Source organism: Netta rufina (assembly GCF_964035555.1).
Source record: "Netta rufina genome assembly, chromosome: 7".
NCBI classification, from domain to species: Eukaryota; Metazoa; Chordata; class Aves; order Anseriformes; family Anatidae; genus Netta; species Netta rufina.
In genome coordinates this window covers 16743460-16968838 of record NC_140130.1, presented here as the reverse complement: position 1 = coordinate 16968838, position 225379 = coordinate 16743460, and the positions used below count along the sequence as shown (strand labels likewise).

At 41.7% G+C, this 225379-nt stretch overlaps 1 protein-coding gene across 7 annotated transcripts; it reads right to left on the bottom strand.

Moving 5' to 3' along the window:
* Nucleotides 1-982: 982 nt before the first annotated feature.
* On the bottom strand, nucleotides 983-164649 carry SORBS1 (sorbin and SH3 domain containing 1). 7 transcript variants are annotated; one of them, XM_084289898.1, is made up of 35 exons: nucleotides 164539-164649; nucleotides 124309-124367; nucleotides 83921-84026; nucleotides 68311-68366; nucleotides 66236-66301; nucleotides 64112-64207; nucleotides 60188-60307; nucleotides 58569-58595; nucleotides 58317-58432; nucleotides 54190-54561; nucleotides 51119-51266; nucleotides 44265-44440; nucleotides 43371-43434; nucleotides 42162-42236; nucleotides 41765-41827; nucleotides 37885-37932; nucleotides 37641-37770; nucleotides 36162-36276; nucleotides 33513-33596; nucleotides 30072-30137; nucleotides 29399-29500; nucleotides 28000-28049; nucleotides 24545-24720; nucleotides 20587-20672; nucleotides 18768-18935; nucleotides 17183-17229; nucleotides 15728-15842; nucleotides 15505-15630; nucleotides 14452-14646; nucleotides 11801-12529; nucleotides 10251-10367; nucleotides 5664-5723; nucleotides 4848-5038; nucleotides 3943-4055; nucleotides 983-3128 (listed from the first exon to the last, which is right to left on the bottom strand). In XM_084289898.1, exons 4-35 carry the CDS (start codon nucleotides 68318-68320, stop codon nucleotides 3061-3063), a joined length of 4119 nt encoding a protein of 1372 aa, XP_084146024.1. In that variant the 5' UTR covers nucleotides 68321-68366; nucleotides 83921-84026; nucleotides 124309-124367; nucleotides 164539-164649; the 3' UTR covers nucleotides 983-3060. The 7 variants fall into 7 exon arrangements, with proteins under 7 accessions (XP_084146024.1, XP_084146025.1, XP_084146027.1 ...); XM_084289899.1 differs by lacking the exons at nucleotides 124309-124367; nucleotides 164539-164649 and adding an exon at nucleotides 110766-111122; XM_084289901.1 differs by lacking the exons at nucleotides 58569-58595; nucleotides 83921-84026; nucleotides 124309-124367; nucleotides 164539-164649 and adding exons at nucleotides 21426-22946; nucleotides 46664-46693; nucleotides 76419-76569.
* Nucleotides 164650-225379: the final 60730 nt, after the last annotated feature.

The window sequence follows — 225379 nt, the reverse complement described above, 5'->3', positions numbered from 1 at the left end:
GGGGAGATGAGTTTTGCGGTTTCCCAAAGGGAGGGACGCGCCTCTGGGAGCTGCTGAGTGCGAGTGGAGCCTGGCAAGGGGATTACGCGTTCACTAGTTTAGATCTGATTAGCCCCTGCTTTAGGCAGGATGTTGCTTTTATTTATTTTTTCCCAGTACCCTTACGGGTGGCATCACCAACAAAAGAAGGAATTCTTCATACAGGTCAGCAAGTGAGGCTGAGGCACTTGCTAGGATTAATTATCCAGTGATCACGATCAATCCCCCCCTTACAGACGTCAGGTATTGCCCTCAGCTTACTGCCGCCCACCGCACCACGTGCAACATCACGTACACATCTACGTAGGTGCACCACCTCCAGCAGGGATCCGGTGCAGCATGATTCAATTCATCGTTCATTTAATCACTCAGTTCATTCAGCAGGGAAGCCACAACCTCCAGCACTTGAATTAAAGTTAAAAGCTTTCCTATGAGCTGTACACATAATTAATGGGCTGATCTAGCTGGAGCTACTATAAGTGCAGGGGGTAAGGCTCGGACATGGAGGAGCAGCCAGCTGAGGAGCGGGCCTGCTGCCCAAGGCTCGCAGCCCCCAGCCCCTGCCTGCAGTGCTGCTGACACCGAAGAGCAGGGTCTGGCAGGTCTGGAAATCACAAGATGCTCTACAAGTGGCACAGAAAAGTATCAAAGCAGCCACTGAACCAGGACATTGGTGACCAGGTGCAGGACCCTGGAGCAAGAGCCTGCCTCAGGTGGCAGATGCATGTTAAAGACGTAGCCTTCCCATCAGCATTTCTAGACCTAATTTTCTTAATCATTAAGAAAAGCAGGATGTGGAGGTGCAGGATGCTAGGGAAAACCCGAGGCAGGCATCTACCACTCAGTATGGCCACAGCCCCACAGGGGGGCTTTGTTACAAAAGTGCATTGCTACAGGAACAGCAGGAATAGGCTTTATTTAATAATCTGTACAAGAAACACAGTAGTAATTCAATACTTCCATTTATTAATCATCAAATAGTAATCCACTGCAATAAGAAACAAAAATCAACACAAAAATAAGTTGTGGGGTGTGTGTGTGTGCGCGCGTGTGTGTGCGCAACTTAAAATGGCAAGAGCAAGAACAGAAAATAAACCTTTACATGAGTAGGTTATATACAGTCAGTATCATCGTGTTAACTTGCTGGATAGATTAATTTGGTGTTATCCAATCTTAACAACAGGTCTAAATATTGCTGCAAATAACTGGAGGACAAACCCAAAGCAGAAAAACAAACCCACAAATAAGATGAAGGATTAATGATATCTCCTGTAGAAAAAAACAAAACAGTGGTACTTTGTGTCATATTTGAAACCTTTTCATAGTGGATATTTTGTGCTAAAACTCTATGTGAACACACATGGAATTCCATCATTTAAATAAAAGTGGAAAAAATCCCAACCTTTCACAACTGCCTTTCTTTTCCTCCCTTCACTCAATGTGTTTAAATTATTTTTCTATACAAGGTAAGTACATTGTCTGTACAAAGTTAAATATACATATTTACAGTCAAACTTCTGAGACACCGAGTCTTCTCTTCCGCTGACCTAGGCGGAAGACAAGCCTACTTGATTTTAAACCCAGGAGCATGGCTAATTTATCAAAACATATTGCAAGTCGTGCTAACAGTTAGTTGTAGTTATTCTTAATAAATCTGTATAAAAGCATCAGCATAAAAATAGGCATTTTATATTATTAAATACGGCTTATGACAAAATAGCAATCTAACTCTTTGCTATTTGTATGGTAACTGTAGGAAGCAGAGTCTGAGAGAACTGGTTTTGTTTATGCTTTTTCTTAATAACAAAATGTCTATCAAAAGAGTATTCTTAGTGGGTTTACAGGCAAGCACACAGGCAAGCCATGTTTTTTTTTTTTCTCAAGGAAATACAAATCTCTGTAACTGGTAATAACCGTTGGAAACACAGCTTTCCAAATGGATTAGACTTTTTTTGTCTGACTAAGAGGTGGCCAAAATGCGTGTATTTATCAGAGATCTAGCATCAACATTGTCAACCACCTCCCTCCCACCCCCACCCCCAAAAAAAGGCACCCTCAATGACACGTTGCTCAGATTTATCAACGCCACTAAGATTTAATGCCAGGAAAAAAGCAAAGTCTTCATCCCAAAGAGCATGCTTCAAATCCTCTAGGGCTACCAACAGGACAGGAGAAGCTGAGAAAGTGACCAGCCATAGGACTCAGAAGCAGGATTTGCTCTCACTGACGTTTTCTTTATTGGTTCTAGTCTTTGTGCAGATAAATTTCAAAAACAGGCTGATTTCTCTTTAAAAAAGGTTTGTTTTGATGCACACAATACACTCGCACACACACACCCTGCACAAAAGAAAAAACCCTGCAGAAGTAGGTAATATGTTACGTATATGAAGGGGTTTGGGCTTTTTGCGCATTTGCAGTATGTTTTGGCTGACCTCTCTGGATTAAATACCAGTCCCAAACTCCTTTTCCACACAGAGCTCCGCAGTTAAACCATACCAACTATCCTCTGCCTGTGCTGGGTCTTAAGGTGCATGACATGAAGGAAAGGTTTTCTGTGGAAATGGAAGGCAGAGCAGAGTAAGTCTCCAGCAAGGCAGAAAGCCTGGCCTTCCTGAACCTTGCCAGTGAAAGGGAGCAGCTGCAAGGCTGCGTACTTTCCAAAAGCACTATCATTTCTCAACACACAAACAAAACCTATACCATTTGCTTCCCTGAAGCCTTCTCAGAGGTAAAGTACTCCATACAAATTAAGATTATCACCAGAACTCTTGCTGGGGAGGGGAGAAGAATACACAAAGGCAGCACTGTAAACTAGAAACTGTCTCTTCTTCAGCAAACAAATCATACCCTGAATCAGTGGAAGCAGGGCTGCACATTCAACTCAATACTGTACCACATAACCACATCCTCCTAACACTTTGTCTCCTGTCTATTACATTCATAAATTGTCTCTTTCATTGCTGATTAAAAACACCACCTGGAAAACAACCCCATCTTTGTCACTGTGGGATCGCTGTTACTTTACAGGTACAGAAGCTTCACGTAGTTGCCTGGGAAGGTGCCGAATTGCCTTGTTCTCCTGGACGTACCTGTAGCAAAATAAAACACACGGAAGCCAGAGTAAGACAGAGCCATGCAAGGAAGATTTAGGGGTTTAACAAGGTTGAGAGGGCAGCCCTTTCTGCTTCCAGGCATTGCTTTCTAAAAATAAATAGGAGTCTGGGCCAAAGAGCCTTTTGGTATAGAAGAGATCAGAACTAGTTCTGCTAATCATCATCTTTGATCTTTCCTTTTAACAATGGATAGGGTGCTGGTGAAAGCTTCTGGGCCTATAGTCTAGGAGCCAAACTCCTACCAGTTCAAATGAGCTAATCTTCCTCAACAACCAAGGATGAGCCTAGATTTGCACTGCTGAGACAGATAGCACTGTCCAGACTTGACTATTTGAAGATACAGGGTTAGATTTTGCTAAATACACATCTACAAAGGAGGCTGGGTTTCCAGGGACTGCAACTCCCGTACAAGTGTTCCCTTTGTCCCCTACTTGCCACTTTCTGTAACTCATCATAGCTCCCTCAGCTTTGGAAAAGATACAGAAATCCAGCTTTCCTTGGTTCCCTCTGCTGCTCTGCTATCTGTGTGAGCAAGGAGGATCAGGAGGAAAAGGGAAATCAAAGGTACAAAAAGGAAAATCTAGACAGCTAGCAAAGAAAACAAAGTTCCATCACCCTGCAGCCTAATTTTAACGTTCTTGGTGTGAAAAAATGAGAAACCACCAAAAAAGTTGAGTTGATTTTTTTCACCCTCTTTTGATTCTTCAGGTGAAAGCATCTTCTAGATGCTCTGCAAAATCGCTCATCTGCATCTCAAAGAGCCCTGCTGCCTGCCAAGTGTCACACTTACCCACAAACCAGCCATCATCACATTTCTCCATGACATCGACAATATCACCATCCCTCAGTTCCAGCTCATCATCGTTCTGAGGAGTGTAGCTGTAGAGGGCTTGGTAGCTAACTCTGAAACCAGAAAAATAGCACACGTTAGCTGTTGGATTTTTCTGACATCCTTTTGTTAAGAAATTTCTGGGCAAATTTGGTGGATGCATGGGTCCCCTGGCTGTGGGGAGTGAAAACAAAGCTGATGTGAGACTTTCAATTCTCACAGGAGAATTGAAAGGAGGCTGGGGGAAGTAAAGACTCATTTTAGGAGCCAATTGTCAGTGAACTTCAGTCACCAGTGCACAGTGCAGGTTACTTCTCTCAAAACCGACAGTGAAACACACCATTGAGATTAATGGCAGCTTCAGGTTTAAACCCAACAGAGACCACTGAAGATCTCAGCCTCGGTCTCTCAGATCATTAAACCAAATACTTTCCCCTGGACCTAGCCAACAATGCATGAGGTGGCTGGTGTTGGGACTGCTCACTGTGCTGTGAGAAGCTAAGAAAAGGGATGAACATAATGATTCATGCCGTATGAGCCAGGTGTAGCTAGTGGATGCTAATTCACCTCCAGCTTCAGATATGAAGGCAGTGAGAGAGCCTCTGTAAGCAGCATGAATCAAGAGCCCAAAGGCGACCCAGTCTTGGATCATGAGGTCATTGCTTCAGGTGGTATACAGACAAAAAGGTCCCAGTTTTAGAATTCTCACTATGATCATGTGGCTATTTTTGTTCTTCAAAAAAAAAGCTGTCACTTTCCCATTATTTGAATGTAACCCCTGAGATGCTGAAGCTTTCACACCACCCCATCTTCACCACCAGTAAGAGACAAGTCTCCTGGAAGAGACAGGAGCCAAAAGGACTTACATGTCTCGTGGTGTATGACTTCTGTCAGGGCTGGCTCCTTGCTGCTGTGCTTGAGGTTGCTGAGAAATGATGAGAGATGGTTTATTGTCATTAGAGGTCACCTTGTGGCGAGAGTCAAGAGGCTGAGAAATAGTACTGCAGTAATGAACAGACTTTTCTGCAATGTTTATGATCTCATTGCAAACAGCTTCCTGCGTGGTAGGCAGCATTGACATCCAAGAACACCCAAAGAACAGTCAACAGGGGGGAGGGAGGGGAAAATATAGACAGGAAGAGATGGGACATTCCAGATGCAGTACATAAGTCCAGTTAAAAAAAAAAAAAAAAAGAAAAAAGTTGTAGATCCAGGTAAACATCCAGGTAGTGGAGTGCAGAAGGGATCCAGGTGTAAGCATGGAAAAACAGGCAAGATACAGAAGAATTTGGCATTTAGTTTGAAGATTTGTCACAAATACATATACATATATTTTAAAAAGCAGCAGCATAAGAGGTTGCAATTAGTTCTGCAGTGGCATCATTAAAAATGCTATGAAGTCAGTTCAAGACCACAAGGTGGGCTGCTCCATTCATGCATTTGGCTTCATTTAGCTTATATCCAGGGATTGGCAGCACAATTAGCCCAACTTCTTGTTGAATATGGCAGTTTTTCTAAGTGCTAAATTCCCCACTTCCGTTGCAAACAAGACAACGTAAATAGATAAAAATGTACCTACTTTGCAGCTAAAAATGGTGCTGGCATATTATACTCTACTGAGATGTTTCTGCCTGGGTGAAGAGAGGCTAGGACTACACATCTGATTTAAACAGTGGCCTTACCACATAGCTCTTTTCAGACTCTGTGAGATCTGGTCCAGCTCTCAATGAATGGTGGGAAGGCTGTGTGATCACCAAGCAAATGATAAGGAAGACATTTTAGCAGATGTCATACTGGTCAGAATTAAAAATAAATAAATAAATGGTGTGCAGACAACAAAAGAAAAAGAACAACTCCTCCCCTCCCCACCCCAACACCACTCTTTTTGGACAACAAGGTCTTTCATTTAAACAAGACATTAGGGCTACAGCAATGCAGCACACAGGATGCTGCAAAGAGGAAGGTGACAGCGAAACAGAAGCTTAGAGCAGGGACTCAGAGGATGAGCTGGAAGATTATGGACACAGCTACAACCAGAAATGATACACAGCATCATGTTGCATTCCTGTAGGGGTGAAAAACAAGGACAGAAGCACGTGATTGTGTGCATCAAACTTGCTGAGAGGAATCTGCTGCTGGTTTTAGAAAAATCCTCAGTGACTTTGACACAGGAGAGAACTTGCTTGCTTCTTAAAAAAAAAAAAAAAAAAAAAAAAGACCAGTTCAGGTCCTCAAAAGGCACAATGTAGCATAGCCCCATCACCAACATCACTCTAGCTTGTACCACGTGAAGATGCAAACTGCTCTGTTAATCCCCCAAACAAGGCAGAGCTCCAGGTCAGAGGAGGCCTTGAGTGAAAACTCAGCTCCAAACACCACCACCTTTGACTCTGCCTTCCTCCCCAGCCACACCTCTTCACAGGAGCTCACATGTCCTAGGGCACAGCAAGGAAAACCAGGCTTTAAGGGGGTGGAGGTTTTATGGGGAAGGGGACTGTCACTGAGGCAGCCACACAGATATCCAGAGCCTAGTTTTGCATGCTTTTGTAGATTCGAACACCTACTGAAAGCAAGGGGAATGCTGTGCGTGTGCTCTAGTCAATGGGACGCCTGAACTACTGCAGTTCTAACGATCTGTGCAGTACCGATTAGCAAACCGGACCAGATAAGATACAGAACATTGCCTTCCTCTGTGATCACTCAATATAATATTTCACCCAAATGCCTCAAATTTATGCTTTCCCTCCTCCTCTTCACTTCAACAGTGCCCTTCTGTCATCCTGTGCTCTCAAAGTTGTGGCTGCACCGCAGTCTTAGGGAAAGGCTTGCTTTCTCATGGCATCCTGACACTGAGCAGAAGCAGAGGATAAAGATGTTTTGTGACACCTTCAGCACAAGCATGCTCAAGGAGTTTGGATAAGTGTAGGGTGATGAGCTCATCCCTGCCTACTTCCCGTTCTCAGAGCTCCTCTGAACCGCATCTCGGACCTCTAATACAATGGGCATGGTTCCAACAGAGAGCTGTCTGTTTTCTCAAGGACTGTGACCCAGTCCGAGCCAACCCAACCCCACAACAACACCCCCTTAATCAGCTGTGCTGCCTGGGGCTGGGATCTGGGATCACTGCCCTAAGACACAATGTCCTATTACTGTGCATATTTCTGTAGAGAGAAAATAAAATGTCATTGGGATGGGATAATTGCAGTGGAATTTGTCTTCAAAGCCTGAAATAATGACAGAATTTCTGGAAGTCATTTCTGCCTGTCTGTCATCAGCCCTGAAAGGTTAACAGAATAATTAGAAGTTTAAAATTAATGTTGTGCAGAGCAACTGAATATAGTGCATCAAATCTGATGTGATCAGACTAACCCAGGTGGTAAAGTGGCCGGGAAAACCAATTTCCAGTCTGAGGTGAGAGACAGCTGTAAGAACGATTTTTTAAAATTCAAGAAAGTGCTTCCTTGCTCCTTACTAATACATTGACAGCTGGAATTGCTCCATGAGCTCCTTAAGACCGCATGGTCCATTTCTCACTGATTACTTGTGAACTCCCTGGCCAGCTTTTCTCTAAAAAGCATTAATAACTCTGAATTAAATTAGTTATTTGAGAGCTAAAAAATTAGCACTACTTCTGAATGCTCCATGGTACTGGCTTATATCTGTAATACCAGCAGACACAGCCTATAAACATCAGAAACTTGGCCACGTTCCCTTTCCTGGTACCTTGGAAGCACAAAACACAGAGGTTCCCCCAAAAAACTGATCCAGTCCTGCAGCTGCTGCAGTTAAACTGAGGGCCCTACAAGTGACAAAGCATTCGCGAACCATCAGGACAACCCAAGTGCTACCCTCTCAGTCACACTAAGTGCTTTGTTAAGACTAAGCAGATGCTTAAGTGTCTCTGTCTCCAGACTACACAAATATGCAAGACAGTCGGTTCTGAAGCACAGCTGGCCACTGTTTCCATCTCATATGGGGTCTGAGAATGGATCTAAGGAGCACCACAGGTTTGTGGGAATACCAGAAAGATGTTCCATGTTAAGAGCCTACAGGAGTCCCCAGGCAGGTGTTTACTGTTAGGAAGAAAGATCCTGGGGCTACGCAATAGTGCTTTCACCACCTCCTAGCAGAATCAAGGGTCATCAGGGGGGTGTCTACCTGTTGCAGCTCTTGTTTATGTGTTGTCTTCCAATCCTTTTCTGGTGGGAGTTAAAAGTACCACATGAGCAAAGAAAGCTAAGCAGAACAGACCAACAAGACAGACGGACGAAGGCAGACAAATTGGCATCCCTCAGAGACAGGCACACAGCAGCAGCAACGTTCCTGCATGTGGACAAAGAACCATGAGCAGGGAGGACTGCTCAGGAAAACTGCTGCGCATGTCAAACCCCAGCTCCGGTGGGAGTGAGGGGAAAGCTGGCCCAAGAGCTCTCACAAAGGATGCTGAAAAAGCTGCAGTGCACAGCAGCCTGACCTAAAGGCTATCAGAGTTAACGCAAATACTCCGTGGCCCCAGGAGCAGGAGCTAAAGGCTGTGTCTACAGCAGAAAAATGAATCTCCTGTGGGTGTGAGGTACTAGTGCCTGCTGCAGGACGTGCAGCTGTGGCTTGGCTAACCAGCCTTGTGGTGCTGGACCAGTGCAGCAGCAGCAAACCACTGGGTGGGGGTAAAAGCTTACCACGGAGGCAGTGCTAAGTAATGAACGCAGCATAGCTGGTCTGTGCTGATGCCCGAGCAGGCCTGTTCTGCCCACTCCTCTCCTTTTTGCCAGCACAAAGTGAGTGAAATTACTCACCTCTCTGCCTGCCTCTGCACAAGCAGAAAGGAGCAGGCTGTCCCCAGACTGAGACTCCTCACACTGCCAGGGCAAAGCCAGGACCCTCATCCAGCTGCTCGTGAGGACACAGCCCTGCCCTCCCAATGTCTGCAATGTCTCGTTTCCATGTCTACTAAATGCTCTTCTCATTTGATTACAATCAATGAAAAGACAACAGACCTTTAAGAAGGCCCCCAGGGGATTAGCAGCAGTTCTGCTGAAGGTATCAGCCTCTGTATGGGCCATGCAGGTGATGGGAAAGTCATTTCCACATATAAATCCCACTCCTGCTCCCTAAATAGCTGTAGGCTCAGAGCTAGAAAGGAGGCCAAGACTACTGACTGTCAAACAATTTTAACTTGGCACTGACAATGGGCCGATTGTCAAGGCACATAACATAAATTTTGGCTTGACTTCAACTCAAAAAAAAGGCAACAGAGTCCTGTTACATACAGGTGTAACACCCAAAATAGAAGTGCACGCTAGTCAGCATGGGAAATGAGGTGAGTAAAGGACACAGGGAAACTTCAGGGTTAAAACTGGATCTCTCTCTCAGAAAGCAATCAAGAAAATAAGTATAATTGGCAACTCTTTCCCACACTCATTCTGTGTGAGCAACTGCTTGATTCACTGACCAAGCCACGAGTGCTGCCCCCAAACCCGCTGCTCCAACCTCAGTCCATTTTTTGCTGATTCTGAGCATTTTGTTTCAAACATCGCCATCGTGTGGGAGCTGCCTGGAAGGACTGAGGAGTCACCAGAAGCATTGCTCCTTCCTGAAGCCGGGAAGAGCCACCACACAGTGCTGAGGTCGAGCTGGTTACTGCACCCAGACACTTCTGTGCCCCTCTTTAAAGATGACTGTAGCTCTCAGCAGCTGAGCTGAGAACCTCTGAACTACAGCTATCCTACCTGAGAGGCTGGGACAGGTCCCCAGCACAGCTGATACCAACCTGAGCGTGCCTCATCCCAGCTCTGAGACACTCAAGCCCTGAATCCTGATCTCAGGTGGTTAAACAAAAGCTGAATCAAAGTACCTTACATTATATTGTTCCTGCTAACAAAGCACCGATACCGCCTTGCAATGAAATCAAGCTGTAGGAATGCAAGGTCAGAACCTATCAACAGCTGAAGAACTGAAAGGTCCTGAGTTAATCCTTTGAAGGAACAGAAAATCAGATCCTCAGCTGGTGCAAACTGGCAGAAACCCATTGACTTGCAAAGCTATGCGGGTTTGCACCAGCTGAAGATTTTGCTCATACCTGTCCTTCTGCACACCCTGGAAACTGTTTAAAATTATTTTATTTTATTTTTTAAATGAAAATGCTTACTTAAATGGCAGGAGAAATATCTCACCTGTCGAATCAGTGAATGGATAAACATATGACAAAACAATGTCGTGGCATGGAAACAACTCTAGGTAATGGAAGAGTAATCAGCAAAGATGATTACCTGTGGCTTATTGACTCTGCGTGTAAGTCTGGGAGGTGGCTGTGTTGTGACAGTAGAGGAAGAGAGGGCAGAGGAAGAGAGAGGAGCAGATGAAGAGAATGCTTTTGAGTCTGCAGTCTTTTGAAGAAAAGAAAAGTTGGTCAGCTTGGCACATGCACTCTTATCACAATCACTCCTAGTGATAAGAGCATTTGCTATGCAGTAAAATTTGATGCACACACAGCAAACTGAACTCCATGCAAGGGCAGGTGCAGTTTCCTAGCTGGTTTGTCTGAACTCACCACCTCATTCTGTTTTGAACATGCAAGTTACACCTGTAGAAAATGCTGCTAAAAATACATCCAGATGGTAAACAGCATAGATTTTACACAGCTTTCAATATGCTTCTGGTTATGATTCAAGCAGAAATCACGCCATTTGTCCTAAGATTTCCCAGTGTGAAATGTGTCATCTTAGAAACCACAGTCCTTCATTATTTAACATCGGCTAGATAGGGCATGCCAAGGAGGCTATCACATCGCATTCAAGAAGCTACTTATAACGCTATGATGTTGAGCTCTCAAAACTCCCACTCCTGTACAAGGTAGCATGAGGATGCTGTCATGTATTTCGGCTGGCTGTAGCCCACAATGGACACCAAGCCAACTGAGGGCTGCCAAGTAAGGCAGAAGACTGTGGGCAGAAGATGTAGAAACCACTAGAGGGTTCCCCTGTGTTCCCTCTTGTAACATACCTAAATACTCTTGGGGGAAAGTAACACTTGGTCTAATTCGCATTTGGGGCTGGACTACGTCACAGCATTTTGGGTATGCAAAGTTAATAAATTCCACTCAAAGCACAGATAAGAAGCAAACCTCCCTGACTTAGTCTTGCACATCCAAAACTAAAGCTCACTAATGCACAGACTCCACAATCAACCATCCTGCACTTCCACAGCAAGGAATCGTTTTTGTGATTCCACAAGCCAGGCTGACATTTACAAGAAGTGCTTGCATTAAGGGGGAAGAAATAAATCCCATTACCAAAGATGGTCCATTGCACACTGGAAAATCTTTGAATATCAAATAATTGCCTGTATTCTATGTGGTGAATTACAGGGGCATGAGGCCTGCGTGATACTTTTATCCAACCTAGGTTGGATGGGACTTTGAGCAACCTGATTTAGTGGGAGGTGTCCCTGCCGTGGCAGGGGGGCTGGAACTAGACGATGTTTAAGGCCCCTTCCAACCCAAACCATTCTGTGATTCTATGATCTGACACATCTGGTAACAGCCACTGTCTGGGACAGTCACCTCTTTAGACATGACCAATTGAGTCAGTGCTGTGCTACTCTAGAATAATTCTCACTACACTACTCCTGAGCCCTGTTCTAAAATTTTTTGACCTGCTGTCCAGTGAATGCCACTGGTGAATCCTGGATGAAGGTCTTACAGTCACCAACAGGACACGTGGCAGCCACTGGCTTTGTGTGGCCAGCAGAGCAGCGCAAACCCCAACACACTGGTAAAATCAGGGATTCAGAGCAGTGCACACACATGCAGGAGAAGTACCTTATTTTCCCCGCTTTGAAACTTTCCCAGATCACCTTTCCTCACGCCTCTTTTCTCTGCTTTACCTCCCTGCACAATAGCCATTAGCTCCTGACACAACTGGTTGTCCTCATAGGAACTCAGAGGTCTCTTTTCTGGGCTCACATGCATGTCTAGCTGGGACGGTTTCAGGCAGCGCTCAACAGAGATCTTGGGACCAGCATAGGAACCCTGCTCGGGGTTACTGCTGCCCTCTCTGGTCTTCTGGAGCCAGGCTTGGCTGCCAGGGGTGCCACGCTGCTCTGCGAGGACGCTTTCAGGGCTCCCACCTGCCCAGCGAGGGGAGTTAGAGTAGCTCACGCCAGGAGACGGGGAGCCAACAAACTTTTCTTCGCTCTGCGGAGTGGCCTGATAGGAACTGCGAGCGGAGGACTGAGGCCTGGATGAATAAGAGGGCAATGGGGATTTAATGGACCTGGGAGTCGAGGAGCCCGAGAGATGAGAGTGGTGGAGGCTGACCGAGGGGGAAGGGCTGGCTGCAGCAGAAGGCGCGAGAGAGTCAGTGTGAGGGAGGGAGGCTTCAGGCGGAGGAGGCAATGGAGGAGTTATGGCAGGAGTGGTGCTAGGAGACACTCCCACGGTCAGAGCAATCCACTCGGATGTGACCGCCTGCACCTCTGGAGATAAGGCGCGGCGTGCGAAAGGCAAAGGCGGAGGAGTTGGTGTATGGAGCAGCTCAGAGCTGGGAGACTTTAAGGAGACAAAAGCAGAAGAGAAAAAGAAAGAAATGAACAAAAATAAGAAAGGAAAATACAAAGCAACTGAGCAAAAGTAAAAGGAGAGTGAGCGAGCATGGAGAGGAGCAGATCTGTGATCAAGCATGTGCGTAAGTTTTCCACGGACAGGCGCACCCTGTCAGAGAATGTGCTGTCCACAGCTACCCCAACCACAGAGTCCAGTCCTCATCTGTGCTCCTAATGCATTTCCCCAGTCTTTACCAGTACTCCAGACACAAAATGTCTTGTGGAAGACCTTACACTTTTTACCATATGCCCAAAGTCCCTCAGGGAGCAGTTGAAGCCATCATCCAGGATAGCAACATAGCGTTTGACTGGCCTGGCAGTAATACCAGGGACTTCAGCAGCTCACATTATGAAAGCAGTCAGAATTCATTGCTGCATTGAATTTTGACTTTATCCAACCCTACCATAAGTAATGCCTGCTCCTCAAGAAAATTGCATTGCTGAAGCCATGGAGGAGAAACAGATCAAAAAAAAACCTGCTATGGCTATTTAGACTCTGGATGATTAAAGTCCTATGTTTATAAAGGTAGAGCACAGGACCAAATTCTGCCCTAGTCTGTTACTATCAGCAACATCAGTAAGATCAACTACATTAGCACTGATTAGATTGTTTCTCAGTTCTCTGCCAAGTTAGGTGGAAAAGTATGGAAGAGAACTGCTTTACTAAGAAGGAATCAAAGGAGTAGCAAAGGAAACCAAAGAAAGTTGGTTACAATCCCTTCCACCAAAGGGAGAAGAGCTTGCAGAGAGCTGGTGGCAGACGGGCCACAGCTACAAAGAGACTGCCAAGCTCAAATGGAAAAATGCATCTGGGGACCGCTTTCACAGGAAACCCCAAAGAAGCAACAAGCCTCTCCTCCTTACACAGGAGGTAAGAATAAAACCACTCCTTTTAGGGACAATCCACACAAACTCCAGGCTTGAGTCACAGAAGTCTTTCCCGTCTGTCCTGTACTGTACATCCCCTCCTCCTGATCCCAATTCTCAACTTTCACTCCTTGCAGTCTTGACCTCAGAACAACCTTACTTCAGTCCCAAGTGAGAAAAGGGATGCACCAGAACCTCACAGACACATCCTCGACATGTATGCTGACCTTCGAAAGTGTGAGTATTTGCAGAATGAGAGCAAAACAAAGGGATTTAGAGACTCACTGCCTCCCTGACACCTTTTCCATGGCAAACGTTCTGGGATTCCAACATTTCCCATGCAGTTATCTGCTGCTATTTTGATTTCTGGTTTGAACTGTAGTATGGTTTATAGTGAAATCATGAGAGATCCCAGAGAGGTCTGCTCTCTAAACTTGAGCTCATTTAGCAAGAGTTGCAAATACTGCAGCACACCCTCGTGACCTTGTCTCCTAAAATCTTGGTCCTGATCTGGAACATTTTGGAGTAAAGGTATGGCACGATTCAAACCGACTGGGATCCATAGTAACAGCTCCTATGGCACATAACAGTCCATGATAATGCTCTTTTAATAATCATAATAAAAAATCCACTCATCACAGTGGAGGCCTGTAAACACCCACTCAGGAGAGGTTGGATCACCGATTCATTCCATCTTTGGCAGTGAAACTTATTCGGATGGCTATTAACTATAGCCCTTTCGCCCTGGCTTGAATTCAAGCTACAGATCAGAGAAGAAAAACTGAATGTCCAAATCCCCAAATTACCCATTCATTAACCTTTCTGGTAAATGAAACATCACCTCTTCCTGCAGTTTCAGCATCCTGCAGGGAGCACAAGGGCTTTACAGTGCAGATCACTAGTGTTAGCTAGATCTTTTCCCACCTATTGTTTCCTGCACAATAATGGCAACATCCCTCTGTTCCACAAGTTGCAGTAACTGGCTGCAGCCAGTCCAAATACCTGTGGTGAAGCTGTCATGCTGCGGTTAGGGGAGAGGGACATAGGTGGGTCTGGATAATCAATGGCATTCTTGACCACTGGCCGTTTGAGTACTTCCACGTAAGTGACGGGGAAGATGCCTTGGCGAGCGGTGCCAGAGATTCTTCCTTCATACCAGTTCTCATCCACTCGTCGAATCAATGTGATCCTTTCACCCTGTCGAAAGAATGGCAATGGAGTTCTGACTTCAACATATTAACATATGATCATTCCAAAGCATATTACGCTTTTAATCTTGCTGCAGATGATTTAAAATAATCTGTGGCTCTCAGCCTCCCTTATGCCCAAATTATGTGGTTCTTACACTAATCTCTGGGTGGGAATGATACTTGTCTATTCAGAGAAGGAGATGCAGATCTTCTGGTGCTCTTTCATGCTGCCTACAGACTCAGTTACACTTACCTCATGTTTTCAAGACTATATGTACTAAAGCCACATAAAAAAATTGAATGACTGTGAGACCTTTAGGGGTATGAGGTGTACAGGGAGTAAGCACCAGTCTGCAGTTTAAACTAGGTGTCTGTATGATCTCTCATGTTTTGCTGACAAATGAAGTGACTTCCAGACTCTTAATATAAACTACAAGTGCCACCTTCACTTACAATGAAAAGAAGGCTGACAAGATATAAATTGATCATCAAAAAAACTTGAGTTGGTTGAGAGATTAAATAGCATTTCTCTGTAAACATGCCTGACTGCTCTGAACAGCCATTCCACAACCCATTCCTATTCTCTGACTCTGCAATCAAACGTAGGCAGTCACTCCAGCACCACAGAACCTTGCCTGCCTCTGCTTAACAATGTAGGTTGTAGAGTAAAAGAAGGGGAAAACAGCTTTCTTCTTGTCAAATCACCATTTTCATATGACTGTATGCATCTCCACTGGGGAGGATCAGACCACTAAACACTTGATCTTGTTGTAGCTTTCATTTGGAAATTGCAAGTTGCTAGCATAAAAAAAGAAAAACAACACTTTTGTCTGGGTTCAATTCAATAGCACAACAGAAATCCCACCTTTCTGAAGGACATTTCCACTTGGGTGTCCCCATTGAAGTTGAACTTAGCAATAGCGTCTCCATATTCCAATACTTGCAATGGTGATGGCTTTTTGGGCTGAGCTTTCTCAGCTGGTGGAAGGAGCTAGAATGAACAAACAAAATCAAGTGATAAACATGCAAAAAGTTCATGAAGTGGTCACTAGAGAAAGGGAGTGAGAAAAGAGAACATTTCCAGCTACCTCTATGTATGATCGTGGGAAGATGCCAACTCTGCCATGGTGTTCACCTTCATACCAGTTCTGGTCAATCTGCTTGTAAATGTATACAATATCTCCTTTTTGCAGAGGAAGTTCCCTGTTAACAACACAAGCACTCCATCAGAATATCACTGAAGATCAGATGTGTTAACTGTCCAGCAGCTCATAGGTACCAAGATCTGCATCAGCCCTATTGATATATCACACTCCAACCAAAGTGAAAGCTACATGCTGAGAATTATTATCCTGTTCACACTGCGATGTGCAGGGACTCTCTTGTTCTTTTGAATCGTGTCAAAAAAGCAGACCTATGAGGGCCCTACTGATCACACAACCTCCCAGCAGGATTGGGGTCAAACTCAAGCAACAGATGCCACTGGCTGGTTTCTGTGTTGGATATGGAAGGACTGAAAGTTGTGCTCAATTCCTGTTTTGAAAACAGGCATTACACAAGAGCCTTCGAAAAGGACACATGATTTTAATGGAAACTAATTTTCTGATTAGATGACCTCTCTCACACACAAATGTTGATCCTTATTATGCTTATGGTCAGCCAGTACAACCACTGACCTCACCTGGCCTAAAAACTGGGATTTCAACCCAGAGTCTTCAGTGCTAAAATTATCAATATCTGCACCTTGAGGAACAACCACTGTGGGAAGCTTGTACTAGGCTTATAAACCTACTACATGGGTACTCACAAGAAAACCCAGCCTTTCTTACCACGATTTTCACAAGCTCTGCTTTATTTTTGTTTGGTACTCTGGTATGTTCTCCTCTAGGGATACATCAGTTAATCCTTACATTTGCTTCAGTTTTATTACAGGTCCTGGGGAGATGTTGTGTAAATCATTACAAATCATCACCTATAGAACATAGAACAAAACCATCCCAGGGCGTTAGCACCTGAGAAGGAAAACAGCTGCTCCTTCACTGAAATCTGCTTTTCTTTCTTCCCTCCTTAGCCATGTTAAAATGAGAGACTCTCCAGGTTCATGAAAAGGCAAATGCAAAAAGTAAGGTTCTTGTTCTTGTTTGATTCATCACAAGGACCACAACAGAGTTTGAAGGTACAATGCCACTAGAAACATCTGCTAGTTTTTCCACAGATATCAGGGGAGCAGTGACCAGTCTGTATCCTTACAGTTCCTGAATCAGGAAAATCCTGAGTCAAAGGCCCAGCTACATGATTAGAACTAGGCACCTGTTTAAATCTCTTGCTGACCCTGAGAAAGAAGACATTTTCCTAAAGGACCATTACAGGCTATGACCTGCAAGATTCATGTTACTTTCACCTGCCATATTGTGAACTTTGTTTCGACTGAGTTGCTGGAAAGACACACTCAAATCCAATGGCATGAAACTTCATAAATGCTGCATCCTAGGGGAAAAGACAGAGGAAGAACACCAAAAGCAATAGTAACAAGCTATACTCACTTCAGCGTCTGCGCTTTAAAGTCAAACTTGGCTCTAGCAGGTCTCATCTAGAGATAAAAAAAAAATAATAATTAGCACATTAAGATAATAATTAGGGTTTCCATCCTCTTCTAAGGAAAAACAACCCAAACTCTTCTATAGCTACCATTAGTCTAGGGAAGGATGTTGAATGCAGGTATTCTGCTACAAGGTGGTGTGCAACTGGTATGACAGTTCAAATATGCTGGATGGGTCTCCCTTGCCAAGGCAAAAAGTGGTATAACACTTTTGGTATAACCATAATTCATGCTCTAAAGAAAAGGGATTTAACAGCAGTAAATGTTTAAATTTGACAAACCCTGGTTAACAAGAGCTGCTCCAGTAACTACAGTTACCGGGACTCAAAAAAAATTCCCCTCAGTGTCTGAATCAGAAAGCAAAATTAACCAGCTGAGGGGGGGAAAAAAAAAAAAAAAAAAAAAAGATTTTATTTGATGTGGCTCTTTACTGATTATTACCTGGCCTTGACGAATTCTGCAATGTGATCCAAGTATGGATTGGTAGCAAAGAGACGAAGGTGAGGAGGAAGTACAAATAAATTAGGCCTGTGCATAAAAAACATCTTCAGTGGCTAAAAAGCCAAAGAGGACATGATGACAGCAGGCCTAGGCTTCAAAACATGATTTAGCTGGCTGTTTTTCTAATAGCTACTGAATACTCAGACAATTTAAAAGTCATTTTGGTAATGAAGCATAAAATAAGAAGTAGATGCATTTATATGGCACAACTGCATTTGAAGCTATGTAAACAAGGGGCAGAGAAATGTACTCCATCCACATGGTGACCACCTCACCCACTGCCACTGTGCTGCACCTCTGGGGAAACACAGGAGCTGTAAAGAGCCACAGCAGCAATTCGTAAGGCAGGAGATAGCATGTGGCCAGCACACCTGGCCTAACATCCAGGGAGAGTCTAGGGAAAACTGCCTCGGGCTCAGGGAAAAAAAACACATCTATCTCCTCCTTTGTCTCTTTCAGAAAGACTGACCAGGTTGTACTCAGTGGAACATGCTGAGACTTTTTCCATTTTTTTCCCAAGGACATTAAGCATGTTTAGATAGGAGAAGAAACAATCTTTTTTTTTTTTTTTTTTTTTTTTTTTTTTTTTTTTTTTTAAAAAAAAAACAAAACAAACAAAAAAAAAACCACAACAACTATGAAACAGTCGCATGGCCAGAATCAACAAGACATGAAGTTTCTAAGCATAAGGCACAGACAAGAAGGCGATGTAGCAATATGATGCAAAGGATGTAGAATGCCTTTGATTTACTACAAGTAGCTGATATTTAAAGGCATGCATCACAGGTGTGCACCAGCAATTCTCAGCAGGCATGCTTTAACATATGCAGCTTGGTATAGAGATATCTATTAAATTACCAGGCACAAGAGTCAAAGCAGTTCTAAATGAAGCCAGAATGGGAAAGGGGAAAAGGGATAAAAAAAACAAACGACATTCTCCGAAGAGCTAATGTTGGCCTACAGCACAACATTGTGAGAGGCAAATATTGCTTTGGGTCAAGCAGCAGACTGAGGTAACTAAAACAGACCTCTGACCCAGATTTCCTCTTTGCTGTATCGTCTACATTTAGGAGGTCCCCAAATCGTTCATTAGTGATAAACTGATGGTGCGTTGGAATAACCCCTGTGTGCCTTCTAGCTGCAATATCAGCTTCTTCTTGCTCACGTTTAAGCCGTCTCTGGTCCTCTAAAAGTTTCTGCCATAAAATTGCATAAAATGGGCAGTAAATTATCTAGTTAAGGCCATTTGAAAGCTGCCACAAATGTGACTTGCATAAAATTCCTGAGGTCCCAGCAAAAAGCTGGAACTTTACAGTTCAACATAAAACACTGATTCTACTAATTACACAATACCCTTTGGTTTAGCAAGCACAAAAGTACATTCCCATTATCACATAACAGAAATCCAGCTCATACAGTGGATCTGATCCAACACTGATGGAAGTCAATGAGGTTTTCTAAGTTTTGGCCAGGTCTTGGGAACTTCTAAGAAAATTCGAACCTTGCTGATAATGCAGGGGGCTGATGCAACACCCCCTCCAGCCAATAAGGAGTTTCTCTCGACTTCCAAGAGACCTGAATCAGATCCCCAGGTAAGTTGAGGCACCAAACCCCTCTGAGCTTTGAAAGGAGCTTGGGAGAGTGCCTAACCCACCTTCAGGTATCAGATTCTCCCATACTTCCTTTTGGGTTCATGTAACACACTTCATAAAATAAACAAACCCCACAGAAATATTTTGGACTTCTTTAGGCTCTGGCACATTAATGGAAATGAGAATTCTCGGGAACCATGCAGAAGGGTTCTTGCACGTTTTGGGGCTGACTGTAGGCTGAAGAGTTAGGCTCTTTGGTAACTCATTTGGCAGTTGAAGTTGATGACCTTTGTAGGTCTCTTCCAACTGAATGATTTTAGAATTTGAAGCCAGCATGTCTTAGTGAACTCAGAGTTGTGCTCTTACATGAGCTTTCTTGCTGGATTTTGGCAGTGGGGGGATTACTGTTTCATGGGAGAAGAAAGCTAAAGGTATATTTTTCACATTAGAATTAAGAACAGATTTTACACACATTTCAAAACCCACACAAACATTATTTGAACTCAGAAAGGTAACATGATTCTTCAGTAAAATTGTTACTTGGTTTTGTTTTTATTTATTAAACAAGCTCCCTAGAACGCAATCACTTTATAATTTCTTTAACCCAACTTGAATACGGTCAGTGCTGAACATCCTTTGTCGCTCTCTTAGTATTTCAGCTTGTCCATACACCTAGCCATTTCAAAAAGGGCTGATACATTCTGTTGACAATTTGAGATATCAAAGAATTCTAATCTGCATTGGGGAAAAGCTTCACACTTCCTGGTGGCTTGATACGCCTTACATTTGTTATTCAAAACCTGAGGACACTTGCATGAAAATAAACCCTTTCTGACCAGCTTGATTAATACTGACTCAGGTGGCTTTCGTGGAGAACTATAAAAATATAATTCACTTGTAGAAATACCATTTCAGCTTTATCTGCAAGTACCGAGGTGTTATACCGCATCTCACATACCTCTCCAGCCTTTATACATTTTTAAAGCCCCCATATATTGCTTTGTGCAATTGATAAGAACTATCAGGTTCTTTTTGAATAAAAGCTAAACTGGACTACACATTATACAGTAAATTAGTGGCAAAAGTAGTATTAAAAATAAAACATACTAGGTCTACCTTTTTGCTCTAACTTCCAACATACATATCAATGCACATATAAGTTGTCCTTCTAAAAGAGTTACTGCTTTATTTCTTGCATGTAGAGCTGCTGCAACTGTTACTAGGCCACAAAAGAAGGCATTATAGGCATTATTACCTCTTTATCATCATAGCGTCTGCGGAGAATTTCTTCGGGAGTTTCCATGTAATCAAATGGTGCAAAATGCCTTGGTGATTCTGAATCTACTTCGAAACAACATAAGGAAGTTAAAATACAGATGGATTTATCTAGCATAACCAGAAAGGAAAAAAATAAATATATTTTAAAAATTTGCTTCCATTACAACGGTAAGGATTCTCAATTGCCATTGACCAAATTGCCAATCAGATGTTGATAATTTAACCATTTTCATTTTTTTCCCTTTTGGACTATACTTGTTAACAAAGATCCAAAACCAGGAAGAAAATAAAGGTACGGGAAAGAGTAAAAACACAGAAGGACTTTGTGAAGAAAAGATTTGCTGCCATCAAAATATGATTTGGCATTTTACTACTGAGAAAAGTTTAACACACACACACACACACACACACACAAACACACACACAACATGACCTTGAGAAACTGCTCCTTATAGCAAATCATCTGGGTTTGTTTTATACTCCCATGTCTGCAAATGATATAGGACTAGAAATAACTCATGTTGAGATTCTTGCATCCCAGGAGCTGCTTGAGACCAACTGAACACGATGTGATTAGAAAGGCAGCAGAAATCGTTTCTCAGAAGTGCAGCTGTTAATATGTCCTGAACAAGAATGCTCAGCAAGACACGCAAAGGACATTAGACATACCAAAAAAAATACAATAAAATAAAAAATAGAGAGTCAGGGGATGCAAAGATGGGGGGTAAAAATGCAGGGATTGTGGAAGAAAAGGGGAGGAGAAAGGAAAGCAAGAAGACAGATGAAGGGACACTGGTAAAGAACACAAAAAGCCACCTCCTAGGTACGTCCCAAGTTCACTTTGCGGGTTGTTGTTTGTGTCCAAGCTGTGATATAGAGCATATGGGACTGGGTTCCCATTGTGTAAGGAGTCAGGAGTATCAGACCGGCCCATGGAGCTATCTCGGCTAGATCCCCTGGTGGGAAAATAGCTAAGCCTCTCCACAATGTCAAAGGAAGACAGGCGCCTGGGAGCCAGAGGCCTGCTTCTGGAGCACAGTCTGTGCTGGGAGTGGTGACTCTCATCTCCTGTGCTCCCCTGCAGCTGTATGGGGTCATCTGGGCTGTCGGGCCTGGGCACTGCTTGGGTTTCCAGGCAGCCTGGGGGTGGAGTCCTGCTGGACTTGTGTTGGAAGGGTTTTTTCAATCGGAAGGGGAGTGGGCTCATCAGGTATACATTTCTGGGGAGTGTGTGTCTGTCCCCAAAGATATCCCCTTTGGAATCAGGGTTCCTGGAGGCCTGCTGCTGCTCATGCCTTCGGATGGTAGTGAACCTGGTGTAGGAAGCTGGGCATGTGCCTTTGCATCTGTTGATTTTATGCTTCTGAGGTCCGTTGAGGTTGCTGCTGCTGCCACCACTGTCATTGGATGCGTTTGAGAGGAGATCTATCTCATCTGTGCAAACTGAAAGTGTGTCCATAGGGATGGCATCACTGACATCCGAAGCTGTGTCCTCCACATTGCTGCAGGAGCGGGAGGATTTGTCTGCCAAGCTGGTGGCATCCTTCTCTTCTCGGTGTGTTTTTGGCAAATCCAGAAGAAACTCTGCGGAGTAGGCAGAACTCAGACAAGTTTTAGATTGGAGAGAAGTGGTGAACTTGCTTGGTCCGGTAGAAAAATCAAGCGCGGGCATTGATCGGGATCTCTGGATCAGCTGCTCAAAGGCACTGATACGGGAGGAAACGGTGTGTTTGGGGATCTGCTCTGAATCCTCTCTACTAAGGCCGTGCTCCATCCTGTCCTTTGCTTCATTCTCAAACTGAGACGCGATATCTCTCACACTGCAGGAGGAGACTGTGCTCAAATTGATCCTGGACCGGTTGATCTGATGCATGTCTTTATACAGCATTGTGAACTCCATCCCGCTCTTCCTGGAGGCAGGGAACAGGTAGCCTTTCCTAGAGTTGGTGCCATACTCCTGTAGGCTCATGGTACTGCCAGATTTGATGGCATACTCCTGCTTCGACTTCATCAACATGTCTTCTATGCTTTCCCCTATGTCTACCATAAAAGCTTTTTTATTATCAAACAAGGCAATGGAGCTACGAAGGTTTTCGCAACTTTGAGCTTTCTCATGAGATAGCAAGATACCCTTCTTGTCCTGCACAAGAGCAGCTGGAGCTGCTAGTTTGGGTTTGAATTTGGAAGGGAGGATTTCAGTAATGCAGGCTTTTGCAGCTGATAAGGGCTTCTTATTTTTACATGAGTGACCTAACATACCGGTATGACTAGCGTTAAAGGTTCGGCTATTAACTGAAGAGGGTGCAGTCATATGAGCATTCCCACCTTTACGATCCACTGGTAAGCATGCAGAATAAAATAAATACAACCTGTTAGCTTAAGTGCTAGAAAGCTATTGAGAAAGGAGAGAGAACATGCTTGGATTTCATACAATGCACTTTAAAGAAACAAAGTTCCAAAACATAAAGAAAAGCAGGAAGACACCGCACAACAAGCTGCACTTACAGGAGTAGGTGAAGTGCTGCTAATGTTTCTAAGCTGAGAGGCTTGGCCAGAAACAGGCCTGTTGCACTTTCAAGGTACCCTCCTAAAAAGTGCTGAGCATCATCAGCTTCCAGGGGAGCTGTGGCACTATGAAAAAGGGCGGCTGAACTCTGGGCAGGATCAGGGTGTCAGCACGAATGCAGAGGCACTAACATTGCAAAAACGGCTTAATGCACCAAGCCTGTAATCACACCTACTATGGTCTCACAACAGTGCATGTGCCAAAGAGTTTATTCCTGAGAGGGAGAAGAAAATCAAGGGCTGACTGTGCAAGCACAAGCATGCCACATTAGCTGGCCTGGTCAAAGAGCTGCTTGCTTAGAGATTTCCCATACCAGGAATAAGCTGAGTGTGCTTCAGACAGTGTGGTGTTGCCTGTGTTTGCTTTAAAAATCAAGAAGTCAAATGAGAACATTTTTTTGACATCAGATCCAGACTGAGATGAGCTGTGACTGCATTTTTTTAGGTCTGTTTCCAATCTGAGTTCAAATTAAACTGTCAAAATAACCATTCAGGTTCAACTGCAGTTTGGGGAACAATTACTGTTTGACCAGATTTTGTTTTGTTCATCTCCAGTTTGACTCCTTGCCCTACAGGCCGGACATAATACTGAAAAACAGCTGGAAGATGGAGACAGAGACCTTTTTGGTGTGATGCACTATTTTTAGGGAGAGCAGTTCAGAAACCCAAAGCATTCCTTCCCCTGTCCTCTCCCCATCTCAATCCATTTTTAGGTTGAAGTTGGCTCAGGGACGCATTCCCCAATATAACTCCCTGATGGGAGTCAGGCTCTTCCTTGACCTAATCTTCTAGAAAGTCCACGATGGGGGGAGGAATGGGGAGGAGAATGCAGCAACCTCTGCTGTCTTGGTGCCTCAGAGACCGTAGGGTGTTGCTGGTTCAATGTCCTGTGCATTCTCTGTACAACCCTCGCAGGCAGGAGGCTGCGGAGCACATGGTGCTGGCTATGCTAGGGTGGCCAGGCCAGCAGCCATGGTGTGGCCTGCTGAGACCCCCCCAGCAGGAAGAGCAGGAAAGGCAGGGAAGGGCTCTAGCATGACAAGGCAGTGGGAGCAGATGGACAGCAAGGCCAGCCTGAGCAGCCTGGAGGAAGAACAGGAGGGTGTGGAATGTGGCTGAGGTGCAGGAGGGAGAGAGCTGGTTCCTGGTAAGAAGAGGAACCTGGATCAGATAAAGGGGTCATGAAAAATACTGGCCAGTGTAGTCTGAGAGATAAAAAGAGAGAAAACCAGGGATGGCAAAGAGGAAGGACAGAGGAAACCTCAACTGGCTTGAATAGGACTCTAAACCCTGCAGGAGTTTGCCCCATATCACCAGACTTTTGACACTTTGTGCAGAACAAAGGTCACGTTAGGACCCTGACCGCCTACCTTTTGTGGAAGCAGAGCTAGAAGGTCGCTTGAGACCACTCAGCCCCTGGAATGGGATATCTCCACCTTCCAGCACACTCTTGTAAATCTGTCTTTCATTCTCCAAGCCAGCAAAGTCCCCTGGTGCTGATTCTGTCTCCCTCTTTGCTGCGTGGTAGCTGGGAGAATACGTGGAGCTGGAAAACAGTTTGCAAAACAGAAAAAAAGCAAAGAACGTCAGTGGGTCACTTCTGTTTGCTGAGAGCTTCGTGCAATGAAAGAGAAAACTACACTTACAAACCCAAAATGGACTGTACATAAAGAACTGATGCTGAATGAAGAGGTTATGTGTACATTGCAATAGTGCTGCAAGTTTTGCACTACCACAACATTCTCCACCTGAGGGAACTCTCCCAGCCCAATCCCCCAGAAAACAGGAGGCAGGAAAGCACTCCTCCTTTATTTTACAGACGAGACAACGGGGTCACAGAGCAAATGCATGATTTCCTTGCAAACATACAGAAATTCAGTGGCTAGCTAGCAGTAGCACATACATCTTCCAGCCCTGGCCCTCTCTTCTTAAACGCCAGCCATTCCTGTCCCCTGGTTACAAAGCACTGCTGCTCAGGAATTCATCTCAACCAGTTCGGCCTCCCAGCCAACATTATAAACCAAGACTCCCAGAGCAATTTTCCAAGCTAATCAGTGAGGGACTGCAGAGAAGCACAAGCACTGGGCTACGGACACTACTGTTTAAACACCAGCGAAATTTCCCAGACAGGCACAATTCTGCTCAGCTTTGCCTCAAGCTTGCACTAGAGGAAATACGAAGTCACAGACTCTAGGTCTACCATGCAGACATACAAACAAAATGCTGGATTCTGAAATATATGTTAAAAGTGGGCACAACTGTAATTTCTTAGGCCCTTAAATAGTGAAGAGTTATTACAAATCCCTTTCCTCTGTCATGAACCAGTAATCTCCCACATGATTTCTAAATTTCACTGTATTCTCTCTAAAAAAGAAAACCAAGCCAAACAAAAAACAATATTTCATGGTATGAATGGTTTTCCCAGGTGCAAAAGATTTGCTGAACAATCAGGCAGACTGTGTTTTCCTAAAAGCTGAGCTCATCCAATACCAGTCCTTGTACATGCTCAACCAGGCTCTTTGGAATAAGATGCAGTCTCACACACAAAGCTATTCTGAGGCCAAAGCATGTCTGCTAGAAAGTTAAAACAAAACCAAACAAAAAAAAGTTTTTTGCCAAATCACGGAAACTTTTGAAAGCTTCTTTTCACTGTGATGTCCAGGGGTGATTCAAATTTCTGAGAGTGTGGAAATGCTTGTGGTTAAGCCTGCTTGTTGTGGCTAAATTCGTACGTGCATCTGGTTATTTTGGATGAACACTGTAGTTACAGGATAAAGAGAAAGCTTTCAAACACATCAGAGGACTGGCTATGGGGGTGGAATTACACAATGTCTGGATCACAAAGAAGATTTTAGTTTCCGGACAAGGAAAATCAGGTCATATGCAGTCCCATCAATTATTTTCTGAAGTGAAAGGCCTTGTGAAAAACACCACTAAAGAGAAATGGAATAATATCACCACTTCTACCTAGGCAATGCTCAAATAGAAGCAAGGGCCTGAGTCATAACCATAGCTACAGAGCTGTTCTGTCTTGTGTGTGTTACTCCAGTGCCTCTATTTGTCAGGTTCCTGAGGAAACCCTGACAGTTGCTGCAGGGACCCATGACTGTCTTGAGGTTCCTCACCTGAGATGTGAGAGCACTTGAGCCCAGTTGTTAAAAACAAAGGGTTAAAATAATTTCCCTGCTTTGGGAAAGCGTGTAGGGGAGAGAGAGGAGGTATTTGGCAAAGGAGTCCCTATACTGGTTTCTTCCCCGACAGGGCCAGCCAGCTGTATTTAAGAGCTGGGGTAGTCTGCAAGAAGGTTAGAATCAGGTGAGCAGAGGGAAGAGCAACACCAAAGAGAGAAGAAAAAAAAAAAAAAAAAGCATTAAACTCCAGATAGCTCTTCTCCATGTTCTCTATAAGCAGGCTAGGTAAGAATGTATGACTTCATTGGCCCTCTCTGTTGCCTCCCATTCCCACCCTACCCAGGTTGCTTCTCATCCGCCAGAACAGACGTTGGCACTCCTGAATGCTTTGCATGGTATCAGAAAGGGCACAGACAGTGCTGCCATGGGTGGAAACCTTGGCCTTTGCTAACAGATCAGTCTGTGCACAGGGGAGAGATGCCTTGCAGAACAGAATGCTGTTCTGTGTAATGAAAAGTAGAGGTAAGTTGGCTTTAAAATGTATGATAACACATATACATTATGCACATGCTTATGCACAGCTTTTGTGCACTGTGCATTACGCACAGCGTTTAGCTGAAGGGCAATTTCCTTGACTTGAGTTGTAAATATTAATTCTGTATGTACAGATGCAGCTTTCAAGGTCCAGAACAGCTCCTACAACCATCAGTGGCAACTAACATGGGCTCTATAAGATGACTTGAATGCAGGAGAGCAAAGCTGGCCTGCCTAGCAAAAACAAACAGAAGATTCACAGCTTTTGTAACACTTGGGGGACAGTCAGGATTTCAGGATTCTTACCAGTCTTTGGCAAATATAAGCTATCCTTTTATGTTAATCTCTGGGATTTCCATGTATTTTATTGTTCTCTCCCTACCAAAACAAAACTAAAGTCATAGGAACAACGAACAAAATGATGTCAATGGATGTCTGGAGGAGAAAGCACCTTTCCTAATAATCCATGCATGCAGGGGAGATTGTGTCTATGAGAAATGCGATGCACCTAGTCCAGTTACATGGACAACTCAGCATATTGCCCTCGATTTTTTTCTCTTCCTCTTTCAAAATGAACCAGTTCAATGTATAACTCATTTAGACAGAGTTCACTGTTATATTAAGTATTCATCCAGAAAACCAGTGCCACACTGTATCTGAGAAATATTGCAACTGCAACTACTTTTCCCTTCCTGGAAACTAGAAAATTATTGTGTTTCATCAACAGCATCCTTTTCCTCTGGAATGCATAACTGAAAACTTCTAACAGGAACCAATCTGCCATACACAAGGAACTTTTTTTTTTTTTTTTTTCCCCTCCAGGCAATAAAGTTGTTTGCAAATAGGCTGTGGCTTCATGCAGTTTCATAAAGACGGAGTTAAGATTCTGTTTGCTTTTTTGAAAGTAGCTGCCTAGGCACAATAGCAATTCTTATCTAGACAATGCAATCACTTAAGTAATCACTTCAAAATTAATTCAAGATCAAAGAGCAGACGGAGTATCTGGATTCATCTAAAGCACACACATAATTCTCATGGGATATATGGCTGTCTATATCCATCACCAAAAAATAAAGCCAGCCCATTTCCAACACCCTAAACCCTGCCCCACATGCCCTCAGACTGTACGAGAGACATCAAAAAGCAATTGGAAAACTTACTAGGAAGAATGGTCTGTGGAAGTTTCCAGAGGAGTAACACCTGCCGTATTCTGCAAAAGTCCAAACAAAGGAGTCATTGATATCCACTTATACACGAGGAGAAAGAAAAAGGCTTGCTTAAGTAATTTTCCATTTATTGCTTGAATATTAGCCTTTATGAGACATTGAAGTTTAAGTCTAAATGCAATTTAAGCTGTCAATGTCTGCAGAAAAGCGACAATTTTCCTGAGTTCCATCAGGGCAGTGACAGGTTTTTAGCACAGCCGATGCCTTTTTGCAGCGCCTATTCTTTTGTCTGCCAATGAGTCATTGTGCGTAAAGCCAAAAGCAAGAAGAGATAACCAGCTGGGCCAGGACCAGGAGACATGCTCATAATTATTTCCCCAAGCTTTTCCCCCAACCAGTCACTGCCCGCCTTTGCTTTAAAGGTACATTACATTTCCGCAGCACAATACATTCCTAAGCATTCAGATGAATATCAAAGCACTAACAAGAAAAGCAATGTTTCAGTTCAGTTTCCTTACTTAAGAGAAGCAATGCCAGCTGCACAGGTTCAATAGCAAAAGCCAGTTCTTATCCGCTTGCTTTAAATCCATCTAACACTTCCTAGGTACGTTATTTAAAAAAATGATGGCAATTTAAAAAGAAATGCTGCACTAGGTCTCCTCTCATCTACCTGAGGATTCCTATGTATGAAAAAAAAAAAAAAGCAAATCTTGTGTTTGAAAAAGAAGCTTTTTCAAGTCCTGGTGAAATGCTGCAGCTTAAAAAAAAAAAAAAAAGCCAACAACAAAGGGAAAAAATGGCGTGTTACCAAATTAATCTGTCATTTCACGGTTCAAGTCCTGCAGACCCTCGGACCAGCAGCAGCAGCTGACCTGCCCTAGAAGGCCATGACAAGGTGCAGCGTAAGGAAAATTGTGCAAAATCTCTTGGGAATATTCAAATCTTGGGTAGGCATGCGCTCCTAGCAGGGAGCAGCAGGGTTTGTACGAAGGGAGGGTTGATGGCAACACGCTTGAAAGGCACAAGATGATGACGTGACACCAACCAAGAATTTTAATCTGATTGCTGCTGCCTATTCATGTGAAAAATAGAGAGGGTTTTTTTTTTTGCAGACACCGAACTCAAAACCCTGAAGGGGGAAAGGGGTGGGTGGGGGTGGAGGACAGCTGAAAGGGAATGGGGGGAGAGGAAATCACTGTATCTGAAATGGATTTCAAGCCGGATTCTCAGCATCACATTCTATTATTTCTGACAGCGACACAGCAAGCCATGCAGTCAGAATGGTCAGAACCATTATTTATCCCAACCTCATTTAATAATCATCCAGCAGTGAATAGATTAGAGCAGAGAGTTTGGAAACAGGGATTGGCAGCATGAAAAGAATAGGAAATACCTTCTGTGGCTTTTTATGTGGCGCTTTATAAAGCTTCTCCATTTTTTCTAAATCTGCCTCTAACTCAGTCTGGTAGAGGTAGAGGTCTTTTTCTAGATCAGTCTGGTTAAAGAAGGAGAAGAAGAATGGGAAAATAATGCTTAGGGTTAGGGGAAACCAAAGGAATGTTAATTTTGAAAAAAAAAATAAGCGAGCCTTTTTAATTGAAAAAGACAAAGATGGTATGGACAATACACAGAAATTCACTAGTAATTAATCACATTTCAATCATTACAGAGGAAATTGATTTAGGCATTTAAGATCCAAAATTAAAAGATGCACAGCAGGCCTACTAGAATCTACTTCTACAAACCATAAAGTTATAAAACCCACCTGTAAAAAAAAAAAAAGATACTGTAACAATATTCAATAGTATGTTAGTATAATTATCATTGCAAGTCAGATAGCAAAACCACCACTCTAAACTACTGTTGATTATGTTTTTGAGAATTGTTTATTAAATCAATTCACTAGCTACTTGTTAGGCTAATGAGCTGAAGCCCAATTAAAAAAAAAATAAATCACAAGCACACAAAACCCAAGCAGTGCTACAAAAGAAATAAAGAAATAAATCCACATACACACATACATACGCACTGGATGCTGTAGTACAACGTATGCGAGACACAATTACCTTTCTATCCTCTCTAGTAAGGATAGAGCAATCTCCAGGAGTATAATCCCAAATCTTTTTTGGAGGCTGATGGAAAGCAGAGGAAGGAAATGAGGAAATGAAGATAAGGAAAGACATCACAGAGAATATGGAAACTGGATTAGAACAGAGAGGGAATACAATAGGGGTTTTGCATCAACACTGAAAAGAAATTATATATATATATATAAAAAAAAACCAACAACAGAGAAAGAGAGAGAGAGAGGGATAAAAACACTCTAGCACAAGTATCAGGAGATCATGGGAGGTAAAAGGGAGCATACATGCAAGTCAGGGAGGGGTTGTTTTCAGTAATGTTTGAGGACAGTTTTATTTTTGCAAGGTGCTCTGAGGCATTTTGGACTCTCTAGGAGGAGCCCACAGCTGGTGGTTAAAGCATTCTTAACACACACAAAAAAAAAAAAAGGAAAAAAAATAATAAAAGAAAAAAACACAAAGCAAAACAAGGAAAAAAAACACATGGTCATAAAAAGCGTTTGTTTTGCTCATTCTTCTTTTCAAAAGGAAAGGGTAAAACAAGGGCCTTTGATAAAGAAAAGGGAGATATCTTTCCCACCCCCGGCAGACTCTGAATACATACCATGTGAACAAATGGCTGAATTTCCAGTGTTGGCATTGTGGGGCAATGAGAACGCAGAGTTGTTATTTTCTATTTTTCTATTTTGGAGGAGGGGGGTGTTTGTGGTGGTTTTTGGCTTTTGTTTTTTTCATTGGAGATAGTGAAGTTTGGAAACAAGTTATTTAAAAAATATTCTACAGGAAAAGGCTCCTATTTCAAAATAGGATTTTTCCTGTTTTATATACATGTAAATAAATTGGGAAGGAATATTCAAAATGTAAGACCTTTGTCATATCCAAATAATGCCATGATAACCGTCTCCCATCAAACATGCACTTCACTGATAAACTCAAACAGACTTTGTTCTTACTTTGTGAAATCAAAATACGTTTACTCTGTGTTTCCAAACAAAAATAACCTTTGTTGGTTGGCAAGCTCAACTTCACCCTGTATGTATGTCCATACTGGCTTATATAACTATTTTATCAAAGCATCTCTGACAGAGAATCTCCTGGTGTCAGTCCATCAAAGGTAAGACTGAGCTACAACACTCGGGTCTTCGTCCAAAGTCCTTCAGGTTTCTTTACGGCCTGGATCTGTAGTATGAACTAGACTCACTTCTAAACTTGGACAGCCACTGTGGGGATTGCAACCACTGTAAATCCCTATTTCTTATCTATAAGATCATCAGCTGCAGGTGAATAGGTAAGATGGTGCTACAAAGATTTAGGTTTGAGATGTGGAGGGTAGGAGGTAAGAAGACAGGACACAGACCCTTTTTCTCCAACCCCCTGCTTCTTTGTTAATAGAAAAGAGCTTGCTCAGTGCCATCCCAGGAGGGGCTGGGAGAAAAGTGCCCACAATCACAACAGAAGGCAACTGAGCTCTAGACTTACTGACCATCAGTTTTTTTTTGGGGGGGCTCTATGGAGCTGTGAAGTCACAGTCAGAAGGAAGAAGAAAGAAACCTGTGGGAATTCAGTATCAGCAGTGCCCTGGAAAATCATCCATGCTGCAGAGTGATCTCCCTGGCTGCATGTCCGTAGATCTGCCTAGAAATGCATCTGGGATGCTGGACAAGCAGAGCATTGCTTTGGCTGCCCTAGGAAGTGCATGTGCTTTCCTCAATGTAAATCCCTATTCATGGTCATTCTGGTGTGTTCGGGGAGCAATACCACAGCCTCATAAGAATCCTGTGCTGCCTTTCAGCAAGGGTGTTTCTTGCCCGTGTCACATAATTGCAGTTAAAGACATAAAATTAGGGGAAATTATGCTTTTACAAGATATATTATCTGCAGCACTAGTGGGGGAAGCTTGCTCAAACAGAATTTTTGAAAATCACAGGCCCTAGGAGATGTCACTTGAAATGCTCTGTGCCTAACCAGTAGCTGATAACAAAAGTCTGGTCCTCTCATGGCTGAACTGAGCACAGTTCACAGTACTCCATAAAGAGTACTCTGCTGGCTCTGGCCACCAAGCTCAGATGAAGCTTTGCTGAATTTGTCAGGTTCAAGAGCAGCTATCTATAGAAGTCTGAGATGGCATCCTCAATTAAAGTGCCTGATGTAATGCTGAAACAGTATGTGCTGAAACACAGAGTGGAACATCCAGACACCAATCATGCCTGTTTTTCAGTAGAAATTACATTATTTCTATGATGTGATCAGGCTAGGTACCCAAATTCAGGCAGCTATATTCTGTGCAGAGGAATTTTGTCACTTTCTTGAGAAGCATGAGCAAAGCTTAGGTTTAAAGAAAGTCTGCCCTCTGGTGTCCACGTTCAATAGCCTTTGAAGCCAGTACTGAACCCTAAATGTTTTTTTCGGTTGTACATGGAAGGAAATCCCAGCAGTGCTCAGAAGTGGTGCGCATGAGCATTTGACAACAGACCTCAAGGAGAAAGGAGAAATCACTGCTACACTTGAATAAATGTGAAAGGCTGATGCTGACCCTCTGATGCAGTAAGAACAGATTATTAAACAGTATTTAATAATGAAATGCAGAGCATCTAATCAGGGTAGCATTTTATGGCCTGGTTCTCAAAGTCCACTACCTCTTTTTTTTCTGCAGGTAGCCCTCACCACTGATGTGTTCCTCCATCAGAAAGGCCCTTTGACAAATAATTCAAATAATTAAGCTTTGCTTCATCCTTTTCCCGAGTAAGAAATCAAGGCTATGCTTTTTCACGCATAAAAACACAGCTCCATTTGAAAAGAAAGCACGCTGTTCTCAAACTCCTTTGGTTTCAAGGAATGGTCGGGGCTGCTCAAACAGACTGATGCACCCGGTTCAGACAACGGGCAGCTAAGTGCATAATGAAAGGAGCAGGAAGTGGGGTCATAATCTGTTATGGATAGCTGGAAATTACTGATCTATAGCTTGCAAACCAAGGCCAGAAATAAACGAGTGATTCACTTTGAATTAAAGCTATCCCAAATATTTTTAGGAAGAGAGAGAGAATAAGAGCATTGAAAGAAGACTTTCATTAGTAAGAACGGGACGTTACTGCTACTGTTAACAATAAAAATAGAGCTTGAACTGTGGTGTAAAAAAATATTGCCTTCTTGGTAAATATAGCTGGAAGGTGGGGAGTGTTGGTAAATGGTTTCAAAGTACTTTAAAGCAGTCACACAACAGCTGTTTTACATCAACACCAGAATGATGTTATGAACAATCACATTTTTAAATGAGTAAAACAACTGTTCCAGGTTTAGGGCCTAGCAAGAGATGTGACAATAATTAAAAATAATAATAATAATAATAAAAAAGAAGGAAAGAAAGAAAGAAAAAAGAAAAAAAAATGGTAGGTTGGTTTTATTGGTCACTGCAACTATCAAACTTACCGGTTTCCCAAACTCCAATTCCGAAAAGAATTTATACCAAGGTTCATTCTTTAAATCTATCTCTTCTGGGCTTATATCCCGAGTCTAAAGGAGTTGGTGACAGGGGAATGGAAGAAAGAGAAGGATAACATTATGCAAAGAATACACGGAAAGGGACTGTTAAAGATGCAGATCCCATGGTTTCCATTCTAAAATGCTGATATTTAGCCTTATAATTTGGAATTTCTATAGCACCTCTCTCACAAAAGCCATGGACCGCTTTGCAAACATCAGTTAAGCCTAATGGCATCATTGTGAGAGACATGAATATGAATGAATTCCATTTTACAGATCAGGAGACCTACACAGAGAGATTATGCAGCTTGCCCAGAGTCACAGGGAGACTCAATGGAAGAGCTGGGAGTCAACCAGTCCCTCAGTCCTACTATCAGACAATTCCACTAAGACCAAAGCTGCATGTACTTCTTGAACTTTTTTAAATCATTCTTTGCTTTAAAAAAAGGCAGTTTCAGTGAGACACAAATCAAATACAGCAAAATACTGCATCTTTAACAGTACATGAATATGTGAGAAACCCTGTTCTATACACTGCAAACAGCATGAAAGGTGGTTTTCTAAAACAAAGGGGACACAGGTCAGACAGAGAGCATTTCTGAAATTTCTGAAGGGACACAGAGAGAGAGACATTATTACTTGTTTCTGCACAAATAAATGTTAGAAAATCAGAAAAACTAAAATGAAGGAAAATCAGACAGGACAGAAAACAGTACAGTTGAAAAGAAAATTCCCTTTTGATCATACAAAACAAAGTCTGTCCTAATGCTTCATATGATTGAGGATTCTGATAGCCACAGCTCTGGGTGTGATTACTAGCAGATATCCACAAATCTCCTGCAGCCTCCTCAGAAACAAAAAGAAAGATCTAGTTGCTAAACAGCATATTACTGTTGTATTTAATGAGACTGATGGAGACCACAAAGCCACTGCTTCAAGATGTTTCTTTCTATTGCTTGAAATTAAAGCTCAAAAAATAACATTGGAAGTAATATAGCTATCACATTCTTCTCAACTTTGATGAGCTCTGTACAATTTTTTCCAATTATGCTGATGATGATCCTGTTCATGGCTTTTAGATTCTGATTCAACAGCTCAATTAAATACTCTATGAAGTCTGAACATGTAAACAGTGCCACTGGTGAGATCAGAATTTTTTCAAAGGCTTAAATACACAGATGAAGCAGGCCTTTTGCCACAAGGTTTAATCTTGGCTGTTTATCATGAGACAAAACTGCCACTGAAGTCAGCAGAAATCTTGCTCCAGGATGGGCTGCAGGAATGGAGTAGTCATACTATGTTCAAACCACTCCTCACTTGCTCTTTTTGTACTGGGCTGAGGCAGCTCCCATCACAATCAAGGGAGTAATCCATTGCCTACTTCAATCGGCAGTAGATCATGCTCCAACCAGGAGCAACTTCACTGAAGTCAATGAAGGGACACAGGTGTGAAAAGAAGTTCGTTTCAGGATCTTTAAAAAGTGATGGACCTTGATTGCACTTGGAGGGAAAAAAGACACAGTAATAAGAAACTCCAGGTCCCAGATCAGACTTGATTCTTATGTTTCTATTGATTTAAACTGCTGTACAATGCTCGTGTTTCAGCACAAAATCCATGGTATGTTTTTCAGGGTCGTTCATCTACCTACTCCATGTATAGATCAATGTCTGAGCTATTAAGGCATAGAGTCCAGTTTACATTTGGAATCCCACATGCAATTAGCACTTCCAATCAAATCCTTTAAATTAATGCCTGTATCGAACAATTACACCTTTATCTAACAAACTGGCTATTCACTAATAACCCCACTCAAGTGCTTACAGTATTGCACTTGTAGCCTGAAGGACACTGATTCATGGTGATTTATGCAGGACTGGCTGAGGTTAGCACCACCTATCTGCCTTGCCAAGTCTTCCCAGTTAAGCCTGCAGAATGAGACTTCTGTATGTCCCCTAGCCATCAAAACTGACAGCTTACTCACTAACTCAAAATGAAATCGGTAACAGTTCACTTAGTACTCCAGGTTATGCACCTGTGTAGCTGGGGAGCCTGTTCACATTCAGTTTTGCCACCCCAGCCATGGCTGAGGAATAAAGCAGCCAGGGGGCCATATCCCAGTGCACCTCAGAAGCATCCCCTAAAGCACATTACAGGCACTCTAAAAATTACTTTTTTTGGTGTTTAAAGCTAATGGCATCAGAAGAACACATAAATTGAACCATCCTGCTTTGTTGTATAATTCCTTCAACTCTACTGCTGTGCCCTAGAAAAAGTACAACTGGCAAAACAGCTGCTGAAGAGGTCAGTGTCAAACATGGATTAAAAACTAGGGTTAGTGATCCATACTTAACACAGAAAACAACATGTCCAAAAGTAAAGAAGCCTCTCAGTCACCCTGGATCTTGCTTTATAGAGAGAGACAATGTTAAGAAGTTATGCAAAACAGTTTTCTAAACAAAATATACAGGAAATACACCACATGAGCACTGCAATGCAAACATAAGGAGTCATATTGGAATGGAACTGGACAAGCACTCAGGGAGTGTATTACATTCATGGGATCAAGGTACAGAGTAGGATAAGACAAACATTACCATCTTTTCGCTGTTCAGAACTGAAGACTTTCCTGGCTGATAGTCATAAATGCTCCTGGGCTCCGCACGGTATTTTCTAGTGTCCACCTTCTTGTCTGGAGGCTCCCAGTCAGTCCTGAGGAAAGAAAGATCAATTAACACAAAACGCTGTGGTTTCCACGGAGACAAATACTTTCTTTTGACAGACGCCTTCCCCTGTTAATCCTGGTTTAATCAGGGTACTTCTTTCATCTAGGAAAGAAACCTGCTGCAAGAGGCCCAGTTTAGATAGGGCTCTGAGCATGTAGTTGTTTTTCTACAGCAGGCAGAGTTTGACAGAACTCAAATACTGAAACCACTGGAGCATAAGGGCTTCTTCCTTGTACTTTCAATAAACTGCCAGACTTTCATATCTTTCCTGATTGGAAATAGATTAATAATGGACTTCAACTAAACTCACAAGTACCAACACATCCAAGTTTTGAGCAGAACTCAGATAAAATCTCATTTTGCTAAACCCCTTCTTTTTGGTCACGTCACTGATTAACTGACTACTGTGCAGTACCTGGAACTGCTCTTGACTCTGGTGGCACTCTGAGATCCAAGAAATGGTCTTTTCTACAGATAAGAACCCATTACCTCTGACTGACATTTGTAAAAATAGCTTGTAAATAATAGCTTGTAAAAATAGTCCATTAACTATCCAAACAACTATAATTTTGTTCTGTATACACACTGGCACAGCTCAGACAGTATTAGTCATAACACATGTAGTGTCCATATCCTATGATGTCCAGCGCCTTCCCAAAAAGTAGTATATTCAAAGCGGGGAGAATTCTGCAGGACATTAAATATTCATTGCCCAATTTTTTTCCTTCATTTGGTAAATATATTCTTTGCTGTTACAATGAGGTTTAAAATACATGGTAACAAACAAAACAAAAGATCAGAATAGAAGTAATACTGAAATATCAGAAATGACACATCTAACTAGAACCTGCTTCCAATAAAGTCCATGTGGGTGGGATTCTCAGAGAAGAATAGTATAGAATTTATTTATTTATTTATTTATTAACCAAGGCTCAACATAAATTCAAATGCTTTTCCTCTGCAATTATTGCTATTTGCTTGTATTCAGAGGTGCCTTTACAGTGTCACACTGAGCAGAGATCTTCTGCTGTGCTCCTGTGGTAGGTACTGTATAGACATGACATCCAGGAAACACTCACCCCAGAAGGAAGCTACCTATCTAACAGAGGGTGCGATGCCTGGTAACAACCAAATACAACCACAGAGAGACTTGCAATGGGTGACTGCACTATGACAATAAAGGAGTTCATTGGTGCCTGGTAGAATAATCTGAATTGAAACTACACTTCTACCTCCCCAAAAAGTTTAACTGGACTTGTGGACCTAGATCCTCCACCTTTGTTCCCTTCCCATTTACAGCTTTCAGAGATTCTTCCAGTACTGGTCCAAACATATCTTAGTTCAGGTCACCTTTCTGGGCTTGACTTCCGCGATGAAGAACGGTTTGGCAATGGCAAAGTGGCAGACCTCTTAAACACCTTCTCCGAGTCAATATTGTCCATCTCACTCTTGGAGCGGGGAACTGAAGGCTGGCTTCTGGCTGTAGAGTAAATCAAATGTAGGAATGTTAGTGAACAGGATGGGAGGCCAACAAATATATCCTTTACATACCCCTTATGTTTGAAAGATTACACAAGAAATAGGAATTACTTACTATCATCAGAATAGGAATAACGAGGAGAGTATGAATCAGAATCTTCATCTGAAAGACAAAAGCATTTTGCAAGTGAGATGAAAAAGCCCCAGAGAAGCATCAGAGATCCTTTTCATTTCTTATACTAATACACTGGACATAATTTGAGAGTAATCTGCCCAACACTTACCACAAAGAGGATCCTAAAAAAAGAAAAATCTTTTTGAGGTTTAGATTGCATTTAAAAATAATTTATAAATGAGATATAAATATTAATGTTGTACTTACACTAATACCTTTCTCCAGTCTCTCAAAGCACTTTAAAAATAATCACTTTTTGTCACAAAACACCTCTAGAGCAAGTGTTATTAGATCCACTTTATCAAAAGCTGAAAGGTAAATCAAGGATCTAAAAGATGAAGTATATACCTAAAATTACTCATCAAGTGTTAGACACAGTAATAGGTCTGAGGAGTCCTGCTCTCAATCACACATGATAATCAGTGGGCCATCTTCTTTGTATTAAGTAGCACACCAAACTGAAGTATGTTCACAGACTCATATTATCTTTTAAGCACAGATATACGTGTGTGTATTGTGCCAGGAATGTTACTTGGACCAAGAGACTGTCCTTGTCTGAAGAGCTTACGTTTTAAATAAGAAAGATACACCTAGATAATGTAATTGAGATGTTCAAGCAGCTCTATAAAGGCTAGCAGTGAACATCATCCTAGAGAGTATTTCTGGCTTGATCAAAAGCCTAGCACTATCTTTCCACCATCTTCAGCATGCTTTGGAGTAAATCCTCAATGAACCACATATAGTAGCAGGGGGAGTTGGGCTCAAAACTGGAAAGTAGACCCACAGGCCCATCACCTTTCTCTACAGATGAGGTTCAAACTAGCCAGGAAATATACATGAGATATGTACAGGACTTCAAGGCAAAACGCAGAAAAATATAATGCAATGACTGCAAAGAAAACTTCAAGCAAAGGTATTACTATTATCTCTGTGAATAAACAACTAAAAGTATCAGAGAAAAATACAGAAAACCAGAAATATACAAAGAAAAGATTATACTATACAAGTGTCACATGAACTTAGTGATGTCAATTAACAGATTGAAAAAATCTGCAGCTTCTCTCTCAAGAAGGACGTCAAGGAGCTGCTTCACCCAACTTCATCCCCTGGAAAAACAATTTGGCTAATACAGCTGACCTCAGCTTGCACTTGTGGCTTAATCGAGCCTTTCAGAAAGGCTCAAAGAAGTCTTAACTCTTAGCTCCTTTGTAGAGTTCTCGTGGAGAATGAATTAAACTGAAGGTTTAAGTTCCAAGCAGATGGTTATTGATTCTTCAGTGCTTATTATAACCTTCAGGCTAAAAAAGTAATGAAGGACAACTTTCAGGCCAATTTCCATGATTTAGACCTAAATGACAGAAAATAAATATTGATCTACTTTATGTTATTATACTGAATTGTTGAAAAAGTTGACTGCTATTCCCATATAAAAGATGGGTTTATTCAGGTAGCAAAATACTCGGTAAGCCACTGTCTGTCCCTACAAAAACATGTAAACATATCTAAAAATATCTTCGCACCCATTCAGTTCTTGTATTTAATGTTAGTGATCAATGAAAAAATCGATCTACTTACTTGAAGAGAAATATCAATATTTGTTATCGATTATCATTCAGGTAGGAAAAACAGGAAAAAAGATCACTTCAGATAAATGCAAGATTCCAATTGCAAATATTTTAATATCTACAATAAGGAAGACAGGTATAATGTTTTATCTCTTCAAGTACCTTTTGAAGAATAATATCTGTGTTTTCTCCCCTTTTACAACAATGAATACTAAAACACAGAAAACTGGAATGACTCAATAAAGTTTAAGGAGTAAACCAGAGGTGAACATTAGAATAAGATCTCCTGCTTCTCAGAGCTGCATTTTATCTATGGGACGCTCCTTACTGGAGCTGGGTATCACCAGTTTGTACTTTCAAAATATGTTTCTTCTTTGTGAGAAGAAACAGCTCCCCTGTACTTCCTAGCAAATCTGTAGTTTTTCCTTTTTTGAAAAGAAAAAAAAAAGGGGGGGGGTGGGTTTTTTTTTTTTTGGTTGGCCAAAATCTCTAGATTTCAATATCCTTAAACTTTGAAGGCATTTTAAAGAGAAACACAAACCTTAGTGTTTTTAGATCATCAACCCAAGGCAAAAAGACTATGACACTTAGATTGCATGAAATTTGAGGTTTGAGGTTTCAACCCCTCTGTGTATAAGCACTCTGCAGTTGAATGCATCACTTTCAAATGTTATCTGAACATGAAACATGGACTTCAACCCTGCTATGTCATTAGATATTCTGGATTCCTTATCGACAAAGGAATCCAAGCGTGTTTTAGAGAAGCATTTCCCAATGTATTGAGAATAAAGAGCAAGCATTCGGTCCAATAAAATTTCAACTACCTAAACCAGCAAATTACTTTCATCTGCACATTCGTAAGCGCATAGGGGACATTTATGGGAAACCAGACTTTTAATACACTAAGATCATTGGTTTTGCAAACTACGTTAGTTCAGACAAGAGTAAAATGAATTCTCAAACTTCACTACAAACAAGAAAATTGAATCACTGTAAAATTCCTTTAGCAACTAGTTATTGAGGCTCTTTGTTTCTCTCTCATCCATACCGAAATGCCATTCTGCCAACAGTAGATGATTTATACTACATTGTGATTTGCTAGACAGGACTCTTCACCTGCAGGTTTCACCAAGAAATAAACATATTAGATACCTCTATGACACTAGTCCATATTCATTGTCACACTGAAATGCACCTTACATCTCCTATTCTTTGAGCATCTCAGCTGGAACCCAGGTTGAATGTTTATTTATTTTTTTTTTTTTTTTACACAGTACCCACCAAATGTTTAATACAAACACTGAATAAAATGGTTAATTAACAGTCTCACTAGGGTTGGCTTGAGGCACAGGCTAAATAGGCAAGTTCCTAAATTGCAGGATCCAAAGAAATAGCAAAACACCAAGCCAACAAGGCTGTCACCACCAACAAATTTCTAATCAGGAAACATCTGCATGCCCAATATGCGCAGCAGATTCCAATGTTTTTCATATATCAGTATTTTCATATGCATGTACATGGTTATAGGGTTGTCATGACAGTAAATACAATTCCATCATCCCTGAAACATGACTGACAAAGGATTCTAGGTTGTACTTGAAGTTTAAAAGAATCTGCTGGGCACATGAGGAAGCTGGTGTAAATACAGTGTTACAAGTTGCAAGATATGCTGACAAGACTGTCAAAATCTGTCCTTGCCTAGATATGCCAGTGCACATAAGACCAGCCCTGAACCCATATTAGTGAGTTATATTTATTTTAAAGGACTACATCAAGGGACTGATCCAAAACCCACTGAAGCAAGCAGTCATTTCACCAATAGACTTCAGTGGAATTTTGGTCTGGCCCTATTACTGTGTTAATAGTCAAAAACAGAAGTGAATAATTAAAGAAACATATTGATTTAAAGGGGGGGGGGGGGACGGGACAGAATAAATCTCAGTTAAACCGCATCTTTACATGTATGTCAGCGTTTTAGGCATGTTAAATAATCACTGCACACACATGGCTAAGTACAACTGATAAGCGCATAAAACCAAGCAAACCCAAGGTCTGCAGCATTAGTCAACTACTAGTTAGAAAGCCAGAGGAGCACTGCAAAGCCAAAAGGCGGCATACAGTCAAGGCAATGCTTAGAGTGCAGCAAACAATTATGATGCAGGATAATGCTCAGCAACTAGAAAAAACTCCAGGAAGAAAATAAATGGACAAGGCAGCATTTGTGCAGAAAAATATATAGGGTCCTTTATTTTTACCTTCAGAGATAGGGCTAGGAGTAGACGCAGGAAACTGGTATGTAGGAGAATAAGGATTGTCTTCTGCAGCAGAGAAAAGCAGTGGATTTTGAGACTATCCACAGTGAAGCGGAGGTTCTGCTTCATCCCCCAATTTCCTACCACCAGATGGTTTTATCGTTTACTTTAATAACACTTGTGTAAACATCATTGTACTTTTAAAAAGATTAATGGATTAGCAAAGATTTAGTTATTTTATGCATCACACAAGAAGGTATGCTGGGCATAACTGAATTTCCAGCTAGTGTAACAAATGGATAACAGAAATCTAGAACCTGAATCTAGTTACTATTACGGTGCTATAGTACAGTTAACTCAAAGCACGAGACAACATACACTCTGACTAAGCTTCTGGTACCTTCAGGTTTTTGCTGGATTTCAGGAAGTTCAGGAAATATGTAGGTAGGGCAATAAGGGTTTTCTTCAGGAGTGTCTAAGGAGAGGAACATGGTTTGAAAAAAGAACAGAGAGTAAAGATTTAAAGGGGAAGAATGGAGAGACAAGAATCCACACAAGCTGCAGAACAGTCTCTCACATGCTGACATTACAGCATAACGCTACCCAGATGCTTTCTTGCTCATTGCTGCCTTGCATATAGAGGCCCTGGGGGAGATCCTGGAGGCAGAAAGTACTGAGCTCATTCTCTACATCCTGAAGTACAGGCTCTGGCTGAGCTGAAGAACCTCTGTTAGGAGCGTTGGGAGGAGGAAATTGTTCAACTCTTTCTCATTCCATCCAATACAATGCAGTGCCTATATATGCACAAAGCTCACCATGACAGCATCTGCAGTGGCAAATACAGCTCCAGTTTTGCATGCTATAGGGTTTGTTACGTAAGCGCAGTTCTGAATTGCATTTGCCTGGACATTAGGCTGGTCAGAGCGTTCAGTCTGCAAACACTACTGCAGCCATTTCTCACACAGAAGAAAATGTGAATGTATCAGCAGCCAGGCACAGAAGTGCCTCAAAGTAGTGGATTCCTTGAGAACACACCGTGATGATGTTTGCAAGAGCTTACCACAATTTTGAATTTTGAAAGAAGAAAATCTGAGGTTTTGAAGAGAGAATTCAGATTTTGAATTCCCCCAAATCAATGCATATCTTTCCATTGGTTTCAGTGTGCCTCAAACCAAGCTCTATTAGGCAGGTACTAAAGCTTTAAAGTGTAAAAAGTTCTCTTGTGTACAGTGCTGTTTCAGAGAGGACTTCCTATCAATTAGAAGTGTCAGGGGCAGGGAGGGTCAGCTGCTAAAGATGAAGTTCAGGGATCTGTTTTCTCTAAGTACGAAATTAATTACAGCCTTCTGATTTTGGTTCTCAAACAGCCTTCATGAAGGCACTGCAGTACACCTCAGAATAACTCAGACGTTTCTTTGGACTTCACTGTTTTGTGACCTTTGTCTCCGGAGATGTTAAATACATCAGTTGTGTTCTGTGGTGCAGAGTAAATACTAGTTAACATAAAAGGCTTTTATTGATCATCCATAGTACAATTCTTCACATATCTGAAACAAAGTATTGTTATGATGGTCTTTTGAAGTAAATAAAAATATCTGTTTTACAGTACCTCTGTTTAGCTTGTGGATCTGTTTGAACATCGTCTTGTACCAGTCCTTCGATCTCTCTGTATTCTATCAGAAAAATAAATATGCAAATAAATAATCACAGACATGAATTCTACCAGCACTTCAAAGCTTTTTTTCTAAAACAAACAAACAAACAAAAAGAAAACAAATCTTGCAGCAGCAGTATGGTTAGAACCCTGATTCCTACTTCATTTATTATGTTTACCTGAAAATCAAGGCTATAATAAAATATGAGTAATTTCACTCTGACGTAGAATTTCATATCTAATGAAGCTACAGGCTTTGCTCTAGTTTAATAATACTTTGATAATACTTTGAAAGTTCTTTAGGGGTTATGTTCTAGCCCGTGTAGAACTTTACATTGTGCAGAAGATTGTCTGCTGTAATCCAATTTTATTATATTCATCTAAAAGCAGACACTATGCCTAGTTTAGTCATATATGCCGATTTCCTCTGTATCAAACGGACAGTCAGACACACGTAGTGCTCAAGTCACTCCAGACACTAGTTGTAAGAATGAGTTGTTTTCATTATGATTTCCCCAATCACTGAAGTAACTTACACATGTTGTTTACAAGAGATAACTGCCTTTAAGATGGTTAAAATAATGCAAGATTAATCTCTCTCCCTTAGCTGCTAGCAGTGAATGAACAATATTCTCAAGTAGGATGAAAAGAGATGATCATATTTATTTTTTTAACCTGATACAGCTGAAACATGTTATTGATAACAAAGCTGGTAATAAGATATGCTGGAACTAGAATTACATCTTCTATCTTTGCAGCCCCTGCAGCTTTAGGGAATACCCTAAGTCTCAAGACAGGCAGAATCTGGCCCGTATTTTTACAGTGATCACTCGTCCAGCATTGTCTTACCCTCAGTGGAATGCCAATATCGTCAACAGAGGTATCAGGCATGTGCTGAGGGCTCCTGACAATTCTTCTCTTCTCCTCCATTGACCTCTTTTCACTTGGTGCTATCTCCTGAACTGGCTTGTCCCGTGTGAGTGCCAAATCTACTTTATCAGAAACTAGTCTGTCTGGCACTGAATCTGGAAATGAAAATAGAAGATTATCATCTCATTCCAGCATCCTACCACTTTGCTGTATTTCACTTTCTTTTAAGGCAAAAATCTTAGCAAATAGTTGATGAGACAGACTGTGTCACCATCAGCTGTGGCCAGCAGATGGACTGAAGGAATCTACCAAGAAAATACTTGGTATGAGCAAAGGCAGGTTAGCATCTCTGTGGTAGTCACCTTCACACACCTCGAGATAGGCTCAGCTATTATGTAAGACAAGAGATATTTGGTTTTGGAGACTGCTTTTTTGGTCTAATTAACAACTCCACAATCTCATTCTTCACCCTTTTCTGCTGGTGATTTCAATCTAACAGAGCAGCCCATGTGGCAGTGAGGCACTATTTTTTAACAGCTTGCACTCACCTGCCTGACAATCCTATTTGTTACAGTCAGTATGTGATATTTCCAGGTCATGTTTGTGCCCTAACCAGAATTTGCAAACAACAAATTACTATACTCTTGGTTAGCACATGCACAATTCCTCTCTATGAGGGGAAACAACTAATTGCTGCAGCCTGCTTTGCTTCCACCTGGAATCCCTTGATGCTGCCTGACTGACAGCCATAGGTAGTAGCAGGCACCAGCACCCCTGGGCAAGGAACCAAGGGAGCTCACACTGCTCTGAAGATCTGCTGTGCTCTGGAGAGCTGCAGCACTGCAGTCCTTAGGCTCTGCTGAAAACTTTTTCTATGTGCATGTCTGGGGAGGAAACATCTGTGATTTCACAGTCTGCCTCATCAAGGCTTTGCTGGGTCCTATCCTTTTTACATCACTGCATGCATTGAAGAGAGAGAAAGGGGTTTTATTCACATGCACATCACCATGCTGCCCAAAGCCATTAAAGGTGAAGGAAAATGAAAGAGGCAGTTAGCAGAGGAAAAGCTCGTGCACAACAAAGCTTTGGTCTATTGATACCCCGAGCAAACACAATTCTGTCCTGTGAAACTCTGTACTTGTAGGATTTGTATTTGGTGATTTCAAGCCAATCACTCAATCTTTGTCTTCTTCCTCTTAAAAAAAAATGAAATAACATTTATGAAAGGTCAAAACGGGGCAAAGCATCAATTAAATCCTTGTTTAGCTTTTTCATCCTGTTTCCCTTCCCTGGGAATGCAGATGCACTTTCGGTCCTTCTATGTTCCTGGTGCAAAGGACTATTTTATATGAAGTGCTCAGTTTTTTCCCCTCCAACTGGAAGAATTAACAGCTAAATTCCACACTGAACTATTTGCCACAGCTCTGATGATTTCATAAGTACTGGTGGAGGCATATACCAGGCTCTGAGGTATTTAAAAATCAAATAGCCAAATCTGGTGCCTGACCATACAGATAACCAGGCTGCACCAGGTAGTACATCCCATGGCACCTGAGCCATACTTTTCCAGAGCAGCATCATCACTATGGGGTCATGCAGCAACAGTTTTACCACTGTGTGGCAAATGTGAGAAGCAGGGGGATGAGGTGGCAGGCAGCACCTTTGTGGTTGTTTGGACACACTGAGAGCAGGTGCAGGCCCAGCTGTACAAAACAGGCTTCATTTGCAGATCAATGATCATTTGGGACAGAACAAGCTGCACCATGAGTTAGCTCTAGTTTAGAGAATTAGGAAAAAAAAAGGAGTTCCTGATCATGAAGGGAAACACCTTGTGAAAGAGAAAACCAACAGGAAACCTCTGTCTGGGCTCGCAGGCCAGCATTAAACTTACAGCTGAGCGGTGTCCACTTGGCACCACCAAGGGAAGGAGCAGGGAGACAGCTGGGGGCAGCCCATCACCTCAATAAGGGGCAGCATAAAAGAGAGAGAGGCTGGGGCAGCAGCCAGAGGAGCCCGGTGGAAGAAGTCAGACTAGGCTCCGCAGAGCCTGCTAGACCTGGTCCCCCACAGCAGAGCCAGAGCAGTGGCTTCCTTGTATTTTTATTTGTAATGTTTTAAAGTGTTTTATGTTTTAAGGAGGAATAAACTAATAATTTAGGACCTAAGTATATTAGCATGTCCAGAGAGTAACATTTGGAGAAGAGACTGAAATCAGACATTTCAGTGATCTGGACTAAACCAGGACAAACATTTATTTATTGTTACAGTTCCCAGGACGTGTGCTTGCTCAAGGTACTCCACAAGCTAACAGAGCTGAAGGAGCAGCTTTGCTCCAGCAGAGGCAGCAGTTGGGAGGTAGTAGACCTTTCACATCATACCTGCCAGGCTACTAAGCCTTTTTTGCTGTTCTGTGGTAAAGGAAGAAACAAAACAAAAAGAAATACAGAACAAATGGGTGAGACAAACAGCAAGTGCTCTGGTGCTGCACTTCTGACAGGCAAGAAATACGCTGCAGACAGAACAGCAGCAGCTGCTGGAGAGAATCTGTTTTCAAATACCCTGCCAAAGTGACAATCCACAGCCTCTTCTCCACACAGCAGCCTCGTGAATAACACAAATTTTATGATGCAGTGACCAATACATTTGCAAAGAGGTGGGTTTTTTTATTTTTTAATAGAGAGAATGGAAAAAGTTGGACAGGAGACAATTTTAAAAATAATAAACTCTCAGTCAAACAACTTGATAAATAACTGTTACCATTAAGTACATTTTAAAACAATAATGCTGTAGCATGTTGTAGGGATATAGGAAAGGACCAAGCCACTGTTGGTGTGCTGAGTCTCATCACACACTACTGCACCACAGACTGAGTGATTTGCCCCCAGCCACAGTTTCAGAATGATCACTGTTTTAGGGCCTTCCATCTCTGAGTTCCCAGACTAGGACATTTGTGGTAGCTTCCACAGTGTTTCACCACCGTGAAGCTGACACTCGGAACTGCTTTCTAATGGATGCCCAAATGACTTATCCAAGTCATGGCTAGGAATAAAGAAAGGATTCTTAGATCTATGTTCTCTGCTCTACCCGCTCCCCAGTAATCAATCCAGTCAACCAACACAAAAGACATTTGAAAAGAAGCTATTTTACTGACATACAAAATGCAAACACTCTTGAATGCTCATAGAGTTAATGCAAAGATCCCAAAACTTTAATATATTAATCACACCTGTTAAATATTCATAATAAATCATGCCATGCAATGTCTGTCTACCCAGGAAATAACTGTGTAGTAGGTGAAACACATCCTCCAGTTGTATGTTGTTTACTAGCAGAACCTACCTTCAATGGACATTTATACTAAATGGAGCAACTTAGCAAGAGAGGATGATATGTCTCTTCATTAAGGGCAGCTCCCTTGCCAATATGTATGAACTTTGTTCTTTAATCCCAGTGTTTTTGCTCTGTTAACCACCAAGGGCAAGCTGCTTGCGTGCATTATGCTCATGTGATAGTTGTCAACATATGACTGTGTGCAATTAGGAAAAGAAAGGGTTTGCAATCTGAAGCCAATAAATAGATGGGAATCACCTACTGCAGGGTTTGCTCTTCCATGCAGGCCATCAGGAGTCAGTCTTGTGTATTATGAGAGAGGAGAAAGGATGCAAGGATGATCTCAGCTTCAGTCACTGCTATTGCTGAAGAGAACTGTGTTCAGTCACTAAGGTCTTCTGGCAAAAATAATGGTGTTTTAAAGATCCATGCTAGAGAGTTCTTCCCTGTCTCTTCATCCATGGGGGAGAGAATATCATGGATGAATAGCATTTTCATGAAAAAAATGTATTTATCTGAAGTGTGGGTTTTCTTTTCACTTCTGTCTCTGACTAGAGAAGAGAGCTGTTGATAGATAGAAGCTGAGGAGGGGGAGGCATCTGCTATTTCACTCTCCCACCTGACCAAAATCAGCTTGCAGCCCCAGGTCCACACCTGCTAATGAGGATTTTATCCTTGATCTTGTGTTCCAGGATGGTAGGCAAAGGCCAAAGACTTGTAGGCTTCTCAGAGAAAGGGCTAAGTAGAAGAATATAACTGCTGGCAATAGTAAAGGAATGATTAAACATGCCTTGAGAGTTCCCAGAGAAGCAGTGGAAGAGACTAACATTCGAAACTAATAACAAAAGGGGGGAAGAGGAAACAAATATTTGAGTAGATTTATTGAAAAATTATGTCAAAAAAAAAATAAAAAATCAAGGCACCAACAACTGTGAAGGGAAGAAATTCTTACTTTGGTGCTAGGAATGAACTAGAGGATGTGAAATGACTTGTTTATAAGCATTAATGGTATTGTTCGCATTGCTGTCAGTAATACCAGTTGGTATCATTGAAATCCAGTAGAAACAAACAGATCTCTCATCATGATTTACCAAGTAAGATCAAGCAGACAAAAAAAGAGAGGATATGAAGTATCTTCTGTGCTTCAAAAATCATTACCTGTTTCTAAGACTTTTATAGCACCAAAGCAAAGTATCTTACATGCTTATATATTAATGAACTAGCAAATAAAGTATAAGATATCACCTACTGTCCTATTTGCTACAACTGTCCCTCCAAAGAGTAAGATAACAAGCTCCTGAAAGATTAATCAATAATCCACTGACGAGAAAAAACAAACACACATTATTCATCAGGAAGACTAACTGAACTACTGGAGACTTCAGACTACCAGCATTAAGATGACCTTGAAATTTCTAACTCTAAGGGTATTCATAGCACATAAGAGGAATTTATATTAAACCTGTTCTTGACATAAAGAAATTGATTTGAGAACAAAATATAATTAACTATCAGGGGAAGGGGGACCATAATCCAATAAAAACGTTATGTGCCATTAGACCAAAACAGCTTTGAATGAATAAGATCCATAAAGATGAAACCAAATATGAATCATGTCAGCCAGGGGAGAAACACAGAAGATCACTAAAATCTAAGAATCACTTAAAAAACACATCAGTTACACTACAAAAAAAAAGTCTTAATGCTATGCTGGAATAAAGTCTAGATAGGAGAGGAAGCATAAATAACTGAGAAACTCTTAATGCATTGATAGAAAAGAAAACATACCTATGAGTAAATAATACATGCTAGGAAGTACAAGATGACGACAATGGAAGTGAAAATTCACAGAATGTTCAAGAAGACTCATCAAGAGAATTCAAGGTTCATGAAGAATAAACAGAAACCTACTGACAGTCTTGGTATTTTACCGAATAGGCACACTGGAACTGCTTGTAAGAGGGCTGAAAAGATGATGCATCCAATCATTATTTACATTCTGTATTTTGAGGAGGGGATGAAGAAAAAAAGTCTGACGTCCTACTGCCTGGTGGAGAAATGCTTTCCACTTCAACAGTACCTAAGGTCCATGCTGAATGACAACAACTGAGGTCATCTGCTTGAAAATCAGCACGCTCATGTAAACTGTACTGAAGACTTTCAGAACAGTTTTCTAAATAAAGCATTTTCAGGAAGGGCAGCTTGCTGGACTGTTGACATTCATCCTCAGTATGATTTGGAATACAAAGGAAAGTCCACAGGACAGGAAGGAGGTAGATGTGATAATATTTGAGAAGCATAAATGTGACTGCCAGATGTCTGTCACGTTGACAGTAATCCCAGGAAAAGAATATATCGTAATGACTAATACAAGATTTTATTATTGAAAACGGCATGGCACATACAGCATCAGTTGATATAGATTGATGATTAAGGTGCCTTGTCAAACCAGCTCAATATGATTCTTGCAAATTACAGGTTTGATTAATAAAGACTGGAAAACATGCATCAGAATACAGTTACCATAGCTCAGTCATGTTGCTTATCAAGTTGTGATCTATACACTGACAAAAACCGTTGTAAGAGAAGCTCTTCAATATATCAGGCTACAGTATCATGAGGGCTGATGGTCAGAGGCAAGACATTCAAGACAGAACAAATTGTTGTTTGTGAAGGTAATTGATCAAGAGAACAACTTGACATCACTTGTCTCAACGCCAGTGTGTATACAGACCATTGTATTATACGAGTTTGTCCCTTGTGCTCTTAAGATCTACAGAGAGAAAATATTCTTGTTTGGCACATGCTTCAAAATAGTCCAGATTTAATATCAAAAACCTACTAAAAATATCCCTGCTTAAGGAAGGCAACAAAAAGATTTGAGATAAAATGGCTGCCTCAGATAATGTTCTCTCCTCTCGATACAGATAAAACATTTGGGAATCTAGGCACCCTCATTCAGGAGGGCATACACAAAGCTGCTTCAGATGCTAGCAGAAAGGAAAAGATATAATCTACTTACATGAGTGATACAATCAGCTGGGCTACAGTGAGGACACTATCTTTGGAGCCAAAGACAGAAGACTGTTTTACAAAGGCATCGAAGAAAAAAATAAAATACCTTGAGAAACACAAATGAATGGACCAATGAATGCTTTTAATTAGACTGATTAAAAGGAGATGAGTGCAGGCCTTTCCTTTATTTTCTGATATATTGTTTTTCTTTGGAAAATGCAACTTGCCATAGCTTATACACATGTCCAGTTACAGACCTTTCCCTCAATGTCAGAGTGGCTTCTGATCTACGGGTTCTAAGTAGAAAAAGTACGCATTGCCCCCTCACCTCTGTATTGTATGCTCTGGTCACTACAATTCATGAAGGCAGCTTTATTATCTCGTAGTAGCATGGACTTCATTGTCCATGGCACACACGTTCTCTAGTTTCTTGCAGTTCAACAGATTACTCAGTTTGAGTCCAAATACCTATCTGTAAGTCTCCTTACCTCGATTGTGCTGCAAGAGGACAATAGTGGGATTGACGATTGTGGTAGAGGGATAGGCAGATGACGATTTGTTGATTGAAGTGAAGGAGGTTGAGTAGTCAGTGCCAGTGCTAGGCTGGGACACTTCATTTAGCACAGGACCTGGGTCCTGAAAAGTAGAGCAACATACCATCAGCATGCAGGAAAATTACAACACTGGGAAAATCCGAAGAAAAAAGCCATTTTAGACTGAACAATAAGCATAATCACAGCAAGTTTTAGTAAAAAGAGGCATAAGCACGAGCATTACCTTGCTTCACGTATGTACCCTGCTCCTTGTTAACGTGATTAGTTTGCTAAGGCAGTACTATGGTTCTTTGGTGTTGGGTTTCACAACTCCAACCCCAAAAGAAGGCACTAAATTAATTCTGCTTCCTGAAGCAAACACAGGGTGAAAAAAAAAAAAAAAAAAAAAAGCAATTCTGGTTGTGGGGAAAGATGCAGACACTCTTCCCCTGATCCCCTGATACATACACACACAAACATTTTTTTTTGGGAGGGGGAAGTTGTTTTAAAAGAATTCCTTTCATTGCAAGAAGTCAAGCATGCAAAACTCATGCAGTTCTGGAGTGAAACATTATTACTGCAGCTGGTATGGTAAAGAAGGTCCAGGAAATTAGGTTAGCACCATCGCTCAGGAGACCGCGACACATCTACATGGTTAAAATCATGAAAAACAAAACAAAACAGATAGAGCATAAATAGCAGGATTCTTGCAAGGAAGATACTCAACATGGCTTTGCTGCTGGAACATGTTTAGCAAGCTGCTCTTGCTTTCCTAATGCATCCAGCTCCATTGTTTATTAATTTCAAACCCACCTTTCGTATCACCACAGCTCTGGTTGTTCTGTAGAAATACAAGTTGTGGCCACTGGGAGACTTAAAAAACTAGTTCATCTTTGAAAACTCTCAGTCCAAGAATATCAAGCTTTTGTTGACAGTAAGGGGAAAAGATAAAGAAGGGGTGATGGCATAAGAATGCATGCACCAGTTTAGGCTGAGATTTTTCAAAGCTTCTTGAGGAATCTGGACGCACGATTACAATTAAAGTTAAGGGGGAATAAGCATCTAATCAGAGTGAATGTGGAATAATGGTGTACCAAATTTCTGCACTTCTACTATTCCATCATCAGATTGGAATGCTGCAGGCTACTGGTGTGTGAAATGAGCTGAGCATTCAGGGGGATTTTAATCACCGTTGGAAAAAAAATAAATCAATAGACAGACTATTACTCCAGAAGAATCCTTTCTCCTGGTGTTTATGGCTATGTGCAAGTCAGTGCCCTTCACACCCACCAGTGTCAGTGGAAAGGACTTACAGGATCAGATAAGGGGCTGAGCCTGGGCCAGAGATCAGAGACAAATCATACTGAGAATTTGCTGTAATCTGAAGAAGCATCTACAGTCAGTCCAGCCTAGAGGAGAAGGGTAGGCTGGATAGAGCTATGTTGCTCCAAGAAGCATCTTGATCAGGCAATAGACATTTCATAAGGACAGAAGAGAAGGTTTCTAACCAACAGTCTTCAGAAATAGGGGTCTAAGAGACATTTTGCCCTATTTCACTGGTTGGGATAATATTCTCAGCAACGCAATCTGGAAGAGGTAGGAGAGATGTGCTTGAGCTTCACTTTGACAACTAACATACAAAGAATCTCAAAAAGAAAAGGGGAGTTAGATCTAGGCTTAGGAGTCCCAGTTAAGTCACCAATCTAGGTGAACAAAGACCCCTTAAATCACTGTGGAAAACAGCTCTCTGGCCACATGCCTGAAGTGAGAATGCATGAAACTAACGTTTCAAAACTCATCTTATGAAAGCCAGGTAGAAAAAAATTTCTACTACTCCCCTATGATTTGGATGCCTGCAGACAGGCTCCATAAAAATACTTCTACTATTCTCAACAATAAAAGCCCACTGATTCCAGCAGGAGCAGAAAGGCCAATGCTAAAAACTTAAAAAAAAAAAAAAAAAAAAAAAAAAAAATCATCTTTGGTTGTTTTTTTTCCCTTTGTGCCCTGTCCCCATATGCCTGTTCAGGGCACATGTTTGAATATAGATTCAAAGGCCAAAGAAAGTAAAGGAAGTACCATCCTAAGAGAAGGGAGCATTTGCTGAACTGTTTACTTGCCCTCAAGCTGCCATATAAGAGATCTGGCTGTTTAAAGACTTTCTCTACAAGGAGGGAGGAGGGTCAAGAAGGGTCAGGTTTTTTTTTTTTTTTTTTTGTTGTTGTTTTTTTGTTTTTTTTTTTGTTTTTTTTTTCCCTCCTGCTCTGCAACTTTAACTTACAGCCATTTTCCTCCTTATTCCTAAAGACTTTTTAAAAGAAGGTGATGAGTTTATAAAAAAATAACCCAGGAAGAAAGCAGTAAAGTTCAAGCTGAAATTATTGCAGTACATTTTGAAAATTGTAAAGACTTCAGTGAAAGATGGAATTCCAAACTGAACAGATACTCTTCCCTGATCTATCCCATGGCGCCTACACACTTGGAGGAGTCTTAGCTCAGTAACTGATATTATTGCTTCTAGGTCATTGAATACCGGCAATCTTACACTGGCTTCAGCAGGAATTTGCGTAGACACCATACAGTCTTGTGGCTCCAAGTGGAACAGAAAGCCAGCCCTAACCTTTAACTGGTCTGCTGTCGCTACTTCAAATGTTATTGAAACACATTTAACGATGCTATTAAAAGAGCCTGAAGAGATCAGTTAGTTGCAGCTATTCTGTTTACACAGAGTTAATTATTCTCAGATAATTTTGGTGAAGACTCTTAAGATATGTATCGCCTAGCAGAATGGGCACAAAGGTAGACAGTCAAATGTCATGTAGGAGAAGTCAATAAGAAGTTCAAAGCTGCACAAGGCAGGCAACACGCATGCACTAGCACAGGACGTAAACAAGGTTTCAGTTGTCATGCTGCTAGCAGGGAGTGAGTCATCACTCCTCTCAAGTTTAGTATGCCAAGGAGAAAGTCATTTTTATCTGGGTATATAAATTTAGGAAAAGGGTGAGGAGGGTACTTGGCAAGCTTACTGTACGTGAGATGACTCCAGTGATTTCAGGCTTCAAGCCCCTGTGCAAAGCCCCCGTTACCGGAGGGACAAGTGAAGGTGGTGATGAGAAGAATGGCAGTTTCGGGTAAGCAGAGGGCAATGTGTCAGATGCAGAGGGTGCTTGGTTATGGTGGAGACCCCTCTGGAGATGTGGGGGAATGAAATCATCTAAAGTCGGAAAAGTCAAGGGTGTGCCAGGAGAAACAGTCTCAGGGAATACGGAGCCTTGCCCGAAAGGAACCAGAGGCGGTGGTGGAGTGCTGGAGCTGCCTTCTTGCTGTCTGTCTGGATTAACCTGGAGGAGGGGGACTACTATAACTCCAGGCTGAGTTGTGGTGGTGGCAGTGGCATCCTGTAGGAAACAAGGTGTTGTTATGCAATGGGGAAGACCGGTACTTTAGTCTAACGCAGCCATATAGTGTCATGCAAAGATGCACCCAAAATGATATAAAGCCCCAGCAGATTTTCTTTCCCTAGGGAAACATATTTCTTCAGTCTTTTGGCCTTGGCCTCCATGAACACACACACACACACACAACTTCTTGCAAAAAAAATAATAATAAATAATAATAAAAATATATCTTCCTTCCCCTCACCACCCCTCTCTCCTGTCATTTGCAGTGAGGCTAAATCAAACCACAAAACAGTGCTGCACTCACCCATCACTTGAGAAGCACTAACCATCACATTACAGAGTTTCATCCTTTTACACCTTCCTAAAATAGCAAGATCCTAGCCAGTCCAACCCAACCCCCTGCAAACAACACACACACGCAAACACACAGATCAATGTTGGGGGGCACAGAGTGTTAAATATTATCAAGTGGAAGACCACAAGACTCAGGTGGCATATCAGATGCTCAGAAATTAGGAAGGAGGGGGATAAAGCATTAAGGGAACATTACAATGAATTAAAGAACCGTTCACATGGCTGGAAGAAAACAAGGTTACAGAGAAAACATGTACCATGCTGCGTCCCATTGCCTTGTACGGCGGCTGCCGCTGCTGAGTAAGGTAAGGCTCTTTTCTCATTCTGTCCTCTGCGGCAGCTGTGCTCTGGGGCTCTAGCACTTTGTCCCTCAAAGCTTGCGGAGGTGATGACTGAGTCCAGGAAGGCTGGCCCGCACCATAACTAACTGCGTCTTTATTGAGGACAATGTAAAAGTACGGCCTGGGAGGAATAGGAGGAGGAGAAGGAGCAGGAAGAGCTTTTCCCGGTACAGAGGAAACAATGTCGGTGGCTGGTGCCTGAGTGAGCTCAGCACCCAAACTGGTGCTGGCTGCTGGGTCATGTGTGGTGCCAGTGGAATTTTCAGATGCGGCCGAGCAAGTGTTGTTAGATAAACAAGCTACATATAGTCTGGTGACCTTTTTATCCGCCTTCGTCTCATGACTGGAATTCATTCCAGCCTTACTACTGGGACCTGCCCCGTCAGAGCTGCGTTGTATGGATGATGCATTTGACAAGGAGCAACTTTCCAAGAGTGGCTGCCCAGCATGCACCTCATCTCTGGAACCTGAAGAAAAATGCCCTGCTGGCAAGCCTTGCTTCCCACTGGGGACTGCCCCATAGGGGGTGGGTGATGAGAAGTAACTCCGTGCACTGGCATTTGGTGATGCACGCTGCGCATAAGGCTTGGGCGCATTCAGGTACACGCAGTCCATGATGGGCACCGGCAGCAGGTTGGTCACTTTAGTGTCAGTGCGAGGACGCCATGCAAAGCTTTCCTCTTTGGGAAGAGGGGGACGGGGAGGAGGAAGGGCCTGCCCAGGCAGAGTCAAGAAGCAACAGAGGGATAGAAGAAGCAGCACAAAATGAAAAGAAAAAGGAGGGAAAAAATAAATTTGAAGAATGAATTCGGTCATTAGACTTGGGTTAAGCAGGTTTTAATACAGCAAGAACAAAAAGCAAATACAGTATCTGGAAAGCCAGCGCAGAACTCATCCACATACATCAACTCACACAGCCTCTCTCAGCACTGCTCACTGCAGCACACAAGCATTACTCAGATCTCAAGGCCCTGCCTACACACTGCTGAATTAAGATCTAACATCCTGGCTAACTAAACCCTGGCTCATGTCTCTGTAACCACATGCTTTCCAGCACTGGGTACATCTGAATCACAAAGCTGAATTCAGAGCTCTAGCCCATTTCTGCTTCACGTTAAGTGCATTGCCAGAAGATGAATGTTACGCAGTTTTGCCAGGACTATTGAAAGCAAACATCTTGCGAACACAATAGATTGTCACAGATGACTAAGTAAAAAGTCAGCATTTATCCCACTGAAAAACTGGCTCTTAAGTTTTCTTCAGGACTTTTCAGTCTTAAAAATGCTCTTGACAAAACCAGAACAATTAAAGTTTCTTGAGAAACTGAAATCATAATTTGTCTCCAGAACCAAGATAGGGGTGAGAAAGCGGAGTAAGGGTTAGGGGAGCAGCTTTACTGTCTTTGGTACTTTACAACATATTGGTACTCCATAACTGCCTGCTGACTGAAACTCTAATTCCAATCACAGTGAATTTTTGCTGAAAGCCAGATTGTTCTGAAGTAAAGCAACTATGCAATAGAAAGTGTATTTTTTTTGTTTGTTTGTTTTCTTTGTTGCCAGTAGCCAAAACTAATGAACTACTGAAAAGAATAGAACTAAAACACCAGCCTAGTGAACAGTAGCTCCCTGCATTCCTGCAAATTAACCCTCTGGAGACTATAAAAGGAGGTTTTACACATACACACCATTGTTGTATCTTTATGGGCAAAGACTGGCTAAATCACTGCTAACATAGTTTAAAATGCACACACACATGATGCAAAAAAAGCAGAGAATTAAAATGTCTTAACAGCTCACAACACCCAAATCTGAAAGAATATCACCTTTAAAATTCATCCACACAGCAGGACGAATTGGGACCAGCATATATTCTTGTTACATGGATATAGGTTTAGAATAGTTTCATAAAACTGCAGCTACTGTCTCATGATCTTCATGATCTACTGAACTCATGCTACTCCTCTTTCATCCTCATCCCTGATGTGCAAGGACTGCAGAAGTGAGTTGGTAGGTGCTCCTTTTGAAGGGCTTCTGGTTTTGGAAGAGGCTCATCACTTTTGGTTTCTTAAGGAAAGTAGCTTCAGTTTGGAAGAATTCAAATTGCCACAGTATTTCCCTAAATGATTGGGCTAAGCCTCCTGTTATCACTGTATGGTATCAGGAAATACTAATTTACTACCTGCAATTTCCTTTTTCCATTTTGTTCCATTTCATCTCTGTTCAGACAATAGTCCTTGTGACTTCTGTAAGAATTACCAACTGCATCAGTGCTCTGTCTGTTCATCAACAAGATCAGTAAGTGACTACAGCTGTAAATATCAGACAGCAAATGGATCTCTTCATTAGGGTGCAGCTCCCTTCCCCATCATCTTCTGAGCTGTGCCATATTCCACTTTCACTTACAATTTCAAGAACGGTGTCTGTTCTGTAGCATTGCTACAGGTCCCTGATGATGGGAGCAGTCACCCTGCTAGGAGACAAAGGGACTTCCAAGGGACTCCATTTCATACAAGAAAGCAGCTTCTAACAAAGGGCTTCCTCATCAGACTGCTTCTCTACAGACCAACCACCCAGAAGAAAAAGGATGAAGTTACACCTCTTTTAATAGATTCATTTCAGCAATTTATCTTAGGGTTCAAATAACCTTTCCCTTGATAGCCTTAGGCTTGTATCAGTTACAGCATTAAAACTGAAGGGTATTTCCCCAGTAACTTGTTTTTAACACCCTGTCTAACTTTGCTTTCAGCCTGCAGCAGGAAATAAACCAACACAAAAGACAGACTAATAGATGGCTACTTCACCTTTTTCGTGCAAAGAAATAGCATTGTTATCTTTCTTCATCCACCAAGGAAACACTGCGGTCTGTCTGAACACAAAAGCTCCACAGCATTCTGCTGACATCAGCGTTGTCCCCATTTGACAGGTAGGAAAAACTGAGGCATGGCAACTTACCCAAGTCTGCAGCAAAGCTTGGAGTTCAACCCAGGACTCCTGACCATGAAATGAGTGCTTGAACCCAGAAGATCACCCTCAGAGCCGCAGAAGAAAGGCTTACCTGTGGCTTGCTGTCTGAGGAAAGGTTTGGACGCACACTCCTGTAGCCCTTGGCAGCCAGAGAAGATGGTTGGGCATCCCCATTGGCATCAGTAGTAGATGATGACCTCCAGTCATCTAGAAGCAGAAGGAAACAAGTCAGATCACAGAGGATTCCCTCCAGCTACAGAATGAGTGAAAGGAGGGGATTTTTTTTCCAGTCAACAAGAAATACTTCCAAGAAAGCAACAACAAATGCAGCCAATGTTTGTACCTGTTTCTGTGTTTTCTGGCTCCAGACCTAGGCATTTCACAGAAAAGAGGGACAGAAGAGATGGGGGTGGAGGATAAGCATAAAGGAAAAGAAAGGGGTGGGGGGGAAGAAATAAACTGTTACATTTACAGAAAACATGTACCAACTGAAGTTAAGAGTCAAATTACTTCATTTCACACATAAAATGCTCTCTGACAGGGCTGCCTAATTACCATAGAGACCAGTCCTAAACATGATGCCCTCCTTGTTTCTGACCTTTGTAAACACAAGGCAATTCATTCAGAGCAATGAAGAAACAATTGTTCATTGACATTCTTATTTCAGAGGCAAAAAGGCAGCCCAGCTAGCTAGTTTCTAAAGCTGAAGCTTTTAAGTCCAAACACCACACATTACTGGAAATGCAGGGACCCCGTATTCAGCCCTAATACAGCCTATGAAGAGGTATCTACCCTTGTCAACATCACTGTGTATGATTAACAGGGGGAGAGGACTGCCAGCAAACAGATCAGATTTTGATGACTAAGGGCATGCATGTGAAGAGGATTAAAAAAAATAAAATACAACGTCACTTTACAACCAAGTCCCTGCAGACAGATGCTTTAGTCTCATCAACTATTTACCCACCTCCCACTGGGTTCTTCCCCACTGACTCTCCCCCTGCTAGTCATTTTGCTGTTCGAGTTACATGCAAAAAGGACTTCCAGCTCCAAAGTACATTTCATAAGTGACTGAGAGAGTAAGCAAAAGTAGTATTAATGATCTCATTTCCATAGTAATAGGCTCATTGCCATTCAGGCTGCAGGAAATTTATGAAGCCATCAGCAGAAAGGAGTGAGGCAATGGTGGGGGGCAGGAATGAAGAAATAGGGAATGGCAAGCATGAAAAGAGGGGAGGTCATAGGTGGAGCAGAAGGGGGAGGAGAAGACAGAGCAGAAAGTGGCACATTGAGGCTGGAATTAACGGAATCACCCTTCCTACAACAATGCATCCAGAAATGATGTGTGTTTTGCTTTCAGGAGCAAGTTTGACCCCCTCTTTCCCCTTAACAGCATCTTGCCTTTGGGAGTTCATCCTCTCTGCCAGACCCACGACACTGGACAGGTTTATTATGCTTTGCCTGTCTCCTACAATTAAGTAATTACACATCTGCTATTGAACGATGGCAGAACTCTGTGGCGACACTGCCTGTCTGGGATGCCATCCCTGCTGCCTTGACAACCCAAGTGAATGCCGTGGTGGCAGCAGCACCACCCGGCCTCTTTCTGGTCCACCTTGGCTTGGGATAAAAGGAGGTGGATAGGAGCCTGCCAGGAAAACAGAACTAAAGAATAACAACCAGCTGAGATTTTTTGCTGCTCCTGACAGCGAAAGGGAGCTGTAAGCAAACTACAGACAAAGAGTGAGTGGTCATGAAACCTGTTCTAGGAGACAGCAGGACTTCATCTCCCTCTGCTGGTCTGGGTCTTACAAGAGGTTTCTGACTCTGGTACAGGATCTGGGGCTTTAAGTCTTAGTTTAAAAGTTAAACAACACCACCTCCCCAGGACTCTGGACTGACCTCATATGAGCTTACCATGAGGTAACATATTCCAGTTAACCTCGCACCCACTACACTTACTTTCAGGTTGCTCAGCATCCTGAGGACATGGTGAAGAGAGATTCTGATTCTCTTCGTAGGCTGGAGATGCCCGGAGGGTCACAGCTCCTTTTCCACTGCAGACTCTAGTGGGATCCATTTCTACAGGAAATGCACAGGCCCAGAGGAGACACATTGAAAGAGATATTAGATGAAAGCTATTAGAAGCCATCAGAGCTCTATGGAGTATTTTTAGCATGGCTGTCTTTGGGTGAATTGATCTAGTAATGTTTATGTTGATGAAGATTAGCTCTGGATTTAAAGCATTGAGAAATCAAAGCAGTTTTGTATTCAAGTAACTGATGAATGTAGAAAAAGTTCTGAGTCAGTGTAACAGAGCTAAGAGAGGAGGAAAAAAAGCATGAGTGTTTGAACCAAATTTCATGAGTCCACTTGCTTTATTTGGTCTGCTTTGCATGAATTAGCAGGACACAATTATACCCAAGACTTTTCTGTAGGTTCTGTAGGGATGTCACAGTGGTATAAAGCAACAGGATTTTCATGCTAAGGCCTTAAAAATTCCTTTTGTGCTGGACTGAAAAACTCTTAGGCCTACTGGAGGACAAAATCTTGCAACTATGCCAAATACAATCTAACGGCAGGACAATGCAAGCTACCTCCTTGCCATCTCCTCCCATTTCATGGTAGTATTGCACCTTTTTGACACGGGAACCCAAATCACTAAAGTAGGAGATTTAACATACCTGCTTAGATCACCCTGTGGAGCACAACACCAGGTCATGCCAGCTTTCTGGCTAAGGCCTGATTCAGCACAGCTTCAGTGCACGCTTACCCTTGTGCATTTCAGTCCATGGTTTGGGTTTTTTCCCCATCATCCTATTCATTATCCTTGAAGTTCAAGTTTGTTATCTTCTTACCCTTATTTAAAAACCTTTCTAGAGAGTTGTTTCCTCTAACATATCTGTAGAAACAATAAGCCTAAAGAGACTCTTACTTACCCAAGCTACTTCCATAGCAAAACACATCACCTCCCTTTCTTATGCACTATTACTGCCCCTGCAACTGCCAGACTTCTCATTTTGACCTACCTAAACAGAAGTGCTTGTCCTACCATGACAATGCACAGGGAGCCTGAAGGTGTTCTGAGGATGTGCTGTGTTGCACAAGTGACAACATGATGATTTTTAGCTTTACGGGGTGAGGATTAAGCTCCCTATGCCCCGGGAGCAATGCAGTTGCCCTTTAGGAAGTATTATTATAGTGACAGTTATGCCTCCAGACTGGATAGAGGGGGCAAAAGCTGCTGCTTGCTGCCCAAATAACAGCTCATGTTTACTGCAAAACTGCATCGCCTGGCTGACATCAGTAAGACAGTGCCCAACTACATCCACATTGTGCCTACAGACCAAGACAACACCTCTGCCACGGTTGCAGAACACTGCCACAACGTAATGAAACACCAAGAGCAGAGGTGGACAAGAGCAGTAAGGGAAAAGACTGACACCGGAATCACCATGGTGAAGGCTTTTACTTGGACTTCCAATGCTTTAGGGCTTTCTCAAAAAGCAGTTTCAGGTAGTGGATCCACACTTAGCAAATGCTGCTGAAGTATGCCAACTTCACCCTCATACCACACACCCGACCACGCTTTAAGGTGACCCACGTGGCTGTTGAAATAGAAAGTGACTTCTCTGACCGAGAAGCATTTAATATGTCTGTGTGGATAGTTTTGCCCCTCTAGAGGCTGCCTCAATGTTGCAAATTAAGTAAAGGCTGTACTGATAGAAAATATCCTGATTCCCTACTTAATCCACTTTTCCTGTAGTCCTACACGTAAATCTGCTACCCGAAGCTATCCTTTCTGAAAAAGTCCTAAAGAACTGGATGCAGAACAAGGTTAGGAAATGCTCTTGTACAGGACACTATTTCTGTCTACAATTCACATCCACACAGCACAACACACAGCCTCGGGACTCTTTGGACTCATGTTCAAACCAGAGTACCAAGGTTTAAGCTCTGTGAATCCAGTTTCAAGAGTACTTTGACTGAGGCATAGATATATTTTGCTGGGAGTCACCACACCTGATTCAGACATCCACAGAGTAAAGGGTTGCTGTTGTTCTATATTATTCCCCTATATACCCTTCACATGCGCTGGAGAGAGAGAGAAAAACACCTAGAGCTCACCACAAAATAGAAGTGTCCCCGTTATATTGGAGGAAAAGGGCCCTGGAATTGACCACGGACTATTAGTCCAGGAAAAAAACAGTAAGTGCTCTGTGCCTGACTCCTCTTGTCATTTCTGTACTCCATTTAGATACTAAGTTTCGGGTGGCAGGACCCTCGACAATACAAAAAAATGTTGGGACTGACCCCTCCGCAGAGATTGAGGAGAGATGTTTTAGCAGGACATGGAAGACTTCACCTGTGCTGTACAGCAAATACCAGCAGCTTGCACAAGGGACTGAGGCCCACACCCAAAAACCAGCACTGAACTACAGCTGGATCCTGAAGCTCTCCCCTGGGCTCTGACTCCACTATTTTGCTTGTTTGGTTAATGCTGCACACTCTCCTTGTTTGTATCAGGCTTCTTTTATAACATTTGCTGGGCTGTTTTGCAACAAATATTGCACATACATTGTGATTTGGTGAGGTGTCAGGTATGATCTTGGCCACTATTATTAACAGCAATAGTATATTGCTGCTCATTATTCTTCCGGAGATAACTGGATAAACAATAGTCAAATCATCACTGATGAGTGAATACTCAAATGCATAGTTCTAACCTTCAGGGTCCATAAAACAACACTTTTACAAGGTCTACCATGGTGTGAAGAAAAACATTCACTAGCATTCATTCTTAAGCTTACCATAAAAAAAATAAGAGATGGGACTGGATTTCTTTCATCAGATCTGACCATCCCTGAACTTTGAGTTTTCAAAAATCCAGATATAGATGTAATCTGCTGAGAATTTTCCACTAGAAGTTGTGTTTGAAAACAGTGACTCAACAAAATAGAAATATTAAGAAACCAATCAATTTAATAGAAATTCTCATGGGATACTACCAAAGCACTTCACTATAATATAACAAATTATAGATGTAGTACAAATCAAAGCAGTAAAAGTTGGGGAAAAAAAAAAAGTCTGAACTCAAAAAAATCAGGGTGTTTTAAAAAGGGTTGAAAATAAAGTTGTCAGACTATTTCATTTTGGGAAAGGAAGACAAACAGCTAAGATGTTGAATTCCCTCACAATTTAGGTGAAAAATAAAACAAATATCCAGATCTCTCATTACAGGAGTCCACCAGATGTTAACAAACACGAGGACGTCAGCCCTGTACTTCGTACAGCAAAACATGTGTGGCAGATCAGAAGAGACAAGCAGTATCAGCTAACCTAGCACGACTGTCCAAATCCAGCAGAGTACAAAAATAATTTTGTACTTTTAGCAGGAAAACATGTGCTTGGGGGTGGGGGGTATAACAGAGCCTGACATCCTTATTTACAGATTCTTTACATGGATAAAGTCAGCGTGCGCACAGATGTCTGTTTACTTTCATAAAAACTAAAAGATAGGCAGGAAATATTCTTTGATTCATCAGGAGCTCGTTTCACAATGAGGCTGTACTAACAATATCATTCATAACCAAGCATTAGTAGAAGAGCTTACTACGATCCCAGATTCAAGTAGACACAATTATGTCTGCAGAGGAGCAGCATAATTGAGAACAGTGCATGGTGCCGTCAGGAGCTAACTTTATTACCTACTGATGAAATCCACAGCTCTGGAAACAGTGAGAAGGATGAAGCTGAAAACTAGCCAAAGCATGTGGGTGAAGCAGAGAAAGAGAGAGAGAAAGAGACAGACAGAGAGAAAGAAAGATGATGGATGGCCAACTAATGCGGGGTGGGGCAGGGAAGGCCAGGGTGGGGAGAAGATACCTGTAGGCAGCACTAGGTGAGGAGAAGTTTTCACTTTCTTCACAGGGATTATTTTAACGGCAGAAATAGAGCGTGTATATAAAGGGACATCAACAGCTGCAAACACAAAAGTGTAAATGGCACATCCAAAAGGGAAGAACAGAGTTTGGGAAGCATGCCACAAAAATTTCTAATGTACTTGGAGACACAATAGCAGGAAATTTCAAATACAAAAGCAGTCCAGAGAGCACTGATGCAACCGTTAAAAATATCCCTTCGCTTGTCCTAATTCAGGACGTGTCTGTTTTATGCAGTGTGCAGAACTGCTTACTGAATCGACTAACTGCTGACTGCCACTGCGCTGCAGGGGATGAGAATCTGGAAGCATTAGTTTTTAGAAGCCACCAAAAACTTTTAGTGTAATCATTTTGCTGAGACACACTACATGCAAAACAATAAAAATATTAAGTCAATGTTAAAACGGCTCAGTTAAAGTGAAAAAAACACAGATTGAGAAGTTCAGAGTGGATAATTAAACTAGTGCATTACATGAATTCTGGATTTTATGTCACGTGCTTTACAAGTTCAACAGAGAGTAGAGAAACATGAAATAATCCTGAAAACAGTCTCATGACAGAGTGCAGCATCAAATACCCAGTTCAGAAAAAAATATCAGTTTAAGAATTAAAAATTTCTACTGCACTTCATCATTTTGCATACTAATTGCGCCAGGCATAGTAACACAGGGGGAAACCATATTACACTGTGCAAAGTGCTAGCAATTGTTGCAAAACTCTCCAGAATACCTGCTACTTCCTCTCCAACTCTTCATCGCTACTAATGTAGAACTATTAGAAACGACAACAAAAAACACCCTACTCATTGGTAAAGCTTAATGAGACCTGCCAAGATAAACACCTTTTAAGTCACAGCTCCACAAGAGTAATGAATTGTACTATTGATTTCTGTAGAGCCAGGATTTTCTCCTTTAAAACCTGCTAGTTTTCTGCAAGTATTGACAGGAAAATGCCAGGTGCTTCCCTTCTTTCCACCTCCTTCAGGCCGGCAAAATCAGGAGCAAGAACTACATTACTAATATTTAACACACCAATTCTCAGTGCTGGGCCACTTTGAGGGAGGCATGGACATCAGGATGGCGTGTATACCCCCTCTTGGGGGGATCTTCCTAATCCCAGGCTAAACTGAAAAGCAGAGATTTCAACCTGGCAAAGGGATTTCAAGCAAGAGGATATGAGAAGAGCTTGATAAGAGTTTTTTCTAACTCCAGATAAAATTATTTTTATTTGATGAGATGGTTTTAAATCCACTTGTATTAAAAAAAGGAACCCAAATCGAACCCTGTTCTCCAAGCTTCTCCCTGAGCACTGCAAATCCTGTGAAAACAATAGATCCCAACTCCAAACAGTCTACAGTTTAGGGAAAAACCTTAATTCTGTTCTGCTCAGTAACTGATGGAATTCAGCCATCTACAAAGCAGTCAAAATACTAACCACTATACAAAGGCATCAAAGGAAAAGAAAGGAAATGAACCCTGCAGACAACCAACCCATACACTCATATACTTCCACTGTGCCAAAACACACACCATCGCTATATAATATCGAATGCTGTAAAGCATGCTTCAGACCTGTTGACATTAACGTGATGACCAGTTTGTTCAGGTAAGATGGGATTTAAAATCCTTGTTGCTAATGACAGATTTCTTTATTACCTAAAGAGTTAGTTCCAGCTCTTTAATCCTGGGCTCAAACTTTCACCTCCCTCTGAAACGAACAGGATTCATACATAGGTACCCGAAAATCCATGCTGTCTAAACACACTGAAATATGAATTCTCAGGTGGTGACAATTAACACAAGCAGTGCACATATTTCTTCAAAACAGCACTGGAAATATACAAAGATGCAAATCTAGCCTGCCACCTTTTGTTACTTAAGAGACAAAGAACACTTGTTCAGCTAAAAAATGCTGCTGGCATGCTGCAGAACAAAGCCTTTCTTGTATCAGTCGCCAGGCAAACTAAATTTGGAAACCCCTGCTGCAGCGAATGCCCAGGAAGTCAACCACATCACTCAGTTGACATGCAGGGGGAGCTGCAGAGGTGCATCTGAAGCTCTTAACCCACCTTTTTCCTGTCCATTGCTGCTAAGCCCATTCACAACAGTTTTTGCAACATCAATTTCTTTGTGTTCTGCAAGACAAACAAAGAAACAGATTATTTCTGGGTTAAAGTATTTGCAACTGAATTTAACATCGGACTATGCTATGGGTCAGAGCTACTGATTCAGGAGCTAGGAATTATTCCTACTGTCTCAGGAGATGTTGCTTGGAGACAGATCTCCCTTGGATGACAGCTCTGTTTTGCCTTCCTCTTCGCCTACTTGGACTGCAGCCTCTTTTAAACGGGGACTCTCTCTATACGTGCACATTGCACCCAGCTCAGTGGTGTTCCAGCTCTGAATGGGACATGCACATTCTAGCACAGAAAAAGCAAATACTCTTCACTATTGCATCAGCCAGATGTGTGTAGAAACCCAAAGATAATGGAGCTGGCCCGCAATCCCCAGTATTCAAGCTGCATGCTGCATTATGGCACTCCGGACTGCTTTGCAATTTCCCAATAACTACTGACTTTGGGGCCCAAGGGGAACGAGGAGAACGGCCACCTTTTGCTACAAGTATCTTTCACACTGAAGCCTTGCTTCTTAAAGCTGATGGGATAACTCTTTTGCACCACTTCAAATATGAGATTTGAAGGAAATTTAATGTGAAATCCAGCTTAATGAGAAAACATTTGCTGAACTCAGGGCCAATATAAAGATCACAATGTTCTCTATGGAAAAAGAGAGATGTGAGCCTGCAGGGTCCTCAGCTGACATGAATAAAACTGGCTTTTGTGAATTCAGAGAAACACAGAAGACAATGCTGGAAAGAACCTGCAAAAGTCATCTAATGCTCTATTCCTGACCCACGGCAGAAACAACTCTACCTCTGTCATTGCTGACAAACATTTGCCTAAACAGTTCCTACCAACTTATGGTATTACCCTAGAGCAGTCTACTCCAGTGTTTTACAAGCTGTAAGTCTTAGCAACTTTTAATTCAAATTCCCAGATCGTGTTTTTCAGACTTCTGATTAGTTTTCTATAATTCCTCTAGGCTGTCTCCAAATGGTTCATGTTTTTATCAAAATGTGGTGCTAAACATTGGACATGATACCCCCGCTGAAACATGATAAAGTGCTAAAATCAGTCGAGAATATTATTCCATGGGTCCTACATATGGCATTTCAGTATGGTGTCTGCTTTAGTTTTTCACTGTGGCTTGCCTGTTACCTAGACAAGCCCAGCAGTTTTACTCTTGCCAAATAGCCCCATTTCCTCTTCCCTTGTTTTTGTTTGAGCAGCTGATTTTTCTTGTCCAGATGTCAAATTTTGCATTCACCACTACTAAAACATACCCAATTCTTTCAGATCTTTTATTTTTTCAAGTAGTCACAATAATTTTGAATTCTAATCTTGTATTACAAAGTAAAAGAAGCTGAAGGGACCTACCTTGTCTCAAAATATTTCTAGTTATTTGAGCTTTATAAGCCAAATTAACACAGCAAAGGTCAATCTAGGACACTATTTATTAAGAAGCCACCCCATTCTTTCTCCAATAGTTAAGTTCCCTGAGATTTTCCTCAGAGAGCTGCAGCACCTCTCTTATGAGAAAGGGCTGAGAGAGCTGGTGTTGTTCAGCATGGCAAAGAAAAAGCTTCAGGGAGACCTTATAGTAGCCTTGCAGTACCTGAAGAGGGTTTACAATAAAGCTGGAGAGGGACTCTTTATCAGGGAGTGTAGTGATAGGACATGGGATACCAGCTTTAAACTTAAAAGAGGGGAGATTTAGATTAGATGTTAGTAGCAAATCCTTTACTCCACAGGCGGTAAGGCACTAGAACAGGTTGCCCAGAGATGTTGTGGATGCCCAATCCCTGGAGGTGTTTGAGGCCAGGTTGGATAGGGCCCTGGACAACCCGACCTAGTGGGTGGCATCCCTGCCTGAGGCAAGGTGGTTGGAACTAGATGGTCTATAAGGTCCCTTCCAACCCAAACCATTCTGTGATGCCAGGGCTTTGCCTGCCAAGATACAGAAGAAGAATAAAAGAATATAAAGAGGTAGGCTAATGATTGCAAATAGAAAATAACAGACTTACCAGAGCTCATTGTGGCAGAGGGACTTGCCCTTTTCACTTCTGGATTTTGTTTATCTCTGTTTAAAGTGAAAGACAGAATGGTTAATTTCTTTCATGCCTGCCCAGGCAGTAGTAGATATGATGCTGAACAATCATTACAAAAGTCAAGGTAAGAATTGTAGTTTCATCAAGAAATTTAGTTCAAAACCCAAACGAATTTATGTCAGTCAGCAGTTACAATTTTTATTCATAATCATCAGAAACTGATGAGTATTTCCACCCAATTAGAGGCACTACTTTCAAACCTTAAAGTGAATCCTCAACACCAAATCATGAGATACTGATTAAAGCATAAGTCTATATATGGAAAATTACAAGTCTGGTTAGCTTCTAACATATGAAGTGTATCACTTTCAGGGAGAAAAAAAAAATCCATAGTGAGACCATCTTTAAGCTAAAACCCTCAGCTTAGGCCACTGCCAGATTTCAAGACAATCTGCTGCTCATATCAAAGTCAGCCTCTCCTCTGGAAGATGTTACAGTGAAGAAGAAACATTTGTAGAAATGCATATTAACTTCTGTGCTAACCATTTCCAGTCCTGCAGTGCTACTGGTATCTTTAGGAACAAACTCCAGTACGTGAAACTTAAAATTAGAAGCTTTAATCCTCCTGGAACCAAAGGCAATGAAATCACCAACCCGAGAGGAAAAACGATCAGCCTGGGACTGGAAAAGTCAATTTTCAGTCCTGAGAAACTACAGGGGACAACTGTGGAGCCTATTCTTACCCAGTACCCACTCCAAGCAGGATTTGATGTGTGCAACCTAACAGCTTTCACAGCATCACACTGTTGATGTTAGTCTCGACAGTGAAAGAACAGCATGTCTACAAAACATGTCTATGTTTGCCAGGATGTCTTAACTCTCTAAAGGTCCTAGAGACCCTTTCATTTTGACTTCAAAAAACAAAAAAAAAAAAAAAAAAAAAAAAAAGCACTAAAGAGAGCAAGAGTGACTCCAGGTAGTTAAATGCATCCCAGGGCATGAATAGGAGTAGGTATCACAAGCCGTGCAATCGTGCATAACCAAAAGACACTAATCTGTGAAACATGGGAGAAAGGGGATACAACACCTTCCCCACCTTCTCTCCTTCCAAGCTGCTAAGAAGCTGAAGAAGAGAATTGGAGATACTTGTTTTCCTGTTACTAGAACTGGAATCAACAATACAGCATTGTAAGAGATAGAAATTGTCTTCAGGGAAGTAAATTTGCCCTTTTGCCTGAAATCCCCCCATTCTTATCCAGTATTCATTTTGTATCAGCCAGAGTACAATGTGCATGTTCAACAGATACTCAAAAAGGAAAGTAAAGAAAATTAAACAAACAGATATAGTAACGGCCTAGTCTGTAAAACTAGCCAACACCTGGGCTCCACGCACGTCACTCTAGGAAGAGCTACCAACACTGAATTATTTTATTCATTAAAATATCCACATAAGATATATATTGTGGGCCAGGGAAGGCTCAGCAAGACACAGCCAACTTGAAGCTGATCCCACCGGAACACAGTGTGGGTTCAGGGAGTACAGTCTCAAACCACCTGAACAGAAACTTAAAGGCCCGCTGCCCTACTTCGTCTGCCAATACAGGATCTGTCTTTGGTTTCTACCAACCATATGCTGGGTACAGCAGGCACAGCACAGCCAGCTGGCTGAGGGAAGTGATTGTCCTGGTGCAACCTCACCTGGAGCACTGTGTGCAGTTTTGGGCACCGCAGTATAAAATTATCAGTCAGTGTCAAAATAAGGGCTACAAGGATGGTGAAGGATCTAGATAGCAAAATGTATGTGAAGTGGTTGAAGTCACTTCGCTTGTTCAGCCTAGAGCAGAGGAGACTGAAGGAGACTGAGGAGAGGCCAAAAAACCCCACACCTATAAACCTCAATTATTTCACCTTAGAAGAACAAACTACTTTCTCATAAAAAGTGATCTGAGATTAAAAATAAAGTTGCATTTAAAGAAATAAGCTTTCTAAAATTAAATGAAGGTGTACAAACTCATTGGTACTAGATGCAGAAAAATGATTTTTCTACATATCCCCATGCTTACTAGTGATTTCAGAATTCAGTTAAAATAACAAGCATTCAGTGTTCATTAACTGTGAAACCAATCAGCATTGCTCAAGCACTCCAGTGAGTGCACACTTAACACAGGTTCCCATACAAAGAATGGATTCAGAGGGCTGGGGAGTACCATAAGCAATCCAGAGTGCTTCAACTCCTGTAACTCCAGAGGTTCAGTTTTAAAGTTGATTTTAAAGTTGATTTAGGTCACTTGCAGTTCTTTGTGCAGATTCACTGCACACAGGTAGAAATACCTGCTGTTTAGATTGAAGAAATTATGGTGCATGTTTGAAGTTGAGAACATGCCTCAGTGCCTTTTTGCATCAGGACACAGAGTTATTCCTACTTGTCTCCCACATGCTTAACCTAAACCACACACTGAAGTGCTGTTACATCCACGTTGTATTTTATGGAGTAGCCTAAGGCCGCTCTTGGGACCAGACATATGGTTCAGACAGAGCACATCTGGCTCCATGGCCCCCACAAAGTGCTGCCCTCTAGCACCTGGGGATGTACACACAAGGTCAGTGCTCTGCGAGTATTTGGGTGGTGCATCCTTGGGCAAAGCATCTCTGCCAGGTTAGCCAGACAGCCTGCCCACGGGCTGCAAAAGGGATGGATCTGGAAGCATGTGCTGCTCCCAATTGTTCTAGAGAACTTCCTGTAGACACAGCCAAGCCAGTCCCATAGACATGGGCAGTATGCTCACCCACACCTCGTAACCGAGCCATTCAAAAGGAACCAGAAACAGATCCCTCGTGTCAGTCTTAGAAACTGAAAACTGGTACTGCCAGATCACACAAAACAAAAACCAAACCACACACACACAAAATCACCCAAGTATCTCCTTCCAGCTCCCTGACGTAACCAGCAGTCCCCTGTCTCCTTGCCAGGCTTTCATGCCTTTCCTGAAATATGACAGATGTAGCAACAACGGTTTCAAAGCTGCAAACATTCAAAACACAATGAAAGGTAATGAATTCCTAAGGGCATATGCCAGCGACTGTAGTCCTGAAGATGCCAGTGTCTGTACTTAATGTCCACCAGCTCCTTGCCAGTTCCCTCGTACATCTAGGCAGATGTTCAACGGCTCCTTCCTCCCTTTCACCCCAGCACATTTCTCCGAAGGCTGCAGCTCCTTCCCTACTTGGTGTGGAAACACAGCACAGCGGATTTAGAGCCCTATTTAGGAGGAATGCAGATAAGTGGTGACTACTGCTGTGCAACATGTCTCTGGATTATCTCACATGCTCTAAACATTCAAGTACTCCCCCTGCAATGGCCAGAGGTAACAAACAGCTCATTAATAGTCCCAAGTAAGGACACACGCTCTTAAGTCACTGGTATCTCAGCTAAGAGTCACAGGCGGTGGTTATTTTCGGTGGTCTAATGTACATGTGGGGAAGAGTAATTTCCTTTGGTTTCTACTCTTGTTACTGATAGCTTTGATGACTTGCTTAAGATTTAAAAACAATTGCTAACCACAAGCATTCAAGATTTACCAGACAGGCCCCTTAAATCCCTGAGACTCAGACTCCTATGTTAGCTTCTCAGTTTTGAGTTTTTATATTTGCAAAAGTTTCTCTCCGTGTACAAGAGCTTTGAGAGTTTAGTGCTGCATTTAAAAGGAAAAAAAAATCTTATCTATAAATAATCTATGAGATAAGGCTTTTAGGAAAATGAGAGACTTTCAGACTTAAGGGAGGATTGGCAATCACAAAAACTCGTCAGATTTTGTACATCACTGATGGCACTCAGTCTTTTAGTCCCTGGCTCAGACCCTTTCTCACATTGTCACCAGTGTTTCTGATCCAGATGCTCTGCTCAACCAGCTGTGCTGGCAACATGGGTTCCCAAAGCTGGAAAGAAGGCAAAGGGCTGTGCTGCTGCCAGTGTCTCCTACCAGGAGGTTCTGTTTAAAGAAAGTCTCTGGAAAGTACATCTCTGCTCCACCTCTCACACTCTGTCATGTGAAATGTGGCAATAGAAAATAACTAGCATCTAATAGGCAGCTGCAGGTTAACCCATGCAATCATCTCTAAGTATCATTATTTTCTTATCCTGAAATAAAAGAGAAACATGTTGGCTGTCATTTTTATTTTAAGAGTTAAAGAACATTCTGTCATTCCTTCAGAAGACATTATGCTCCTAAGAATAAATGCCATGAAAGGACTATGAATAAGCAGTACACAGAAGAGTCATACTGATTCTGAACAACACAGCCACCCCACACTCCTCAGCAAGTGTTAAAACAGCAAAGCGGGAGCAGCAAAGGCTCAGCTACATGAAACAAATGGCAGCACTGAATGCAAGCTGAAATAGTGTGTTCTTATAAATAATTGAACTTACAGCTGTTGGAATAAACAAGCATAGCACATTTCATATGCAGAATCGCTGTCTTTTTTTATTTTTTTAATATGGTGCTTGTTTGTTTTCTTCCTAATGGGTATATCTGGGGCATGTGCCAAGTTTTGTGCAATTTAGCAGTAACATGTCACTGCATAGATAAGAAAAGTCAAATAGGAAATGTAAACCAGGAGATGTGGCTTTAAGAAATCAGATGCTTTTGAATCAAGTCATCTTCCAGTCACCAACTTCAGAGTAAACAAAATTTACCAACAACCTGAGTTGAACTGAGTTCAAGGTCACCACTTTGGAACACAGGGCAGAAAAGGATCTCCGGGGTCATCAAAGCCTACTCCCATGCTATTGCAGGCAACTGTGTCATACAATCCTGGGCAGGAACATTTCAAGTTCCAGCTTGAAACTGGTAACATGGCCTGCCTCCACAACTCCTTTCTTGTAGCTGGAACAAAGTTTCTGACTTGCAGCCTAAATTTAGTTTACAAACAGCTAGCACTCCACTGTTTTGCATGAACATTGTTTTTCTGTTTCAGTAGCACGTGTGCTCCCCTCTCCATGCATTTTCAGAAAGAGATCGCACCTCAGAGCCTTCATTTCACAAACCCATAAACAAATGTTTCCAAAGCAACTGGTCTGCATGTTGTCATCCAGCTCATTAAAATCTAGTAAACAGCAGTAGGTTTTAAAAGGTTGGCAGTCCAAACCCTAAACTCTGCTTAATATCACAGAATCAGAGCAAAGCCTACAGCTGGCACGCCCAAGAGCTGAAAAGGCAAGGTTTAAAATGCAGATCAGCTTCTTTGGTCCACTCTAATTCTGGCCTGCCTACTAGACACAGCTCTACGATCAGTGCTAGTTCAGACAGTGACTTGATGTCTACAGGGACCTCCCTTGTAAAGAAACAGACTGGAAAAATTTCATCAGCTGCTGAACCCTCATTAAGTGATGAGGGCTTATACCTGCAGGGTTTCGGGGCTCAAAGGTGGCTCCTGCTTGAGTGAGCCATCAGCCTTCTGCTCAGCCACAGATCCAGGGCTTGTAAAACAGCAGTCCAGAGGGTTGTTTGGCACAGAGGAGACAAATGAGTAACTTGACATGCAGTGGGTCACTGGTTCCCTCTGAATAAGTTAACCGCTCTTATCAGCAGCTTTCCAGTCAAAAACATTTCTTCTTATGACAATAGGTTTTTAAATGCGCTGTAACTGGGCTTCGACTTCCTCCTGAGTCTGCCATGACCACCCTTTATTTTTTGTATTTTGTGGCTGAGATCACAGTGACATTAGCTGCAGCCTGGGCATCATCTGTGCCTACTAAAGAAACAAATGCTTTTGTGTCACACCTATATGCCCAAGCAGCTCATAGTACATCACAGATTCAGACAGAAAAAAAAAAAACTGGAATATTTTAAAGTCTTGTACTCATTTTAGCAGGAGATTCAAGGCACGGCATCTGAGAACATTAGAAATGGGCTTTTCTGCTCAGATTTATCTGTGATAAGTATGCTAACACCTCATGTGCAGCCTGTGCATGGGAACTCTGGGCACAGCTCTCAGATTGCCAGCTCCAGAGGGAAAGCAGCAAATGATTTAACAGCCTGCCACAACCTGGGACAGTTCAGGACACTTAACTGAGTCACAGGAATTCAAGCAGGGCACATGTAACTACTGAAACTGCAATTTACAGTTAATAATGGGAAATTAATTCAGTGCCAGATTTACCTTTCTGCAAAAGGGAAATCTTTTGGGCAATCTGCAGTGACCACACCTAGCCACGAGGATGCTGGTTTTACACTTCAGCTGGAAGAAACAGAAGGTTCATTGAGTTCCATCTGGTTTGAGACCGATTGTACGCTCTGTGCAGCTGGGGTGCTGTGTGCTGCGCTCAGCTCTGTGTACACCTCTGATATGGGGCCACTTGGGTTTGTTTATTTACAGCAATTGTTCAGCAGAGACACAAGTTCCAGAAGCCCTAATTATGTATAACAATGGATCTATTCAGCCAACCACAGGATGGAGGGGCACACATACACTACATCGCATTTAATACAGTGAATGGCATTCTGTAAATACAATTAATTAGATCATCTAAACAACATCCAGCAGCTTCCCTTGCATGGTTTTGTATAGTAAAGACTACAATGGCTGTTTTCACTGCTGTCATATGCTCCCAAACAGTGAAGTAGTAAATAAGTGGAAGTTGCATTAAGTAGAAATATCAATTAGAGACTGACTAGTGTCTCAAAGTTCAGATCCACACTAGCCTATTTTTTTGTGAGATGTTTGTAGAGGAAAGATTCTTGTGTGTCTCAGACATATAAAGCAGATAACTTTAATACTACAGATCACCCTATACAAACCCAGATACGTTCTGGGATTCCTAGTTGTGTAAGGCAGAAGAGTTGCACTGGTATTGAATGCTCACACTGGCACCCATATCGAACAATTTTTACTCCCAACCTCTGCTCACACCAGCTGTTTTCAAGCTCTGCACAAACAAACACTAAGCTACACCTTGCAAGCCATATAGCTGATGCTCCTATTACACACATAGGGAAGATTCAAGCCTCTTCACGCAATATCTGAAATTAACTGAGCCAGCACAGTGCAAACAAGGTGTGTGTGTATCAGTTGTACAGGTGTTTTACGATGGCTTTAGAATAAGCAAAACCAGATTGAAAGTTGCTCTCATATAAACACAACTGCAATGATCTCCGAGAAACCACAGGAAAAGCTAAGTTTAGGCTATGCATAAGGGGACTTGGGCATACCCCACTTCCACCTATAGCCCTGTCAGAGGTGCACTAGAAGTTAGACAGGGTCATTCTCCTTAGCTTTTGCCAAGCTGAAGGCATTGCTACTCAGGAAAAATTCCCCCAGAACCAGTTCATCTACCTGAATATCAGGCACAAAACGGTCCCAGCAAAACCCAGAAGGCTGGTCACTGTCACACATCCCAGGCCAGGCAACAAAGCCACGCCTGCCAGGGAGTCCAGGCTGAAGTCCTGGCTGGCTAACCTCACTGGACAGCACCGCCTCTAAAGCCACCTAACATGCTGGAATGGGGACACAGTGATTCCTCCTCTGCTCAGTACTGAAAATGTTGAGAGAAAACCAAACTGCTGGGTTAAGTAAGGTCTGACACTTGAAGCATCTCCAGAAGTAGCAGGATGTCACATTCCAGAAACCAAACCTCATCCTCACTTCCCTGACTCTTCCAGCCTCAGGTGACCAAGTTCCCTATTGCTGAGACTTCCACATCCATTCTCACTTTCATTTTAGCAACAGCCTTGGAATCTGTTCTCAGGAACTGCTTTCAACCACTCTTTCCCATAAAATTAGTCAGGAGAAAGATGCAAGAATTTGGGTATGGAGGTGAGGACCTGCCCGTTCCTCCAAAACAGAGCACAAGCCCATGTAAGCACAAGCCCATTTTAGATACCTCCCCTCTCTTCTCAAGCAACAACTGGAAATACCTTCGCAAACAAAAGAAGCAATTTCAAAATCAGTTAGTAGTGCCCCAACAGACCTACCCACCCACTGCATGTCAGCAGATGCCAGTGCCACGTAAAGTCCTGGGAGCTCAGCTCACAGCAGCTGCAGGAGTTCCAGCTTCAACCAACTGGGAATAAACATAGTGCCCTTACCTTGACTCAGACTTTTCAGTTAATGGTGCCATTTTCTTAGTCCCTCAATTTCACCCCATATGAGGCACTAACGAGTTAAGGAACCCTTTCACTGTGCTGCCCAGTCACTTGGCTGCAGAAGTATAACAAGAAATTTGTGGAGGCCTCTCTCCCCCTCTCTGGCACCCTTAAATACTTCGCTCCTCCTCCTCCTGTGCTTTAATTAGCCAGCTGGTTCTTAGTCACACCATCCTGTCACTAGGCTTGCTCACCAGCAGCCAACCCCCACCCAGCCTGCCTGTCACTCGCATGCCACTGTCATCATGCAAGACAGTGACTGTGCGTGGCTCCAGAGCTGGGGGTAGGAGAGAAAGTTGGGAAATGACACTCTGTGGTAGCAGGGGGACAGGAAGCGACAGGCAGACCCTGAAGAAATACTTGATTAAAGCACAGGGGAAGTACTTGAAAAAGCACTTTAATAACCAGGGAGCGTCTGCTTGTCAAGGGAGGGGTATTTTCATTAGCACTAGACATGACAGATCTTATTTCAATGGGTTGGAGCTGAAGGGTCAGCTAAAGTTTCCACACTTGGCAGCCCAGATTTGTCGCATAAACACCTCACGTGACACAAACTAATCACTTGCATGGCTACTAGATACTGTACAATGCCCACCCCACGGGGCATTAGCAACCTTTTGAGCCATAAGCTGTACTAGGATGTCCAAGGGTGGAACAACCCCACCACAGCACAGCCTGGCTCCCCCTTAGCCCAATGCACACGCTGCAGGGGAAGCGGTGCCAGCTCTCAGGAGGGCAAGGGACTCTCTGCCTCTTGGTGAGGATGCTGTGGTAGCAGCACAGCATCATCTCTCCTTCCACAGCAAACATCCACAGAACAAGTAACCGAGAACAGGACCTCCTGAAACCAGAACTTAGAGTTTGGTTCATGCAAGGCCAATTGGTAGTTTGATAAGGGAAGTAATTTGAAGGAGAGCCCCAGATCTCTCAGTACTGTCTTTGTCACCAGACCACAGCACCCAGAGCTTCAAGCACTGCAGGCTTTTGTGACTGACACTCCAGAGTCTTTGCCTGCAGCCTGTCTCCAGATATTGATGGCTCAAACATGCATGTACAGGCACTGATCTGTTGCCAAACTTAGGAATTGGAAAAAAACGTACTGAAAATCACTGCAAGGCAGGCAGCTCAGCACTCAAGACCTAAAAAGCAACACTGATGGCAAGAGTTGCTGATAGCAGAACACAGAGCAAAGGCTGCTACACTTACTGTACCTTTAGACTCCCAGTAAAGTGTTAGTGAAGGACACAGAACAAAGGTCTCCAAATACCCATGCACATAAACCCCTACCAATGTGTTGTGAAATGCTGACTGAGATTCTGATATTCAACACAAGATGTTCTTTTTCCCTGTCCCCAATATACCTTTTGGTATCACAATACCTATCCCCCACCAAATGAAGCATTTATTAGCCAGTATACATGTAGGCACAGCTCTGACTCAGTGAACTGGCCAAGGGGCCAGAAGAGGCCGGGAAGTTCTACTTTATTTTTATTTATTATTTTTAAAGACCGATCCCACACCTCAATGTGACCATGTCATTGGTAGTATCTGATTACAGAAAACAAAGGGGCTCCATGCCCATGTTTATTACCAAATCCCAAAAGACTAATGTTGGGGAGAGCTTGGATTTGGAGTTTTGGTTTCATCTACCCCGAATTCAGGTCTGAATCTAGGTTTAGGCTCCAGCCCCTTAAGTCAGGTATATTTGGTTTAGGTGGAAGAGGAAGGTTTAGACATATTTTAGACATATCAACAGTCAAAATAAAGGATGATAGAAAAAAAAAGTTTGAGTGGTCAGACCCTACTGTCCCCTCTACAAAAGTAAAAAAGAACAAAAATACAACAAAAAAACAAACTGGGGGAAAAAAAGTTGTTCTCACCAGTGAACTAGGAAAGCCAAGAAAAAAAAAAAAAAAAAACACAAAGCAAAACACTACATTCTCCAAAGTAAACTGTGCAATCATCACCAGCTTCAACTACTTGAAGCAAACTTGTTTATACAACAGTGCACAATAGGGGACCTCCCTCACTACCCAAAGATAATCTCCTTGATCTCCTCCCCAGGTCTGTTCTGGAGCCTGACCACATGAGAGTTTCTATCAGCTGGGAGCCCTGCTTGTGTGTAGCAGGGGGTTATAAACAAGCCTCTGACAGTTCGTCTTCAGTGACTGTGATTAAAGTGTCAAGAGAGCAGAAACCGTACTGTAAAATAATTCTCTCTAGTCAATGAGAGAATGGCAGCTCTGGAGAAGCAAAGTAGGGAAGGATCCAGGGGCTGGCCCAAAGTCAAATTCAGATTGGTAAATTCAGGTCAAGAATTGGGTCCAAAACACTTCTGGTCTTTGCAGGAACCAACCTAGACAGCCTTCAAGTAGCTTGGCAAGGGGAGAGGAGTTTCTGCTACAGACAAACACTTGGATGGAAAACTGAAGGACTTTCACAGAAATCGCTATTCCACATGGGTGAAGGGAGGACTGGGCAGCAAGCGCAGCACAGCCAGATGTCTTGTTCCCTGCCCCCCAGACGTCAGCCCTGACTACAAGATATAAAGCTTTACGAAGTTTTGTTGCTGTTTTACCATCAACCCCCAGCAAGAGTGTAGTATCCATTGCAATCATCCCAGAACTTAGTGCTGCACAGCCACTGCCACATTATTTCCCCACAATAACCATGGCTTTATTTCAACAGCTGAAGAAAATAGCAAAAGAGACTAAACAAGGAGGTCTTTGGCATAACAGAGACAGATACCAGTTCTAGAATGTCCTGGACCACAGCTCTAGCCCCTGGACAAGACTACCCTCATCACATCTGTTTTACTGTCACAGCCATACATAAATCCTGTCACTGGAGGGAGTGGGTTGATTCTCATTATAAGCTACCCTGGAAAGCCTGCTGCACAACTGATAGTTTGTTTTGATAAACATCATACAGCCATGCTTGCTCTTTTATGCCACCCCGATGTGCCATGGGGCTGGGTCTTCCCTGGTCAAAGAGAAACCAGGGAAAGCAGTTTAGAAAAGACAGTACTTTTGATAGATCCAGGAGATATTAAAAGTGAAAGTTTATTTGGTTCTGCAGATGGAAGACAATAGCAAACTTGCATCGTGCTCATGTTTTCAGTTCAGTTTCCTCTGAGAAACTGGGGTTTGAATTGCACAGCAAAGCTTGGCCAAAATAACACGCTGTTGCTAGAGTTACACCCAGGACCATTATCGAGCAAAATCACTCACCCGGAATCCTCGCCCTACTGGGCTGGAGGAGCTTCTGCTGAGTTACAAAACAGCCTCTCGGGTTCTGGTTAGGATAGTTTTACAGCACTTCTGCTCAGAGATGAGCCCTAGCTTGCCCCAAAGCTCCCAACACCCAGATGCCCTTGCATGTCTCAGACCTGAGCCTGAAGCCCACAGTTCAGACCTCCCCAGCTGAAAGCTAAGGGAACCAGTGCCACCACGGAATGAAACACTGCAGCCAGCAGCCCCTGCAGCCTGCCAGGCAGCTCAGTGCAATCGCACAAGGACTCAGGACGCACTTACAGCTGATCTGTGTGGCATGAAGGAGTTCAGACTATCACCAGAGACTGAGCAAGGCTCGTTGCAATGATATGTACAGGCCTTTTAGGAACCCGAGACAGGAATGTAATCTGCTAGTAGGAACAAATTTGCAAGGCAGAAGTTAAGAGCTAGCAAGAGGCCCTGATAACAGTAACCTGCGTATCAATATGGTGAAAGCAAGTAGCTGGCTGAGTGTGTAGAGCAACAGCTAGAATATTGTTTCTTACAACTGAAAAATAAAAAAGGCATAATTTGGCTTCCTTGCTGGACTGAAGAACTACGTGTCCCTTCTGGCTGTTGGAGATAAGGGACATGTTGTAAGAGTATTTAAAAAGGCCAGACTTGCTAACTGGTAGGGTTACAGCTGATCAGGATCTCAGGTCTGCAGCATCTTAAGGGAGCCTGCAGAGAGAGGCATGGCTCCTGCTGAACTGAGGACTCAGAAGGATTTGTGAAGCAATGCCTCACGCTGACACAAGCAGGGAGTGATCAGCTGTTGAGCAGCCTCCTAGCAGCAGTTTCTCCCAGATCCCACTGAGCTGCTCTCCTATTTAAACTCTCACGCATTAAAGAAAGTACAACCTTGACCATCTACCTTGAATAGTTACTGATCTCGATCCCAGCGATCATGTATAATTAAAGGCCTGCTAAATGCAACATTGCAGGAGAAAAAACAACAACAACAACAACAACAACAACAAAAAAAAACTTAGGACTCAGCTATGCTTACCCAAATCCTAAGGAAATTAGTGGTAGTTACACCATACAACCACGGAAATGTGTACCCTCACCTGCACATCAGCATCCCCCCAGCCTTTTGTACCCAACATTGCCACTTACCATTCAGGCAAAGTGGAAGCAAAAAACTTGCACTGTGATTTGTGGATTAGGCTCAGTGATCACTGGAGTGTGTGGCAAGAGAATGCAGGCTCTGATCCCCTACTGCAGAAAATGATGACACTTCTTAAAGTAAGCTTAGCTAACCAGTGTCCAGACTCCTCAATCCTTACCAACCCAACCAGCACCACATTTAATGAAAGGTACTGCTGGCTGTGAAAGTAACAGAATACAACCCAACCAATATTAAAAGCAGTGTAATAGCACTAGCTATTTACCAGTGTTATTGACCTTTGTGCTGCAGAGCTTGAATCAACATTAAGGTTGAATCAGGAGAAAATCATCTCCTACATTACATGCAAGGAAGCTTTTTTTTTTTTTTTTTTTTTTTGTAAAATCCTCTTACCTTTTTTGCAGACTCAAAATACTCAGATATTTGGCACAGTTTCCAGGCCAGCAGATGAGCTTACTGGCTATTTGAACAACAGTGATTTTGTATGTTGGTCCAGGGTAAAAAAGGAGAGGTAGAACAGTAAAGAAAGAAACTAGCAGAAGCAGCAACAAAGAAAACGCAGACTGTGCTGTCTACCTATCTCAGTATTTTCCTACAATGCATCTTCTCTGCACCCTAATAGCTAAAGACAAGTGAATATCAAATCAGACTACCCCCAGCTGGTTCACTGTTCTCCAGGAACACAACCATACAGCCAAAAGAGGCAACATGTTTTCCAGTAGAGAAGCCTGTGCATTCATGGAAACCTGGTCCCAGCAGCTCTGCCCACTGCACTTATTGAATATGTCATTAACAGAGATCCAGCCCAAAACACCAGGCTGAAGAGAAATTTGCATTTGACTCTAACTTGGCCAGCTGGCTGGAATTATTAACCAGTTACATTTGTAATGATGAAAGCTAATGAGAGGATAATCAGATTTCACAGTTCACAGCAAGTCACTGCCTTGTGGAGTTAAGAAAGGTTTAACGACCCCATCTCATTGATTCCCCTCACAAACTGGCTGCCACATAATGCTTTGAATGCATCAGTGAACTTTTATCTGTCCTCTAAGGGGAACACCTGAATATGTTTATTGAAAGTGTGTCCATGAAGAGGTTCAAGCCTAAGAGAAAAAACTAATCTTCCCCCATGCCTTCTCCACTGCTCCAATGTGTCTTGTCACAGCAGAGAAACAGCGACTGGATGACTAAGTAATGATAATGACTGCTGTTGAGTGCACTGCTGGGCTCTGATTAGATTCTTCTTGGCTTCTAAATAGATTAAAAAATAACAGCAAGAAGGCTGTTTGGAAAGGCAGGACTAGCCTATTAGTGCCAGTACAGGGCTCAGTCAAGACACTCCTGGGTCATTATGCAGAAAGTCCAGACCCTTTGCCATGGAAGCTTGGAAAGGAGTAAACAAAGATGTTGCCTATCAGGCCATGAGCTGCTCCCACAACCCTTTGTGTCAAAAAGTCCCTTAGCCCAAAAAATACAAGGAGAGCTCTGAGGCACTGAAGTTCTCATGTCCTACACTAACTACCCTGTACTGAATAAGCAAGAACTACGAGTCTATGAGCGAACTGGGAAGACATTAAGGAAAACATTTGAAACACACTGTCCCTTCTAGCATCTCTGCCTCATCAGCTCTCCATCTGTTCCCAGAAGTTCAATGGAAAACATGAAAATGCCATTTTCCTGCTTTCTACAAACTCACTTTTACTGCTCTGGTTTCTGGTGCAGCATGGCACTGTTTAAACCCCTTTTGTAGTGCAACTCAGGTAGAGCTGGTGTGATCAGCTGCCTGTAGCCAAAATAATGTTTTGTGCAACATCTTCCTCTAAGAGACAGTCAGGTGAAGTAGTGGAAAGAGGTCTTTTTGCACTTCACAGCATCCTGAATAACCTTCAGCTTTCACTTGAAGCAATGAATTAAGGAACTGAGAAAGGCAACAGCCTTTCCTGCAAGCCCTGGGAAATCCAGCCACCAGTGAGAACAGCAGCCCTTTAGCATTCGCTGCAACTGTTCTCTGCATGCACTTAATATTTTAACAGGTAGTTTCACTCTCTTTTGAGAGAAAGAAAAGGATCAACATCTAGTCTAGTCTTGGAGTTGCTTAGTAGCATTTTCCACACCTTGCTCCTCCATGTACAACAGCAAAAGATACGATTAGGATTTACCCACTGTGTTCTCCTAGGTTGCAGGTCATGGTAAAAAAAAAAATAATACAGTGCCCTAATTAGATCTTAAACAATAAATGCAAACTAGCATGGTGTATGTGTACTCTCCTGCATTCCCATAAGCTTCTGGAAAAAGGAAGAGTCAGACCGAAGAAGAGATATGAGCAACCCTTGAGAATCATAGGGTCAGTATGTATGCAACTCTGGCACAGAAATAAGCATCAGGTACAGTGTTACGTGGGGAAGGAGTCAAGATGATTGTACCAAGCTGAAGTTTGAGATCACTAGAGCACCTGTACAGAGAAACGGGAAGGGTAGAGGCAGGAGAGACTGCTCCCCCAATGCTTTCAGTCTCTTTAGAAAGTAAAAAATAAGTAGCACAAAGAAGTTGTATTTGCCGCTTCTTGGATGTGGCCCTCCCAGCCCTCACTACAATTCCAAAATATAACCACCACCATATGTTCTTGACCTAGACTAAGTCACAAAGTATCTGCTGTTTATTCTGATCCTGGTGACAACAAAGGATATCACAAGTGCAGATAACAAGTGAGAAACATATCTGAGAACATATCCAAAGATACAATAAGTAAATTAGATAAAACATCGTAGTTCCCGCAAAGATCAAATACATCCAAGAGTCACCACAAAATAGCACTTGGAGCTTGATCCTTTTTCAAGCAGTGGAGCTTTTGATTGGTCACCTACAATAACCCCAAATGATACAGTGGTGCTCTGACCAACACATAGCTTTCTGCTGCACAGCCCAAGTAGGCTGTTACTAGGAAGAAAACTCTTTCACTGCTGAAGTGAGAAAGCGATAGATACAATTTTGGTGCCCTAGGTCAGGATTAGGTGCTCCATCCCCTTCCCTTCAGGGTAACTCACCACAGTCGACGAACTCTTCAGACCCAGCTGAGAAGGATGGGATCCTCCACCAGTAACTTCCACTCCAGCTTCTCTTCACATGCAACTGTTCTGTTACAGCACATACCTACAAAAGGTAAACGGGGAGAAAAGATGAGTGCCACTGGTCCGGCTGCTCAACAAAACTACAGAGAGGTCTGTACCAAAGCAATCAGCTGTTCACAGAAATAGCATTACTTTTAGGAAAAAAAAAACCTCTACTCACTGTGCAGGAAGCACACTTAGCATAAACAGCAGGCTGCCCAGATCCACATCATAGCATCATCCCCTATGTGAGAACTGATGTTTTGGGTTGTCTCCAAGGAAGGCTGAAACCACATCCGTTTTCCTGCCTTTCTGCTGGAGATCCCCCCAAGCAGCAAGGACAGCTGAATAGCAGAAATACTCACGCCTCCCCACAACCTACAGTCTATTTACTGATGTAAATCACTGCTGATATCAGCTTAATTTAATATACTTGTTCGCAAAAATGCAGAGAAAGAGGAGTGAATGCACATCTTATTCAACTATCCCTGATTCATGAATAGGCTTGTCTGATACAGAGCCTAGGCTGGGAGTTGGGGTAGCAACAATGGTGAGATGGGAGCTCCCTGCCGCAAGGAGCAGACACCCTCAGAAAGAAGGGGAGAGGCACTAAGAAACACACATCAGTTTCTCTTCAGACATTCTTTGGTTAGGGTATACAGCTAGACAGACAACCATGGAGGCTGAATTTGCAGAGGACAAATTCCCTTTTAGCAGGTTGATGGTTACTAAATGTGACAATTTAACTCCAGTCCAGTATTAAATCTAAATGGTTAGATTTGACATTGATTTGATAGATGGCTGTGCAGCTTTATTGTTTCACTCAATAACATTAACAGCAGCCTGGCTTTAGTAAGCTGTTTTTGCAGGTCGATTTATAAGGTAAATATTGACACCACTCAACTTTACTCATGTCATTTATGGCATTGAACTAGTCAGATAGTCTCCATAGGTTTCTTCTGCACTGAATGAAGAGGGGGGTTCTCCAGTGGGCAATTCAGCCTCTCCCCCACGCTGCCTTCTTGGTACTTGCCTGTATACAATTTTATAAAGAACCTGAGGAGACCAACTGACCAAGTTACATGCCCACATTGGAAGACTAAACAAATCCCCATGTGTGCTTTAACCAAGCTCTGAGGGCAGTGGAATCACGTTTCCTTGGACAAGCAATGCAGGTCCAGATCCTCCAAGGGCCTGGTATGACACCAGCCTGTCAGCCAGTGAGCCTCGCAGGTTGGAAGTAGTCGTGACCATACAGGGTGCACATGAACATGGCACAGAGAAAACAGAAGGTGATGGTCAGAGGTAAAAAGTCAGATTGCAGCCATCTTATTTGGGAGCCATCTCAGAACATGCTCACATGGCGCCAGTAATAACTTCAAAGAAGCTCATGATTTCATTAAGGAACCACTGACATCCTGGAAGAATGAGCCTAGGAGAATCAGGACAGTTCTTCAATAAAACTGGAATAGTTCTAGGAAGACACAAGATGAAACAAATCAGAGTTTTCTGTCCAGGACAGCCTACTAATTTCTCCATCTCCAACAGGTAAAAAGGGATAGATGAAAGTACCCAAATATCTCCCGACATTAAGCAGCACACTTGATTATTTGATAGCACTGGGAAGACAGCTTCCTATAAAGCTGTCTGGAGAACGCATCAAGAGTTAACACTCCAGTTACAAGGTCAAGTCTGGTTTTGCTGTGAGACAAGGAGCTGCCATGCTGGCACAAACTGCTGTTTGTTTGCTCTTCCAACCTGACCTGTCCTTGTGAGTTGGCAAAAGGCTGAAGCTGGCCTGAGTCCCAGCTACCAAAAGCTGCCCAAAGCAGAGAATGTGTTGCTCATCACAAGGACTAGCAGCTAGGTGGAGAGGGGGAGGAGAGAATAAGCAGTACAAAAAGCAACTGATAGGATCTCCTCTGATGCTGGGAGCTGCTCTAGAGAAGGCTCCCGCCTGGCACACAGCCACGGAGCACAGGAAGATGTGGGAACACCGACTGTGGTCAGTTCAGTGTCACAGTCTTGAAGAGACAGCTCAACATTCAAAGTTCCTCCTTGGAAACGCGCCTCACATTGGCTACTGGAGAATTATTGGAAATTACTTTTGGTAAAAATCAATTTAGGATTGACAAGAAGATTGAGCTTGGACAAACACTGTGCCCACTACAGTCAGTGGCGAAACTTCCTTTCCTGCCAGTGGTAGCAAAACTAGAGAACCCAGCAGTGCAGAGATGAATTTTAACATTTTAATTCTGTTAAAACTCCAGCCGTGTTCTTGTGTTATGTGCTGTTAGAATTTGATCTCTGCTGTAACAGAGGAGTCTACTGAAGGAGTCTGCTGGAAGACTTTGCACTGAATAGTGCAAAAACTACTTGACAGATCCTGTGTGAGCAGCTGCCAGGCCCCCCAACAGCGACTGAGCCACTGGGCCAGCCACAAAAATCAGCACACAGGAGCACATAACCATGCCAGGGCTCCCACCCAGGCACTTCGAGTGTATGTGGCCACGTAAGAGGGGAGTGCTGAAATCAAGCAAACTGAGGGGAAGAAAAAAAAAAATATTTAAAACAAAAATCCAACAGTGATGGTGAAGCCTAAACACTCCTCGAGTTTACAACATTCCAATCCTTAATTCATTAAATCACTGCTGCTTATGACACACTGCAGTACAACCTCAGCTGGTCCCAGTACCCAGACAGGATTAGGGGGCATTTCACAAGACACAGGAAGGGGATAGCAGGAACAAGATGGGAATGAGCAGCAAGTACAAAAGCAGCAAGGTCCACGATTTTACAAGTGTTTCTTGAAGCTGCTCTATTCGTGCTGAGGGCTGTTACAATGCCTGATGATACCATGGTAGCGCAAAATCAAACTGTCCAGCTCTTTTTCCCTTTCTCAGATCAACAACCAGTAACCTGGCACTTCTTAAAAGGGCTGGCCACAGGCCACACTTGTTCAAACCACATCTCCATGGAGAAAGGAACACTGCCAAAAGCAGAAAGGAGAGGTGAGAAACAGGAGAAAACTATCCCAAACAGAAGCCAAGCATGACCCAGCAAGACGAGCCTATGTGAGCCCAGGTAACACCTGATCCACTGTAGACATGGACACATCCTCAGCACACTGCTATCCATTGATTTTTCCATTCTTCACAGCTTGAGCCCCTGCAACCACAAAGCAGACAGCACAGCTTCCTGCCCCCTCCTAGGCAGCAATGGAAAAACCCTGTCCAAGTGATCTCGCACCTGAGCACGACAGGAGGGCAGCAGACACACACAGAGCCTCAAGCCCAAGAACTAAAGGTGCCAAGCAAAAGAAACCCGGGAGTTCCACATTGTTTCCAAGGTAAAAAGAGAACGGGGTTGACCCTGCTTGACTTCATCATGTTGTTTGTCCAGGGCCCTGCGCTTTGCGCACTGAGCTGCAAAATCAAAGCAAGTACAATGGCAATGAAAACAATCAAACACATCAGCGTGGGGCCAGCTTTGCAATGGAAAAGCAAAGGTTTGGAAAGAAAAAACAATACTCAGATTTAAAGGCCATTTCTACAGCCATTTCGGAAAAGAGCTGCTTGAAGTTGTTAAGATTAGCAGGATAACAATATTTTTATTTCGCCATTGTCCAGCATAAGAACAAGCAGTCCATTTTCCAAGGAATCTAAACGGACAAGACGGATGAAGGGGAAACACATTCGTAGATGAGGAGTGATTTGACCCCGATGACATAACACCAGGATCAGTGCCAGGAAGAAACTGGCTCCCAGCACAATGCTTTTCACTAGTCCATACTGCTTCCAAGGCTGGAAGCAGACACCCATCTTTTGGGCCTAGCTAGAGAGACTGAAGGTGTTTCCATCACAAGGTGCCTGTCACCATCCCATCAGCTGCAGGTTAGCAGACTTCGCTCATGTGCACTGTGCAGCTGGTAAAGCTGTGAGCAAATATAGCAACAAGCAGGAGCAGGGAAGGGAAGACAAGGGTAACATCTTCAGCCAGAGCAATTACTTTTGTCCGTGGTCTCATATGGTCATGTTCAACTCCGGAAATCATAAGACTGGTGGTTCAGATAAGAACAGCTATCAATGCATCTTTTAAAAGTATCCTATCTGCACCACTCCATCATGTGAGTTCTAGTTTAAGTAAGTCACATCCAACAAAAATGCTGTCCTTAGCTAATGCAGCAAAGATGAGATTCTGGAAGCGTTTTAGCTAATTATAATTAGGACTGAATCAGCTTGTTATTGACAAGCCATCTCCAATGTTATTGGCTGTTAACTTTTAGATAGTTTGTTAGATTTTACCAAGCTTTTTGTATGTCATCTATACGGACTGCTCATGGACATTGGGCCAGTCCCTATCAGATGACCAGTGTTCAGGGTCTATGGACTGAATGACTCACAGAAAACTGCTTTGGGCCAAAAGGAAGAGTAAAAAGAACAGTGATATTATTATGAATCTGCATTCAAGACCAAACCCTGTAAAGGCATACAATTCCCAGTGAGGTCAACAGAAAAGGCACAAGTACATGCCAGGGCAGATCTTGATCTCTAAAAGCTGTCTTAGATTTTGTCCAATATGAAACCGAACTCCTCTAACTGATGGACCTTTCACCTCAGAGAACTAATGTAAACCAATGTAAACCAGTAGCTTCACTCACCTACTGCTCAGCAAACGTGCCCTATATAGTATGTGATCTCCGAACACAAATTCCTTACACGGACTACTTGGGATTCAACTGTGTTGAAGAAACACTGTTGGCACATAGCACGTTAGCTCAAGCTTTCTCAGAAGCAGCAACACTTAGCTGCCACTGAAATTCCTCTCAGGTTTGCTCAGCCCATGTCTGAAGGCCTGCTTTTACTCACCCAAGTGAGTCAGCAAGATCCATTTCACCTCTTCCCCAGTGGTGCAGGCAGCACACGCTTTCTGGTCAGCAGTGCCAGCTCAGTACATAAGACCCTTCTCTGCTCAGGCATGGCAGTCTATTAAGGTAGGCCTTGTAGAGAAAAATTGCTCAGAAGCAGCTAATATACACCAGTAATGTGTCCAATAACACAGCCTTCCCAGCAAGTGCATATGCAGGAAGCTGGATGTGGAGAATGCCCAGTGGCAGCTCACAGTCTAACACGGAGTTTAAGACCCCATTTGCACACAAAGGGAGATGAGAAGGGGATAGCTACAGGGCAGATACAGCATTATTTTTCAAGGAACTTTTCTTTGATCAGGAAAGCACATTAGAACAAGATAAACTTATGTGCTACAAGCCTGGTTTCTTGAGCCTTCTGCATCCCCAGCTCAATACAGCAGACAGGAACAATCAGAAAAATGCACGCTGCGAAATAAAGGAACAAAGTCATGGTACATCTTCATGGTCACAGAGGACCAAGGCTGTGTATCAGCTCTTCTCAAATTTAGTCCTCGAGATATAATTTCAGCAACGTGCAGTTGCCTACCCCTGTAATTCAGTGGTTACCTCTTGAAAGAGAAAGAGTGTCAGCACCATGTAGAGATTGAACTGAAAGAACAGTATCACTGCGACGCCAGAGCTCAGGGCGCATTCTCACTTTGTCTCCGTTTTCCATTAGCTAATATTGTCAGCTCCACAGAGGCGACGTATGACTTACTGCAGAGTAATACCATCCAGATACAGAGGTTACTCTTGCCTGACCCCAACCTACATGAGATTAGAATCACCCCCTCCCACTCCCACCTCTTTCAGCACCTCTATATTTAACTGCAGATTAACTCATTTCCTCTTTCCACATGTGAGATTAAAGTGTCCCAAGTTCAGTCGGCTCCAGCAGAGCCTCAGTACATCCTCATGTAAGTCACCACTCATTACATGTACTAAAGCATGTCAAGGAGGAGAATGAGTCACACTGTTCGCTCTCAAACTAAACACTTGCTCCTCAAGAAGTAGAGCTGGCAGGCAGCCCAGGCCCCAAGATAGTAGGAGATACCTACAGTTTTAATCTTCCCTGTCTGGTACAGGAATCTTAAAGACATAAGAAGTGCCACTATTTACCAATGCGTTTGAATGAAATGTGGGTCAGTGACCAAGGCAAAGGGTCAAATACACAGTGACTTGGCCTCTGGGCATAGCATCGATTACAGGTCTAAGACTCAATAGCCAGCATATACCAGGGAGGGTGGGGAAGGAAAAAAAAAAAAAAAAGCACAACAAAATCTCACTGAGGTCAAGCCCACCATTCTTGGTTCAAAACAGCTGAGACAGTAAAATTGCCTGGGAGAGGGGGATTGGGGCAGGAGGCACCAGCAGAAAAGAGGAGGCAGCAAATGTCTTCCTCACCATGTGCCACACCGCTCACAAAGGGCTGGGTGCCAAGGATGAAAATGCTGCAGTCAGACTGTGATTCTCCACCCACAGCTCTGCGGGGCACACGGGAAGATTAACCATAAGGAAGAGAGGCATTTCCACCTGGGGAGGGGCAGCAGCCACAGCTCTGGGGTGCAGGAGCCCTGTGCAGGCTGCAGCCCTGCTGCACTCACATTGCAGCCCCAACCAGCACCTAGCATCCCCAGGGAAAGCAGGAGCCTTTTGCTCCCACAGCCTCCCTCCCTTTGCGTCTCAACAGCACCGTGCAAGAAAGACTGTATTTCTATATCTACCTGACCGTCCTGCAAATCACTTTAAGCCCTAGGGTACAAAATCTTTGTTCACTGGTTGAAAGAAACATTAAGTGGCCATAAATAAAGCTGGGACTTTAAATCCAGCCACATGAGTTAACTCCATGGTGAATATAATTTTTCATAGCTAACAACTGTGGTAATGAATTTTATCTCAATGAACACAGAAAAGATGAAGCATACAGAATCCAGAACAGGAATGAGTTTTTTGGCCTTAGATTTCATATCAATAATCCTTTAAAGTACAAGTACTTCTTTTCCTCATCCTCATAATGGTAAAACCTCTCTTGTTCTAACACTTCAAGAGAAGAGGCCCCCTTAATTTTAAGTGGCTGTAATAATGGGCCTCAGAATTTCTGCCAAGAAAAACAGAAAATCAATGCGGACAGGGAGCGGGGAGACACGCAGGAGAGCCACTGGCATTTGCTTGAGCAGAACAGCTGGAGTAAGTTGTCAGTTCCCCTTACTGTATCTTCAACTGCAGAAAGTTGAAGAAAATGCCTACAACGAGCTTATGACACATCTCAAAAGCAATAGCAGCCTCTCCACGATTCGAGGAACAATGGAATGACAAACAGATGGAAATGAGAAATACAGCCGTGGAATGGCATAGGGAGGGCTCTGCTATGGATTGCAGGAGCAATGGGGCATGGCAGGCAGACGTCTTGTTGCCAGAGCAGAATCTGTCGGATCTAATTCAGTGACTGCATTGCCTGCAAATGAAATCACAACAGGCTAGACAGAAACAACTGTTACAATTTGGTGTTGCTGTGCATACACCAAGAGAAAGACTATCATACTCTGTCCTCTATATTTTGGTGTAAAGTGGCTGAATTCTTCCATGAATAAAAGAACCTGCTCTGTGGAGATCAATAACCACTAGGGTCATAGTGATTCTCTTTCAGTTCAATTATTCCCAGAGGATTACAAATAGACTGCAGCGATTTGGAAACATCCTCCTTTTATTTGAGGGTAGACTGAAAGTGTCCTGAAACCATTTTTTCTGCCAGCATGAGGTCACTGTATAAAATATACATCAAACCAAGGATGCATCTCAAAATCAATAGCAGGCTTCCAGTCATTTGAGAAACAGAAAAGATGAACAGATGGAAACAAGAAGAGGAAAAGTGCATTGCACAGGGTCACTATCAGCTCACAGAGAAGCTAGTACAAATATACCAACCGAGAGCTGCGTAACTGACAGAAACGCCCCTCTGCTTCTTCTCTATGCAAGTTCCAAGTTGGAATAAAACCACAACTGTGTCTTATGGCAGCAAGCCTCATTCCTTGCTTCCATTCAACTGTGCACATGCTTACACACCTTCGCACACATCTGTTCATGTATTTGCCTAATTTTTGCAGAGACTTAGTAAATAGGGATATTCTTCTCTTTGTTGCTCTCCTAATTGAGGAAAATTAGACTCAGATCCTGAGTCTAAAACATGACCTGCTCCTGACAAAAAGAACAAATGCTAAGGGTCTATACCAGGAATACAGAAAAAAAAAAGCTTCCCGTTCTAAAGAATAAATTCACATTTCCATATTTCTTTAAGCTTCACGCTGTTTTGATGCTGTTATACAGAACACAAAAGAAATTTCATTGTAATTGCTATGTGAAAGATACTCAGGAGATTCCCTGCCAACTCTGCATCTTATACTTGAACACAGCAAGTGACAAAGTAGCTGGCAAAGTGACATCAGGTACAATTGCAGTTACATTAATTGCAAGGCACCCTTACAATGGGTGAAAACAACTCAATAAGAAACTTTCTGCTAAGAAGCCTTTCAAGGAATTTAAAAAGCAAATGAAGAGAAGCTCTCAGAGCACTCTGGGTTACATGTACCACATACTGCAGGGTACTGCTACAGGATACTGAAAGGGGAAATGCAGGAAGGGTTTTCAAGGATGCTATGATAGCTGCTAGACTGGAGAGCTCCCTGCTGCACCACAGACATGCTTTTAAGAGAATTTCTGCTCATTTCAAGCACAGAAAGTGAGGAATGGAAAAACTAGGCTTGCTACAGCAAAGGCTGAGCAGCCCCAAAGCAGGTACCTGTAAGCTGTTGAACTCCTGGGGACCACATCACTCCCTGGGTTGAGATTCGCAGTGCTCCAGGACCAGGCAGACTCTCGGAGCAGCCACCCAGGAAACCTGACTCACTAACCAGTGTATAATTAAATAATAGCAGGGAACCTCAAAAGATTAGACAGCTGAGTCAAATTAATGCTCGAGAGACCAAAAGCAGCAAACATACATTGAGGTTATAATGAAAGATTAGAGGAATATTTAGCTGGAAAAGATGGAAGCAAAGAAGAAAAGCCGATTGATTTGGGGCTACAAGTAAAGCAATGAATAATTGTGAAGCAAGATTGGAATGTGCTCATTTATCCTGTTTCATGCTATAGAAAGGCAGTAAATGTAATTGATATTCTTTTATTAAAATTATAATAAAGCAGCATAAAATCAGTCTGAGGAATTTATTACCACAGGGCAAGGACAGAATACTAGAGTTGTACCAGCTTTCAGAAAGGATTAGATAATTTTATTAGCATAAATAATACCTACAGCTGGGAGAGCTACATGAAGAGTTACACAAATAATCAGCTCAAAGGCATCACTCTCTATTCCATTTGCCATCCTGTATTTGCACCTTCAGGCAGAGTGTGCATTTTCCAAGTCATCATCAGAATTAGAAAGGATGTAAAATTCCTGTTTGGCCTTTAAATCGTCTTGTGAGATGGGCGCTCAGACTCGGAGGGAACACTGATACAAGTTCTTCTGAAGAATTTTGGATTGCACCAATGCCAAGAAGAAAGCCTACAGCAAAAGTCTGGTACAGCAACTGCTATTTCTACTCCTCCAGCAAGCTGGAAAGCTAACAAGCACTGCAGCAAGTCGCTTACTTTAGATCAACAGCCTTTCTCCCCCTAGAATCTGTCCCAGCGATGACTCAGTCCGCTGCTACGAATGAAGATGAAGACCAAAACACTCCATCTTTGGTCTTCATACTCAGACCACCACAAAGCATGCAGACTTCGACAGAGATTCATTTCTTGTGAACTGGCTTGAAAAACCACCCCGTCTCCAACGATGCCCTGGTGCTAAAATACCAGTCCAGATTTTTAGCTTCTGCTGTTTAGCAGCTGCACTAGTTCCCAAGCATCATTGCAAAAATACTGAAGTCTTCTCACATAGCTCTAGCATCCAGTTTTTAACTAAAGAATATTCTGGGGAATTCTCTAAGCTTGAACCTGTCCAGAATTGCCTGTAAGAAATTATGATCTGCTCTAAACATTATAAAATCTCTCAGTTAAGAATGGGCACAGCACTAAGTGCCATCTCCCAGTTTGATACACCTCTGAGCACCACACATCTAGCAGGGTGTTGTCAGATTTTACGATGTGTGATTTCATAAAGCCTGACCTGATGGAAACAAAAGATTGCACAAGAATCTCAGCTTTCAACTAAAATACATAGAAAAAACAACTCCCCAAAACACACACAGTAAGTTACTGACATGATGAAGAGAAAGACCTGAACAACCAGAATAGATCAGGAACCAGGAGGCAAGTGAAATTTATTCTAATATATTTTTTCATGACAAACAAAAACCCCTCATGATTCTTTAAGTGAAATCCCTTAATTTGGGGCAGGGGGTAATCCCCATGATGATTCAAGAATATTTAAAGTGGCAGAACGACAAAGTTAAAGCACATGACGTCTCAGCATGCTCTGACCATTCTCTTTTGGGAAACACAGATCCTATTTTAATGCAAAGACCTCCAGAATCAGAGGACAAGAGAGGAGAGTGCCAAAATAAGAAGCTGAAAAGATGCCAAGTAGAATAATTGTTGAAATACTTTGTGACATTTCTCAGGAGCCACTGCTTCCCTTTGATCGTTGCACAAGTGCTCTAGAGGCAGGATGATGCTAGTGCTCCTGGCTATGCTGGATTTAGGAACCCCCAGTTGGACCCCATCATTTTCCCATGTGCAGGCACCAAGCAAAAAGTGTCTCAGATTGCTGCTGCATCCTGCCAGGTGCCAAACATCACTAAAAAAAAAGAGCAAGCCTGGACAAAGTCAGAGGTTTTCTTCAGTCTCTTCACACTGAGGTCTAACATATCCAGTAACTCCAAAAGCTCAAGAAAGGGGAGAGTTAAAATTAACAGGGGACGTTGTTTCCCCATCTGTCTTTATGAATGTATGGCAGGAAGCTCTGTCCTTTTCTTCTGATGCCAGGAGAACACGCCTTGCTTAGCTTTGACTTGAGAAACACAAGAGCCTATCTAGCTCCGTGAAAAGGCAGCATAAGAGTCTAAGCAGTAGCTCCCCTTGGGTCCAACGCCTTCCACAGTTTACATCACAGTGGGCACAACACAGAATTTGTACCCTTGTCCCAGGGGTTTTCTTCCTTGTGAAGTCAAAGCACAGTAAGAAGCTGAAAGTAGGATGTGAACTGAATACAAAAGGCCCAGTCATGCCAACTCCTGTGTTTGAACCGCAATTCCTGTGATAGCTGTTTTTTTTTTTTTTTTCCCTGTAAGATCTGAGCTGCTGAAACTTATGCAGTAACCAGGAATCTTATATTTCAACTAAATAAAAAGTGTTCTGGGAATGTCTATTCTACATAACGCAGAGATGTGCACGAGCTCTGAACTAGCTGCTACATAGCTGCCTTAGCACTGTGCTCCAGGGCACAAGACAGGCTGCTCAGGGTCTCCAGGTGAGATCAATTAAGCGTTCACATCGGTATTCCTAATGTAAATATACGCAAGGCTTAGGCACTGTTTACTTCACACATTCCTAAAGACTTAGCTCCCTGCAGAGGCCCTATTTATCACCTTTGAAGGCCCAAGCTGTAAGCACCATCTTCCAGAGCTGACAACTACCTGCTCTTTCTGCAGCGGTGAGCATTGTACTTCCACGGCAGAGGAGCACAGTAATGGCACCATCACCTCGCAGAGTAGGCATCTTCATTCTTAAAGGAAGATTTTTTTTCTTGGCCTTGCCTCCTTAATTTCTACTTTTTAAAAAAACACATGAATATGTAACAACCACAGCCTTCTTTGCGGCTACAGAAAATAAGTTTGAAAGATGTATTAAAGGCTCAGAAGAAAAAAAGTCAAAGTGGCAGAGAAAATCCTGGTATACTTTTAAAAAATCCAATGGATTCTTATCTGTATCATAATGAATTAACCATGACAATCTTGTTTGTCCACCGAAGGTGCTTCTATGCATTGAGATTCTGTCCAAATGCAGATACATTTCATAGCTAAATATCCCATGGGGTGGGAGACATCGTGCTAATCCAGTTAAGAATAGAGCATACCTTCTCAGGTTGTGCAGAACACATCACAGAACCTATCTACAAGAAAGCACGTGTTGTGGTTATAACTTTCTCATTCTGCACCATGATGGTCGTCCCCAACATTTTAGGGGTGTCACTTGGAATGGTGAAAGAACAGGATGATGTACATACCTTTGTACCTTCTCCAAGAAGTCTTGTAGAAGTCTCCAAGAAGACTTGTATTCTACAAGTGACCAAGAGGTCACTTGTCAGAATAGTTGCTACCCATGAACATGATTAACTGGACGTTTCTTGTATCTCCTGTGAGATATTAAAGCCCTCATGTTGGTGAATCAGCCAAGCTTTGATTACTCGGCTGTTGTTTACATCTCTGCATAAGATACAAGCCATTAAGTCAAGTTGTTTTTCAAATTCTCTAAGCATGCTAAACTTTCAGAACTACTCCTATAAACTAGGTTCTCTGGGCTTTCAGAGCTTCCCTAATATGGTCATTAAATATCTGAGAGATGAGGACACCTCACAAATACTCAAATGAACTATAAACTTTTCAGATTTATCATTAAAAAAAGTCAGAGACAAAAGATATGCCAGATTACACGTTGGAGCCAAGAGACAACAGGACTACGTGCTTGACAAATGCAACAGATGTCTAGGATAGCTCAGACAAAACAGTCAAATATGGTTGCAGAATTCAAAAAGGGACGAAGGATACCATTGCAGGGCTATGAGAAAGTTATCCAGTAATCTTGTGATTTGCAAAAATGTTACTGAAATGCAATTGTTCCATTTTTCTATTTTTAAAACATGAAAACACGTTGAAATCCAAGAAGTACATGCAAGCCTAACTTTTCTGACATCAAACACCCAGATCAAACCCAGCTTGTTTCTTATTCAGCACTGTGTAAAGTTCTACTACTCTTACTGATGACTGCAAATGTTTATATATTCAATCCAAGTCAACATTTTCACTCTGAGACAGTGCTGCCATTTATGAGACCACATCTTGGTTGGATGAATTCTGTACTAACCCTATGCCAGAGCTCGTGCAGACTGTCTTCCACTTCTTCACATTTTACTATTTTAGCTTCATGGAAGCTAGACCACATCAGTGCTGTGCAGAAACTAGTATACCAACAGAGAAAGGATAAATTCTCTTCACATCCCCTTCACTCATCCATCAATTCTACCTATGCTCCTTTTAACAGAGGCAGGGAAATCAGCAAACACTCCCCTATAAGCTTGCTTGACCTAACCAAGGGGCTGATAAGCAGAGCCTGGCCATTCATTCAAAAGCAGAGAATGTTTTGGCCCAAGCAGACAGTTTTATCCAAATAGCAGGGGCTGACAGACCTTTTGAATATAACTTCACAGTAAAAGCAGCCCATTTCAGGAGATCTGTAACTCAACTGCTTCACATCTAGCCCATAATGTGATGACAAATACCTTTTTCCTTCCCATCCATTCAGATAATAGAAAGCTTGGCTTTATTATAACACAACTGGGCTAGTTATAAGGACACTTGGCCAAAATATTTTCAACAAGTTGTTCAAACATTATTGGTTTTGTCCTAAAAAGAGCAAGGTACTCACTTGTCTTTTTGTAAGTGAACATCTGTTTAGTTAGCAAACCACAGGACATGCGATGTCCATTAGCTAAACTGCCAGGATCTTAGGAACTTCCCCTGCATTCTACTTCTGATCTCGGCAAGTTTTAGACAGCATTGTTCCACCACATTTCCCTGTGATCAGGGCAAACAAGGCTGCTGCAGCATGACAGGACTGGAAAGAGTTAGGAAGATATTCCCATTCCAAAGATCAATAGCAGCAGCCAGCATTACAGACTCAGTTCTTTATTATTCAGCTGCTAAAATCCACAGGGTCTGAGAGCAGTGAAGGTGACTGTTCGACTGTTATATTTATTTGCAATGTGTGCTCATGGCTAACATATTTCACTTCTGAAACAGATTCTGACCTTAGAAGGAGAACTATTTCATTCTAAACTCCCCATGGCTCACATATGGTATAGAAACTTCCAGCTGTATCACGTGCCAAGAGAAGCTGAACAAGCTTTCACAGTAGTTATGAAAAATTTTCTCCCCCTTTCCCACATTTTATTAAGACAGACACTTCAAACTTTTATTTGGTTTTGTTCTCATTTTCCTTCCAGCCAGGACTCCACAAGACAGGTCCAAGGAGACTCTTTAACAGTTCAAAGCACTATGCACTACCTTGACCACCAAGGTACATCCATGCCATGGAAATAGCTCAATAGACAGAGACTGTTCATACAGCTTTCTTCACCCCAGTCACCTCCATACCAGAAGAAGTCCTGAGCTCGGCCCATCACTTTTCACAGCCCCCCTGAGGCAGCACTTACCACACGTCTTGGGTTTGCTGATGATGCATTTAGGATAAATCATCTAAGTTCAGGACTCGTACTTACAAACTCTATGGCAAAACATTTACTGATTTTCAGGTGAAGCGGATCCCTAAGGCTTCATTGTAGAAAAAAAATTAGGCACCTGTATGTAAATGAATTCTTGAGCTCCACAAGAGAGAAACAGAGTGTCATCTTTATTACAACAGGACCCATAAAAAGAAAGGGAGCTGATGAAGGGAAAATAGATCTACTGAGATGAAGCAAGATCCACGACCAACTTTACCAAGCTCACGTCAGTGCAGTTATATCCATGAACTGGGATTCTGCTGTTGTTTTTTTTTTTGTTTTCCTAAAGAAAGAGGGAGGTGAAGTCATCGGCACCCAGAAGGTGCAGTTTTTCCATAACTTACATTCACAGTACACATACTTCTGTCACAGCATAGCAGCCATACATTTCATGTGGGCCTAACTTCTTGTACAAATTAATCCCCTCTTGTTTTGCTATCAGAGTATTGTCATGTAGGAACAAGGAAAGAGGAATGCTACACGTGCTCAGTGAAGAGGTCAGTGACTAAACATGTTCTAATGCAGTTTAGACTACATAAAGTGAATCATCTCAATGGTACAGGATGAGATCTTCCACAGAAGACTGATTTGCTGAAGTCACTGGTATGTGTGTTTCCTGGAAGAAGACTATTCTGAAATACAAAGAAATTCTACTTCAGTAACTTCTGTAAACCAAGTTTGGATATATACTGGCTTGTTTTATTCTCCTTGTTATTTACATAATTCATGGGAAAGTATTCAGCAAGCCTAAGATAAGTAAAAGGACAAACTCTAATTTACAGCTTTCAGAATGCAGAAGTCCATATATAGACGACGATACAACAGATTTAATAGTGGTAACTAAGTAGCGTCTGCAGTTAATTAACTTGCAGTGTTTGAGATGTTTCCTGTAATAGCTTTAAGAAAACAAGACCAGAACAGTTGGCATTTTATCCTTTTATGCATAACTAAATTGTATCACAAATTAGAGATCTTCCTACCAGCAGGAAAGTAGCAACAAGCCCTAACTGCACCAGGAAGTTCCAATAGCATCTGCCTTTGAACAAAGCACTACAGGGGCTCTTCAGCAAGAGAAGCCTGAACTCTCATCTCATGCTGAACCTCATCTTTACACTGCATCACATTACAGAGCTGTTCTAGGGCTTCAGTTCAGAGGTAGTGCTCTCATGACCACAGGCTGGCCTCCAGCAGGCAGGAGACAAGGCAACTCCTTGGGGGTCCTACAGCTTTTTTCGATCTCTATTTGCCATTCAAATCCCTGCACTTTGCTAGCCCCAGGGTTCCTCCTTTGCCCAGACTGAGTGGGATGTATTTCACATCTTAGCTGAAGTAAATCACAGAAACGCTTTGCATATTTGGCAAGCAACAGCCCTCCCCAACCTCTTCTATAACTAGGTGCCAAGTCATGCTGTTTCACTGACTCAACTGCTAGGAATCAGAACAGCACTTTCTATTGCTCTAAGACTAAAGTCTGAGGGGTTGGAGATTGTGGCTTTTATTCTGAAAGAATGACAATATCAAGCTGCTTTACCATGAGGGCTTTTGGGCTATCAGTGCCCCTGAAGTGGTACTGTCACACACACCCCTCTGGGTGTAAGCCATCCCTCACCCCCAGCTCCTGTGCACAGAAAACTCAGGATATCTTCTGTGTAGGTAGCCACATCATGCAGAAAGTTGGCTTCCATCAATGCTTTTTAGGAAGCAGACGGCAAAAGTTAAAACAATGGTCTTTACTGAATGTGGTATGTTATAGCACATCTTATAACCCACATGGTAATTACCCAGAGATGCAGAGAGGTACTATTTAATTACAAATAGCGGCAGGTGACAATGCTGTTGGCCATTAGTCTGAATTGTCATGCAAATTGCCAGCAGCAGCATCTTACCAGATATAGACCTCTTAGGAGAATCGCTGTGAGAACAGACTGAGTGCACGGTTACCTTCAGGGCTGGCTGCCAGCTCCAAATGTCAGGGCTGTGCTACTGCAGGTCCCCCAACCCTGTCCACCATACAAGCTAGTTGACATCTTAATAGGTTTGCCAAAACGAGGAGGGTTGGCAATTCAAACCCCTGTCTCTCTCTTGCATCAACAAGTCACTTGTATTTTAAACATTGCTAACAGCACTTACTGACTATGCACAAGGGTGATCAACACTCAGGAAAGCAGACATGCTTCTCTCGATGCCAGCATAATAAGTAAGGTGAAGAGGAAACAGAACAAAAATATTTAAGCCTTATTTAGTCTCAGCAAAACCTTGGGTAGTTCAAGCTGATCTGCTGCCAACCCTCTGCATCTGGATTTAGTTTCTGATGAAAGCATCTATAGAGACAAATAAAGTGACATAAGCTAGTCCTAAATTATGAGCAAAGCTTAGAAATAGTCTGTCATGGCAAATGGAAACTATGCTGTTACAAATAGCAGGAACCTGTCCTGTGAGGCAGTAAGAGAACTGCTATAGGTACAAAAGCCCCAGCCTACTCTTCATATCAAGAACCACAAGGGTAATGCTGCATTTCAGTCAGAAAAAAGAAAAGATGCATTTCTATAGCATGCCACCTCAACTTCACAGCAGCTCTAAGAAGTCCCTATTACTATGACTATGCAAGTGTCGCTCCCACTCCACTGATGCAGAAATTGGAGCACAGGCAGGATGTGACTTTTCTGAAGTCCCCAAGGAAGTCACAAGCAGCCACATGTACTGAGTTTGCTGTGTAATCAGTTGCCAGTAGACTCCCAAACCACAAAGGGAATCCTTAATAAAAGGGCAAGCCCTCTCCACGCTGTTTCTCTAAATAACCAGTGTGATTTGGGAATTCATGTCTACAATCATGATATTGAGTTAATTAATAAGCTTGTACAATGAAGTGTTGACACCCTTCAACAGTCACTCACTCCACAAATGTGCCTGGAGAAGCATGTAAACAGCATAACAGAAGTTGGATGACTCCAAAGAGAGCTGCTCTGTGTGGTGAGCATCCCACTAGAACACTGTTTTGAAACTGGTCCAGGAGCAAACAAAAGACTCCCCCAGATGAGCTGCCCAGTGCCTTGTGAAGAGGAGCTCGCCACACATGCACGACAGCACCTTCTATCCAAACCTGTGCCACCAGCACACAGCTCGGGTCATGTCAGAGCAAGGTAGACATTGCTGTCTGCCAAGTGAGATTTGATGTTGCTTCTGCCCATGGTACATGAGGCCTGTGACTAAAGGAATTCAGTGCGCTTGGCAATCAAATTAGTCTTTTTTTTTTCTTCCATCAATCTGAAAAGAGAAGACATGCACAGACAGTATCGTATTGCATCTCTTTTCTCCCACCCCTGACAGAAGGAAAACAAACAGTATGCCAGCCCCTGTGCCAAAAGAAAAACCTGGATCTTTCCATGCAATGTTTGTTAAGGAATCCCTGGTGTAGCTTGGATTCCAGCAGGTCCAGGTTTCAAAAAACCCACAGAACTAGAATATACTCCTGCGGCTATGTAGCTCTGTGCACATGATCAGTGTCACTAACCAGAATTACGTAGTACTGTAACTTTAGGCATTTATAAAACTGCAGTTGCAGATGGCTTCTGAGGGAGCAAACAACAAGCAAGTGCCATTGCACTTTGCTAGACAGATTCAACTTTGTCCCTAACTTCCTCCAGACACTTCTGTTCTTTGCTAGAACTGAGCTCCCTTCACATTGCAGGCATTCAGTTTTCATCTTCACACAGATCTGCAGTTTTTTCTTTTCAGCCTGCCAAGTATTTACTGAACAAAAAGACAAGTAGGTAAACCTGAAGAGTTTCTAACCCCTACTCTGTTAAGATAGGCAAGTAAAAAAAAAAATAAACAAAAGGTATAGCAACTTTTCATTTATTATCTTTAAGCAAAGGTGTTATGTGCACAGCACATATAAGGATGGCCCTCCTTATAATAAGAATATTTATGGGATAGTTTAAGAGCCACATGGAATAAAGTAATACAGTGACAGAACACTAGAGACCTCAGAAATGAGTAACAGTAAGTTTTCACAACAATTATGTGACACATTCAGAGCAAAACTCTGTTCCTTGATAACAACTTCACACAGACAAACAGGTAAAATCCCATTTGGCTCTAAATAACCACCAAACATACCACACATCTGAAACATTAGTAGCCTTAAACTCTCAGGGTTTTATTTTTTCAGAAGTTTTAGATCTTGCTGACTGCTGCAGGTGTAATCTCTCTGTAATCCTCTATTTTCTATTTCCCAACAAGATCAGCCACTCAGTGCTCTTCAGCAGCAGGAATCCACGTCCCCTTCCCCTCCAAAAAGCATTGTCAAAGTGTGACTTGCAAACGAACTTTGTAAAACATAACCCTCACTCAGGATAACAATGAAAACAATTTGCTATTCTGTTGATTCTAAAAATGGACACTTCCGCATGCACAAACAAAGGATAAATAATCCTTTAATGACAGGATCTGCTTCACCTCAGGAGAGCTAGAAAAATGTCAGACTTTTAGAGTGTTACCTCTGCAGTCAGTGACAAGGGCTTGCAGAGAAGTCACCTGTCCTAAGGCAGGCATACAAGCTGGAACGAAGCACCCCATAGCACTGCTGTTCTTTCTCTGCTAACTACAGAGAGAGCCAGGAAATCCAGTTTAAGAGATTTACCTCACCTTAGCAAGCACAGCAATAAACCCCCTGTCACAGGCCCAGGTGGAACAGCTGAGATGACGGCAACTAGCTAGACCTAGGTTATGGCACCCCAGCAGCAGCCCCTTTTTGCCAGGCTCCCCTCTTCCCTGCTACATGTAGATACTTAGCCCTTTACAAAAAGAAAAAGGAAATATTGAACAGACAAACAGCTGTTGCCTTTTCCTACAAGAACAGTAAATACATAGTCAGGTCATGTCAGCTTGTAATAGACCTCAAGCTGTGGGTTTTAAACTTGTGGTTTGAGTTTTGACAGCAATTTGGTTTGGACACAACCACACACAGTACAAATACCACAGCTGAAGGTGTCAATTCCAGACTGTAAGTGGGGTTGTACTTAAAATATAGACAAGCCTATGATAGAGTATTTGGGATCCTGTGACATTAAAGATCACTAACCAGATGCCTACAGTTCCTTGATGGAAGTCCTGAGCATTGAAACAGCAATTTCATAACACTTTCACCTTCCCAAAGATCCCACACAGGTTGTACATTTGAGTGCTCAAATGAGACTCAAAAGTCCCAGCACCCCTCCCTGCTCTGATACAGATGAGGTCAGGGCCCTTTCCTTAAGGCAGGATTTGGGTTTAGATTCTTCAGACGAAATGCGCACCCTGGTTGCAGCCTTACTCTATGTTCATCACTGGGGGGTTTCTGGATAAGGCCCATTCGGCATACTGGGAGATCTGGACAACTGTATCAGTTATAAAATATTGTAGCTGATAAAATGTAACGCATTTAGAAACAAGATGCTTTACATGCACTGCGCATCTGAGATGGTAAGGAGCCCTCTCAGCTACCTGCACAGTTATTGGAAGAGCACTGGTTTACCCATTTCCAGCCTGCTTTACAACACCCATATGCACAAACCACAGTTAATTTTTCTATGGGTGAACCAATTTGCATTCCAAAAATAGTCAATATTGTTAGCTGTATTTAATAATCTGTTCTGGCAGATCCTGTTTATTTCAATGTCGAAAGGGATTAAGTATGCCACCATGAAAAAGGAAATACAGATTAAGCCCATGAAAGATTTATGTACATTATTGATCATGTAAATCCAGAGACAGCACTAAGGAACAGAAGTGAAATGAGGTTTCCTGAAGTAAGATTTTAGATCACAATCAATTTTGCACCATACTCACTTATTTGAAGGGAAGGCAGAAGCCCCACAGCTCAACTAGTCCCCCATTTCCACAAAATAGCCATGGTGCATTCTGTATTTAGGATGTGATTTTGCACCATCATATGCAAACAGCCTTTTCATGAGTGATTTCACCAACAGCAAAGCAATTACTCATGTAACCAAGAATTTTTCTTGCAATCACAGGGTTTGCAGGCATCTGTTTAGTATGGCAATCTGTGTTCATATTAAATCAACACTTAATATAGTGGTTTCTTAAATTACCTTGTTGCATGAGCAGTTGTTAGATCATGTAACAAGAACACCCTAAAATACATTTTTTATTTACTGTTAGCACTTTAATACAAATTGAGCGATGTTATCCTGAGCTACAGGGCGTGGTATTAATTTGAGCTTCAGAATGTCAACGGCAGAAGAAAAGGCAGTTCATTTCAGTAACAAAATGCTTTATTATCTATCTGCAAAATACCCGTGGCATTTAGAAGACAGTGATCCTCGTATCTTTGTGAACTTTAGCAAGGATCTGTTACAAAATGCCATGCGCAAATGATGGATTGTTGTAGCGTTACGACAGAAAGAAATTGGCTTCCAATAACAGTCTTGTGACCTGCAGCACGGTTAGCACAGCACAAAAACCATCCACATCGCAAGTCCATACCACGCCTTGGGCTCTCCAATTCATAATCAATACTTTGTTTTTCTTCATAAAACTAAATGACTTGAATTTGGAAATGTTTCTAAAGGAGACAAAAAAAAATACCATGTACACTTCACTGATTAGCAGACAAATTAGTTCAAGCCGGTGTTGCTAGTTGACACTCACATAGCACCAGACAACTTCAGCTGGCTGTGCAAACATTAATTTAGCTTTACTGCAATTGTATGAGATAAGTATGTGTTATTAGGCCTATTTTAACAGTCAGGAAATGAAGAAGAATAAAACAAAATTTTAAGAAAGCCGCTGCGTTTGTTTATTTTTCCTTCCACTGAAGTCAATGGAAAATTTGCCAGGGCCAGATTTGCATTTGCATGAGGTCCCTTTATACCCCTCTGGCAGAGCAAAAAGCCTAGTTTTAAGGATCCTGACCTTGCCAAGCAGCATAATGAAACCTTAGTGGAAATAAGAATTGGGCCTCCATCAGCTTGAACAGGAACAGATTTTACTGTGCTATATACTTCTGAAATTCCTACCCAGAACAGCTTGATAGTTTGACCAATATGACACAACAGGCTTGCAACAGAGAAGAATAATGACAACTCCGTCTGACACAAGCGAGCAATATCTCAAACCAGCCCACCTGAATACACTTCTTGCTTTGCAGAGGGCTCAGTAAGTCACGCAACATTTTAAATTATGTTGGAGGATTTTTTTAAAATAGAATCAGATGCAAGACATGTGACCTGACAGCTCTGCCAACCATCCATTGCTGACCTGCTCCCAAGTGCTGTCTGCACTAAGGCGTGCATTGTTAGAAGATGGCAGTGAAGTTATTTCTTTAGGGTGTGAGTAAGAGATGGATGAAGGCAGAAAGGCTGAAGGCAGAAATACCACCTCAGAAGAGGCTCCTTGCTCAGATAGGCCTGGATAGAGAATTAAAGCTGGCTACTCTTGTATGCAAACACATGGCATTCACTGTACATGGACCTACTTCCATTCGTTATGCTGGAAGCTAAGATGGAGATGCCCCCTATGTGAACGTACACATCTGACTTTGAGGGGATCAAAATGCTGTTTTGAGAAAACCACTCAAGTTTGTTTAAAGCTATCAGTTTAGTAAGTTGTTCCCTCCATCCTCCCCCTCCACCTCCAAGCAGCAGTTACACTTTAACCATGTATGGAAGAGACTTCAGAGTCTGAGTCATTAAAACCTACAGAGAATAAAAGAACTTGGCAAATATGAAAGCAAAGCATTTTAAATGGCTCTGAGACAGCCTGCTCCCCCTTGCTACTGAAGATGTGATAGATGAGTTACCATTTATGTGTAGGAGCTGACAATCTGAGGTTTTGGACAAGTCCCTAAACTTAATTACACACAATGTGCCCCAAACAGTTCAAATACAAATTATGCCAAAAACTGTGGGAAACCTTTTGATCTTACCAAAGAAAAAAGAAACCAACGTTTAAAGTAGTAGTCTTGTGTGTTATCTGCAGACAAACTTCCTGCCAAATGTTATAGTGCCTGCCAAGAGCTACAGTATTTTTGGATAGTTTCTTATTTACAACCCCTCAGCATGCATGAAACAGTGATGTTTTGCCATTTTTAGGAGTGGCTGATCATATGAAAAGCTCTAACAATTTAAAGTTACAAATTCTTTTCACAGTACTTGTCTTAATGGAGAGAGTATTACAGCAGTCTTCAGCTTCCCTATAAAAAACAAACATATCAGAGGGGAAGAAAATGCCAACAAAAAAAAAAAAAAATCACAACTCAATGTGCTGAGGAAAGATCCAGGAGATGTCATGTGGAAGCTCAGACAACCACATGACATTACCCATGAGCATGTGGGATTTAACAGGGACAATATCCTGCTCCTGGTATTACTGTAATATGCAAATAAAATCAATGCTTATGTTTTTTCTTCTCTCTCCCCCCCCTCCACCCCCATGCTTTTAGAAGATGTGTAGCCACACACCAGCAAGATTCACCTGTATGAAAAACAGACTGTTAACAGTCAACTTTCAAACCTTTTAGGATGCTCCCAGAGTGCTGCTAAGTAATCACAATTCAGCATCATGCTTCCTCCCTCAAGATAATTTGGCAGGACTCGGATTCTCAAAGAGTTTGTTGATGAACTGGGATTCAGGAAATCCGAGCTTTATTCCCTGCCTTCTGCTACCTCTGCACAGCACCTCATTTTCTCAATTAAAAACCAGGACTAAAACCACCAATTTTTAAGTGCTTGAAAAGGAGATAATCAATACCATGTACAAAGTATCCACTTATTCAGCCTCCCCACCCCAAAACAACAGGATTTTGACATTTACTTGCTATATGCTCCTAAAATACTCTGGCTAATATTTATTCAATCATAGTAGCATTTCTCAACAGCAGAAACTTCACTTACCCATCTCTACCCAGCATAAATCCCAAACACATTTACTCTGGAGTTCAGTTTTACTGCTGTAAACCCAACCTCTGGTCCTCATTATGGCATCTGATCCATGCCAGCACTTGCAGCCACACAGATCCCCACCAGAAGGGCTGTGTTTACCCAATTACAAAAAGCATTTGGGATGAATAACACAGAGAAAGACTGGTCCAAAGTGATTCCTAGTGCCATTTGATTTCCATTGGCATCATTAATGATTACTTCACTTGAGAACCCCACCTTCTCTCCCACTCCAACTGCTCCCCAATTCACAACTTAAGTTCAGAAGAGTGAGAATACCAAGTACACTGAAGGCAAAATCCACCCATACATTTTCAGTACATCATGGATAACAATCCTTCTACATATACTATCCACAATTAAGTACATCGTTACAGATAATACTCTATTCTTCATAAAGTATATAATCTTTAAGAGTATATATCTTTAAGGAGCCACACACCATGCAGAAAATCATATTTAAACATGTTCTCTACAAGTTTTTTTTATATATTACCTACTCCTCCTTTCTTGGTAAGGGGGGCTCAAATTTGTTCTGTTTACCCAGTATTTGCTCAATTTATTCTTTTTTCCTCATCACTGCAATCAACAGAGTTGAAAGCAATTAAGTCACAAAGAAATTATCAGGACACGGTGAGAATAAAAACTCTGAAGAAGCATCTGAGAGGGAGCTGCAAAACAGGTTAGCACAGATTTGAGTGCCAAAAGCTTCTCACGAACATGGCAAGATGATGAGAGGTAAACAAAAAGAAATACGCTTTTCTCTGTTTCTCATGGTTTATTCTCTGTGAAAATTAAGTAGGTCTTAAGAGTTTTGGAAGCTCATAACACAGTTTTTGGAATTCAGAAATGGAGGATTTTTTTTTTATATGAGGTTTCTTGTACAACAGGACACCCCTAAGTTATGCAGTTTTGGCCCTGGGGTATCTTTACCACATACAGAGAGAGCCAGCGGATTTCAATGGAATCTAAAAATAATTTAGAATGGTACATTAAAACATATTCATGTGCTAAACATCACTGCAGCCTGCCTCATAGGGCACATTCAACACACATCTGTGCTTGCCTCCATTCAGATATTATCAGAACTTGAAATCAAAAATAAGAAACCAAGACCTCACTTTTACCGATTAATTGAAATAAATCGAAGTAAAATAGATACGCTGTGTGACAGATTCAATTCTTTCCCAATAAAGCTTGCAGCAGATATTTAGTTCAGCAAATGCTTTTTATATGGATACATGCAGATGATGCAGCTACCTCAAAGAATCTGTTTTCATATTTCAATGTTTTTATTAGAGCAGTATCTAACAGCTCAGTCACAGCCCATCCCTGAAGTGCTAGGTACATTTAGGATTGCAGTCCTTATCAGGCTAGTTCAGAGCCGATACAAACAACACAGACAAATAAAGCATTATTACTTTCAAAGGTGGGGAAACTTCATGCAGATGGATCAAATAACATGCTAGAGATCACACTGTGTGCAGCAGAGCTAGGTATTCAGCTTATTCCTCCTAGTGAGCCCCAGTTCACTGCCAAAACTAATTTTCACCTGCCATAGGGAGGCTAGACTTCCCAGGCTGCTATGTCCAGTTATTTTCTCTCTCATTGGGCGGGAACTGATAGCTGTACAGGACAGTAAGCTATCATGCAGGTTATAACAGAGAGGATTTTCTATAATGGGAGACCATTCAGCCACCTCAGAGGAGCCTTACGAGGGGAATCCTCCTGTAGGACAGGCTGAAAGCTCTATACAAGGTGGTTTACCAGCTATTAGCAACCAGGCTCTGGGTTCTGGCTCTAAGCATTTGCCTCTGCTGGACTGTTTGCCTCAGAATGCTCTAAAATAGCAAACTTGGTATTTAAATCTCAATGAAATCATCTGGGAAAACTTAACAGGGACGTGAGGCACAGCATTCAGTTCTGTTCAGCCTCTTGAGCTCAGACCACTAACAGCTGTCTCCAGTCACGGATGGGGGGACTAGGAAGGTGCTCAGGGTGCTTTGGAAGGTGCTGGCAAGCATGAAATACACCTCATGGAAGCATTAAAATCAGCAACAATCAGGAGAAAGAGACAGGGTTACAATCTTCAGTTATCACCCCAATCTACCTAAAAGCAAACATTTGGGTTTGGTTCTAGACGGAGGCTAGTCTAAATGGTTCCAGCTGCAGCACACCAAATGATTTGACTCAGTAATTCCTATCACAGTTAAAACAATTTATATGAGACCTAAGATTTGATTCTTCTGGTTATGCTGATATAAATATGGGAGAATTCATTTTAAAAGTCCCAGTCGGTGTGAGTATGTGGACACTTGGACTATAAGGCAGGAATAGTGACTGGTATTTGGGCTGGATCTTTGGTCTTTTTCTCCAGTTTTATTCTAGTCCCATAACGACCTGTATCTGCTCTTAGAAACTTAGTTTCTAAGGCTTCCTGTCAGCCTCAATTTTCTGATAAATTAAGGCAATTTCAGCCCCAAATTAGCACCTCTTAAGAAGACTTAAAGTTGAACTCATTTTATTCCCAGTTTCAGTTAAGAATTTCTCAACTTGAACTTGCAGTTATACACATGGCATCCGTCTTACTTTTGTTTCAGGATGTTCGTTTGGGGAAATTTCACAGGCAAAGACGCCCATCAGAGAATGGAATCAATCAGGAACGCAGCTACAACAGAAAGAATTTCAGCACACCATAAAAGAGAGAGAGAAAAAAGCAAACCCTGCTACAAGAATAGTCCTGCGAAACGCAACTGTAGCGAGCTTGGGCTGCTTCCCAGTACTCCAGAGGGAATTCTGCTATTTGCTGAGTTTAGTGAATGTAATCTAGTGCTGAAGGAAAACCAGAAGAAAAAAAAAAAAAAAAGAGAAAGAAACACAGAAGTACTGCTGCTTTCACCATTTTCTCAGTTCTGCTCAGTATGAGAAAGCATACGGAAAACAGAGAAATTATTGTGTTGCTGTGGAAGCGGACAGAAACTTGCAAAGCAGATGTTCTCAGCACAAATGAGAGCGACTGATTAGACATTGAACAAAACTACACAGCCAGGCTTTTTACATTCTGTTTTTTAAAGTCATTCAGCTGGCAGAGAAAAAGCAAGAAAAAGGAGACTCAAAAAACTATTTTGGACACAACATCTGTAGATATAAGTAAGTCCCACTTGGTTATACAGTCAAAAGGAATTGATACTTTCCACTGCACATCACATACAACACCATTTGAGCTACTTCCCTCCGTGAATCTCAGCATACAACATTAGGCAAGAATTTCTAAATCGCTCAGAAGAGATTCAAACAGTTAACAGGAAATGTAACATAAAACAACTCCAACAGAATCTCCTTCCAAAGACAACAGATACACCACAAGTTATTTATAGTGGAAAAATTAGAAGAGATTGGAAAGGTCTTAAATCTTCTGAGGTTTTAAATACTTACTTCTTGCAGCCAAAATCACGTCAAACGAACATCCAGGAAATTTTTAAAAAGCTTGCATTAAGGAGCTTAACCAGCTGAGAACATGATGTAGCCCTTCCTTTGGGCTGTCCAGCCACAGGCATTTACTCATTCACCAGAAGCACAGAGCACGATACTGTAGTGCAGCCTTTTACGTACCGATGCCAGGAGGGGGGGCGAAAGGAGAGGAAAGCCCTTCCCCAAAGGTTTAAGTTCAGCCCACTCATTAAAATACAGAGTGGAAACAGCTGCCATAGAAAGGAAAAGGGTGTCCAGGCAGTTTTTGATTAAGTTTCCTGGGTGTAAAATAGTTTAGTTCTGGAATCTTTATAAGAAAAACATTTTTTCTTCTTAGTCTGCAATGGGAAAGGAAAGGAAATCTGTCTTTAACTCAGCTCAGAAATTAATATAACATACTGGATAGTTATCTCTCCATTTTCAAAATCATTACACTGTATTAGGGGAAATAGATCCTTAAAAGACCCTCCTTCTCCTCCCTGCAAGAACTAGTGTGAGTATGTGTGCACTTTCAGAATCTTAAATCTGCCTGTAATGTAATACTCCATTCATCTAGACTGACTGCCCACCAAGAAGTCCCAAGCAAACAGCAAGTATTAATTCACGAATTGCAACATCTAGAATTGATATCGTGCCACTTACAGATTAGCACCTCAAAGTTAAAACTAGATAAGGAAGAGAAGAAGGGGGTAACAACAATCAAAGACCCAGAACTGTCTCTTGACAAGGAAATGCTGAATAAGTGAGGATTCTTCAGTCTGAGAAAGTGTTGACAGAGGGGAAATGAGAGAGCTCTATGAAATCTTGAAATGCATCAAATCCGCTACTCTGGGAATGGTGGCTCATTCCTTCTGGTAACACAAGAACTAAGGGGCGCTGAAAGAAACCCACAGGCAGAAGTTTTAGAACAAAGGACCATACCTTTTCATGGAGTACATAACTGGACTGCAAACCTCATTGCCACAGGAGCTCGTGGAGCTCTCTGCTCTGTAAGCAAGCTCAAAAATGAAATATATATATATTAAAAAAAAAAAAAAAAGTATGATCCCAAGCTAAAACACTTAGCTTGGAAAGTTTTTGGCCACAAGTTACTAGAAGGTGCAGATACCTCAGGTGAAGTAGCAGTCTGCATTTGCCTTCTACATTAACTCTTTCCCTAAACCTGTGACACTGGTCAGTGCCAAGACAGCAGACTGAATTAGGAGGATCTTTGAGCCACACCTGTGGTTGTATATTCCCATTTACCTAATTTTCACTACAGTGAATTTCCCTTAATGGAAAATTGTCAGTAGTATTAGGTCTATTTCACAAACAGGGCATTAACTATGTACATTAAGATTCCAAGTACCAAACTATTTAGAAATTCTGACCACTAACCAAAATGAGAAAGTTGGATACTGCCCTTAAAAGTTGGCCTGAGGTGACTTTGTGCTTCCTCAAAGGAAGCACCCGAAGTGTCCTGATTTTCACGTTGCTGCCTATGTCTCTTCCCTGCTATATCATTCACTCCAGTATAACCACTTCATGTGCAAAATTTCTCACCAACAGTTTTTCCCTAACAGATTTCAGAAGTCGTTTTTCCTCTTTTCTGTTCTCTGTCCCTTTGCCTACAGTTACACTAGCTAACGCGTTCTGGTAGTGAAATCTGATATTTAACATCTAAGCTAATTTAAATACATATGTGGCTTTTATATACTGTCAGTTGGCAGTTTTCAATGTAAAGCAAGCAGACAATCACTGGGTAACGACTGTTCTTATAGCAGCAAAGAGCTGGACAATGAAGGTTCCTTTTTTTTTTTTTTTTTTTTTTTTTAAATGAGAGACATACTTTAAAAATAGACTTGTAGTAGCCAAGCATTCACTGTGTGGCAAAAGGCGAAACTGCCCACTAGCTCTTGCTGGTTCGACAGCTGGTGTTAATTAATATTCAGAAACAAGATACTTCTATGCAAAATAAACCAATTGACTCGAGATCCTTTTCAGACTTGGTCTGAGAAAAGCAGCCACAAACTCTGCTTCCCTTCTCCACTTAATTTGAAACTGGGACTTAAGAGCTGTTTGTCTGTCTTTGTGTGTTTAATGTTTCCTGTAGGCCTGCAAAAGCACGCAAAATATTTTAGTTCAAGGCCTCTATATGGTTGTAATAGGAAATAGATGTCTCCCTTAAAGAGCTGGGTTAGTATAGAAACAGAGATTGTCTGAATGACAGTGAAGTCTTTAGTGTTTATTTCAAAGGGAAGGAAAGGACGGATAAATATTTACTGCCTTCCGTACACACCGTAGAGTTCAAATGCTGCCTATTTTTGGTTACTTCTTGTGTAAGCAATCTCCAGTCTAAGGTCTGGTACTGTCAGATTTTGTCAGATTTTTTTTTCGTATCAAAAGAAAGCTCCGCTACCACCTTTGCCAGACAGTTCCTCTAAGCTGCAAAACACTTCTAGAAACGAAAGGTGGTTTCTAAATCCTGGGCTGGTCAAGCCTTCCTCCTCATGCAAGAAGCATGGTCACCACAAACAAATCGGATCACCAGAATCAAATCACAGACCTCAGAAAGTTGCAAATTATCAAATCACAGACCTTTTGGCCTACCTCAGAAAGTGAGTGCTTCCTGTGCAAGGCTTCACACTGATATTGAAAGAGCCTTCTGGAAAGTGTTTCAGTGCTAAGCTTGAGAAACAGTGAAGACAGCCATGTCATCGAGACTCTGTTTCCTAGTTCCATACCCTCTATACTCTCTCACTTAACCCATCCTGAAGAGCAAGTAACATCCCCTCCATAGCAAGCGCAGGGGAAGCTAAAGCAAGAACTGATGTTCTCCTTCCTCCTGCACAGGAGGAACACCTGAACAATCTTCAGGTCCTGGTCTTTGATCCATTCATGGAAGAAAACTGTGGTCCTAAGTTGTCTTTACCACTGTGTCCTGACAAGTCCATCCTTTCTCTTTCACTTTACCATGCACTTACTACTAGAGAACCAACAGAATTAAAAGTCACTTTGAGAAAATTTGCCTTTCCTAGATATGGTCCTACCTTCCCTTCTTCAAGGCTTGACTAAAAATGCTATTTCCATCCATTCCCCCTTTCTTTCCCTCTTTTAAATAAGAGTCACATGGTAAATCAAGAGAAGATCAGAGGAAATGTCATTACCTTCATGTAGTTGCAACTACACCTCCTGGCAGAAGACATTCAGGGAACTAGTGATGGAGTAACCCATGTAACTACAGGGCAGGGGAATCTAGTTTAGCCCAACAGCCAAGGTGCCACCAGATACTTGGTCAGTAGGTGAATGAGAGTTCAGGACACTGATGGGACACGTTCTTGGATGCTCACATCCATGGACTTTCCTCCTTACACAGCAACTGCATCAAAATCTACTAAAATAAGCAGACTTGTGACAATTCAAGAGCTGAATAGGAAGTCCCTTAGGTGCTACAGAGGGAGATAGTGGTTCAGTGAGTTATGTTCTCCTCTGAACAAGTGCCTTAGCACAAAGCCTTCAAACACATGGACTTGTACAGATAGGAGAGTCACTAGAGGGTCTGAGGGTCCACCCATATAGACTTCTGTATGCCCAGCTGACAAGAATTATACATGCATTATGGTCTAAAGCAGCTTAATATAATTTATTGCAGCAACTGTAACCCGGTAAGATTTTCTGTACAGTTCCTCAGAGTTTTTGTATTGTCTCTTTTCTTTTTTTCTTTTTTCTTTTTTTTTTTCTTTTTTTTTTTAAGTAATACAATAGCTTAGGTGTATCCGTAAGTTTCTACCAAGTTCTCCTTACCCCTCTTCCATTGGATGGAACAAAGAAATGAAAAGGAAAGGAAAGCAAAGGTATTCAGGTGAAGGAAGGGGAAATTATAGATTGATTTTCAAGGAAAAAATTGATCTAAAAGTTGAAAAGTGAAAAATATTTTTTCCCGGTTTTGAAAGCATAGCACAGCTAATCCTGCCATTAAAATGTAAGATCTTCTTTTGCCACATTGTTTTACAGTTTTCATTAGCAACCGTTGCTTTCCGGAAACACTCGTAACTACTTCAAATTAAATATTGAGAGGGAGAAAGGAGCTGCAATATAAACAGACCGGATGGCTAAATGTATCAAAACAATGACTTTCCAGTTTTTGGTTCTGAAATGGCACGCACTGATTTACTAGTGATGCTATTATCTTTGGAAAATTCCTGGTGACCTTATCAATACCCAGATTATGAACTTTGGCTTTAGACCACCGTTTCTATGACATAATGAGGGGGCTCGTAGGATCTTTCCCATATTTTGCCATATTTGAATTTTTCAATCCATCTCTATAGTCTACCTTGAAAAACAGCTTTGTGCTTTCACAGAGACAAAGACCACTGAAGGGCTGTTGGTGAACAAGTTACATCCCAACCGGTCTCTCATCACAGAAACTAACAGATAATGAAAGGCCACTGTTCCTTAACTAGCATCTGCAAGCAAATCTGGTCTCCTTAAAAATCAAACATGATCCTGGACTTTAAGTGCAGTAATTTTGGATAAACTCTCAATCACCACTTTCAACCTAACACATCCTAATTCTTTTTCTCAGCAGTGCAATCTTTTCAAAAACATAAACATTTCCTCAACAGAGACTAGCAGGGTGCCCATGCCCAGCATCTTTCTTGACCAAGGAAAATAATTTATATGGAAGTCCAATGGGATATTTTAATATCCATTCTGAGCACAGAGGGCTCAAGTGTCTCAGGATTCTTCCAAAAAATGCACATGCTGTATAAAACCAGAGATTGACCTAACTCAGAAATCTGGCAAGCTGAGGAAATGCAGCCAAGCATCAGAGATGCTGAACAGACCCTCGATGGTCTGAATCTGTTCTTTGGAGCACAAAGCCTCTCCCTTCCAGCTAACTTCCCCACCCACCCTAAAAGCATTCTGCTTTGGGAGTGGCTCTTCTCACCAGGGAGGCAAAACTTATTTTTATTGTGGTTCATGGAAAGTTTTGTCTTTCTTTCCTTCTGCAGCCCACCTAGCCTGGAAAAAAATATTAGTCCCAACCAAAACGCAGTATTAGCAACTCTTCCCATCTGTGGATAGTTCTTTTCAACTAGTAAGGAAGCAATCCCACAACTGCATTTCTTGTGGTTCATTATGGGAATGGTGCTGTAGCACAACCACAGGAAGACTTGTACTGGAATGGTTTGAACAGTCATTGTAGAGCACTTTGAGGTGCTTTCATCCAAAAAAAGATTTATGAAAATAGGGATTAGATCAATTCTAGGGCAATTGTGGTCTTTAAGTGTAGGAAGACTTCCCATAAATTCAAATGGTAATAAGAGACAATTGGGTACATAGGATGAATTTTATTCCAACTTATCTTTTATTATACATTATGAGATATAGAGACTGGGCTAGGGAGTATAAACAGTACAATCCCCAGGCACAATAACCGAGTTTATTACTGATCCAAAGTCTGCTATCAGTAACATGAATCCTATTATTGCTTTCAGTGGGATTTGGATCTGTCTCCCAAAAGCAATGTGGTAAAAAAAAAAAAAAAGGAAAAAAAAAAAAAAAGGCAAAAAAGAACAAAACAGACAATGGGAAAAAAGACAGTTTAATTTTAGCAATGGAGGGAAAAATTTTACTTTTCAGAAAAAAAACAGGAGCTGTTTTTTTCTGAAGGAAGGAGGAGTTGCCACCATTGGTCAGATCATTGATTTATTTAATCTAAAAGCCTTCAGTACCAGAAGCCTCAAAGTCACATACAAGAAATTGATCAGCACTTCTGGGAAAGCGGCAGCTGGGCACCTCTCCTGCTTAAGACGACACAAAGCAGCTTCCCTGCATCAGTGAGGCACCATTTTGTATTTGATGGATACGTTTTTAGCTGGATCAGTTCCCAATTTACCTCACCAGTGCTAGCCAGGAGTTGGATCAGTTTACACTAGTCACGAAAAGATAGCTCCACAGAACTTAAAGTGAAATTTCTTAGAGTTGGAAATCTTTTACCAAGTAGAAACCAAGAGAATAAGTCAGGTTTGGTTAAGACAAACATTTGGGAACAAGTAGGATTGTCTGTATGTCTGGAGAAATGCACCTGGCACTTCTAAAGAGTTGGAACCAAACACCTGAATCTACTCATAAATGCTCTGGTCAAGGTCACCTAAAGAACCTCTCACACAGCAAAAAGCAGAGTCTGGAAGCCCTAGCCTAGCACCATCCCTCTTTGGATGGTTGGATGTTCTCCAGAGAGCTCAGTTCCCTCGTGATTACAGAGTGCTAAGATCCTCTTTGTGAAGGAGGCACCATTTCTGGTAAATCATTCTGTAAACTAACCACCTATCCTGCTTTCAGCACAAATCCAGTGCCCTGTACCTTTCCCCGAGCTAGGTCTGGGTTAGAGGCAGTGCACTACCCACACACCCTCCAGATTTTCACCTTCAGTCTAGACTACAGAGGCACCTCAGCCACAAAGCTGTGGTCTAGGTCCTTACTCCGCCTGTTTCTCAGGTCTGGCTGAAACCTTACCACTAGCACTCCTCTCCTCTCCTCTTTGTCATTGCAGCTCTGTTGGTCTGCAAGCAGTACAGCTGCTTCTCCTGCCCTCTTGCTGAAGCTTATTTCTAAAGAGCCTCCTCGGAGCAGATGTTTCCCATGAGCTTCACCCTTTATTTTCTTGCCACCCTCCTATTTGTTCCCATGAAAGTAACAATTTATCTCCTTGATCTTTCAGATCCAAACCTGAAATAGCGCAAGCTTTATCAATCTACCCAGCTTGGTTCCAGAACAGGAGAAAAACTTTTTTTTTTTTTTTTTTTTTTTTTTTTTTTTTTGACTTTTCCCTGTGATAATATGTGGGAAGGAAAAAAAAGGTTTAACGTTGGCACAGCCTTTGGTTCCCATTTCACCTCCGCATCACCAGCTTTAGTCTGGCACTTTTTGTTTTCTTTTCAGGAATGAAATTTAATTTCTTAGCAATATTTTGCTATGCAGAATTACTTATAATCTCAATTATTTTTCACTTTCTTTTCTACCTCTTTCCCTTGTTTTCTAGCTGCCACTAAACTGGGATTTGGAAATAGAAATCTTCAGTTTACGGATATCTCATGTGCCCCATCCCCCTTCTCTGTGGCATTTCCCTCTCCAGCTGTCTGTCCTTGGCACCAGGGCCTGCAGTGGCCCTATACTTTTACACAAATTACCTTTGCTCTGCTTCATGTTTCCAAAACTGCTTTCAATATCAAGCCAATTCAAGACAGTTTCACAGTCTTATGCTACCTAAATTAAATCCAAAAGGAACACGCTTTAGCAGACGGATGCTGTAATCCCAGCTTTAGGATATTACAAATTCAGCTACTCTGATGTAGAGATAGGTTTTGCTGGGAGAAAGATGGCTCCCCATGCAGTATGATGTTTCTCTAAGCAGGACTACTCACCTAGGCCAAATCCTGAAAGTGCCGTCAGCCTACAAAGGAGCACGTAACTGTGCCACATCGGCTGGTCGGTCAGCCCCGCCACAAACAGCAGATAAGACTATTAATTTCTAGCAGCTTCCAAAGGATCAGATGAAGCTCTCAGAAACATGAAACTAAGTCACCCAGGTTTTGCCCAAACCAGGGGCAGAGAGCTCTAGATGGAGACTTACATGGAGACAGTCTATGAAGTCCTTGTTGACACGGACTTGGTTCTTTAAAGCCCTCACTCTGGTCCCAGCCCCAGGCAGGACCTACCCAGTAGCTATGCTGTCTATGCTCCTGTCCTCCCCATTGTGGCCTTTGTTACACTGCTCACAAATGGACTTGAGCTGGCAGAGCCGGCCAGGCAGGACGGATGGTGTGACTGACTGCTCACTTTGCTGGTAACTGTGTCGAAGTACAAGAGCTGGTGACAGGACGTCCCTTTCCTGACAGCTTGCTCCCAAATTCGCTGCCTCTGTGCAAGTAGCTCTCCAGCGTGTGATTTCTCACATTCCATGAGCGCTCTGATAAAAATTGCTGCATTCAGCCAAATGTTTAGTAACTCCTCTGATAGCTATGTATTAAAAATGACCGTGGGAGTGAGAAAAAAGAGTAATGGTCTGAGATCATTAAGTGCAGTCCTGGGGCAAAGAAAAATTTTCCTTTCCAAATGCCACACGCAGATTTACTGTGGGGACATAATGGGTGGGTGTGTAGGCACTGAGAAGCCCCAGGCAAAAACTTTAGTTTCATTTTCAGCCTTGCCCAGAGTCGATGACTCTCGATGACTTCAGCTAAGTCACTTCATATTCTGCTTTTTCAAAAACAGGCAAAAGTCTACATTAATGCTACATATAGCAAGTCTGTGTATTCACAGTGCATCCTCCTCATAGTGGCAATTGTCTTTCACTGTACTTGCACCATGCCTAGATCTTAGATGAAACCTCAAGGTAACATAAAATTTGCAGAAACCTATATCATTTCACAGTACTACCATGAAATTACTTGTATGGACTACTAAGAACTAGCACTAGCTGGTTTTAACAGGCTAAAAGCTTCCCAGCAGTATGGACAAAATTGAATGCATCTGAATGATGGATCTGGCTGTGTCAAAGCTGCTGAGGAGCCCCGCTGTTCCTGATGCTGTCAACAGAGCAAAGAGGAAAAATAGAAACTGATGCTTATGGAAGGTGCCACTCCTTTCTCAAAACCAACTAGCCCTCTGTTTTATATACTCTTTCTGTCAGCAGTGCCACAGTGGAGTCAGCCTGTTTTTTGAGACCAGAGAGTACCTGTGCCCTAGACAGGTTTGCTTAGAGCCAGCCCCAGATAATACTACCATTATTTCTCTCTTCCCATACAGTTCACTAGACTAATCATGCAGTGTTTTCTGTAGCTCCCTTACAGGACAGGCTCCAGACAACAAATACAAACATCTGTACAACCCTTCATTTTTCAATTCCTTGATACTGCTGTAAGAAAAATAATAATAATAAAAGATGAGAGGGAACATAGATTGAATGAACCTAGAGAGAATAAATCCAGTACTGGAAGTTCCCAGGCAAACAAAGAATCTTCCCAGGTGGAGCATAATGAGCTCTTGTTCAGGATAAAGTGCAAAGCTCAGAAGATCAATAGGTATTGAAGGAACACTGTTGTGTTTTGATCAGGGTAGACCAAAGAAATTATATTAATTGCTTTTCAAGACAGAGACTTCCACAGACTTTATTCCATTCTGCTATTATGCAGAGAAAGTTGGTAGAAAGCCGTTTAAGAGTGTCCCATCCAGCTTGAATGTTGAAAAAATGGTAAAAACAGAGAATTCTCCAATCTATTTCATGTTAAATTTATCTTATAACTAATAACCTCTTCTTTGTTCCTTACTACCCCCTAACCCTATTTTCACTCTGTTTTGCACCTTTTCATTTTTTATTTCATAGACTTGCAAATCCCCTTCTCCAGTCACCATCTTCTCAGAAATCACTTTTCTTTCAAACTGTTCTCACCCTTCCTCCTACAAGCAGCTGTGCTGTATGTCATCGTCTGGGCATGATTTAGACTGGGAGCTCTACAGTGCAAAGAACAGGTCTTATTTATGTTTGTGAATCCTCGTCTAACTTTATACTGCTGTATAAATGTTTAATAGGTAATAATGCATTTGCTGGAACAAGCTGTGCGCTACTCCTCATTGAGACTGTTTGGATACAATCCTTGCTGACTGTCAGAAGCTTCTGGAATAATAAATAAATAAATAAATAAATAAATGCAGCTGTTTGGTGACACTGCAGTCTCGATGTTAAAAGATGCAATAGTTGAAATGGTCCATGAACATCCATCATAACACTGGAAATGGCCACATCTCCTCTTTCCAGTTTTGAATCAGCATAGAGCTCAAGAGCTCGGTGCTATGGATGTAGGCTCAGCTTCAGCCATTGAGATTTATCTCCTTGATGTTATCTATATCCAGACCTCCACAATGACACAATTTTAAAGAAGTATTTCAAATTTTTGTTTCCTCTTTAATGCTGGCTGAAGACTCTAGAATGGTTCTGTCCATTCTCCACTCCACTCTTGGCATAATGTTTCTTTGAGTGTATCAAGACCTGTGTTAGAAATAATTCTGAAGGAGAAAGCCCAGTAGCAGATCGAACGCATAGCTTTTATTTCATGGACCAAATAGGAGCCAGATGATTCATCACTGACACCACACAAATAATGAATGCTCAAGCAAACAGGGAATGTATGATGTCTTGGCCTCAGGGCCAATGAATAAAATATGGTGATGCTAACGGAGAATATGCAATAGGGCAGCAAGCATCTCAGGTCTTCATGTCATCTAGCCTAAGGTTAGCACTCATAGAGACAAACCGCAACATAAATTTCCACAACCTGCACAAATAGATATCTTTGGGGTTTGTTCTGCCCATGTTCTCTCTGTATCAGGTTGCTACTGATGGTGAAGCTAGTGATGACAAGTCTTATCCCTTCATCTCAGCAATTTGTTCACTGTTGACATGAAATCCAGGGATATATTAAGAATTGCTACTGTGGCATGCTTGTAGGGGCTCTGAAAGGAGGAGTGAAATGGGGCCCCTGTCTAGCCATCTATCTCCAATAACACATCTTAGGGTTCGGATCTTTTTCCTACGAATTTTTATACAGTTTCACTAATAAGATATTTTACCCTTGAAAGAGATTTGACTAAGTGATGAATTTAGAAGATTTGACAATTGTCAGTGGGCAGTAGGAAAGAAAAGGAGCTGTATCCAAGAGAAGTCAGTTTAAAATGCAGAAGATGACTCTATTATGAAAAAATCCTATTACAGGCATATCTCATGGACTTTATATAGTTTCTTCAGTTTCATAAACCACCACTGTAGCAATTTAAAAGTAGATTTGACCAAGCAGTATTGCAGGGAACACAGATATATCATCATGGATGAGCTAAGAACCCCGTTTTCTCCCATTTTCACAATTGTGCATGACAAGATTTCAGTACTAGTCAAAGTTTATTTACCTGTGACCAGCACAATTTTCAGGGTTTAGATTTTAGTGACAATAATAACTCTTTAGGAAGAAAGTTGTCTGCTATTTATCAAGTTAGAAATATTACAGGGGCAAAGAGAGGCATGGCTCCTAAGTGAAGATGAGCTAGCAGCATAGAATTTGGAAAGATCAGGACTGAAAAACTTCAGAAAATCTGCTCCCATATGACTGGAAGCTAAACTGTTTACGGATTCTCACTCACTTGCAAGCATTCGGCTCTTGCAAGAAAACTGGCTGCAGTTCTCTACCTATACTAACTGGTATAAGAAACGCATTCCCTGGAGCTATAATAATTTTCATTAACTTTTCATCTCATCAAATACCAGAGCTTACATGTGAAAGCTGTGTTCTACGAGGCCAAATACTTACAATCAAACTAAAACAGGAAGGGTCTTCAAACAGACCACATTGAAAGTCCACTCTCTTATTCTGCCTAGTCAGAGACCATCAAAAAACACTTTTAAGTACAATGTAAGCCTCTTGGTACAAGAGGACAAGTAGTACAATGCCTTCATGCTTAACACAAAGTAAGTTGAAGTGAAGAAAATAAAACTGAGAGCTGTTAGTTATTTTATTTTGCCTCTAAAGAACATGGTTTCAAGTACCCAAATGTATAGCTAAAATGAATAATTAACAACTAATTTTACACAGCTTATTTAGAGCTCACAGCTTGTAGGAACTGCAAACCTGTTGCCCTCTCCTCCCCCTCCACCACCTCATTGTTTTTGTCAAGGAATCCGTATCTAATTCACAAAAATATATTTCTGTAGAAACTATAAAACTTCTTTCATGACCACTTTACTTTGTCTCTAGTTCATTTAAAATGTAACAAGCTCTGACTCAGATATAATTAGAATAATTTGCATTAATTCTAGTACTGAACGATTTATGATACCTCATGTATTCACAGAAGAGTCCCATCTTCAAAAGGTTTCAAGGATGAACTGCTATGCCTCAGAGACAAAAAACCCTTTAAGATCAGGGTCAAGCTGGGCATTTAGATTCAAAAATAATAAATAAATCCATTTGGAGACAAAAGCCTATTGTATATTGCTCCTCCAGGAAAACCCATGGGTGGTTGAGAATTACTTGGGAAAACTTTGTGTAAATTAGTTCTGAATCACTCTCAGTTCTTTCTTCCACACTGAAAAGAGGGGTCTATGGAGGGAGAAAAGCATTGGTGAGTTCACACAGGGTCACGGAATATCTGGCTTTCCAAATGCAGAACTAGAAACCATTCATGCTTCTTGGGATGTTGAAAGGCAGGCTGAGCATATTCCCTGCCCGTGGCTCACTGAGGAACTGAGGCACCCTCTCTACATGTAACCAACTAAAAATGACGTGGGGGAAGTGGTGCGAGGCTAGAAGCAACAGAGGGAAGCACAAACTGAAGCAGTAAAAGCTTATGCGTTGTGATGGTTCAAAGGCACCACTTCCTGCTCTCTGCTCCAAAGCAAAAAAAAAAAAAAATAAAAATAAATAAATAAATAAATAAATCAGTCCCACTGTTCCTCATCCAACATTGCTTTCTCTGCTACTGGGCAGATGGGCAGACATTGCCAAGCTGACAAAGCAGACACATGGAAATCTAGAGTTTGTTACAAACCATGGATTTTTACTCAGGAATTTTGCAACATCCTATAGAATTAAATAGAAACTAATAACCAGACTACAGAGTTATTTACATTAGTTCAGAAAAACTGGAAATATGAAGTTATATTCTGGTCTTTCATAGTAACGTTTATAGAAAAAAAAAAAGATTCTTTATTCTTAACTCTGTAATCATATGCTAACAATTATCGCCACAAAAGCTATTTCAATTCTTCCAAGTTATAAAACAAACTAGACAGCAGGAACACCTTTGAACATCAGGTTCTTATTTACTTTGCCATCCTATCTTTAGGTCAAAATCTTACACATCTGCTGAAAGCACTTTCTCCACCTGAGGCAATTCTCCTGGTAGAACTGCTTCAGGTACCAAGCTGCTGAGGAGGAGCAGTACAACCTTGATTCAGTCCTTGATTAGAAAACAAGACCTCCTTACAGAGGTCTATGGAGACTCTCAGATTCAGCAAGTGAAGGACACAGCACTTCCATTATGTCTTGTATTTGCCCAGGAGTGAAAACTGAGTTAGTTAGGGCATAACCCTGGGGAATCACGTTAATCAACACACACTGGCCATGATTTTGAAGTCAGTGTATACATACATGCTATATAGTTTGGTTCTTGTCCTGAAGCCTCTGAAACCAAGTGTTTTCGCATTACCACAAAGCCCAGTCTTGAACATCATTCACGGTAGACAGTACAAGCAGGGTGGTAAATGATGTATAGATTGACTTGAATTCTCAAGCTTAGATCTAATTCAATGCAACTCTCTGAGGAAGACATATATCTGGTGTTTAAAGTATTGCATTCAAAATCAAGCAAGTATTCTTCTACCAATGGCTTTGCAAGTCACTTTTCTGAAAGTTTCCATACTGTGTTTGAGATGAATACTGGGGAGTGTAACAATGCATAAAGTACATACCTTTGGCAGAGCTTGCAGAAAGAGAAGCCACAGCTCCACAGGTATGCCCTGGCCTCCTCCTGGAAAAAGAGAAAAGCAGCAAGTGTTTTACAATATAATAATCTAATGCATCTATTGGAAAAATGAACTATAAAATAGTCTCTTAGTCTAAAATAGAAGAAACCACCACGGCACTGGGGTCTGTGAGAAATCTATATGACTTTTTCTAGCCTATCTACTTCAACTAGTATTGTTATCTTTTAAAAGCTAAAAGTCACCATTTGACTATGAGTATGCTGTTATGAGGAAAGAGCCTCCATGTCTACATGAAACCCAAAGCAACATCATCTGTGTTTATTATTCTGTAAAGAGAAACAGTGCCAAACTTCCTGCAACACCCACTTTAGCTGCTGAAATCCAGAGAACTGAATGTGCTGCTGTTAGCATTTGGAAACAGAAATATGTTTTGATCTAATATATTAGACACAGGCTTGCTTGGTAACTAGAAGGTACTGGATTCCAGAGCAGGTTAAAGTAGTGCAAAATACTCAACTCATACAGGATAACTTCTATTCACCATCTTTGAAAATCTCCAAGTGTTCTACACACCCTAAAAATACCACAAAAGTCAGTAAACAGTTGAAGTCTCCTAGGTCATCACATAAATCGCAGCTTAATTGATGCATACTAATGTTTTAATACTACTCTTACTACATTGTACTTAATACAAAGATACTCATGAGACAGGACAAAGACAAAACTTCTCATGAAGAGAGATTTCTGTGTTGCAGTTGGGGCTATTGCTGTTTGGTCAGGTGTCTTCCTACTGGCAGAGGATGCAGCTTGTGGATATGCACAAGTAGGGATACAGTGGGATACAGGGCCAGCTCTCTCCTGTGGACACTATGCTGCTGCTTCTCATCTTACAGTCTCTCAGAAAAGTGCCTCCTCCTGTCTCTTGCCTGTCTCTTCCTGAACATCCCCCTAAGAATCAAGTGGGAAAACAGCTGCCCAGAAAGATAAATCTACAAAAACTGTCTAGAGCATTTCAGTGAGATCTAAACCCTGCAGAAGTTCTGCTTTCAGGATTCCTACTCAAATTTAATTCTAGGTTCTGGGCTTTTCTGACCTCATTAAGGCTGTACAGTGGGAACTCACCTATCCGTTTCCCTGCTCACAACAGGCAATTCTCTACATGTCTTCAACAAGTGACAGCAGATAGGAAATCCATTCTCTGCTGTTACCACCATAGACAAGTAATCAGAAATGCCAAAAAGCAGCAGATTTCAACTGCCGCTCTCCAAGTCCAGTGCGGATGATACGAGCAGGGCCTATACTCCAAGCTGTCCCCCTGCCACAGAGCCTCAGGATGGGGAGAGCTCACAGTTTAGCAACATCATCGTGCTACGACCATGACAAGGGTCCTGTATACTCCCAATGAAAAGCTGTCAGTTAGCAATATATAAGTAGGCACTTTTCAAAACTGAAAACCTCCTCCTCCCTGCTTCTTTCTTTGCTTCTCAAATGGTAGCCCATAGGTACCTCTGGGTGGGGAAAAGACACCCGCTTCTTCCCTGCAGGAAGGGCATTATAGGACTAAAAGTATTCCTTCAGCTGAATATATTACATCCAAACTTCCCTTTCTCATCGTACAAGTTCTATCTCTGTCAGGACAGTTGCAGTCCAGAAAGAGGAAGAAGAAAAAGTCTCCCCAGCATGCCTCCAGCCAGAGGGAAGGGCTCCGGCCTACGCCAGCAAGTGACCCCTCGTGCCTGCTGCCCTGTGCACTAGCAGGCCCCCAGGGAGCTGCTCCACATGAGACAGCCTGTCTCTTCTGTCCTGCTCTTCCTTCTCAGTTGTAAGGTTTGCGCACTCATTGGTACGCCCTTGCCAGTCAGTGAGGAGTTTCTCCTTTTCAACAGTGTTGTTTTGGGGAGCAAGTAAAATCCTTTAAGTGTTCCCACCTCTTTCTTCCTCTCAGGAACCAATCCACCTCACCAGTTGCATCAACCCAGAAGCAAGGACTGAGGCACTGCACACATCTCAACCCTCAGGTTCTGAGGCTCATTCTCCTCACAATTCAATGCATCAAGCCCACCACATTGGACAGTGCAACCCATAACCATACCATAACACTACTGGGTATACCTGTAAGACATGGTGTGATACCACGGTTACCCTAAAGCCTCTTCCACCAACAGACACACTTTTGCCAGCCCAGCTTGGCTGTCTGTCTTTCCATGGTATTCAGCTTTTCATTTCTCATTTACTACCTCTTGAGAGAAAAGTAATGCTATTATACCCTATTTGGGTGCCGTGACAATCTAAGATCCCTACAGAAAAGCTCTAATAAAGAAAAAAGGCACACCCATATATTTTCTTTCTATCCTAAACTTAACTTGGGATCAAATCTCTTACCCAATGCCTTTCCTTTAGGCATGGGGTCAACTAAGCCTACTCAAATCATAATCTGACTTACTCTTGCTCTAATGCCAGTGCTGTTATGGAAAACATAGAGGTACAACACATTTTTCTTTTCTATTAATTTACCTAGGGAGGAAATGCTGAGCACACACTACCTGTAATGTGTCAAACTTGGATTGTTTACCTGCAAAAATAGCTTTTTGACTCAAATCACACCCTATCCCCAGCCATATTTAGAAAAAAAAATGCTTCTGAAAGTAGTAATAAACAAAAGTCAGACCTCATTTCAAGAAAAACTACTCGGTGGTTTTGGCTAAAATCTAGAGTCCAAAGACAGAGAACATGAAGCAAAATACATAAGCCCTGATTCCAAGAACGTTATTCAAGGAAATTGACACTTTCCACTTACCAGAAGACAGCAAAACACGTAAGTATAACTGGAGCACACAACATTATGAATAGCAGTAACAGTTAGTGTTGCCATTAGATAAGCAACTCTGACATGAACCACTCTTATCTAATGTTGATTTGGAGTGCCAAAGGACTGTTATTTCCACTCGTTTGCCACAGAGGAGAAATTCTTTGAGAGTCCAATTAAGTTCAATCATGAACACATGCTTCCTACAGATATCCCTGAGGATCAGGCACATATTACAACTACATTCCTAACAGCCAGAAGGGCAGTAACAGCACAACCAAATTCTACTTTCAAACTGCTGGATTACAGCTTGAAGAAACAGTGTCCAGGATGCTGCCTGCTCCCTGCAGAATGGTCTGGTGTGGGCAAAATATGTATACATTTCCTCTCTGGCAAGCCCAACAGTCTAACCTGCTTATGTGACAGCCATGCAGTGTCCAGACAGCTTGAGAAAGATGAAGTAAAATATCTGAATTACTATCTTTTAAATTAAATAGTATAAATAATGTACAGAACATATGTTCTGACTGGGACACTATTTTAGGGTTCAAGTAAATTTTCTAAGTTACTTACGAGGGTGGAAATGTTTGGATATCAAAGTATTAACAGCAAAAGTGCACATCCTGGATACCAAGAACAAAGACGTTATGATACTGGAAGCTGCTGGAGGTACAATGAGGTATATTCTGGGCAATCTTTCCTGCATCTCATGCAGAAACCTCATTCATAACTATTTCACGTCATTGCCTCCTCTAAACCCTACCTCAACCATGAGTTTTGAGCTTTTCACACACTCTCTGCTCAACCTCCCAGTCTATACTTTTACTACCCCTGTTAAGCCTTTAAAGCAGAAATTAAAATAAAAATAAATAAATAAATAAATAAATAAATAAATAAAAAAAAAACACAAAACACACCAGTGCCCTCATGGAATAGAAGCACACGTTATAAAGCAAAGAGCATGTATATCCATCCTGCTACCCACAAGAGTCTAACACCATTTCAATTCTGCCCTGCAAAAATTAGTCTTGCACATCAAAGGATGGCTGCTGTGCCACTTGTAGCAGTATGAAGGCCATCATTTTCCACACACCTTCTTGTGAAGGAGAAACATGCCCAGCTCTGCACTGTATGTGATGCACCACAGAGTCAGCATTCATGTCTGTAAAACTTGAGTGTGGGGGAGCAGAGATGAAGGAGAGGGAAAACAAAACTGTCACTGCCTCTGCCACTTTGGAGTGCTTGCCCCTTTTCATCACAAATTAAAATAGCCCCCAGACAAGACACTGAAGGTTCAACTCAGAGCACAGAATGAAATTAAGTCATTTTCTCCAGCTTAGTCACTGACTTTCCATGCCTTTCAAACAAAAAGCCAGGAAGAGCATTGAGGAGCACAGCAGCAGCAGCAACAGCACTGCTGCTGAGAGGTCTTACAACAAATGCCTTTGGAAAAAATGACGTCAGTAATGCAAAGAAGAACAGAAGATCACAAAAGGAAGCCGATGACGAAGGGACATTTCCCATCCCCAGCCTTATGAGTACTGTAATCCTAGCAACCAGAGCTGTTCAAAAGTGTGTGTAGGAGGACAGAGGGAAGAAAGGGTAGCACTGTTTATAGTACATAGAAATAGAGGCTGCAGCAGTAGCCAAATGAAGAGAATAACTTTTATGCATGAACGGAAGAATGGAAGGAAATGGGTAGGTAAGGACAATTGTAGGGTTTGTACTGTACAGAAGAGAATCACAAAGGATGCAATTTCTTCCATGGAAAAGATGTTTCACCCATGGAGTTGGATGAAATAACTCATCTGGAATAGTAACCTTTTAATATTTGTTATCTGTGTTTCTGTTACTAGACAGGTTGCAGTTTTTACTTATAATTAGCACTTCATCAGCTAAAAAGTCAAGGCATTCTGTGCATCAATCCATTTTGTCTTACATCACCTTTACAAGATGCGTATCAACCAAGACTGAAAGGAATGCCTGCTGTGAATCACAAATACTTTAAAGGGTTCTCAAAGTTTGAATACTCAACACTTTCTGAAAATAAACTTCCTGGAATAAGCTTTTAGGTCATTTCGTATCAGTAAGCCTTTCTGATATCCTGGCCATTTCCTCTCTTCTATTGCAAACAAAATGGAAGTGCACAGAGGCACCAGTTTGTTTAAAAAATGCTTATTTATAAACCTAAAAGAAAGCAGTTGTTTTTTCACCAGTTGTCAAGCACTTCAGATCTCACTAGGAAAATTATATCCCACCCTCAGAACGTCATAGTATAGTTTGAAAATCTATTAGGGGGCATCTAGTAAATTCCACAGGATTTCGAACAAATGCCTATAAAAATGCATTGCATTCATCTAGAGCCCACACAGGCTTCTCTGTTGGCAGATAAAGAAAACTGGTCTGCTCATTGACCTGCTTACATATGACATTAATGACCCAGTCCACAAGTATGAAAATACTTTCCAAACTGAATTGCTTTGCATCAGGGTAGGAAATGCATGCAGAAGTGATATGTTTATATATTTATTTATTTTTACTAATGGGCACTTTTACCACAATTACTTCTGTGTGGACTCCTTCTCCATGGCACTAGGTGAGCTGAACGAGGCTGCCGCTTACCACTGATATTTTTCAGTGGTTTTCTGTGCATGAAGAAAAGCAAGTCTGCTGCCAAGCGGCTTAAGTCAGGTACTGGGGGGATCTGGGGCTAATAAAAAAAATTAAGAGTCCTCACATAGGAAAAATGTTGAAAAACACTTATTTATACTGACAGTATATTAATTACTGTCCTGCAAGTAATTCTATTACACCTCTATAGAGAATCCAAATATTCACACAATTATTTGGTGCAATCAAGATAACATCTTAATGATCTGGAAATGTAAATTGCAGCAAGGCAAAAACACACTAAAATAAAGTGAAAGGGGATCCTCGCGATTTGGCGGACCTCTGACAAACATCCAAAAAAAACAGACACATTTCACCGCTAACATTCTTCATATTATTTCCAACTGATTTTTGACACTGGAATCGGTTTTTAATAGATGCAAAGGGGATAAATGTCTCATTACCAAAAATAAATCCGTCTGTTAAGGATGACAGAGAGAAGCAGAAGCGCTGCACTGCCTATTATGGTATTAAGCAACAGATTTCATTCCCTCTGCTACATGCCCATTAATTAAAAATCTGACAAGCTTTTCCAAAGAATTTCTGAGCTTCTTTGGTCCTCTTTAATTCATCCATAATTCTTTGTATATATAAACATGTCAGGCCTGGAAAGAAGTGGGACATGCCCATAATTTACCACAGAATTCTTTTTCTATTCAAACACAAATACTGGTAAAGAAACAATAACAGACAAAAGGGGGAATAATGCAAGAAATTATTGCAATGAAACAAATGTGCCTGCAATTCCCTGTGCAGTCACCAGATGAAGCTGCTTAAAACACCAGCTCCAACATGTTTGTCTGCCTTTTTGACCACAGAGACCTCATATGTCTGTGCCAGAACTAGATGCATCAGCTCCCAGTAAGTTAAATCACTTCGCATTACAGCCTCTCACGAATGTGAGACACTACTTTAATAGGAAATGGTAGCTTGCTTTGCATTAACAGTGTGCTGCACAGAGCCACAACGCAGTGAGGCCTTTGTTCTCTTTGCAATGTGTTGCTTTTGTAAAATTCCTTCCCCCATGGTCAGGCTGAGTAGCCATTTTGTTCTTACAATTAGTATAACATGGATAGAGCTGTCAAACACACACACACACACACACACTTACTTGCACTCTCATAGCTAACCATACTCACAGATTTTTGCCTTTACTTCTTGTTCTTCTTCAATGAGAAAAATTCACCACAGAGCAAAATCGCACATTTGTGCAATGAGAACTGCCCCAGTTCAGCCTGTTGTTATACTTTAAGTCAAAAAAATATTTCTGTGGGCTATTGATGCTTATAAGGTTCAAAGGTAGATGCAAATGTAAAAACTGAAGTACAGAGAGGCTTCCACCCTGTCACACAGGAAAATGCTATCCTATGTTTTACCCAGCTATTCTTCTCTCCTCTAAAGCCAATCCAAATGAAACAATTCTTCACTGGCATGCAGGAGGGCTAGATAGCCTAATAGCTCTCTTCTACCTCTAAGCAATTCATGCCTTGCATGGCTTGTTTTTATTGACTTATCTTACTGGCTGTTTGTGGGCAGAAGCACGTGCCTCATGCAAATGCCCAAACCTCTCTTGCTTTGTGATGCTACTGTACAAGTGCAAGTAATCAGAATTAAAACAACAACAACAAAAAACATTTTTTTCTTTCTGTAGGACTCTGTATCGCTTTGCATAATTTTCACATATGCAGACATAAGCTTCAACAATACCACACCAGAAATAGTATATTAACCAATCTAATCCTTCAAGTTCAGGGCCACAAGCTTTACATCTCCTGATTCACCGAAGCTGATACCTGAGCTGCTCTTCAAAGACCTGAACTTTAGCAGAGATTCCCAGTCCCAGTAAATAAAGGCAGAAGTCATGACACCTGAGACAATCAGGAAGACAGAATAAATATGTGTTTTGAACATATCACTCTGCTAAGAGAGAAAAAACATTCTTTGTGCACCTTTTTTAAAGAAAAAAAATTAAAATGTCAGCAGAGACTGGCAGTGACATTTCAAGTCAGCAGCAGAAAAGGAGGCATTTCCTCAGAGCACATTTACAGCTGTGGCTAGGGGTAGCACTTAACGGGAGCAGGACTTTAATCCCTGTCCTAGGGAGCACCCACAGTTTTGTACAGCTAAAATCATTTTGCTTACTACATTAAGAGTTAAGAGAGATGATGAGAAGTACACAATGGGCAATATGTGTTACTCTCCTGGGCTTTCCATGTGAGGGGTTGATTTTTTGGAAAATTATGAGTTACTGAGGGAAACAGATTTGAATAGATCTTGAATTAGATGAAAAACAAATAAAAAGCCTCTCTGAAAGCACAGTAGGTTGTGTCTAGTTCATGCACTCTCACAGCAGACTTTGCCATTATAAGTTATTTAGAAACTCTGTTAATGATAAAAAGACTAATGCAAGTCAAAAAAGATTATCTAATATAAAATCCTGCTGCTGCCAGATTAAAAAAAAAAAAAAAAAAAAAAAAGGAGATTTAAGCCAAGTTACAGTAAACACAGTTAAGACAAGGAAGAAATTTGTTAAGAAGCTAATATTTCTTCTTAGATTTGTTGAAAGTACAAGTCAAGTCCTCAGCAAATATGAAAGGGGTCGGCTATGTGTGTTCTAACACAATAGGAATGCTATTCTGATTTTGCCTAAAGAAGTTACTGTAGCATCAATACCAAATCACAATATGTATTAATATTGCCTTTCTGACTAAAAGAGCAAGCATTGAACTTGTACTTCTAAGCCCAAGCGCAGAGGAAAAATATCAGCCCCTTACCTTGAAAAAAAACTTATTATATGTTTCAGCATTAATGTTCTGCATGAGATTTTTCCACTAAGTCTATCACCTGGAAAGGAGAAGCAGCCCTGGTCAGAGCACTTGAGAAATGGAGGACTCGTGATTTTTAATGTTTAACCACGTTAAAATAATGACCAAGCAAGCTGCAGTTTTGAAGGTTAACAGCAAAACTTAACTACAGGAAAGGAAAGTCTGCTTTCACTGCTTGGAAGTGTTCCTGATTTTTTCAGCGAGAACATTCAATAGTACATGTTAAATATTTAACTCTGTGTTTTTCCAGTATTACACCAGTTTTCCTCCGGGGATACAAAGGAAGGCAGTGGCATAGCTGAACCGTTACTATCCTTTAAAAGTAAAAAGGAGAATAGCCACTACTTACAGAAAACAGCTATAGAAAAATAAAATAAAGAGCAAAAAATTTCTGTAAAGAAACTTTCTGTATATCACATCACAAGAACATCATAATAAGTCAGCATCTCATATAGACAGTAAGTGATGAAAAAGATGTAAATAAAAATCATCATCTGTCCTCTTTACAGATGTTTAGAGAGTGACAGTACTGCTCTACTTCATCACTTAGTCTTTCTGAACATGTAACAGGTTAATTTTTGAGGAAACTTTCAATTGCTGGCTAGCGAACATCTGTTCCTATCTACAACTAGTTATCTATGGCTGCTGCAGCTTCCAAGGCAAGCAAAACATGCTCATTTGATGTCCGTCCCCCCCTATTGCAAGGCACTCTTACTGTCTAGTTTTCTGTAATCTTGTTATGAGACATCCCTTCCTTCTGCCTCCCCATTTTTTACTTCTTTCTTCCTGAATGTTTTCCAAGTCCATTTCCTTGATTTTTGAGTTAGCAAGAAACAAGACTTTCAAATTCCATGCTGAAAGAAATCCACCCACACTCACAGTAAGCCATAAGAAAGAAACAACTGGATGTTCACAAGTGGCAGCACTTGGTACCCTCTGGTACCAAGTCCTCCCTACAAATCCCCCTCATGTCCCATTGCCAGAGCACAGGGGTACGGGACATTTGCAGCCCCATTCTTCAAACATGCTGGTTGAGAGAACATGATGCTGACAGCTCTAATGGGAACCAGTGGTACTTAGGAGCAGCCAGCACCTTTGAAAGGCAAAAGCCACATCATGTTGGTGCTCAGATGACTCTGGACTTAAAAGCCTTTAATGTTAGAAAATACGATGACTGAATGAAAGATGGCATGTATTTTCCAGATGCAAACTTCACTGTAATGAGATGCAGAAGGAAAACCAATACTCCTGCAGACAGTAAAAGCCTCACAGTGTCAGAGCCTTCTATCCTTCCACCACTCTGTTCAGCACCTTTAAATCGAAGATGTTCTGCAGCCTTTCACACTTGACCTCTTAATTAAAGCATGGTAAAATTAATATCTCAGACACAATATATCCTTTACCCACCTATATCAGTAATTAAACTAATTCTCAAGGGAGTGAGAACATTTGTTATGTGTAATGTAATTTGAGCAGGGGTATTCTAAAGAGAGAAAAGGAGCTGATGTTATAAATGCAGTCATTTATATTTTAAAGGGAGCTATTGTAAATGAAAGAACACCACCTGTGTTGGCTTGAGGCAGCCCCCAGCCAAATGAAATCTTTTGTGTCACCTGGGACAGTTCGTTGCATATGGTCTCCTCATCTCTGGCTGTAATACTGAATATCTACATGGCACAGAAAACAGATTTCATGCATTCTCTGTGATGCTAGCACAAAAATCCACTTTCAAAACCAATGGAACTGTATTTAATAATAATTTCACATTTGTTCTACATGTAAAGTAGGATAGATCTGAGCAGGTCTAAGGTGGTTTTCTGTTTGTTTGTTTGTTTTTGTTAGTTTTTTTGTTTGTTTGGTTGGTTGGTTGGTTGTTTTTTTCCCCAGGGGCAATATGGGCTGTTTGTTTTGCATTTGTAGAAAGCCTGGATGTGAAGACCTTGACTCATCACTGAAACAATCACAATACAAATGAATCATCATATAGAAAAATTATATGTAACTAAAGCTAACTAACAAATAGTTTAACACTGAAAAACAGGAATCAATGGCATCAAACCTGTTACAAATTATTTACTGTTTTTATTTCAGCAGTTCCAAAATTGCTCTGTCATCAAACATCTATACCTAAAGCCAAACTACCCAAAGCAATGCAGTAAGAAAATAATTTTGCCTTTAGGTAAAAAGAGAAAGTTACATATCCCTGGGTACAATGACAAGCAACTGTGTGAGCAGTATAAACAATCGCCCCAGTGGGAACAAGATGAGCATACATCTTGGGAACAAGCGTACATCTTGCTCTGAACAACACCCAGTCAGAATGGCAAAATTTAATCTCTTTGTGCTGATGTACAAAGCACCAAGCAATGTGAAATACATCCTACAAAGTAACTAAAAACATATATACACAACTAAGGAGGTACAGAGGATACACGAAGCACTACAATAAATAGCACAGAAGACAACATCCATTCCTTCAGGAACAAGACTCATCTGCTGACATCTTCTCAGGTGTGAGTTTGAGGAATTTAATTCATGCTTGAGGCTGAAGCGTGAACAGCACTATTTCAGTTAGCAAATCTGAGCCTTGCTCAAAAGCCCTATTTACTTAGTCAAGGCATAACTGTTGATAAACATGGCCCAGCAAAGGTCTGCTCCCCTGCACAGTGACCAGGTAACCCTTTCTGAGGAGCTGTCTTAGGCTGCATATGGGCAAGGCAGACCTGCCTGAGCTTCAGGGATTCCCCGCAGGTGTCCCCTACTGGGGGGACAGAGGCTGTTGTTGAGCTGCTTAGAAGTCGACACAATACTGAATCACCAGCCCTGTCTGGGGTTTATCAAATGAGCAGCCATGCCTCCAAACCCCAAGGGAAACATAGCCACATCTGCCACTGGTATTAATTATTAGACTGCTTGCTATAGACTAATCAAAGACCAAGAAATGGGCTCAGCAAGTTTAGCCCTGCATATCTGATCACAAAACAAGTTGTTTGCAGTTGTTGTGAATTCTGCACCAAGTTAACAAAGTATTAATTTCAAGCAAACATCATCAGGAAAACTATGTAATTTCTGATCTATTTCCACCATCTTTTTCTTGGTTTACATCACTCTCTATGATTAATCTTTAAAATATTGCTACGGAAATAAGATAGCTAAATGGTCATTGCTTTAAGTATACATTGAACATCTTATAGCACAGTCAGTTTATTCCAATTCTGCTATGCAAAGCATCAAATACTGAGCACATGACAGCTAAAATAATCAGAGGCATTCAGTTGTGAATAAACAAGGCCAAAGCAGAACATGAATGTAGGAAGAGAGGATTTTAAATCTTTTATAAACAGATTGTTATCAGCCCATGGAAGGCAAAATTGAGTGGGCAATTTCCCATCATATCCAGGGCACCATCTGGAAAACGAAGAGAACATTTTTAGAAGTAATTAAGATAACTTATTATGATATTAGCAGCATTAATTGGAGTACATATAGGCTCAAAAGACCAGATCCTCAACTGGTACAGTGAAAGTATCTTCTCAAGCTAATGGCGTTACACCAGTTTAAAGTGTAATGCCACAATGCCAATACTAACGCATAATTTTACTTGACTTCCATCTGCTTTTGTTTACCAGCACTGCAATTTCAAGACCTCATATATCTGAGTTTCTCTCAGATAGATTCTATACAAGCTTCTGATCTTCATTACACTGGAGCCAACACCTTCACTCTAAGAATATTACTCCAGATTTACACCAGTGCAGGTAAGAATGAGATGTAGTATCTTTGATACATAAGGCATCGTAACTAGTCCAACTCCTCACATTGTTTTAGGTAAAACAATACTCAGTACAAATGTACAAGAGTACTTTACGGACTATACAATCCGGACCTTAAACTTGCAGATTTGACTCTTATCCCCATGCAATGGAAGTGTACCGATGTCAAGACCCAATACATTCCTTTGTCCATCTCAGTGCAGAGCCAATTATCTGTCACTTTTAACAAACCTTACGAAATACATCCCAGGATAATGCAGACAACCTTATATTCACAACAGTGGCATATTCAACTTATTTAGATAAGCAAGATTATTTGTATGAGCAAGAACTGGTTTCAACTAAATAATCATATCCAAAGATTTGGGAAGGAAAGACTACAATAATGTAGGGGGAATAAGCCAAACATATTTTTTTTTTAATAAAGAATAATTTTTGAAAATTTCAGATGTGAAATGCCACAGTGAAACTTGTTTGTGAACTTCTGACATATAGCAGTAGCCACAGATCATGAGAAACTTCAATAAATAAACATGAACTTCAGTGGGCTGATTAAGGCAGTAAAGATAAAGGTTCATAATTAGTCAGAAGATGACATGCTTTCCCTTTATGCACAGACAGAAATCTGTTCTGACTTCACTGGGGGTACTATGGTATATAAAGCAAAATTTGTCTCTCTGGTGTTTCTGGAGGAGTTAGCTTCCAGCAGGTGCTTCCAAGTTCTAACTTCTGCTACAAGCATCCCTGAAGATGGTGGGAATGAATGGAGAACGATGTTCCAAAACTACATTGCCAAAAATGTGAGTGTCTCCACCCAGAGATGCTGGAATGCATTAGTTTTGAGGTCACTAGAATATTTCTGTTCTGTGGGAGAAGGCAACAGGGCAAGAGACGCTAAGCCATTGACCTGAGAAACTCTCCCAGAAATTGTCTTGGAATCAAGAGGATCTAAGCTGCTCCGAAGCTGCAGTAAGATAGCTGCAACTCAAGGAAAACAGATCAATCATTACAAGCCAAGAACACACCTGCAGACTTTTGGGGACACAAGACAGACAGTACTTTGTCAAAAAATACAATGCCACCAGCAAGGTTTTATCTAACCCCCTGGAGTCCTTCAGACTGCCTCGTTCAGCCTGTATTCTCCATCGTCACCATTTGGCAGGTGACCTGAAAATTTGGTCTGAAGGAAAACATACAGGACTGAACCACACAAAGCATCTGAAATGTGTGGAAGATAACATAATGATTGTGTCCAAGGCATACTGTAAGACAGGTAAAGATTCCTTGGCGAAGTCTGCTTAGGACTTAATCCCACACTCCATCAAAAGAGACCCAGTGTCTGACCAGGTGTCTGACCTAACTCCACTTGAAAAAGGGTGCAGTGGGAAGTCAGAGGCAATATACATATTCTGATTCAGCTCCTGCTGCTTATTTTCTGAATCTTCTTTAACTATTATGAAAGAAAAAGGGGGTTGGGGGGCAAGGGTAAAGTTTCACACTGTATCTCATCCTTCGAATGACTCTGTGATGACAAAACACTAAATCCTCACAATTATACACTAAAATCTTGATCAGATCCCAGCTAATCATCACTTCAAGACAGCAACATCATCCACTTTTCCTCTCAGAAACAACAGTTTAGGGGCCCTGTTCTATTTACAGTCTCCTTGTTACCCTGAGGCTGCCAGAAAATGAAAATTATGGTTGTAAAATAGCAGCATTTTTCATTAAAATCCCAAGGAGCTAATTACATAAATACTGTTGTACACTGCACTTCACATCCTCTCCCCAGGAAACTTGTTAGGCCCTTTTAATAATGCACAAGTATCATCTTATTCCCATGAAATGGAGGAAATCATGTTCAGCACAGCCACAGATGTCACTGTGAGGTGTTCCTGCACAAAGATAACAGCGATCAGCTTCTACGCATATCCAATGGCAGAAACTGGCCTTTATTAAGGTTGCATGTCCAATGATATCAGAGGGGATAAAATATTTCATGAGGACAAGGGCAACGGTGCTCTGTTCAAGGGCTTGTCATCACTTCCGATTAGAAGCGCACAAACGCAAAGCCTGTTGTCACTCTAGAGATGCAGGCAAAATAGCACCAGCCTCAGCAGCACAAGTGAGAAACAAAACAAAAATGAAGGAGAAGAAAAGGAGGGAAAAAAATATCCAAATTATGAAGAGCAAGGCTGCCATGTAATCACACTTCCACAGTGAGAAAGAAAACACTTGTAGCCTCGGTTGGGGGCTGGCTATACAGACTCTGAATAATGGGGAATGTTTTCTCATTTTTCCCAGCTTTTCTTTACATCCAGTTACATTTCGTTAAGACATAAGAAGGTGCTAAAGGACATAGGAGCAGAAACAAACACATCTTCTCCTTCTCAGCCCAATAACTCCTGCCAGATTTTAATCTTCTGTAACTACTGGGTATTAGTACATATTCCCTCAGGAAGACAGGATAGCTCTAATTAGTCTATGATAATGAAAGATACTTTTCAACTGCTATATCCTTTCCACCACAAGCTGGAGGCCATCAGAAATTTTCACAAACTAAATGATGCAGGGACGTGACCCAGACCAGCTGTGCCTGTATTCCTGCTAGCCCTAGTGGCCCATGGCCCCCAGCTGGGACTCCCGAATAATAATGCCAGCATGCTGACAGGGAGAGGACACCAGGCAGCAATTAAAATATCAGCAGCTGTAACTGCTGTGAGCACTAGTGCAGCTGAGGGAAGGGAAATGCTACTGGAGATAAGGTCAGCAACTTCTGTGGATGTTTCCTGTTTTTGCCAAGCTGTGTTAAAGCTAAATAAGAAACAGAACAATAAAGAAAATATGATCTAAGTCTACCAGTTTTTAGTTTAAAAGCTAAGAAAGTAGAAGTCTCCCCCAACTTCACCCACTTGCCTCTCTTGAGCATTATGTGGCTGAACCATAGCGCATAACAAGATGTCTGTATTTATAGCTGAAGTACACAGGAACAGATCTTCTGATTTAGTTACAATTCATACCATCACCCAGAACTGCAGCAGCACACCCACACGGGCACCTGGAGCCAGCACTCAAGTGGGAAGAAGGTTCCACTTTGCAACATGAGCGACGCCATTACATCCAAAGAGACCATCAAACACCATGAGTGCCAGCAGGAATACAGTGGAAAGGTTTCAATGCTGAAGACCACACTGGTTTTGTTTCGTAAGGGAAAGCAGGGTGACCCAGCGTTGAAGGCTGAAGAGCTGAGTTCAGCTTCCTTTGAAGGAAGCTTTCTGAACAATGTGAACAAATCTTTCTGTTTCACAGTACTTCCCCCCAACCAAAATCCAAAATGCAAGGATAGCGTTAATATTCTGCCATGCAGGAATACAATACCTAAGTTGTCCTTCTATGTGCCAGTAGGATGCATGTTCTAGAATGGTGCACAAAAAGGTAATTCTTACTCACAGGGAAATTTTCCATCTTGAATTATTTTTTTCTCTTCTTTAGAATGAAAGAGTATCAAGCCTTATCCATTCTTTGAAAAAAGGTGCAGAGTACTCATCCAGGGAAAGCTGGGGATCCTGAGCACCTGGAGCTCAGAGGGGGTACACTTAGGATCTCCCCAAGGCAGCAACTCAGAGGTCAGGCAAGCCAGCAAATGGACAACCAAGGAACCAGACAGGCACCCAGACAGGAAATGTGTTTGGCAGTTAGGATCCTGTCAACGTTTTGTCAAAGTTGAGCTATCTCTGCAGCACATTTCGATTTCAAGGAATTTGTGACTTGCTAAATATATTGTACTGGAATTTTTCCAAAACTTTGCAGTCACTGGAAACAAACTGTAATGTGCTTTAATGTGCATCAGCGTTATCTAACCTACAGAAAGTATTTATAGGTTTAATGTGAAGAGTTTTCATGGGCAGAAGAATTTTTAGTTTCATGCATTGGCTAAGATTGTTCATTCTGATGAGTGATATTTGGGTTTGAGTGAAATTTGGGTAATTTTTTATTTTATTTTATTAAAAAAAAAAAAAGTTTTTAGTATGTGCCTTGCTTGGCAGGAGTCCACCACAGCTAGAATTTCCTATGTTTTGCTTTGGGACCATCTGAATAGAAGGGCCATTTATTGTTCAATATCTCAAATAAAAAGGCTTCAACCGTTTCACAGGATTTAAACCACAACTGACTCAGCTATTCCATTAAAAAAAATAATAATAAAAAAAAATCAACAAGCTTCTTCAATGTTAGAAGAACAACATATTCCCTGTGGAAACATATCTAGCATTTTGCTAGAAAGATATAACCAAATTCTGGTCACAATGAAGAAGCTACTGTAACAGTGCTAAAAAAAACACATTATGTAACATCTATATGCTTTTCCTGACTCCTTAGGACATAACACTTCTGCCATTCTAACAAAGTATTTTTCCTCATTTTTTTAAACCATTGTAGAAGGTTGGTGATTTGACAAGAAACCCAAAGTCAATGTGATTTGTTGAGTGAATTTAATATATAAAGAAATACCCTCCCTTGTGTAATCTCCTAACATTATTTGTTTCAGCATGGACTGCTGCACCAAGAATCTGGAGCATTACACTTGCTCGGAAAGCTCTCAAAGCCACGAGGCCTGAACTCATTTTGCTTTACTACCGTCTTTTCCATGGTATGCACAAGTTGAACAGATCTGTCGCATAGCTGAAATTAAAATGTTCTTCCTGTAATGAGGCATTGAAAAAAGCCATGCAGAATTGATTCTAAAAGCACAGCCATATTTCAACCCACAATTTTATCTGTACTGTGACCATGCACACAAAGTAACATGTATGCTCAAAATATACTGCAAATTGAGCCAAGGTAACAAGAGAAGATAAAAGACTTACAAATAAAGATTTTTTTTTGGTTGGCTGGTTGTTGTTGTTTTTTTTTATTTTTTTTTTCTTTTTTCTTTTTTTTTTTTTTGACACACAATATACACAGCTTTCTTTGCTGAGTTAGTACTGGTGAACTGATACAACATTTTACTTCAGAAATGCCTTTGTTGATGGTCAAAAGGTAGCTAGACTTAGATTCAGGATGTATATGTCAAATTAAATGAGAATAAAATAATTGGAAGATGTCTGAGCTGAAATTAGATAAGGTGAGGTTTAGTAGCAGCCATTGCTATAGTTTATGAGTATGCAAAAGCACTCAACAAAGTCATAAGCCAGAATTACACTGTATTGTTTTAGGCCACTTCATTATACTATTCTTCAGCTAGACCGGTAAGCAAAGACATTTTCCTTTGGCCACAGACAAAATCTGTATGTCCTATAATGTCTGGTTGAACTGTAAGCTTTTTGGGGCAGGCACTAAATTTACCTTTGTTCAGAGCCTAAGGAATAGAATCCGTGATCCTAACTGTTTAACAGCAGTTAAAAAATAATTTCAGATTTTCTTCCCATCTATGAAGTGCTAGATCCATCAAATGTAGCCATATAGAAAAAGGAGGAACAACATTTTTTCATCTCTGTTAACACGCAGGCTGTGGTAGACAACAACTTATCATTTTGGTCTTCCTAGTCAAAGAGCAGATAAACTGAATGACCTGGGGAAAACCAGTCTCAGGGAACTCCATGAGGTACTTTGAAAATTAGCCTCCTTTCCTTTGTCTCAGTATCTGCTGAGAAAAGATCATGGAGTTTAAATTCTAAGACAACAAACAAAATTAAATACCATTTCCTGAGTCTGGATCTTTTTCTTGGCTGTACACAAAGAATAATATCCACAGATCTCACAACAATGGGGTGTTATTTTTCTTTAATTATTTTTTAAACAGCTTTTTCCATGATACAAAGATTTCCCACAGCACACACTGAGGTATCTGATCAAGGCTTTAGACTTTTATCTTACAGTCCCTGTCTCTTGTTTGTTAGTGAGCTCATCTCTCCGAGAATAGTGCTACAAAAAGCACTGAAAAGAACAAGACATTACAAAGGAACTTGCATGAAAAGCAATTTTGCTTAAAGTGTTTTAAATCTAAATGGCATTTCATTCTGATTCCCCAACAAATCATTTTAGTTCATTTTTAATGAAAGCTAAAACACACACACACACACACAGCTTCAAGGTAGATTATCATAGATGAATTGCTACTGTCAATGAACCATTCAAACTCTCAGTAGGAGAACAAAATGCCTGTCAAACAAATAAACATAATATTTAGGACACTCCAAGCATGCTATCAAATGGACAGATCGTTACATTGGACAGATCATTTGATGTAACAGAGTTACTCTGCTCTCAAGCTACAATGTCATTTATCAAAACACTGTTTGTCTGAGCATTCAATGCCCTATTTGTGGGGATTTTGCACTAATTCACTATCCACACCCACGAGCAACCTGATGCCTGTTAAGCAGCAAACCAGACTGGCCAAAGCACAGCGCAACCTGTTGCTGCATACAGAAGAGAACGACCATCTTGAAGGACAAATTCATTTGGGGGTTTAGATATTAAGATGCACATCAGTTTTTCTGATGGTTTGAGATTGTTTACCACTACAGAATCAAACATCACAACACTTTTCCTTATTTTGATCCTTCCCCTTTTAGCAAGTTCAATAATCTGGCAACTCCCATCATGATCACAAGAAAAACACAGTAGAACATAGAGCTTTCATATCAAGCCATTTCAAAGATAATTTAAATTGGAATAAACTAGCAACCTTTCCAAAAGTGGACTTAGAATAAATATTTAGAACTCCATTTCCAATATGAGGACAGGTCTGAGGCTTTTCTTGAACAATATAATTTCCTATGTAACAAGAGTCTCTGCATTAATGGCAATTAAATATTTATTAACTAACTGTACTTGGTATTCAAGCCAGCACAAACAAAAACTGCCTATTGTAGAAAAAAAAAAAAAAAAAAAAGCATTCAAGAACCTGCTGCAGTGGAAAACTTTAAAAGGTATATTAATGGACTTCCATTTAACAGCTTATTACAGAGTTTCAGCATTTTCAAATGACAGCAGCATGCCATTACAACTGTGAGTATAATAATGTTTCCCCAGCTCTATTTGCAGCCTTTTGCAAACCACTGTTCAAAAACAGGTGTTTTATTTTCTCCATCTGGTACATTCTCAGAAGAGTGTTATTGACTTCTCCTACTCCAAATATTCAGAGAGGCTCAAGGTATTTGGGAACCCAACTGTTATCAACAATTTCATGCCTTTCAGCACCTGTGAAATTCCCAGCTGAAGAAAAAAAGGAATTTGTCTTGACTTTTCAAAGTTGGTTTTTGAGACAAAACAGTTTTTTGGAATTTGTCCATTGTCATTTACGTTTAAGACATCACTGAGCATTTCAGACTATCTAAAACTCCTTACACCATCTATGAAAGACAGTAACATAATGTCTCTGTTGCACACCTATAACTGGAATTTGCATATAGCCCAAAGTGATATCCCAGGTAGGTCATAAGATTCTCAACCCACAGAATATTCATACAGAATGTATATGAGTTTCAACACTGATCTAAGTCAGCATAACACAGAAGCAGAGAATAGGCGAGCTGGATCAACTTACTGCTTAGCTGAGTTTAGTCTCAGGCTTGGAATGAAACTTCTCTCTTGTGCAAGAACCTTCTTAATTGTTTGTTAAGAGCTTAGTAACAATGCTCTGAGACATATGAAATCAGTAATGATCATATTAATTCCAAGTATTTAAAAGTCAGACTGCCACACGACTTGAAGTACTAGGTTTAATGGATAAATTTAAAACATTTTCAATAAATTTCTTTGGAAACAAACAGAAGTTCCCAAAGAACTGCCTACTGAACATATGTCCAAAGGACAAACTTTCTTTTGCAGGAACTTGAGGCTGAATGAAAGCGATCATTCAAGGAAAGGCAATAAAGAACACTGAGGTCCATGGATCTCTCTGACTGTTGCTAGCGTCTCTTCTAGGACTTAATTTTTTATTTTTTTTTTAATTAATTTTTATAGGAAGAAGCATGAAATGGCTCCAGACTGTAGACCACCTGATGCTGAAGGAGCATAGGCTACGTCTGCATCCTATCAGCCCCACATCCACTCCAGCCCAGCCCTACAATATGGGCTCTCTCAAGCTTGTGACTCAGTGCTCTGGAAGACAAACATAAATAATAAAATCCAGAGCTTTTCACATCTTCAGTAATTTAAATACTACTCATTTCAAAATCCATCTGAAATTATTGTGTTCTGACCAACGTTTCATGGCCTTCAGGGACTGCCATAGTGCTTTCAGGCTAGTTCCTAGTATCCAGCAGGCAGCTATCCAAAGGTGTTTAGGCACCTACAAATACATGGAGCCTCATAATCAGATCTACAGTGTGAATTAGGAGCCTAATTTACTTAGGCAATTCTGAAATCCCATTTAGAGTCTAATGGCTCTTAAGCAAATAAATACCTTTGAAAATCTGACTCTAGGTCACTTAAAGTATAAAGATCATAACAACGGATGACAGCAGTTGGTAGTCACAATGCAATGGCTGCGTGCCTTGTCAGGCATGCAATTTGGCTTTTAATTCCAGAGGTAAATCCTCTGCAGAAGGAATAAAGGATCTATTAGAAAATATATGGAGAAAACTAGGTAGCCGTATTATAATGGCTGTTTGCTACTTACAGCGGAAGATGCTGGTTCTGCACTTTCAAATGAGTATTCAGTGGCATAATTATATATAATATTACACATATACATCACTTTTAAAACATTTTCTCTAAGTTAAAAGATCACATCATACCAGTTATTACCTACAAGTATTCTGAACAAGCACCGAATTATGCCTCAAGCATAAAAAGACTCCAGATGATTTCTTTGGGATGGCATAATGACGAATTAAAAATACAGTCAAACAAATAGACTTCCCTTACCACTCTTTGGGGATCCACCCTAAGGGAAGCTGTCCTGCGAGCAAATACCCTGCTGCCCTTCCCGGAGCTGAACAGATCTACACCATATCCTTACATCGGACTGCTGCAGAAGTGCCACAATGTGATCACAAGGACAACAGCTTAAATAAAGGCTCTTGATTTCACTGATGAAGAGTATCTGCTGGTTTAGTGGATATTCTTCACCCCATTTATAACTGTGTTCTAATAAAAGAAATGAATGAGTTTATGAAGGCTGAGATGTGAAAGCTGCAACCAGTGTTTGCAATGGTTTAAATGGTCTGGTTCTGTTAAAGGCAATGTTGATTAACACCCCAACAGGGGATTTAATTTTTTTTGGTGGTGGTGGTGGTTTTTTTTGTTTTGTTTTGTTTTTTAATAGACCCTCTTCTTGTCACAGAAGGGTTTCATTCCTCAGTAGCTAAACTGAGAGCACAGTGATTTTGAAATGTGTTTTTAAATGAAGTGTTTAAAAAAACACACCAGCCTGCACCTGAAAATTCCTGTCTCTTCCCTGAAAGAGAGCAGAGCAGAATTGCAGAACAATGTAGTTCCCTCATCAAACTGGCCAATGCACATAAACACAAATGAAACTATGGCTCACTAAAAAACATTTTCTAGCTACCCACTAAAATAGCTTTGAGAGGCCAGGTCCATACATGGAATAAAATGGCTTTCACTGCAGTCCTAAGCCAAACTCTCGTCTGGAATGACATTTTAGGTAACATAAACAGTTTAAGGCAAATGTAGAGCAGAGCAGCCTAGTTTTATACAATCTGTGCAACAAAACTGAGATTTATTCTGTGCTGGATTAAGCTCTTTATATTGTTTCTACTTAAAAAGGAAATGTATTGAATGCAACACTTATTATAAATTTATCTTTCATAACAAACACTTCTATAATCTACTTTATATTTCACCAAACAACATGAGCCCCGCTCAAAGCAAAGGCAGAATTTCAGCCCTACTCATTTGATAAAAGTGGAATAGCTTTGCCCTTTCTACTCTTCAAGCAACCTCCCTGGTGATTCAAGTCCTCACACTGTTGTTGCAATAAACTTTTAACAAAAGTTACATAGAGCTCTCAGACAGCATGACTTAGATGCCGACGGATGCTTTTCAGAGTACCTGCTTTCAGCCCTCACCATAGATCAGAGAGGCAGAATCTGTATTTAGACATAAAAACCCTGTCAAGAACTCTATACACATTGAAAGCATTGTGGGATGAGTAATTAACCCTCGCTACTTCCTGGTGCACTGTATACCACAATTCCCGTTTTATCTGGGAGCAGAAGGGGGAAAAAAAGGAATATGTTGATCAGCAACATACTGCATAAAGACAGACTGTAAATATCTCTTAGCTCTGCTTCACAATCTTTACTGAACGCCTGAAAATAAGTCTATCAAAATTGCCGGAAGAACTGTGTGGGTTTACACAGAAACAGAATCACCAAAATAAACAGACAGAAAGCCACTTGAAACACAGTGCTCCACAGAGCCTGTCCCTACATCCATCTCCTTCCTCTAGGACCCTCTAGAACCCATTCCCATCCCTTGGGGCTTCCTGCCGCAGCATGTTGTAGCTGAAGCCTCCACAGCACGTCACAAACATTTATCAAAGTGTGTTTCAATTCATGCTATAGGCACAGGGGTGGATTTGTTGGAATAGGTAGCATTCCTCCTGTTTCACGTGTGATTTAAGCACAGCGTAAAGTGGTGGGTGGCCCTCAGCAGAAACACAGGCCTGTGACAGATGCCAGCAGCCCTGTGGGCTGGGAAGTCTCAATTCAGGCAGCAAGCAACAGCGTGAAACTGGGATGCTTCGCCACGACTATCCATCATGGCCTGTGGCGCCTGCCTGTCATAGCACTTTTGGTTCACGAGCCATGAGGCATAGGAATGAAGGAGTTTGCCCAACATGACAGTTGGACTCCACCAGAGCTGGTATTAGAAGCACAGAGTGATTCAGAGCTCCTCTCTCTAAACACCAGCCCCCGTGCTTTATTGCCACATATGAAACACATGGGAGAGCAAACAGTACAACACGTGCGTGGCACAACAGAACATGTCTGATAGAAAGTGGGTGGGCATTTTATGCCAAAGCCTACCTGCATACGTGGAAATGATTAGCAGGATCTGTTCAATAACCTGCATCTAGATGCATCAGAGTAATAACTAAGAGACTGATAAGCCTGTCTGAGAAAAATATACATATACATGTATACATATATATATATATATATAAGTATTTCATTTTTACTTCTTGGGTTCAAAGCTTTTAGAAATCACATTTTGATGCTTTCCTCTGAAAATTTCCTCTGATGCTTTGCAGAGGAAAAACAATCCACCACCTCAGTACTGACATGGAAATAACTCCTCACTTTTTCTTTTCCAAGGAAGTTAAGAGGGAGGTTGGGTAGGAGAAAGGGACCCTTGCTTAATCACCTGAAGTGCCTATTAAATCATTTTAAATGCCTGAAAAACATCAATAACTAATAAACTAATTTAGGTCTGACCATTTGAGCCTGAGACATCCAATTTTGATCTCAGTTTTAAAATACCACATAAATGCAATCTTTAGGGACGCTCAGATGAAGGATGCTAGTTCAAGCCTTGCTAGCAAAAGAAGAAGGAAGACAAAATGGAATTCTAAGAGCAGTCAGAGAATTCTGAGAGCTCAGACCTCATTTTGGGGAATCAGCTCTGGAGATACCCACATACGCAAGTCAAGAACTGCTATAGATACTTTACATGTTCATTGAACAATTTCTTACTGCCACTCAGCTCCTCACAGCTCACCAGCACCCTGCTCGTGAGGAGAAATACTAAAACCAACACCTAAGATTCCAAACAGAAACCATGATGATATAAATAATATCCTGACTTTAAATTCTAGTATAGATTGATTATCTTGAAAGATGAGTCAGAGTGAAATGATGTCAGGTTCAGCGAACTAAATGTAAAGGTTTTTAGCATTACATTGGCTTTTTTGCCTCTGTTGCAGGTGTCATTGGCTATATTTCAATACTGTAGAATACATAGGTTCCTTGAAGCATGAGCTAAAAATAACTGAAAGCATTTTCCCTTAGAGAAAATGGACAGGCACTGTACTCTACAGGAAAACACACACTAATGATCACTCCAAACTCACAATGACAATGTCTGTAAGGCCAAAAGGACTGACTGATCCACTGGGACACCCCATGTCTCACACAACAGGTACCTACACACACAGAATTATAAGGATGAAACCTAAACCTGACTATTCCAGATACCTCCAGCTCAAACCCAGATGGAGAGGAAATTCAGATTCACACCTTACTGGGACGGTCCAGTGTTAGTAACAGCCTATATTGCTACTACTGCGTGAGCAGCTTTAGTGAGAACAGTTTGCTCAAATCCATGTCAAAACTCTATTTTTAATGTAGCCTGGACCTTAAGCCTGAGTTTAAAGCGATCCAGTTACTGAAGAATGTATCACCTCCTCATCCATTCTTAAAAAAAAGCATCAACAATCTGGCGATGAGCTGAGGCTGTAGACTCATCTAGGATTCTCCTCTTGCAGTCTGCGTTCTCCTTAATGTCATCTTCTTGTAGTTGCTGTCTCTCACACAGTGAAGCTCTGAGAGGCATATTTCCCATAATATCTATAAAACAACAGCTTATGCAAACAATGAGCACCTTAGTGAAGTAACACTGTGCAGCCTTGCTGAGTACAACACGCACATTACCTGGGGCAACAAAGCACACTGCATTTGTGGTTCCTCGGTGAGGATGGCAAGCACACCCTCTTCCCCCAAAACCTTCAATCCCTAAGCTAGGAGATAGTGAATACTTAGCAGCTACTTCAAAGGCAGCGGAGAACTTAGGATACATAAGTGAATGGCTCCCATGTATCCTGCAGAGTACTGAGTGTACCCACATACAAACCGATACAGTATTTAACAGGAACCTGAACTCTCCAGTGCTGCCGTGCACAAAACCAGCCCATCACAAACCGTAAGTACTTCACAATCCGAAACACCTAATGAGAAAAGCAAACTTATATATCTGGAAGCCTTCTTAAAAATAAATAAATAAATAAATAAAAATAAAGACCTGATCTGAAAGATGTAAGACATATTCACAGCATTAACAAGATACGTGGAGATAACTAAGAGAAAAGCAGGAGTCAAGCATTTGTTTTCTGCCTGGAACCAAAGGACAGGGTGTGACTTTATGACTTATCTTGTTTCCTAGGCAAGGAGAACAACCCTGCTCTGTATTGCCAGACAGTCTCTGCCTAGCAGCCTCCCCAGCCCTTCCTTCCCAGCCTTGTTCGTCTCTCACTCCCAGTCACACCAGCACACCGACAGAAGCACTGAGCCTTTATTCAAGTCAGCTTTTACACAGCAACCACTGTGCCATGATTAGGACCTGATCAAATGAAAGGAAAACCCTCACACACAAAGAAATGGAATCACTCCCTGAAGACAGAGTAATTACAAATAATCAACAGCAGTAAAAACGGATATTCTCTAAACTCCTCCATTTTCAATGGCACAGAAATTGTGAAGCTGTGTGACTGGTGAGGGAAAAAAAAAAAAAAAAGTTGCAATTCAAAGACAAATTTTTCCACTTAGAGCAAACAGCGGCGGCTTGACTAACTTCATACAAAAAGACTTGTTCAACATATTTAGTTAATATTTACTGACATAAGTATTATCTTGCTTAACAGTCTAATTTACTTAACATTGACTTCTACAGTAAAATACATAAAAGATGACCTTTAAAGCTCTGTATCCTCTTTTGCTAATTCCTAAAGGTCTGAAAACTGTTTAAAATGAGAGAAAAGAGTGTTTGGGACACTTTTTTTTGCTGCCTACCCTTTTCATTTAAAAATATCTCATCATCATTTTGAACTTTGTAGTTTCTTTAGAGGTATTAGATGTAGACTTAGAACTCCTTAAGCCATCTATCTGAGCAACCTATTACATTCTAGAAAAGAACAACTTCTCTCCCGAATTTTTTTTCAGGTGCTTGAATGCTTGGGTGTTTTGTTTGTATTAAACTTTTAAGCAATCTGAATGAAAATACCTCTTCCCTAGACAGTTAGTTAGTTTTCATTCTCTCAATATTCTTTAGATAATTCTACCAGATAATCAGTTATGATCATACACCCTGGCAGAAGCAAATAAATAAATAGAGGAAATGAGAAATGCTTCTTCTCCTATTGAAGACCAGAGGTTAAAAAAAAAAGGGGTGTGGGGGGGAGGGACCCTTTTGGCCTATTTTTTATATAGAACAGGGGAAAAAAAATATCACGTGTACTTTTTATCCTTTACAGATTACTTAATGATAGCTTGCAAAAGTCCCCAGAAGGACATTAAATATTTCATTCATTTAGTTCATCCACTTTGCATATGGGGAGTAAGGGGTACAGAAATAAAAATATCTGCTTGAGGACAACCATCTAGCAGGCATTTAGCTGCTCTGCATTCATATGATAAATATAAATGTTAGATTCATAATTATGTTATCTTATAAAATATTAAAGTAGGATGAAGGGAAATTATCATAAGATATGCATAACAAGCTAAATTTTTTGGACTAAAAACATACAATTTTAAACCCTAGACACTTTTGATCTTTTTAAGATTAAGGAAAGAAAACAGTTGCATGAGACATCAGCTGACAGAAGTCTGTGTGCTGAGTTGCTTGCTCTCCAGGCTAAGTGTATTTGTTTTCTGCTTCCTTGTGCTCCTTGGCTTATGTGCTTCCAGCTTTCCTAATTTGGGCATCCAAAAGTTAACCGAGGACTTGTCGTGTAGATTCCTTCTATAGTAAATGGAGTTGGGATAACTTATCAGAGTAACCAGAGAAGGCTACAGTGAAATAAGAAGAAGCCCACGCATTTTATCTTTTTGGTGTTCCTCATCCATGGACGGTTCAGTCCCTAGACTGAACTCTTTGAAGACAGATTGTTATTTTGTTCTGGTTGAGACAGCACAGAGCACAATAGTCTCCTCGTCCATAACTGGGGCTCTTATGCACGAGAACCCAATTTTGCCTGCAGGAAGACTACCCACTTTACTTGAATAGTTGGAGCAAGCTTTGTGCACAACCCCTTCCTCAGTGTAAATCAAAATCTGTATTACATGCTACGCAAGCAGCTGCCACAACAACAACAACAAAAAACAGTTAATTCCATCACAGCCACAGCCCTGCTTGATTCTGAATTAGCTGGGGAGAAAAAAAAAAAAAAAAAAGAAGAAAGGAAGAGGCAGACAGCCTTTCAGGCATAGGTTGGTCCCCCCTTATTAGAATAATGCTAATAAAAATGGAGTAAAATTACATCAGTACTTTGGGAGGGCTCAAGCATGTAATTCACACAGAAGGATGTGAACGCTGTGTGCATACTGGGCGCACTTAGCAATCACTTTGGCTGATACTCATGAAATAGTGGCTCTTCTATAGCAACAGCATGGACCTTGGGAAGATGCATGGGACTTATTAATTTAAGCCATTTATGTGACATGCAAGTGTTCTGAGGTATAAAATGACTTGGGAAAGTGACAGTCTGTTATTTCATTTCTTTAACACCCAGGGTATCTAGTGGATTGAATGGATGTTCCTCTATTTCATTGTGTATCCGCCTCAGTGCCCCTGCACTCTTAGATGTTTCAGGAGCATAAACAATGCTCCTCTATCCTTGATCATGCCAGGACAATTTCTGGATGTGTTCTCTGTTGCATACAACTAAACAAGTCATTTTTTCCTCATTCAGATTCAGATCCTGATTTGGTTAGGTTCTAAATACTTGAGCTGTGCTTTGTGTTGAAGTCTCAGCCTCAGTACTGTACTAAGCGGGGGTTACAATGCAGCATGTCAAGTCAGTAGGTATTCCAGCATGTAGCGCACGTCCAGAATGGCTTAATAGAAACAGAAGTCCTCAGTGGGAAATGATAGCTTTTTACAGGAACATATGGTCCACAACCACTCAGTGGCTATAAAAGTGCTTATCTCAACACTTCATGGAAGGCAAAGCAAAACAGAAATGAAAGAGCACACACATGGCTTCTGAAAACTCGTGTGATTAGTGGACTCACATAAAATACTGACCGAACAATAGAAAATGTAGAAAGCTCCAATATTTAGAGCAGAAGCTTATGGTAATGAAGATCATTAAGACAACTTTTTTTTCTTTCTTAATTTTAAATCCGAAGATAGCGTCTCACACATCTGCTGCACTTTCCACTTATAATGACTCAAAAATCACTCCCACAAACCACAGGCGGGGAGCTCCTCCACTCACTGCAGGGAACCCAGATGCTTCTGGGGTAGGTTAAAATGGATGCTGGGAACTGTGCCACTATGCCATATCCAAAAAATGGGCTATCACCTGAATTAATGCCTCTGTACACTTGCAAAGTGCCAGGCAGAGACAGTGAGAACTCCTTCTCACATTTTCTCTTATGAGTTCCCTAACTACTCAATATGTAGTCATCATACTCATCATGGTATCATGATCAGCATGCACCTAGCAGGACTGCCTTGCACTAAGCCATCAACATTGCTTCCTGAATCATTTATGTTTTCACGTAAATTTGAATATTAGTGATGTAACAAAACACTCCCTGCCCACCTCAAAAAATCACAGCCTTGAGCACCAGCACAAAAAAACAAGGTTCTTACTGTACAGCAGAACACAACACTTACTGGCAGGCAAAAATTCTCCAGTCGTATCATAGATGGGAGAGTGGAAGCATAAAAGAAGGTTGTGTAATTTACCCGTCACCCTGCTCTATATCAGTAACAGAGCTGGAAATAGAAACCTCCCCTATTAAAGACACCACATCAAGAGGCATGACAGGTGCTTCATGGAGCTCTGTTCCAAAGCATGTGCAAACTAGAACATGGGCATAACGTCAAGGGGAGACAAGGACGGGTGCTGAGACAGGCTCACTTAGGCTTGCTGGCGAATGCTTTCCCCTGCATCTATCCTGCATGCAGTCAACAGCTTGCAGGAGATGAATTTTATCGTTCTGTCTGCACCTACGTGATGACAAGACGAGGTAACAGAACTGTGACTCACTTCTGATAGAGCCTTGATAATGAAAGGCAATAATCCCAAGGCTCTTCACTCGTGCAGAATGGTCTTCATTTCAGTAGGAGCCTTCCCAAATACAAAATGAATTGCATTCTCAGATTTGACCTTAGTTTACTAAGCTATTAGAAACAGAATTAATTAATTCTGACTAATGCAAGGACGGATCATGGTTTGGCAGGATGCCAAGTAAAGCAGACTTTTCACAGGATTAAGCTTTGTCTGAGAAGCTAACTGTCAGCCATTAACTAACTCAGCATCAAGAAGTTGCCTAGAATAAGGAGGTCTCTGGCATCCAGCAGCTCAAGAAGCCAGAATTTGTCACTCACTGCTAGCAGACGAGCAGAAGGCTCTGGTGTGCCCTTGTACTCATACTTTGGGATTCACGAAGGACTTTTGTTGCCGGGTGACTGAATTCTTGTCTTAGTTGATGTGCCAGAGAAGCAGCATGATATTCTTGAAGGTCATGAGTCTATGTAAAATTACCCTTTTTTTAAAAAAATAAAAAATGAAAAAAAATTCATTTCAATGGCTAGATTTCATGTGTAAAAACTTCCCTGAATTGACTTATGTGTGTATATAACCTGGACAGAATCCAATTGCAGATTCATGAGCAACTATCCCCTAACAGTGATTTTGTTTTACCTCAAGTAACAGGGAACATACTAGTGCACAATTAAAGTCCATAATCAGCCTGAAATTCCTACAGACTTTTCTGTCTTTGTAACAAAAATAGGGGACCCAGTGGTCTAGAACTGCTACAGTACTGACAGATATTACTAGAGGACTAAAAACTATGATAGACAGGAAATCGTTTGTCATAAAATTTTAATCTTCCTGTAAAATAAAAGGAACAATTTACTAAGTGAAACATCTATCATCTCTCTTCTCCAATGGCTTATAATCTTTTATAAGAGAACAAGGGCATGCCATGAATTAGTCACAGTATTTCATATAGCTGACCTATGAGTCTTTATGAATACCAGGCTCTGTAATTTAAATAATTACCTTTTTAAAAACAAACAAACTAAAATACACAGTAATGCATCTAAGAAAAAAGCAGGACAAAAATTGACAAAAACAGCTGAAACTTCACATTTAATGGAAAAAGAAAAAATGAAACTCCACCCAGTTCTAATGACAATCAAAAAAAGTAAGCAAATGTTTGTGCATACAGATTAAGATTGGGGAAATTTCTAACATCTTTGCTTTGGGAGGAAGAGGTGGAGATGCCCACATTGTCCTCACTTGCTGTGCTGTGCTGGCAATGCCCTGGGCCCTCTCCAGAGCTCCTCCATTAACTGCCTTTGAGGAATGTGTGGAGGCCTGAGACCACCAGGGAGCACTGAACCGCTGGGGCCTGGGCCTTCCCTGCGGGCTGGACTCTGCCCGCACCAGCCCTTGTCAGCGCAGGCCCTCCACACCATCAGGGAGAATCGCAGGGCCAGCGGTGTGGTGTTTGACAGGACTTCTGTGAACCCTGCCGACTGTGGGACATCTGTAAGGGGCTTCCAGCCTTTGAGCCTACAGCACTGCGTGAAAGGAACAAAGAACTGAAGTGCCACTGCAGTGGTTCTACATTCTCTCTCACTCCCGATTAATTCCAGGCCAACTTATTTCAATTTAAAAACCAAAAGGGAGAATTTATTTGACATCCTGTCCGGAGGCTCAGCCCAAAACCTTCCTGGATGAATCTAGTTCACTGAAGCCAATGAGATTGTTTCCATCAACTCCACTAAGTTTGGATCAGGTCTGGGGTCCCTTGCGCTGGCAAGAAGAATCTGAGGCTGGACGGCAGCTCGCAGAGTCTGATGAAGCATGAGTCACCACACACCACAGCTCGCAGTGTCTGAGCTCTATTGAGTGCAGTATCAGCAGCAGAACATTTGTTTGGGTCAACACAATGAGCGCATGCCTGACACTATGGTTTTCAGTGAGCACAAATATGCAAATCTGAGTGCTGTCATAGCTTGTTTGTTCCAGTAAAATACAAAGCAAGACAGCAAGAAAGAACAAAAATGAAGGCTGGGAGATGGCAGACAGTTGTTGCCCTCTCTTAAATAAGGCCTCACAAAATAGCAGGTGACTCTCCAGCAGCCATCTCCCAACTTCACAACTATGCACATCAGAGCCATTAACGTTATAAACCTTCCTCCAAGGGAGGAGATGCCAGGAGACAGAGGAGTCGAGTGGAGATGCTGAGGTACTCCTAATTCTGCCAGCAACGTGATTGCAAAACAAGACTCTTGGGTTCCTTTTAATCAAAATTCCACCCAAAGAGAAACAGACGTACCAAATATGTAAATCGAGGAAAAAGACTTACTGGCAGGAGTGCCACGAGTTAAAGCCAGATGCAGTGAGAAGGAACACCTCTGCCTCTTTCATTTCCTGCACCTAACAAAATGATTTTATGTGGAATGCCTGACTGCCCAGCCTATCCCACTTTCCATCCTTCTGAGCTAAATAACAGGATTCCCTTTTGTCCTTCCATGGATTCTTACCCAAGAATCTCCAGCATATTTATTTGCTTGATATACCATTTCTCATAGAATTCTTACTGCTTGTTTTTAGCACCAAGAGACAGACTAGCATTTTTATAGATCATAACCATCACGTAAAAATATGTGCATCACATTTCTCAGCTAATTAGAAATAAAACATAAACAGCCTGATGTAACTGTAATAATCTCTCATTCAGTATCATAAGCAAAAAGATTGATTGCCAGTCATTTTCCCCATTCACATCCATCTGTTATACAAAGAGACACATTGACCCAGGAACTCTAATCTGAAACAGTCTTTGGGGGCTTTCTTCATTTCATTTTTCTCTATATTTTTAATTTTTCTCTAATTTTTAATAAAACAAGCTCAGTAAAATATTAAAATATTAACACTATAATTTTTTAAAATATTTTTCAATATTTTAATCAATATTTTAATATTGACGCTATTTTAAAAATAGTTATCCAGAGATTGATCAACAAACTGAAGCTATAAATGATATATATTTTAAGAATTTTTTAAATAAAAACCTCATCATTAATAAAGACCAAGTGTATCCAGGCCTGAAGATCTGTTCTATCCTGAGTATCAGTCTCACAGTCAGATAGCCATCTCTGTGTGAAGATGTTGTTAGTTTCTTCTTCTAAGTACTTTCAGTCATTTTTTCTATGGATAATGTATCTCATGATTGAATGAGCAGTGTATTATTTATGAAAGTCTTCATTTCATAGGAGAACTCTTGTAAAACTACACAGACTGATAAGAAAGAAAGGACAGAAAGCCTATGGGTTTTCTACTGCTAGTTTTGTCTCACCTGTCTGTGGCAGAAGAGGACTCACTACTGAAGACACAAACTGTCCAAGGATGCTAGGTCACAGACCAAAGTCTAGCTGCAAAGCCACAGATAGGAAAAGACATCAGCCCGCAAGGCTCCATCTCAGTCCTCACACTGGAGTCCATGTCAGCAGCACTATGCCTCGCTGCCTTTCTGTCCTCCTAATCCTCCCACTCCCAGTCTTCTGACTTATTTGGACTAAAAGTGTGCTCATTGCCATCTCTGGCATATTTGCACAAGGCCTATTGTTACAAGGACCTTGCCCTTGGTTGGTGCCTATGCTGTTTGAATCCAAGCAATAAAATAGAACCTGCTGCAAAAAAAGACCAAGAGCACCTTACAGTTATAATCATACGTTGTTTGTATTACAGCACTGCCATGATACATGCAATCAAGCACTGCTTTTAGGAGAACCACAACACAGTTTGTGCAAGTCTTTGCAAAATCCAGATGCTAGAACAGCAAGCAAAGGCTGTTGATGTGCACAAGGTACTATGTTCAGCTACAAGTATCCTCAACGTTGAAGAAAAGTGATTTCCAGGTTTGGGTTCTCTGATTCTGTGATTTTTCACACATTTGTGTAGTTGGCATATATGTGAGTTGTGAGTCTCTATAGCCAAGAGCCAGGTGCCTAGCAGCATGCAAGGGAGGAGCCGAACTAAGAATTCTTCATCAATGTTTGTCTCACCTGGTCTTACAAAACCATGCCACCCTTGCTTGGTATATCTTACCTTGTAGGAAGTAATTCTTCTGCCACATGGATTTGCATTTATTCTACATTCACATAACACCTTGCATAACTTTGCTGGACATACAAATGTACAACAGAAATCTCTTTTTTTAAAAAAAAAAAAAAAAAAAAAACAAACAAACAAACAAACAAAAAAACACACCACCCCCAAAATCATTTCCTTGGTTACTTACCCAAGAAAACAGACTCAGAGAGGTACTGTACAGAAAGAGAGAAAGAAGAAACTCAAGCAAGGATGCAGCAAGGAAACAAATATTTACAGAATCTTTGTTCTTTTTGAATCTTTTATAGGGAGACATACAGGTTCTTAGCGCATACTGTGAGTAGGTTTTCCTCTGCTGTTGTAAACTCTTAGAAGAGGAAAAATATCAATAGATAAGATAAAAAGATAAAAAATATAAAGGTGTAAAATATTTAGAGGGTTCTTTTAATAATTAATCAGCCCAAGAGCTTTTCAGACTAGCTGTACTGACAGCACAGCCAGACCTTTCAAGAGAAGAAATAAAACTAAATACCTAGTCATCTATTAAAATGTGTTGTCAGAGTGCTATTTCTAGCCCTCTCAATGTCACACTGCATCAGAAGAAACTGCAAAACCTAATCATTTTTTCTGAAGCTGTAAGTCTGGGGCATGTGTAGCTTTTAACTGTCGCCCAACATGTTTGAGCATGTGACGTGTTCTTTCCCAATTTCTTTGTGATGCTGACTTGTGCCCAACGCATTTCTGAGAAGATTTCTTCTTCAGGGACACGTTATGCTGGTACAGGGTGCTAAGCAGTATTTCATCATAATTTTCTTTGCAGCACAAAACTTGACTGGTAAGTCTAAGATGACATACAGAATACTATGTGCAGTACCTCTCCCAGTATGTGAGGGAGGGGGCTCCGTTGTAATTAATACAAAGTTCCTCTGTAAGGCTTCTGGAGATAGAGATTGTATCCTGGTAGTTGTATAGAGCAGTGAAATCACCTCCTGGAAGGAACCTCAGGATGGGCATCAAGTGACCCTGCTGGTGTTCCCAGAGAAAAGCTCAGACACAGGCAGCACTGCGAGGAGACCTGACGTGGTACAGACTCTAGTCATACCATCTACCCTTGCAGTAATGATTTCAGGTGGGTAAGATGAGGCGGGAATCCTTTGAAAATACCCCTCAGCCTCACATTACCCGAAGCAAGGACAGGTAGGATTTTTAGGCAGCCTGAGCTCACCCTGAATTCAGACTTTGCAAGGGACAGCATTGTCAGATCCCTGGTGCTGGCGGGTTACCCAGCATCTGGGACCTCAGTCATTCTCCAACATACAACGTGGATATGGACAGATCACATTAGTCTTCCCGGCTTTTACACCCTTTACCTAGCTCTGGCTGAGCTGCCTCTTATGATGACCAAACATGCCTCAACGAGGAATTAAGCAGAAGACAGCCAGCCACACTTCAAAATCCACTACGTGCTTGTGGAGCTCAGTACTGCATGACTGGTTGCTCCCTCAGTACCTCCTCCCCAAACACAAGAATGACTTTCCACAAGGATAAGAGGTAGTTCGTGTGCAAATAAATTCCACCCATTATTTTAGAAAAGCAACCATTTGTAAGAACAACACTTTCCTCCCCCAAATTCTACAAAATTATAAATTAGAGTTACAAAAACCACCCCTGCAAAGACAACTTATTTGAAGAACCACTTGCAAGTAGTTTATCACAGTACTTAGCTCAAAGCATACTGCAAAAAAATGAACACAAAAAGTAGGAAACAGTTGTCTGTTGAGCAGAACAGACCTGGCATGATCTAATACTACCCGTTGTTTAAATAACACCAGCCATATATGGCTAATACCTATAAATTTTCCTAGACTGGGATAGTTTTGTGAATGTATCATGATCTACCATAAATACTGTATAAACTCTTGGATGAGTTGATCTGAATATTTCTGGGATAATGATAGCTATAATCTGACATCACATCATACCAGATTCTGTTCCAACACAGGAATCATAGCTATTTTTCAGCTTTTCTGAACTACAGGATTGACCTGAGCTAGTCAAGGGCTAAGGCTACCTTTCATGTCGTTGCTGCTATTGACACAGCTGGGCAAAATTCCAAGCGGACAGTCCCTAAATCTGGCCTCTTCCCCTCTCAGGGTCTCACATGACTGTCTGGCCCTGCGTGATCTGGAAGAGCCATGGCTATGATTGCAAAGGGCATTTGACTGTGAGGACCTTGGCTTGGCCTTCCTGTGAGGGCACCACTGCTGATCTTTGTAACAGCAATGTTGTGGGCTCTGGGAAGTGGGCTGAAATCACAAAACCCATAATAACAACTGCTACTTCTGATCTTACATGCTAGGATCAATACAAACATAGAAACAAATTAAAATGGACTCGCATTCTTTTATGAGTCTCCCTTTCCACACAGTTACTTTCAGCTTAATTTTGCTCCTTCTGATTTAAGGAAAGGTAACTTCTGCTGTTTGTGTGAGTGAGTGCCACTGTGTTTATTCAAGACAAGAAGAGTCTCCTGGTCTTAGGGTGTATTTCATGGATATTATGTAAACAAACAATTCTTTGAAAGACCAGAATAGCTATAAATCAAACCTGTAGGCAAACTGTTTTCATGCATGCTGCTGTGTTTCCTGTTTACTCATTTTGATACAGACATTGCAGATCCCAGCCATTAGAGCACTGAGTAGTTTTCTCTTGGTTCTCAGGATAAGAGGAAATGGAATTATTTCAGTAGTCATCCTAACAAAGAATAATTTTAGCAACAGTTTGCTTTCTAAGATAAGGCTACTCACTTCAAAATTTGCATTGTTTTTTTAAGAGGGCAAACATCAATAAATTATTACAAGATTGGCTGTGGATATCAAAGATAATTTCTTGTAGAAATTGCTTCTTCTCTCCACATGTCATTTTTCTCAGCTGTAAAATGGTAGCAAAGTTGCCTGCCTATGCTGGCATCTGTAGATAAACAGATTTAGTGCTATTCTGTAATGCTAGAGGGACTGAACACAGGATATAAGACAAAAATACTTGAAAATCAATTCAGATTGTTTCCCCTTATTGTGAATGGGTAAGAAATCCAAACACCCGGGTTTACACTGTATACATTGGACAGGTGTGAAAGTAAAGGAAAAAGAGAGAGAGAATAAGACACTGGCTGGCATATAGGCATTCACACCCCAAATTCAGATATGAATTTTCTGATTGGAAAAGCACATCACTAAACCAGTTCCTCTACCTAATAACTCTCATCTAATACTATTTGTTTTTCTAAGCACATTCCAATGAACAGCATCTATGACACGGGGATCCAAAATTATTTAATCATGTTTCATGACATCTTAGTGAGACCATGAGAAGGTATACATGTATATAAAGGTGTTACTCCTTCCAGTTTTTAAACAGCGTTTATCTGTGGGATGGCACATAGTGTCCGTTTTAGCAACATTCAGCACCCATACGCAAGAAGCAGAATGAGGCATAACTGCACCTGGTTAGCAGTGTTATTGCAGTGTGGCCAGTCACCACTACCCATGCTGCAGTTTGGCAGAGACCAATTCTCATGCAGAAAGAACAGTGGAGTTCTGAGGAACCAGAGAGTGTGTGGTAGTGTAACACCTTCTTTGAACGACATCTCCAGGAGCACCTTTGCCTTTACTTCCATGCTTGGTTGGATAAATGCTGTCTCAGCTGAGACTGAAGACATGGCATCATCATTACCTGAACCCTCTCCACTAGCTGATCCCAATACCAAGTCAGACCAAAACCTGCACGGAGAAGGGTAGCAGCACAGGAACAGGGTCTGCACAGGAAATGAGGCTGAAATCACACTGAAGCTGAAGGTCAGGTTCATAAATGCCTATTTAGGTATATAGATTAAGCGCCAATCACTCAAGGAAAACAAAAGATGTGAAGGGAAGCATCTGGATACTCAGCATTGTTGAAAACTCAGTCTTTTGATAGACTCCTACTTCAGAAATCTTGAGCTGCAAGAAAAAGCCTTAGCATATTCTTTTGCACTATAAGAGCAATGAATAAAATAACCTACCCATGGATAAGAACTTCAAAGGCCTCAATCAAAAAAAAAATAATAATTGTTGGAACACTGGACATTATCCTTCTGCCAGTGCATTTCCCAGTGGGAAATAAATCCAAAACAAAAAATCTCACCAAAAAAAAAAAAAAAAAAGCTTCCCTGTTGAAAACGTCTTGTTCACTTTTAGAGGTGCAAGCATTTTCTACAACTCTTCGGGTAGTCTCTGCTATGACATAAATTAGGCTTAGCAATGAAAGTGTTGACCCTGTCTTAGCACTTGCACCAGAAATGACACATACTGTACAACCTAATTCCGTAATGCTCATTCACATATATAGCTCCACAGAAGTTAATGGGATAATGGAGGGGATTGAAGACTTCAGGATTAGACCAACAGAACCTCTCTGGCTCATTGCAAAGGACTCACAATGACTGTTCATCCATCTTAGGAGACATATACCACAGACTTTGCTCAAACAAAATAAATAAAAACATTAACAACACTGCTTTGACCTCCCTGTCTGCCCTATTCTGTACCTGAACAAAGAGGCATTTAATGAAGTTAAAGACCAGGAAACTCAAAAAAACCACCCGTGAAACATACAGGCACAGGTAATTAACTGGTGTAGCTCTCTGCTGCAGGATACCATTGAGACAGAGCATTTTCTATTAGTTTCATCAATTGATTATCACACTGGATATAGCAACAAATCAATCAATAAATACGTTCTGTGACCAACATCTGTTGCCATCTTTTAATAGAGACCTGTGTGCCTGCACACACGAGTGTACCTGAGCATACATACACAGAGCACATTCTTAAACACGGAACATGTAACTTGGACAAAGGTTTAATGTTCTTGGTTTTCTCCCAGACTCAACCTCTGCAAAAACAGTAAACTCAGCCACTCCACATTTGCAAGGTGCTTCGAAGTCTCCCTGAGCTCTCCTTTTTCCTCACGCCCCCCCAAATATTTTCCCTCCCCTACATATAAAAAACACAAGAAGAGACCTGCTCATCACATGACCTTCCTCTGGAGGAATCCTCACACTTGTACTCTCTGAGCCGCCTATGTGTTGGTGAAAAAGGAAGCTGCAAATAGCATTCACAGAGAAAACACAATTCTTACCTTCTTGACTTTTAGGTTAGCCTTCTGGGCATGTGCAAGTTACTGGGCACTGTTTCTTTCTTGTAGACAGGCTAGGCATGAGCTTGTGTGTTTGTGTGTGTTTATGTTTGCAATAAATCTGATACATCGCAAAGAAGGCACAATCACTGTGTTTTGACTGCCTAAATATAACTACTTCTGTCTTTTTATGATTTTATCAATGTTATTGGCTTTATAGAACGGAATTATCTTTAAAAATACTATTATCATTTTAAGGTAATAAATACACTTACTGTACCAGAAAAAGGAACACAGAAGAAATGAGAGTCAACAGGGACACTAATGTGACACATATGTGTGTTTTCTGTATGCACCTATATGCAGCGGAACCAACATGGTCCAGTCCCTACAACTCAGGAGACAGTACCTCTGCTGATAACCTTGAGCAAGCTAAGCGTCCCCTTGCCTTCCCAGTACCTTCTTGGTAGAGAAGCTGTCCAGGACAAACGCTTCCTTTTTGTGACACAGAAGTAACAGATACAAAAGAGAGCAGTCTTTCAGTAGCACAATTCATAAAAACAAATTACTAATGTACCAGAGATTGCCCTGGAACAGCAGCACAAACAGCAGTACTGGGCAGAATAAGAAGCTGAAACTGCAAGCGAGCAAACATTGCTCTTCGGATGGAAGAGTGAAGAGCATATTGAGCTTAGAACAACCCCCAGCAGCATCCTGTGGGCTCCACTCTGATCCCCTTGACCGGGGAGCCACGATCAGTAGCCACGCGTGGAGGCACAGCAGCCGCGGCGCTGCTACGAGCACAGGGCACTCACTGGTTAAAAATCAAACATGGGTAGCAGCAGGAGCACAGGCAGTTTTGCTGAAATGAGATCTGCACAGCAGGGTATGCATGGCTTTTCTTCATTACCCTAATAGCCTAATAAATAAATAAGGTCCATGACAATCATGCTGGTGATTTTTTTTCTTTCCAAGATGACTTAGGAGAGAGGTAGCCATATCGGGGCTGCAGACTCTGATAATGTAAATAGAAAACAGAGAGCCAAATGAAGCCCTTTTTGTGACAGAATTTAATTAAACCACTGTGAATTCTCAAGCATCTAAACCATTCACCAAGCACTGGGGCTACCTGAAGCTGCCAGTGATCCTCTTTTGCTCCTGAATTGCTTATGAGCGGATCACAAAAGGTACTTACACCTCTGCATAGAAGCACACAAAATCCAAGTCCTCAGAAGTGACAGTGACCAAGGCTAACCAGCAGCCTCTCTACCTCAAGCACCAGGGTTTCATCCCCAGCTCCTGTTTTACCCAAACGATGGCAAGCGTTGGGTTCCCGAGGTACCGTACCCTCAGCGTGTCACACGCAGGGCAGCCCTCATGCGCTGCTGACTTGGTAATTGCATTATCCGCAGGCGCTGATGAATGAACAACTGTAATGCATACATCCTGGCCCCAGCTCTCCCGGGACAAGGAGGCGCAGCCTCCCCACGCCAGCTTCGCTCAGTTTGCTGAGTCCGAAGGCGCACAGAAAATGCCCGTGCACATTGCCTTTAATTTTAAAGGCAGCCTTGCGTTCTCCTCCCTCTTCCCACCGACGGAAGAATACCGTTTCAATTCTCAAGCAGGAGAAAGTCCTTCCCAAACCTACTTCTCTGCACCCGCGATCTCTTTAACCTGCAAATAACAACGCGTGAATCACAGCGCGCAAAACCCGCGGCGTAACGCCGACCCCATACACCTACAGCCCTACACCCGGAGGGGCTGACACCCCCGGCAGAGCGGCCCTTTAAAGAACACCGAGTCCTTATGGCTATAAATAAGCTCCGGAATAAAATGGAGCCAAAGACATTGCAAGCGCGGAGCCGGGGCAGACACCGGCCGCCGCCCCCGGCCAGCCCGACACCCGGCGCTGCTTACCGGGCAGCCCAGGCGGCGGCTCCCCCGGTCCCGGCTCCCTCGGCCCCCGGTTCTCCCGGCCCTCGGTTCTCCCGGCTCGGCCCGGCCCGGCCCCGGCTCTCCCCGGCAGGCGGGGGCCGATGGGCGCCGCCTCCCCTCCCTCCGCCCCCCCGCGGCACCGAGCGGGCCCTGCCACAGCACCCGGGGAGGGGGGGGGGGTCGGAAAAATAAGAAATAAATCAAATTTTTAAAATGAAAATTGGGGAGCGGGGAGAGCCACCCGTGGGGCCCCAGCCCCTGGCGACCTGTTGCCGGGGGGGCAGCAGTGAGGAGCTGGGGGCTATAGGAGCGGGCTTACCGGTGCTGAGCGAGGGGGGCTCCGGTGCATCCGCCGCCGGGTTTATACGTGTGGGTTACACGGCAAGGAGGAAGGGGTGAAGGAAGGGCGAGGAGAGAACCGGTACGTTGCTGACTGCTTCATCCGGAGAGGAAAAAAAAAAATCACATAGAGAGGGGAAATCCCTAACAGATCCCTGCCCCATTCACCCTGCCTTACGTAGGGTCGGTATTGCCATTTAGGCTCCGTTCATGCTTAGAGGCACGGCATCAGCCTAGGTGCTCTCCTAAAGTGAGGGTAAGGCAGCCGGTCCTGAGCAGAGCACATGCACACAACACCGAAATGAATCAATCCACGCTAGGTCTGATTGGAGCTCCTTTGTGTAAGGAGGAAACGCAGTGGACACGGAGGGAATTTCATCTTCCCCAGACTACCATGACATCTTGCATCCCTTTCTCTTCTTCAGCACTCACAATTCTGTTTTCTTTCTTTTTCTCCTTCCAAGTTCTTTTTACCTTTAATATGCTGAAAGGCATAGAAATCTAGCTTGTCTTGATTGCTACCCATGGATCAAAAAATATCTCCAAATAATTCAAAGCAATTGCCAAAAGAAATGAAGTAGACATCAATCTGCCAGCTGAGAAAACATCAAATGTATTTTGGCTACAATTGCCCGAAGATGCAAAGGAAGCTCAGCACCAAACTTTGCCCCATTCAAAAGCCCACTAACCTCTCAAGGACAGCTGGAAAAACCTCCTTAGTTTCAGGGAGCTGAACCCGTACAAAAGGCAAGCTCTCTGCCTTCCAGATGGGGAGCGGAAGTTTGCCGCGATGAGCTGAGCAGCCCTCCGCTTCTCGCAATCCCCACGGGAGAGGGACGTGACCACAATCGCAGAGCAGGACGGCCAGCCAGGAAATCCCAAATCTGAAATCCAGCTTGGGCAGAAAATAACTTGCGGGGCAAGCGCTCGCCACACCTGTCTGCTTCTCTCTCGCCCAATGGGGAGAAGGGCGATAAAATTTGTGGCATCCTGCCAAAACCATTGAACCAACATAGGCACGAAACCTCACAGTACTCATGCTGAATATCATCAAGAAGAAAAAAACTGATGAGATTTTATTCAATGATTCCCCCCTCTCCCCTGCAAAAGACTCCCTGTGTTGTCAGGATAGCAGTCTGTGAGAATTATCCCAAGGGTAACCCCCTGGGGTAGACCTAACACCTGAAGCGCTCATTTTCGATTTAGGGATTTGCTGAAGTGCAAAATATGTGTGAATTTGCGTGTGTATACATCTCCATACAAAAGAGGCAGAGCCCAAGAACAACATACAGCCAGATAATTGTTGTAGCATTGATCTCCCTTGACCTGGTCAGGATCTGTAAAGGTTATTTGCCTGCCTTGAAACAGTGCTTCTATGGACCAGCTCAAGGACCTTCAATTTAAGCAGTAAATTTGCTAGTTTGTCCCTGGACCTAGGAATGCCAACTCTGATCTAGAATACCTGTCCTGTCACAGGCTCTAGTGTGGGGAAGGCAGACAGGTGCTAAGCACAACAGATCTTTATATCAGATAGATACATGAGGGGCACAAAGCGAAGCTGGCCATACCCTTCTACCTCATTAGCACCTCTCAGTGCTAGAGGTCCTGTGCCTTGTGTCTTCACTGTCAGTATACACTCCTACAATCCTTAGAAAGATTACACAGCTGCTTTATGGACCTGCATCAGTACAAATGAGATGACAGGATCACAAGGCATGCATGAGTGATGGTCTTTCTTGCTTGGAACAGAGGAGACAGGTCTGTTAGGACTCGAACTGAGCACTGACATCTGAGGAACGACCACCAAATGTCCTACCTCCAGCAGCAGGCTGCTGTAAGTCAAACCATGGACAAACTATGACTGCATACTTACATACACAACCCAGTTTTCAAGACCTGTCAAGCTTTTCTGAACATCTACCTAAATTAGAGCAGACAGCTTTCAAGAATGCATCCCCAGAAAAACAAGCCTGCACCACTTAGTTCATATGGGTAAAAGACCACCAAAATATATTCAGGCTGTCCATGAGAAGCCAGCATTTCCTGTGGCTTTGCACCTTACTGATGTCAGCAGGTTAATTTACAGATGCCCACCTGCTAAGAGTTTTGGAAACTGCAAAAACTTGTCTCTTGAAATGCCCCATCCCTAAACTCCACTCAGGAGGAGGAAGCCTGCCTTCCTGCTTGTGCCCCCGCTGTATTAAAGACCTGTTATTGACTGTTATGTTACTAGCAGCTAGCCATTTCACTTCTAGGATGACACAGAGAGAAAAGAGCATGAATGCAGGTATATAGCAGGACCAGTCGATTGTTAGGAAGTGAGCTCAGCCCCTCCCATGAGGTGCTGCGTTAGCAGAGGGAGTGAATCTTTCATCACAAAGCTGCTGGTGAGAAGAGGTTACTCACTAGGTTTCGTCATAGAGTTTGAGTGTCTGAAGGTGTTTAGCAGAGGCAGCTCAGTCTGAATGAATATTCCCTGTGATGATGTCCATCTTCAGCAAAACTGCCCCAGGGGGCAAGGACTGAGCTCTATTTTTCTCTTGAATGGTTTCTTTCTAGGACAAGTACAGGGAGGAGGCTGCTCGCACTGATACTTCAATTAAAGGCCTGTAAAAATGTCTAATGGCCTTCACGGTGACACCAACTGACAGGCATCCATCTCGCTCTTTTAAGGGTTTGTCCCGTGTGCTAATTTAACAACTGTCCCACACTTGCAACCTTGAGACATTACCCAGGTGCTTTGGAATTTTAATTCTAAACTAAATACCCTCACCGAAACAAGATAAATGTAATGGCTAAATAGCTGCTATGAGAAAACAGAGATAAACGGATTACGGTGCAACACAGACAAAAAGCACTCAAAAGCAGATCAGAATCTTTCTTACTAGGAAGGCTTTGGCTTCACCACATTTGTTTTTTTCCCCTTTTAGAATGAAATTCTGAATTTTTGAACAAAAATATAAACACGAACATTCAACAGACAGCTGAGTCTGCATCTGAGTCCGCATTCAGGTTGCAGGAGCTGTGATACCTCCCTTGAATTTTTCTGTACTCTCACAAAAGATGCAACATCATTGTTCCTTCTAAATGATAAATATTCAGATAAATATACAGTCACAAATACTCCAAAGTCATTGAAGTCTGTGAGACTTTTGTGATCATCATCATGATGATGAGGGTTTACCCGATTGACCATTACATTCCCCAAACTGTACCTCTAGATTATGTTGGAGAAGGCACCCATCAGGTCTTTGCAAAAACAGGCTCAGTGCTGCCATGAAGTGCTGGGAGGGGGATGCCCTGAGTGGGAACTGGACGGGACACCGCTTGCCAGCACCTTGCTGGCAGTGATTGGAGAGGAAGAAAAATCCCTGCTTGACTCAAACCCATATACACTTTGCACAGCAGAATGCCACCTTATTTAAACATGCATCTTATTTTTTAAAAATACAAACATATTTTTAAAACAAAATCTTTGACCGCACTGATTCCAAAGCATGACATTTCCATAGCTGTTTTCTGAGCAAAAGTGCACCTTGAAGGTGAACTACCCCACATAATACACAGCAGTTTAGACAAGCGAATCAAGTGATGTAGCTAGGGTCAGCCTCTCATCTTCACAGCCTCAGTGCAGGTATACCAACACCAGGCCCCTCTTCGGGGTTCCTCTTCAACATCATACTGTTTGAACCAGACACAAAGGCATGCTTATTCTGTGAAGGCATCCAGACAGAACAACTGCAACATTTTCCAAAGGCAAAATCATAGAGTGTAGTGAAAGGGAAATTGTATTGAATTTTGCATTACTAACAAGGGATTTATGAGCATGCAGGCTATGTTTGTTCAATCAGAGCTGAAAAGAAAAACAGAATGATACGAAACATCCCTCTAATCCATGAACCCAGTGAACAGGATGGCCCCGGCTATTGTCTCAGTACATGTGGCTTGGGGTTCTTAATCCTTTAAATTATTGGCATGGTGCACTTGTTCTGTGACAGCTCTTTCAGACCTTTTCCCGTCTCTATTGTTTTGTTTTCTGCTTGAGTAAATGGTAGAGCAAAAGTGAGACACATTTGTTTCTGCTGTCAGGATGAATGGGCCTGGATCATCATCACACTGCTGTTTCTGTCGACTTTGTATCTTGGCTAAGGCACACGGGCTTCCATCAAAAGAGGAGTACTCTCCCATTTAGTCTTGTATGAAAAGTGTAGGGAGGAAATGATGATGTGAACTACAAAGCTGCAGAGTTTGAGGGCCCAAATATAACAGGCAAATTAAAAGGCAGAATCCACCTCATCTATATCATAGACCTCCATCCACATCTGTGGTGAGCAAAGGTAAGGTGACAATCTTGCCTCCATTTTTACAAATGGAGAAACTGAGGCAGAGTGGCAATATGACCGTGGCCAGCCAACAAACCAGTGGCACAGCAGAGCAGTGATCCCAGTCTTTCTTAATGCTGATCTCACCTTGTATCCACTACGCAGCACTGCCCTGGTTTTACATCTGAATCATTTCAAATTATTAAATCGGGATTACAGTGATTTATGCCAATTTTTCACAGACTAATGAGGGGAGCTGCTCTCTGGAAAGGCTCACCTATGAGGTGATCTCAAACAACACAAGGATTTTGTGTCACAGTCTTCAACCCTGGTGGTCTGCAGCACTGGATATGGTAAATGCTGCAGACTTCCAGCTGATATGAGAAGAGTAAAGATAGCATTGTCTTCTAGGAATGCTTATAAAAAAAGATTTGCACTTGTTCTATTAGCAGCCCTTATTTGTCCTTGAAAGACTCAGAATTACTTTAAAACCATTTAAGAGTCTCCAGAGAGTTCTGCTACCATTATTCTTCAAAATGTAAATGGAATCACAGTAAAGAAATATGGTTCTTGTTGGTATCGATAAGAAAAAGGGAAGAAAGCCACGTTCTGTTTGTGCTTACTCTGGAGCCTCACTGGAGAGAGAGGACAAAGATAACCTTGGCATCTGTTGTTATATTCTGAATCCCAGGAGGAATGAGGGCTTTCAGTGCTGGTTTAACACTTCTCTTGCTGGGAACTAGGTGAATGGAACAAGCAGGCTCTGCCAACTGAGACGGTTTCTTCTGAACAGAGGGATATTTGGACTTTTCCTGCACTGGCTTCCACCATCACAGCCTACTCCTCTCTCTGCCTGGTAGACAGGGTGATATGGAGGAGGATGTACAGACTTATGTGTTCAGAGACCTTGCTCTGTTTCTAGCTTTGCCACCACTTCTGTGTACTGCCTTGTACAAAACACTTCTCCCCCCTGTGGCATTGCCCCTTCATTTCAAGCAAGGGCTGCCATGCATACCAGTTTCCACAGAGATGTTCCCTGTCTCTAATGCAGAAATTCAAGAAAGTTTGTATTCAGCTGAGTTGATTGCAGACCATATGTGCAAGAAATCCATGCTTCCTCAAAGGCAATGTCTTGCTGTGCAGTTGTGACAGGGTGTGTGGGCGCATGTTTCTGCCTGGCATAATTAATCATTAAACCACTTCAACAAATGATTCTTTTCTGGCAGGCTGTGCAGGGTCATTTGTATATATGAATACATATACACATGTACACACACAAAATACAAAGCCATCTTTGTTAGTTTAACACAGCTCGTTATTTTAACAGGTAATGTTGTATTCCCTGATAAGATATAGATAAAGCTTAGAATAAGGTTTTCCATACAAATGGTAATCGCTTATGAACCTGAAGTGCTTTCCATAAATGCATTATAATGGTTACTTCAGCTTGTTGTGAAGAATAGTTCTGACAACCGACCAGAATGTTTGCGAGCAAATAATAATAAATAGCATAAAAAGAGCACAAAGAGAGCCCAAGTGCATTTCAGGATTTGGTTCAGGGAAATCTAAACATATTTTTCTTTAACTGATATGTTCTCATCTCTGTTCAAAATCTATAGGGAAATCCAGTCCTCAAGAATTATAAGATCTAAACTAGGGAACAACCACATTCATGTTAGAAGACTTTTCCCCCTCCCTCTCTAAAGGTAGCAACATATTTTTTCTAGATAGAAACTAAAGCTTGGCAATACATCAAGTGTGCCAGACTTTTCCTCAAAAGTCAATAGTGAGGAAACTGCAAAACAATCAATAAGACCGTGCAATGTCCATGGCCACCTGTAAAAATAACTTCCTCGGATCAGCTGTGTTTCCTGCGATCTCCCTTTCCAAGATTTCATATTATTCCTACCTTAAAAGAACAGGAATCGCCTGTGACTCAGGACAATTTCTTCCCTTCCTCTCAAGGAAGAACTGGAAGGCCTCTTCTGTCCCTTCTTGCTCCATCCACCCTGGGAAAGAGAGTGAATAAATAAATAAATAAAAATGGTACGAGAAGCTGAGCTGTGTTGTTTAGGACACATCTGAAAAGTGAAATTGCTGAAAGAACATAGGTTTAGAGACAGATTTAGTTGTTGGCATAGACAAATTGATGAGCAAAAGTACAGGTGATGATAGATTTTATCCTTTATTCAGAACCATTTAAGGCTGTTTGCTTTGGATAAAATACAAATCCAGATTCTGCAGCCTAACTTTTCATTATAAATACAAATTAAACTGAACAGATCTGGAAAAGATCTGTTATTTCCTTTAGGATTTCTGCATCTTTGCATTTCTTTACACCTGTTCTTAACCCAAATGTAAGAACAGAAACCACCCAAGAGATGTGCTGAATCTAAATGTCTTTGGAAATGAATATGGCAAGAGAGCCCAAGCTTGTGATATTTTAGACCAAGGTCCATCCCCAGAGCCCCAACCTGTTGATTCTCACTCAGCAGCACTGACTGCCAGGCTTACTTACTCCTCACTACTGCCACTTGAAAACTCAAGTCTTAAATGCAGTTTGAGAGAGTAGTAAAGTAGTCTCTGCTAGGAGTTAATTTGTTTTCTCACTGTATTTCTGTCAGCAATGAGGAAATCTTTCTCCATTTACAGAAAACCTAAAACATCTACAGTGTGAAAGAACATTATACAGACTGGAAAACCCAAAATAAACCTAAGGTTAAAAAAAAAAAAAAGATTCCTTCATCTTTCCTTAATCATGGAAATTTCAGCTTGCATATAACATTAGATCTAAGTTCAGATCGATCTTGCATAAAGAACCTTAATAAATAATGGTAAACTTATATCTCAGAATTTGAAGTAATAATAATAATCATCATCATATCATCATAATCCTGCTTTCCTTTAAAGGCTCTAAAGTCATTTTGGGGTCATCAGTGAAGTAATTTTCACAGCCCAGCTATTAAAGAGACAGGGTTTTTTGTTTTGTTTTGTTTTTGAAATTTCTTTTACATCAAAGAATGAAGTAAAATTGCGTGAGTGCTCCCTCTCATCTCCTTGCAACTTAGGCTAAAAACAGTCACTACCTGCAAAGCCTCACTCAAAAGCCATGCTCAAAACATGCTCGGGGGGACTTGTTTCCAGCTGCAGAGCCCTTCTCCAGTCCTAAGCTCCCAAAATAGTCCTTTTCCCACTTGGAGAGCCTCTTATCCTGATGAGTGGACATTTAGCATGAAACCTGCACAATGCCAGGGCCAGGGTAAAAGAGCAACTCCAGCTCCTTGTCCTTCGACAAACCTCCCTGGCACTGGGCTGCTAACTCCTGCTGAGCCCCAGCCCGTCATGGGGAGCCCGCTTCCAGCATCCAGTTCAGTGCCAGGCCTTTGCATCCTTCACAGCTGATTTAAGTGTAACGCCTTGTTGACTCATCCATTTTCTCTTCTAATTCCTAAATCTATCTGTTATATACATCCTAAAAAGTATCTCTTCCAAGTAGTCGCCATTCCTCTGAGGTAAATTAAGTGTTATTCACAAGCCTCAGGCATGGGCCCAGCAGCTGACCGACCAAGTAGCTTGAGCTGGGATTCCAGTACTGGAGTCCTAGGAGAGACCGTGGTACGTGAGGTATACTTCATGCATACAGAGCCCACATCCTGCTCTGCACCCCCTTTACAGAGCGGTTAATTCCAACTGAGGGGTAAAAAGGAAAACTGGGGGCAGCAATGTTTTAGGTTCTCACAAGCAGTCAAGCAAAACCCTAAGTCCTCACATTTGTGTTCTGCTACACAATTTATGTCTGTCTCCATCTCAGGCTTAAAACTGTGAGACATGCACTCTGTATACAGAATCCCTAATGCTCTGAAATACTTAGCTAATTTCACGTCATTGTGCTAGCATTTGTTTGAAATAAACATATACAAATTATGGAGAATTACTTAAAGACATACCCTGAGTCACTGGGCTTTCACTGAATAAACCTCTCCACTCTGGGAGTGTCAGTGCTTTATACTGTACACACAAAGGATCAAAGAGCTACATCTTTATGACATGCATCTTATAAGCATATAGAAATACTTCTGCTATTTAATTTGGGATACCCTTAATGACCAAGCTGGGAGTCACCTTTCCTCTGTAGCTTTCAAGCAGTTTCAGACAGAAAGCAAAGCTCATTATTTCTGAGACTCAGAAAATTAAATGGCTGGCACAGTCTAAAATCAAGCCAGAGACCTGGGACAGAAACCCTGCTGTTCTGAGTCCCAGTCTAAGGTCCTATGCACAAACCCTTCTTCAGTGGACACTGCCTGCAAGGCATGATCCTTTCTGTTAACTCAAATTGAGACAGCTTTTATATTCCAGAATAGAAATCTGCTCTTTCATACCTCTGAATTACCCTCAAAATTTCTCTCATTATCTGCAAGCCATTAGTATAATCTCAGTTTTATTTCACAGTCCCAGCATTTCCATTAGTTGCGAGCCTATCTGTATTAAGGCTATTGTCTCCAAGCTGTTATCAAGGCAAACCTTATCTATGATAAACAAAACCGTATTTTTTTTTTTATTATTTTTTTTTTTAAAGCAGGTAACATAACGTAGTGGAAGGAGGGAAATATATAGCTTCCACCTAAGGATTATGGATATGAAACCACACTGGGTTAAACAGTGACAAATATTGTTACTGCTGGAGTATTTCAGTGGTGTGTTTGTATTATTGCCTTTGTGCTCAGACTGTTGCAAGACCATTCCTAATGAACAAACAGCCTCCTTATTCAGCTGGCCCCTTGCTTGACTGACTCCGATGGGACAGACAAAGGCAAACAGACCAAGAACCTTTTAGCACATGTACTCCAGAAGTGACTGCAGGATAACAACATTGGGGACTGCTGGGCAAAGCCTTGGGGTGCTGATTTAGATGCTGGACTGCAATGATGAATCTCAAGTGCCAAGGTAGTCTGATTGCCATTATTGCCCAGAAGCTTGGGAACAGATTTTTGTCTTCTGCATATTAACTAAGTGAATATATGCAAATGCAACAAATATTAAAACCATCAGTCATATGGCTTTACTTAATAAATATATTCAGATATGGCATCAGGACCACTCATGCCATCCATACTGGCTGTGGCAACCATTTTAAGAACATAGCCACATGTCAGTTTATAGCACTGTGTCCAGAGAGCGTACTATTGTTTTTTCTTTATTTATTTCTTTTTATTTATGAGAGCTTTATTGTGATTGCTATAAGGACACAGCTACTAGCAATTTTGATAGCCAGGCACAGCCACAATCTAAGGTATGGAGAAATACAATCCTGCAAGATACATTCTTATGCAAAAACCTATGCAAGTATGTACGTACATATGTATATTCTCATGCCCAAGGCGCACAATGCATTATGTAAAAATCATTATCCTTTGTGAACATTGTCTTCTGGTGATGCTTGAAGCTACACAGATTAAAGAAATTGCTCTGCCTTCCACTGAACATTTAATTTGCCTGAATGTTGGCTGTTATGATAAACAGATTGTAATAAATGTGGTCTTGGAAAATTTAATCCATTTCTTTGTTATTTCATTGCAGCTTAAGTCTGTAAAAGGTGCTCAGTGGCTAAGGAAAATTAACTGCTTATAATAGAGAAAGTCTATTACCAGCTTACTAGTGCTTCAAAACAATATAAAAATTACACATCCCTTCGTGAGTTGGGTGCATTCATGGAGTCATCCTATGCCTTCACTGACCAGGTAAAAATGGTCTTTGTCAGGATGATAAAAGTGCAATAGAGACTACTGCACTAGAATCAGAAACAGTTCATACCGTATGTGGTTTGCAGAAAATATCAGATGTTAACATAATTTGAAAGCACTTTTCATGTAAATAGAAGTTGCTGGACTAGATGGTAATTGTCTTCTGTCAATGACACAAACCCTGCTGCATCAGGTGTTAGGGGATTAAACTTCAAAGATTTTCAGGAAAAAATGTGATGGACAAAAGACCGCCTTGGAAAGAAGAATGGTGATCTGATGGCTACTCTAGAGATCATCTTTCAATCTCAAGGTACAAATCCTACCACTGATGCCAGCATTTTTGATGGAGCAATATTTGTGAGCATGTTGAAACCTGATGCTAGCAACACACTTAATGACTATGCTACGAAATGTTTTCTGTCATAACTTTGAGTCGCAGCAGCAGGATTGTAGGCTAAGCTGTGCTGCCAAAAGTCTCAAGACTCAGACTAGAAGTAGAAAAGGAGACATCCAGAAGTTTTCCAAACCTCTGGCAGAAAGCTAGCCATACTTTTATCAACAGTGAATTTAAAAAGAAAAAAAAAAAAAAAGGCTGTAGAAAGCAAAGGTATAATTACTGCAGGTGACCAAGCTGTGGGGTACAAACTTACATATTTTAAGGCCTGCCTTTCCTTCTAACAGCATGAGGAAGCAGACACCAGAGTGACACTGCGTATGTCTAGCTGCACTGGAGAGCCTGCATAGCTGGGGCAGAGAAGGCAGCCTGCACAACAGTGTCCATACAAACAGGCCAGGTACCTGAGGTGTAGAAAGGTCTTGGGATGCTCAGTCAAGACGTTTCTTATACCTGGACCAAGCAAGTCAAGGGCTCTACCAGCGTGCTATGGCAAAACTGACTGCAGCACAGCTGCCTTTGCTTGGAGAAGGAAAACGAACACATCAGAGACATGGGAGGCAGAACAGGAGTGAACTGTGCTTTCAGATCACTGTGTTGGGTTTGTCTTCAACAAAATCAACAGATGATGCAATTCAGTCTTTGGCAGAGACCTCGTGACATTGCTGAACCCATCCCATCAGTGCTAATAACGCCTCGAAGCAGGGCAGCGCTCTGGAACTGCTCACACTGGGCAAAGCTGCTCTGGCGCAACACAGTACACGAGCTACGTGCTGAACAGGTCCCTGGTGGCTTTATGCACATCGCTCCTGCACCTGAGTTACCTTCATCTCAGAATATGGATGGATTGGGACCAAACTGAGAAAAGCCCCTCCACAAGTAAGAGTTCGGCAACGCTGAATTGCAATGCTCCAGGGGCCCCGAGGGAGGCACGCAAAGCAGGCACTGACAGTTAGGAAAGCCTTTATCGCTTCCTTATTCATTTTATGCTGCATGCTTCTGTAAATTCCTTTTTCTGTCTTTTCTAAATGTTTATAAGTCTGTGTATATTTGTGAAACACGATATCTTCTTATGCATGCACCAATCTGGGTTATTACTATTAGGAAAGAGAAAGAGAAGACAACTTTTCCAAATAATAATTATATAGAGAATTGAATTGATAACATGCCACATGATATGTTAATGCTAATATTTTTTATATAAGCTTAATTCACTAAAATTCATTACTTTGGTTTCAGGAACCCTTAGACAGGAATATATACATACAAAAATAAAAAGTAAGTGGGATGTGGTAGCAGAATAAACAGTCAGTACTAGGAAAATACTAGGGCTCAGATTTCAGGCAAGCCACCACTGGCAACATAGAAAGGTTTAGCAAAAACTTCGTATTTTAATGTCTTTACTAGCTGTCATCTTAAAATGGTCACAAACTTCAGGTTTCATCATGAAACACAGAACTTTTCATAATTTTTGTTGTTGCTGTTTTTGTGATTAGACAGAGTAGTAGAGGGGCATATAAAACCCAGCATCACTTTGAATCTTGCTAAAATCTTGACCTGTGACATTCATCAACAGTAAGCTCTGCTTCTTAAATATTTGCTGTATGAAAAAAATAATATATATATTTCTCTTATAGCTACATCACCACATTTTGTTGTTTTTTTTTTATTGTTGTTCCCTCTTTGTTGCAGCAGCAAGGCACATTACAAACCCAGAAGAACCATACAATTAAGCAACTCAGATGCTGGAACTAACTGAACGTCTCAAAGCAGCTAAACATTACTTATACACAACCTGGAATGTGTAGATAGATTTACATCTCCTACGTGAAGCATACTTCAATTCGAAGAACAAAAGACCAAATCCCTTGTGAAACTCCACTTAAACTGATAAGGTTCACTTCAAGCTGGCTACACATTAAAATATATTCCTAGGAACATACTATCAGCAGAGATCTGACCTGATCTCTCTTTAAAATAAATCACTCTAATCAGTTTCTGTGCAAAACTAAGAGTCAGAGTTCCCCCTCACCCTCTGACTGTAAAAAGCTGCTCCATACCATATTATCAGCCCCTTTTGACTTCTCAGCCTCTGGCGGCTGTATCTGTGTGTGGTCTGCTCACCCTGGGAAGTATGACCAGCAACTCACGTCTGTCTGCCACATTTGCTCAACAGACATGCGTGGCCCAAAGTTTGTGCTGCAGAATGATGCACACATGGCGATGATTAATGGGGACTGGGAAATAAATGAACTGCCCGAGTCACAGGGGAGCTTTGGAAGGGGCACAGGATGGAGGAGAACAAAGCATCCCTCTCCAGTTTGATCATGCGTTCACACCAACTGTAAGAGTGAAGAAAGAGATAGTGTCTACTCTTAGAAGTAAGAGAAAACAAATTAAATGAGCTTATTATGACCAGGATTTATAATACAATAAAAATGAGAATATCTGGAAAGGTCATTATAAAAGCATCAGCTTCATGGCAGTTCTGAAACTGACAGCAGGACTACTAGATTAGAGAGATTCAAGCAGTATTTGATAAAGAAATAAGGGGAGATTAAGAAAAATAGCATCCCTTATGTTAACCCACAGAGCTCTGTGATGTAACATTTCAGAATGCATCTTTCACATAAAAATACCCACAAATCATTCACAAGATACCTGTGTAAGGACACAGAGATGTGCACAGAAACACATGCTACATGAGACTGGGGGTCAGCAGTGTTCACATCTTGTTGATTGTAGTCTTCTTCCTCCTGCCACGTCCTTATTCCATGTATCACCAAGTGTTATGTTTATGTGCATGTGTAGCTGAAGAAAAGATGAGTTTTCACAGCTGCTGAGCTTGCTTGCTATGCCCAGCTCAGCCCCACAAGGCAGCCATCCCACCCACATAAACATGGGAACTGGAAGGCAGCGCTCAGCCCTATGCCTTTTACTTCACAGATCATTCAGTACTGCTGGTCAGTCTCGGGGCACCCTAAAACCAGAAGGAAATATTCTTGAAATCTCTCTCCCTTCTCTTGCCTGACCAGACCAAGTATGAAATACTGTGAATGAAATACTTTTTTTTTTTTTTTCTTTTCCCTGAAAATCTCTGTAGAAAATACATGGATAAGTAATATATATATCACAGGCAAGCTTCTCTACACATCACAGCCCACAGCTCTTCACTGTCTCTGCTAGTGGCTGTGATAAGGATGATGAGGCCATCCAGTTCCAGAGTTTCTGTGTATTTCACCTGCCTTGTACAGCTTTCCTAATGCTCAGATGGGAGAGATTTTGAGACATCTGGCCACGTGCATCACTTCAGGTGGGGAAGATGATAGTATATTATAAAAAAATTAATTATTAAAAAAAAAACAACAGTCAAAGGAAATGGCAGAAGTTATGTCTGCTTTCTTTTTTTTTTTTTCTACTAATATTTGCAGTTAGCTGTATGTTTTTAGCTTCTTGTCTACTTTGACATATTCAAACAGTTGTGGTAGTCAATGGCATTTATATTTATCAGTTTTTGCAGCAAAGGGCAAAGGCTGTTCCTTTTCAATTTAGACATTATTCACTGTCTCTCAGCCAGGATGGATTGCAGTCACTCCAGTGAAATACACCTAACTGAAAGACCACTCTGAAATTGCAACTAATGGAGAACAGTGCTGCATAGGGTTGATATTTTCATTAGTTTGAGTACTACCTCCTTCTCTGTGTGACAGCAGTGCTTCCGCACCGACTGAAATGGCTCAAGAGGACAGTGCCCAGACTATAAGTATAAGCGTGGGACAGGACATCCTTAGAAAAGAGACTCCCCAGCCTGGCACCCAGCAGTGTCCCCTGTCATTGGCAGGACAGCAGCTCCTGGTGGGGCACAGGGCGAGTCTGGTCTGAGTGGCAAGGGAGTGGGCTGAGGACAGAGCAAAAAAGTGGGATGTTCTGTGTAGCAGGGCAAAAAGGGCTGTCAAAAGCTGGATTGCAGTGGAAATAGTTGTATTTCCTTACAGACTTGTATGAAGTACAGAGCTCTGGAGAGGTAAATTAAAACAAAACTCAAACATTATTTTTGAAGAGGTTATCCTATAAAGCATGAATTAGTATTACTTGACATCTCTCATCCAAGTACCACCTGTATTGCACTTATTATTTAAATCCGAAGTACAATGCCATAGAAATTATTAAGCAGGACAGTGCATAGAACAGCTGTACACACTCCATACTTGTTTATGTACTCTCTGGTCACTGCTTGGGTAATAAAACACTCATACTGTACTCTCTGGTTCTGTGGCATGAGCAGAGCTCCTTTAGTGAATTATGACATTGTATTAATTCATTCCAGATCTAGCTATTAGCCTGCACAACGACAGCTCCATTTCCATGTTCTGAGGTTTGCACATATAATAAATCATTGTGGCAGCACAGGGATTTATGTGAGCAGTTCCTCATACACTTACAAATTCATACACCTATCAAAGGCTGTCTTGTTTTGCACCTCGCTTCAGCCACCACCTGCAAAAAGCTTGCTGAAGTTTCAGGATCTGACATGCTCATCGGATCGAGTTATGCAGCAAGAGAGAGCCAGTGGCACCAAAGATTTGCAGGACCTCTTGGAGAAATGCTTAACATGGAAACCCTTATTGTTACCTTCTTGTTCCCCCTCTACATTCCCAAGCACATTCAGCACACTCAAATACTGAAACCAGAATTATAGTAATCTATACATTTTGATTGTTCCCACATTTTAAGGCAATCACCATGTCCCAGTTACACTGGCATGGTAGTTTCAGACAAGCAGAGGTACACAGCACGTATTCAGCATATTCAGTTGATACACAGAGGAAAGAAATCCCTTCCAGTCCTAAGCTGTGTGGAACAAGAGGGACAGGACAGGATTTTCAGAGAAGTTCCAGGAGCTGGACACCCAAATCTCATTAAAAATGGCTGTGACTTCATCGTTTTTTAAAAATACTAGCTGCAATTATTCAAAGAACACATCAGTTAATATACTTGGATGTCACGATTCTGGTTTATAAAAATAGGAGCCTAAATTAAGCTCCTAAACCATACTAAGGCATTGAGGTAAGCGTCCTGGTTTGCAAAAGTGCTGAATACCAGCCACTCCCACTGACTCACAGACTGCACTCAGCACCTTGCTAGAAAATCAGGCTCAAATTAGAGCACTGAGATGAAACTATTAATCAGCAGAGTCTCAAACCAAAAACAGCTCATCAGGGGAAGCAACAAATAGAGAAAAAAGGGGACTACAGGGAAGACTAAAGAGATTGCTTTGCAAAGGCAGCTTGAGTTTGTTCCAGGAGAATTTCCTTCAGAAGTTTGACATTATTAGCATATGTAACATGAAACAGTTCCACAAAAAGCAGTCCTTTGATTGAGTCTGCTAGGACAACAATAACACCAGTTTCACATAATGCACCAGGCATCCCCAGAGACTTGCACTAAATCATTTTGACAAGAAAATCAAGACAGAAAACATGCAGGAGAGCTTTGAGAAATAAATCAAAAAGGTTAAGCTGATTCTACACCACGGATCTGTGCATATATAAACCCTCTTCCACCAAAATCATCTCAGACTGATGCTACGGTGTATAAAAATGTAGAAGGCAGGACAAGGGCAATGAACAGATTACATGTCGTATAAGGCTATGAAAAATAAATAATCCTCACTTAACAGTTCGGGAATTCTGTCCTGACTATGGCAACCATTGCTTCAGCAGTGGCAGGACTGGGCCCCCATTGTTGAATATAGCATGTATCTCTGAAATGTTTGAACTACCATGAGTTGATTTTATACCTGCTAGATACAGGGTCTTCCATATTATTTATCTTCTGATTAATATAACAAGGTATTTTTTTACATAGATTCAAGCGTTTCCCACTTACATCCATTCCTAGATTGCCTTAATATAGTTTTATAAAAAGGTAAATGTTTGGCCTCTTTCCAGAGAGGCATGGCAGCCATAAAGCTCTTCTAACTTGTCGCTTGAGAATTCTCCAGGACAGAGGAGACACAGGACAAATCTACCAGAGAAACCTCTGTCACACTGTGCCCTCTTCTCGGCTACCAGTACTGGGGGCTTACATGCATGTCCCAAAGTGTCAAAGCCCTGGTGAGCCCTGGGAGACAACTGCACCCTGAGAGCTATGAAAGACAAGAAAATTCAGAATGGCTTCAAGGCTACACTAAGTTAGATTGAGGCTTGGCTAGATTTAATGATAGTGAGTGTTATGTCACCACGGTCCTTCCAGTCTTTGGCTTGATCAGTGATTCTGGCCTACATACCTCAGTAGATATGTCCTTCTCTGTAATTATATTTGATACAATCTTGTTTTGACAAATATGCACTCCAAACATATTATTATTTCTCAATATATTTTTCACAAAGCTCTGCTTGATCTATTTTGCACCTCTTATTCATTACTTTAGGCAGTTCCCACCCCAGACTCTTTGCACTCCATGTTCCCAAGACAAGAAAAAATACAGTGACTAAGGGGAAAATGTGTACAAGAAGGTGGTGTGAATAACAAAGATGGGTGTGCTTCCATAAATCAGCAGTCACCATGGTCACAGATGGCCTCCAGCTCCAAGCTACTAGGTGACAGTGATTTGTAGGCAGTGCAGCAAAGAAAGGCCTTGAAGAGGCTTGTGAAGGACAGCTGGGGAGTAGCTGAAGTTCGGTAAAGGAGTCCCTCCTACTATAGGAAAGGTGCCTGAGCAGAAAAAAGCAGTCAAACAAGGAGATAAATATCGATGGTACAAAGCAGACACAAGAATTCAGTGTAATTGCATTAAACAGAAGGTGAAATTTTAGCTATGAAAAATAAATTGCTTCTCTGGCTTTGTTATATGTACCAAAGCTGATATTTTTCTAGTAAAACATGATTTTTGTTTTGTTTTCAAAACAAAATGTTTTCCGACTTATCCTATCTAAACAAGCATGTTGTTTGTTTGTTTTTTTTCCTCTCCTTTTTCTTGGAGAAATAATGAGCACCCATTTTCTGAAAACAGTAACAACTACCACTGGAAGAGCCATGAAAGCAGTGTATATTAATATATTGTTAAGAAACCAGGTGCATGAGAAATCAATCTGATACAATACAATTTAATACTTAATACTTGGTACTTAACCAGATAGTATCTTTCACTAATACCATGTTTGGGTATGGGTAATGCTTACCAAACCCCAGCTAGGAGTTATGTTACTAGTAAAATCCTTTGGAGCAAGTTTTGTAGACAAAGATAATATCTCTTTGTAAATTAACTGATACAACTGAGAAAAAACAGGCAAGTTTCTGGTAATGCCTGCTTCCTAAGTCTTTGGCAGAAACACTCCATCATTCACAGTGGATTTACCTTCTCTGACCCTCTGACTCAAACCTTTGACTATGCCGTTCAACTCACCAGCAATATAACTACAGAGAATAATAAAGTCCTGGGTGAGACACAGACATGTTTAGACTACTTACTTCTGTAATAAATATGTTCACTGAAAAGGCTTGTTCCAAAGGACCTACTGTCTAAATAGCCAAAATCTGACATTCCCAATAAGCACTGTTCTAGAACAAATTTCCAAGGCTGGGTCCCAGCCTGCTAAAGGCCTGCCAGACAGACACCATGCCTTTCATCTGCCTCTGGGAATCATCAAAGGACGGAGCCCCATTCAGGTATCATTGGCCATCTAGTAAACTGTCACCCAATTTCTCTGCATCAGCAGAGAAAGAGGAGGCAAAATCCTGTTCACTGATTTCCTTAGATTTCAGGTGGAGAGTAATTTCACACCTTCCTTACTGCCATGTATTGCAGATAAAAATCCAAGCATAAAACACCACAGCTGTAGGAGCCACTCACTGGCTCATTTCAGCATTACGCTAACCTACAGAACCAGCTTCTTCTTTGCAAGACAAAAATTCTGCTGCTGGGCATGTATCTGACTCCTGAAAGTGATGCTTTACAGCTTGAGCAGTGTGCTGCTCTTCAAAGAGAAACTTCAAACAAGCCGACTGTGCTTGAAATATATCCACAGTACACCGTTACCTTAAAAAAATAAAAATCAAAGAAGAGGAGTGCCTTGGTAGAAATGATCTGGTAAGAAGGACTCTTCCAGTAACAGGTATCTGACATTGCTAGTTAATGACCAGCTCTGACTTCAGCACTTGTAAGGAGGGAGACGAGTGGGAGGAAGCAGGAACTCCTTAGGGTTTGCCAACCCACACACTCTTCTCCCGCATTCAGGGCGCATTGTATGGAGCAGGAGGTTCCTGCTCCGTTTGGTGTGTCCAAACTCCTGCTGAGCACATCACCGATCTGCACAAGGCTCACACACAAGCTGGAACCAGGCCAGAACTGGTAACGCAATCCATGCACCCATGGAGTAAATCTAAATGCTAACTGCCATGTCCCCTCCCTCAGCTATTTTGAGGTTGAGTCAGATGGGAGTTTGGACGTGGCTAATACTTTTTCCAGTTGTAGACTACAAGGTGCTACAAAACCCAAGATTCATTTGAGGGCAACTTTCTCTTCCTGGAACCAAAAAGCAGCTAAAGTCACAGCTCACCAGGTCTACAAAATCCTGACCTGAATCCTGCCTAAAGCTTCCACACCTCAACTGTCACCTTCTTGCTCTACCCCTGAGAAAAGAGAGGAAACCAAAGGCATCTAAAACAACAAGAAGTCTTGGCAAACCAGTCCTGTTACTTTATGAAAAGGTCAGGACATAGTTGTGGAGGTTGTGTTTATCCAAAGGTGTTCTCTTTTTTTTTTTTTTTTTTTTTTTAATGCCACAAAGTGATCAGAATTTTGGCAAGCTTGCTTTACTTGCATTTAAGAGAAGCTGATGACATTTCTACTTGACAGAACTATCATGCTTTCATGTGTCATATTACTTTTTTTTTTTTTTTTTATTACTACTTGATATTCTGCTAAAAGATAAACATTTATTAACGGACTTTATTGGGATTGAAGTAAGGGAAGACTGAGGTTCTGTTGAGACCCTGTGTAGTCAGCACTTGTGTGGTAATGAGAACAACCAAAGACTCGTTGGAGCCTGGGGGAACATACATTATTTGCTCCCTCCAGTTCCAGTGAGGGAAGATCTTGCAGGTCCTGGGAGCCTGAAAGTCCAAGTCCATCTATTTTCCCTGCTTCCTTTGCTAACTTACATGGTGTTCGTGAACTTAAGTAATAACAACCTCAAGAATCCCAAGGGAAAAGCTCTAACAGCAAGTGCTCACTTTTTCCTCCCTGTAGTAGAAACAGCCATACAGTTGCCAAGTAACTGATAGCGTCTTAATTGCTTTTATATAAATGCCATGTTCCATCTGTTTTCTTTCCCCTTTCTTTTTTTCCTGATTTCCTTCTGTCCCAAAAGGTACGTCTGCTTTCCTCCACTGACTGGTTTCCTTACACCAGCTCTTTCACAGCGCTGCTCTCTGTAGCAGCACTTCCTTTATTCTGACAGAAACTGTTCTGTATCTACCTGCAGACTCTCCTAAAGGAAATACTCTTGCTCTGTGTGAATGCCATTCCTGTAAAAATGAGGTCTATGCCATCTGGATGTATTCACATTTCTGACAAACATTTTCTGCATTCTCTTCCTGTTGCATCCAGGCATCCACGAAGTGCTCAGCACAGAGGGGTTGCTTTTCTCTTTTCCTTTTTTTTTTTTTTTTCCCCCCTAAACATCATCAGAGAGCTCTTTTTGCTTTAGAAGGAGAGGGTAATAGGTTCCACACGGTGCAGGGTCAAGCACACAAGGTGCGAGTGATCCATCACACGTAGGCTTCTCTTTGTGTTCTGTTATCAGATCTTTCTCTTTCAGAAGTTGTCAGTGCTGTAGATCCCTGTTATCCAAACACAAACACAGGGGTACTTAGCTCTGCACCTCAAAACTCAAGGTCACTGCAGTGTTCCAAATATCTCCACGTAATCATGAAATCCCAGGTAATCTAAGAATCTATTAATTATTCTTGACAAACGAAGCCCTTGAAGAGGCAGATGAAACTTGTCCAAGGCCAGTCAGCAAGCAGCCGTGCTACAAGAAGTATTTCCTGACCTCTGATCCCAAACCTCAAACCATGCAGGCTCTGGTGAGCCTGAGCTAGAGCTCAGCAAACACAGGCAAAGCATAAACTGTAACCAAATGTGCTCATAGTTTTATTTTGCAAAAATTATTGCATATAGCGGGCTCTTTTTCTATGACTGTATATTGGGATAATTTGATGGCTGTAGTTTCCAAAAATCAGTGTTGGTGAGTGAGTTGTTGTAACACTCACAGCGTTCTCCGAAGTATTAAAATGAGAAATGTTTATTTAAAACTGACACTCTGAATGCACAAATCAAGTATCTTGGTGTCATAACTGTCAAATAAATTAAATGTGGTGAGGTAGAAACATGTCCCCTAGCATTATTTACATGACATTAGGAATGCACTAGCATGGAAATTAAAAACAGAGCTGTGCTGGGGAAGGAGAAGTAATAAAAGAAAAAGAACAGCAAATGCAAGGAGTAAAGATTAAGTGACTGCTGATTGCCGGTGCCCAGTTGGAATTTTCTTGGACTTGTTTGCCTTTCCTCACAAATGTTGAGTGTCTGCAGTGTGCAGAATTTTTGAAAATAGTTAAATTATATGGATTTTAATTTTAAAATATCAGGGATGAGGATTTCTCCAAATGTTCACTTTCTCCCTTTACCCCTCTTTTCCACCCCAATATCAGTGAAGTCATCTTCAGCAATTTTTCTCAATTTATTTAGCGTCCCTGACAAAGGGAATGACTTAGCTGGATCTCAACTACATTTTGGCCTGCCTGGTTTTGTAACTAGAGAGATTTAAAGCACACAAGGATGGGTTCAGCACAGGTAACGTGGAACAGGGAAATGAAACTGATCTGCCACCGCCTCTTGGGTGACAACAGAAAAGGCCCTTCCCTGACTCAACTTCCCCCTCTGCATCATGCTGGTAAGATTTACCCCTCCCTTGTAATGTTGGGGCAGACACTTCTTTTTCCTTTCCTCTCACCCTTCCGTGAATACAGGCAGATCTCACACACTGTTCTGCTCACAGATTCTTCTGTTTCAAGGTAGGTGCTAAAATGTTCTTCAGGAAATAAATTTCTGTTCGTTAGCACCTCTGCTGGAGGCTGCAATAAGAGCCCTAGCTGGTGGTGCCAGAGTGCAGGGTCGCCTTGTCACAGCCTTCAGGTCACATCACACAAAGCTGCAGCTTTTTATTAAGGGGAATATTGAAGCTTCCCCAGAAATGCCATTTGATGAGAAAGCAGAGCACGTCTCATAGTACCATCTCTCAGCCAGTGCTGAGAAGCTAGAAAGCTCCAGCGCTAGCCTATTTTCATCATCTCAGGTTTAAAATTAATTTTGAAGTCAAATATCAAAGGCAAAGTCCCCCAGCCTATTGCCACACATACCTATCTCCAGGATGCACACCTTGTTTTCACTCAGATAATTCCTACATAAAGACTACAAGTCTCTCAAATACAATAGGAATGGGAAAGATAAATATCTAAAATAAAATCTTGGTTCAGGGGAAGAGGTTTGTTATACACATGCTTTTATATTCCAAAAACCACCTAAAGACCGGACTTGACAGCTTAAAAACTGTGTTAGCTGTCATATCTCAAACATGGCTTCTCACAGCAAGTACAAGCCTCCTAAAACAATTGCCATGAAGAGCAGATCGAGCACAAATCTGTTTGCTTTGTGATGAGCCATACTTAGTACAGCACCTAGCAAGAAACCTAGTTCTCCAACTGCTGGTTATGGAGGGGAAAAAAAAAAAAAAAAAAAAAGCACTTTGCAAGCTTGCGTTTGTTAAAATTTTCTGTGAATTTCACAAGCTGAAGGAGAGCAGCAGTAATTTGAACGAACACTGGCACAGTATTTCAAAACTGGCAGAGGAAAAGAAACTTGACTCATGCATCAGTGCATGGTGCTTCAGCATCAGCTGTGGAGGGAGATGAAGGTGAAGGTTACAGTGCATCAAACTGGTAGGCAAAGCCAGGGTTTCCCCTTTGTGAACGTGTCTTCCACCTACACAAGGGGCTACTAGGTGACTTCTTAGCCTAAGTTAGTGCTCCAGCAGCACAGCTGCCACAGGCAGAGAATTTCTCTTAGACAGAAACTTCACAGCCCAGTCTTCCAGAGAAAAGGAATCAAATCCACAGAGAGCGTAAGTCAGCTCCAGCCCATGTAACGCTGTGCTATTTATAGAGCCTCTGGGAATCTGTCCCCACATAAGCTCTGACTGTCGTTACTGCTGAGTCGCATATATGGCATGAAGTTTCCCACTACACCTTCTATAATTTTGCCAATGAGCATATCCAATCTCAGCTTAAAATCATCTGAGGCTTTCAACACAGAAAATCACTGCAGGGTGAGATGTCTGACACCTCTTCGTCAATGCTAGCAAAGTTTCTTTTATGGGAGTTCCAGAAACCAAACCTCTTCCTCTTGCAGCGTGTCCCAGGAGGCTGCAGAGAATGGCTTTCCCCAGCAGAGATGACCCTGGGTCTGCTCAACAGTGATAAGAGTTCAAACCACCAGCAATCTTTCCTGTGTTGCCCTAAGCAACGCTGCTATCAAAATAAGGCTAGATACCATCATGATAAGAACACCTGGAGTCCTAGTCAGGCTGTTTAAAGAGGAACACGGCTTTCTATTTTGCTAGCACAGATACAGCCCAAATAAAATCTTCAGCACTAATACCTGCCTTTCTTTCAAGCAGATTGTGCTGCGAGCTTGGCTGTGCTGTTCCTATGCACTTCTGTGGCTGTATCAGCCAAATGTCCCCTCTCTGTGTTTAAGCTGACTGGTTTGGGTAACGGGGCAGCCAATGATCTGTAGCAACCCCATCTGCTCCCTCGCCCCCCCAGTAATGAAAGATCTCAGAGATAAGCTAGGAGGAGAGGAGACTCACTGCAGTTCTCCCACCACCATGTGCAGTTTATTGTTGTCACAGACCTGCAGTCTGGCTTTAGGCAAGTCCCTTTGCCCCATGCCCGTTTCCCTTACAGTTCACAGGACAAAAGGTGGGATGACACTTACTGTCCTGCAGACCTTCACGTTGGGCCAGGCCTAGCACAGCGTCTCTCAGACGAAGCCACCAGGAACACTGTGCAAGGCCTATGCAGATCCAAGTAACCCCTAGTGCAGCCTCCAGGACTTCATCCACCGTGGACTTTCCATAGCTAGGCGTGCTGTCACAGCAAACATCTGTTTGGAAACTTCTCATCTAGCATGTGTTGATCAGCTTTACAAAGTGCTTCGTATCAGAAGCTTACAGGAATTAAATTCTAGGAAATGTGTGGGCATCATATTGCTGTTTAGTACCACAGTAATTACGTGGCTTGCACTGTGATTTTACTGCTATTTTCCAGGCAAAGTATCAGGGAACATGAAGGAATTTTCTATGCTTAAGTAAATATTCTGTTCATGGAACAAGATGACCTCCAGCAGGGAAGGCAACTACCGCAATTCTGGCTGGGACAGATGCCACAGTGTTTTATTTTATTAAAAGGAACAGAAATTTGTTGATAAAATTCTTACCCACATGACCTGTTGTTCAAGGACTTAGTAAAATGTTAGGTGTTCTAAACCCACCATAAAATTACAGCACATAGAACACAGCATTTCGGTTGTTCTGACCAGTCTTCTAGAATCTGTGGATTTGTTCAGAAGTTTTGCACTATGGATAAACCTTCTTTTTTCATTTTAGTTACACTTATCCTAAAATCAAGCCACTGCTAAGCATTTCTAATCCCAAAGATCTGTACCTAAACAGCAAGGATGACAGGGTACTGCCGGGGGCTTCTCACATCTAACAGGCCAGCATGACCTCTCGAAGAAACAGCAACTGCTTCTGCATTTCATTTCTGCCAGTAATCTCTCTAATGCTTTGTGAAACAGACCTAGTCAATACGATTTATTTTTAATAAAGAAGAGATCACCGGGACTGATGGAAGGAGAGACCAAGGTGAAATACCCATGTAGCAGGCACGGTTAGCTACCTACATCACCAGTAGGAATACGACATCCACATAAGATATGAGAAGGCAAAGGCAGTACATTAAGCTATGGAAAGAGACTTTACAGTTCGATATACAGTTTGAGAAAGAGGATGTAATTTCATGTAGTGCTCTACCCAGAAAGATGAATCCTTTTTGGGGACAGTAGAGCATTACTGTCAGAGATGGTACTACTTACAAGGCCCTGAAACCTCACGGTTACAGATTAACTGTGCTAATTATAGACAACTGCAAGCCACATATGTAATGCCTAATGGGATGCACAAGGACTATACACTGAAATCCATGAAAGGCAAACATCAAAAAAGGCATTCTGACACCACTTCTTGGAAATCAGCTGTTCTGCACCAAGGGTTATCTTTGAAAGACCCAATTCTGAAGCTGTTACAGCTGCCTTATGTCTGACACTAAGCAGGCTTAAATGCTAGTGAATCCACTCAGCAGGGGATTTCTTCTGTGGGAGGGAATCCTTCTGCACCATGGGACAATTGCAGCTGTTCCTTCCTCGGCTCCTCCTGTCGGAAATGCAGCTGAGAAAGTTAGCAAAGCCTGGACAGCAACAATTCCTGTTCTCAGCAACAGTCCAGATAACTTTTAGAGCAAGATACAAAGGGCCAATTTTAGCACACTGTTTGCCAGAAACCAGGGAAACCACTTTGTTCATTGCGACCCTAGCCTTCTCTCCTGCCCTATTCCCATCTGCATTCAGCACTTAATTACATTTGAGAAAACAGCCCTGTAGGATACAGGTCTTTCAGAGAGCTGGTGTCCAATTAATTCAGAACCTCGCTAGATAACATCTGCTCACAGGTTCGCAGTGGCTGGCACAGAGCTCAACTACCATTTCAAATGCATTTGCCAACATCTTCTACAGAAGGGAAGCAGAACTTGATTAGAATTTGATTAGAACATTAGAAAATGATTTTTTTCTTCAAAAATGGGAAGATCCATTTCAAACACTGTAGATAAGTATTTGTAGATGTGCCTATACAAAGAGGAGCCCTGTCAGCTTATGCTGCGTGACTGTCACTCCAAACCAAAAGGGTTACCCTATATCTATTGATTGGTCAAAGTGATAGGCAGGGGATTTTGGTAATGTTTTCAAAGATGCTTTTACAGCACTAAGGCACACACTGCAGCCTTCTGTACTCCTTATCTTCTGCCCATCACTCAAATATAAATATTCATCACCCTCCCTCAGCTGAGGCAGGTTGTAAGGCTTTGCTCAACTTGAGTTTACTTAGTTCTCTTGACTTGGATCCAATTTCTGGGAAAGTCGTGGAGTAGTCAGACACCAATTCAAGAAGGGCACTTGAGAACATCCTTAAGTCTCATTAACGTCAATAGACCTAAGCACCTGGGTTGTTACAGCCTTGCTTATCAGCATTCATTGAGAAACTATATAAGCAAGGCATTTAGGGACACCAGAGTTTCTGTTATAGCCTAAAGTTGTGCTGCTTGATCACACAACTAGGAGCCTAGCAAAATTATAGTTCTCAGACAACTAAATTAGATTATTCTGAACTCCATTACTTTGCAAATTAGGGTTGCTGGTATCCATCAGTCTAGTTTAGACAGCTCTCAAGTAGTAATTTTATCTCTACCTTCCTCGCACACATTTCTGCACTACGGAAAAAGCCATGTGTAGGAGATTCTGCCATGAGTGCAAGCAAAACACTAAACAGGACAAGATACATAAGAACAAGAAAATTCAAGCGATTAAAAAAAAAAAAAAAAAAAAAAAAAGAAAAGAAAAAAAAGTATTTTCAGCTAAGGTATCAATCAGCCCTTCTTTGACTTAATCAGCCTTTCCCTGGCCAGAGCAGTCACACTCCAACAGATCTATGGCAACACATGGGGAAAAGAGAACAAATCCACTTGTAAAGGAATTTCAATAGTTGGTGATATGATTCTAGGTGTGAATTAGCCTAAGTAGTTTATCCTCTAGTCATTTTCAAACTCCTGTGCCAACCCATACTTTTCCAAAGGCAGAAAACTGCCTGCCAAATCTTATCTTGTAGTTAAGCACAGTGCTACATCTTGAAAACCCATTTTGGGAGAAGGGCTGGGCTCAGAGATGATAAACAGGATAGGAGAGTTCAATGCTATGTGACCGCTCCTCAGTTCCTTCCAAAAATAAACTACTATACCCCTTAAAACAAACCTTGACCACGCAAGATATTAAAGCCTTTAGCTCAAGCACTCTTTGTACACGACAGGAGGAGATGTTATCACGAGCAGGCCAGCCAACAGAAACAACTGCTAAAGCAAAATGCTTTTGTGACCAGTGCATTGTTTCTGAACACCCAGCAAGAACCAGTGGGTGTCCCTCACTGGAACGGAATGACCCTGTGTAACAGCAAGAAGCTTTGCAAATATCGTTAACTACCATTCAAAACAGCAAGACACTGAAAAAACACAATGTGAGGGCTCACATATGCTTTGTCACTCCTCTGCCTACACACAGCCGTCGTCCCAAACAATAAAAGGGAAGGAGGCTGCTGTGCAGTGAGTGGAAGGGGACACGGTAAGGCAGGACCTCCTGGAGCCAGGCTCTGAGAGAACTGCGAGCTGCTGCACAGCGCGCGGCAGGAGCCTGCAGTCTGACTGAAGTTCTGGCTACACTACCGTTCTGGGGAGCAAGGGCACCCAAGGACATCTACCATGCCTTGCACAGATAATCTGCGGTTGGAATTACGCTGCCTCCTTACGCAGCTGAGCACAGACTGCCCCACGCAGGTGGGTTAATGCCCTGTGGAAAGTCATCCAGGCCTTTTGGAGATGAGTAACTGTTTCCTCACCAGAGGAGAAAGGGGTACCGGAGACTCACGAGAGTCAAACTTGGTGACTGGTCTTTGGCACACCATCCACACAAGAGCCCTTATTCAAGGCATATGAGAAAGTCAGACAGAGGAGAAGCAGGAATTACGTTGTTATAGGTCATATAGCCAGAACAAGAAGAGGTATAAAACAAGAAAAGTAGCTAGTAGGAGAATGTAAGAAGATACGAGATGGAGCGGTCCCACCCGAGGATGTGCTGCCAGTATTTTAAAATAACAGCTCCCAGCAGCATCTCCCCATCATGTGACGGATCCCACACAGCAGGAGTGGCCGTGCTGCAGGGAGAAGTGCTGGGTGGGTCAAGGAATCTGTTTGCTCTTCTCTTGTTTCTTCCCATTTAAGCAGCGTTTTCATAAACACAACCAAGGAGGGAGGTGGCTCCACTTGGCAGACAGGTTCCTCCTGAGTAAATAGGCTGCAAGTGTTTATTCTCTGCTCTTGAAAGCTGGAGTGAGCACACTCAATAGCTGTGCACAGTGCTCAGCAGGCATAACCAAAAGCAGCGCTGAAGGCTTTGTGAAGGGAATGAGGTTGATCTTTCCCTCAATATTCCTCCTTTTCCTTCCCCAAATACCTGCTCTTCAAGAATAAAAAGATGCATTTTAAAAGCAACGTAGTTTTACTCCCCAAAATTGCTTGCATGAACCTCAAAAAGAGATGACTGAGTAATAACCACAAAACTCAATGTGACCTCTTCTGCCAGTACTGGTTCCCAAAATTTCAGTGACTATCCTCCCAATGCATGCACAGTTTGCCAAACCTCACAGACTGACACATTTGCAGCGTGGGATAAGGCGGCCTGAGACTGCTTTCCCACAAGCCTCCCTCCTGTTAGACTCTCATTTGTTTCCTGAGCACTTTTTGGGTCCTCAAAACAGAAGAGATGTAAAAAACACTGCAGTGCAGCACAGCTCACCCCCATGCTCACTCAGAGATGCAGTGTGGGAGGAACTTGCTCTTAAATCACCCATTTCAGTCCTTTTCCCCCACACACATACAGATGACGCTTAATTATAACTGACATATTTCTGCTGCAAGGATTGCTTCATGTATTTCAGTCCCCAAATGCTAAAAAATCCAAATCTTTAGTCCCAAACCAGGTTCCCAAAAATCTAAGCTTGCCAGCTCATTTTATGCTGGGTAAGAGGGAGACAAATGAATCTACCTTACATATTCCTGTCTTTTCACACTTAATAGGCAGGTGTTGGATCGTCCTCCAGGGAAGGGTCCTATCAAGGCTGAGACACTGAGGTATTGCAAAGCAGCTTACATGGAGGCTGCTTATGATTTATGTGCTATATGATTAGCCAGAATCAGTCCCTAGGGCTCAGCTTGCAGATACTAGTTTGCAATAGACAGAAATAGTAAATGATCTAAGCAAGTATTTTGCTATTTAATATATAGTCTAATTAAGAGATTATTAAATATTCAGGAAGTAACATAAGGTCCGTGCCCTGTAAGAGATTTCTCGTAACACGAGAAAATCACTTTTGTATAGGTTTGGAGTGATTAACGAGAGGAAACCAGCATTAGAAAAATAAATAAATAAGAACCAGAAACATGCAGGAATGTTGGCAAAGAAATAAAGAGGCCCACCATCAAATAAGAGCAACACTGTGATCTGGGCTGGAAATAGTTCCCCAAGTAAATTTATCATCTTTGGTACATTTAGTAAATCCGTGTGCATGGTGTTTGGGAAATGGCACACAGTGCTGAAGATGCTGAAAGTACCGGTAAGGGAAGGTCTGTGTCACCATTAGTCATTTAAAAGGGTCAGGTTCTTCACCCCAGGGTGAAACAAAGGTAATCTTGTTTCAGAGAAAGCAAGACAAAAAAGGATTTGTGCTCTCTGCAGGACTGCTGTTCAAGGCAAGGAAAACATAGTGACAGCAGACAAAATCCTTACTCCCAGTAGCTTAAACATAATCTGCACTAATAGGCTGAACTTGTCCAAAGGGTCTGAGTGAGGATCAGAGCCAGAATCCACAGCATGAGAGAGCTAAAAGTCAGCTTCAGCATCTTTGTCACGGCATCCAACCCGATCCCACCAGATCTGGGGAAAGGACCCCCCTCCGTCACATACTGCACCCTCTCCATAATGTGTCCAAGCACAACCGCGGAGCAACCTGAGCTGCCTCGCACAGCCAGCTTCCCCGGTGCCCCATCTCACATCAGTCACGGCATTCCTCTTTTGATGGTTCTGAGCCCTCTGCTCTGTGTTTTGGATACAAACCATTATTGGTAGCTGGAGGCCAAGACTCCCAGAGCGTGTGTAAGTTGCACAAAAACACAGGCAGGCTCCAAAAGGTGCATTAAGCTCCTACTCTTCCAACTGCAGAACATCTGCCTCTGGAGGCAGCAGGCTGGTAGCTGGGGATAAACCACAAAGCTGAACGAGAATATTAATGTGTGGTTTCCCATGGCTAGCATCAACTTAGGCAAAGAAAAATTGCCAGAGCCAAGCCACAACTGTGATGATTCAGCCTGTCAGGGACCACCTGCTGGCACCCCCTAACCTGGTAGCGATGATGCTTTCCACAGGGCCTGTGCTCTGCCACTGTGATTCAAGAACAGCTCAGGAGGAGGAGGAGGCGGCCACTCACTATTTGAGGACTAGAGGGAAAGCATGATATAAAGATGTCAAGCTACATAAAGCTCACTCCATTCTAGGCACATTTTGCAGCCATTCATTTATTCACAGCATTAAGAGCTTACATACCATTTCTAGTTTAATTTGCTGACTTCTGCCTACCACCGCTATCTGTCTGTGCTTTAGTCTGAGCTATCTAGATTGCATTGCCATGGTGAGATATTTCACTCTGCCAAATTCAGCTAAAACCATGAACTATAAGCACATATATATATTTTTAAATTGCACCAGATTTGTACTAACTGTAGAAATTCTCAGTTTTACTGAGAAAACTGTATTCAGTTCATTGAATTTCTGAATGGCAGTTACTAGGATCCCCAACAGATAGCTGAAGAACAACCTTTTTATTATTATTATTTTTAAAATAAGGAGGTAAATTCAGCTGCATGAGCTAGACAGAAACTAAAATCTGGCTTATTTCAGAGGCTCCACCTTGAGAATTCCCCTGCAGGATATGGTCTGGCTACAAACAGGACCAATTCAGAGCCCGATAACAACACTGGATTAGAAAACATTACTGACTGTATATCTCATGCACACAGTAGTGTTAAAGTTGTGTAGGTTTGTTTGCTTGTTTTAAACCCAGCTACCTCATCTAGTCATCATCTGCCTTTCAAAATTCCTCAAGCTTTTCAATCCTCAATTGTTTCTTTGTCATACCAAGAAGAGTATTTCTATTACTTTATACTTTTTTGTTTGTTTGTTTTTTTGTAAAATTTAGCTCTGGTCAGCTTAGAAGCTTTTTCTGAAGTGCAGTTTAACAAAATTTCACAAGCTGCCAGGTCTTATGAACTCACCAAGGTCAAAATGTTTAATTTTAAAATGTGTTAATTTTCTTCTTGAGAGACAATCCTGTGGTACATGATGATTATCATGGCTTAGCAGACAAAAGCAACCTGATAATCCAAGGTGCTTTATATTTAGGATTTTATTCAAGTTTTTAACATTTAAAATGCTTAGAAACACATTTAGCAGGGAAAAGAATTGCCACTTGCAAAATTACAGATGACAAGAAAAAAAAATTTAATCCACTACATTGTGCAATTACTACAAGACAGCAGTTAAAGATTCATGTCAATAGAAGCGATTGAACATCTTTTGCAAATAAAAGATAACATCAAAAATAGCCGATATTTTACCCTTATTACAGATACAGCAACTGCTACTGCTGAGCCGATCTGAGCAGCATATCGTAGATAATGAGGCCAATCTCCATGTTACCAGAACCTCAGTGTTACCTCATGTTAGAAGTATAGGAATGAGTAAGCATATTAATGTAGTCATGTATTTTTAAAACACACACTTTAAGCTTTCCCTGCGTCTAGCACTCCTTAAGGCAGTAATCCCTGCAGGGACTACTCTGACAGTTACTCCATGCATGGATGTTACTAGGCAACATTCACATCATCTTAAGCAGTTGGCCATGCTTGTGTAAGACCAAGCAAGGAAGGGTGACGCTGCACAACTGCAGGCAGAGCTGGATCCGGACACTTTGAATACAATGGAGCAGCCCAGCAATGTGACTGTAAAAAGCTGTGTGGCTGCCAGTTTGCGTATATTAGGTTGTACCACAGGAAGCATACAATTCTTTTAGTCTCTAACACACATTTAATCTGGCAAAGTTTATACCTACTTGCACAAAAATGGTGACTGATCTTCACTGGCCTTGTCTGTTGTGAAATTTTCTTCTCTGCGCTGAGTACAACACGTCCCTCTTTTTAGGCTTCTTTTTCATAGCTGCAAAGAAGAGCAAGCAAATGAGATTCTGGGAAACTCAATGAAGGAGGTAAATATTTTTCTCAGAGCTTTTGCATCATTCTTGGGCACAGATATTTTATGACCAAATAAAGTAAGAGGTCCGTTCTCGTTAAGATGCAGTTTTGGAGAATTTAAGAGCAATTTTTACAGTCAGGAAGCAACCTGATGGCAAAGTAGCAGTAAGCTTGTAATGCTACTGTTAGAGGCACTTTATGTGAAAAGCATGGACAGCACAAAAAGGTTTCATAGCAAATTGTAAGTGCAGGGGATCCAGTGACCTCAGCAGACCCACATCCCCTTATATTTGCAACACTTGTCCCAACCAGACTTTCCAGGCCTGTATCTAGCTATGCATTTGCAGCATTTCCTAAATGAAGTCCAGCATTAGGCTGTACTTTCATTTTTCTACAAAGGAACCTGTTTAATTCAGTGAATCTATTTCTGTAAAGCGATCAACTGCAGAGTATAGATCTATTTGCGAAAGTTGTTGTGGTTCAGATTTTTGAGTGCGCTCCGCTGTGAAGTCATGGTTCTAATTAATTTGGCAAAACATGCTTGAAAACTGATGTAAGCAATTGCTTATAACAGAAGTCTCCAACAAACATTTATGAAATTGTTAAATAAAAAAAGGAACACTGAGTTTAGAAGTGTGCTCTTTATTCATTATATGAGCTCCTAGTAGCATGAATAAATTGGCAGTTTTAAGGCAGCCAATTTGAGGCTGTTTTACATCAGTCACCCACCATCTTTTTTTCATTCTCCTAACCTACATGGTACCCATTTGTGGCTCACTGCATGACTCAAACCACAGCGAGTACACAAAATCGTGCACAAGTGCTCATGCAAGCACATTCTGCAATTATTTCATTCTTCTTTTCCCAGGAACGTTCTTGTGAGCAAAAGGCTGCATGGATAAATACCAATAAACAGTAAGTACAGTAAGATTCAAGGCTTTTCAGTTAGTTTTTTGTTTGTTGGTCTGTTTGTGCCATCCTTTACTCTTGCAGAAAAGTTGTGGCATTTTCCTATTTCTGCCACGCACGTTTTTATATCCTGTGCTAACAGAAGTGGCATCAGTTGCACAAAGCCAGGCACTAGTGCAAGCTGGAAGGCAGCTGGGCTGTGTCAGAGCCTAAGCTGGCAATCTTTGCAGCTCTTCTGATCCAGTTTTGGGATGACTAACACCAACCAATGATCCTGCCCCTTACACACTGTCAAAAGGGGAGGACTGTGGAAAGCGATTCCCACGGGATCAGGTTTTGTGTACATCTCCTGCCCTTTTTTTTTTTTTTTATCTGCAGTTTTCCATTAGCCTAGCTCATAATTTTACGAAATGTAACTCCAATTATCTTTGGTTTTGCAATTATGTAATTCCACTCCCCTTCCCACCCCAACTCCACTACTGCTAGGATTCAAGTATAAAGTCTAGAAACAGTTGTAGGCCTCTGGGCTCTATGGAACTGTATTCCCTTCTGTGGCACAGTAACCAGCTGGGCTGTCAATTAAACAGATGGGGGGGGGGGGGGGGGGGGGAGGGGGGAACAAAAAAAGAGAGAAACCCAACTGCAGACAAGTAAAAGGTTCTAAATCTTCTCCTGTTGGCACAACAGAACTACAACACAACACAAACTTGTCCAGGCTTGCTAGCTCCGGTAGGACTGGATACATAATACCCACTGTTAATGCTGTGCAGATTATCAAATCCATGAAAACAGTAGGATGCAATGTACTAAAAGAATATCTGTCACAACTCTGCCATACAGTAAAAAGTCAATGTCCCATTCCTGCAAACTGTAGGTCTTCTGCAGGGCTCTATAAAGAAAAAAAAGACTCAATTGCATCAATTGTTTGTATACTGGAGCCTGATTTTTTTCCTGGGCTCACATCCTAGATGGAACTATGGCCTCATAACAGACTGATATCTCCTTCTACCGTAACTGTTAACTACAGTTTCAACTATTTTTATCTTTTTTTTTTTTTTTTTTTTTTTTTTTTTTTTTTTACAAAGTCATTACTAAATTATTACTTGCTATAGTTTCATTCACTTGGATTTCACTTTGTTTCCACAGCTCCCAGATCAATGAAATGCCAAGCACCTCCAAGTCAGAGCCAATTCCTGTGTTGTAAGAGAAGTGTTATTCAGGACACACAGAAGTCTCTTCAGAGCCTAACAGCATTTCAGATTTATCATAGAGACAATCCTAAACTTATGGGTGTCTGCTCACAGAGTGCCTAAAAGAGGGCATCTTAGGCTGGGACTTCTGAACTACACCAGTGACTATTATTTCCTGAGCCAATCTGAGCAGCAAGCACACACACACCCCTAGTGAAGCTACCAAGTACGCTAAAATCTCACCTCCAGAATAGGATTTTTTAGGATTTCAGCCCATTTAAACATTTGGAATCATGTTCCAAACCTTTCGACCTAGCCATCCAATGTTTTTAATCCATCATCTTTGAAGAAACAAAGCAGGTAAGACTCACGGAGTCAAGATGGGAGTCCTACATGGTATTCACAAGGGCTACAAAACTAAATTCTAGATTGAAAAGAATTGGCAACCACTTCATGCCAAATTCATCGCTAGCACAAGCAGATGTAATTTCCAAATTTATGCCAGCTTGCAGCCACTTATTCTGAGAACGTGACCTTTCTCGTTCCTGCTTCCCCCTGCCCCCCAGCCCCCTCTTGGTTTTGGCACACAGCCCAAGACTGCGTGCACCAGTTATGCAGTTATAATACTACAGTCTTAGTTTCCTGTAAGTGGTAAGGACAGCCAAAATGCACATCACAGGGCCATTACAAATAGTTAAATCTAGACAGCACTCCTAGAAAAAGAACAGATTGAAAATAATAGCAAAGAGCTAGATCTCACAAGACACAAAATGCTGAAAACTGAGGAATCAGACTTAGTTTGATGGAGAAGTCAGCGCAGAAGGCAGTACAGTTTCAAATATGCTTTCGCATCTGTTAATAGGAGTTCAAAATATATTACATTTTGGTCAAGCACAAGGTATTGGGCACACATGGATATATGTCAAACAGCAGGCTAAAGGTTAAAGAGGGATTCAGTTAACTATTACTGCACAGAGACTTCATTAACCCAAGGATGCCTCATCCAGATGTTTAGGTATCCAAAGGCTTAAAGTGTAAGCAAGCCAATAGGTCAGCAACACAGGCTTTTCTATTAATCTAATAGGGGATTTTAAAAGCTATGTGGATTAGCCAGGCCTGGCTGTCTGGTAACCATTTAAAGATTTTGCTGTCTCTTTTCATGCCAAGTCTCAGGTTTCTCCAGGACAAAACTGCTTAAAATAGCAATTTTAAAGTTTTGAATAAAACATCCTTATGGATAATGTTTTGTTGCGGCTTGGAGGTCCATTTACAGTCTGCATCAAAACTCCTGTCTTATATCCCTTCACTTTCAGTTGAAGAAGGCTTTGACAGTCTCTCTTGCATTAAGTCACTTGTTTTTAGTTTTATACTCTAGCGGTTCAGTAAGATCTCTATGTCAAAGGACATTAGCACAAGACGTATCAGGTTAACAGCTCTGAAGACAAAAGACCCGGCTACAGAGAGCACCCGCCACAGGGGAGTAGAGGACCAGGCTTTCATCCTCCTCACCAGGATCCAGCTGGCAGATATAAATGTGGGCTTCAGCAACATGTTTCTCTGCATGCTATAATGGCAGCCGCTCTCAAAAGCTGTAGATATCTAACTTGCACATGCACAGAGCTGAACAAGCACAGAAGAAACAGCAATGAGAGGACAACAAGATTTAAAACACCATCCTAGAAACTTAAGGTCTTCTTGCTGTCATCTGCCCTTTGAATCATGCACAGAGGGTCACTCTAGATCCAGTTTAGGAGCTGGGATGTGGTATCTAGTGAACTCAGTTATATAGGTTAAAGAATGAACAGTATATGAATGAGCATAACCTGCTAGGTACACGTGAATTCTTGAAGTTGGGCAGTGGCCACCAAACCCATTCGGCAAAAGCTAAATACCAAATTGCAGCCTATTGTTCCCTACATCATACCTGCAACACCAGGCCTTTGGTATGGAGGGAGCCTCAGCAGCTCGAACAACTGCAGAATAAACCATAAACAACCCATTTGCAGTGTTAATAGAAGGTTGGAGGGCAAAAAGAAATCACATCACGTATTCATTATGAACAGCTACTACACGTAGATAAAGGCTCAAGGCTAACGAACCATCCTGGGCTGTGTTCTTCATCAGGCTTCAGTTCTAAACTCAGCTGAAGTTACTATGGCGACGGGACTGTTAATCCACATGGGTTATATCCCCATTCCTGCTACTGATCACTTTTGACAAACCTAATAGGCTATCAATTTACGTGCAGTTGTCTCCTTCTTTGGGATATGAAGTGCCTTTTGCTGGGTTGCCGGGAATATATGGCTCTTTTCTTTTCATGTGCTGGTTAATTACAAAGATTTTAAACAGAACTTGAGCAAAGCGTTAAACTACAATTAAAAAGTAAATGGGGTCAGTAGTTTGTTGTTACTTTTCCCTGTTTTCTTCTTGAAGAGGCATCAGAGGGCAGGGCTTGTCTACACCTCCCAGGGACCTGCTGGCACTCCGGAGTCATGGGAGCTCGTGGCAGAGACAAGGATTCACAGTGCTCCCTGAGGCCTGGCTCCAGACCAACGCCAGTCACCAGCAGTTGCTCTAAAACAAGCGTGTTTCTTTAAAAATAAGAAGGTAGCGCTTGTCTTTTAGGGGATATTTTACAGCAAGAGTACTCCCTTTAAGGAATTATGGTTGTTTCTCCCCATTCAAGTGTTTTCACTGATTTCAAACTATGAGTGATTTTCAACTATTAGAGCTTACCAGTTGAATTCCAAAATAATGTAATCAGTTTCATAAAGCTGCTTAAATTAAAAGTGAAGTTAAATTGAAGCTTAGTCTTGGGGGAAAAAAAGCAAACCCAACAACAATATTTAGCAGCTTTGAATATTTAGCAGTCTTAAAATTAGAATTTCATATTTTTCCAATAATTAGTATTTGTAGCATAATTACAGTTTGCCTGTCATTTTAGTAATCCTTAAAGAGCTTAGCTGCAAGTAGAGAGCAGTTATCCAATGCACAAGAATATTTCTATCTAGTGGAAAACACTCAAAGTCCCTTCAGCTACAGGGTTTAGAGATCCCCATGGGCGTGGGGGAGAAGGGGAACATAGACATCACACACATCATTTCCAGACATTTAAAGCTTGTGAAGTGAATTATTATTTGAGATCATAGTCAAGTGCCACCAGAGAGGCTCCATCATTTGGGTCAGTAAACATTTGGTAATGTCATCATTCCAAAACTACTGTAGAAGTCTGAGTGTCCTCAGAGTCTGACTCTCAGCTCAGCTCAGACTTCAGAGAAAGCAATTTCATTTTCCAGTTCTACCACTTCACCCCAAACCTTTTTCTCAGGTACCATGTTGGCTTGGTACCAGCCATTCCCCCAGAGATAAAGTTTTCCCATCGATAGCCTCTGGACCCAGACAAAAGATTTCAGGATGGTCTCTTGAAACCCTGGCCCAGTCAGAGAAGTTATTGAAAAGCCATGTCTCCAACAAGCCTTGCCCCAGACATTGTATCACCTGGGAAATTTATGATATATCAATGTCTACCTGCTGTTCACATATTCATTGAAGAGCCTCTTCAGAAGTTTGTACATGTTATGCCATCTCCTTATCTGGGTCACAAGTACAAAACATACTACCCTGACCTTTAATTTTGACAGAGAAGCCTCAAAGACATCCATGATTGACGTTAGACAACATAAGAGGAACACTTTGGTATGATTAGTTTTAAGATCACACATGAGACTTTTTCAGGCTGAAATCCACACTAAGAGGAGACTGTTTTCAGTAGCTATGTTTCTTAATGTTTTTCTGCACAAGTTCAAGCTACTGAACAGCTAAGTCATTCATTTAGCATATGAATAAGAGATATTTCTTAAAATACAGGGCTTTTCACGCAGGCCTTTTTATAGCTGTAGGGACCCATTGTGAAGTCTGTTCAGAACAGTAGTTTCTGGGACAGCTCTATTTGCACAGAGTGGAAACTCCACTAACCAATCCAAGGTTCAGCAGTTTTGTTCCTTCCTTGTCTGCTCTGGCTTTTTTAGTTCAGTGACTCTCCAATTTCAGCTACGATATCCTTCCAAAAGCAACATTTCTGTGCTCAGATTTTTGCATGCAGCATCAGTCATTTAAATACCAAAAATCAAGGACTTAAAATCACACTGCAAAACTGGAAAAAATGTTCCCCAGAACTAGGGATGGGTGAGGAGAATGATTCCTCATAAATATGTGCAATTTGCAGATCAATTTTGTTATGCCAAGCACTAATTTGTGCTTTTACACTGTGATATTATTCTGTAGTTGCTAGCAAACTTAGCAAGATGATGCTTTAACCACCTGGTCAATTGCTTTGGAAAAATAATGACATTGATCATTTTAAATGGGCAGTAGATTAAATGGAGTACTTAGTCCTGACATAATTTGTGACATTTAAATCACGACAAATATTTTTGTCTGACATTGCCATTTCTCTCCCTGTCAATCTCCTTCTCCACATACAGCTGCAAGCGTTTGATCCTTGAATGAAAAAGAAATCTAGGAGTTCAGGGCTCTGCAGAGCATCTCCTCAATCTGTAAAAAATACTTGAGTCTGGTAACAGTAGAAACCATTGAACAGAAAGTCGTCTCTGTTACAAGGCAACTTTACCATCACAACAAGCTGGAGTTCATGCTGCATGACGAGTTTGCAAGTACTTTTTCTGGGAAAGGGAGATGATTTTGAATACCAGTAACCAGTTAAAGTGTTCACAGTTCCAGCTACTTCTTCCCTCTGAAAAGGGAAAGGGGGTATCAAAAAATCCACAAGTGGTAGAGTTTTCCTAATAGAATTAAACACCTTTATGGGAAGTGTTAAACAGGGGAGAGAGAAAAAAAAAAAAAAAAGCAACTTGTTGGATTCCTGTTGCTCTTAAGTAGAGTCACGATTCTATGGGAGTTTCCTTAAACTGCAGTATATGAACAATGTTATGCATTTGCGTGTTATGTATATTGTTACGCAAGGTGCAACGTTAAAAAAACAGAGCACAAAGAACGCAGCAGCTCCCAGCATTTCAGACTATGTTATGCAAGCATAGAAATCAGCATGGCAATGCTATTCAACCTTCAGCGCTTAGCCTCTTTTTCTGTGTTTCCTTCTAATTTCTTTTCCAGTTTTTGTCTTGCAATAACACTTATAAGGCAAAGCTTAAAGATAAAGGGAAACATAAGAAAGAGCAAGAACAAATTACCACTTAAGCTACTTCTCAAATATATTTTACACTCATGTTGGCCTGCAGAAGGGCAGTTCAGATGTATATACTGCCAGCCTGGTTTTGAACTCCTTTCAGGCAGTATATACAGACCACTGGAACAGTCTTCCAGGAAGACCTTAAAACATCTGGTGATGACTTAGTGTCATTACCATGTGATGTACTACACTGAGTACTGCGATGCATCCTGCAGTCTTCTGCAACAGCCTTTCCCTGCAAAAATGTAAAAATTCTCCAACACACATGCGCGACTTCTTCCCAAGCAGCTCACGAGAAGCTGCAGTCTCTCATTCTCTGCATTGGCACTACGCATTGCAGAGTATTGTCTCAACTGCCTGGAGGAGCGTTATCTTCTGGCAGAATGCAAATGAACAAATGGTTTGGAAGTCTGTGTAGAAAAGAAGGAACCAAACTCTATAAAGTCAGTAGCGCAGGCTATCAGGTTTCCAGGAAGCAGCAGAGAACCCTCTGGCTTCATGCCCCGTAAAGCACTGTGCTACCGAACAAACCAGTTACTGACAGAGAAGCAAACAGCAGAGAAGTAGCCACCTGAGGAACCCATGGCTTCAGGTCCTGCTGAGCCTGGGCAAGTTTTCTGTGCTGTCCATTGCATAACATGAATGACAGAGTGACACTGGCACCACCTTCTGCTGCTAAGAAATATTTGCTGTAAACGGTGAGGTGATCCTGTAACTTCAATCTTTCTCATTTTTATTGGTTTGTTAACTGCCTTTTTGGGCAAAATCTTTGTTGTTTAATTAACAGAGCCTGTTAGAGGATAATTGCTACACCCACCTCTTCTCTAACAATAAGCAGTTTTCAGAGTTTATACAACAAACAGTAATTACATCAACCAAGCCAGACATTCCCCATTTACATCTGTTAGGAGCCCACAGAGAAGATTAATTTTATTTTATTTTATTTTTTATTTTTGACAAGCAGGTGAGTATCATTGCCATCACTTAATACTACTTACCAGTCATCAAGAGAAAGGATTTTGTTTATCATTGTCTGTAATCTACAGTCCTGGATTAAAACTCCCATTAGGCAGTGGTTAATGGACACCAGATTTACAAGAACACAGGGCTGGGAACTATGTATTCAGATCAATGCTCAAGTCATGCCATGAGTCCCACATGTCCCACAGCTGGGAGACAAAAGAGAATGGGACAAGGACTAAACACATGCAGGGAAAAGCCAGAAACAGACTGAGCTTGGCTAACAAGAGAGAGTTCTGCTATCTGTTGTCTTCTGATTTCTTCTACCAGCATCAAAGTTTTCCTTGTTTTCTGAAAGTCATCGTCCATAACTCCCTTAAGAGGATGCTTTTAAAAGGTGAGTAAAACAAGAAAACCATCTTCTTTCTGCTTGTATGTTATCTCATGGAAGCAGTCTGCATGCAAGTCTTCCATGTGGTAGGAAGCAGCAAACAGCCTATTGGGCCACAGCATTTGTTTATTTATTTTGCAAATGTATCACGCAAAACCTTATGACCTTCATCAGATACAGATCACTATCAAGGGGATCTCTGACTCTGCTGGTTGTCTATTATTCCAGCCAGGTTAACTCCTGGCCTTGCCGTAAGCCAGCATACCAAAATGCCATTCTGTATCTGTCAAGCATGCAAGATGTTCCCCACTGCCACTGCACTGCCTATTTTAATCTGAACTGGGAAGGGAGAAAGAATTATTGCAGAGTTTGGCACTGTAATCAGTTGTACTAACAATATTTCTAAGGTCATAGCTAGATAGGTTTTAGGTAAAAGATTATTAAAATAGTATCTGGACATTTGGGAGCTGGGGGTAGGGGTAGTGGTGGAGAAGGGCAGAAATGAAAAAGTGATTGGGGATGAATGAGACAATTCATCAACTTAGCAATAGACTTCAGGACTCTAGGGAAAAAAATAAATATATATATACATATGAATAAGAATTCTCTTCAACTGTTTAATTCACTACAAGAGAATAACCCCACTTCTCATCTGAAAAGAATAAGAAGTTCCATCTCAAGACAGCTCAAAACTGGATGCTTTAAATCTGAGCCCTTGCTAGGAATGGACTCAACTCAGAGAGCTCCTGCGTAGGAATTTTCTGGCTTGTGCCTATTTTGGAAAATATTCTCCATTGCCAAAAGAGAAAGGTCAACCCCAAATACCACAAACTCCATTGCAGGGTTAAACAATATGACCTTTCACATGCCTATCACAAACCATCTTCTCTGTCTTTCAGGTCACCTATATTTACTGATTGAATATTCTATTCAAGTACTTTTGACAAATTTAGGGCTCATGACTTAAACTGAACTTTACTGGTACTCACCCTAAGGGGAAATTAAATGAGGAATGAAGAGAAGGACTAGATACTAAGTTTATACCCTCACGTCTTCTATGGTGCACTTATTTAGTAATTTTCCATTCTGCGGCAATTGCTTTGATTTTCTGAACAATTTTGTGCTCAGCAGAACACACCTAACTGCATAGCTCCTGCCAGTATGCCCAACCAGCTTTGCAGCAACTACTGCTATTTATATGGAAGGCATCCCATATCGCCCTGTAAGTGACTCAGACCCTTTTCAGACAGGTATCATGACAGAAAACATTTATCCAATTTCCTCTCCAGGCAGTTATTTCAGCACACAGACAATTGCTCCAAAAATTTCTGGGCATGGAGGGGTCAGGTACAGAATCAGCCATGTATAGTTTCATTGTATAATATTCTATTAATATCAGATTATTTTTCCAAAAATGCTACTGAATTGATTCTCAGAAGAACTCTTATGAATAAATTCTGAACCAGCAGACACAGAGAACCTATGTGCCAGATTTGCCCCTTTCAGTCATATTTTAAACTTAACAAACGGGATCCAAAATTCCATCTGGTCTCCAAGTTAAAAAAAAAAAAAAGTTCCAAAAGACACAAATCCAAGTTGCCCAAGAGCTATAGTGTATAAAAATAGTGTTGTTTTTGTTTTTTTTTTTTTCCCTCCTCTCTCAGCTGGAGATGGTGTTGAGCTACTTTAATTGGATCAGTTATCTTTCAGATTAACATATAATGCCAGATCTACCTAATGTCAAAACAGAACTGTATATGGAACTGTATATTCCATGTAACCCTCAGTTATTTTTGGAAGAGTTTTAGCTCATACCAGTAGAAATTGCATTTCCAGAACAGTAAACTTGAGCTAGATTTTTTTTTTTTTTTGACTTGCTAATGCAACAGAGTACTCTGTGATGAAACACACAATAGAGGAAACATCCTTCAAAATAATATTGGCTGGAAAAACAATCAAACAAACAAACAAACCACGCCATAACAGTATTGAGCTGATGTCAATAATAACAAGAAACAGTGCTTTGCTTTACACCAAGGGCTCAGTTAGGATATGTTCCCTGCAAGTATCAGCTCTGACCGTGCTCCGTGGCTTGAATAATGAGCCAGTGGCCAATGACTTCGGTTCATTTTATTGGTAACAGCATTGATACTATGCTTAAGGGTTATGAGTGGCCCTCAAAGCCTTACGAGCTGAAAAGTCACTATCCTAAAGAGCTTATAATTATGCATATGATGGGAAGATAGGAAATACAGACCTATGGTTACAAGATGATCAAGAGAAGTTTGTGGTAAAATCCAGGTATTTAAACCAACACCATTGTTCAAGTGATTTTGACAGACCCTTACCATCTCCAGTCCAACAGTAACTGGGAAAAAGCAGCCCATCTAGAGCTGACAAAGCAAACGGCATTGAGGGTAACACAGTTAGCTAGTAATAAGCATCAGAGACAGCTCCTGCAACCATGCTTTAAAGGAATGGGAAGACAATTCAGCCTAACTTTAAGTCTCCAAACCCTTTTTCTTGCAAGCATAAGATTATGACTAAAGGAAATAAATGGCTGGTTTACAAGCCTGCGGGAAACCCACAATAATTCTTTGAAGAACTGTAAACACAGTGCTTTCCTGAATAAAGAAGTTGATTGATAGAGGCAGAATTTTCCGAGGAGCAGCAAGAATTCAAAAGAGGAATTAGCAAGTAGATATGTTAAGACCAACTTCGTATTTCTTAGCTGCGGTGAGGATTTTAGTACGCCACCATCTTACAGCTTTGTGTGCTTCCTTCTTCACAGATTCTTTTTCTTACATTTGAAAGATTCCCGACAGCAATGGAATCTGGATCTTGCTGTTCATCCAGAGCCAGAGACACAGGCAATATTAGTTACAAGTTCTTTCATCTCTTTTCTTACCCTTTTGCTCTGGCCTCCCAGTAGAGCTTTTCTCACCTGATATATTCAGAAATTTTACAGACAATCCCCAGAATGCTTCAGTTCTCATGTTTTAACATTAGTATCACCCCACCCCTCCATTTAGACTGGACACATTTCATCCAATTCCTGACTTGTTCCTAGCCCCCAGCTCTCTGGAAAACACTTGGGTCCTTCTCCATCTCAAGAAGGCAGACGGCCTGCTAGAAAGCCAAACTACAGTACACATCTTCAAATCAATGGTATCAGATATGCTGAGTTGATACAAAATCCTACTTTTCTTCTATCACTTGTGTGTTCTCCACTGTAAATGCCCTTCCGTGTTGATCTTTGTATCAAATGCCCACTCAACAAACATGAGGATCATTGAGTTGACTGGTGGTCTCAAACATCTGATGATACTTCCAAGATCTGTCCTAAAAAATCAAACCTATATTTGTCAATAAACAGCATAGTCTTGCACACAGAAAGCACAGCTTATAAGGTTCTCTGTATGCTGCAGATCAAAACTCCCAGCTCCTCTGGCTCAGTGTTGTTTGCCAGCTCTGCCTTACTGCTATCTGGTGCAAGTATCCCTTCTTGTGGGATCTCGACAGTGCCACACACCACGGTGTTACACAGGGTTTTGCAGAAGTGATTAGATGCCACTCCCTTGACCTCCCAAAACAGCAGGAAGGCAGCCAGAGTTCATCAAAGTGGAGGCCAAGGCTGGCCTCCTTAGGGAGTTGAAAACATCAAGATCACCTATGGGAAATGCTTTGAATGCCTGCATGCTCAGGTTGCATAACACGCTGGGGAGTGCTCTCCTGGAATTGGTTCCCTCCCTCCGAGCACAGGAGAACCACCCCAAGATGTTTGGGTTGAGGGTGGATCTGTCAATTCTTCAGATGCTCATGGAGTCAGTCCTTAAGCCACAGCCCTTTATTTGAAAGGGGAACAGATGGCACACTCAGGAGCTTGTTATTTCATGTTAGTTTTGGTTCTTCATCTAACATTTTTTTATTCCTTCAGGAAGACACCTTCATGGTGCAGAGTATCTTCCCAACGATTCCAACGGCCTGGAAGGAATTGCAAGTATTTATTAATGGAGAAAAAGGTACTGGCCTAGAAACCCAAACTGACTAAATGTGGTAGTTCCTATTTACTTGCTATGTGTTTACAGCTGTCAGAGGCAAGAAATCCCAACAAAGAAGGTCACTTTCCCACATGAAATCCTGAGAACAACTACAAAACAAAGCCATCAACTTTCATCTAGTCAGACTCGGTCATATGGAGAGGCAGTTGGAGAGCTGATACACAACCTTCTTTTTCTCCCAATACAGCTCAACATTGACCCGACGTCCCACCTCATGAGGCCACTTACACCATAAGGGGAGGTAAACTTTAATTTATTGCTGTAGGACAGAAATACCACTAAACCCATCAGCAAAACCAAGCACAGGAAACTTCAGCTAAAACAGAGGATGCAACACAAATAATGGCATTTAAAACAAACAAACAAAAACAACAACAACAAAAAACAAATACTTCCAATTCATCCTAAGTAAGAAAGAGTTTTTTTATTCAATGCTATACCATCAGCTGACTTACCCTGATGTCATATTCAGGCAGGTGGAGGTATGAAGCTTTTAATAAAAACAATCGTGTAATTTTCTATAGAAAACACTTTTACGTTTCTCACTAGTATAGTGTCCAAAGAACATGTTCAGAAGCCTGATCAATGCTTTAGAAGACTCAGAAGAGTAAGTCCAGCTTTAAAAAGAAAGGTTTATCTGGAAACAGAATACTTCAGAAGTAATGCTTTGAGGACTTTCAAGTGCAGCTCGTTGTCATACATGGGAAAAGTCTTGGATCAATCAAAAACAGTTTAAATTCTGTTATTAGCTGGATCAAAATCAGCTGCCAGAGCTCTAAGGACTTCACTACCCCAAAACATGTTGTCCTCCACTTACAGGAGGGTTGTAAATCACAAAGATGTGATAAATTGCATAAACATGATCAGAAAAAAATGCTTACAGGAACATTTGCTATTTATCTTCTTTAACTGAGGAAAAAATTGGTCTCATCTGTGTCATACTAGACTTTCAGAAGCATACCCTAATTTGCTAGGAGCTGCAAGAACAAAGCAGCCATTGTGTTTCTTAATTCATCTGTGTCCTTGCCCTTCTCACTTCCAACCCACACAACAACAACAAAAGGGAGCAGAAGAGGATCACAGAGCCCTGGTATAAGGTCCCAAGTAAGCGGTATTGTTGCATCCATTTCCTTTCTAGTTGCCAGTGCACATATCTGTGCTAAATTATGAGCCAATTTCAAGTCCAAGAAAACTGAGAAACCCAAGCACATCTTCAAGTAAGATCACATTAATGACATAGAGGACACTGGTAGAGCTGGAGTCATCCCTATTCTGCTCAGCTGTTTTGTGCTGCTCAGCACCTCATTGTGTAAGAAGCAAACAGGTGACTTCAGTCAGCAGCTGCCATTTCCAAGGGGGCATGTGAAATTTTCTGATTTTCACATTGCTGCAAGCAGTGGTTCTATTCTGAACTTGTATACGCATGAGCTAAGATTTCCTATGTGCCAGAAACACTGCAAGTTGACAGTGCTCAAGAATAAATACTGCTTGTACTCCGGCTTTGTACAGCAGCAGTAAGTGCTTGGAGAATTGCGAATGTCTTTTTCATGGTAGCACTCAAAACTGCCTGAAACACACCAAAGAAGTTAATCTCAGCAATTTAGTTGCTTTTTTTTTTTTTTTTTTTTTTTTTTTTTTTTTTGAATTGAAATATTGCACAAGGTCAGAGAGGAACTGGAGGAAAAACATGTGCATCCCATTACAGAGAATAACATGCCTGCTCCTTGAGACATTTTTTTTTTTCCCCCATGGCATTTTCTATTCCATGATCAGCATTTCTTTCTTGTTGTGACTTTGTCTACCCTGAAAGAGAGACAGCTGGTTTCAGATTATGTTAAGTCCCTCTCTGAAGATAAAGTTCTTTGTAGTTACCCCAAAGCAACCACATCTAGCTTCTGCTAGATGGAACCTGAATGGCTAATTTACGTATTAGACCCAGCACTGTTAAATGAAGAGCCTTAGCCAAACTTGTAGGAGTTCTTTAATATCAGGTATCAGAGGTTTATTCCCACTTCCACAGGAACTGAACAATTCTTAGTATATCATCTGTCAATTGCTGCACCCTGTGGCATGTTGCTACGCTTTCATTAACTCGAAGCTGAAGCCAATACTCCAGTTTTTACCACAAACCACTAAGGTTTTTTAAACATAGGACAGAGAAAACCTCTTCTACCAGACCTCACAAGATCTGGACCAGTGAGCAAATCAAAGTTCAAACATCCCCCAACAGCAGCCCTAGCCAAGCCATACAAACCAAGCAGTCTGCAGTGCAGCAATCTTGTTCAAGATGTGCCCAAATTGACCCCTAGGAAACACAGGGAACAAGAGTTTTCTGGCAGGGCTCTTTCCTCAGATGCACTCTTGGTAACCCAGCACTGCTACATACTTACTACAGACTTACAGGAGAGTCAGATGCTCTTAGTCAAGCTGAGCTTTTCAGCGTATTGCCCTGGGTCCTGACTTCCCGAGAACTTTGCCAGCTTATGCCACCTCATTAGAGTACTATCAGGATATTAATTTACCCAGATTGCAAAAGCCCCAGCTCAGTGCCTTTCGGACCCCCTTTGCCCAACAAAAGCTACTGGAGACAATGTGAGCCAGCACCTTCTGAAGGACGTCTCCTGTTCACGATGAGTACTGCTTGGCCACTAATCTCTTTTTGGTTGTATCCTGTCAGGGCACAGCATGCTTCTGCCAAAGTGTACACTGGCTATTTTTAAGTGCAAATGACTCCCATTTTGAAGCAATCCATGTCTTTCTCCCACCACCATTCTCCTCTGTGATTCTGGAGTTACAGTTATGGAAGATTACCTTAGATTCGGACATGCTGGAGTTTATATAAAGGAGCATTAATCACATTGTACGATTTCCATGGGCAAAGCCTTCACAGGAGCAGCCAAGGCAAAGCTCCTTCTGAATTTTGTCTGAGGAAGAAACCCGGTGCCAAAGCTAGTCTAAATAAATAGAGCCACACATACAAAAAAAGACCTGCTTCTTTGAATGTAGATGTTTTTGAACAGGGTTGGTATCCTTGCCACTTGCCCTTCTTTCCTCACCACTCCTCTTCCCCTCAAACTCCAGAAAACATCAATTTCACAAGACACCCTGCTATCAGTTACACCAGACAGAAGACCTCTTCCAGCATACCCCAAAGTCAGCGAGATAAGAATCTGCCCCAGCCTCTGTTGCAGCACAAAGCACAACTAGCATATATTTAGCTTTCGCCTTGAGCGCTGACACTTGCTATTTCTTAACTCGAACAAAGCTATCTAGAGTGACTGCCTGTTTCCAGAAGAGCAGCAATCAGCTGCTTAGATCCTGGTGAGATCTGTGCCTCCAGTCTGAACAGTTCTGGTTATTGGTCAAATATCTCTGTGCCCCAGGAAAGCTGTTCAGCTTGGTTGTCCTCACCTCTCCTCACTTCCAGGACCTGGTAAATGACCAAGTCCTTATGCTGCAGTTTCAGAGAAACTGTCCTAGAATAGCACCATCAGGCTGTATTTCCACAACAACCCAAACCAATCCAGCTGCTGGCCACTACAGTCCTGCTCTGTCCTTGCCTCAGAGTCCCAAACCCCTACGTTGCACTAAGAAAAAACACACCAAGAAAGTTAGTAGGTTTCTCACCAGATCTGAGCACAAAGACAGCATCCTATGAGGACTGACAAGGCCAGAACCAGCAAATGGGAAGGAAAGGAGAGCTGTGTAGCCAATTAGATCAATCTCAATTATCAAAGTAGCACAGCTTTCACAATTCTTGAATCTCATCTGTTTATGTTTATTATTATTATTATTATTATCATTATTATTATTATTACAAGCTCCAGTGTTAGATGTGTTATGAAAAGCAGGAATGGAAAGCCACAGGAGAACCTCTTGATGCAAAGAGTTCCCACTATTTAAGCTAGACAGAGTCCATTAGGAAAGGATGACATTGGACTCCTTGGCTGTCACGTACAGAAGGCCTGTTGGTGACTACAGCAAGAACTGGGTTCAGCCCTAGAAGCTGAAGTGAGGTGGCAAGCAGACCAGAGAAGTCTTGTAGCTGGCAGAGCAGTGGGACAGAAGAGATGAAGCTTGCCCACACAGTAAATCAGGAGCAGAACTGGCCGGCAGTCCTCCCCATTCTTTCAACAATTTTAGCTGTTCAGTCTAGTGCTCTCTAGGCTAAGCATCTGCTGGGGCTTATTTTGGCTCAGCTTCAGGACTGCCGTTTTCCTGGGAAGGTATTTAGCCAAATGAAATAGCAACCTTTTGGCTCCAGAGCTTGTGAGCAGATATTTAAAATATTGTTTTTGTCAAGGACGACTTCTTTTGATGGGCTGCAAAAGAGCCAAATTCAACTTGAAACATTATTACAGTCCCTGGAAGCCCTGGTTCACATTTGATTAAAGGACAGTATATTTCTCCCTAACTGGAGCAGTCTTGGGACCTTTCAAAAGTTCTACACAAAACCCAGATGATTTCCCCCTGCGGTGACAGCAGCTGGACATAGCACCTAAAACAATTAAGAGCCATGTTGTGTTTGCATAGCATATGTCTTGTAATTTGCCTTCAGCTGACAAAACAAATGCATTGAACAACAATTAAATCACTCAAATCAGTACTGCTATGAACCCATGGTCAGAATTAAGTTTTAGAAAAGGCCTACTGTTGCACAGGAAACATAATTCTAGTTCCTACGCTGTACAAAGATGATAAACACTGAACACTAACTTAAGTAAAATTGGAAGAGCTCTGTTCTGGCATCCACAGGCACCCAGGGGTAACAGGCACACCAAGGGAAAGCTTTGCTAACTTGCCGTGGCCAACCATCAACAGCTCTGCCAGTCTTAACCAACAACGTCCATATTTCTGTGAGCCTACCTGTAAGAAAGTACACGGCTCCCACAGACACGAAGAAGTTTGTTCCATACACACCCTTTTTGTCCAGAGCCCCCAGACTCGCTGTAGATGGTGTATGACGGATCACCTGGCAGCTGTGCTAGCTGAGCAAGTTAGCCTGGGCACGCTACGTAAGAGCTGCCTGAGCACAGAAATTAAGTGGCCCTGCTGAGAAGAGTGTATTAACCCAAAGGGGCTGCTCTGCTGATATGGCCTTAGGGCTTCTTGCACTTCCACTGGATTTGCCATGCATTGGTCTAACTGCATATGTATGTTGGTGTGTTAATTGTTTTTTTTCTTCTTGACAGTGATACAGTGATGATATATTGCCATCAGCTTTCAACATATCACATATCCTTTCAAAGCTTTCAAATATCCTAACTAAAACTCCCCAAAACTGTGAAAGGGGTTTTAAAATCTGAAGAAGCATGTGAAAGTTTTTGCGTATTGACAAAGCAATAGTTATTTGATACAATGTGCATTATTTTCTTTGCAATGGTGAGAATTAAAAACATAAAAAATCTAAAAGCTAATATTATCACTTACTTTAGCATTCCTGTAACCTTTCAAAAGGAAAAAAATATATATATATAAAGAAAAAAGAAAAGAAGCAAACCCCAGAAACAAAACCAAGCAAATATTGCGAGACTCACAACAAAGCCATGTGTTTGGCCCCACAGGTCTGGTGGCAATACTGTGGCATGGCACCTTAAACAAAAGGAGTTCAGGTCTCAGAACAGCCATGGACAGAACTGCACATGCTTCAGGGGTTTTCATGCCCAGAGGCTGCTACAAGCTACATTAAGGATTCCCTGTCTGCCCCCTAAAGGCACAAGTACACTCAGGCAAACCATTGACTTCCTTATTTCCATCTGTACTGCAAACCCTTTGGAGCCATATATCCTTTTGTGCCTGTGGAGCTCCAGGTGAGTAGATGATCCCAGTAGATCCCAGACTCAAGAGGCTACTGAACATTTAAGGTCCCACAACCCAAACTCTGTTTGCAAAACAAATCTCTTGCAAAGTCCCTCTAGGCTCATAAGCATAGTTCTGTTTCCAGTAACATGTTTCTATTTAACATGTTTTCTGCATTAAAAATATAATCCTTTGATAACTTTGGGAATATTTGGAAAAGATTAAATATATATATTAAAAAAAATAAATAAATCCAGAAAGTGGTTGGGCATCCCTGGAGTTGATTGTTTATATGAAAAACTATGGAACAAATAAAGGGCCAAAATAGCCATGGCAATAATTCCCAGTGCTCATTCAAATAAATTAAAAGCAGACCAGGAAGCTGCATCTAAATGTGTTTTCAATTGATCTTTGTTCTTTACTGTGTTTAATGGTCAGCTGTTTAAGAAACCCTCTGGGGGTTGGTTTCAAACTGAGAAACGGCAAACTACCACAGAGAGCGAGATGCTTTTCTTTTCAAGAGACTGAATTTAAACACTGATGAAAGGTTGCAGACTGCCAGTCTCCGAAGTGCTTTAAAGAAGAAATGTTGCAGAGAAGCTTTTTTCACTCCCTTTATTTATCTAGAGTACTCATACATCTCCCAGAACAGAATATCTGAGCTTCTAACAAACTAAAAAAATTATCTCCATAATTCTCCTGCAAGGCAAGGTGGTGCTGTGATCCATATCTTCTGATGCAGACAGACTCCAGGCTACATTCAAATGACCAATATTTCCATCCGTGCCCCTAAGCATAGTTTTTCCTACACGCTAGGTATCTCTGAAGGTGATGTCAGCCAATACAGGACTGTACTGGCTGACAGGGACTGAGTGCAGAGACTGAGGAAAAATCTGACTCAGTTCCACTGAACATAACATATGTCTGACCTCTACTTCTCTGAGAGCTTCTGTTTCCTTGTCCAATGTTCCAGACTTTCATTTGCTGGAGAGATGCTGTACTACCTTCAAAACTAGTCTTTAGCATTACTTCTTATTTTTCTAATCACTCATTCAATTGTTTAAAATATAAGCGAAGGAAACAACAACATTGAAACAAACAAAACCCTTCCTGCAAAAGTAGATAATTAATAGAGATAATACTTTTTTATAATACTTTTTTTTTTTTTTGAACTGTATTTTACAGACATTTGAAGCCATAGCAGCAGGCTTGCTCAGAATGAGAAAGAATGCATAAATGAACTGGAATATGGTGATCAGAGTGCAGAAGCAAGAACAGAAAAGCAAGCTGTTAGCACAGCCTCCCACTCTTTCCCAAATATTCAGAACGCAGCTGCCCTCCTGCAGGCCAGCACTAGCTGGCCTAGGGTCTATGCTATCCCAGTACTTTGTCTCATGCTGGAATCTTCTTTTCACAGGTTAGGAATGCGTTCCAACAGTTTGTATGAAGCAGGTCAATTGGATGCTTACGTCAGACATGTAGGCTCTGCAGACTCTCCATACAACCAACACTCAGGAAGACAACTGCCTTCAGAGGGCAACTGAGAGCATCTACGTTAGACTGCAGCAAGGTGCTCAAATCACCTGCTGAGGGTACTTATTTTACCATGGGCTACAGAGTGAATATCTGGAGTCCAAGCTCCAGATATGGGCAGTCATCTAAAAAACAGATAAACTGTGGAAATATTCCATTGTATGTCCCTTGGCCTAAAGTTATCAGAAAAGTATCTCCTAGTAACTTTTTGGCTACCCAATTTTCAAAATGTCATGTGAGATATAAGAGGAATGAATATTAAACAGTACTTCTCAAGGCTGCAAAACCTATATGCTCCTACCATTCAGAGCCCTTGGGAGACACCTTATGAAGAAGTCAAAACAATGCCTTTTTCTGGGTAGGCCTTTCCTACCATTCAAAAATCTTTTGTTTCAGAACTGAAGAAGGGATTTATCTCTCAGATTTGCTAAAAAGGGACAAGCAATTGTAAATGCAAAAGGCTGGTCTTTCAGATAACATGTACTTACTAAATTGGACCATTCTGTTAAGAGGCTCCATAAAATATCCCAAGGCATATACACATGAAATGTATGATCCTGGAAACACATTTTAAAGTGGAGAAATATATTTAGATTTGGTATGGAAAAATTCTACCAACAAAAGGATCTGGGAGAGAAGTTTTACAGCATTTTTTAAGAGAGACAGAATCCACTGCAGATTTGAGAAGGCAGAGAATGAAAAGGACAGATTTCTAGACAGAGCTCACTAAGGGATGACGGGGCATGGAGAGGGATGTCTCATAAATTCTGCCACTGGCAGAGGGCAGCCTTGCTGGCAGCTCTGGAAACAAATGACCGGGCTGGTATTTCAGTGATGGATCAGCTCTTGTTATTTATTCCAATGAAAAAAAAATAATAATAAAAAAAAATATGCAGAGGGATGTAATCCAGAGTATTAAATGGCAAATATTTGAGAGAATTAGAACAGAAAATCCCCAGAACACCTAAAACCCACCCTGGAAATGATGAAGTTTTCAGGTCAAATTACACTGGGTGTACAAAATCAGCTGTGAAGTTGTATCTGCAAACAAAACCTCTCACTTTTCAGAACGGGCCTGGATATCTCACCAGAACAGCCTAATTACTCATGTTCATGTACTCCTCTACCTGCCACAGGAACTCAGGTTGAACAGAGAGGTAGAGGCTTGTGATTCTGCTGGAGTATCAAGCAGCTTGGAATTAGCTCTTCGTGCGGATCAGTCCAACCAGCCCTGTGCAGCTCTCTCAGCCAGTGCTGAATCTTGCTTTCTGATGCAGAAAGGCAGATTAGCAAACAGATTATAGAAGGAGAATTTATATGCCAGTGCTTGGGGCATTTCAGATCCAGACTGATTGGCTGGGACAGCATTTAGCAAAAGCAGCCCTTGCAAATACTGTAGCACAGCCCCAGCTTTCCTGATGAACAGGATTGATATAAAATACAATCATATTTTGCTGCTATATCTGAGGTCTCAGCAGCATGAACTCACCTCATCTAAAGAATTACTTCTGTTTATTATTAGAAAACAGCACAGACAGCTACTTTCCTCCTCCCCCCTAGGCTAGTTGAACGCTTCCTCCCTTTCCAAAGTTCAGTCTCTGGGTCAGGAAATGCACTCTCCAGCTTCCTCTCGAAGCTGTCTCCTCAAAGAGCAAGGGCTTTCCTGTCTTTTCTCTGAAGACTGTCTGTGGGTGTCTTATAAGCAAACTTAGCCAGTCGAATATCATCAGTCAGTATGACAGAAGTGGAAAACTGAGATATAAATGTTAAATGACTTCCCCAAAGTCAGAGGCAGAGATAGGAGCAGAATAACACTATCTAACTGTTATCAAATGCTACATCAGAAGAGCTAAGATACTGCCCAAAGCATGCTTCTGCCACTGCTCCAGCTATATGGACAACTTGCTCTTACCCAAGATGCCAGTGACAGAAACGCAATGGGCCCTCCTGTCTCCCAAGCTCCTATATAGTAACTGTCCCCTAGATTTTACTGCCTCAGCTCCCATTTCTGTATGCAAATGATTATCTTCTCACCTTCTCCCTCATTGCCCCCATGTTTATCATGATGCAACTGCTTTATGCTAAAATAAAAAAAAAAAAAAAAAGGAACCAGACAACACTGTCAGACATTAATGGTGTAAAAATCACATCAGAGTTTGCAAACAAAATCCTTGGAGTTCACAAAATAGCAAGATTTTTGCCATTCCATCTCCAGGCAGTCTTCCCTACCCCATGAAATGCAATTCAGATTTTCCAGTCTAGTTATTTCACCTCATATGCAGGTTCCACCTCAAGGCACCAAGGCAGAAGCCGTGCTGAGTGACGCCGTTCGCAGCACCAGTCCCAAGGGCCCGGCTCAGGGCCTATGGGGTCACGTATGATTTTGGTCTGGGCTCCAGTGAACAGAAAGTGGTGACTTTGACCCAAGCTGTAAATGACACCAAGGAAAGGACATGCTTGCTCATAAGAGAAGCAAAGCTGAGCTGTAAAATTATTTGGTAAAACCAAGAGACTGGAGGGAAGAGATTACATTTTCCCACAAACAGCACACCAATGCATTAACTGTTACAAGTGTGAAAAATGTTTAATATTTGAAATCTGCCTGTACAAGGACTTCCATGTGCATCTGCAATCAGTGACATTACATTTCACTCTATTTGGCTGTCAGTAGGTACACAAGGACACGGCACTGCTCTGTTACAAACATGATCAAGCCAAGCACAGTAGCAGCAAGTTAGCAGCCGAAAGGGCCCTGTGTTGAAGGCTGCCTGCCTCACGCAGGGCGATTACACCACGAGGATGGTAGCGCTGCCACACTTCTGTCCCGCGTTACACGGGAAAAAAAGAAAAGCCAGGAGTCACATCTAGGTTTTCTTTGCTTCTCACTGCAGGGGGTAGGCAAGAGGAATGTAATGTAATATCATGACACGAGTTTGATCTTGCAAAGCAGTGTGTGTAACTGCCTTGAGAGGTCAGTGCGAGCACATTCTTTCTTAGTTTTAAGCCCAAGCAGTAGATAGCATGCCTCTGACCTGAAACCTGACTCTGAGCATGATTTCAGTCAAAAGCAGAAACTAATCACAGTCATAGATCATCCAGATGCTGGAATGTCCTGAAGCAGCTGGAGAGTCTGTGTTTTCACCAAGGGCCTCAAATACCTTTCATTACCATTTATTTCAGTTAAATTGGGGGTTGTACAGCACGTCTCAGGCTTGTACCGCTATGTCATCCATACCTACAGCTCCATGTGCCATTTTTCTGTGAAACACCACAGAAACATTAATTTCACCTCAGTTAATTCTACCTCATGATCCTACCTTAATTTTATAAACTGAAGAAAGAAACTGGCATGGCACAGAAATGTCTACAATAAATATGAGAGGCAAAAGTGCCATGCACAAACTTCTACTCACACAACTCGCTTCAAAGCAGGCCGAGTTAAGTCACTGATTAATCAGAGTTAAGTTTTTACAAAGGTGGTGGTTTGGGTGTCTGTGGATGACAAAACAGCACCTGCCAGCAATGATGGGCACGGCCAGCTGCCAGCAGGGTGCAGGGGTACACCACTGAGCCTCACCTTCCCCAAATGCGAGCTCCTCTTCCCTGCCCCTTGTACACACGCAGAGACGGGCAATCCTTGTCGCACCTCCGAGCTTCCCTCCTGGCACTTCTCCTGCATTCTCAAAAGCAAAGCCTGTGCAGCAGTACACACAGCAAGGCCTGTTCCTGGTGCCTTTCCTTCAGTGGATCTGAAGCCCTCACGATGGTCTGTACAATGCCTAAAGTAAGACAAATGCCTCACAGATAACTGCTCTGGCAACATCTCTCTTCCTGCAAATGTTTGCAATGTGTCTGTGTAAGCTGGGGTGTCACTACTGACTAGTTCCGATTTTCCTCAACTTGCTGGTATGGCACTTGACTTACAGGGCAATGCCTGCGCTGGGATCCTGCCTTGTTGGCTTCGCCAGCACCATCTGAGCAGCCTTAGAGCCTGCCGTGGGTGTTTGGACACCCCGCAGCCAGAAAAGAGCACCGGTAAGAGGGGATGAAAGACTGCCCTTTTAGGCACCTTGATTTAATTCTTGGAGAATTATACAGTCTTGGCCAGGACATGAAAACAGCCAGGACCCTCCGTCTAAGGATATTTCAGAACATTTGCAAAAGCAGCTAACACAGCTAGGGATAAGTGTAGTGATAAAGTCAACACACATTAGAGTTAACAGTTCAAAATACAGCACAGTTATTCAAGATAAGATATATCTGATGATAAAGTATGAGAACTGTTCTCTAAACTATTCAAGGAATACATTTGATTGTGCAAAATTACTTTTAAATCTTTTTTTCTTGTTCTTTATTGAAGTACTAGGTTTACTATAACTCCAGAAAAAAACAAGGAGACAGAACCCCTCAAACCTACAAACTCAGCTCCTGTTTTCTGGGCCATGGAGTAATTTCTTACATCCCATTTCAGTGCCTTGAAACAGCTCAGAATTTTTTATTTTTTGCATTTAACAAGTTTTCCTCCTTTTAACAAGGCAGTCTGTGGCATGTTTTTCTGATACAAAAGAGATGTAAATATGGCAAAGAAATAAATGATATATATATATATTTTTTTTTCAGAATTTATCCTTGGCAGTTATTCTGAAATGTCCTCCTCTATGTAGAAAATGAGAGGTTTATGATTATTTACTGGGATTTAGTATCAACTTTTCTTGCTCACTTATCAGAAGGTACTCCATTTTCTTGGAATTTTCTGTTACCTCACACTTTCTATAAATAAAGATTTCTCTTGTCCATATACCTTTTCTCTCCTTCCTAAACTTTAAACTTTCTTTGTCATTTCTTATTTAATTGCAACCTTTTTAAATAATCCTCCAGTTTTTCACTAACAAAAAAAAAATCATTCTACTTTTCTCCACTTTTTTGCATTTTTATTCAGTTGATGCTTTTATTTTTCTCAGTGTATTTCTGGTCATCTCCCCGCCCCTTCTTTTTTCTTTAATTTCTGGGTTGTTCCTCCAGACACGGAGCATTTACCCTGCATGTCAGAATTTAATGTGCTACAATGCGCCACTTCCTTTTCTCCTGGGTATCAGGCTATCATGTAAAAATAAAATAAAATAATAAGAAATAATAATAAATAAGTAAAACAAAAACAAGTACACACAAACAAACAAAACTTCAAAACCCACTCTATTTTCAGGAAAAGCATGCTCCGAGTTATCACTGATATATTCTCACTGATATCTGAGGGGGTGACTGTACAGCCTCTTCAGGTTGGAAGTTAGGAGAAATTTCTTCTTATAAAGAATGGTTTGGCATTGGAACAGGTTGTTCAGAGAGGTGGTGGAGTCTCTGTCCCTAGGGGTATTTAAGGAAAGGTTGGACATGGCACTTAGGGACACAGTGTAGTGGGTGACATTGGTGGTTGGGGGACAATTAAACCAGATGGTCTTAGAGGTCTTTTCCAACCTTATTTTTTGTTTATTATTATTTCGTTTTGTTTTGTTAGCTCCCACCATCAGAAGCAAAGGATCTGGTACATACAAGAATAATGAACAGCTAAATAAATGGCATGGGGACACATTTCTGCAATTTAAAAATGTCAACATTTGCCTCAGCCAATTACGTTGTACCTCTGGGGGTTTGCTAGTGCTTGGGTTTCTGTTGTTTTTTTTTATTATTATTTTTTTAAATTTCCACCTACATCCTTTGTTCAATATGTGTCTCTATTTTCCCATCTTCAGTGACTTTAAAACTCTAACTACAAAAGTATCTGTTGCCCTACATATGCCAGCTTGCGTACGTTTCTCTCAGTCACTCTTCACTGCCAGTTATTCTGTGAAGTTACTTCTATTTTAGCTTGGATTTCTGTATTTCTGCATAGTGACTAACAAGCACACAGCAGTCTCCGGTGTGCTATTTTTGAACACCTGATGATAACTTTCATTATCACTCTAACTTTAGAGAAGGGATATTTTTATATCAGTGTGGTACGCAATTAACAGTACACCTCATTATTTTTTAGTAGTATTTGGGTTTTCACTCTAGCATTACCTCAGTAGTTCCCTGTTCTCTTCTCTGATAATTAAGGCAGTCCTGTAAAACATTATGCAAATGTGGGGAAGGGCTTGAATTCCTCTTGCTAACACAAAGATGAATCAGCTGACCCATTACACTGGGAATTAGGCTGCTGCCAACAACCACCTTTCATCTACTAGCAATCCCAAAAGCACGGGAAGCAGGTGAGTAAGACTTTCCATGAAGACTAAACAAGAAAACTACTACCTATTTTAATTAAACAGAGAGGCCGCTGCCCATCAGTACTTCCTATACAGAAGGAAGCCTGGACAGATGGTAGAACATTTGGGTCCTGAAAAACACAGATAACCCAGAGACAACACAAGTGGGGCCACTTGACTGTGAGTGAAGGTGAAGAGGGAGCTCTGTGAGCACAGTGAAGGATGGAGACAGACTTGAGATCCCAAGAAGAAAAACTGACTTCCCTCCTTTGACCCCAAAGCAATTTAGAAAATGAGATTTGATATTAATTTTTTCCAAAATAAGAAAGATTGCATGAAATGTATGTCAAGCTCAGTGACAGACTTTTCTCTTGGCAGAAATGACAGAAAGGCTCTCCTATCTTCTTAGACACAACAGAAAATTATTTTTTAATAGCAGAATAAAAGTGCCAGATCTAATCCTACAAAACTAACCAGATAAAACTATGCCCTGAAATGAGAAGTCAAATAAACTGTAAATATTTTATTTTACCTGTAACACAATATTTTTTTTCCTCTGGTGCAAGAGATGCTGCTGCTTCCAGTAATACAAGCAAGATGAGAAGATAGCCACTGATACAGAAATTATATATCATCTGTGAAAATGCAGCTGACATAACAGCATATGCAATAATCATGACTCAGTCACGCATAAGGACTGTGAAATCATACGAAAGCTAGATAGAAGGTTAATTATATTCATTGTCAAAATCAGATGCAGGGAAACCAAGCAAGGAAAAATGGAAAAGCAGAAGGGCCTGTGTTATCACACTGATCCGTTCTCATGTGACAATGTGTCTTCTGTTCTCCTCCAGACAGACTTCATTGTAATGGGGTGGTATACAAACATGTTAATTTTACTGTAATGGGGTGGTATACAAACATCTTAATTGCCTCACAGAGATGGACACACGGTTTTCAACAACTGGCACCACAAATATGCGTCACTGGTAACTGCTCCCCTCAGACTGTAAACTGATCATTTACAGAACGATATTAATTATGAAGGTCTCTATTTTTCACCAGTCACTCAGCAAAGAAAAACAGTTTTATAGCTTGGACGCCTTTGCTCCAAGCACTCTCCCATGATTGATTTTCTTACCCTTAGACAGAAAGATTTATACAGGCTTTGTACAAAGCAGGCTCTGCATGACCGCAGATCTTTGACTTTGGAGATAAAGGCTACCCATCCTAACTCACTACATGCACTCTCTGGCATGCTGTCCAGCAGCTTGTTGCCAACATATTAAACAAAGAGTGTCACAGTTGCCAGGTTCAAAGCACAGCTGCAGGTGTGTATTAAGTTGCCCAATTTTAAAGGTGGCAATGTGAAGATATAATGGGCAGATGTTAAAGAACTTGCTTACTTCACATGAACTCTCTGCTGACTATGCAAAATTAAGCACTGAGGCTTAGTTTGATGCAAACAAAATGAGATCAAACAGCTGCTTTCTAACAAGCACGCCTCACACATTAAACTGACGCACCAAAGCTCCTGGAGCAGGAAGGTTTTAAAGCCTTACGCAATTTGACCGGGCACACCTATAGGAAGTGAAGGGTGCACTGCGAAAGCCTAACAGGAGATCCAGTTTTCACAGGTGCACACACTAGGGGGATGCACTTTTAGAAAAAAAATTAAACTGCTTGTTTTTAGCATTTAGTCTCCTTTGTGGCTTTTACAGGTGTTCCCCAAATTGAGTACACGAGTAGAAAGTGTTTTCTTTTTATTGAGCTGCTCCCGATGTGCTTCAGTAGTCAGGCTGAAGCTGCTTACCACCTGGTGGGATTTGTCCCTCAGCTAATGAAGCCAGCTGGAATCGAGAAGCCCCCTGCTCAAGTAGCTTGTGATGTGGGAAGGTGAAGAGGGAACCCAGCCACGGGGAGCAGAGGTGTGGGAGCCACCTCTGCGCTCTTCTGTCCTGCAGAACAGCGCCCTGGAGATGTTTTGGGTTATTTGAAGCCCCACACGACGGACACAGCAGTGCCAGAGCGCTGATGCAGGTTTTGGCTGGCACAGCTTCACCCCACTGCGCATTTTATTCGGAAGGGGGGGGAGACCGCTGGCTCCTTCGGCGCTCCCAGGAGCACCAACAGCCTCGAGTGAAAGAACTGCTAAGGGCGAAAAGCAAGCGCTGCAGCCACCTGCTGTCCCCGTAGTGCTGTCGGAGGCTGCGTGGGGCAGGCTCTGAGCGAGGCCGGTGAGGGGCTTGCTCGGGGCGGGGACGGGCCGGGACAGGCGGCGCCCCCCGCCCTCCTGCGGCCGCTGCGCGCTGGCACAGCGCCGCCCGAGTGCCTCGGGCTGACGGACGGGAGTTAAGAGCGGCGCCGCCCAATGAGCGAGCTGAGGGGCAGGGAGGCGGTGCGAGCCACGGCCCAATCAAAGAAGCT

What these genes read in the sequence shown, in the direction of transcription:
- SORBS1 (XM_084289901.1), bottom strand. Translation starts at nt 76,450, where the DNA reads ATGGCACCATTAACTGAAAAGTCTGAGTCAAG. An exon ending in CCTCAGACAGCAAGCCACAG is followed by an intron (nt 54,562 to 58,316) that starts GTAAGCCTTTCT and finishes TGTTTCCTACAG; the next exon opens with GATGCCACTGCCACCACCAC. An exon ending in TAGCTCTGCTTCCACAAAAG is followed by an intron (nt 22,947 to 24,544) that starts GTAGGCGGTCAG and finishes CATGCTTACCAG; the next exon opens with TGGATCGTAAAGGTGGGAAT.